Source organism: Epinephelus lanceolatus, chromosome 14 (assembly GCF_041903045.1).
Source record: "Epinephelus lanceolatus isolate andai-2023 chromosome 14, ASM4190304v1, whole genome shotgun sequence".
Taxonomy (NCBI): domain Eukaryota; kingdom Metazoa; phylum Chordata; class Actinopteri; order Perciformes; family Serranidae; genus Epinephelus; species Epinephelus lanceolatus.
In genome coordinates, this window is record NC_135747.1 from 12,140,234 (window position 1) to 12,428,591 (window position 288,358).

The 288,358-nt window shown below is 41.1% G+C and overlaps 10 protein-coding genes and 1 long non-coding RNA gene across 15 annotated transcripts; 1 reads left to right on the top strand and 10 right to left on the bottom strand.

The window, feature by feature from the left end:
• Positions 1 to 1,176: 1,176 nt before the first annotated feature.
• Positions 1,177 to 21,021, bottom strand: traf3ip1 (TNF receptor-associated factor 3 interacting protein 1). 2 transcript variants are annotated; one of them, XM_033618248.2, is made up of 16 exons: positions 20,783 to 21,021; positions 18,954 to 19,022; positions 17,437 to 17,598; positions 16,657 to 16,785; positions 15,237 to 15,662; positions 15,077 to 15,148; positions 14,600 to 14,623; positions 14,089 to 14,164; positions 13,613 to 13,633; positions 12,010 to 12,097; positions 10,739 to 10,831; positions 10,147 to 10,282; positions 10,031 to 10,067; positions 9,813 to 9,889; positions 4,216 to 4,433; positions 1,177 to 3,825 (listed from the first exon to the last, which is right to left on the bottom strand). In XM_033618248.2, exons 1-16 carry the CDS (start codon positions 20,903 to 20,905, stop codon positions 3,660 to 3,662), a joined length of 1,917 nt encoding a protein of 638 aa, XP_033474139.1. In that variant the 5' UTR covers positions 20,906 to 21,021; the 3' UTR covers positions 1,177 to 3,659. The 2 variants fall into 2 exon arrangements, with proteins under 2 accessions (XP_033474139.1, XP_033474141.1); XM_033618250.2 differs by lacking the exon at positions 14,600 to 14,623.
• An 852-nt stretch (positions 21,022 to 21,873) lies between these two features.
• On the top strand, positions 21,874 to 27,172 carry agr1 (anterior gradient 1). Its single transcript, XM_033618084.2, has 9 exons — positions 21,874 to 21,973; positions 22,257 to 22,289; positions 22,432 to 22,550; positions 22,737 to 22,800; positions 23,257 to 23,309; positions 23,982 to 24,058; positions 24,288 to 24,351; positions 25,047 to 25,130; positions 27,003 to 27,172. The coding sequence occupies exons 3-9, from the start codon at positions 22,454 to 22,456 to the stop codon at positions 27,050 to 27,052; spliced, it is 489 nt and encodes a 162-aa protein (XP_033473975.1). The 5' UTR covers positions 21,874 to 21,973; positions 22,257 to 22,289; positions 22,432 to 22,453; the 3' UTR covers positions 27,053 to 27,172.
• Positions 27,173 to 45,194: 18,022 nt separating this feature from the next.
• Positions 45,195 to 187,404, bottom strand: adarb1b (adenosine deaminase RNA specific B1b). Of its 3 annotated transcripts, XM_033613592.2 has the most exons (13): positions 187,212 to 187,404; positions 154,293 to 154,346; positions 138,452 to 138,524; positions 95,282 to 95,317; positions 70,652 to 70,726; positions 65,781 to 66,706; positions 62,781 to 62,895; positions 61,755 to 61,923; positions 61,441 to 61,586; positions 60,643 to 60,811; positions 53,375 to 53,556; positions 49,926 to 50,104; positions 45,195 to 48,508 (listed from the first exon to the last, which is right to left on the bottom strand). In XM_033613592.2, exons 5-13 carry the CDS (start codon positions 70,677 to 70,679, stop codon positions 48,332 to 48,334), a joined length of 2,091 nt encoding a protein of 696 aa, XP_033469483.1. In that variant the 5' UTR covers positions 70,680 to 70,726; positions 95,282 to 95,317; positions 138,452 to 138,524; positions 154,293 to 154,346; positions 187,212 to 187,404; the 3' UTR covers positions 45,195 to 48,331. The 3 variants fall into 3 exon arrangements, with proteins under 3 accessions (XP_033469483.1, XP_033469475.1, XP_033469466.1); XM_033613584.2 differs by lacking the exon at positions 154,293 to 154,346; XM_033613575.2 differs by lacking the exons at positions 95,282 to 95,317; positions 138,452 to 138,524; positions 154,293 to 154,346; positions 187,212 to 187,404 and adding an exon at positions 94,208 to 94,491.
• Positions 187,405 to 202,502: 15,098 nt separating this feature from the next.
• LOC117251729 (olfactory receptor 2A7-like) lies at positions 202,503 to 203,435 on the bottom strand. The gene has a single exon (XM_033618246.2). It carries the CDS (start codon positions 203,433 to 203,435, stop codon positions 202,503 to 202,505), a length of 933 nt encoding a protein of 310 aa, XP_033474137.2.
• Positions 203,436 to 216,897: 13,462 nt separating this feature from the next.
• Positions 216,898 to 217,830, bottom strand: LOC117251087 (olfactory receptor 4B13-like). The gene has a single exon (XM_033617069.2). It carries the CDS (start codon positions 217,828 to 217,830, stop codon positions 216,898 to 216,900), a length of 933 nt encoding a protein of 310 aa, XP_033472960.2.
• Positions 217,831 to 230,559: 12,729 nt separating this feature from the next.
• On the bottom strand, positions 230,560 to 231,492 carry LOC117251084 (olfactory receptor 4B13-like). Its single transcript, XM_033617067.2, has one exon. It carries the CDS (start codon positions 231,490 to 231,492, stop codon positions 230,560 to 230,562), a length of 933 nt encoding a protein of 310 aa, XP_033472958.1.
• Positions 231,493 to 242,756: 11,264 nt separating this feature from the next.
• On the bottom strand, positions 242,757 to 245,387 carry LOC117251083 (olfactory receptor 4B13-like). The gene has a single exon (XM_033617066.2). The coding sequence runs from the start codon at positions 243,853 to 243,855 to the stop codon at positions 242,881 to 242,883; it is 975 nt and encodes a 324-aa protein (XP_033472957.2). The 5' UTR covers positions 243,856 to 245,387; the 3' UTR covers positions 242,757 to 242,880.
• Positions 245,388 to 263,605: 18,218 nt separating this feature from the next.
• Positions 263,606 to 265,222, bottom strand: LOC144466798 (uncharacterized). 2 transcript variants are annotated; one of them, XR_013493231.1, is made up of 4 exons: positions 264,956 to 265,222; positions 264,794 to 264,880; positions 264,641 to 264,705; positions 263,606 to 264,569 (listed from the first exon to the last, which is right to left on the bottom strand). It is a non-coding gene; the product is annotated as an uncharacterized LOC144466798 (long non-coding RNA). The 2 variants fall into 2 exon arrangements; XR_013493230.1 differs by having other exon boundaries at positions 263,606 to 264,572.
• A 1,852-nt stretch (positions 265,223 to 267,074) lies between these two features.
• LOC117251081 (olfactory receptor 4B13-like) lies at positions 267,075 to 268,007 on the bottom strand. The gene has a single exon (XM_033617060.2). The coding sequence runs from the start codon at positions 268,005 to 268,007 to the stop codon at positions 267,075 to 267,077; it is 933 nt and encodes a 310-aa protein (XP_033472951.2).
• A 5,525-nt stretch (positions 268,008 to 273,532) lies between these two features.
• LOC144466907 (olfactory receptor 4B13-like) lies at positions 273,533 to 274,468 on the bottom strand. The gene has a single exon (XM_078174828.1). It carries the CDS (start codon positions 274,466 to 274,468, stop codon positions 273,533 to 273,535), a length of 936 nt encoding a protein of 311 aa, XP_078030954.1.
• An 8,770-nt stretch (positions 274,469 to 283,238) lies between these two features.
• Positions 283,239 to 284,171, bottom strand: LOC117251074 (olfactory receptor 4B13-like). The gene has a single exon (XM_033617051.2). The coding sequence runs from the start codon at positions 284,169 to 284,171 to the stop codon at positions 283,239 to 283,241; it is 933 nt and encodes a 310-aa protein (XP_033472942.2).
• Positions 284,172 to 288,358: the final 4,187 nt, after the last annotated feature.

Consider the following 288,358-nt stretch of genomic DNA (forward strand, 5'->3'; position numbering starts at 1 on the left):
CTGGTGGTGCTCTAAAAATACACAGACAGGTCAACAGTGCCATGTTTCCCTATGAGTGGACAGGATGCGTCAGACTTTCAGCTTTGTAAAAATCAAGGCTCTTTCACTGAGGAAGATTAAAGACAATTCTGAAATTCAATTGTATTGATGAACAGATTCCAGCTCAGCTTGCAGTGATCTACAACTACAATTCTTAGACATACACTGTTACCTAATGTAAGTATGCAGCCAGGTTTACACCCATACAATCACAAGACCTGGGAACACAGTGTGTAGCTCATCCCACTGATTACAATATTTAGACCAGTAATAGTGATTTAATCAAAGCAGAATATAAACAAAGACAGACCTGAGAGGTTATCCAAAGGCTGGCCATGTGTTTTATCCTCTCAAAGTGTAGCTGATTTTCAGAATAAAAGTTTAAAAAGGGGAATGGGACCAACATAAGTACCAGTGGGTAACTGTGGACAGTGAAAGTGAAAGGTGTGGTCACTCATTAGTAGCATGATCCATTGTGAAATTCAAATGGAAAAATCAACTGAGGCCTTTTTAGTAGTGAAGAGGCAGTCATGTCTTAAGTCACTTCTTCTGTCGAAGCACAGTTAAAGGAGAAACGCAGAAGGACAATGGAGCTGTCCTTTCCTTGGATTGTGCTGTAGTCTTATTCTAATCCACCTGTTGAGACTGGGGCCAGCGTCTTTTGTCCACGCCTTCTGCCAGGGGCCTTCGGATAAATCTCCGACTTGCATCACAAGTGCTCCGTCCAAATCTCGCCTAATAGCTGTTAAAGCGGCTTCCTAATGCGCTTTGTGTGTGTTGCAGCTGTTTCTTGGCTCGCCAGAGAAAAGTTGCTGCTAATGTTACTTGAGGGTCTTAAAAATAAAGTTAAACGTTTCACTTCTGTCATGTCGGACTGGGCTTCAAAAGAAACGGGACTCATTGAGAGTGTGACTTGGCCGTGCCAGACGCCACAAGGACTTCACATGAACTTGTCAAAATCACAGACCACGGTCATTTATCATTTCGCTCATAATGTAACTCAAGCAAACCAGACCTCTCATTAAGTTTCCATTATAAGGCCAACTTGACTTTGAGTCCGTAAATTTCTCGTAACTCCTCTCAACATCAGTCACTACTCCTCGTTGACTCTTTAAAAAGAAGAAGAGGAAACAAGTATTTATTGCAATGTCACCATTTATTCACTCCACTACAAAAGTATAGAATTATTTGAACTATGATACAATCTTCACATATACATAATATACAGTTTAAAGAGAAACTCAGGATATGATACAAATAGTTTACAGTGTACACTGTCCTTTCATATAAGACATATCAGACGTATGATCATGCAGGTTCTCCTTTTGTTTGAATGATTTCATTTAAATTTGACTTTTCAACGGGTTACATTATATTTAATGGACTTAATATAATACTGATATAAAAATAGAGTAAGTCAGACTAAATGAGAGTACATTTTAACTGCTGCTCTCAAACACATCAGTCAAATGAACAGCATTAATGCAGATATTCCCCACTGAAACACTGTGCCCCATTTGTAAAGATCTATCAGTGTAATTTGCCTTTTCTTTCCTGTGGCCGTTGATGCCCATGAACAGTCCAAACAAACCAATCAGAAGCTCTACATTCTGCCCACTGGCACTACTGGCTGTCTGTTCTACTAGCCCAACAGTTTATAGCTGTATTGAAATGTTGTGCCACCTGTCATATTGGTAACCACTGGCTCTGACAAGGCAGTGGAAGTGCAGAGAGAAGAGAGTCTAACTATAGTATGTATGGTCATCACATTCACATCCAGGAAAAATAGTTTTGTACAACTGGACATTATAAAAACACATTTTTGAAAATATGGATTACATTCATCAACCAGAATGTCATAGTTATTTTCATTTTTTAATATAACTTCCTGTAAACACCGGCAGTCTATATCTGCAGTAAAACTAACAGAGGTAGCAACTGCACATGTACAAGTAGACACGACAATGTAAACTTACATTGGTGCTATTACTTAAATATGATAACTGCATTTTCATTCAGAGTGAGATAGGCCACTGTGGAACCATGGCTGACTTGTCTGCTTGTTTTGTTTTACTGTATTTTATTCACATATGGATGGCATTATTGGAATTTTGAGGAAAACTGGGACAGTGGTTACTTTGAGTCTCACATCTCTACTATCTAGTATTGCTTCATATCTCATAGTAGCTACATCTGTAAAGCACAATTCTCTAAGTCTCAAAAGGGGCTAGGAAAAATGTTACTATACCATTTTTTTCAATTTATAAAGAATTGAAAGTTCACACAAAAAGTTTGTTTTTTGTTCTGTTCTGTCCCCCCACCCCCACCCCAAAAAAAGAAGCAATTTGGCAAACCCTACAGTACAAACAGAGTGGAGTGACCTCCATGATGGTGGCTGTCCCTTTTGCTCACTGCAGAAATAATGGATATACGCTTATGTTTCCCTGAAAGTACATTACGTGGGTGTGCCTGGGTAAAGTTTTATAAGATAACCTGTCTTCTAAGAAATAAAAGAAAGAATTTCAACACTGCTTTCTTTCTTTCCAAAAAGTTAAAAGCTTTTTCCAAGCAACTTGAAGGTACACCTCCCCTTATCACTCTATGAAAGTGCAGCAGTGCTTCAAAAGTGGAGCAGTGAACTAACATACAGATATTGCGCGTGTCTTGGTTTTTACAAGATGGGATACAGTTGTTGTAAGCACAGGAAAAGGTTGCTGAAAACAGTATAAATCTATTTTTCAGGGAGCGTAGATTGAGGGAGGAAGCTTGAAGAAAAAGGTTTAGAAGAAAACGAAAAAATCTGTATGACATGTAAAAACAGATCATCAGGACATAAGCCCTAGATTTCTGCATGCAAGCACTAGAAACTTTACTCCTGTGATCAGCCAGTTGAGTGTGACACAAGAATATTTAATTACTGTTGTGCAGCTAGTCCGACACCACTATAGCAGATGTAATTATTATAACAATCTTGCTTACTAGTCCAATACAGCTGCACGTCCCCTACGCTGCAGTGCATCAGTCCAAAGTCCTCTCAGCCAGGAAAAATAAGAAGTGAGGCAATGGCAACAAAATGTGCCACACTTTAAATAAACTTTCACTTTTTTTTTTACTAATTAAAAAAAAAGAGTACAGGTTTAAGCGTTCAGCAAATCAAACTACCATGTCTTGTTGTTCAGTTTGGAATATATAGGGCTTTAGATGAACTCACCCTGCATTAAATACAACTACCTAATCTAACTTTCAAGTCATCACCTGTGCACTGGCCCATTCCACAAAGGCACCATTACAGAAAAGGGGTAAACGAATGGGTTCTGTTAGTGTGCACAACAGGAAGATATTTTTTATTTATTAATTCATTCATCTGTCAGTCAAAGCAGATGTTAGTCAGACCTCCAAACCATCAAATAGAGCTTTTATTTACCAATATCTGACTGATGGTGTCTGATATGTTTGGGTCCATCTCCTTTGCTGACGAAATCCCTAAAAGTGCAGTGTTTGGTCCCGCCCCTCATCATCTCCAGCAAAAAATGGTCTTACCATTATTCAGAATGAGACACTGTTCATCCCTAAATCTTCAGTGCATTTTCAGTTTTCCTCTATAGATCTTGTTGCTCACTTCAGGCTCTGGAGGAGAAGTTGACTCCAGTCACCATCTTCTGGATCTTCTCTTCATTCTTCAGTATGTTGGACTTTACAGCACAGATCTTGTCCTGCTGGTCCTTGATCAGCTGCTCCAGCTCGGCTAGTTCTGACTTGAGAGGCTCCACTGCTCTGTCCGTTGCCCTGCAGTAAAACACAGAGGGGATTATTAATTGTTTACATGCAATAATATGAAAACAGGTTGAGAAATTAACCACAGTGACCAGAAAATACAGTAACAAAACACTTAGCTGTAACAAAATGTTACTCAAGCAGCCACATCAGAGATGCTTAATACTACTAATTCAAGACAGCAGAAGTATAACAACACATGTCACACAATATTTAAAATGACAGTGTGAGCACATCTACATATGACCTGTGTTTTAAAAGAAAAAAAGGTAGATGGTACAAGTGTAACAGAAATTGACAGGAATTTTCTTGTGAAACTGCAGCACTTTTAATGAGAACTTGAGTCTGTATAGCTGTGCTAGCACTACACTTTTTAGTGTGTTGTGTATGTGCCAACCCTACCTCTGCTCCTGCAGCAAGGCCTGTGCGTGCTCTTTGTTCTCCCGCCGCCAGGTGTGCAGTTCAGCCTGCATGGCGTCCATGTCCTCCTGTATGTAGTCCATGATCTTCCCCAAAGGCAGCGTGCTACGGCACACTGTCTGGATGGATGAGCGGAGCCGCTCTATCTCCCGCGTCACCATGTCCCGCTCTTTCTTCCGCGCTGCTTCAGACACCACATTCTGAAAGTGAAGTTGGTGAATACAATGGGTGAGGTTTGGAGGAATTAAATCTGTGGTGCTGCAGACTTACAAAGAATATGAACATTAAATAAAATTCGAGGAGCGTAAATGTTGGCATTCGAGGATGACTGATTAAATTTCACGAGCGAGTTCTTCTACATCAAAGTCTTAATGTTTTCATTCCATCTGCATGATTTAAACTGAACGCTGTATGAAACAGCTGTATGAACATACACAAAGCACGCTAAAAACACTTGTGTGTCCCTAGACCAAAACATAATAAACCCTCTTTAGGAATTCTACCTTTGCCAGCAAAGTCTCAAATGCCCAGAGCCAGAGCAAGGCTGCATTTAGTGGTTTAGGATTTCAAGGCTAAAAATGTTAGGCAGGAATTCTACCAACCTAGCTGTATATATAAAGATCAAACATGCGGCTGAATTGTGTTGGCCAAAGTTGGGGGACTGGTTGATGAAGGCCTCCAGTGTATGGAGTGTGGTTGGTTTGGGGGGGGGGGGGGGGGGGGGGTGTCACCATATCCAAATTACTCTCAGTCCCTTGATGGTGAAAAGGAGGGAAGGTATCAGGGAAGGACCTCCCTTGGCAGGGAGCAAATCCAAGGATGTTTGCTCAGCTGGGCTTCGCAAGGCCTCAGAGTGTGTGTGTGTGTGTGTGTGTGTGTGTGTGTGTGTGTGTGTGTGTGTGTGTGTAATGCCAAAGTACTCTGTATCGCAACCCTAAAGCCACACACACACACTCACACATATACACCAAGCATACAGTGGACACACATAGTCCCTCTGCTCTCTCTGTCTTTAAGTCTTGTTTATTTTAGTAACAGGCTGTGGCAGTGGGGTTATTTTACTACAGTATTGAGTAACAACTACTACACTTATGCCTCCTTTCAAGTTCAACTCTTGGCCCAATTTATACTGTTTGGCTCCACAGATGGGAGCACCTGCCCAAATGAGGCAGCAGACATATTTGTGATAGTGTATAAACTAAATGACAGCTTCCTCTTCAAAACACACAATCTGTCACATATGCTTGGCATAGCTGGCACACGTAACGTTTGCCTTATCAAGCTGCCTCTGAAAACAAACCAAACAGCTCAGTAATTACAATTTGAAAAGGCACTTTGACTAGACAAGACCACACTGCAGAAATGACATCAAACATAACTGTTTGGCGTCATGTCTTTTACAGGAAGCAAGTACAAATTTCTGACAACCTCACTCTTTGTTACCTATTTGTGGTGGTTTGAGAGTGTGAGGGTTGAAACGCCTTGGCTCAGTGGTCCCCTAACAAGGTGGGTGGCTTTCCACTGGGCGCTGTGAACCGTGCAGCTAGACAAACACTCTACGGCTCATTCGGCCTGCCTGGCTGCGGTTTGGTCTGCGCGGCCCAGACAGGACCTGTGGCTTCATTCTATTTGCCGTCCCCTTGCAACCTCGCCCCTCCCCCTCTACTTCTCTGTTGGAAAATAAAAAACTTGGCGTGAAAACATGACCCCTGGTTCGTGTGCACTCTGTCCAGGTGGATATAAATCACAGCTTTATGGAGGTCTCTGTTGGGGTCTACGAGACCTGTGTGCTCCTAGTTTTCCTTTTTCTCACCCAGATCACAGAACAATATTTAGACGTGGTGACCGCAGAGGAGTAGGAGGTGAGAGAGGAGGAAGGGGTGGAGACAAGGCAGGTTTTCCCATTATCTCAGACAGTGATGAAAGCCTCGGGCAATGGGGAAGACACAGCCTTCAGCTAGTGCTAGAAAGGGCAGGTGGACTAATAAGAGGAGGTGTTTTGTCTTATAGATTAAGCCTTATCTATCTTGTGGAAGCACATACAAGAATTCTTAAATTTTGTTTTCATAAGCTTTTATGTTGTTGGACAGCAACATAATTCACTTACACTACAAACTCTCAGCTTGAATCGACTTCAAAAGAGAGCCAGCAGAATAAAATGATCATGGATGTATTGTAACAATGTAACGTGAAATGCGCCCAGTCATCACATGCCTAATCAGCTTAATTAGCAAATGCGTGCAAATATGTGATTTATGGACTGCTTGTAGGGATTTTCTGAGGCAAGAAAAAGACATTCTTCAGTGACGAGAAAAACAGCGTGCACGCACAGAATCTGTCAGCAGCGGAGCAACCTCTAGGGTATCATTAGCAAGGAAAGCAATAATTTAGACGCTAGCTGACAGCGAGAGATTAGCTTCCATCATAAGGAGAGAGGCTTCATTCATTCATTAATCAGATTCCCTTTGGTCAAAACAGGAGGATGAGAGACACATGTACAAACCTGTCATTAGAGCTGCTTTGCCCACGATCAAGCTGACAAATTTTAGTGATTATAGCAGGTTGTGGCACAGCAAGTCAGTTGCCAGAGAAACTCTTTATGAACTCAAGTGAACTGCTCTTTTATCATCACACACACAAATAAAAAAAAAAAAACGATTTGTCAAAGGACACATAGATGATTGAAGTCCTGTGCAGCAACTTTAGAGCTTTTGGAAACAATTCTACTGGCTACCGGTGACCGTTTGAAGACACTGAGGTGCATCCCAATGATTTTTAACAAAGTGTTTCTGTAGAAGACCTGAGAGGTGAGCCAGGGAGCAAAGCATAGAATGAGAACTGGCTCTGGATGTTGTTTATGGGCTTCCTCACCATTTTTTCATAGAGGGCCATTCAAAAGTCTTCCTAGATTATAAAAATAGCTCGGACTCAGTGAGGTGAAGAGAAAAGCTTACGGCCGCTGAGGTTACAGGATGTTGTTGCAGGGTCACTGTAGCCCCTTGGGGAGACAACTGAGATCATCACCCTAGGCTACAGGGTGAACTGAAAGGAAACTTCCAAAGGGACCGCTGCAGTGACTGAAAATGGAAACTGTTTTAAAAAAGGTGGCTCATTATTCAAATATTCTCATAGGGAGAAAAAGCCATTTTAAATGCCTTGCAGATATGACTTCTGATCATGCCTGTGCTGTTGAGCTTGAGGTCTGGTCTGATAACTGTGGGTGCTTCAGGTAGGTACTCCTCATAAACCTGACCAAATTCCTCTAACAAGTCAATATGACCTCTACAAAAGTAATATGACTAATGGAATGCCACAGGGCCATTTCCTTATGTTTCCACAAAAAACGCTGGATGTTTATAGAGACACAGAGGACTGCAGAAAGGAGTATTTATTTTCTTGACAATTCTGCAGAGAGTATTCTGGCCCTTCTCCTCCGTGACTCTCACTCAACAGCCATCCATTTGTATGCCACAGGGTTTATTTATACATTACAAACCTTCATCAAGGCTAATTTGATGGGGGTAAAGAACAGGGGGGAAAGAGTACACAAAAAATTCTTATGAAAACGCAGCTGCTGCAAGGGGCAGATTTTGTCTAAATAAAAAGAGAACTATCTTGGAATAATATACAATACGGCCGAGGGGTCATGAGGAAGGGCATCCCCATAAATATACAGCAAATTCTTCAGTCACACACACTGTGGTGGGATATGGCAAAATACAATCATTTGACTGTTTAGGAATTCCCTTTATTTACATCTGAACAGCAATGGGGCAGCTAGGCACTGGCATTAACAATAGCAGAATTAATTCAAAAATGACTAAGAACATAAATTTCGATGGGGGCAATAACATATAGACTGGATTTTCATAAAATATACAAAATGGTCCTAAGGCTAACATTTTTGAACTGAACATGATGTCAGATCCTAAATCAGGACGGTTTGTGACTCATTCCGACGCAGTGTTTTGATAAACACTGGCATTTTAAGAAACCAAATAGCAGCGGCTGAAATTCCAAACCCGTCATACCACATAGAATGAGGAAGCTCAATATTTACATTTTTTAACCCTGCGTGTTTTGGCGTGATTACAAGAAAAAAACGACTCCATTAAGCTGACCTCTCCACCCTTTCATGTCAGGAAGGAAGTCATTACAGTTCTTTATACAGCTGACGAGGCAAGGCCAATAATCACGGAGGGGCGGACTGAACCTATGTGCAGACATACCTGGAATAAGCTGCCGGTGCAGACCATTCAAGACACTCTGAAATGAAGGTTTGGTACCCCTGAAAACTGAGGAGGCTCCATTAGGAAAATTAGTTTAAACTGTACAGGGCTATGCTCATGTTAGACAAAGAGCTCTGCTATTTTGCCTGTGTTTTTGGTTTGTTTAATTTTTTGAAGGGAAGTGTTGAGGTGGGTAAAGACATTTAAAAACTGCATTTAACACACGCGTGAAGTTGGTTAAATACAAATCCCTGTCAAGCTATTTCAGTTCACTGGTGACTAAGCTGAGACAACTTCAGGTGTGAGTTACGAGGGACAACGTCTGAAGCCGAAGTTAGGAGGGGATAGATCGGGGGCCTTTACGCATGAATGACAGTCCAAAACAGTGCATCCATCAGAGTCAGGGTGGTCAGCTAGGAGGGGATGCTGGGAGAGTATGCTTCAGTGAAGAGGACCACCCAAAGCAGACAGCGTACGCCACCTCACACCATGGACGACAGACCAAACTGTAACCTTCACACTGATTCACACTCCAAATAATGATGAAAGACGGCTCTCTCTCTCTGGCTGATAAATACGCTGACAGAGGGGAATGTATGAGCAACAGCAGTAATGCTTCACCTTGGAATAAAAGGTTTATCTTGTCTAATATAAAGTCTAAATCAAATAGAAAATAGGAGAAAGAAGGAACTTAACAAGAAAACCTGACAACTGTGTGCTGCAGGGTTTTAATGGAGGGCATTTACAACAAAATACAGGACTAAAAACCTCAAACTGGTTATGTATCCTGTGTAGTTTTTTTTTTTTTTTTGTTTTTGAACAAACACATTCAAACAAGGGGAAGGAGTGAGAACAGTCAGAACAAGATTGCTCTAAACGATATTTCCCAAGATGGCAGATACTCTCAAACTATACACAGAACAGAGAGGTCTGTAATCAGAATAAAATAAGCATACCTAAGATATTGAGCAACACCAGAAAACAAGCTCATTTTGCTCCAGACATCTTGATGTGTGTATTAATTGTGTGTGGTCTGTTAGAGGCCATACTTCTGGTTATTAGCCCCTTGGCCTCAGTGAGGGGGAACATTTCTGTGGTTTCAAGGCGGTGCAATTACACCTCTACACTCCATTTGTTTATATCATTCTTTTGATAATATCCAGTATTGCACTGGGCCTTTCACTGCGGTTGAAACGTTTGCCCTGGAGAGCAACGCTTCCAGAAAGAGTGGTTCATAGAACTGATGGTGAGATTTAATGTGTGTTCTGAGTCACTGATAAGAATGAGCTGTAGAGAATGAGCTGATGCTGCCCTCTAGTGGAGAACTACTACTACTGTAACTGTACATACCTGTTCTTTAGATTTGGGGGCAGATGGGGACAGTTCATAGTCTTTCTTGGTCTCAAGGATCTTTTTCACAAGGCCACCTACAGTGAGGAAAACAATGAGAGGAATAGTTAAGGTTCTAATTTCTCAAAGAGAATCAAGAGAAAATGTGGCAATATTGCTCTTCTAAAATAAGAAATACAGGGGAACTTAAAAGAGACAAACAAAAATACAACATGTACCATGTTTGTCTTCACTGTCGAGTTCTTGTGCAGGCATCTGTAATAGAAAAAAATAATAGATAACTATCCAAAACTTTCACTTGGCATTTGAACAACTCGCTGTTCAGGTCACTTACCACCTCCATCTCAGGAGCATCTGAAGGTGGAGGTACTGCCTCCTCCACAAGAAATTGCTCATCTTCATCCTCCTCATCCTCCGACAGCCTCTTTCCATCCATGATGACTGGTGCTGAGGGCTTGGCACTGGACAGCCTGGAAGACAGACAAAGAGCTTGATTCATTTCTAACTGAGAACTTAGATAGCTTATAAGGAGAGGCACATGCCATCTTGTGAACAACTTTATCCAATACGACTGTTGACAGGTTAGACTTGTTCCACTTGCTAGAAGTTATAATGTACTAAGGTAATGATCTATCTCTCCCGCCGACAGAGACTAAATTTGTGTTCACAGTGACAATGTCTACTTAATGGATAAGATGGATGTTATCAATCCTTCCAATAGAGAGGATAACCTACATATAAAAGGTTAAAGAACATGTATTTGAGAATATATGGAGGTCCTTCATCAATTATGTTGAAGATTTAGACTTAAGAGACGCTCAAGTGAATGGCTAATTTCTGTGGACAATGCTTGAATGCATGAATGTACAAGTCCGTATTTCATGGCGTTAAAATGACACATTGATGAATATGAGTGGTTAAGTCACCTCTCAGCTGGGGTCACATCAGAGTAACTCTCCTGCTTCTTGACTCGGGGAGGTGCTGGACGAGCACTGCTGGGCCGTGGTATTCGCCTGTTGCTGTGGGTTGAAAAGACAATAAGCTGTTAAACTAACCATTTTGGGCCTAAATATGTTTGCACTCATAAAAGTACTTCTTGTTTTGTTTCATGAGCTATGCTTCTTGACTTCTTTTACAAGCCAAATCCTCTGTTAACAGCTCTCTGTGATTTGCCAAATGTTCGCTTTGTGACAGCTACACTGAGTCATTCAGATTTCAGGATGACAACTGTTGCTTGGAACAGTAAACATTCACAATATCAATAACAGTAAAACAACTATGACACAGCTGACCACCAAATCAGTTGCTACTATTAGTCAGTCAAAGAACAGAACATTCATAATTATCCAAATTAAAGGGCACCTACTTACATGTCTAATCTAATGGAGCTGATCCTAGATCAGGCACAAGAGCAAACTCAAGTTTCATAAGCAAAACTACCCTAAATTTAAAATAAATAAAGCAATGCAATAACATTTGTACTACACCCTCAGAAATTCTCACATAATTTAATTAGCAGCTCAACATTCTCATAAATGCCATAAATGTATTTATTTCATGGATATTGTGCAATATTGCATTAGATTTTGTTCAGGTGTCAATTCATTTGTGTTGTGTTGATGTTTGACAGACGTAAGAGGCTGTACACATGTCGCGTCTTTAACCAAAAACGCAAGGTCAGGTGCTGGCCTTTATCAAGCCAGCTTTCAAGACCGCGGTGGCAGGTTGCGTCTGAGGTTGCTGAGAAACCTTAACAAGTACGGTATCGTAGCCTCTTTACCTGAAATCCTGAGAGCATAGCTGACCTTCCATATTTACCACAGACTTTACAGAAGAACAGAAAGATATCAGTCAGCTGTGACTGGTTGTTGCTCATCATGATATGCGGTGTGTACTGCTGCATTCCAAAAGTTGAACTCTGTTAATCTCAGGGTGTAACCATCGCACCCTGGAAAATAAGCACTTGGTAACGCCTGCGACAGTGTCGCTCTGGCTTTGAGCACACCTGCTACGTGGCTACATTGAAAACAATGAATTTAAGGGCGCAAAAAATGTGGCAAGTGAACGGCCCCTGAAAGCTTAAGAAGTGGAAGTGAGATTTTTGTATGTGACAAATCTGCGTTTTTTTTGTTGATTAAGAGTAACGTTTAATTAGTGTTTGCAAAATGAGTGAAGGTTCAGGATGGACTGCACAGACCTGGAGGCCATGTCGGATGGTGCTGAGGAGCCTGCAGCATCTCCATTTTCCAGGGGAACAGGTCTCTGGGCCAACAGAGCATCTCCGTCTGTTAAAGGACAGCAATAACTTGTAGTTAGCTCAGCATAGAGAGGATTAGGCCTGTCCTTTGCATGATGAACGCTGACAATTAAGTAGTACACATATTTATAACAAGAACATACCAGTGTCTTTCTCTCAGCTAAATGCTACCACTCTGACAAAGCTAGTTCATAACACCATAGCAAAGGACACGTAAATTCAGCCATGTAACTTCAGCTGTAGCCTCCTCACATTTAACTCCAACCCATGCTGATTGTTAAGTGCTTCTTCTAAAACTCCACACATTCCTTCATGTACTTTAGAATTTAAGCAGGAAATGTGGGATTAATGGGAAGACCAGCCATTTGGCCTATAAATGGATTTTATCCTGTTAGACTTAAAGGTAGGGTCTGGAGGATTTTCCAGTTGCTGTTTGTAAACACACATTCAAATTTGGCCCCTCCTATCAGGCTCAACTCTCCCGGGTGTACGGAGCCTGGAGGTACGGAAGAAGGCTTCACAGAAGAGGTTCAGGCAAGACTTGCGCTGGTGCACGCTCAGACATGCTCGGGCACGGCACCTGCGCTCTCTCATTGGCTGGGGAAATTTCCGCCCAGAAGCAGTCCGAGCTCACAAAAACATCAAAATACAGTTAAAGGGCAGGAGCTCTGCAAACAGAGTCACCACCACACATGAGTAGAAGCCCATAGGTGATGATTAAGCAGGATTTCATTTGTATATGTCTATATTTTGTTTTGTTTGAAAATCCTCCAGATCCTACCTTTAAGTCTTAATTTTTCTGGAATTTTTAACTTTTTCTTTAGTTTTGCTAATCTCTTTTTCCCAACTACAGCTCCAACAGTATTCAATGCCTTCACCTTCTTGTGAAAGGAGAGGGAATGTCTCTTTGTTTCACATCTCCTGAGATTTCTTCCTTCTTCCCTCTGTGCTAAGGTTTTTTTCTTTTGAGAAATTTCTCCTTGTCTTCTCGGTAAGTTTGGGCTGGGTCAGGAACTGTTGCTATTGAAAGCCTTTGAAGCACTAATATTGGCCTCTACAAATAAACTTGACTGACTTGCTCAGACATTATAACAAAGAATATCATTATCCATAATCACTGTGTGTGACTGAGTCACTCAGTGAGTGACTGCACCCACACTGAGTCACTGTGAAGCCTAAACCCAAAGGAGCACTCTGACATTATAGGGAAGACACTTCTTTGTCATCCCTGACTCAGATTAGAAAATCATTCATTTCATGCCTTGTGCTTTTAATACTGAGATTGCAGTGTGCTGAGGTAAAAGCCATACCAAATATGGGTTATTTGGTATTTATGTGAGTGATCATTTTCAATATTTTATTTGTCAGTTATAGAATCCTACCATGGGAATCCCTGAAATGCATTTTAGATTAAGTGCACCAACTTTCCTGTCACGTTGACACCATTTCCACAAGGAAAATTCTTAAGTGAATGTTAAAACCTCAATATTCTCCTCTTTTTTGCATGCAACTGCACAAGAGAGATAAGAAAGAGAACATTTACCTCCCTCACTGTCAGATTCATCTGTCGGAGAACAGAAAAAGACAAGTCATTGTAAGTCATTGTAATTTCTCTCTAATACATCCATAAAAAATATTAATAGCATGGTGACACACAAGTATAGAGTATGATAAACACATGAACCAGTAGGCTGTGTATCTTTGAAATATTTTTAGGGTGTTGTTTTTTGGAAAACGTTTTCTTCGAGTCAGTGCTATAAAGCGTTTATTGTTTCTGCCAACATTAATCCTGATGAGTCACTGCTACCTCCCCCTGAGGAAACTAGTAAGTGATTTTATTGGACAAGTTGAGTGCAAATAGAAAGCTGTCAACTGTAAAACTAATTTGGACATGGTAAAAATCCCTTCTGTCAATGATTAAAGTGAAGTTATTTTAGACATCTGTATTAACTGTGTGAGATATGCCTCACTGGTGTAGGTGATTAAAATAGGGTGCTGGGGGATTTGGGAGGGTGTTACCTTGACCTCCAATCTTGGGTCTCCGCCTCTGCCCTTTGGCAGATGAGGGCCTGGGTATTCTAGCTGGACTATCAGGCTGTGAGAGACACAAAGACAAAATGGAGAAAGATCCAATTTTAGGACAAGAATAATATAGAGAAGACCTGTCATACCCATTCATCATCATTTTCTTTGGTAGGCTTGGAGTACACTCAAGTATTGTACGGCACTATTAAGCACCAATAAACACGAAAAAATAACTTTTAAACCACGCACACAGACAGTCCTCTCCATGAAAAATACAAAAAATCTAAGTTAGAAAACAAGAAGAGGGAAGTGCGGTAGTAGGATCAGCCTACAGTGCTGTTCAAATCCAGTACCAGCCAAACAAAAAAATACAATATGACTTAGACTACCAATAAATATATCCTTAAGTGTCATACTAAAAATACAAAGGCACTGGCATGTTGAAAGAGCAGCAAAGCAAAGCTGGTAATGGAAATAAATTGTGAATTGCAGATTGAGTTCTTACCTGGTTCTCAACTGCTTCTGCAGTCTGCACAGGCAAAGAGCACAGCATTACACTGTGCACTTAACAGCCACATTATCAGTTATACAGATCATAAGATGATCAGCTATACACTATAGCCCAAATTAACACTAAACCAAGTAGCCAGCCACCCCCAGGACATTGCAATGGTCACTACATTCTAACACTAAAATGCAATATACTGTATAGCTCTAAAAAAAAAAAAAGTTTCTGCAGGGTTGAATACCTCATCATCTGGTTCCTTGCAAGAATAATAGGCACAATGTAAAAACATAGAAAACAAGTTGCATGAAAAGTCAAGTTTAATTGAATATGTGCAATCAGTGACCAACTCTATGTTTCCTTAACTGGCTGACTTGACATACAGGGAACTCTGCCACACCCAATTACAGATGAGAAAATCTAATGGCCCCAATGTTAGACATTATATTGTGTGAGTTTTCTATGGGCAGAACTTACTACTGGCATGGATTTGGCTGTTTTGCTGGGCTCAGGGCTGGGTTTCTGCTGTGGCTCCTCTGATACTCTGGCCTAAGCAAACAAATACACACGGAATGTAAATAGTGGCAATTGTTGGTAACATTGAAGACATGAGTGGGGTTAAAAGGACGGGGCATACCTTGCTGTCTCCACTTTTTTTCCTCTCTTCCCCCTCTTTGTGTCGCTCTCTCTCTTTCTCCCGGTCTTTGTCTCTGTCTCTTCGTTTGTCTTTGTCTCTGTGAGAATCCCTATCTCTCGTCTTCTCTCTGCCTTTGTCCCTCTCCCTGTCTTTTTCCCTTTCTCGATCCCTCTCTCTGTCTTTCTCCTTGTCCCTGTCTTTGACTCGTCCTTTGTCTTTATCCTTGTCTCGATCCCGGTCACGGCTCTTGTCCTTGTCGCGGTCTTTGGCGTGGTGGTCCTGTTCACTGCGGTGGTGCTTGTCAGAGCGCTCCCTGTCGCGTTGGTGCTCTTTCTCCCCATCTCTGCGTCGACTCTCCTGTTCTTTGGGCTGGTCTGGGTCCTTCTGGTCCCGGCTCCCGCTGCGCTCTGTAATCTTTTTCTTCTCCTGGAATATTTCATGCCAACACATAGGGTGAGGACTTTATGTCAGCTACATCTACATATTGGTGAACTCAGCATTTGATCATCTCTAGCTATATGTTAACCAGACATGGGGGAAAGTCACACATGTGCAACTCACAAGCAAGTCTCAAGTCTTTACCTTCAAGTCTCAAACAAGTCCCAAGTTAGTTGTGGTGAAAATCAAGCAAGTCAAGTCCCTGCTATAAGTCAATGGGACTGAAGATGGAAATTAGCCACCTGGCTATAATCTCATGCATTTACATGTAAATGTCCATTAATACATATTGTCCCATTTTTAAAAAAATAAATACCTCAAATCTCAAGCAAGTCAAGTCGAGTCATTGCTCAGGTCAAGCAAGTCACAAGTCAAGTCATATGTCACATACAGCAAACATCTCCTCATGATCCACTAGCTACATGGCCTTTTGAATATGCTATGAAAAAGTCCGGTCTCTGTAGGCAGCCCAGGATCCGCAAATGGCAACAAAAACATTTGGGTCCAGGCTGCACCAACCAGCCAGCGCGAGTCCAGCGAAAGCAAGCACACACACATGAACGAGGTTTCCATGTCTCACAGTCTTGCGCAAGTGCACACACGTGAACGCAGTGTACAGAGAGGCAGTTAGAGCTACAGGCTACAATGAGGCTATAAACAGAGTTCAAATGACATTTTTCCAAACAACCTTTTATGTCTGTGCTTCAGGACACTTGGATCACTACGGACGAGCAGTATGGAGATATTTTGTGGTTTCAATTATGTATTTTTGGACGTTTGAATCTGGGGCGCCATAAGCCTCCATTAGGTGGAGCGTGCTTTTAATATTGAATTAAAGCCAAATCTTTTCGAGCCTGACTCAAGTCAAGTCATGTGACTCAAGTCCCCCATCTCTGATGTTAAGACAGACAGTACATTTTCCACCAAATGTAGGATTGAGTAGCGTGTAATTCCATAACTTAAGTGTTCTAAGGACTCTCACCTCTCTATCCAGATGACGTTCACGTCCCTCCCTGTTTTCCTTGTCCTGGGACCTGGAGGTGCTGGCCTTGGTCTTTATGTCCACTTTTTCTCCAGCAAGCACTCGCTTTACTGCATCATCACTGGACATCTGTAAATCAAGTGCAGGAGAATCATTCAGTTTAATACAGCTATAGAATCAATGACTAATATTAATGGTTGTTTGAGTATTTAACAAGGAGTGTGGCATTTTTTTTTATTGGATTTATCAGCAAGCATGTAGCACATATTTGACCAGCTGACTTGTCTGATTGATTTAGCTTCACTAAATGTATCACAGTTGAAAAACCTGAAGTATTTCTATTACAATTGTAACCAGATGTCTTCAAAACGGCAACAGCAAAAATGCTGCCTGAGATCAGAGAGGAATACACACATTCTACCTGACGATGAAATCAAACTACTGTTTAAAGAACAACTATCCCCCCGGCACCAGCTCATCTGTTTACACTCCATCTCCAGGGTTCAATTAAAATATTTCAAAAGTCTCCCTGAGGCAGCTAGACAATTCTCCCATGAGTAAAATATTTTGATGTGAAAAATAACACACACTGAATCTTCTTTTTTTGTAGCGCCATCATTGTAGTGTTTCTCCAAATAACAGAAAATATGATCAATGAATGAACTGGAGACATTGGAAAATTGGAGAGTAAGGGAGCGTTTTCGATTTCCCATTCAGCTTTTCAGTGTGTGTGTGTGTGTGTGTGTGTGTGTGTGTGTGTATTATCCCAGGAACACGGACCTTGTTGATGCAGCACTTGGCAATGGCCTGCAGCAGCTCATTGGTTTTCTCGGGCTCATGGCCAGCCACAATGCGTGCTGGCTTTGCCGCCAGGGGCTCACCGCTTACCAGCATCACGACATCTATTGCCTTCTGGAGGAAGACTATTTTAGAGTCCTTATCCTAGAAAGAAATAACGATGTGATGAGGTACAGGTGAGTGGGCAGGAGAGATACAAGATGGGATGTGGTTGTGAAAGTAAAGGAACTCCCGTGAGAATTATTTTCCAGTCTAGTTTAGAATGATTAAACCCTTGAGATGTGCACAACCTTTCAGTGTTCAACACAAGTTACCCCAGACACGCTGAAATTTTGCAAAGTTGTGCGTAATTGACTGATTCAACTACTTTCTTGGGCCAATGAATAACATGCTGGCTTTTGTAAGGCAGCAAAAAAGAGGAAATGCAAAACCTGGATTTACAACAAGGACTGCTGACACAAAATAAAGAACAAATACCCCCTCCTCCTTTGATTTAATTATTGCATTTTTGTATGCATGTAAATAAAACAGACCCTATTCCACATAAATGACCCGGCTAAGCAGTCCTTCTGGTCTATCAACCTGCTGCATCTGACAAGCCTGTCAACGGTGTAACATAAGGACCTGTAGTTAATAGGAATAAGCACACAGTGTTATCCTGGATGACCCAGCTGAACAAAGATGAAAGTGAACTATTAGTTAAAGGTTCTAAGAAAGAGAACCTGGACACGGAATTCATCCCGAGCCAACAAACATGAAACTTTGGTGTCATCTTTGACTTAGAACTAAACTTTAAGGCCCAGGTAGGGTATGTCAGCTGATCTGCTCTTATTGATCTAAAAAACGCAGCCACAGTGAGATCATTTCTCTCTCCAAGCAACACAGAGAGACTAATAGATGCTTTTACCTCTAACAGACTAGACTACTGTCATGCTCTCCTCTCAAATCTACCGGAATCAGTCATACATAATCAACAGATCGTCATTTTTATAGTGATTTTACAAATCTGTTAGTAGTTCACAGAATGTTAAATGTCACCAAAGTACAACAACCGCAAACTGACACAATTTAATTCAAGTAGCATGCCTGATGTAAGGCATCTAGTTTCGAGCAGTGACATTTATCAAAGCCTAGCATCTTTCTATCCAGTATCGACTTGGGGTCAGCTCTCAAACAGCAGACTTGAGTTCTGACACCTTGGCAGGCCATCTAAGTCATGTCCTGCCAGATCCTCTCACTCAGTAAGTCACAGAGGCAGCGTGTAGTGTTACTCCCACACAGACGCCCTCAGACTGTCCCATGTAACGCACATGTGATCTCATGCAAAAATAAAGCTGCTGCTTAAAAACATATTCTGTACACAATCAAACACATTAACAGAGACAAATTAGTGTGAGGGGAACACCGTCAACCAGTGAATAGTGATATCAGTTTTGTGCATCAGGAGACCAGCGGTTACGAAAGTTTAACCACGTGGAGACAGAGTGTGATCAGCTTACCTTAACGTTATCTGACTTCATGTCATTTTCCTCATACAGGCCTTTCAAAAAACCTGTGGTCCTGATGATCTGAAAGTGGTGAGAGGTAAAGGTTGCACATTCAGTTGTCAGATAATTTGCAATTTGAACTGTTACATATTACGTAAACAACTATTAGGCAACTATATGACAGCATTAGCTTTAAGTGGCTAATCAGAGGAAGGGACTCACACATGCCGAAACGCTTCCCTTTATCAAATATACATGACCTGCAGTGAAATATTAAACTACTCAACAGGTGGAGAGTGAGAATGAGATCTCACTTCTGTTTAGAAAAGTGAAACAGATTTTACTGTGCTTGACACCTTGTGTCAAAGGATTCTGATGTGTGTAAAATGTTGGCCGTGAAAAACAGAGAAACTGCAGTTGAGAAAAAGTGTTTTCATAATATAGATCAGATTAGACTTTGATTTCACATGAAATTTTTCTACAGCAGAATGGAAATAAGTTACAAGCTCAGGGCACTAACAACAAAGTGGGCAACAGAGTTGATGCAGTCTTTCCTGTGTTATTTTATGCAACACCTATATTTCTGGTACCACATCTATTTCATCCATGTTACCTGGCCTTTAACTGCTCAGATTTTTTGAAGTTTATAACTTGGCAATTGTATGAATTCCAAGTTCAGTCTTGATAACATCAATAAATCAGACAGTGCAGCAGTCACTACTCAGCTTTCAGAAATTCAGAAATTAAATACCAACACAAGTTTTGTTTTAACCTTATTCAGGAACCACTTAGTTAATGCTTTTTGTTGAGGAAAAGGGGCATGTTATATCTAAATTCTCTATCTGCGAAAGACAACTTTCTTTATATCAGCTAACTCATCCAGTCCATAAGGGGTATACTATCTCCATGCTGTACACGGAGTATATGAAAGCAAAAGGTTGATTGGTAAGTAGTAGCTGACCCCAGTTTGTACCTGAACAGCTGCTGCGGCTAAACAGATACCAACTGCCAAGGAATCAGACATTTAACCGTGAAGTACATCACTAAGCTTCTCATCAGCCTTTCCAAAAGGGACTCAAGGTTTCAAGTATATCTGTAACGTGCTCACATGTGTGTGTCTCAACTTTGCAAGCAGCTTTGAATAACAAAAACAGAATCAAAAACGGTAACAGTGTTGTACACATACATAGCTATAAATTATGACACAAGGTAAGCCTTAATAGCCGTAGGTGTTATCAGACAGCCCAGCTGCAATAAGCTGCTAAGCATTGGTGAGCTCAGCGCGACGGATTCGAAGAACCAGACAAATTTAACCAACTTAGTACTTACAAATGTCACTGTATTTAGCTTATAGTGGATAAAATTGGTTTGTTGATCCCTGTGTGTGGTCTGGTCGTGCCTAGCAACAAGACGACGCCGTAGACACGGCTAGCTAGCTTACTTGCTAACTCACTTTTTAAACTTCTAAGGCCACCTCATATTGAATTTTCAATGAACGTTAGCAATTATTTCTTTGGTTAATGGTCGGCCATAAGGAGTGAGCTGCTTGGCCAACCTTATTCGTACGTCAGACGGATTGATAGCTTGTGAAAAGCTGCAGAGGCAGTAATGTTACTGCGAAATTAAAGTTAACGTTAGCTAACTTAAGTTATTTGGTTAGCATTGTTCATGCTAACGCTGTTATGTTAGCGAGCTAACTGGCTAGCTTGTCTGTGTTTTTAAATTACATAGGTGAAGTTGGCCTTAGCTTTTTCATAAATATGGGCAACAGTGGCTCATAGAGTTAGTTAAACGGACGCCAGGTTGCTAACGTTAGCATAGCGTTAGCATGTCAGTCTCACCTCACTGAAGATATCATGAAGGTATCGAAACGGCGGCTTGCTAAGCAGTTTCTCAGTGAGAGGCGGCTTCTTTATCACTTTGCCCAGCGTGTCCTGGGTCTTCTTTACCACTGCCCCATTCATGGCAGCGGTCGAAAGTAAAGCTAAGACGTTTACACGCAGACGAGACGGCAAAAAACTAATATGGAGTAAAAACAACTTGGTGGCTCTGTCGCCTGGTTGCCATGTCAATATACAGCAATCCCACAGTGCATCATTAACGAAGACTGCGCCTGCGCAGAGGGTTATGGTTGCTAAGCGCTGCTTGTGGCCATAGCGACAGCTAACAATCTGCAACAAAGCTGTAGATTAGATAGATAGATAGATAGATAGATACTGTACATGGGAAAGGGACAGCATGGGTAAAAACTCTTGCAGTATTAACTTACTCTCAGACTGACATGTTTTGGTAGAAAGACAAATCAGATATGATGAGTATAAGGAAATGCTTCTGTTTATGGAAAGCTGAATGGGCCTTTTTGAGCCAGATCCCCTAACAGTCCATAAATGCATGACTGCTGGGCCTATAGGCTACATCTTTGTGAACCCCTTATAGAACTGTCACAAAATGTTATGGTCAGCAATTGGAGGAGACCAGTAGTTGAAGGTAGGGGTAAAGAGACAGATTATTTATGAATCATGTGCTCTATGTGTTGTGTGTAACAGTGTATAGCTGAGCCCTCCAGTGGTGTGTTGCCAATGGCCTACTGAGCCCAACACATACCCTATACTATGGGGAATACTACACCGGTCCCCTTTCTCATAACGTCAAACTGTTTTCAAAAATGATATTTTGTGAAATATAACTTTAATTTACTGCTAAATTAATTCAATTCAACTTCCCTATTACAACTATTACCTATCATAGTTCATCATTTATCATCATTTTTTATGTCACACAATAAGACCATAAAAAGATGGTGCTCAATGGAAAACACGTTAGTAGGCTATAAATCAGTCTCTATCATTCTGTATCTCAGTTCCAGCAATTCAGACAATGTACATGATTCAACGAATAATAAGTCTTCTTCACATAGAGAGCACAACTTTGATATACCTGTTTGGTGAGTTCAGTTAAGAGAACACACATCTGACAAAAGGGAAGGGATACAGAAGGACAGGCTCAGATGCTTGTTGCTCCGTGCCGTCGAGGTAAGAAATCTACTTTAAGCAATGTCAGCAGAGAGAAATACTTGAATAATTGCCAGTGTTTTTTATCATACCTTGATATAATAGCTTCATGAAACTTGTTGCATATAATTAGTGATAGTTTTAAACCTACTTTTAGGCACTAATGTTTTTTAAAGTTATAATAATGTTTCTGTGATGTATCCATTTTTGTAGAAATAATACAAAGTCAGAAACAGTGAAGTAGAAGCTTGTATATTATGATGTTTAATTATCTCTCATCTGTTTGTTTCTACTGCACACACAGCCGAGGGAATCTCAGCCTTGTCAAGCTTGTTTGGTGAGTTGTCTTTGCAGAAGCAAAATGAACTGCCGGTAAAGCGTGTTGTTAGTAAAACCTGTGATAGCAGTGGGTCAGCAGCATAAAAGTCTCTCAGGTGAACATCTCGCTGATTTTCAGCTTAATCTAATTGCCATTGCAGGTCTCTCAAAGGACAGGAAGTGATGCTTCGTTGGGTCTTGTTGGCTTTGTTCCTTGGTGTCTGTGCTGGTGCCGGACAACAGAAAAAAATCAGCAAGAAGGCTCAGTCCCTTGCAAGAGGTTTGAGATTTTATTTTTCTGTTTTAAGAATTACTGAACTACTGAATTTATATCTGTGAGCTTGAGTTTGCTAGTTTTCACAAATAAGTCCTGAATTTGAATTGCCAGTGATTCAATTAATATAATGGAACCATAGAGAAGTGTACCACACATTGCTGTTAACTTCATCGCCGTTTTGTCTTGCAGGATGGGGGGACGGTATTAACTGGGTGGAAACTTATGAAGAGGGCCTTTCAAAGATGGTTGAAACGTAAGACTCTACACCCTCTACACCTTGATCCAAGCCTTGAATAGTTGTTGATTCTGTTTGGATATGAGTTTTGATTGTGAAAACAGAATGTAAATGTGAAAGTGCAATAAGTGTGCTTCATTTTGTTCACCTGCATTCTCAAGATTGGATTGGAGCCTTTTTGTATGCAATCTGTGAGCGTGATATAGTTTCAACCTAATGTGGCCATAAGGATGATGAAGTGACCCAATGGTTAAAGTTGGGATTAAAATAATGTATAATGCAGATTTGATCTATGACTGATGGAATACAGAAACTTAAATGACATTTTATTTGTCATTATCCCTTTAAATTCTTCCATATGAAACTTGATTTCTCAGGGATGACGTTGTGTAATACTGCATTCACACCCATCATTGTGGTTATTGTGTTGAGGAATGTGTTAAGTTGTCTTTCTCTGTGGTTTTGCTCCCACAGTCAGAAGCCTCTGATGGTCATCCATCATCAAGAGGACTGCCCGCACTGTCAAGGTACAGTAGTCACTCTAGTATATTACAGCTGGAAAACAAAAAAAAGAATGTAAAGAAACATAGGCTTGCACATCATGCACTGTCCTTCTCACCCTGATTTGGGCTTGGTTTTGTGGGGATCACAATGGGTGCATTCCTTAATACCTGCCAAGCAGCAAGCAGGCTATGAAAATAGATTAGAATCTTGTTCATTAATCACACAGCTGGTTTCCTGAGTGTAAGCTCAGTGGAAGTCTCCACGGGCGTTTCTTAACACATGAACAATAAAGACCGCCTACAGGGGAAAAGTCTGGCTTTTACTTTTGACTTAAATTAGGTATAAGGAGAGAAGCAGAATATTTTACAGCCTGCCTTTGAATGCCACAAATGCCATGAATAACATACCAGCACTCATCATTACTCAGGTCGGTCCCTGACTCCATTGTACTATTTGAGGACAATTTAACTAAGTTGGGTTTCATATATTCAAAGCGTATTACATTGTATGATCTTTGGCAAGAAGACATCACGTGCAAAACTTGTTCCTAACTAGCCATGCTTCATCTGTGTTTGTGAAAAAGTAAAAAGGTAAAGTGCATGGGCTAGAAGTTTTTGCCATCACTATAACGCATACTTTAAAACCACTTATTTTTTCAAATCTTAAATCTAAGATAAACTAATTTATTTCAACAGCTCTGAAGAAGGCGTTTGTTGCTCAAAAGACGATCCAGAGAATGGCCAGAGATGATTTCATCATGCTCAACCTGCTGGTGAGTGCAGTGGGCTTGTATGACGAAATCTTATTTCAGTTTAAAACAGTGTACTCGTGTAGACATTGCAGCAAGTAGTAATGAAAAATGTAGACTGAGTGACTGATATAAAGAGGTATTGTGTTGATATTGGATAGCTGTAGTGGATATAGAGTTCTTAGTACAAGTAGATTTTGCAACCAGACACATGTTCTTTGTTCTAGAAATGTACTAAATGTGTTTTTTACAGGTAGAGACCACGGACAAGAATATGGCCCCTGATGGCTACTATGTTCCCAGAATCCTCTTTGTCGGTAAATGCTCACACCATTTATCATAATTTAGAATTCATTAATACATTTTAGTCTAATAATCATATTTACTTCCATTTTAGTGGGTCCTTTGAGAGTCCATCAGACAGTCCATCCTCTCTTTCTTAACTCTTTGGGGTCATTTTCCATCTAATGAGCTAAACACAATTCTAACCCAAATAAGGGTTTGTTTGAAAATTCTCAGAACTGATTTTTGCATCGTTTTGAGTCGCTAAAAAAAGATCTCACAGTCGCTTTTATGTCTTTTTAGCTGAATATAGATTGGAACAGAACAGATGGCATAGACATGGCACTGATGAGAAGGAATACTGGCTAACAGAGTCAGTAGTTATGTATTCTTAATGATGGTGTGGGAAGAGTTGGGGAAACTAGGGCCAGATATTCAGTTTTTACACTCAGTCCCAAATAACCACTCATTTGGCTGAGATGTCACTACATGCCTTCTCACTGAAACGGACACCTGTCGCCTGTTAGCCTCTCTGTCTTTCACAAATCCTTGCTTTATTTTAAACTTCATATTTTCACCACTAGTTGCTCTTAATGACTGTTACAGAAACACAAGCAGTTAACAAAATGAATGGCAGTAATAGCCATACAGTTAATGATCAGATAATGCTGATGTTTAACTGTGTGTGGGTGTGTGTGTGTGGGTGTGTGTGTGACATGTCTTTCTGCAGATCCATCCAGGACTGTGCGCACAGACATTAAAGGAAAGTACGGGAACTTCGGCTACACCTACGAGCCCAGTGACATGACGTTCTGTGAGTGACCGTACACTCTTTTTGCCGCACACCTTATCTGTCAGCAGCATGAAGACAGACTGAGCCCCCGCTGTTTTTAACCCTCATCTTCCTCCCTCCATATTTTGACAGTGATGGCAAACTTTTAGTATGAAATGGGTCTGACAGAGAAAACAGGAGGCTGCATTGATGTTATAGAGGGAGGCAGGTTTTAGGTTTCAGCAGGAGGGCATTAAGGAGGTGGGAGAAGTATTATAGCTGCTGCGCTCTGACTGCTTCTAGAGATACTGTGCCATTTTCAGCACATCCTTGTTTCCAATTTGGAGAATGAAGTTTTGGTTATATAAACTTTTTTGGCCAGTTGTCTCAGAGAATGAAGAATGAAGTTTTGGTTATATATAGTTTTTTGTCCAGTTGTCTCATGTAAATGAGCCTAATTGGGTCTTGAAAAAGCAAAAAAAAAACAGGCTTAATGCATTGAGGTATTTCAACCTGGAAGGCAATCAGACTAACTACTGTGCTTTAAACCTTAAGGGTAGGCTAACTCGCTATGGACTTCATAATAGAAAGCTCCTCTGGGCTTCAGAAAACTGCAGCTCTGCTTCCAAGAAATGTTTGTAAAAATGTGTTCACCATTTAATTTGTGCCAAGGCAAAATAATAGAAACACCTATTCACACAGCATACGTTGAACACTTACTGTAGTTGAGCACCCTGAGGTGAAAGCAAACCACACCTGCATTTTGTGTTGTAAAATTAAAATCTAACCTGACTTGTTTTGAGTTTGGCCTGGATCAGAAAGTGCAGACTCTGCAAAGGCAGTTTGACTGAATTCAAGTCAGTGTCACTTGCCTTGTCTTAATTGGCAATTCTGTCTTATTTGGGGTTATATTTATCTAGATACAAGAAACACGTCTTTTACAGATCTTCCAGTGTGTTTTGACACATACTCTGTTTCAAACTTTCAAGACAAAAACATCTAATTTCAAGTTTTGGTCTTCTGTTGCACACAAGTTCATCCTAAGTTCATCTGTTCAGCCTGTCACATTCTACTGATAGTAATGGTGCTTCAGATGGCTTACATCTCATTCAGTTATGTCATTATTAAGACTATAGTCTGAGCGTAATTATTAGACTTCCCTTTCTGGTGGACAGAGCACATTGAAAGTGTGATCTGCTGATGGTGCTCGATGAAAAGGAACAGGGACAATAAAGTCATTGAGATTCAACCTCAGGGGATCACGAGTATCTTAACCAAATCTCCTCCCACTCCATCTAGATATTTTACTGCTAGATAGTGAAAACTCTGACCTTCTGGTAGCACATGTGGAAAACTCAGGGCTTCGCTAAAGTTATGTGGATTCACCCTCTGGCGACCATGAATACATGTACCAAATTACACGGCAATCCATTCAGTTGTAGATGAGATATTTCAGTTTGGACCAGAGTGGTGGACCAACAGATTGACACTGCAATGACACATGATAAGATTTTGGTTGGCGATGTGACTCAGTGTTTGACACAAATGCCTCCCCAACCAGAAGGTCATGGGTTTGAATGGAGCAGGGCCAGGTAGTATTCAGGTCTTACCTGCAAGGAGTATTATCATCAAGAAATAGATAATAGTAATCTTATTGTAAGTCACTGGATCTTCGAGAATTGAATATTAGTTGGCTTGTAAGTGAATTAACTACACAAAAGAAGAGGTCCTTGAAATGATCATTTTCATATTATTTTTAGAACTTCAGTAGCTAGACATCCTGATTTATTTTAATGAATATATCAAAGTTTGTTGTCACGTAAATGTTATGTGACATTTTTGCAGCAAACCTTTTTGTCGGCAGGGAAAAATATTTATGGTCTTTCTCCTAATTTGTCCTTTCTTTCTCAACAGTGATCAAAAACATGAAGAGAGCCAAAGTCCTGATGCACACTGACCTTTAACATGGCTCAATCTGACTTTTCTCGATCTTCCAGTCGTGCCGGGCAACCTGCTCAGTGCTCAGCACCAACATGTTTACACACTCCTCAGAGCTCAATAAAACTATGATACATGAACAGAAAGTAAGGTGTCTATTTCTTTTCCACACAACAGTAATGATGCCAATAGTAATTGGTATTGAAGCTTACATATAGGAAAATGTAATAATTTATAGTTCAACTTAAATTCAAAACTAATTTATATTTTATGGTGAGACACTTCAGGTGAAAACAGTTTTTTTTATAGTTTTTGCCTCCATAACATGTCTTCTGTCAGACAAGTGGAAAGAAAATACACACTTAGGTGTTTATTTTATTCCAGAGTCCTGTTCTGGAAATGTACACAAAAGGCACAAATTTATTCAGATAATGCCTCATTAGGATAATTAAACATAGAATTTCAGAAATGATGTAATACAAAAAATAATTGCCTTACTATGAATAATCAACTGGGATAGTTTCATGGTGGTATATCTACTTAACTAAAACTGTTACCACAGTCACCTGGGGCGACTCCCCTTAAACACATTAAAATCAAACATTAAATTTAATATCCAATCCTTCACTGACAACACATTAAAATTCTATTGTTTCTAAAAGTATTGTGCCGGGAGCGTTTAAAGTAATAGTTGGACATTTTGGAAAATGCAGTTATGAAGTGAACTGTTCCTTTAAACAGATGCTGTTTTTCTGTTGTCTGCAGTCTGTTGCCCTTTTAATTTAGATTTAATTAAAGATTGGACCTTTCGAAAACATGAGGAGAACAATGAACCTGTTTAAATGGCAGGGGACACGGTGGAAATACATTCTAAAAGTGAGCATTACTCCAGAGACTCTGGGTGCAGGCTTCCAGTAGAACTCCATGTTCTTAATGGAGGTGTTTTTCCCCATGTAATAACAAAGAGGAAGCAACATTTACACTCTTAGTGGATATGAACCAGAAAATTGACTGAGCAACATCTCACAGGTAGAGGCATGGTTAACCACTAGGTGGCAGTATAATATAGATGTCCAAGGTCCTGTGACTCTTTCCACTGGAATTACAATTGTACTAATTACTGTAAATGGTAATTAGCATATTCTTCAGTTTGATTACATGAATAATTATTAAAAAACAACAACAAATAAAATTTATACTTAAAACATAAGCACAGTTTATTCATTGTACATAAAATCCACTCTGTAATCTTGCATTGTATACAGTTTATATTTTTTGTCACCCAGGTTATACAAGTGCAATTGTGTGTAATGCCTGGGGGGGACTCCACTTAAGAAAATAATGATAGATAAATAATAAACATATATAATATAGTGTATCTACTGTGTCCATAAACCACATGTTACAAGATGAGCATGTCTTCTTTGAGCTCACCAATCATCATGTTGTTGCACATGTAGTCATTTCTTGCTCCGTAGTTTCTGGACAATTTTCCAAACGTGCTTTTGGGCTGCATCTCTGTTTCTCTTGTTAAATGGTCCTCCCTGACAACTGCAAAGATATTGTTTTCTAAACAACTCGGGCCTCGACAGAATGGGACCGTGCTGCATTGCCACAAATAGCCCAGATGCATTTTTCTGCTGTCATACCTAGGATTAATGGGCTGTTTTTAATTGTTATGGCTCCTCTGTGTTGAGCATTCCTGTGCTTTCACCTTTTGAAAGGAAAGTAAGCTGACTAGTACAGACATCTATCAGCGGCAGTGACTGTTCTACAGACTAAAACCCTCATTCTAACTAATAAGATGCATCCTGAAAACCCATTTATTTTGCATTTCTTTGAATTCAGAGGAAAACAGAAAACAGAGAAACATTTCAAATGGGTCAGTAAGTTTCATTCCTCAATATTATTCTCCCTTAACATCTACTGAAGGAACTGATCACTGAGGAATGATTAAATTATTCACACTTCCGTTGCATTTTTTCCCCTTTTTCCTTGTGCGCCTGCTTTTCTCTCATGTTTTTCAGATTTCTGTCTTTCCGTTAGACCCAAGATGATTCGTCAGAAACTCTTGAGATTTTCCAACTATTTTCCCCCCACTACTTTTCTCAAGAAATAGGTTTCATAGGCTTACACTCCCCGGTTCATAACAAATGTGTTTTCTACTCAGACTTTCCTATATCCTGGGCCTGACAATTCCCTGTCTGGCTCATTGCAGTGCTGTTTCTGTGCTCTGTGAAAGATACTCTGCTTCCAAAATCCTTTCCAACACTTCATGCCTCCAAAAAACTGTCATATTGCTTGAGGAATATGTCTACTATTTCTTGGCAAAAAAAGAAAGAAAAAAAAAGGATGTAAGTGGAGATAAAACAAAAAATATGTATATATTAATGGGTAATTACCAAGACAAGCTTGTTAAATAATTCCAAAATGCTTGGCATGCTATATGCTTTACTTTAAAGCATACATACACACACAAACAGTATATGTATGAAAACAGATGTATGGCCACACGTTCGTGTATTACATAAAGACACAAGACATTTTTGCCATACCTTAACTTATTCTAGGTTACCTACCAAACACAAGGTTGTTTTACACCTACATCAAGCCTACAGTCTCATGTCTATGAACACTTTAAATTTCAGCCCGCAATGTGCAACGTTCTCCCCAATTCCCAGTGTTATTTTTTTGTACTAAATGCTGCACCAGTATAGAGCGTAGTGACTGGTACAAGGGAACAAGGTGTGAAGTAAGGAAATGAGGGGGTAACGATATGTGAATTTAAAAAAATTAAAAATCATTTATAGTGCTTAAGTAGGTCTTATTGTAACCCGTGACAAGAGGACTGTAACCTGAAAGTTAAACAATATCTACAGTAAAAATATTTTTAAGTATTGTTATACCCTGCACTGGTACACAGTCAGTGGCCTACAAAAATGACACTGTAAAGAAATATGCTGTAGGTTGCAGGCCATAATCTAATCACATAATCTTTTTTTATCACCATGAACATGTACTATTATAAGCATTACACTATAATACATATGTTATATTTAACAAACTAAACAATTCTAATGTTTTAGAATTCTTTTCTTTTTCTGTCTCATCTAGCAGTTTAATTTGGGCTTCAGTGAGCAAAAATCCCATAATAATCTTTAAGCATATTGTAATTCCAGCAGACTGAGAGAGGTTAGACTTCAGCACCTTTTCTTAGCTCTGTTTTCAGGCTTAAGAAAATCTAACCTGTGACTGGAGACCAATCATAGGTCATTTCAGAGAGAGGGCTTTCCTATTGGCTGTTCTACAAATACCAATGTGTATGCATGTCCCTTCAGATGGTGAAAGCCTGATTCAATGATGGAGAGTCCTCCAGCATTGGCCACAACTGCCTACACTGCAACGCAACCCAAAAACAGAAGACAGACTCAAAATGAGAGTCTTAAAGAGAGTCCGACGGACAATAAACAAAATAAAACAGCTGTCAATATCAGTGAAGTGTTTCAGAAATGGTAAGAACAAGTTACTAGTAGTTAAGCCCTCTGCTAACTGGAGCTCAAGGCTAACAGCTGCAGCTTAAAGAAAGGTTTATGAAGCTAATATTAGTGAGAGCCTTGACTCACAGTGTCGCTACGCCTCACTGCCCACCGCTACACACCACCTCGCCTGGAGAATAACGGGCAGCAGCTCTGGAGACAGACCCCCAGTCAGAGGATGCAACCAGAATCCAGTAGGTGCAAACCCCAGCTCCAGGGAGCCTCACAGCTGTGGTGCCGGATCAGCTATAAAGTTAGATTCAGTGCTGCCACTGGCCACCAGCCCACTGTCACACCCGACACTGGGGGGGTTTGTGCTGGACGAATTCAAACCGCTAGAGCCCCCAACTGAAGGTTGATATTCCGAGCTGTTGCCCACTCTCCTTCCACAAATCAGCACACAGTGGCGGGGAGTAAGGCGGAGGGACTGCGGTGTGGCTATCAAGCTAAAGGAGGGGCTGAGCAAATGTGCTGCATGCAACTGTAGGCTGAGCAAACGTCCTCTTTTGCCCGGACATGTCCACTTTTCATGTCCCGTCCGGGGCGTCCGGGGGGTGTTTATAAACTGATGATAATGTCCGGTTTTCCGTGTGTTTGTGTGTGTGTGTGTTAGAGTGCGGTACGGGGAGCATATTTCTGTCCGAACCCGAACCGAGCCCGACATTATTTAATGACCAAAACACTGAGTTTGTGTCACACAGTGGTTACAGGCTATTTAACAGGCCGGGCGCGGGAGCGGGAGGCGGGAGGTCCGACGCTTCTAGCGAGAGGAGAGGGAGAAATAAAACAAAGTAAGATGAAATAGGAAAACCTGTCTCCCTCTTTTATTTTATTTTCAGCGTTTAATCAAGGCGGAGGTGGGCAGCTGGAGGTCCGAGACTTCCAGCGAGGGGAGAGGTAGAAACTAACCGCCAATGTGTGTCTGTGTGTGTTATGTTCAGGTGTTGTCACGTAAATAACAGTGCCCAAGCAATGAACAGGACAGACAATAGGATTTTATTTATTTTTACACTACATTTTCACTGAAAGCTGACTGAATCTGACCCAAGCCCGAATACAATTTATAGCTACATTTTGACCAAACCCGGCCCGACCTGTCGGGTACCGTCGGGCTCGGATCACCACACTCTAGTGTGTGTATGTGTCCCCTAATGGGGCCTATCTGAATTTCTGTCTTTGAGAGATATTATTTTGTAATATAACCAAATTTTCTATCCATACATATAAATTTTAAATATATTAAAATTATAAGGCATCTTTGAGTAAGCTGCAAGTATGGGCTATGTCGTGGCCGGCCGAGTGTCCTCTTTTTTGGAAATCAAAATATGGTCACCTTATGCAACTGTACAATAATTTCTGCATTTGTTTTGGAGAGCGAGAGGATTAATGTTACTAACGTCGGCTCAGTACAAGTAATTAGTGGAAACAAAATTCTCCTGTCGTGTGTCTGTTCTGATCTAATCCTAACACAGCAAAGCTGTTACCTGCAGCCTTCGCTTGCAAAGCTAACGTTACTAACGTTAGGTCAGTCCAAGTAATTAGTGGAAACATGCTAACATGCTAACATGCTAACGTTACGCACAAGTTAGTAGTAAAGTAAGACCTGTTCATAAATGTTCTGTTGTAGCTCTGAATTTCTTATAAACTGAGGACAACTGCCTGCTGTATATTTGTGTTCATGGTCACAGTCACAGATGATTTAGTGGCATTGTAACTTAACGTTGTTGTAACGTTACTAGACAAAAGTGGTTCACATCAGCTAACAGGTGATATGAACTAGGGACAGTTTTATTAATGGTAAAAAGTTCCGCACAGCTGCTTTAAATAAGTGATTTAAAAAAAAGTATTAATGCTGTCATTAATTGTTAACTTGCTTCTGGTATGGGCATTTACGTCCTAGCAAAAAACAAACAAACAGAGAACTAAATACCTGATATGAATGATTAAATAACTGATATTAAATATTTAATGAATAAACAGGTATATTGTGTGTGTTTACACAGTTTTTGTGTATTTAAATTAAAGTCTTTCTTTTCAGATGCTCATATTTACTTTTCTCTCACCTAGCTAGCTAGCTCTATTTAACAGATGCAGAGGTTACCTGAGGCTTTATTAGCCCTGCAAGAGGTAAAGATTTTACAGTTTTCCAATCTTGCAGCAAATAGTGCTGTAAGTCCTAATCGAAGTCTCTGCCATCAGCTCACCTAAGGTACTCGAAAAGTTCCATCCAGCATGTTGTTTGTAAAAAAAAACAGAAGTCTGAAGTTGAGGGAGCTGAGTCCCTGTAGCTTTCTTCCCGGCACCTGTTTGTGGAGGAGCTGAGGCCTGGAGTCAAGGGTGCTAACTCCTCATGGCTGTCCTCGTGATTCCACCTCTGCCTCTTTCTACAGTACTTACCTGCTCTGTGCAGCGCTCTTCCCTGGTCCTCTTTGTGCAGGAGCTGATGCCTGAAGTTGAGGGAGCAGAATCTTCTGACCCTCTGAGGATAGACTTTCCTCAGGATGTCCCAGTTGCTGCACGGGTACCTGCTGCTGAGGGACATCAATAGGGCCTGCAAAAGGAGTACCAGTGGAAACAGTAGGATCCACATGTTGCCATAGAAAAAAAAATGTCAGGTAGAAATTGCTGGATGAGAGAGGAGTGGAGTCTGACGTTATCACCATCGTCTGCAAAGTCCTCTTCATCCTCAAACATGAAGTCATACCCTGAATCCCTGACCCCACCAAACCAGCCATCATCATCAGTGTCTTCTTTTTCCTCCACCCTCTCTGAGAGCTCCATTAGTTGATGGCCATCTTCCTCAAACTCATCCTTGTATTCAGAGGAGAGTGGGGGAATGAGCTCACCTTTATCCACCACACCAATGGCAAACTCACCTTCCACCTCCTCATCAGAGGGGATGTAGACTGAGAGACTGTTACCCTTGTTACCATCCTGATTACTTAAGGGAGGTCATGTACTGCAACACAATCAATGATGTAGTTTACAAGACTGATGGGGGTAAAAGTTAAAGCCCTTGAAAGTTATGATCATTTCTCAGAACACTAAATATTTTGGATTAAATAAGAAACAAAGTTAGAAAAAGTGCACTTGACTGCAAGTTGACTTTGGCTTTGCATTCATAACCTAAGACTTGACTTGGGCTTGACTTGAGACAGATGACCTGAAAGGACTTGACTTTTCTATTATTCATCCATCCATTTTCGTAACCGCTTATCCTCTTGAGGGTCACAGGGGGGCTGGAGCCTATCCCAGCTGACATTGGGCGAGAGGCAGGGTACACCCTGGACAGGTCGTCAGACTATCGCAGGGCTGACACATAGAGACAGACAACCATTCACGCTCACATTCACACCTGCGGACAATTTAGAGTCACCAATTAATCTATCCCCAACCTGCATGTCTTTGGACTGCGGGAGGAAGCCAGAGTACCCAGAGAAAACCCACACTGACACGGGGAGAACATGCAAACTCCACACAGGAGGGCTCCCTCCTGGGATTGAACCAGGAACCCTCTTGCTGTGAGGCCACAGTGCTAACCACCACACCACTGTGCCACCCACTTTTCTATTAAATATTTGTATCTTTCTAGGTAATGAGAAATTAAGTTCTCTTTTTAAAACATGAAGGCACATACGTCTCAGTGGTGGAGGACACACCATGTCCATTCTATGAGAGCTCTGTCCCCCGCCTCTCCTCGGAAGAATGGCAGTATTTACAGTGGCATGTGTTAGCAACACATTGTCTGCTCCGTGAGCCGCACACAGTCATCACTGTAGAGATGGGATACACACACTGCTAGCTGTAATATGCTCAGGCTCTCTGCGAACTTGTACGAGGTTTTGGGAATGCCACAGGGAGTAACGACTGTCCCTGCCTGCTCTCCCAACATACTTTCACTGGGTCTCTTTCATGAAAAGTGAGTAAATCTGTGTGTAGATTTGCACATAAAAGCCTAAGCTACTAAAAACCTACTCCGGATTCAGGAACGCCGTGGGAAACTAAGATTTGATCGTAAACACGTGTGTAGAATTATGAATGCTAATCCATCGTAAAGGTAATCAGCAATTAGCATAAATCCCCGCCCATGAATAGCCAATGACCACCATATAAGGAGGTGTAGATGCATCCTGTCGACCTGTCAGTCATGGCGCAAAGAAAGAAAGAGGGGAAAAAAAAGAATGTTTCCGAAGCGGAGATTGAAATAATTTTGGGTGAAGTGGACTTAAGAAAAAACATTTTATTGTCTTCAGTTAGTAGTGGTGTGACAGGGACAGGCAAAGCAAAGGCCTGGAGGGAGGTAACAGATGCTGTTAATGTTGTCTCCGTGGTACAAAGAACCATGTCAGAGGTGAAGCGTAAATGGTTTGATATGAAACTGGAGGCAAAGAAACGCATAAGCACACACACAAAAAATACAGCAGTCACCAAACAAACAGAAGATTCATTTGTGGGGTTTTGAATGAAGTGGGAACGGGAAACCAGAGATGTTTTGTGCGTAATGGATAAACTCTAAATCAGTGATGGCTGTCAGAATGTAGAGCTATTTAACATTTGTATGCATTGTCTTCGAATTATTTGAATCCTAATAGCCTAAAACTCTGTTTTATAAAATGTAAATTAAACATTTTTTAAATCAGATTTATTCATTCAAATGATCAAAAAGCCAAAAAAAAAAAAAAAAATAATAACATGTCTCAATTCTTTCAGCTGGCGCACTGTTAAAGTCTTACGTGTTTCAAAGGCATCTGTGTATTGTGTACATAACAGAGCGCAATACAAATTAAAATTGTAATTTCCAATAGTGACAAGCAATATTTATGTGCTTTACTAAATTTACGCAAGCACTACGAGTGGTCAGGAGCAGGAGTAGATTTTGTTAGTAGCTACGAAAAGATCAGAGCTACTAAAATATTGATGAATGCGGACATGCACGTAAATTTCAGTCTGCGATCAGTTTACACACAAATTCCTTCTGCTCACGTTTCATGAATGAGACCCACTGTGTGTGTGTGTGTGTGTGTGTGTGTGTGTGCGTGTGTGTGTGTGTGTGTGTGCTTGCTGCGCACACCTGCACACCATTAGATATTTTCTTTAGTGAGTTATTTTGCCCCCCTGTTCCTGCTCTGCTCACATTTTCAAACTTTAACAGTGCGTAATTATCTTCCACTCTCTCTCACAGCAGCAGGTTTTTTACCTGCGTAGAATGTCTTTCACCCTGACCGTTTACACAGGGCTTGGAGCAGCAGAGGAAGTATTTAAATCTTTCACTCTAGTAAAAGTCACTACTACCACCCTGTAAAATACTCCGTTACAAGTCAACATCCTACATACAAAGGTTACTTAGTTAAAGTAGTAAAAGTACTGGACTGATTATTTTGTTTGTAAAAATAATGAGAAATGAAGTCATAATGGCCTAGAGCCCAAAGTGACACCTTCACAATGTTTGATTTGTCAAACCAACAGTCCAAACCTCAACATTATCAAAAAAAATTAAAATATTTAATAATAAAAAGCAAAAGCTGCAAAAATCCTGACATTTGTGAAGCTGGAAACATGAAATATTTTTGCATTTAAAAATCACTTAATGATTATCAAAATAGTGGCCAATTTATTTCCTGTCAGTTCATAAAATGACTAATAGTTACATTTATTTTTGTACATTTTCATATGCTTTGTGTGCAAAAATCTTTTTTTGTAAAGTAACTAGTGACTACAGCTGTCAGATAGATGTAGTGGAGAAGTAGTAGAGAGTAGCATGAGACGAAAAGACTCAGGTTTGTACTTACAGTACCTGAGTAAATGTATTCAGTCACACTGAACCACTCGGTGCAGCTTCTGTTTGTGAGTATGACTTGAACTGCTTGATTCTCACCACAGTAACTTGGGACTTACTTAAGACTCGAAGGTTAAGACTTGAGACTTGCTTGTGACTTGCACATGTGAGACTTACTCCCACCTCATCTTAGCTGTAGTCTTTGCGGTGTGTTCAAATGCAACTTTTTGGCCAAGACACAGGTGATGTGAGGCAATGCATCAGTCAGACTTTGTCGCCACCAGCTGTTTGATGTCGGTTTGGTGTGACTGGGCCTTCACTTGCACAAGTCATCCATTGACTCCTTAAAAAAAGAAGTCACATCAAAGTGGACATTATAAAAACAAAGCAGGGAACCTTGGATTTACAGAAATACTGTTACTGAATATGCTGTCAAACACACACACATACACACATTGAGGTAGCCTACAAGGTTCTTCAGTTTGACTTTGGTGGTGGGGCAGCCTGTGACAAGGGCACAGGGCTATTAGTCCTCGTTTGCACACTGCTTGGACAATTTAGCTATTCAAATAGAGCCCGCTTACAGGAAAACAGCTCCTTAATGAAGAGATGGGCTGGGTAATATGCCATAAATCTATTCTTTTATTCTTTCCAACACACTCATAAATACACACTGCCTGTGTGCATATATAACCATTATGTACACCTACGCATATGCACTCTTAAATACAAACTTAAGCGCATAGTTTTACACAAACACACACACACACACATGCATGCTCTCTCACCCCCCCCCACACACACACACACAAGGGCAGATTGATATTATAATGTGTTCTGGAGGAAGCTGGGAGCAATTTTCGCCACGTAAATCAAAAAGGTCAAAATGCAAATGTCAGCTTTTCCTCCTCTTTCCTTTTTAATTATTCTGTCAGGTTCAAAGAGTCTTCATCAGAAAGGAACCATTCTGACAAAGGAAGGCCTGAGCTCACAGATAAGCTCAATCTGCGTCTCCTCTTGACACTTTCTTCTCTATACTTAGCCTATCTACACTCCTCTCACACACACACACAGCGACACTTAGCATTACCTCAAAGTAAATTACAATGTATCAATACGAACGTGGTGCCAAAGAGATGGTTTAGCAATTACCAGTCGACGGTGGATGTTGAGTCAATTAATTTACACTGCGGGGTGTCGTCTTGTTAACTGAAAACTCAGTCGATACAAGATTAAAGTAGTCCGGTATTTTTGGTCCAGATCATATGGAATAGAGCCAGTTCCAACTTGCTCTCTATTATTCTGCACAGATAACAGCGAAAGGAAAGATCATCAGTGGTACTCTCCAAACAAAGACGCTGGCCTGTGAAAATTAACTTCTTTTTGCAAGGCAGACCTTTGGTGGCATTTTAAATCTGTTTCATTCTCATTAGTTTTGCAGTTATTAAGACATTTTAATTTGATGCTCCCAGATGAAGGCCACAGCACAGCTAGAGCGAGCTATTTTTCATGTTTCCCTTTGAACTAAACCTCTAGAATGTCAAAATTTCTGAGAATGTACTGAGGATTTTGTTTTTCTGTCATTCTCAGTTTTATATATTTATTGAATGTTGTCAACACAGTTAATTAAGAAATTCATGAAACAGTTTCTTAGTGCTAAAATGTAACATGATAAGGATTAGAGGCCCCATATTGTAAAAAGTCAGATTTTCATGTCTTTTTTAGTGTTAACCAAGTATAGGTGCCATATAAATGGGCTACTGTGAAAGTACCAAAGCCCTAAATGCACACAGTCCGTATTCAGAAATCAGGACATCCATGTAGTTTTGATGTCACAACTACAGTACATAGACTGTTTCAGACCTGAAACATCATCAATCTAAATGGGTCCCTTTGTATTTTCTATTGAAATGTTTTGCTGTGTATGTTGCCCAGTTCAGACCAAAGATTCGCGATGAGACGAGTTGAAACAGGCAACTACTTAACTACTATATGCCTTTCTGCAAAGTTCTACAAATCTGCTGGTTCACACCAATGCAACTATGAGACAGTGTATCATCTCTATGCAACAAGTCTCTGTGCATCTGTTCTGATTTCCAACTTTTCAGGCTGATTTTGTGGCTGAATATATATAATTTGTAGCTTCTTGAAATATGAATGAGGATAGTGATGATGAGATACTGGCTCCAGTTGCATTTGTAGTAGTGATGAAACGGCATAAAACATAAAGAAAATGAGCATCAGATGGACTGTATTCATAGTAAATACGCCATGATAATATAAATACCCTGTCACACTGTCTGCGGTCATTTTGACTTGACCATCAGACTACACTACAAGTCAAATGGCTGTTGAAACAGGTGATGTGCTTTACGTTGTAAAACTAGCCTCCGGCAATTTGACCAGCGGTGTTGCAGGTGACACCATCAGCTGGCTTGAGTCGAGCTCAGACTGGCATGTTCACATTGCTGCAACTTGTCTCTGCAACGTTCTAAACAGTTTTGTCTTGTTGTGAACCACTGGTCTGAACTGGGTTCAAATGAGATCTGGGGGGTATTCCATCAAGCAAGCTAAAGGCAAATCCAGGCTTAAATGGCCAAGTCTGGCTAATGTGAGCCAGAGTAACCATGGTAATTTATGCTGCCGGGCAATCCTGGTCTGTAGCAGGATTAAGGTGAGGATTAGCTCCATCTATGATCAAAAAATGTTCAACAGACAAGAACAGACACCTAAAAGACAGTTCTGCCAGTGCTTTTACACACTCACATCTGTCATGTAATGATAAAATAATATGTAGATCATAAAATATATAACATCATTAATCCAAAAACATTAACTATTAAAAAACAAATTAAAATGTAATAAAAATTAGATAATTAAAAAAACCCTTACAACAGTAAAGCCAAAATCAAACTAATAAAAACAAAACTATAATACAATGAAACTGAGGCATTAAAAAAAGGTTGTTCTTATCTACATATATTTGCTGAAATGCTGCATTTTCTTTGTCACTTACGCATTTAGCCTGTCGGCAATATTCCGCCACGCCACCTCCCTTGCTTTATTAATTGCTGCAGTATTGCCTTTTTCGTAGCCTAATTATGTCCTTATAGTCCTCATACACTTCCATAAGGAGCGTTTGCACCGCCGCAGAAAAAGCCTCCGCTCGCTCCTTTCCTTTGCTTTTTGACATTTTGCAACATTTTCAGCACTCAACTAGTGTGGGCTTTTTATTTTCCCTGGGCGTGTGCATGAGTTGAGGTTTAACAGGTGAGGCTTGAATTAGCGTCAGTTGGAGCCAGCTGATTTCACTTGATGGAACGGGTTGGCGCTAGATTGGGAGTTGGCGTTTAGAGGCCGTTTACACGTACACGGTGATTTTGATAAACGGAGACATCTTCCTTCGTTTGTGCCCTTCGTTTACACGCAAACGGAGATTTCTCCTCTGAAAACGAGTCTTTATAAAAACTCCGGCCAGAGTGGAGATTTTGGAAAACTCCGGTTGCGCGTTTGCATGTAAACTGAGATAAACAGAGATAAACGGAGTTATAGGCAGCCGACGTCACAGTATGCGCCAGAACTTGCGCCTGTGTCAAAAGTGCGACCTACGTTGCTATGGTGACAATGGATACATGGAAGGCTTGAGCTTCTCGTTACACTGCCACCTACAGGTTTGGCATGCTCTTGTGTATATATACACGGGTAAGTGTAAACGAAGATCTTTTTGAAAACGGAGACGGTGAAATGTCCGTTTATGAAAATAGCTGGCCACGTGTAAACAGCCTCTTAGTCAAACTTCAAGATTACAACTTAGTCTGGATATTCTTAGCTATGTTGATGGAATACCCCCCAGCTGATAGGTAGTAAACATGGACCAAAGCTGTTGCCTAGTGATGCAATTCCAGTGAATCAGTCTATGTACCGAATTACCGTGATGTTGTGCTAAGAACAACGTAGAACACTGGCAATTGATTACAATTGTGGAGATATGTGAAATTGGCAAACTTGTTGATTTCTGTTGTCATTTTCAGCCATAACTGTAACATTTTAAGATATGTTGGTAAACATGGTGGTTCGACCCATCTTATGTTTCTGCTGTGCTTACTGTATGTACTTTGTTGCTTTGTCATCATGTTTGACAAACCAAAGCTACCAGCAAGGAGGTAAACAATGCACTGCTGTGGATGGGGCTGCAGCAAAAATATTATTTTGGCCACCTAAAATATCAACACCTGTGTAAGTGTATGCTGTATTTGAATATTTGTTCTCCTTTACCTTAAACACTAACCAACTGAGGCAGTGGTAAACCAGCAACTCAGTGTTCTGCTATGTAAAATGTTTTTGTCGGAGGAGTCTGGTGGCTTGGCTTCGGTTACCTGTTGGAGAGGGCTGTCTGATGGCAGGGTAAAGCAGTGAAAATATTCAAAATATGAATTACACTTAAAGTGATTTTGATCTTTTTAGTGGGCCTTTTTTAAATGAATAACAACTAACTACTTGAGGCAACATCTGGTCAGCGCTGTTTGATTTTAAGGTACATGATGCGAAGATTTTCTACCTGTATGTTACTGTAAATAAACATTGTGATTTGTCTATAAAGATTACAGTCATTCCCCTGGCTGCAATGACAGAGCAGAGACAGATCAGAGAGACAGGCACTAAAACAGAAAGTGTCAGACAGAGGGTACATACAGGTGTATTCAGGCAGACAGTATGAAAAAGTTTTTTGATCATTAAATCATATATACATGTTCTACTAGAAACCCAAAATACAAGGATGCTCCTGAAAATGAGCACAGCATGGAACCGTTAAGATTTTTTTTACCTAACAGCATTTTTAAATACATCCATTAAGAAAAAAATCAAAAGGAGAAATCACTATAACCCTCAATTAAATAATTTATTTTGCAACCACACTGTGTACAAACATACTGTATAGATCATGAAAGCTGCTGTGACTGTCATCACTAGTTTTCCTGCTCTCCACCAATCATCATAGCATGTAAAACTTTTTTTTTCTTGTGATTATCAAATGTTTCAAAATCACAGTTTATTAAAGTTTAACCGCCTGTCAAATGAAAGCAAAAAAAAAACAAACATATTTTCTGCTGTCACAAAATACTGTTTAATGTTGATGTGATTTCTGGGACCTCAGGCTCGAGTCTGCTGCAGTCTGTCCCACTGCAACTCATTATGTCCCTCCCTAACTTTGTGCCAGACGGCATCCATCTGTGATCAAACTACATTATTTGTCATTCATTTTCCAATTTTATTCATCTTTTTTATTTTTTGTTTTCTCTACCAAAGTTCATACATGCAAACCTACAGCAGTGAGAGCAGGCCGGGCTACAACTTTCTACAAGTTGTTCACTGTACATCAAGAGAACACTGTTGTCATCTTTATACAGATGTATTTACTTCTTGTTAGGCCACTTTCATTTTCTAATGGACTGCTTATTTCATCATTGTCAGCTCATGTTATGAAACATGATAACCCTCAATGAAAACATCAGTTCTACCCAGAGACTCTTCACTTGTCTCTTTGCCTTGGACTCAGTGACAATGGGTTTGATGCTATCGATGTATAAAACACACACACACACACACACACACACACACAGACACAAGGTCACAAAGATACTCTAGCCAGTGAATAACAGGAGGCTGGAGCCGGCCGAGGGGGAGAGCGGTCTTGCCATGTGATTCGCCACATACATCAACTCTGTTGAGCAGAAAATTGAAATGGAAATGTGGGCCTTGAAAGAGTGTGGCTCCCATTTACCCCTGGACCAGAGCTAATGATTTGTCATTTCTCTCAGGGGCACAAGCTGCTGCCCTCGCTCTCATACTCATACTGCACCACAGGGCTGGGCAGCCTCACTGTCCTCTACTGTATTCTGTGCATTTACATACTGTATGCTTACGGTCCAGCTTTGTAAATGTGTTTTCTGTTCAAATCCAAACTAGAATGATGAGTGAAGATGAATCTGGTGTTGAATTATAGAAATCTGTCTCAGGCTTCTAGTAAAATGTGTGAATATTTGAAATATTCATTGAAATATGCTCATTGAAATGTTTCATTCATCAAGTGCTTCAGACCAGGGTCCAATAATAGTTTCGTTTCACAATGTTTGCTTTGGTGCATCAACAGAATAATTCTGATTAAAGGAGGATGTTTCACATATTTCATTAAATTACTTCAACATTTTCCTGTAGTTTTCACAAGTTTGCTGAACTCACTGTCAATCTCAGCAGACTATTACAAGCTAATAAAATGCCTGACACAGTATATGTGATGTGCGTAGCTGCTGGCTATACTGTAAATGAGATGCAGTGTAAAACGTAGCACTTGTATCCTGATCGATGTGATAATATGAATGTTTATGTAAACAGCAACGGGGCTGTTGAGCCTTGGCAGATGGGCGTTAAATTATTGAAGAGTGTAGAGTTTCTAACATGTTTTGGTCCAGGCTGCGTTCGCCTGTTATGACTGTTTGAATCATCTTTTTTTTCATGAGCTTTCATCATGTCAGTGGAGTTCATGAGCACAGGGGCTCACTGTTTAAAGCAAAGCTTGATGTGTGATTTATAATTGATCTGATGGCAGTTCTGCTGGGATACTGAACAGACGCACAAACACATACGCATCTCACTTTGGAAATTTTATTCTTTATTCTGTATTGACTGGATGCCCTCCATGATTCCGACCTTTTCCTGTTCAATATTCCGGACTTTTCTCAGATCTTAATTTGACTGGATTTAAGGATTGCTTGAGGGTTGGCATTTAGTACCCTACATGATGATATTAGGTTAGGTAAAATCATAGTGTGTCAACATTAATAAAATATAAAGTCATTCAAAAGCACACATTTTCTCTCAGATGTCTCACCAATGAGCAAAAATAATTAAAAATCTTAGCATTACAGTGTTGGCGATCATATCTAGTTTTTTTCCTCTTTAACCCAGCATTAAAAAGCACTGTACACACTCACTCACACCCACAGAAAACTTAATGACCTGACTTCACTCTCTGTGTGAGTTGAAGATTAAAACGAGCAGTAAAATGCATGAGACGCCTCCGTCTGACTAATCCAGCCTCACCTTGAGTCTGATTGACACCAAACACGTTTGCAATTTGTGTCTGCTAAAATGTTCCTCTCAGCGAGCAAAACGAGCCACTATACTGAACATAGAATGTGACAACTGCCAGAAACATATTCATAATATGTATTTCATACTATTGCAGGATGATCTTACATCTTTTACCAAAGATGTAAGATCCTGAAGTGATTGTAAAGATGGTGACAATATGCAGGGGTGCATTTAAATAACGTTCCAGATGCAGTTTTTGTGTTGGTTGCTGGGTTAAAAACTTGTGTGACAGGTCAAAGATGCATTACAGCCTTACCTAACATTCCTATAAAGCTAATGTTTACTTGTCTCATTTTGATACTATGCATGCATGGTTACAGCTGTATTAAAGCCATATGAGCTTTCTTACCTTTACCTACAGCCCACACTGTCGATCACTGCAGACCGGTGACGATGTGTTCCAGTTCACTCTGTTCTGTTGGCATGCATGCATAAAGATGTCCAGTGGTGGAGAGTCAAGCACTGTACTTAAGTACAACTTTGGTATTTGCACTTTATACTTAATGCTATTTTATAATTCTACCTCAACACATTTCAGAGACTTAAAGATTAAACCAGTGGCTCCCAAATTTTTTGGCTTAAGACCTTTTAAAAAAGTAGTCAAGTTGGGCCCCTTCTCACATTTCAGATGTCTTTGATGTGAGACCAAAGTGATATTTCCCCACTAAACTAAATTGAAATAACTGTTCAAAGCCCAAAGAGGTAAAACTCTCCACTATTAGAGGCTGGAGCAAAGAAATGAATGAAAAAATGAATGCAATTTTGTGTAGCAAATCCCCATTAATCATCTCACTCCTCAGATATATCTTGTGACCTTTTGGAAGTGGCCTGAACTCTACGTTAGGAACCACTTGGATTAATCTACCCATCTGTATGTAAAACAGTTCAAATTAGGTAGGCTACTGCCCGACCAACTGCATCAGAATTGACAATCTAATAATATAAGAATATAATGTGTCGCACTAAAATAGGCAGAACAAATGTCTACTTTGATACTTCTACTACATTTTGCTGATAATGCTAACTCTTTCACATGACTTAAGCATCTTTACATTGTTGTATTAGTACTTTTACGTCAAGGATTTGAATATATCCTCCACCACTGAGGACATCTGCTTACATCACTGTCCTTGTAACCACAACGGCTAGTTCAGCAAAGCAGTCTAAAGGGAGAGAGTGCATTTATTTTGTCCTGATGATTGCAGGAAATGGTTTATTTTTAAATAAAGGTCTGTGTGGTAAAGAAGTCTGGATTCATCAAGATAATACTGCAATTCATTACAGTTTTCAGTCACCAAACAAAGTCAATATATGTGGACATCTGGCAGTTTGATTTAAAGTATCTTATATAAAGCATTCAGTGCACAAAATGTTATATTTTTCTCTCCATTTCTTGTAAGAGTTGTTTAAAGGAGCTCTATATAGTATTCAGAGCTTACGCATGATTCAGATTGTCTGCACACAACTCTCAACATGGAGGTGGCTGAGCCGGCGGCTAGCAGCTAATGGTGCTAACAGCGTGAACAGAACAAAGTACAGAGAAGCTCAGAATACAACACAGGATGCCATTACTCCACTATACCTTTACATGACAAATGGTTGTTTGCAGCTTTATTAATGCTCTGAATATCGTATAGAGCTCCTATGACACACTGACACACACACACAAAGTCAGAACATGATAAATAAAGAATCCCAGCCATGTGCAAAAGTAAACTAAGAACTCTTTTATTCTCTTTTTTTGTAGTTGTTCTTTTTATGTATCTATCTTTAGCAGTTTATTTTTTTATTTTTTTTCTACTCGAGTCCTTTAAAATTTTGTCATCATGCTAGGTGCAGCTTCAGTGTTGGTAGTACATGCAAGGTTGTGGGTTTGTTTGTTGGTGGAGGTTTTCACACATTGGACAACTGGAGGGAGGGAGAACGGGGAGCGCCGGTGGCTCTGGAAACCTCAAGTGGACGAACAGCGACCACTCTGGAGTCACCGAAAAGAAAGGAAAGAAAATAAAAGAAAATCCAGGTGGGGGCGGGAGTGGGGGGCACTGACCATCATCAAGGATTCACAAAGGGTAAAGCGGAAGCAGTTCAGTTCTTGCTGTGATAGTCGCCATCCAATCCATAAATGGGGACGGTTTTTTATCATGACATCATCAGTTGACATCTTTAGTGCAGTCAAAAGAAAAACTTTAGAAGCAGGCAGTCTTTAGGAGGGGGGGAATATACAAAAAAAAATCTCAGACAGCTTTGCAGAGAGAGAATAAAACAAAGACTGGAGGGGCAGAGGGGCAGGGAAACTTCAGACTCCTGTTTGTGATGAAGTGACATTAAAGGAGACATCAGGAGTATTGCTTGTGACTTTGGTCTGGGTCTATTTGTCGGGGGGGGGGGGCTCACCATTTTCTCTGATCCAAATTTCAAAGTTTCTACCTTCAAGTCAACTCCGGTAGACTCCCTTTTCCTGCTTCTCTAATACTGACTGAAATAAAGTAAAAAAACAAAAAACAAAAAAAGTACATATATGACATCACACGTGCCAGCTTGTGGATGCCACTTTTCGCTGAGGCACCTTACAGTGCATATTTTTTCTTTTAAACATCGGTGGCTACAATGGGGATGACGCCTGTTAACCCCGGCAGTGTTAGTGCCATGCTGTATGGTGCCCAGTGAGTCACAGAGAACCACTAATACTCAGGAACATCAACATCTTCACAATCCCAGCATCAGGGAAAGAGTCCAAACAGTTTCTTTAAGGATGATTGTACAGGGAACAGAATTTGTCAGTTGTGTTGCTCCTTATATACAGAGAGAACTACTATACTGCAGCAATAATGATCGCAGGTCACAATATACACGTGGCCACTGACAGCTACAGATGCACTAGAGAAGCGTGACAATTTAAGTCCCCCCATATTGAATGGAATACAGTTTTTTGTACAAATCAAAAGTACATTGTTCAGTGGATATACAAAAACCAAACAGTAAAGGGTAGATTAAAAAAAAAAGAAGAAGAAAGAAACCTTTGTAAGTAAAATAGCGGGGCAGAGACACACATGGACATCATCTTTGGTGAAGATTCCACAGAGTATGCTTAAAGACGTCTGAACACGCACATACTGTAGATTGCACACACATACATACATTAGTCCCTACAGCTGGGAATAGGAATTAAACTGCAGTTACTCAGACACAGGTCCTCATTTACAAGTTGAAAACATGAGGACAGTTATGCACTCAGGGTGTAAAGGTCAGATCACAAAGGTCTTCTTGAAATACTGTGTCCCTGTAGATGTAGAAGACAGGACGACGAAAAATGACATCACACTGTGACACATTTGGTTGTAACCTACCGGTAGAGTTGTAGCAGATATTAGCAAACGACTTGAGTCTGTTCGTGTAACTTCACCGTTCACCTCAAAGAGAATTACGTGGAGGGATTACAACTTGTTTGCATTTCAGACTATCACTACAGACTGGCATAATGTGGCATCTTTTGAATGTAACTTCACATACGGTATGTGGCACTACAGCACATAGACCATGCCTTCTATTAATAGTTCGAATGACAGCTATCATGGATCCCTGCCACATGGTGACATAGTTACAAGATCTGAGAGGTCTGTTCATCACTATTTTCACTGCAGTATTGTCCCCAATCCTCAAATGCCCATGAAAAAAACAAACAAAAACCGTCCCTGTCCCTCCCCCCCCCCAAAACAAACAAACAAACAAACAATCACAAGAAATCTAGAAAATAGAGACAAAGATTCAAAGCTGCCTGTGGAGGAAGATGCTGGCATTCATTCAAAAATCATTCACTGATGGGCGCACAGGGCTCTCCACCGCGTGTTTTCTGCTCTGTAGGCCTCCCAGTTCAGTTCCCATGCAAAGCCATGGCTTAGATCAAGGAAAAATACAACGTGCAGCACCTCCCAAAGCTTGTCCCAAGACCCAGGCGAGGGAAGGAGTCGGAGGATGCGATGCTCTTAACATGACCCCCCCCTCCTCAAAAACACGCACACACTGTTCAAGTATGAAATGAGAGTGACATAAAATAACTTACAGAACATATGCACGAGTTAATGGAGACAAAAATCAACAAAAGTGTCCTAAACTACAGCGACGCCTGGCCTGTATATGCTTTCAAGTCAGTGAATCAAACAGGGCCACAATATTTTGGAACATTTTAATCTTTAATACAGGGGTCTAAGAACATGTATTCTCATCTAAGGAACGGACCAAATAACACACATTAAATGTTACATATCTATTTTAAGTTCTCTTTCTTTTCAGCACTAGATTTACATCCGGAAGATTTATGCATCTTTAAAATAAAGTTTGTCCCAGTAATTCTTTTTCAGCGAGTACATTTTTTTTCCAGGTCCATACACATTGGTTTTAATTAACAAAAGATTCTTTCTCTAGGCTACATTTCACCCTAAACTGGCTACACTTGTTGATCCAGAAAATAGACAAAACTGCATAATTTCAACTTCAACATCTACGTCATAAAAACACGGATTCCAGTTTTTAAAACATAAAACAGGTAGATGAAAAAACACCATCCATTAAAATCAAAATAAAAAGGACAAAAATCAATAGAATGAGAAAAAGACATGGCGAGGCCGAGGTCCTCTGAGGAATGACAATGATGAGCTATGGATGGTTTGTGAAACTACGCACGTTTATTTCCACAAGTACAAAGTGCACGTGCGTGCCGACACGTGGGACGGAGGTAAGTGTCACTGTGGGCTGGTTGTTAATAAGGGGCTCTCTTGCTTTCAGGCCTGGGTCAAGGGGGGAAGGAGTGGGGGGTTTAGGAATCCCTTGGTCCCTTGACTCCCTCAGGAGCCGAGGGTGAACTGGTCTTGCTCAATGGGCTTTTTGACCCAGGCCCCCAGGCCGGCCTTGTGGAAGGCCTTGATGAGCGCCTGCTTGGCAGAGTGGTACTCTGCGGCCGCCTGCTTGGCTTCATGGTAGGAGTTGGGCTTGAGCACCTTGATCCATAAGATGGATGAGAGCTGAAATGGAGAAAAGAGAGGATAAGCTTTGGATTATTTTTTCTTTCTAAGTACATATAAAGCTCATAACACTGACTGGTGCAGCTCTGTCTTCTCTCTCTTTCTGAATCTATGTTTAAAGTTTTCAAGTTCAACCATAATAAGAAAGTAAGAAATCTAACCTACAAGGCTGATTCTTCTCACTCTAAATTTAGGGTTGGTTTTTCCAGATGGTAACTTGCACTCATTGTTGATGTCTTGGTTCATATTTGACCAAACAGATCTCTGTATGTGGTCTGGGAACCAATCATACTGCTACTGCTGGAATTAAATGTCCTGCTTGACCTCTAAAATCTCTCAGTGATGTCGTACAGCTCCTTTTACTCAATCCAACTTTCCAAGGAAGAAAGATTTTAAATTCATGTTTGCTTCAGGCTGTGAATGTGACATCTTGCAACTGGATCACACAGTAGTAGGGATGCACCGATTTATTGGCTGAACATCAGTGTTGGTCAATATTTGCCTTGTTGACTGCTATTGGCCTATTTGCAGCTAAGATGACGTTCACTGATGGCAGGAGCCGATGTTTTTCTGTTGTGTCACAACAATTTAATGCAGGCTAAAAATAGAGAATAATGGCGTCCCACAGTCACAGGGACAACAGAAACATGTTTGGGATGAACAAAAAACTTCTTCAAGACACCTCTGGGTTAAAAGGACTTGGCAAAGTCACCTTAGACGCATCAGAGGACGCACCCTATTGTTTCCTTGATAATGTTCCATTGTAAATAAATTACTCTATGTAAAAATTGGCAGGAGGAGAGCGAGCTAATGTTAACTGTTAGCAGCCGGTGGCTGCAACTAAGAGCTCATGGAGGTTGCATTGAGTTACATGATGATGCATTCAAGCTTTATTTGTTAAAAATGAGTATTTGGCGAACGTAAATTATAACCTCATCAAGATTTGTTCAAATGAAAACTTGTAAAATTTAGTTTTTGATGAGAAATTTGAATAAATAGGAGAAACGTGTGTTTTTTTCATGTGGAAGTAGTTTCAGAAATTTGTATGATTGAATCTATGCTAATTCAAAGGTAGTATAATGAAGGACTGGATTACTTTAAAATAGGACTAATATTTTATGATAAAGATATAACAAAAATTTCTTTGTTTCCCTGACACAAAAGCAGGACTAAATAACACCAACAAAAAACATAAACAAATAAGCACCAACAACAAAAAAAACATCGGCATCGGCTATCGGCCAAATTGTCCGGTGCATCTCTACACAGTAGCACTTGCAAGTTCTTAAGTTGTTATCAAAACATTTAACTAATTCAACAAAACCTGAATGGGCGATGAACACGTGAAATGTAACTGTTCATCAGACAACTTTACAGTTTGGGCTGAAGTGCTTCAATAGAAAACAGTGCAGTGTACCTTGGAGTGCAGGCGCACCCAACGGCTGAAGAGGGCGTGCTTGCAGAGACGTGAAGGACGACCCATGTCATCTTTGCCTGTAGTTGCATTGATCACCTCCAGGGCCTGGTCCCCCACCGTCCAGTTCACACTGAAGTTTGGTGCCTTACCTGGCTGCCTGGCCTCTGCATTACTTATACCTGGAATACAAAACAACAACGGTCAAAGACTGAGTAGCACAGCCAGCCAGAAATATCATTGCTGAAGAAAAACACACACAGATCTAATGTAGAAAACTTAATGATTTTAAGTGTTTCAGAAAACCTTAAGGATTCCTTTGTGGTTTGTAAAAGTTCAGCTACTTGTCAAGCTAAATAAACCATGTAGAACTCTGGAAAGATGCTGAAAACAAGTTTTCTTATATCATGAAAAGTTCTGGAGGTTTTTATACAGGACAGAAAAGATATATTATGACAGACTGAAATACTAAATTAAATCTTTTTCTCTTAAGACTTTTCCTAACACAGTGTTAAGACTCTCAAAACATCAAACATCGTCTTCAAGCTTTCAAGCAGAAAAGGGACTAAAATAAGATAATTATTTTTCTTTTTCTGTCTTCCAAAACGTCTGTGGGAGCCCCAGAGGAACTTAACCTCATGCTACCCCACTGCATGGATGTATTCAACGATGGATGAGGTACCAAACCTGGCAACCCATTTCTTCAAGTGACAGCTTCTCCCACAGCTCTAACAGCAACTTTTTTCCTTGCTTTTCTTTTTTTTTTGTGTGCTACTGCGTTAAGACGAAATACCATCCACCCAGGGGGACTATGAGGTCAGAGCCTGCTTTCTTCCAGCACACTACTGGGCATCAGCCTCCACTGTATCTGAAGCATAAATGGGAGATATATGGATGCCATAAATCCCGGTGTCTTGCTCTTTGTGTGTGCGTGTGTGAGGGAGTGTGCGTGTGTGTGTGTGTGTATTAAGCTCCTTGGTTCCATTTGGCAGCACTTGTGGCAGAAGATGATTTAAAGGGGATGAAATCCTCAGCGCTCTAACGCCACAGCCCTTCACCGCTAAAAACTCTCTAAAGCGGAAAAGGTTAATAACCCCCCACTATTATCTCCCATTCCCGCCATTTACAGAGCAACCAGGGAGGAGGAGCAGGGGGAGCTGCATATAGCTCCAGGCCTTGTGATACGATGCCCCTTGTCATCCTCTAGGATCTTAAAAAATACTAGTGTCCTGTTTGATTTGATTTAGCCTTTGTTGTTGTCTGTCTTGTGCTGTTGCTGTCATGGATTGGGTTTTGTCTATTCTTATTTGTTAAAGGGACGACTTGCTACACACTTGCTCTGACAAAGACACATTGTACAACAAGAGCTTAACAGCAGGAAGCTGGCACTGCGGGCATGTCAAGGTGCAAACGTTACCATGGGCAGCTAATTTGCTAACTAGCTACAGTAGAACAGATTATTACTTCCATTGCCAGGGAACACATCATTAACTAACAGCATTAGTTTGTGGGGTAACAGACTGCATTAAAATAAGCCCCATTTATGACTGAAACATCTACATCTAGAACAACGCTATTTCTTTACATGTTTTCTGGCATGATGTCTTGTAAGTGGCCATCACATACACATTCAGCCCACTGAATTCTTTTTCTTTAAAAATAAGTCAGCTGTTAAAAATTTTCAACCCACTCGAGGAACTGGCATTAGCTTAATTAGCTAGCCAGCAACAGTCGTCATTTCAGTTGGAAAAATCGACGATGGCCGGCTAAAGATAAAAAAATGTTTGCAATTTTTACAAAATGCTCAGAATGTCCATGGTAATTCTGCCACCATTATCACTTAAAATGCGTATATGCTGTGTGAGAAAGAAAAGTCTGACATAGCATAGCAACAGCAGAACTTAGCAAACAGTCAATCAAATCAAAATAAATTTAGTGTAGTAGTAATTGACTACTCCCAAAAAGTAGCTGACTAGTCGATTAATCATGGGAGATGTATAAAATGTTGTAGTGCCAGACAGATGTTTGTAAATGTTGGTGTGCCTACCTGCCCTGCTTTAATACGAAATCTTATATATCTTGTATATATCATATATATGTGCAGGTTCTCTGTCTCAGAAAATGGTATCATCCAAGCCAACCCCTCACATTTTCATTGAGACTGTGGGGCCACTGGCACTCCAGCTTGTTGGTGGGTGCAGTTTATTGAATTACGTCTTTTTTATATGAAATTGCATAATGTAACGTTGGCTAATTCTTGTCTTTTTTATATATATATAAGTTGTATTTATTATATCGAATTTTGTACATAGACGATTGTCTATTTTTATGTTGTACACTATGGACCTTTCTCTGTGTCCTTAATAAAGTCATTATTATCATTATTATTAAAGATCAATTCTCATCAAATACAACCAGTAAAGTTTAACAGCAGAGTCCATGACTGGCTCTGAGTGGCTGTTTACAAATGAGGTGCAATCTCATTGTACTAAATCCCCAGCACGCTTGTCTGACCTGAAGATACTCAGTGCTCTTTAGTTATATTGGAAGTCTTTCCTTCTCACAATACCTTAAATTCTGCAAACAACAACCCCCAGCGGCCCATGCATTGCCACTGCATTACTACTGTACCATGCTAAAACCACAGATAAGCAACTAGTCTACAAAGATGGAAAGTGTCTAGCAGTTTTTATGGTTAACTAGTTGAGTATTCTGTGGAACCCCTAGTAGCAAGTGTACAGTACTTTATATAGTATTATTCTACATGAAAATTAGAGGGGGAGGGGATAAAGTTGGACAGACAGAGAAATGTAAGGTCAGAAACTGTGTTAATTTTATCTTAAAATAAGTGGAAAGAAAGAGGACAAAATGACTGGGCTAAAGCAAATGTGATTCATGCTGAAAGGTTTGGCAAATCTAACAGTTCTTACCGGGTAATGTTACATGCTAATGTTTTACAAAGTCCTCTAAACAACAAGAAGACAAAAACTGAATGCTACATCTAAAATGGGAAACTCTGAGAAAAAAAGGAAGAAAAAAAAAACTGCAGGAGCCTTGGTCCATATGGCCTTTTTAAAAGGTCAAGCCAATGCTGAAAATTTACACAAAATGATAAAGCTATTCAAATTCCACAGGAACTAGGTAAATGCCAGCTCAGACCAAACAGAGGAGAAAAGCAATAACTGTCTTCCTGCTGTGGTCTGACCAGTGAGGTGGATAAATGTGTTTACCGCTTAGGATTACCATCTTTCTCTTTGATATTTAGACAGCTGGACTTTGATTGGCAAATATCAACAAGTTGATCCTCTCAAAACATGACAACATCATCATGACATTACGTCAGCTCAAGGTCTCATTCAGTTAACGTTTCAGCATCTTTCAGCAGAAAAACATTTTTGATTTTTTTTTTTTCTTTTTTTCTCCATCTCCTCCACATCAAAGCAGGCACTCACCACTGAGCAGAGGCCTGTTGAGGGTGAACTGCTGGGGCAGGTCCTCGATATCTGCGATGCGTTGGTACATGGCCCTGGAGAGGTGGTCGGCATGGTAAAGGCTGCCGAGGATGATGCTGGAGAAGTAGATTGGCTCTGTGAAGTAGCTCATCAAAGAGCCCTGAATACCCACCACATTCCACCTGCAGAGCAGACACAAACACACACATATGCATACACATTAGATAATCTGGCACTGGATCTTATTTCCTGAAAATATGCTGTTTTAGCTACATACTTGTGGTGATTATGGAAACATGTTTAAATGCTGTTAGCTTTCTAAACATAGTTATTTAGATGCTAGACAAATAGTCACATCAGACCAAACCAAATACCCTGGTTCACCTCACGAAACCTTATGCTATGGCTGGGAGACATGCTTTAATAATACTATTGCGATATGCTTAGGTTGTATTGCGATATATGATAGTTATCTTGATATTCTGAAATCTCTTAACTACTGTGGACTACTAAAATACACACTTATTAAATGAACTACAGTTACAATAAAATTAAACAAAGTAGCTACGGTCATAATTAAGTTAAATAAAGCATTATTATAATTAATTTAAATAAAATGCTGTTATAATAAAATCAATAAAGCACTGCTATAATAAAGCAAAAAAAGTATTGTCATAATTAAATCAATCAAAGCAAAACCCTTGGTGATTTTATTTCAAGGCTCCCGGCTCTTCCTGGGCCCGAAATGTTGATGTTTTTGCTGTGATTTATTCACTGTGAGCAGGAAACACACTAACAACTCTCTGGTTCATATATTTATAGTATTTGCAAGTCGCACTGGTGCTCCATGGTCGCAAATTGTGACTAGATAGTCACAGTCTGGAGCTCTGCAGGTACATAAACACGCTTTGTCTGCTCAGACTATCATTAAAGTCATTAAGTTAAACTGTTACTGTGGCACTGTAAAACGTTATGATTTATTCACTGTAAGCTGGAAACACACTAACAGCTCAATTGAGACAATTGAGCTTTTCTACTTATGTTCTCTCCACCTAGTTATTAATAGAAACTGTCAAATCCTCATTGTCTCAACCATGAAAATATATATCACAAAAATAGGCATGACTTTCAACAGGCGACATGTAGAAATTATTGTAGTAAGCCTGAAAAGTGCCCGGGGACTCTGTGCTTTGTAGTACATGCATACATGGACACACACACACACACACACACATACAGCTGCACAAGCAAAAATATATTAGTACATAACCAGCCAATGCAATCTACCACACACAATCACCCACAATCCTACAGTTGTGTACACTCTGAAGTATCCAATTTCATTTTCTACAAACTTCTGTGTATTTCTATGCTGTGTCATTAGCCATCTATCCCCAGTCATTTTCCCATTGACATGCTCTGTGAAGCATCGCCTGCCCCACCTCAGAGAGAGAGAGGGAGAGAGAGAAGGAAGGAGAGAGAGAGGGGCAGAAACAGACAAGAAAAAAGGATGGAGACAGAGACAGTGAGTTAGAGTGTGAGGGTTGAGGAAGTAAGGGAGAAGGATGACAGAGAGGGGAAGGAGAATGACAGAGTAGATGAAGGGACTGAGCCAAAGTTTTGCACAGATGACAGACTTAAAGGCTGAAGTTGGCTACTTTCGGTGTAGCATTCAGCCCGAAGCTCATTCAGTGCTATAATATCAATCTTTACAAACAGGTCATAAATACACGCGTTATTAAAAAAAAAGGCTTATGATTTCCTAAAATAGATGGGCACTGTAGTTTTTAGCAAATGTTACTCAAGGAGGAGTAAATAGTGCATTTGTTAGGGACTATTTTCAGCCACAGATTAACTTTTATTTGGTGTATTGGTATGGCAACGGAATGGTGTATGTGGGACTGACCCTAAAAAACTACTGCCCATGTTCGTGTTAACAAAGGAACACTAGTGTAAAGGTAACAGGTCCAGCATGCAACACCAGTGGCCATTAAGTGAAATGCAGTAAGCACTGTGTTGCTAATGCTTACACTCTGTAGGTGTGATCGAGCACTTGGGACTCGGCCAAAACAGTGAGGGGGATCATATATATGAGATTAAACATGATTAACCATGAGCATGTTAGTTACAGTCATATTTAGAGTAACATTTTCTGGAGTGTTCCTATGTTTTATTTGGACCATAGAGTGCCCCAGGAATGAGTCCTAAAACCCAGAAATTAGTTAGCATTTTAGCACCCCTGGTTTCCTCATCTTCAAGTCAATGGGTTTTTTTTGAATGGGTTTTTGGTTAGATGCCTGAAATAAGGTCTGTGGTTAATACAAGCTTAAGAGACTTTCAAATTTTGTTCTACGACATAAAATACATCAGTAAATACCCCACTAGTGAGGGTAAGACTACTATGTGTCTTGAAAAAGGCGGTTGCTAACAAGTGGCTAAATGAGACTTCAAAACGTCATCACACCAAACATAGCTTTACAGCCTTGTTGTGGTGGCGACCTTGAAGTCATGTGACCGTGGTGTTGTTTGTTTATAGCCTAACATTAGCTTTTTTAACTTGCGCCATGTACATGTTCTACAGAAAAATGTCATCATCGGTAACCTGATTGCCATTCCAAATTAGTTTTTCAGCTAAAATTACAATGCAGGCAGATCCAGGCAGTACAGCTTTACAGCTAGCTTACTAACCTTAGCTTAGGTTGAGATAAGCCCTTTGACCACCCCTGCCTTACGTTGCTCTTGGCTAGTGGAATGCAATTGTTATTTATACACATTTGCTTTGCAGGCTATTGTAACATAATTTATTTTTGGCTACATGAACACTGTCATAGTGCATAAGTTAGTATCATGGACCATGTTAGCTGGTAAAGTAATTTGGCAGGCCAATTCACATAGAGATAATGTTAGTAAACAAGCAAGCTAAGGTTAGCTAGCTAGCTGTAAAGCTAAGCTGCATGTGGCGTTGATTGTTTCAATCCCCGCCGCTAGGACACTACTTTATCAGGAGGAAAGCAGACGGCAGCTCTACAAACACAGCAGCCAACACTGGCTGCATTTATGTTGCTATAGCCCTAACTGAAGGTCCATCTCCAGGCTGTCGCTGCAAAACATGTAGGCCTTCAATGGAAACAAAGCATGTGTGGACTTTGTGTTGTTGCGGGTGCTGGTCCTTTTTTGACATTAGTAAACTCCATTCCTAAGCTAATGTTAGCTAGTGTTGCACACTGTTATCGTTGTAGTGGTGCTGAAGACAGGCAAGGCACTCGAAGCACACATAACGTTGCATCCTTTGGATTTTCCTGGATTGAAAATTCCTCCAAACACAGATGTCAAAGGTTCAAAGGTTTTAAGGCAGCAGAGAATGTGAGGGAAGGTCTAACCTTTTAAGCTACATTACAATCTCTTTATCCATTGGCAATACAAAATGATAAATGTCAAAATCTTATGTACAGAATGTTTAAAGAAATAACGACAGAAGCAAACAGGACAAACAAAGAGAACAAATACAGACCACTAAAAACAAAAACAAGACACTGACAGGGTGATGTGATCTTCTCATTCCTCCTTTCACTTCAGGCAGACTGTCTGAGAGTGTGTGAAATTACCAACATGGACTCAGAACAATGAGGAATATGCAAGCATAAGACCCCAGGCTACTCAGAGATATCATCGTCTCCATATGCAATATTCTCCGTGTATATGTGTGTGAGAGAGAATGTGTGACATTGTGTGTGAAAATGAAATCTCTGAATTCATAGCTGCAAGCAGTAAAGCACACATTCAGTACAGGCAAACAGCTTCATAATATAACACACACCCATTTTTTCATCAACAGCGTTACCGAAACACACCTGAAAACACTCTAAAAGAGCACACAGTACATAAGAAGAACCACAAACAAGGACACACAGACACACACAGACACACACACACAGTTATTCCAGTTATGTTTTTGGAGGCATTCAATTTCACTCCCGTCAAATATCTCTGTATTTCTTTGTTGGTAAGTTGGTCAATATCATGCTCTGTGCACCTACACACATACACAGCACACACACGCAAGAACAGGGTCAGAACAAGTCAGAGGGACCACGTAATCAGCTGTTATAGAAATAACGACAGGAGGAAACAGGACAAACAGAGAGAAATAACCCATAAGAGCTCTGCCTGTTTGCTAATGAGCTCATTCAAATAGCACTAAGGCAGAGAACTGCTTGTTCTCGCTGAGGCCGTGGGGCTGGGCATGTAATCAAAAGGAGAATGAGAGGAGAGAAAACATTGTGTAAGGAGGGAACATTATGGGCATGGTCAAAGTGAGCCAGTCAGTTCCTGTATTAAATGGCAGCCCCACGGCTAACAATCACTCACACAGGGACAGAAGCAGGTGGGCAGCAGATTTCTCACCTGGCTAATAGCTGTGTCATAAGAGGGCAGAGTCAGGCAGAGTGAGACGCCGTGCATACAGTAGTCTTTTCCTCACACTGGAAGAGGTATACTCATATCACCAATCCTCAGTGCCAGACCTAACAGACTTGCCATCTTAGGCAAGCTTCTCCTAGTCCAAGCCTCCCCTAAAAAATATATTATTTATATTTATTGTATTTTTTACAAACTAGAATTACCACCTCCCTGTTGTTTGCCTCTGCGAACCACCCAAGTTGCACTTACAGTTTACATGTCTGTGACAATTAGGATGCTTCACACACATCTGACCAACTGACTCCCATTCTTTTCCTGAGTTGTGATGTTGAGGTATGGCCAGAAAAGTGTTTAAAATTACTTACTAAGTGTCATAAAATGCATATGAAGTCTTGAGTAATGGTCAAAAGTTTTGTGAGGTCACAGTGACCTTGACCTTTGACCATCAAAATCTTATCAGTTCATTGTTGAATCCAGGTAACATTTTGTGCCAAATTTGGGGAAATTCTCTCAAGGTGGTCTTTGGATACTGCATTCCTGAGAATAAGATGGATGCATGGTCACAGTGACCCTGACCTTTGACCACCTAAATCCATACAGTTCATTGTTGAGTCCTAGTGGTTGTTAGTGCCAAATTTTAAAAAAAAAAATCCCATGAGCTATTCTGGAGATATCGCTTTCACAACAATGAGACAGATGAAGTCACAGTGACCTTGAAGTTGACCAATGGCCACCAAAATCTGTTTTATCAGTTATTCATTGAGTTCAAGTGGATGTTTGTGCCAAATTTGTGGAAATTCCCTCTGGCGTTCTTGAGACTCACAAGAATGGGACAGACGGTCCACCCGAAAACATAATGCCTCAGACTTCGGCTATCGCTGGCATGAAGGCATAAAAATTATAAGAGCTAATAAGAAATCAACACAAATAAAAAACTAAGCTAACAAACAACAATAACAAATAATGAAAAAATACAGTATGGGGAAATTAGCATATTTTGCTTCTGTCTTCATTTTTTGTATTGCGCCTCAGAAGGCTGTTTATTTTCTCTTACTCTAATAGTCTCCAGCTACACTCCACTCCACCACATCCATTGGTGCTCTAGCATGTTCTGACTGTGATGATCACTCAGTGCTGAACACATATTACAGGAACTGCAGGACTTTTTGAATGGGGGGGGGGGAGGGGGTGTTTCTGGAGTGGTGCAGATTTTCACCTACATGAAGATCTGCCACTGCCAGTTCCTTATTTTAACTGTAAAGGGTTATTTTTTTGATGCTCTATATCAAATAGAAACTGGTGTCAACTTCAAAATATCCTTTGTTTTTCCTTGTTATCTAGTAAAGCTTGGCAAGAAAAAAAATACCCCACATGACTAAATGTACAGCTTCCAACCTATTTTGCCCTCTACTGACTTGGATCACTCCGCTTTGGACAACCACACAAAATCTGAGTCACTAGTACCAGCGCTGACACGCTGAAAAGGGCAACAAGACTTCTCACACAGTGCAAACAGCATCCGCTACTCGTTCGACATCTCCCTCATCAAATACACTCTCAGCATTCAATCACTCTGTGCGTTCAGGCAAGGTATTACGATTCCTGGATGGAGGAGGAGGAAGAAGGGGAAGAGGGAGGGAAAAAAGGAGGGGCCCGTGAGAAGAGTTATGGAGAAGTTTTATCGTTCATCACAAGGGAGGCACAGTGTTGCCTTGAACATGGACAGAGACTAAAGACGCTATGATGTGCCTGCAAAAATGCCCCCGGGGACAAAAGATCCATCAATTCAGCTGTCCCTGACACTCCCTGAGGAAAATGATAGACTTGAAATGACAAAGATAAAATGCAATTCATCGCAGTATGAGTAAATACAACACAAACAATCATGAAACCATATAGCTAAATAAGTATAAATCTTCAAAATGAACATAAAACATATATATTAGGGCAACAACTACTGATTATTTTCACTATAAATTATGATTCTGATTATTTTCTTGATTAATCGTCTGGTCTACAAAATGTCCGAAAATAGTGAAAACATCAATCTCATTTCCCCTAAGTCCAATGTGGTGTCTCTAAATATCTCTTTGGCAGTCCAAAACTGAAGATATTCAGTTCGCTGCATAGATCAGCCTCTCATTGGGCGGAACGAGCCACCCGCTGAAGTCCCGCCCTACCACCTCCGGTTGTGTAGCAGTTTTCAACTGTTTTCAACAGGTCCTTTACTAACCATTGCGGTGTTTGATCTTGCGGGGATGTAGCCATTTTTCTGCCATGGTTCGCGTCCTGTAGGCGATATTTTTGTGGGCATGTTACACCAAAACCTGTTTCCCCCTGGCAATATTTTTGCATGCGCACCGTTGCTGTGGCACCGCCCAGAACGATTGTGATTGGTTGAAAGAAGTACAAGCAGCCGGGGCGTTTTTTTCTCCAATCTTAAAGTGAGAGTCGGCCCAGCCAGACCTTTCTTTTCTTGAGAAAGGTCTGGTGAGTGAGACTAATATATACCAAACAGAGAAAAACAGGAAGTCCCCATATTTGAGAGGGTGGAGACTGCCTTTTTTGCATTTGCTTTTTATCAACAATTACTTTAACGATTTATCGAATATCAAAACAATTGGCCATTATTTTTCTACCAACTGACTATTGATTAGCTGACTAATAGTTGCAGCTCTAATATTAATTTGTCGCACATGAAGCAAAATGTGCATTACGCAAGAATGTGGATAAACATATTTCCGGACGTGGTCAAGTATTTCTTCAAGGATTTTCTGTAAAATAAGAAATCATTGTCTGCTGTCATGCTTTATAAGGGCTCTTTCTATGCTAAGTTTCAACCAATTTACCTTGCAATTTTGTCACTGCAGGACATGGTGAGTAGCCTCTCCCCCTGCAGCACCCCGTCCCAGGTCTGGATAGTGTTGCTGGACCTCACAGGGATGGTGCCTTCCCCTGACTCAATTTTGGTCCTTAACTGGCCCCGTGCTTTCCGGTTGGGATGTCTGTCTCCTTGGTCTGAGTGAGAGAGCACGAGAAGAAGCATAAAAATGTAGAACGAGAAATTTGGGTCCCTCTCAATGAGAAAATATCTACAAAAATCTCCTCAACATGACAAAACAGAGATTCTCGGGAAAAAAAAAAAAAAGAAAGATGGAAAAAAAAAAGGCTTCCACAAAAGCATGACCCATTATTTATTATTATGTTATCAATGTTTTCTGCTGTTCCGCCAGCAGGCCCCATCTATTCAGTGACTAATTGAATGTGGCTGTTTTCTATTCAGTCTGCCATGTGCAACGGAAAACACTTTGACAAGAGTAAGAGGGAGGTTAATCAGACAGACAGTGTGGGCTGGCTGGGCGGGAGAAAGACTGATAGAGACAGACAGCGAATGACAAAAAGCTCTAATTACTAGAGCCTTGTTTAAATGTGCCTGTAATGTGTATTTGGATTCAGAGTAAAATTCTAATTAAATGAAACCAAGCATAAGAGGAAAACCCTACAATTTTAATTAAATAAAATACGCTGTTGTTGAAACTGAATTCTGAACTAAGACGAGACCAAATTAAAAACATGTCGGCTGTGCTGAGGAGGAGAGATGAGGCTGGCATGAGGCAGCGAGCGGTTGCCGTGCGATCGCTCTGTACCTTCAACTCCTGCCTCATGTGGAGAGAAGATCCTGGCGTCTCCACAGGGGGAGGTGCTGATGTAGAGGTGGAACTGGACGTTGTCCTTTAACCTGTAGCCTCCCTTCTCACACGGCACGAATATCGACTTGTGGTGGTCGTCCTTGCTGTGGTTGTGACAAAGATTTAAAGGGCAACTTTAACACACGGCTAACAAACAGCATTATAGCTCATTTAACTGGATTTAAAATGGATTGGAATTGACACAGCAAAGAGCAGTCTAAATACATGTAATTAGATTGTCGACACAAGTAACCTCCCACCAGTCCACTGACCTGAGGAAGAACTCCAGCTGAGTGTAGAGGTACCTGATGAGCGAGCGTCGGGCAATTATCTCAGCGTGGCAGTCATTGAGTGCCAGGCCGCGGTCGCTCATGTACTCACCGTTGATGCATTTGGTTCCCGTGGAGACACAAATTACCTGTGCTTCCTTCACATCTGTGCCTGTTGGGGGTCGAGGGAACAAAGACATGTTTGTCAATCACTCTTAAAGGGCACCTATTATGCTCACTTTCAGGTTCAAATGTGTATTTTGGGTTTAACACCAGTCTGCCCTGATTGGTCAGGGTAACTGGTTTGTTCTCCTCAGCATCTTTGCACCATCATTGCAGCCAAGGGAATAAATGTAACAGAGTAGAGCGGTGCTTTCTACCATGAAAAATCACCACTAAAACCTCCTAAACCAAAATCTTTGGGGAGAAATTTACAACGATGGCAACCAAGATTACATGTTTCCCTGACATTAGCTGGTGGCTACATGTAGCAATGTATGTAATGTAAACACTTGGAGTAATGTGCCTGGAGAAGATGACCACATAAAGAAATCTGTCATGATCTGATGTTATCTTGCCATTAAAGTAGGTAAATCCCATTGAAAACAGAGCTGTCAAAATGGTCTAATTACTTTAACAAATGTTTATGGCATGATTTGGCCACATTTAATATAAACATTCAATATCGTAACATACACATGATAGAAAATAAGGAATAAATTGTGTTGCCCTGACACAGTGGAGTGAAGCATAAAATGGCAAAGAATAAAAATTCTCCCAACACTTGTGATTGAACTGAGAACAAAACTGTGGATGATGTTTAATTCATAAATGTTGTTGCATATGCTGCAAAATAGGCCATTCATTTCTGAGGAAACATTATCAGACTAAGAAATGTTATACTTCACTGTGAATATTATCAGCTTTTCTCTATGAGCTTTACAACCTGAATTTTCCTCTGGAATTGACTGTCAGTGTTGAGTTTGTAAGCACAAAAGCACCAACCATCTTTTACCCCCCCCAGTCTACCTGTTGTCATGACAACCCCTGCTAGGACTTTCCGTCGTGCATGAGGGGAAGTGAAGTTTTCTGTCAGCTCACTGAACTTATCCACCACCAGGCGCGAGACTGCATCAGCCAGAACCTGGAATCACATACACACATACATACACACACACGCACACACAGCCACACATACGCGAGCTTGTGTCAGATATGTCAGTTTACAAAGCGCGTCTGATGTTATCCTCCCCTAGAGCACCATGTACCTGTCACAGCGTTCGCATTCAGCTCCAAACAAGCGTCAGAGCGTTGAAAAGGCAACAAGTGAAACTGGGTTGACCCCCTGAGGTATACCTAACCCTCTTTCAAGCAACGCTCTTTGAGCCTGGCATGACAGTTATAATTTACCATCTCCCCTCTGACAGTGAAGCAAAAACCAAACAAGTAATCCCGAGCAACAGATGTGAACAAAGTGTTCGTCGACATTCCACAAGGTTTAAATCTCCACTCTAAACTCCGGGGGGAACCTCGAGTGAACTTCACACTTCTTTTGTTCTTGGACAGCCACCTCGTCTTGCTGGCTCTTTATCCATTGCTAATGTGATGGAAAATGACGACAACCAAAAGGAGAGATGACGGCTGGATGACCACAAATTAAAGAGATTAGTCCAATATTACTTCCCTGCTACTTTGGAGTCACCCACTCGTGGCCAGATCATTTGACTTTCGAATGCCAAGGTCGTCTATGGCGTAGGAATGACTTTTAATCTCTAGGGATACAAAAAAGTGAAAGTACCCATCACTCGGACAAAAAAAACACGTCCAAAGAATATTTCCTTTTGGGAATGAGTAAAAAAACCTGTTATTTTCCTTGAGCATCAAAAAAACAGTTCAAACTATAACACACTACACTAAAGTTACCATGTTTTCTGCAACAGCAGTGGACTCAAACCATTTGTCCCCATTAGTTCCTTGCCAGATGGAAACAGGCTGCAGAAATTAAATACCAAGCGACAGAGAATTAATAGAGCAATTAGTGGGGGCGCTATCATTAAAATGGGGTTCTTGTCGAATAAATCAGTTGACAAGTGGATAGAGTGAGTAAAGAGAAAAAAGAAGGCTTTGGGAAGGGGGCTGTTGACACTGTGCTGTGCTGATTAGCTCTGCTGACTGTGTTATCTCTCTCCACACACTGGCGTGGCTCTGACTGTCACCTCTACAGTGGCATCAAAAGCAACCACCTGCCCTTAGTCCCCGCACACCTGATGTGAATGAGGTTTTAATGATAATCTACTAGAACAGCAGAGTTTGACAGGTGGAGAAGATTGGAAGACCTCTTTGCAACCTAAATAACAAATCCATGGAAGGTTCACACAGAATATGTTAAACAATGCTTTCTTGTTGAATTCTGCAACATCTGTCAAATCTCTCAGTAACTGACAAAATGATACTATTAATATAGTAGAATCAGCCATTCATTTTGGAATACACACATTAGGAAGAGGGGTGTCTCACTTGAAAACTTTTATACTATACCAAGATGAACATAACCTAGAAAGAAGTAATATATGGACCAAGCACTGGCATCCTGATTATCTACATGAAGATAATTACCTGGATCTGATGTGTTAGAAAGATGATCTTTCAGAACTGCATGTACTTCTATAACTCATCCCAATCTTTGTAATTTCAACAACTGCCATTTTTCTTCTTAAATCCTAATTACTGTTTCAAGCCTCTTGATAATGACTGACAAGGTCAAGTAAATGATCCAACAACAGCTTTAATGAAGGCAGAATTTGAAATATGAAAATCATGTGTCTGATATGGCATTGCACTTATTTTAAAAGCAAGTTAAAAAATAAATAAAACAACACTAAAAAAGTAGAACTAGGTTCTGCTATTACTCCCTAAAATAGAAAAAAAAGTAGTGTAATTTTGAGGGATACTTGCTTCTTCTTTAATGAAGGCAGAAATTAAAAAACATTGACATGCCACTGCACTCGTTTTAAAAGAAAGTTGATAAAATCCACCCAAAGCAGAACTAGGATCTATCATCAACAAAAAAAAAAGAAAAAACAAACAAACAAACAAACAAAAAAAAACACCATATTTTTTAGAGCTACTATCAGTGATTAACATTGTGGTGTCTGGAATGAAAATGAATATTTGATAGCTGTATGTGAGGAGGCACAAGTGCCTTGTGTATCCTTTTGTATTTTAGTCTTATGTCCCTACTGGGATTCTTTCTTTGGGTGTGCAGCCATGGGCCTAAAATGTTGATGAGCTGTGATACAAACTGAAGTACGTTTGTGCACATTTTGCTTCTAATTAATAGGGGTGCCATAATTCTTCAAATCTATGATTCGATTAGACTTTTGTTTGTAAGTTCACAATTCGATTCAATATTCAGTGTTAAAAAATGTTTTCCCCTGCGCTATTCCACTGTTAGATTATCCAGTTTTGATCTGTAAAGATCAATAGATCATAGGCTTTAGCCCTGCCTGACAGCTGTGATTTATGTTTTCTAAATTCTACTTTAAAAAGAATCGGCAATAGGGATTGCCGATCTGAAATCTAAACCTAATTCCAATTGATTTTCAAATTAGAATTAAAATCATGAAACCCCTGCTAAATAAATGGGTAGTCTAACAAGCTAAGTCTTTTTTTAAATTATTGTGGAAAGAATTGTATCATGAAGAACTAACAGGTATGATGCATCCTATAAAACCTGATACATGCTGTAACTCAAGATCACAACCCCTGGAATAGTTTCTTTGGCTTATTAAATTCACTAAACAATATGGTCATTGAAAATATTTCATAATTTCAAGGCCTGCAAAACAGATGTTGTATCAGCCTGAAAGCTCAGTGACTTTATAACAGAACATCAAACTACTGAGCCAATGCACCGTGTCTAAAGAAAGTATATGGCTGACACCTGGTGTGGTCCCAACTGAGTTCCTGCTCTGATCTGGTAGGATTCTCTGCAAATACAATAATCTTTACAGAAAAGAGACCTCTTACCTGAGGCAGGTGAAGCTGCAATCCCTCTCTTGGTATGGGTTGCCGGGATGGTGTCTGGTCTAGCTGCATGTTGAAGAGAGCTGAGAGGGCTGCCTGCGCTGCCCGGGCTTTAGCCAGCTTCTTGTTGCGCCCTGAGCCTTCAAACGTCTGTGCATCCACCGTTACTGACATCACAAAATTCTTGGCATGACTCTCCCCGCTCTCTGAGACAAAGTCATATTTGAGGCCTGGCCTGAGCTCATTGAGGATCATGACTGGGTTTTTGCCACTGGACGGCGAGCTGAATGTTGATGGTGGGGGCAATGGGGCCTGGGCAAGGTTGCTGCCAGGTGGTGTTGGCAGTGGGTACTCCCCTAGTGAGTTTAAGGAGCTGCTACCATTGGAGCCTAGATAGAAGGATTCTTCAGGTGCGGCTGGTGTCTCAAAGCCATTGAAGAGCATGTCTGGGAAGTCAGCTTGGTCAGATGTAAAGTCTGTGTTCACTGTCAGTGTTCGACCCATAGCCAGGTGCGCCTCAGAGGCATTGGGGAACTGGACGAAGGAACGCAGTGCCTTCTCTGCCGCATTTAATTTAGCCTTCTTCTTAGTTGGGCCCATGCCCTCAAACATCTGTCCATTGACCTCCACAGTCATGACAAAAACTGGTGCATGGACTGGTCCTGTCTGGGACAGAAGTTTGTACTGTAGACCTGGTTTGATTTCATTCAACTGCATCAGAGCATTCTTGGGCAGGACCGGCCCCGGTGTTTTCTTGCGCTTCTTGGCCCGGAACTTGGAGTGTGTGTGCCCATTGTTTCCCTCTTCTAGGGGGCGCTTTCGACTGCCCAGGCCGCTTCCATTGGGGAGCTGTTCAGTCACTCCCACCCCGTCTTTGCAGGACACGTTGTCCAGGTTTCGGTTTTCCTTAACATCGGTGCTGCTTGAACCTGCGGTGCCCAGAAAGAGTAACTTACAACGCCTTCGTTGCAGGATCTTGTAAATGCAAAATTTATAGATTCCTTTATCACTCTTTGGAACTGAAACAATGATTTGTGTTCCTTTATCAAAGCAAGAGAATCTGGCTTTTAATTGGATTGAACATATTAACCTATGGTCTACTGGTATAACTACAAATAGTAGAACACCATCAGTACATGTACTGTTGTCAAAAATCAGTCTTAGAGATGGTAAAGATTTGAAACAGTGAAGGGAATTTCTTTTGACTACATTTTGGTTATATAGTATTTTATTTTGAAATGTATCTCTTAATATATCATCTTAATTAAAGTTGTAGTTATGAGGCTCTTTATTCTGATGGTCAAGTTAAAGTGGGATGAATATATTTTCAACTAAAACAACTCCTGCACACTTCTCAGGTTGCACAGTATTATGGGTCTCAAACAAAAATGCACACAAATACGAGCACACATTTCAACATAGACGCACAGACACACGCACACAGAGCTGTTCCTCATCCACTCTATCAATTTTTAATCGCTTGAGTGCCTACAGAGAAATTAGGTACACTTTAAATGTTCAGTTTGAAACTGCGGGTCCTGAAATATTCTCTACTGGGGAACACATATCACTGAATCCAGTTAGCAAAGTGGATGGAATATTGGCAAAAATTTTCATTTATAACATCCTTCAGCAAAGGCTTGATAGGTTACTCCTTGCGGTACTCAGGAGAAAGAGAGGCCGCAGTGTGCATGAGTGGGATTGTAGGTTGGGTTGAGGGAGTGCAAGGGAGAAGTGCAGGGGGAGGAGCTGAGGACCAGGCAAACAGGAGAATACATCAAAGAGGCGGAAGGAGAAGACTCCACCTACTGCAGGATCCTAAAGTCTTGACTGAAAACACGGTGGAAGGTTGAAATGCTGTTTACCCGTTTTTTTGTTTTAGTTTTTTTTTTTTTTTTTTTCTTAACATAAGACTTTTGAAAAGAATGACTGTCGTATTTAAAATGAGGAAAATCTGAATTAGAAATCTGTATCTAATGAGGTGCCGTTCATAAGGCCCTGCGCCTCTGAGATCCCCCCCATGGAGCTTGTCAGAGAACACAGTGTTTTAGGTTGCAAAATGTACCGACATGCCGTTACCATCTGCAAACTACAATTGACATGTCAAAAGGCAACAAAAAAAGACACTTATTACTAAGATCAAGAACACAGGCATGCATATCCGTCAGTTTATGAGCAATATCTGCACTGACAACATGCATTATTTTTGGTGTGTGTGTGCATTCTGCAAACTGGTATCTTGCAAATATGAGTTTTGCAAATAAACAAGGGAAAGGAGGAACAGCGTAACTGTGTTACAATAGTAGCCAAGAAGACCTATCACCTATCAAAATGGTGATAGGTGAAATCTGTGTGTTGGACAGAGGCAAAATCGCAGCCAATGACTTAAAACCACCACAGATGCTGCAGCATTAGTTGAGTAATTTAAGCTGTGGTGCATGACTTGGACTTTCATTCCAAATGAAATGTTTTAAAAAAGCTTGTTATTTTTCTCTTCAAGGGACAGAATGCATAGGACTTTCAGCTACCGCAAATTTAGGGATTTCCAGTTACATTATTGCACAATACACATGTTTAGCTATCAGTACCGCTCCTGAAACAGTTTTACATGTAGGGTATAGGGACCAATAAGCCAATCAAAATGAAGTCACACACTGAAAACTCTAGCATGCTGCACAGACAAATACAGTGGATATAATGGCACACAGACAAAAATCTGAGCTCCCTTTCTCTGGTCCAAAATATTCATTCAGCACATTTAGGCTTTCTCTATGGGGGTTAAAATTGATACTCTTCATTTTAGTATAATAACTTTGCAGGATGATGGATATTCAGTAGTACCCATGTCAGAGGACAAAAGCCATAGAGCAGCAGCCATGACACCATGCACTGAATTATGGCACACACATGCAGTTGTGGTCATGATCATGCGCATCAACGTCTGTGTAATCAGCACCCATTACTTATTCAGAGACAAAACATTCCATATGGCTGGATCTGTCAGAGCTTCAACTCCCCCTGTGAGGGTTGCATGAACAAATAATGCAGACAAAAAAGTCTCTTATCACAACTTCATTTTAACTTGTTTGTTGGGCTTTTGATTTTGGGATGATTCATGTGATTAAAGAATTTCAAGAACTGCAGAGGTTGTCACATAAAAGTTAAAAACTTCTTTCATGTTTTCCTCTGGTGTTTCCCTTGGTATTAAAGAAACGGGCTTGTGTGAGCTTGGACTGTGTTTTATCTTCAAATATATATTTTGACTGGCAGTGAAAATGCAAGAAAGAGGCTTCAGAGGCTTTGAAAGACAACAAAGACCATTTTGTAACTCCTCTTATTTGACTTAACACATAACAACATGCTTCTCCGACGAGCAGAAATGCAGAGTGTGACACTACAATAAGAACTGTTCATTTGTATTGCAGGTTAGGGCGCTGCTAGGATGACAGCTCTCTTTGAATGTGAGTTCTGAATCGCTAAGGTGTGGGGAAACACATTCAATCATGTCTTTTCGTGCCTTCTGAGGCTCAGTTACTGAGTTCAAACCAAAATGTCTAATTAAAGTTAAATAAGCTGGAGAGGATTTTCTAAAAGAGAAATGGAGGTAGAGGGAATCTGTAAGATGACCTGAAGTCTTTGAGATGTAGTGATTAGTTCTTCCCTAAAAGTTTCCCACAAATCAGCTGTGTGCACTGCCATGTGTCTTGGTTCAGGTAAGGACATGATAGCTCCCATCATGCATCATCCCAAAACAACTAGAGATGTCAGTTTCACTTAATTTTGCTTACTATAGCCCGACACCCATCAACCAGTAACTAACTTGTTACTTTTTCCAGAGAAAATAAAAATAAAAAATAAAGAAAAACCAAAGTGACATGTAATAAAAGAGGCCTTTCCTTTTAGTCTGGCGTTCCACTGACGCAGTGAGCTCTGGTGCTGCATTTCGACGAGCTATCCATTCAGAGGCGGTGAAATTTTAATGTTTTGTGATGTAAATGTCTTGCCTTCGATTGTATATTCTGATGGCTTTGCTGACAGACAGGCGGTGAGCTACATTAACAGGCGGAAAAATAGTGCCCACTTGCCCCCCCTCCAGTCTTCACTGCGCATGAGTCAGGTGACATGGTGGCCACCCTCTAGTCTCCCTCCAAGTCGCCTCTGTGAGTAAGCAACTTTATTTTGAGGGCGCAAAATTCCTTTAGCATTGTAGGCTAAGTTAGCACCACTAGCCAGCAGTGCTAGCAGAGCTAACAATGCTAAAGGGGGTTTGCAGTTCATAATTGCTTACTCATCAGAGTGATCTGGAGGGAGATTGGAGGGTGGGCCCAGTGTTTCCACAGCAACACTGCTGAGTCAGGACGGCGTTACTAGTGGTAGTCACCGAATGAGCAGTGCCGCTAGCTAGTTCCCACCAGACAGAAGCGCATAGTGCAGTAAACTAAAGGGTCGTGCAATTAACCTGAAGAAAGATATGTGTAACTGGTCAAAAATGTTCTCAGCGGTTAACCGATTAACAGTTAAGCATCGACATAGCTAAACATAACGGTATGAACAGTATTTTTTTTTACGTTCAGACAGTCTTTTTGTATTTACAGGAAAGATCTGCATTTACTTTAATTTTTTTTGTATAGTCTTGTATGTTACTCTGTTCTATAAAATGTGGGCTAGCACTATACTAATACTTGTGTATTAAAGGCAAGCAAAATGTGTTCACACTGATTACACATCACAGGAGGACATACGAGGGAAGACATGCGGGCAGACAGAAAGGAGGGAAACGAAAATACAGGCAGACATTTAAAAGTAGAGACCAGCTATTGCTCGGACAGGAAGACAGACAGACTGAAAAATACGAAAAATCAGAGTCGACTCACTCATATTCTCCTCCTCATCCACATCCATGGTCACGGGTTTGTTCTGACCTGAGAGCAATCTGGCCCCCACTGCACCTATGGATCAGAGGACATAAAGGTGGACTGCATAAGCACGGACAAAGTGACACGCATGCACATAAACATATTCAAAGACCTTGAGTGGCTACAGTGCTAATAAATTTCTTGATGCTCCAGCACACACACACAAAGGAAAATGCACATATTGCACTGTGTAAGTAGCCCGTGAGGTAGGCATATAAATATTCAGAGACTGAGAGATATCAAGGTGAGAGAGGAGGCCAGGGCTGACAGGCCTTAATAGCAGAAGCAGTCTATTGTGACTTTAATATCCCTCCGATTAGACCTCATTTCCCACTGCCTGCTGAGAGATATACAGCTAGTGACATGGCCAAGTTACTCCATTACCACACACACATACACACAGGACTTATCCCAAGGTGGAGAGTGCGATTAAAGCTCCATTAAGCAATATTTTTCACACTAACATATAATCAAATGATTTCATGCAATCTGAAATGTTCTCTCACACTGACGATGAATACCCAACTCTGAAGCTATAGAAGTTTTTTTATTGGTTTTCAGCAACTGGCTCTGTTTCGCCATTTTACGTGTACATGGCTGAACACAACGTAGCAAATGGCTTATTAAGAGAGCCAAACATCTAGCAGGTCTGAAGCTTCTGGTCGGTGTCTGACATGGTATTAGCTCGCAATGAATTGCGCATAAGAATGTCAACTTTGTTATCCCTCTCTGGATGTGAATTACCAACAGGGTTAAAAACCACGTAAGTCAAGACGTAACTTTTAACACATCGATGTTTTGGCCACCTTGGTGCAAGAGAACAATCAGTTTCCCAGTTACACGTCCTGCAGGTGTGGAGCAAAATTCATTTTTAGTCTTGTTTCTTGACAAAGTTAGGTCTGATATTGACTCTTGGCTCTGGTTTTGGTCTCCACCAACTGCCTAAGGAAATATCTGGCACTTATGCTGATAAATGCTTTGCTTTGTCTACCTGCTAGTTGCTAACTGTGTCTGTCTGCTATTTGATACTGTGCAGGGGGTGTAGAGTTGGTTAATTATTATGGCCGTGAAAGCTGAACACACTATGCCTTAGCAAATAGACACAAGCAAATAAAAAATATCTTTACAGATTTGGCAACACAAGCACAACATTTACAAAAAGCGCTGCTAGAAGCTCACAACACAATCGAGACTGTTTTCAGGTAACACTAAGTGCTGCACAGTACGTCAGGGACATGCTTGGTGTTGTCATGGTTTGTGGCTTACGAAGGTATCAGTGTTGGCTATCCATCGGTATGACTGTGTACACAAAAGGCCAGTGGTAGGTTAACAGCAGATATCTGCAATAATAACTAAAAGTAAGCAAAAAAAAAAAACCAACAACAAAAAAAAAAACCAACCTCAAACTTTAAGCCATTTTCCAACACCACAGAGAGACATTTTCAATAACTCCATAATCCACAAACGGCAACAAGCACTGCGCGTTCCAGCTGTGAGCATCACTTTTTAATGTTCCCTTGAACAGCTTTGGTTGTGATGTGAGCTTCTTTACATGTGTCGTCAAGTTGGTGAGCGTTTTTCCTTATTTGCTTGAGTTGTGTCTACGTCCATGTGTTGTTGTTTAGTTCTCAGGGCCACCGTAGTCTACTGATGAAACAGCATTAATGAAAGCAGTGAAAGTGAACTAAACAGTTGTGGCGAACAAAAAACCAAAACTTCAAGATGTCACTAAAAGACGTCACTGAACTAATCTAAAAATCTTTATCAAAAGCATTACACAGACTTTCTAAATGTCAAAACTTGCTTCAAGGAGCACTCTACCAAATTTAGTATTGCCCTTTGATAACACTGTTAGTGAAAAAATAGATCAACATTAATTCAGCAGTACCAGTGATATGATCCTTTTCAGTCTACGAATTCTTGCTCTTTGTCAAAACCAGGCAACTAAAGTACCCTCAAAGCAACTTCAAATACAGTAGAACAGTTAATGGTACTATAACAAAACTTAAATATGACATTCATTTAACCTATAATTAAGCGTCTGAATCACAATTTCATTGATGATTCGTGTCAACCATGAGCTTTACTTTTATTAATTACTTCAGCCTGCTGAATCATCAATTTAATGATCTCCAAAACGATCCTTTTAGAGAGGAGGCTTACTTGGAGAAGTTGTACCACTGGCTCATACTTTCCTGCTAATTACAGAATTAATAGTTGTGAGAAAGTTTCAACTGCATGACTTCCCCCATCAGTCTCCCCCACCAACCACTTGAAAAGTCATGGTGCGACAAAAAAAATATTGCTGAGAGCAGGGCAGATGAGTGCAGACTGATGAAACAGACTAACAGAGTAAGTTAGATGAGTGAAAGAGAGAGTTAAAGCAGCGGGGGGGGCAGAGAGGCAAATGACACAAAGAGACAGAGAGAAAGCAGGAGAAAGATGGCATTATGATATAGAACAGATTGTGCTGATCCTACTCTCTCTCCACCCGTCTTCCATCAGTGGCCCCATTCCTCAGCCAGACACTTTCTTAAGCTAAACTAAATGGGCTAATTAATCTGGGCTAATGGTGGGTGACAGCAAATATGCTAGCACAATTATCACCCTATTAAAGATTCATATTCCAACCCATAATTGAAAATGAAAAGGTGGGGTGAAGGGAGGATAGGTGGGAGTGGGTCCAACAGAGTGAAAGATGAGAGTAATTTTTATCAGGTAGCCGGAGCCAGGTGCCCCCGGCCCCCACACACTCATCCAGCAACTCAGAACCACTACCACTGCACGCAATACTAGTTGCACTACTTAAAGGTTGTTACTTCTGCTGTGCATGATGTTGTATGATTTTATGTTAAAGTATTGGGTCTAACTTGTTACCTATGAATAGTTTTAACATGTTCAAGTGGTCTTTCACTGTCAAATAAAGCCTACTGTCTATAAAGTGTGACCAGATATGGGCAATTGTCAATAAAATAATTACATTCAACATGTCTTAAAGAAGTATTTCACTGCTAGGAAGATGGTCTTTTCATAAAACTGGGCTTTCTGTGCAGTAGAAAGATGCAAATACTTTTGAAATCGGTGCTACATGACCAGAGAAAACAATTATTTTTGCTCAAGAGGTAGAAAACCTACAACTACCACAATGCACTGTGCCTACCACTAAACATTCCTGCTGATGGTTGACGTAATCTGAGCCTGGACATTATGCCACAGGAAACAATATGGCTGCCATCTGGTGACAAATGATCTTGAATTTCAGCTGACCAGTAAGCTAAATATGATTCTGAAAACATCTGAGGTGAGAAATCGGCAACGCAGAAACATAATCTTGGTTTTTATTTGATCAACATGGCTTAGTTTCACCATTTAATGTCAGCCTCTGTTTCTACAATACAGGAAACAGTATGGTGCCCAGTTTCTGTTCACAAATTCTAGAATTACAGCCACACAATGCACTAAAAATGATTCTGAAAACATTTTAGCAAAAGGCATAGGCAATACAGTAACAGAACCTTGGTTAATATTTGATCAGCGTTGCCAAGTTTGAGAGTTTGGTCTGGGTTTGAAAGAGAGACAGAGAGAGGGGTGGATCTCTTTCTCAAACTGCTTCTACACTGTTGTATTCAGGGTGGGAGTACCTATCTGTAGTTTGAGCAACAGACCTAGAGCCAGTGAAAACATTAAACAAGACTGTGCTTTTACTCGCATACTTCTTCCTCCTTCACACTTCACCCAACACACACTGCTGTGTAGTTTAATCAGCACGCAATGCAAATGTGCCTGTCAGTTTTGATTTTCAGATGAGACCGCCTTGCTCATAAATCTGTAACTATTCCTGAAATCAGGTGCAATCAGCGGGGAGAGCCCCACAAAGAATTTGTAAAATGAGCGTATGAGTGTGCATGTTTGTGTATGTGTGTGTTTTATGCAGTACATCTGGAGGTAAATGTCTACGCAGCTCTAAAGGGCACTCGCTTCAGAGAAAAAGAAAAAACTCAACCTTGTCACTGCATTCTGTTAATTAAAAAGGAAGCTCATATTTTTGTGCTGAGTGAAATTCATGTTCTCTTTTAAAATCATTCGATATATATTTGTGTTTTAGAGAAAGAGAAAATCAGAGTGTTCCTAAGTCTCATAAATAGAGACACATCATTATGAGGACAGCTCGGTGCTGTGCTTTATGTACATGTACAGTGTTGTGTGGGTGTTTGTAAATGATCAGTCTCTTTCACAGGGTCAATCCAGATCAAATTCAGCCAAATGCTGAACGAAAGTGACAAATTAGAGTCATGTAAATGTGGACTTCTAGAAAATATATCAAGTTGACTAATCGTTAATAACGGAAAAGAAATTATGCACTGCCTATAGGAATACCTACAGTATTAGGCTTAAAAGGCAGCAACATTTGCTTTAATATGGTCCATTACCTTATTTCCTCCGAGGAATTATTTTAATACGGCCATCAAAAATATTCACAGCTGCTTTGTTAAAATAGCTGGTAAATGATTCCAAAAGCAAACAAATTGTGAGCTTTATAACTTGAGGTATGCATATACTCTTTGGGAAAAAGGTATGTATTCTACTTAGACGCTACAGAGGAAGGTCTGCAATGTCTGAAGTTACGACAGTATTGGTTGGCAGAAAATGGCCCCTACGCACATTGAATATGAAGGACAGACAGCAACTGTTTATCACTGATGAGAATATGTTACGCTATCAAACAAATATGATCTAAGGCTTCTCATGGTCTATGTTTGGTGATAATGTGATATATAACACATTTAAACCAAGCTCCAACAAAATTGTTTAAGAACAGCGAGGTCTGAACATCAAAGATAGGCATTTTCTGAAGGCGAATCAGCATTTTTCTTTAAAGATCAGCCAATTCTAGACATTAAAGCCCTCAAAACTAATTTGGACATTTGCAATTTAACCGACAGGATCTTTGATAGATTTTGGTATTGACTGTTTCTGAACACACGAGACGGTGAGGCCTGACGACTATCTCCCTCCACATGCATAAATGATACTGCGTCATCAAGTTGTGAGACGGCTTGGTTCCAGGTAATTCTGAGTGGACGCCAAGGGAGGCAGGGAGAGGAGAAAGATGAGAAAGAAGATGAAAAACCTCAAATTCAATCTGGCACGGTGAGAGGGACTGAGGGGAAATAAGGTGGTTTTGATTTGTCTCTCATCCCTCGCTTGCGCTGTGACGGAGCGATAGAGTATCGCCACCGTGGAGGGAGCACCAGCAGCGGCCAACTGATGGGAGGAGGTGGGGTGCGGGTGGGTGGGGGGTATGGTGCGAGGGATGGAAAGGTAAAGGTGAGGGAAGAATGGAGGATGAGAGAGATAGAAAATGCAATCTTATTTCAAGTAAAAGAGAATCATTATCTCCTCTAAAACAGAAGGCGACGGAGAGGTGTGTCCTTGGCAGGCCACAGGGTTCATGCTGTCTGAAACAAACTGCCTATAAAGGCTAGTGTAGGAAGTCAGATTCCCCATCAAAATCATTTCAGACCAACTTCAGACCTAAAAAAAAAACACTTAAAGCCAAAAGCATAAATAATGAAATAATCCTGCTTGCATGAAGGGCTAACCTTTAATAATTCAAAAGGACTGAAAAAGTAAAAATCTATATTGGCATGCCCAAAATACCACAGTGGTAGCACCCTCTGCAACTGGATTGTTAGAAGTTTTAGGCAAAAAGTTGAAAGGTAAGCTACCATGTAAACGGAGCACAATGCAAGAAAATACATTGAGTTGAAAGGTCCATTGGTGCAAAGACTCATAATGCATTGACGCAGCATTGGGGCATCATTTTTCCTTATACTGCATAAGGTGCTGGATCTATAGTTTAGCTGAATTCACATAGAACCCATTCTCTGTGCAACACTGTGCTCTCATTTCAGTCAACTCATATCCAGCAAATGGTCCAGGAAATTAACATGAAGCTTTTAAGAAGCTTCTGTCCAGAGCTGCGGTCAAAGGGCTGCCTGTTGGGAGCATCTTCTAACTCCATGTTATATGTCACGTCAGTGTCAGCTCTACAGTCTTTAGAATAGGATCATTCCCCATTACCTCACTCACTGTCTCAGAGGCATAATGGGATTATCTGGTATGCTTGCTTTGCTTTCCTCATAAGGTAATGCCTGCTTTTTCCTAGTTACTGTAGCACCTTATCTACCTGACCTTTCACTGCAAATGGTAAGGGACATCTCTAAAAAAGCTTGGGACATGTTTCTGCCTCGACTAAGAGGGTAGCTTTTACAGAGTGCATACCTTAACTCTGAATAACACAGTGCCTCTTTTCAGTATCCTGCATTGCTTTAGATTGTAGGTTTCTCTCTATATTCAGCCTCTTTATCTGCTGGCCGGTCAGCCTGAATTTGTGAAGATGGTTTCATTCACTTTAGGTTAGTGCATCACGTCCTGCTGCTGTCACTTGTTGTTTAGTGTTCTGGCTTTCTTAACCTGTCCCTATACTTCATACACCCCTTTGTGTATTTTACTTTGTAGCCTAAGATGCGCTACAATTTTGTCAATGTGATTAGTCTCTCTCTATATATATCAGTGTCAACTAACGTATCATCCTCAGTGGCCGTGTTGATGTGGTGTCCAACTCACTCTGAACATCTCTAACTCTGGCTCCTGTTCTTTACCAACATGCTTAGTGACACTGTTTTTGCCTGACAGTAGCTTTTTCTACATTTGCTTCAGTTAAGTCTTGGCGCAGCCTTTTAGTGTTTCCCTTTATTCCACATTTTGATAGACCGTGTCTTCAAAATGACATTAAATTGGTGTGATTTTTACCTGTGTATCTTTAACTTAACAATTCTCCTTTCTGTCCACTCCCTCCATTTGTCCCTCCATTTTCCTTAGTTGCTGTCTGCAATAACACTGTCAAACCTGACTTTATCACATTTATCGTACTAATAAAACAAGTTTGAAGTGCATCACTGAGTCCTGCACCTTATTTGTATTGTACATGTATTATTTTCAGCATGAATCTTAACTGCCTTGTTTTTCTCTTTCCCTGAGCAGCACAGCTACCACTTAACATTGCTGATTTTGTTTGACTGAGTCAGGTTTAAACTTGTCCTTCAGAGAGTTGCCATTCCATACTCACCAATTTGTGTTTGATATCTATCTATGAAGAATCCAGGACATAATACATCTGCCTTTATGTGAGCACTGGCTGCTTATATGTCCATTTCCTGTATACACTTAAACAATAGCTGCAAAAATGTATCAAGACAGTGTATTTCAGTTATAGCAGGCAGTACTGTCAAGAGGGGCACAAGTCAACACAGTTGTAATTTGTATCAGTGATAACATGGCAATTGGCCCACTGATGGAATGATGGCGTCTAATTGGTCCCTTGACAGGATGATAGCCTCTAATTGATCTGACGGTAAACTCAAGTTTGTGGTGTCATCTGATGTGAAAGCTTTGCTCTTTGGTGTGATTATACACACACTGGGGAAGGTACTTGAGCTGTGAAAACACTTATCTTTGCTTTTACTTTCATCTTTCACCTTTCATTCAAACTGTGCTGTCCACTGAGACTGAAAACAAACTTGTTATAAGAGAAGGTCACACATGTGCTACATGCATAGCCTACCCAAAAACCCATTTAACTCAGCTTTAATAAAAATAAACCATTTGCATCTTTGTGGATGAAATTATTTGTGCGCAATTCATTGGGCACTACTTGCCTTCCATCATTTTTCAGCCTGCAGTGTTGACAGAGAGCTTCAGTGACACCACCTAACGCTTCGTCCCAGCGAGGGAATCTACTACTGTCACCCAGACTACATTAACAGCATATTAACAGACAACAGCCTCCTCCTTCAAACTTCCAGAAGCCTGACATGCTGCTGTGTTGACAGGACAGAGACAGACTCTAAAAACAGCTCCCGCTTAGCTCCTGTCAAAAACAGACATGGAGAAAAAAGCAGGGCATGCATCGCTGCAGGAATACGGCCACGTACATACTCATGTCTGTGATCTTAATGTTCCTCTCTGTGCTGCTAAAGGAAAACAAACAGAAACTGCCTCATTCCCAGGAATTGTACTGTAGCCTAGAGTAATTCTTGACCTTAATGATTTTCTATTTGTTTTGTGAATCAGCTACAAATCAGCTACAGTGGTGTAAATCATGCATTTACCCTTTAATTAAGTTGATTCTGCTTGTAACTATTGGTTTAATGCAAAAACAACATTAGCCGACATATAATCATAAATCTGTGTTTCAGTGACCACATTCAATTCAATGCATGTGTTTTCTTCCACTGGAACAACCTTTTTGTTTCATTTCATATTGCTGAATACTGTGTATTGTACTGCCTCAATGCACAGTAATTGATGTGTTCAATCCTAATTTCTTTGTCTGAAAATCAGCTTTAATTACAGAAGTAATGATACCTTGTACAAGACTGGTATTAAAAAAAAGATCCTTCATTACATATTTCTGATTAAATCTAATATTTCTCTTTCTTTGTGAATTTAAATTACAGCTTGACCCAAATGTATGTAATGTTAAACCTAAAAGACATGTCGTTATGACATACCCTTAGAGGCTAAGGTCTTTTTTTAAAATGACATCTTTGAAAGCTAAATGCAGGGTTGTGGGTGTGACAATATTGTAGAACCTGCCATGAAAAATTAAAAGCAGTCTGACATTGTGTTGGCATCATTTAAAATTGAGTATGGTGTCAAACCCTAACTGTTGTGGTAACTGCAATGAAAACAAAACTAGTGAACCATTCGCGGCAGGAGCTCATTCCATAGGGACCTGGGTTGGGAACCGGAGGGTCCCCTGTTCAAGTCCCCATCCGGACCAAAATATGGAGCGTGGACTGGTAGCTGGAGAGGTGCACTGCTGAGGTGCCCTTGAGCAAGGCACCGAACCCCCCAACCACTTGGAGCAGCTGTCATGGGCAGCCCCACCCTGATCTCTCTCCACTTAGTGCATGTATAGGTCCTGTTTGTGACAACAGAGTGAAAAAACTGAATTTCCCCTCAGGGATTAATAAAGTATATTTAAAAAAATAAATAAATAAAAAAATTCTTACATGTTTAAGGTTCTGGGTCGAAACAAACCCACCCACGTATTCACCCACGCAGCTTTATCAACACTCAGCAATGTCAAAAAAGCATAGAAAAGGTCTGGCGTATTCAGCATAGCTAACCATTGTTGTACAACCAAATTAAAAAACATAAATTTCGAAATAAGAGAGTCAACAGAGGTCTTGTGAATGAAAAACTAATTAAGATTCCAAGGACAGAGAGCATATTGGGTGTAATACAAAGTGAAAAAGACTTTTAAACCAATCAAACAGACAGTGAAATCTGATTTGGCATTTACCTTGACAAACCTCTGAATAGTAGCTATTATGAAAACAAATACCTAGTTAATTAAAGTTCAACTATTTCATCAATTTATTTACTGCAGTCTCTTTAACTGTAATGTCATTTTCTGAGAGTTTGCAATTCCTGAACTGCAATGAGTCCTTTAACAGAGCCAGCAATACCAATCTTTCCTGTTTCATATTTGCCTGTTGTTGTTGCTGATGCTGAATGAAAACTGGCAACATTTTGGTTGCGCAATACATGTTCTAAACCAACCAATAGTAATTTTATCATTAAGACATGATCAATGAATACTTTTACACGTATCCCGTTTACACTTGTTTTATGTGTTTTAACACTTAGCATTTCCAAGCACAATGTAAACATCTAAGAAATAATTTAAAACAAACCAATATTAAAAACAGATATAAGTGTTTTTTAATGTATTTGTCAGCAACTACAACTCCTCCTGTGGGCAGCTATATGTGGAACCATAGGAGTAATAACAAGTGTTCACAAATACAGAAAAGAAAAACTGTCCTTAGAGCTGCAGAAACATTTATTACTGTGTGTTATAGACCATTTATTGAACATTTAGATATGGTTTTTAAATGCAAAATAGAAGGACTTAGGTTATCATTCAACTTGGCACTTATGTATGTTGTAACCTTGTATGAATTCGCCTGTGGAATAATAATTTAATCACAGCTGTTGAAATGTGTATGAAAGTCTATTTAAACTTAAAATACCAAATTTAATGAACTTATCATTCATTTCTGTGTGTAGTTTTATGTTTGAAATATTACAATAAACACTAACTTAGGAAAAACTGTACTGATAACATTATAAAGGAAAACGCTTTACTTAAAGACACAAAGTGTCGGTTATCATCACACCCAGAGCGTTAAGTCCTCACTCATTTGCAGCAGGCGACTTGCTCAGGCAACAGTCTGCTAAACTGACCACTCGAGCCGACAGGCACTCTGGGGTGGTATCGTGGTTTGCAGTAGAATGCCAGGACTCGCTGGGTAATGGACCAGTACAGAGGCTCAGCTGGGGGTTAAGATGGAAAAAATGGGCATTGCCCTCACGCACACACTGTCACCAGAGCCCCTACGGCACAGCTAATTCAGAGATGCACAGCTCAGGTTTAGTCTTGGAGTGAGTGATTTATCTAACAAAAAAAGTGTCTTACGGTAAAAACACAAAACTTAATCTGTTCATATTTTTTTCCATTAAACATAGAAAAAGTAATTGAAAATCCCAGAAAATAAGTTAAACATGACGGCTGTTAACTTTACTAGGTTATTAATAGTTGCACTTTTAGTATCTCACTATGGATGCGAAGGTCAGCTGAATGCCTACGATGCAAATGTAATGGATTATTTCTCCAAAACATGAAAATTTGTCAAAATTGAGAAAGGAGAACTGCAGGGATGTAGAGGTGTGAAAAGAGAAGAGAATCAGTCTTTTATTGTGTTCCAGACTTTAATATCTGACAGTCGGTCGTTTATCATCATGGACCGCTGATGGTGAGAGAAGGGAAAAGGTGGAGAAAGCAGAGGCAGAGAGTATCAATATGAATTTTTTATTTGATGGGTTTTATGGGAGATTGCATTTCAGAAGGCTGGCAGAGTCAAGGTTCATGGAAGAGTGAGAGAAGAGAGAGAGCGAGAGGCCAAGTCTTAAAGGCCAGGCGAGGAATAATGGTGTCCCTGCACACGGGGAACACTTGGGTTTGTTACATACTATACACCATTCCCTGCTTTGTGTGCATACAAAGCTGTAAATCAAATTTTAGCATTCTGCTTGAAGCTGAAAACTCCCTCATGCATTTTCCATCTTTTGTTTCTTTAAAACCACACACACACTTTTACTATTTCTCTCTCTCTCACACACACACATAGTACAGGCTCTTTCTTACTTGTCTTTTTTTCTCACACACACACGAGCAAACTTCTAAGGCTGGCTTCAGGTGTGATCATAAATCATCAGAGTGAGTGGCTATGATTCCCCCAGCAGCAGCAGAGCCAGGGGGGCAGAGGGGGGGCTTGGAGGGTGGAGAGCAGGGCTGGTGTGGCCAGACAGGAGGCTGCAGCTAAATGGCTGCCCTCGCTTCCTGTGTCCATCAAGACCAAAATGAGCGACTGCTCAGCCTCTGGGCGCGACACTTCGCAGACTGCCGACATCGGTGACACACATAACGGTGTGAATAAACACCTTTAGATGGACTCAGACACACACATGCGAAAACAGTGGTAGCCAGACATATAGAAAAAATAAAATGCTTGCAATGACAACAGCGGAAAGTATCATTGCCATGACGACTAAGCTCATTCACAACATAAATACACCTCCTGACTTTACCTCCCACATATACTATACATCTTTTAAGACCACACTTAAACTGCTCCCCAACCCACCACCCACCCATGTACACAGTCTCTTAGTTACTCTATTCATCATCCACTTTATTTCACTCTGTTTAAAATAAGAAACGCAGTGTGACAGACATCGTTTGTGGTGGAAAATGAGGTAAGGACCAACAAGTTCCACCTCCAAGGAAACCAAAGGCAAACATCTGCCTGTGATGGCTTTATATGGTCTGTTTTGAACCTTGCCGCTGCAACTGGTGTGGAGTTTGACACATGCTAAAGTGAATGTTGAGAAGATTAGATAACTGTGTTGCTGTCAGGCGGAAGGCTATCGCAGGAAAATATTTGAGGGCTTGTTGAATAAAAGTCTTATTTCTCTTGAACCCACTCAAACTGAATGGTATTCAAATCAGAGTGCAAAAATGCTATGAATTATTTTGCAATGTTTTTTTTTTTTTTTTTTTTCCCAACTCAGGCCTGAACTCTGACATTTTCATCCCTGCTTCTGATATTGGGGTCACATTTCTGCATGGCCTCTGAGGTCGCAGACAGTATCTAACACGGCTGCTTTATTTATCAGAAGAGAACTTCCTTTGTATTCTTTGTTTGTATGAAGATATTGATTTACTGACTTGAGTTTACTCTTTGATGTATTTGTGTACTGACTGGAGAGTTCCTGTGTTACATATATTACTGTTTGTATCTTTCATCTGGCCCCAGGTGTTTGATATAAAAGGGAACAAAACAAAATAGACAAAATAAGACATTTTAAACTGAGTACTACACTCTAAAGAATGATTCACGGGGTTACCTTCATTTTATTGTATTGTATTCAACAAAATCTGGTGTAACACTGACAAAAAATGTTAAAACTGCCTTTCATAAAACAAAATGTATTCAGTTTAATTTAGCAACTGAAATCTTTCCATTGGCAGAGTAAAAACAACTCGTTTGCCAGAAGGACTGGTTGGAAAAGAAGAAAAACAGGAGAGTTGTGGTGGTTACAAAAACTGAGAGCTGGAGTAAAGAGAGGAGAAACAGATCGAACAAGACTGAGAGTCCAAAATGAGGAATCGAAGATGAGGGGAAGGAGGAGATGAAAGGGGGAAAAAAAGAGGGGGCAAAGAAAGGGAAAGGAACTGGACAGAGACAAATGGCCATGGGAAATGGCCGGTGCAGGAGAGCCCGCCTATGAGACAGCCCTCTCAGCAGCCCTAACACAGACTGATAGGCCCACCGGGCTGCGCTACTACTCCAATCCATTCAGGTCCTGTCTGATTCTTCCCTTATTCTAAAAAAAAAAAAAAAAAATCACATCACAAGGCTATCAGGCCTAGCTAACTCACTGCAATGTGCTATTAAAACAATGCAGGAATGCTGCAGCCCTATTTCAATATCTAATTTGCATTGTTTCATTACTGGAGGACAGGAATTTCAAGAATTAAAGCCTCATTTAAAATTCTTTTTTCCCACCATGTGATCTTGTCTGTTGATTTTGGTATGTTTAAGAACCATGAGGATTTTTTTGCTCTCACTGGCAAACAACCAAGCAGCAAACGGGCTTTTCGTGTTACATGTCGTTCTGTGGCTACAACAAAAAGACAAACACAGGGAACAAACATGATTGTTTCCTCCTCTATTTACTCCTTTGGCTTATCTTTACACTCTGCTGACTCCACTCACTATTTTTGATTTATTCTGATAAGTTTCTGGTCATACTTTTATCCAACCCGGAAGCTGTGTTTACTGGCAGGAACAGATTAGATCTGTATACTAAGTTCTAAACCCATTTACATTTTGACTCCTTTGCGCACCTCTTAAAAGCATGCATTTCATAATCCTGTGTGTGCCGGCATGGTCCAGACAATTTCAGACATTAATTATCTATATGATCGTCATGCACAATAACAAAAGGAGTGCAGGGATTTACCTGTGAAAGAATGAATAGATGGGTGAATGCCGCAGATGCAGCAATGAGAATTACAAGTTGAGAAAGAGGAAGTCGAATAGGAAATAAAGACAGAGAGGTATACACAGAGGGAGGAATACTGGGATCATTGTTAACTGTCCATGTATGTGGTTAGGTAAGTGAGTGCTACTGTCGCTATCCCACAATCCCATTACTTTCCCCAATAAAGCTTTGGCAGTCCAGTGATTACCCCAAGAAAGTGCGAGAGAGAAGGAATCTTAATAGAAATGGGATCAGGTTTTTTTTTTTTTTCATGAAGGCAGAACCTTCCTCATCTTGCTTTCCCTCTCTGTTGCCTCCTCAGGTGATGTCTCCAGGCGCTGACCAGGTAATGCACCGTAATGGAGTACACGTGTGGGTGCCGGTGGCCTAATGGAGAGGGGTCGTGGCAGCGACGGGAGTGCCTGTCGTGCTGCCTGATTGAAACTGATGGGCCAAGGTAAGGGGGCCATGGAGTGCCGGCCATCCAACATGGCCCTCGCTGTCTCATCAAACAGACACACACGTGAAAACACACACACACACCCTTACCACAGAGTCCATTATTCAATTTGGCCCTTCTAATGACCAGTGAATTAGGCTGCCAGAAGCGATTTGCCTTCTGAGCCCTACTGCTGGACGTACATGCTTTTCTCGACTCTGCATATTAAGAGGCAGCCATTCAGACACTGACAACCAATCAGTGACTTTAGCTAGATGAAGAAGGCATGAACACTTAATAAAAAGTCAAGTCGCAAGATTTCAAAGACACGTATACCACCTTAGGTTGAAGCTAGAACAAAAGGTCTACATGTGTCCCCCTTGTTTCTAAGACAAGAATCAAATATCATCATAAGATTGCCCTCACAATAAATGGCAAAACGAATGGCCACGCAGTTTTGAGTCACTGATGAAGCAAATCTAGACACAAAATAAAGCAATGATTTCCTCATTTTTTAAATCAAATACTGAATCAGAAATATCCCCCCAAATTGGTGTTTTTCCACTTAAATGTTGATGACTGGATATTATTTACCTCAGTTTTTGGGTCACTGTCACCCTTCTGAATTTGGTATTTTCAATAAAGCTGTTTGGGTGCATGTTCCTGTTAATAAAACACCTCATAGCTTCAGTCACAATTTTGCCTTCAGCCAGGAGGCAATAGAAGACAGTTGGAAGAAGCATTAGCTGCTAACGTTGGCATTACTCGCCTTGAGTCGACTGCTCCTCTCGGTAACATTACTGTCAGCGCACTCCTTTGTATACGAGTAGCGAGGTATGCAATACCGTTGGCATGTTTTATGACACCGCTGTGCATTTTGCAGACGGATACTGTAATGTTAAAACTTCTGGTAAATGGTAGACATTTCTCTCAGTGTGGGAATCTTGTGTGATGACTGGCAGGGGAGGGGAAACATGTATTCTGTCAGCCTCTGTCATCCAAATTTCATTCAGAGTTTGGGGTTCTGTATTTCAATGTAGCTGAATCTAAATGTCTTGTATTGTTTTTTCTATAACACTGCATCATTTAACAGAAATTCCATCATAAAATGTTAAATTAATTCGTAAAATAGCACTAATTTGCATAAAAATAGAGAACAAAATGAACTTGTTAACAGCTGTGAGGCTGGCAACACAAAGTCTGAGTTGGTGACTGAATCCAGGTTGTGTCATGTCACCCACAGCATTTCAAGACATCTGGAAGTTAGTACTGAGTCTGATCTGCAATGAATTGGCTCCCGTCAGAGCCCTGCTAATGCCAAGAGACATATAGAAAGACATCAACCTGTTCTGAACACTTGCTTTGGCTCAATATTTGTGCATACTGTGCCAAATGTTGCATCATATCGAACAACAAAGCAACACTGCATCTGTATAAAACCAACATATTGGTCTGACTCATTATGAAGGCATATCAACTTGGAAAGAGAATCATTTTAGGATGGCTGTTGAATCCTAAGAAAGGCAAAATAAAGAAGCTCAAAACGTCTAAGCTCAGCCTAAAAATGTTTCTGGCTTTCTCCTTTCCTTAGATTTCCTGCTGATTCCCAACTACTGATGCCTGCCTTACTTTTGCATTTAGCCTGAGAACAATACTGCAGCGAGATTAGATTGTCAGGTCGATGCAAATGCCATGTGCCAAGTGATAAAGAACAGCAATGGCAAAAACCTTAAAAAATCCTTTTATAGGAAACTATTGTAAACCAAAGATTGTACTGATGGGCTGGTCAGTGCTCACCCCACTAAGAAACTGAAAAACTGTCCCGTCATTCTTTATAGATTCCTTAGGTCCAGGTATCAGGTTTAATAATAATAAAACTCCTCTACTTTTGCTTTCTTCCATCTTTTCAAGGTTGTTGGGTGGCTGCCTCTCCTCTTTTCACTAGAAGCTGTAAAATCTATTTGACAGCTCTGATTTATGACACAGCATAGGCACCGAGCGCCTGTGGGGAAAAGAGAGTATGTTTGAGTGTGTTTGGAAGTGTGGGAATGTGTGTGTGTGTAAATGCAGGACCACCACTGCTGTGTTCAATGTTCAAGCACCCAACGGAGCACACAGGTAGGGAACTCCCTTTAACTTGTATGTGTATGCAAATATTCAAACATTGTCACCAGTGATCGCACGCACAGACATCAACAGTCAAAGCAGCACAGTGCATATTACACAATCTAAAGCGTCTTTCACACATACATTGCAACCCTGAACTTCTCTAGACATGTTGACAGCTGTATGTGTGAACACAAATGTCTGAATCTGTTGGACCGAATAAAACCGGACTTTATCCTGCCAGCTCTCTATATTACAAAATGTTTGATTGAGCCCATGTGTGTTTAGAGCGGGTCATTGCCTGCAGAATATAATGCAAGCAAGTGGTCATGTTGATGACATTTTATCGTGCGACTTGCTTCAAACCGGATGAATTTAAATATCCAAGGGTAGAGAGGAAGGGTCATTTACTCTAAGACACCTGTCTAAGTGGAGAGATGACAAGATTCAGGAACTTATGTCAGCAAGGACTGAAGCCGAAATTGTCAGACAAAGTCAATGAATGGCAAGAGAATCCTCACCAACCCTCACCTAAACCAAAAGGACTACTTCCACAAGGTGAGGACCATAGACTATAAACTAATGGATGTAGCTACCCTTATGTCATGCATTGGTTTTGTAGACTCCCATTTTGAAGGCTGGAGTTTGGCATTTTGGCTGTTACCATCTTGGAATTTTGGAGCTAGAGGTGACGATATTTGTGTGAGGCTGAAGCTGTGGAGGAGCGAGGGGTGGATCTGACCTATCGACTGTAGCAATGCATCACAGAGAGCCTGTAACTCAAGTGGCCCCTGTCCTTAAATATGCATAGCATTAAGCCTTAATACAATTTATATGGATGAATTATTTAGAAATTCACAGCCACTACAGTTGTCTTTAATGTTGAAATTGGCTATAGAAATCAAAAACATTTTTGTACCAGGCTGTAAACATGTTTTGTTTTTTTTTGTTAAGTTGAACATTATAGCATGGGTGTCTATGGGGACTGAGTTTACTTCTGGAGCCAGCCTCAAGTGGCCATTCAAGGAACTGCTGCAGTTTTTGACATTTCTTTGTTGGTTTCATTTTTCAGCCCTGGAGGTTGCCACTTGGTGAGAATGTGTCTGACACGTGTGGAAGAGAAGATTTTTTGAACATTGTTTGGAATTCATATAAGAAAATGGCTTACGAAGAGCTATGATAACTTGCCATTAGTGCTTAAAAACAATCATTTTTACACAAGCTTTTCCGACTGAGCTTACTCATACAGTGCCCTAAAACTGTATCTCTTACAAGTTTGTATTTTTTTCCCCCAAGGGCTAAACAGTCTCGTCTTCATCACAGTTGAGTTGGTGTGGAGTTTGACAATACCCTTAAGAGCTTTGGATCCTCTTGGGTGTGCATGCATGGCATCTTTTTCACATGCAGCTGTTTACTTTTGGAATTGAAAGCGTTTTTGTCATGTCTCTCCTTCTGCCTTCTGCCTTCCTCTGTCCATCTAACCCCCCCAACACAATCCTCTCCTCTGTCCTCCTGTTCTCCTCGCCTGGATGCCCAGGGTGCTTACAGCTAACACCGTTTGTCACATTCAAGGCCAGGTTAGACGCACCAGGATTCTGCTCCGCAAGGAGAGGGATGTGTGGGTATGCTGGAGCGTGTTTGTGTGTGTATAAATGGGGGTGGGGAAGTCTGAAAATAAATGCTGCGCAGAGACATGAATGCATCCATGTAGATTTGTGTGCGCCTGCACCTGTGACAGTGTCATCTAGGAGTTGAATTTCACACCTTGTGCCTTTGCTATTGTCAGGCACAGAGGTACTGCTGATGGACAGCGGGGGGAGGACAGGGTGGGGAACTCCTGCCAGATGAAAAAAGGTCGTGACAGCTGACAGAAGCAGCGGGAAAGTGTCCCTAAGAGGACGGATGTCAGAGGTGGGAGGAGAGAAGATGGGGGAGGACAGATGTGCAGAATGAGAGCAGAAAACAGTGAGGGCTTTACTATATCACAAAAAGCAATATGAACTGTAAGTGAACTCTTTCTGTGGCAAGATTCAAAAGTTTGAAATTAATCTTTCCTCTTTATTTCTGGCAAGACTTTCCAAATAGCATATTTGGTTGGAAAAATCAAGTATTCATCACTACAAGTCCTGTTTCATTACCTCGAAAGAAATTCCCTTCCACATATCACATGAAAGCAGCGGAATAACCAGCACAAACGGCAAAACATTTCGCATCCATTTGAATCTACAACGACTACGAATCTACACACAAAGTTTATCTCTGTGGCGATGAAGGGAGCAGACACAAATCCCTGCATACATCTCTAGGGCCATGAAGTGTCTCGGCGGTTTGTGCATTCTCGCTACAATGGTTTTCCCCCCTCCGTCAGTCTGTTACAATCATTAGCAGCATGCTAATCAAGGCTAATTACATTGAGACAGGCAGAAACAACTCATTTCTTATCATGACAGAGTGCCGCTCTGCCTGAAAATGTTGTGGCACTAAATAAGGCTCTGCTCATCATCAACAGTTTGTTTGTTGTGAGGTAAATGAATGTGAGCGTGTTTTCTCTTTGATTTCCATTGTTACTGTTGTCAAATGTTAATCAGTGTGCCTGGGCTTTTTCAGAGGCTGTAAATCAATTTTGTCTATTATACTGTCTACATGCGTTAGCTTAGATTATCCAAAAGGGATGTAAACAGCAACATCAATTAAAAAATTGTATTTAGTATTATGTTAGTGATTATTCTAAATCATGATGATGATTTCAAAATCCTTTTAAGTCAATCAATGTAGGAATATATGAACAAAGCACTTTCAGGAGTAAATGAAGCAAAGAAAAGTGGGAGAAGAACAGGAGGATTTGGAAGAAAGGCAAACAGGGAGGACGGAAAAGGATGTGAGGTTATCTAAGAGGAGAAAATGCGACAACAGGGTCTCATTGTAGGCAAAGTCTCTTCCACGGCGATGGATTGTAAGCGTCAGGCGGTGCAGATCCCCCTCTCTGCCCCCCTCTTCAAGTTACAAAAGCTCATTTTGGAGATTTTGCTGGCATGGCAGAAAAGGCCTCTGTTCCCCATTTTCCATATTTCATATACGGCCCATTGGAAAGCATCGTCTACGAGTGTCATGGCTTGGCACATTTACGAGAGATGCATTGAAGAACTTATCACTTGGAAGATATGCTTAAGTTCAGCGTTTTGAAAGTCACTGTGCACTGTATGGTAATTCACTTGTAAAGCTAAAGGTAAATTATTATCATCTAAATGGTTATGCCATCAATATATGCGAGTCAACTAAAACTTTGAAGTACAGAGTTGCAGGCTACAATAAAAATAATATATTTCATTTACATTGTTCTATTTAAATGAAATAACTATATAATTAAAAGGCAATGTAAAAAAATATTAGTACAAGGCAAAGAAAAAAAAGAGAAGATAAAAAGCATCCGTTAGTATTATTCAAGTCCAATGCTAACACAACACTGCAGTGAGATGTAAAGAGCCATCAATGGGCTTTAGAAACATCAGACATTTTGATTTGTCATAAAAGCACAGGTGTTGCTGATAATATTAATGATGGCTGAGTTCTATTCAAGTCTCCTAGTCAGTCATGGCAGTGAGCCAGCATGAATAATAATTAAAATGCTTTATGCTGTTAACACTTAAGCCTTTCCCACGAGACAAAACACTGACTGACAACCCTTAGGATATGGCTTTTGTCTTTAGTGGGAGAGGATACAATCAGCATTCATTCCTGGCACAAATGACTCTGCAGTAGTCTCAGATATATATGAACTCCAGCTCTGATTGGCAGTGATGGAAACATGGCACCTGGGTGGACATGCTAATCTTTGCCCCCTTTTTCCGGCAAAATGCTGCTTCGCCACTGTTAGTAACTTGTGTGACCCTTTGTCAGCGTAGCCAAAAATTTAATCAATTTCCATCCAGGTAGCACTCAAACTTTGTCCCAAATAGTCAGCGCTGAATTTGAAAGCGAGAATAAGTGACAGATATAGAAAGAGGTAACCACCGTAACATCTTCGCTGGCCTCTATGCTACTTTCTACTGCTTATTAACCAGTTAACCAGGCACATCTGTGTCATCAAATGTGACACACCAGAAAACAAAACAAAAACAGAGAGGCACACTTGTCTACTGGAAATGGGAAATAAGTATCTCACACTTTTTTTTGCAGGTTTTCCCACTTTAAAAAGCGCTGTTATGATTTTTAATTCAGGATTTTTACATGTACTGGTAATTTCAAACTGTAGTATTGCTTCTTTTTTCTTACTACGTTAGGCACCATCACAGAAAAAACCTGACCTTTATTGACGTCATCCTTTCAACACTAAATCAGATTCTTAAAGTTAACAGCCAACATTGTTCAACAAAGCCATAATTTTGGGGGTGTGTGCAAAACATTTGGTTGAAAACGTACACAGTGAAACTGAGATGATGGACTATTGTATAATTAATCAAGGCCCGATGATATAAAAGCAAATTTAACATGCTATTTGAAAAGATGCTCTGACTTTGTATATCCAATAATAATTTTGTAATAATTTTGCCGAACTAACTGTCTCAGTACAGTGTGGGTGTGTACGGAACGTGCTTGACTGACATCTACCTCAGTCCTCAGCTAGCTCTGTTGCACCTGATATGATGTTATAAATAACACTTTTATCATTCTCATTAGTTTGCTGAGTCTGGTGACATCACCTAATTCCCACCATAGCTCCACCCACCTCCAACCTGGTCTAATTAACCAATCTAAATAAAAACACCTGTGCTGGAGTGTAGAGCTCTTAACTGGTCCCTTAATTGGGTTAAAATGACCTACTTCTGTTTGCTAGATGGTCTATATCATCAGCTAAGTAGAGATGTAAGGTTTTGTCATATTTTACTTTAGATACTTTAGACAAAATATTTGGGTAACTGCCTGCAACATTTTGCACACACAGCTTAAGGGTACTGTCAAATGTGTCATTCAACAGTTGACACATGCGAACCTTCCAACTGAGCTGAATTAACCTCAACCTATCAAACTGAGCTCTCAGTTGGGTGCAACTTGTATATAGATCTGCATAAACAAATAGGGATTGTGTTTAGAATCAGAATCAGCTTTAAGAGCTAAATAAGTGCGTACACATGCATAGAATCTGACTCTGTTTTTTTGTGCTCTCAGGTACAAACACAGAAATAGACCTGCAGTTAAAACAAGGACAACAGAGGTGAACATAAACAGGGCCGCAGTGTGGATTATTCCTCGATGGCTCAAACTCAGAGCTGACCCTGGTCAACCCCTGCATCGACACGCTGAAGTGTCCTTGTGGAAGACACTAATCTGCACTTAATGGACTACCCAGTCCAGTGGTGCAGTGCTGACTCCGACCTCACTGACGGGGAAACTGAGCAAAGAGATTTTCTTGACTCAGTGTCACATTATTCTACCCAAGATTGTCTTAAGTAAGTCTGTGACCTTGTCCTCACAGCTAGCATTAGCTGCTAACCCAATGGGCACTAAAGCTAAAGCACTAAGCAACTTATCAGAAGGATTCCAGTGTGGGGCATTAAAGCTGACTGAGAGAGCAAGTGGAGCAACATTGGCCCAAAATCCTGCTTAGTCATCGCTTCTCTCGCTATGGTGAAAAAGTGCCACTTTCATTCCCGTGGTGATAAGGGAGAGTGAAAAGGCCGGAAACAGACCTGTGTAATGCTGATGGACGTAGTCGGTCTCTGAGTGAGCGGGGCTCGAGTGCGAGTCGGGGGGCTGAAAAAATGCAGCATCAGCAGTGGTGGATTTACTTGGATGAATGGTCTCGGCTCGGCGAGGAGGGTGGGTGGGTGGGAGGGGGTTGTAGGGTGGTGGGTGTCAAAGCAAGTGGCTGAGACATGGCTAATACTGCCAGTGAGCTGTGGCCACCTAAGTAATTACTACCTTTGCTGTTAGGCTAATCCCCAGAGCAGAGCAGCAAACTCAGGAGAGAAAAGCTTAGAGGCTCTGTGGAGCTCCCATCACCCGACGTCAGTTACACAGAGACACGGACCTGTCTCAGTCAGAGAGAGAGGACAAGGATGAGAGGGAGAGAGATCGCCTTTACTCAGTAGATAAATCATTTGTTTAAATCATTCTGATCCTTAAAAAAACACAAACATACAAAAATATGTTTAATCAAAAGCAGAAAAACAGAAGACAAACCTTTAACCTGGTCTTTCCTAAACTGACTGACAGCTTCTGTAATACCCACGCATACACTTAATTCAAGCTGTTCATTTTTCTGATGGTGTGCGCAGGTATGTCTACTGATTAAGATGTATATACATAAAACTATCAATCACAATATATGGGGTAAGATTGTGGCCACCCCCCACCTTTCTCTGTCCCCATATTACCTATCCATCTCAACCGTCTCCTGTCAACAAAGGCTAAAATGCTGAAAAAACATCAACTAAACAAAACTAACAAAAACAAATGTGTTCTTATGTTGTTCATGATTTGTTTACATCAGAAATGGTTGTAAAAAGAAGAGTACAAAAGGTCTATATTTTTGTTTATGGTTATACAGGAAAAACAAAATGCTTAATTCCTAATCTGTAGGTATGTTCCTTCAATTAAATATGTGAATATACGATGCAATCTATATGGTCGATATCTTAGTGACTGGACTGTCAACTAACACGGAACAGACAATCTAGAAATTATTTTTCTTTGGTTAATTTTTAGGGCAAATATATATATTAATACAAGAAACTTAAATATTCTGAGTCAAAAATTTCTCTGACAAATTACAAACATTAAAGAATTACTAATCATTTAAAAATCACATTTAAACTCTATATTGACTTTTTGTTTTGGACCAGCAATTACTAGGGTCAAGTTTGATGTCCTCTGTAACATTTGTCTTTTAGACATTATTGCATGATAAAAAGTTAACATTATTTTGACAATATTATGCCGCCTTTTTGTTGCAAATAAAAACTTCAAATTGCAATCTGTGGAACTTCTCTACATGTAAACCACCACAGAAAACAGAAAAACTGGCGCGTCTGGCATTCATTTTTAAGACACTCTACAGTTTTACCAAAGACAAAATAAAATAATAATAAATACTATAATGAATTAAAAGCTTTTTAAATCAAAATTATAGTCAGTTAATGCCAGTACAACTTCAAACTTCCCAGACATGTGAAACATATGTTTCATTAGAGCAAGCCCTCCTCTTCTACCAGTTAACTTAACATAAAGTCTACAAGAAGCCAGCTCAGCATCACTCTCTGTGGATGAACAGCTGCTGTGAGGGTTACCTTTGCGTTCCGAACGTTTCTTGCGCCTCCTCTTGAACCTGCGTCGGATCAGGCAGTAATAGGAGCCCAGATTCGGTGAGCCGTTGGTAAGAAGGGCCATGGCTTGGTCAGCACTTACACTGTCAGAAAATCAGCTAAGCAGCTGCCTAACAGCACCAGACTAACCTGGACCAAATATAACTTGAGCTTCTGGGATCTCACTGTGAACTCATGGTCTACCTGTCCTTCACACTTGTCCAGTTTGTGCCGTCAAGCTAATGATATTCAGTACTCCACACACCTGCAGCGTTTCTTTGTTTCTACTTTAGTCCTTCCCTCGTATCCAAACTCTCTCTCCCTCCCTCTCTTTCCTTTCCTCCTCCTCCCACTGTTTCTCTCCTCTGTTGACTCCATGTCTGCCCTATCAGTAGTCAGAGAGGGGAGGCGATGGGGTAGAGTGTGAAAAAGAAGGAGGGGACTAGCGGAGGAGAGAGACTTGCCGTGTTTTCATACGGTTGTGAATTAACAGCAGGAGCAGAATCAAAGTGTCTACCTGGCTAATCCTCTCTCAAAGTCACTGATGTCTCCAAAAAGCAAAAACAACCTCTCATACTCCCCCCCAGTGAAAGCACATGTGCACAATAAATACAACTCTGTATACTCACACACACTAATTTTTGTACACACACAACATTCAGATCTACTGATATGAAAAAGTCACTTTGTCCCTTTTACTCTAACTTAAAGATTTATATTTCTTGTGCTTGCATTCTCTCTCTACTTAGGTATCTCACCAGGGGTGTAAGGATGAGAGGTGTCTCAGAAAGAAGCACTCTGCCAACCTCTAGTGGTAATCTTTTGTAATTACACCTGTGATGAAACCACATCTTCCGAGCAGCACATTTCAAGCCACCACAGACTTACTAATGCTTAAAATGATGTTGACTGTGGCTGATTGATGGTCTTATTTGAAGTTATGTTAGTCTTGATGACAAATAGCATTCAAAAATCTATATGCAAAAGTTCAACCATGTTGTAGAAAGAGACAAAGAGACATCAACAACAGAAATGGAAAAAGTAGAGAAAAAAACTCACCTTTGGCTTTGCTTTGATGTCTGTGATCGGAAAAACCTGACAGAGAGAGAGGGAGAGAAGATGTTCAAAGTAAGTCAACAGCATAGTTACTGTCAAAGATCTGGATTACTGACAGGAACAGTGCGTAATATATGGTGAAACAAAGTTAGCAGAGGATACAGAGGGAAAGTAAAGGTACATACACTCAGTCCATCGGTGATTATTTATTGGAGTTTCCACAACAGCTGGTCTTTCCCAGCCACACACCGACTTGAATCATTCCAAACACTGTCTCCTGGGCAGCTGCAGCTTTTGTCTGAACCAATGGAATGCAGGTTTTTCCACTGACTGTGACTAGATCTATTAATTTAGTTGGATAACTGTTTTTCCTAATTAATGCACTGCAATATAACCTGAGTGCTACAGTGCTTCCCTGTAAGCAATGTATTTGGCAAATATAAGGCCCTTATTAAGAAATGCAATGTGGTGCTTTATGTGGCCAGTCGTTCCACAGAACACTGATCTCAACCAGACCAAATAAACATATTACTTCAATGTGTTCCCTGGAAAATAAATAGGCTAAAGGCTAAACAAAGTTCCAGACATCAGCATACCCCAAATAACAAAGCTGTCCCTGAACACAGGGGCAGAAAACTTTATTTTTCCTACTATCCAAAGTGACTTCACTATTTGACCATTTAACTTCAACTTTAGGCTAGATACATGTTCATATTAAGGTTAGGGGTTAGGGTTAGGGGGTTACAGTATCATGTTTTCTTCTTTTGGCTTTACCTTTGTACACTGGACTTTAAATTATCAATGACTATGAGTTAGAGTGATAGCAGAAGGGTAGTACAAGGTGTCTACATGCATACTGGCTCAACAGTGTAGAACTCTTGGAACTTTTTATACAAAGTCACTAAATTTTTGGAAGATGTATCCTAGCAGGACGGTTATTCTAAACATCCAGACGAGGCAACCAGTTTTTAATGCACCCACAACTGTTGCTGTTCCTGAATAGGTAAAATAAGGTGTTCTGGGGACTCCCTGAGAGGAACTGCCCACTGGGGAGCTCCCCTGAGAACTACATGTCCTCAAGGCTTCAAGGGCATTTTTTTCTGTCTGAATTTGCACCGCCAACAGGGTCATTGAACTGACGTACTGCCAGCCGTCCAGTGGTTGGTATAGCAACCAATTTCACTTGAACCAGTCAAAATTGCTTTCCATTTCCACCTTTGCATATAAGCTCAAAAGCCTAGACTTCACTGTCGGTCCATTTAACCACGTTATATACTGTATAGAGATGTCCCGATCCGAAGATCGGCTCCGATCACGTTATTTTTTACAAAATCGGAATCGGTAATAAAAGATCGGAGGAATCAAAAAAAAAATGGCCAGGTTTTTCATCTGTGTTGTTAACGGTTGCCTCTGCTTTCCAATGTATAAAGATATAGGCCTATTTTGTTTGTTGAAGACAAGAAGAAGATATTGAATTTGTTACATTTTGTGCTGCTGAAAAACTGATAAGCTTTTTGGATACTATTTATATAAAAAAAACAAACCTTATGGGACAACTCGGATGCATTCTTTTTTTCTTTCTTTCTTAATGCTTTGCAAAGTATCGGATCAGACTCGGTATCGGATCGGATGCAAAAAAAATGTGATCGGGACATCCCTAGTTATATATTGTGTTTTGTGTTGTTTGTTGTTCACAGACGGCTGATGTTTTATGAAAATGGTGGTTGCAGGTGCTGCATTGGTTGTGTTCAACCAATTAATGTACACTTGTGTCTGAACCAATTACCTTACTCTTATATCACTCAAGGTTGCTCTTGTATTGGGAGAGAACCTACTCTGAAATAGGACCTAAGTAAGTCTCTCAAAAACTCGTTCTAACAACCACAATTGTTCCTCTTTCGGTGCTGACAAAACAAAAAGGGGGGCCCTTAGAACTATGAAAACGTTTTTTTCATGTATACTTGATAAATATTGCAATTCAGATTCAGATTTCTGCACATGAACCTTCCAAAATGCAAGAAGTGGCTTGTGAAAAAGACTTGAAGCCCACAGAATGCTAACTAAACATAACAGTAAATCTACAGGCGGGTGTGAAGAAAAAAAAAGTCTTAAAGCTCCACAGCCTTTCTGGTAGATACAGCAGCTGGGGATAGAGATGATAGTAGAGGAATAAGAGACGAGGAGGGGGAGAAAAAATCAACACATAAAAGCTTGAGAAGAGGAAAAGAAATAAGAGGGAGGATATAGAGAAAAACCTTTGAGTGAAAAGGTAAGATAAAGAATGAGGAAATGAAGAGTGGGAGATGAAACTGGCTGAAGTGAGGAAAGGTAAAATGAGGTGAGGGAAATATTTCCACATAAAAACAAAGGATTCTCTTGAACCAAAAGTAGGATCTCTAACCTCTGGGGTTGTTTAAGGTCAACAAGGCTGTCTTCACTGCTGCCCAATTACTCCACAGCTCCCTTCCCACTGCTCAATGTTAAATATTCTTAAAAAGCAAATCAAGGTTTTGGGGTAGAAGTTTGCCAATCAAACACAAGAAGTTAAACTGAGCAGAAAGAGACGGAAAGGCAGAAAGACGAAAGCGAGACAGTGACTGCGAAACAGTCTAACAGAAAAAATTGGAGATAAAAAGGCAGATGGTCAGAGCAAGAAACAGAGAGACAGCCAAAAGTTTTGGGATAAGAGTCGTGGGGCAGAGAAGTCAGCCCCAGAGAGGGGATGAACCTAAATATTCTCCAGACGCAAATTCATTCATGGTTCTGTGTACAAGCCAAAGATAACTACGGTTGGCCAAGTCTCACCACAGCTGCCTTGGCTGGGTGACTTGTTTTTATTTTGCTTTGTTTTCGGAGAGGGAGACAAGTCAGTCCACCTTCCTTTAGTGTTTTAATTTACGTAGCAGACATGAGAGAAAAGTCTCAGTGCATGCCCCACAGAGACACATGTTGTTGCACAGACACAGAGTTTACCCACAGCTCTCTCTCTCTTGGCATTTTCAACACATACTGAATGGAGAGGAGGAAAGAGGCTGTGGTTATGCAGCCGATACTCAGTGGTTATCCAGGCTGAATTTAAAAGCGTTCCAGACTCCAAATAACAGCTCAACTCCTGGTGGCCTTTTGCAGCGGTTAGACAGAGAAACACAACCATTGACAAAAACAACCTCTTAAACTGTTTCACAGGCAAGCGATCCAGGCTACTGTGGTGAGCCCATCTGTTGGTTCATACTGTAGATGTACTCACAGTCAACTAAAAAGCACAAAGCACTAAAAATAGACTCAGTGGGAACAGCATTTTTTTTCTTCCCTAAAGCCGTTCATCTGAATTTTAAAGACAGTTCCAGGGATGCAGAATTTTACAAGCTCAGTATTACGCTTAAATCATGCTTCACTGCTAGTGGCTTATTAGATTTTGCTGCCTAACCTGTGCAAAACTACCACAAACAATACAGAGAAATACACAGACATACACTCGAAAAGTGCAGTACAGCCAAACACCAGTGAGGGGAGACACTTCAAAAGGGGTCAGATGTCAAATGCTGCAGCATCATTAAACTGACATGTTGACATTTTTACTTTAACAAGGAGCACACGAGACCCTTCAGCTACACCAAAATATGCTCATTAGTATTTATAAGCATTCCTCATTAAAACTGGGCACCACAAACCAAAAGCCCTCCGTCTAACAAGCTATTTTGAAGCAAGCAAAAGCAAACTAATAAGCTGACGAACTAACGAACATCTGGAGTAGAATAATATAAAAGCCAAACCTCAGAGTGTTCCCTTGATGTTGATGAAATTTTGTGAAAAATCCTACATTCTTTTGTCTCTTTCAAGACAGAAATTTACCAGTGTGTTTCAGCTGCATGTCAAAGCAGTTATCATGGTGGAGAACCTAAAAACCAAACATATGAGCCCGAATACCTGAACCTGAAGGCAGATGAAAAATGTCCAGGCTGGAGTGGAGCTCCATTGCCTTGTGAGGAAGTCACGTTCCTAAAGCTACACTCACTGAGCCTCATCTTGTGCGCAGAGTTTGGCAAAGACTTAGACAGAGGGAGAGATTGTGTTTGAGAGATTAGTAGAGACAGAAGAGGAGAGCCTTTTAGAGCTGCTGGGAGTTGAGGTTAAGTGTAGTATGTGTGTGGGGTTGTCATATTAGTCTAATAGTCTTTGAAGACCGGAGTTTGGGGGGGGGGGGGGGGGGTGAACGGAGAGATACAGGGTCTTTAGTTGACACAACGTGATCAGAAGCACTGGAGTAAAAAGGACATCTGAGAGTGGGCTGGACAAGAATTAAGTCAGAAAGGTTGATTATGAAAGAGAATGATTATGAAAGAGAGGCAGAAAGTCAGTCAACTGCGCGCGATAAAGAGGAGTGCGTGACTGTAAACCTCGACTCCCGGTCTTCAGCCAAAAATTAGGCCAGTGGCTCGGTAACCACTAGCCACACACACACTAACACACACACGCAGAGAGGCTCGCTGGTGTCCTGAGAGCCATTAAATGCTCCCCCTCCCTGTGACCTAGCTTTTTCCTCACACGTGTATACACAGGGACACATTTTAATTAATCCATCATTTAATTACATGTTTTATGATTGTGCTGTGATTGATTGTGTGTATATGTGTCTGTCCGTGTGTGTGTGTGTGTGTGTGTCTGTCTGTGTGCAAATTCAAAGGAGAGAGATGCTGGATCACCATGCACTCTAATTTCTCCCCTGTGAATGTCTGGCAGTGTTTTTGTTCTACCTACTCTTGTCCAGCAGAGGGCAGCACTGCTACAAGATAATTAAACATTATGCAGCATGTACACAGAAGAAGGGTGAATGTTGTTCCTTTTGCTTTAACGTTTTAATGTTCTTTTCAGGTATACTGCTGTAACTGCTCACGTTATGCTGCTGCATCCTAGATGGAGGTAAAATCAGTGAATGGTTGGGAAATGTTTGCATTTCGTAAAGCTTTTTCCTTCCTCACAGTGACAGCATTGGCCAACATGGAGATGCACTGTGAAACACATTTTTTTTGCACAGTTTGTGGGAGTGTATTTGAGTCAAATTGGAGTTAAATAGGCACACGCCTGAGCAGAAGGTGCTGACTAAGAGAATGCATCAGATCGGACCACTCTCATCACATATACACACAAAGATGGTTTTAGAACAGCTGCTAGTGCTAAAAAAAAATTCCTGTTCTGGCAATTTTCACTTATGAAGTAAGAGGCCAACAACCTACCCACATGCTCAATGTAATAAAGTATTCATGAATCTAGATATTTAAAAAACTCAACAGCAATTAGGGATGCACCGATCCGATATCTGGATCGAATATCGGCCCTGATATCGTCAAAATAGATGGATCGGGTATTGGAAAATGCAACCTATACCTGAGGCGATCCTTTCCCTTTTAATCTATTACGACGCGAGCTACGTCATACGTCATGGAGTGAAGGAGAGAATCTGCTGTGTGGAGGTATTTCACACTATTTTAACTGCTGTTGCACAATTGTTTATTTTTGTTAAAAATAAATAGTGTGTGTAGTCTGTGTAGTCATCAATGCCTGATGCCTCTCGTCTTTTCTGTTCTACATGTAAAGGTATATAGCTTTTTAGGTCAACCATGGTATCGGATCATAATCAGGTATCAGCTGATACTGAAAGCCACAGCATCGGGATTGGTATCAAAACTGAAAAAGCTGGATCGGTGCATCTCTAACAGCAATGTCACTTTCTAGAAACCATGACCTGTTTCTCTAGATAATCCACAGACCATCATGTAAGAACTTTTTTCTTTTTACTGAACTTCACCCATCAACTTTATCAGCTAGCAGAAGGAAGTGTGCATCTACTCATGGAAGAGAGGCTTGGACTTGTGACAGTATTAGATGTAAACATTAATGGCGTCCTTCTCAGCTGAGGTGTAACGTTAGCTAGCTCAGTGGTGCTGGCTTAGCTAGCAGTAGATACACACTTCCTCTGCGGGGTGATACAGTTGGCAGGTGCAATTTGGTGAAAAGACAACAGTTCCTACATGAAGTTGCTCACAACAAGATCTATTGATTATCTGGAGTAACCTGGTCATGACATTTGGAAAGACACATCGCTGTTGAGTTTTTCAAATGTATTATTTTGGCCCTTTGAGCACGACAAGCAGAGTGCCATCTAGTTCCACTATACTGGAGAGAAGGTAGACATCTCTACAGCCAATATCTCCGACACTCAGCAACTCACACCAAAACAATCTAGATGAATACACAGCACTACACGTGAGAGGAAAAGTATGTTTGTTTTTTTTAAATTCTGGGCTGGACTGTCTCTTAAACAGAAATTAACTGTCTCTTGTGGACATTTTTTATTTTTTGTTAGTCTAAACCATTTGACTAAAAACATGTTTTAACAGGTTATCAGCCTAGATCTTAGTGACCTGTAATATCAACTAGAATAGTTTGCAGACATTTATTTATATATCCAGCATGGTTTCCCAGCAGTGCTGTTTTGTAGTCATATCCACGTCTGTGTGCTGTTTAAAGGGAGGGAGTCTGTGATCCTGAATTGAAGGATCCTTGGAAGTCCATGTTAGACTGCATATTTCAGTGCGCTAAGCATTTATGTGACGGGTAGAATTCAAAATGTAAGGCATTAGAAGTGGCTCCACATTTCTCGTCCTATTTGCAATAGTAAAGGGCTCTAAAGATTTTGTGTTGCCAAAACCATTTTAGTCCCGTGATGTGTAAGGAATGGCATGGTCTCTGGAGGCTACACTGCTTTGTTAAACATAAAAAATGATACATGGGGTGTCGGTGGCTTGGTGGTAGAGCAGGCGCCCCATGTACAAAGCTGTTGCCGCAGCGGCCCGGGTTCAAATCCAGCCTGTGGCCCTTTGCTGCATGTCACTCCCTCTCTCTCCCCCTTTCACACTTGTCTGTCCTATCAATTAAAGGCTTAAAAATGCCCCCCAAAAAAATATCTTAACAAAAAAAAAAAAAAAGATACATTTCAAGGTTTAGCATCACAGAGAACTGTATTCAGCCCCTGACAGAGATGCTAATAGCTTGGCTGAGCACTCCATCAAACGCAATTGGCAGTGTGGGAAGCCAGTGAGGGAACATGCCCTTGACACCATACTGATGGCACAAATTGGTTGGTTAGAGGTCTGTGAAATGGGGTGGAATCTGCAGGGGATGGTGCGGGCCTTCATATTTGTAATGCCCTCTTGATGAAGCCTCTCAGTGGCAGGTGAAGAAGCAGCTGGTGGCTCCACATGTATCAGAGGGGGCACGCGGCCTCGACAACCTCACCAACAGTGAATGGTAGGGGTTGCTTTGTATGAGATATAGATATCCAATATGAATGCCAATAAATAAGTAAATAAATACTTAAAACTGTAAAAGTGCACCAAGCTACAATGCGTTCCATATTTGGTCTCATTGCAGGTACTGAATATTTGCTGTGCACAGCATTTATCTTCACTGTTAGTGAAGCTAAACAAGAGGGGCTGCCTTCTAAAAAAACCCACATCTAATGTGAGGGAATACACACATGCACACACACACATACACAGTACCACACAACCATCCAAGAATTATCTATAAACAAACCAGGCCGCCAAAATAATCTTGTGACTTCTACTAGCTTCCAAAAATCTGATTATCCACATTATTTCAGAAACCCCAGTGCTTATTTTGCATCATTTACCAGCTGCTATTTTTTATTAGTCTCTCTCTAAATAGGAGCCTGTTTCTGATCTAAATAAGAGGGCCTGTAAATAGGAATGACTTAATTCTTCCTATGGGAGTTCCCTTTAGTTCCCAAGCCTACCATCAGCTCACACTGCTGGGTGTGGTCCCCTCCTTAACCAGCCTCCAGCTCTCTGCCCGGGACAGATCCGCTCCACTGACTTGTGGCTTTGGGGTTTTGGCAGGAGCCTGACCAGCAGTGGTGTATGTTCGCACGTATGTGTCTTGTGTGCATGTGTGACCAATGTAAGCATGAGGGGAACAATGGGTGGCTCTGTGTTTGCCCCCTCTGGCAATAATACACACCTGAAGGGCAAAGCCAACAAGCTGTAACAAAGGAGAGGTGGGGTAAGGGCAGTGGACCTCAAGCCACACTGGCTGAGTTCGAAATTACATACCAACTAACTATTCATACATATGTGTGATGTAAAACAGAGTGTGTAGTGGGTTCCGCATAAATAGTATGTAGATTTTGTGTATGTGAGAAAAGACGTATAGTAAACTGGCAAGAATTTCTGAGAAACATGAGCTGACTCAACGCACTAAACTGACCGAAAATGCACTACAGCTCTTCAGACTGTCTGCAACAGTTAAAATAATTAATTTATACATTGGATAAAATAATTACAAATGACGGCAAGTGACGTTAAGTACAATTTTTGTTAATGTCAGCACAGAAAGTGCCATTTGAAGCCAAGAAGCGTGCCCGGGCACACGCATGCACTTGAAATCTGCTCAAGCTGAGGTCATATAAACATACATGCTCAGGTTACTCAGGTCACTCGTAGGCAAAAGTGCTTAAGTCGTAATTTTTATGTGTTTGGAAAGTACTGAGCATACGACTGAATAAATGAGACTTGGATTATACTGCAGGAGTTATGCGAGACTTTGTTAAAGGACGTTTTGATATAGTTTTGCTGCTATTAAATGCAATACCTGTAATCTTTGTTGGATTCTCCGTTCACCGTGGAGGCGTGCATGAATTCAACGTAACACACACTGAGTAATTGACATAGAAATGGTCAACTACAGGTGAAGTATTCTTTTAAGAGGAACAACGCGAGAGCCACATGTATAATGTCTTATGGAAAACATATTTAAGACAAATAATAATTAAATATTTTAGTGTTAAAAATATTTTTTACATTGAGTGGAAGAGATGATGTTGATTTACATTTGTCATAAATAATTTTCATTCAACTGTAGCTCAGACTGGTAACGTCTTGATAGATACAGTCATGTGATGCTTAGAGATGTATTGCTTGACTAAGTATGAACAGGCTGCTGGTAATGGCACATTTAATCATTAATTTAGTGGGCAGTATGCAGGGTAGTTCATATTGCTTGAGTATGCAGTATGATAGTAGTGTCGCACCCATCTCAGAAATATGTCAGTCGAATCAGATTTGGCTGTTCAACATAAACATTCGACTATTGATTCCTTTTTTTCTCCCTCTTTTTTCTTTTTCGTCCACATTGGCGGGACATTCAAGGCGACAGTGACTTTTACATAACATAGTAAACAAGTCACATGAGCCCTCCGAATCAATGCCTGGGCAAAGGCTCTCTTTCTACAGGCAGCTGCCTTTGTCTCAGTCAGACTCACCCCTGGTTTGGGTCAGTAGTTGCCTGTAACAGAGAGCAGCGTGAAAGCGAGGACCGCTCAGTCTGCAGCTAAATCTGGGGAACGAAACGTCCCCAAAGGTACACTGAGTGACATGCACAAAACCCCCCACCGACTGCTCAACTTGAAGAAATCTGTTGGCTGATGAGTCTCTGACTGCTGATTTGAAATCAGGGGGCAGCCCTATGTATTTCATATATACAAAACTCTAATGATTTTCCTACACACATGTCCAGAGTGCCCATAACAAAAGGTATCACGTCCCCTCTGCCTTTTGTGCTTCTCCAGTTTCCCTTGAGATTCTTAGAGATAACGATCTGAGGTGAATACCAATCAAGCTGAGCTGTTTTGATTTTATTCCACAGCTGTCACGTTGTTCCTGATGTCAGCGCTGGCTCGGCTGAGCTGCTGCAAACATTTTGACAACAATCTCGGGGAAATCCTGCAAGATTTGAATGTTGTCATGGCAACAGAAATCCAAGTTGGGGCTTCACGTTCCAGCTGCAGGTAGGCTGCATGGCTCTGGAACACTGATCAGTTTGGAGAACAAAAACTTTCATAGTTTTTTGCATTAGATCACAGGTTCCGTGTAAAAAAAAAAAAAATTAAAAAAACATCACTGAGACACTCCCAGTCAGAGTGTGAAGATGACACATACTTGGAGATGTCAGGAGATGTCAACACAGATTACCTGTCTAACTGAGAACAACTGACAATGAGCAGTGTTTTCTTTCAAGGATGCTTGAGGATGTTTTAATAGTAAACTGAAGTGATGATAGACACAGTGTGGCTGGCAGTATCCCTGCATACTGTGTGCCCCATCAAACGCAAAAACACACACGTTAGTTGTTCATAATCTACAACAGAATTTCTATCCTGCTTCCTGTCATGCTGAACCACGGTGCATTTCTCCTCACCTCTAATAGTCCTCCCTCTCTTTATTATATGTTACAACATAGATGTCAGCACTTTTTTCCTATGACGAATGAGCCTCTTTTCTCAGCCAATTTATCTTTCTACCCTGCTGTGTGCCCTTGTTGACGGGACAACCTTCCATTTCCTGTGCTGTGTGCAAGAAGAGGGGAACTTGAGGTCACAGGGAAAGAAATGGATCTGGTGGCAAAGTGGAAAAGGATGGAAAAGAGCGGTATTTAATTAACAAGGCAAGGACAGAGGTACTGAGGTGGAGTGAGATGGACAGAGAAATAAGATTGAAAGGGCAGTAAAATTTGTTTAAAGAAATAATAAATATACTAAAAAAATTCAAACTCCATAATCAGCTTACTTTAAAATTTCAGCACTACCATCAGATAGTGAAATAAAAGCCAGTGGAAGCCTGCCCTGAAACTATTGGATTGACTTTATAACACACACACACACACACACACACACACACACACACACTTACTCAAAAGGTTTTTACTGCACTGCAATGCGGTGTGACATTGAGGATAATGACTGCACTCACGTACACACACATACACACGGAGACCCACATGTGACTGCAGAAAAACACCTCTGAATACACACACAAAGCACATAGACGTGAGCAGGCGTGGTCAGCCACTGTTTAAAATGACATTTTAAGGCCTACACAGTTGAAAAGCTCCGTGGGGGTCATTTGTTATTGGACAACATGGAGGAAGAGTGGGGACGTCGTGACAGGTGAGTGTTGGGGACTGCAGCAGACTTTCATTGATGCTCAGCACGACTGTCAATTAGTAACAGTGCTCCTAACTAAAGGCAAAATACGTTGTAAGTTTAAAATGACCCACATTACCAGTCTTAAAATGACGTATAAAAATGTTTTCTAATCTGCCACCCTGAAGGTCAAAGAAAAGTTTGTAGGAATATGTATGTTCCATTTGTGGCTCTGGCCAACAGTTTTATTGGTTACGAAAATGTTGTGCTTTCCAAAGTAAATACTGACTTAAAAAAAAAAAAAAAAAAAGGTTCTAATGGGACAACACACACAAAAACTGAGACAATGAGAGATTTTAAACAAATCGTCGGGTTAGTAAATTTATCGAGAGGAAATATAGGCAAATGGAAAAATCATTTCCAAAACTGTTTGTTGTAAACAACATTTAGTTTACAGGCGAGCTTCTTAGTTCAACCGTCTGTGGCTGTGCAAAGAGGGATAACTGCCATCATCAGGGGAGCACCACCTTTCAGTTTTACCTCTTAATTAGTTAATCTGCCTGAACTGTCAAACTGTTTACAAAATGTGTCACTGTCTGACTGCTAGTGTTTGTTGACCCACTGTACTCTTTTTTTAGCAATGTCACCATGTTCCAAGGTCCTCAACTTGATGATCAGACTGAACTGCCATTTTTGTTTCATTCAATCAGCCTGACAGCGTGTTCACCAGTGCAGTTCCCATGGAACAGGCCGTTTGCTGGGCCTGTGGTATTGCTGCTTACAGCTTTCTCAAGAAGCCTTCATACAAACTTCTACTTCTTCTACCACTGCCAATAGTAACATTTTGCTTAGAAAATTTTCCGTTAGAAAAAGGGTGAAAAGTAAAGCACGACAGTGTTTGCCTGCGGCAAAACTAAATCATTAACTCTGCCCTTGAAAAACACACTCAAGTTGTGGCTCCTTGCGGTCAGAAACACTGGTAAGAGAAACTTAGCTGAGGTACAGCTCAGCTCGTACAGCTCATTTCCAGATTGGCATATTAGTTGTTTGCTTTAACCATAACCACGCAGTTATAAAGTCGAGCATGCATTTAAAGGGGCTCTATGCAAAATTCAGAGCGTATGAGCTGTCTGGACACGGTTCTCGACATAAAGGTGGCTGGGTCAGTGGCTAGCAGCTAACAATGCTACCTCCATAAACGGTGCTAAACAACAGCAACAATTCTGACAGAGCTAACAGTGTTAACCAAGTAGCCCGAGCATCTGTCCTAAGCTTTCGCGTTGATGATGTCCCGATATTAGCAGTAACTGCCGTATGAGTGCAGTGCAGAGCGGCAGTGGTGAGCTAACAAGTACTAACATGAACACGTGGCTGGACCAGCTACCACAACAAACCACAGAGAAGCTCGAATTAAACCACAAAGAGAGAGCATGAACTCATTCTCTACTCAGGACACCATTACTCCACTACATCATCGCATAGCAAATATTAGTTTACTGCTATGTTAATATTGTAAATGTTGAATACAAAATCTTTAATAAGAGATGGCATTTCACCACTGATAATGTTGCTACCATCATAAGTTAGTATGGCAAACTTACACAGTTTCAGTTGCAGTGGCGCTCAAGTGTTTGGTTGTAAAATGAACATATCCAGCGTAAGAACGTTACTGGTGACTAATTTCCCAATCGACCAAAAATTTTTTAAGTTTTTAAGTGGAAGCATATCTTGCGAGGTCATTGTCATGATGAGCTGCGTTATCTTCTCAGACCAGGCGGGATCATAGCATCTCTGGATAACAATGTCAAATTGGCCTAAGTGTGGCTTGCACTACTAGCAGCAGCAGCCATCGTTCCATGCAGGTTAACATCCAAATGCTTGAGCTGAATGTGGTTGCACATTGCTCCAGTCAAGTAATTATATGCCAGTTTTTTCTGACACAGTTTACATGCTTACATTTTACTTTTTTCAGATCAAAGTACTGCCTAACCGCGCTGGTTTTGCGATAGGACATCTCTTCAGTTTCCCACCGTGCTGTTTTAAAACTCCAGTCTATGCGAGCATTACCGCGAGGAGGGGAACTGCTGTCTGATGGCTCTGTAGCTTCAACTAGTGGCGGGAGGCTGCATGACAGTAAAGCGGCCTCGTACATTAATAAAACACTAATTGGTTTAACTGACTAATATTTCTGGTGCTGACTAGTGAGGGAGTGGACGATTTATCATTTAGATGACTAACTCAGTCCTCAGTCCTGAAACCCACCCCTGCTGCTGCACAAAGCGTTGTTTGCTTGTTTGTTCAAAGTAAAATAAAACTGAATGTGTGGCATGTTCAATTCGCACCAAATTCAACAATGCGCGTCCCCAGCAACACACTCGCCAAGTGGGAAGTCTACTGGATTTAAACAGTTCTTGAGATATGCAAAGAACTTACATACAGACAGAGATTCCTTGCTTTACAGTTAGCCATTTTCTTGTCTGAAGATGCGTGCGATAGGAGGAGATGGTAATTTTCATTCAATACAAAAGTAGTAGTGGTTGCTAAGAGTAGTTCACTTATGTCTTCTTCAACAATTTAAGAGTTGCTATTTTAGTAGGTTTCCATAGAACAACCTCTATATCCGAACTGATCTTATCAACACTTGTAGGTATTTGCTATTTTTCAGTGACGTAGTTACTGTAGGTAGCATGACAAGAGGGAGCCAGAAAACAGATCATCTTACTAGTGTGAACAAACTGCTGCTGTTTCTATGGATAGAACAATGTACATTAAAAACAGCCGCACAGTCACAATGGTGATGGACTACTGCTTCACAATTTATTTCACTTGACATTATTAGTTATTTTCTATGGAGAAAGTCAATGCTACGGCAACATTTGTTCCTCAGGCAGATATCTACACCGAGGCAGAGGGGATTCAGCAGGGCTGCGCAACGTCAACATTTTCACATCGTGACTTGGGTGTTTGATTGTATGAAAATGATGTGCAAGTATTTCTGCCTCACTCCATTTTATTTTCTCTTGTTCCCACTCGGTTCATGGATTTGTTGTTTACTTTCCCATGGAGAGTAAATATTTCTCATGGTGATTAACTATTACAGCTTGGGGAGGACTAAACATTATTAAGGTGATATTGCTAATAACTCTGTACTGAGCCTTTCTCAGCAGAAGGTCTATTCATTGTGGCACAACTGTAAACAGAGGAGGCAGCAATTGAATTGTTGGTCAGGTGGTCCAGACATTATCCTGTTTACTCAAGTGTTAGATGTTGTTTCTGGTACAGAGCACAATATCCCAAAGGAACCCACCAGCCCTGTTGCAGTAACAACAAGGGCTGCACAATGTGTTGTTGTTTTATTGTCATGGTGATGTCAACGACTGTTAAACACATCCCTAATGACTGCAATATTGCTCTATGAATACAGTAACAACATATCAAATTACATTCTGTCTGTAGGAGCTATATGTCTGATACATGCTTGATGTTAATTCTGTGGCCAATGAGACTGAGCCCTCACCGTTGGGCAAGGTCCAAAAAAGTTACATTGAGCCCGTAAATAAAATCAGCCAGTTGTCTGATCAGGCCAGTGCTCGAAAGAGCAAGCAAGCATTGTTACTATATGTCTCCTTAACTCTCCAAGACTTCACTCTGCTCTACCTGTATCCGTCTTTGTGCAAGCAGAGCATGTAGTATGAAGAAGGAGGCAGGCTTGCTTACTTATGAATATAATGGTAATCAATCTCTGGAGCTGGAAAATAAAAAGCGAAGTGTCAAAAACTGCAGTTCTTTGAAAGGTCACTTAAGGCTGGTTCCAGAAGCCTGTCAATCCCCATGGACTCCCATGTTAAAATGCCCAACTTAACAGCATAAATAAACATGTTTACAGCCTGGTACAAAAAACAGTTTTGGTCTCTATAGCTAATCGCCCCCTTTTCATGACAACTATAACTATGTAACTTAGCCATTTATACTATATTAAGGCTTAAAGTTAGGCATAATTGAAGGCGGGGCTGCTTTGAGTGCATGATGTCTGCTGATACTGTCTTCTTTTTCTAAGTCAGATCCACCCCTTGCTCCTCCAAAGTGCCAGCCTGTAGCCCAAATATGCTCACTTCCTGTTCTAAAACCCCAAGATGGCAACCGCCATAATGCCACACTCGGTAGCTAGCTACATTAATTATTTTTACATTCTATAGTTGAAACACAAACGAACAGTCATGAGGTCTTGGAGAAAAACAAACAGCTGGGTTGAGATTTGTGTTATAAGCATACTGCTTCAGGGAATAGCTCAGTGCGTAGCAAGGATGTGGTTGAGCAGAGAGATAGCAAGACAGAGAAAGTGACAATGGATATGCTCAGTAGGCTTGGGCATTATTATGGCATTACAGTACACCATGGTATTCAGAAATCCAGATGGTATGATTTTTTAGTTCCGTCAAAAATACAGCTGCTAATTTTTCAATTTAACTTGCGTGAAGAGGCTATATTGAGAATGTGTTATATATAGTGCACATTATGCACCACCAGTCAGTCAGTCGCTACTGGTGGAACAGGCAGCTGAGCAGGAAAATATGGAGACTGTAAGTGGTGAGGATAACGTTACGGGACTGGAAACAGCAAGCTCGCAATTGCAGAGAGGGACTGCAGGGGAGAGAAGAGCATATTTTCATATCTAACTTAGTAAATTCAGAGTTTATTTCAACCAAACCAGAGTTGATACTTCTTGGAACAGTGAACTAACAAGGAGTTTGCAGAAAGTGTGGCTTACTTTCAGTTACCAAGGCAGTTAAGCTAGTGTTCAGTGAAAGAGAGCAACTTAGATTCAGAAAGTGTATGGTTTTATTTAAATTTTTAAAGGAAGGAAAAAAAAAAGTAAAAATATTTCCTTTACTGACAATTTGTGAGCATAAACAGTTTATTTATTAGACTAAAAAGGTATAAGAGCCTGCCTAATCAGGGGGTTAGGCAGTGCTGGACACAAATACTGTCATCTTCCTCCCGGACAGAATTTCAGAAAGGCATGAAGGTATGAAAATATAGATACCATCAAACCTTGCCTTTAGAGAAGAAATTATCAGTAAAGTTGTCAAGTGATTGTAGAGTACAGTGTAGGTTTTAATTTGTCCATGATACACTTCAGCTCCTAAAGACCAAAGTAAAGTAAATATAAATAAACACCAGTACAAGCACAAGTGATGTGCAGGTCTAAGTTAAGAGCTGATTACACTTTAATATCTGTATCTAAAGGGATAGTTCAGATTTTATGACTGGGGTTGTATGAGGTACTAATCCATAGTTAGTGTGTTACATAACAGTATATGTCAGTCAGCACACCCCTAGTACGGAGAAGAAGGCTGGAGTCCGACACGGAAGCAAAGCATTGTACTGCTGTGGACAAAGGTCAGCAACAAAATGTATTTTAGCTGCCTAAAAACACTCCCACATAAGAAAATGTTTTTAAAAATCAGTATCACTTTAAGTATGTGCTATATTGAGACTACAGTATCTTCACACCTTTATCTTGCCATCAGACAGCTTGTTCCAATGGGGAAGCCTTTAACAGTTTCAGTTCCCCATTTATGCTCTCGTCAAACCCACCAGACTCCACTGACAAAAACAGTAATTTTAGCTCTCTAAACAAAGGAGCTCCTGGTTTCCCCCTGCCTTAAACCGTTATTGTGTTTATGTTATTGTGTGACTTGACTGAGTCACTGGTGAATCAGAACTCACCCTCTGAAACACCAAAGTCACACAATAACCCAAATACCAACAGTTTGAGGCAGCGGTAAACCAGCACTTTCTGTGTTCAGCACTGTTAAATCACTGTTTTTCTCAATGTAATCTAGCTTTAAAGAGATCTAAATAAGGGCTTCATTTTCCCATTTGAAATCAGTGCCTGACATTAGGGTATAGCAGTGAAAATATTCCAAATATAGCATTAACTTTAACTGATACTGATTTTTTTAGGTGGGACTTAGGTGAGCTAAAATATGTTTTGTTGCTGACCCCTCCACCGCACTAGATTGCTTAGCTTTCATGTTGGACTCCAGTCTGCTTCTCCTTAAACTGTGGGCATACTGACTGACATCTACTGCATGTAATATACAGTCTATGGATAAGTAACGCATACAATCCCACTTTAAAAAATGCAAACTATCCCTTTAAGCAAGTTGCAAACTGTTGTAAGACTTGAAAGTCGCTGAACAAACTCATAATGTCCGATTACTGCTGTGTAGTGCGCCTTTAAACAACAAAGAGCCACATTCCGATGAAACTTTGCTGCATCAGGAAAGTTTGAGGTCATCCCAAAAATAAGCCAGAAAAATTCTTACTTTCCTCCCTCACCTGCTCTGCTGGGACCGCATGAGCATCCCTGTGCGAAGGGTGCCCACGCAGGTGTACATCAGAGTGTGTGTGTATCAAAGAGAGAGTGTGAGTGTGTGTGTGCGTTCCTCTCCTCTCTGGCTGTGTCTATCTGGGTCAACCATCTGGGGAGTTGCCAAGGCCTTGGTAAAGTGGGCAGCTGGCCATCACAGCTGGCCAGCAAACACAAGCACACACACACGCACACACACACATACACACACAGAGGAAAGCATAGAGTACCAGGTAACATCTGCATTGCCACCGCCCAGTGCAAGCATCCAGCACTGCCACCTGAGCCCGGATTATGTTCTCAGAGGGTCCAGGTCTGAAAGTGAGGACTTCATGTGTGTGCTTCAGAGTGCTTGAGAAATTACTCTGACTGTAATCATGGGGGAATGTGTAAGTACATGTTTGTGTGTTTACGTATGTTCACATACATGGATATGTTCCTCTGACCCTGGGTTCATTCTCATTGACCAGGAATGCAGAGTTGCGGCTAATTAGCCACTTCCAAGATGGAGACTAAATCCAGCCTGCAGAGCCTCTCCAACCTCCTTTTCTTTCAGCCTTGCTGCCACACAATGATGTTTCAGGCTTTCCCACACTGCTTCTATTCAGTGGTCGTAGATAGGATTACAAGAGGTACTCGAAAAGTAGGCCACAACATGTTGTGTTCACATTTCTGTGTGTGCGTTGTACACTGTGAGTGTATGAGACGACAAAACATAAAATGAGGGTATCCAGTAAAGTAGGCACCTGGTAAAATGAGAACCATTTGTGGGAAGACTATATCAGTAAGGCCTGTTCCTGGAAGGCCAGAAAATGCATGAGTGTACACACTAACACGTCAGACAAGTGTTTCATTCAATTCCTAAACTCAATAAAGGGTTTTTAGACTTTTTATAGCCAGGCATCACCTTGTAACCTTGAAACTTCTTACTGTAGTTTGTCTGTAAAATCAATTAAAAGGAGAAGTGCAGCATTTCCAGGTGAGCCTGGAAGAACTGACTGGAATAGGTAGTGACTGCACTGCATAACGAGCCAGTTATTCACCAGGTGCGGGATAAAACTGGACCTGAAGCACAAACGGAAAAATATGTTCAAACACTTGCAACATAATCTTTTATTACAAGCACAGCATTCATCATTTATTCCCGATAAACTGCCTCTGACAATTGTAGCTCCAAAAAATCTGAGGCTTTAGTTCAGTCCATGGATGTATTTGTTCCACAGGTGCTGTATCTTGATGCCTAGACAAACCAAACTGATATCAAAGCACTAGCAACAAAGGCCAAATGTTGCATTGCCCCACTTTGCCTGTGTCTCGGCACAAAAGTTACACTTAAACCCACCTCACAGATTACAATTTACGGCCAACTAGCATATACATTTTGTGCTTGCGTGAGAGGAAAAACTCTCTGTAGCAGCAAGTGGTAATAGTTTGTATTCCTTATTCAAAAAGGAAACCTGGAAAACCCACAGCACAGATTTAAGATACTAGTTAGCCAGTTAGCAAATTAACAACACAGCGCGATGTTGAAAGAAAAAAGGACCCTTTCTGCATGCTAGCAAACAATAACACAAACAATTATAAACTGTTTCTGCTAAAGAGCTACCATGCATAACAAGTTTGTTTCAGGGTCACACCTTCTTGACTTTAGTTGCTTGTTTGCTTTCCTCACCTTTGTTTCTGTGCTCATGCACTGGGCTGAACTGCCAATCAGAGTGACTTCTCTCACTGAAGGGCTCCCCCAGGTTTGATGCCGAAAACAGGCGACAAAAGTCGACAAGGACCGACTGGTGGGAACAGTGCGGGAAACACCGCAAGAACTGCCGTGACAGATGCTCACAGATGGCCTGACATTGACTAACTGCTGACTGTCGACTTGATGTGTCAGAGTCCTAACTGCCAGCTGTTTTATTCTGGAAAGGGACTAGGTTACATGAATGAACCCCCATTCATACTAATAAAACAGTTTTCCATCATAAACTCTAGGAAATAACTGAAGGGAGATCCATCGCAACATGGCAAAGCTACCAGACAGTTTTAATAGTGCGGCCAATTCAGCAACAACTTTGTAACAGTCTCCTCTCCAAGGAATACAACCACAGAGATGTCACTGATTAAGGCCTATTTAACCCCCAACTGCTCCAGTAAGTCTGCCAAATACAGCTCGTTCGGGCACTGGATAGTTCCCTTGAGTTAATGTGGAGCAGAACGAGAAAACAAAACTACAAAATTAGAGTAACTCAAACTAAAGTATACTGTTTTGCATAAAAAGCAATCAACAATGACACTCCTGAAAGAATGGAAAAGCAGCAATGCCACTGTAAATAAAAAGAAGTGACAGCCTCCTGGCGTGTTGTTGTGGGTGTCAATGTGCCAGGACAGAGAACCACAGAAGGGGAAGTGAGGCATGGGCAGATGAGCCTGTGGCGCCCGAGCCTCCATTCCTCTGCCAGGCATCCCTCCCCCTACTCCCTCATTTTTCCCCTCTTTGTTTTTCCTCTCCCTCTTAAAGTCGTCTTCTGTATGCCTGACATGCGGCAACGTAAACACGGTTGTTTCCTTTTAGTGCTGTGTGTGTACAGCCTTAAACGATTGAATGTTTTACTCCCTGTGGCCAGCGGCACACGATAATGGTTGCATCACGCGGCCCTCAGGTGTGAGCGTGCGTAATTGTATCCTATGTGAAGTCCTCTATTAATGAATCCATGTTAGAAGAAAGAAAAGTCTATCTATAAAAAAGATGAAGTATACAGCCTTGTTAAAACACATAAGCTGTAAGCATTAAGTCATCATCAATATGATGAGGTGGTGGGACATCTTTCTGGGATTACCATCTGGCCATAGCTGCCTTAGGCCCGCTCTACTATGGACCAGTGAACAAAGCTGGACTGATTTGCTGACTGGCTGCTTGCTATCTGTCTACATGTCTCTTGAACTTCTTTTATTGGCCACATGTAGCCTTGGTAATTCCAAAAATTGCAATGGTGTAACTGCAAATTCCCAACACACAAGAGACTAGTTAAGGTCTAGTTAGGTTTAGGCACAAAAACCACGTGGTTAGGGTCAGGAAAAGATCATGGTGTGGGTTAAAATGAAAAAGAAAGTGGCAAACACATAAGCCGTGAGCCTGCTCCGCCTCAAGCCTTTCCCAGCTGACCCAGAGCCGGTCGCGGCGCACCATAAGCCCGCCGCGAGCCGTTCAGCACCGCGGACAGTCAGACTAATGGGATGTCGAACCAATGGGCTGTTGGACCAATGACATGGACCCGATGTACCAATGAATCACTGTTGGACCTTTCTGGGGAAAAGAAATGACAATATGACGGTCAGTACTGTGCCATCCTTTCATCTAATGGTCTGAATTATTCAAACTGAGAGCAAGTTCTTGGAATCAGACGTAATGTAACACCACTTCAACATGTCACACTTCGTCTCTCTTTGTCTCTTACTCAGAGGATAATATTTTTATAAATAAACAAGACCACTGTCAGCCAAAAGGGCCTTTTTTGTTCTTATGTTCTGTTCTCTGCTTGTTTAGTAGTTGCACTCCGAGAAAGCTTTAAAGCCATTACACTGCAGTACTGCATTTGACATCTCCTTTCACCAGGCAAAGGCCATGGTTACATAAGGGTTACTATTTTAGTTTGGTAACGAACCTGCCTCTGATGGAAGGACCAAACAGAGTTCTGTCAGTGCTGCATCCCTAATAGACACTTTAAAGCACACTTCTAAAAAACTGCTGAGAGACAATATTTAAGTTAAGTATTCTCTTAATTTATTGATTTATTCCTACTGATTTGGCCTGTGATGTGATATTCCGTTATTAACAGTATTCTCATTGATTCTTTTGCTTCCTGTTACATTTCTTCAAAGTATGCTGTACTTCTAATGTTTGAAAAGGGCTCAAGGAAACTGCCATACTCTAATTAATAACTGTTAAGACATTTTCATCTGCTTTGGTGGAAAGCTCTGCTGTGGACCAAAGAACTAATGATTCAATGTGAAACAAGCATGCTGACTCAGGAGAGGTTCAATGTCATTTGCCTATTAGGTCATTCAAGGTAAACCAGAGACCGAAATAGAGAGAATGAGGGGGCAGATCAACAGTGAAGACAATGAGGGTGGCGCAGAGCTCATGATAGAGTGAAAATGGCACTATAGAAGCAAATGCAAATGCAAAATAGAGTGCTTTGTTGTTTGCAGCAAGGTGAACAAAGTGGAAAACAATTCACTGCATTTCCTACTCTTATGACCCTTTTGCTCTATGTTTAAAGTACGGGACTTAAAAGCAGTGGTTCAATGAGTACAATAAGATCATTAGAAAATTGAGACTCATAGCATCTACGACTGTTGGGTTCAATAACCAAACAAACTGGCCATTGATAAGAGACAAAAAGACGAATTGTAGTTGTTAAAGGCCAATGTTTCCAGAGATTTCAGGAAACCTGCCACACTACTATGATGGAAAAAATACTGCAAGTCGATGGTTCCCAATCTGGGGAGCGCTGGAAAGGCTTAAAGGTGCCCTGTGGGGTTTTCACATAAACAAACTGAGTTATGTTTACATTCAGTTATTACTCACCAAAAGGCATTGTGTCTACCCTTGGGGTTTAACAAACAATGCATTTCCATTTGCGAAGCCTATTTTTGGAACATTTTAAATCATTCATTGTTAGCATCTATTTTTGCTGGATCTATCTAGGTTTGCTCACCCGCCTGCGTCTGTGTCATCCAGCACGATACAACCAAAACTGGGACCCACTCAAGCAGACCTTGCCCCGGAACAATCAAAAGCTCAACAGCGTATTTTAAAGCCTTTACAAAAATCCCCAGTTTGGGAACCTTCAGGTGGCAGTATATACATTTTTGCCACTTTTTCCAATGTAATGGTGTGGCACGTCCCCTGAAATCTGTGTTAATATCATAATGTTGTTATGTGTAATTCAGATCAATGGTCACTATCTAAACTCCAGGAACACATTTTCTTTTTTTTTTTGACTTTTTGGTGTTTTGTGCTCACTTTTGGTCAAATTATTTAAATAAATAACACCTTTGAATAAATATCAGGCATTATTTATTCCACATAAGGAGCTGCAGCAAAGGAAAAGAAGAAGCTCAGGTATCACTGCTATGAGCAAGAGGCTTAACCGCTTTGAAAAAAAATATGTAAGTGCCATACTGTTTTAATATCTATTGGTGTGCTTCTCAAACCTCTTCGACAAATCCGCACTGACACCCGACCCATCATCTCCTTTAGTGGAGCCTGTTCAAACAGCAAATAAATATTTTGAAACCTGCAAATTGCACCTTAAAAGCAACATTAGAGCTGCAATGGAGAGGCTCGCCCCATCTTAACAGTGTCTCTGGAGATTCGCCCCATTGGCTCCAAATTCTTTTGTCAGGCATGGACGCTTCACCACCGACAGGAAACAACACATTAGAGCTCCAGTGCGAAATGTAAACTGTCTCCTAAGCAGCACTAAGTACGTTTCTGGACTCACCTACACTACGCTCAATCATTTGCTCTCCTTCTCCTCTTCAGTTTACTGTGGTACAAAGTGTTCTTAGTGATACTGAAATATTTCAATTAGGTGTTTCTCAGGGTGTCTACAGGTATCCACCATTTAAATCTAATACTTTTTAAGATGATTTTAACCAAATTTAAGACTGATATTTGGACAAATCACCTTTTTTGTAGTCAAGCATTACACCTAAGTATAAAGGTAAGCAGTATATACAGTATAGGTAGGTTTTTATGTTGGAATACACTTATTAGAGTGAGTAAGGTTAATCTACAATTAGATGGTCTTAGTTTCAGTGGTAGATTCAACGATTTGTAACATCACAAATGTGGACTTTAACGCAGAAGTGCTTGACTTAATTTGCCAAAAAGAAACTTACAGATGGATACATTAAATTAGATAAAATGTCTGTGGCAATCGAGGCATCGCAAATTCAAATTTAGGCCTGTCAAATAACCTTTAATATTTCTAAAATGGTTTCTGTACAGTAATAGTAAATAATATATATCTAATATCTTGTCCGTCTTCATCTTTCAGTTTTCATACTCATTCCGCTGAAATACATATTAATTTGAGCCCAGTCTGCATGCAAGCCAGATTCACTGGATTGACAGAATAATCAGTTAGAGAAACTTCCTCCATCACCTCTGTTTAAGCACATCATCACTTCACTTATGACAGTCTAATCAATTCAAACAGGCCCTCACTTGGCTTTTGGTGCCCATGTGTACATGTGCGAGTTAAATTGTGTGTGCGTGTGTGGTGTCGGGGTATTCGTGGCACAGAGCAGCGGCAGCAGATGTGAGAGGTAATTTGGAGCCCTGAGAGACTCTCTCTGATGTGTTACAAAGCATTATGGGTAAATTTGCTGTCATTGAACTTGAGTGGACCTCAATGACACAGTGTTCTCTCTCTGACACACACACGCACATTTCTTTTTTAGCTGACCTTCTGGGACACATTTTTGTGTGATGGTCAGATTCACCTTTACTGAGGCAAAAATAATTGTTAATCTTACATTCATTGTTTTGCATTTGATGTGCACTCACTCATTAACTTCTACTTTAAAAGCCAAATTCTGAATGAAAAAATGACGTAGAGGTCGCACTGAGTGTACACACTGTACGCTGTGTGGGGCGCAGGCTGGCACTGGTGTGGTAAAACGCTCCAGGCCATGTTTATATAACTAGTTTCCTAACATGGGAATGGGTCACACTCATGCTGCAATTATGACACAACAGGAAAAAGAGACACAGAGGGAAAGAGGAATAAAAAACTAAACAAAGTGGAGTTAAAACACTACAGTGCTGACCAGCTGAACAAGGTATGATTTGTAGGATAAATGTCCTCAGGACAGAAGAGTGGGCATGATACACTGCTGATATCATCACACACAAATGGTGCTTGTAATTACAACAGGCTGAGAGAGAGGAGTGCGGAGCAGAGTTGAAATGACATAATGGGACAAACTAACATCTAAAAGGTGGGCAGTGACAGAAGCAAGCAGATGCAAACAGTTGGCAGCAGTATTTTTGACATGAATAGGCAATGAGGTCATGGGCCGCCACGGCTGTTTTTTGTTGTTGTGTTTCTCGTTAGCGCTCACCCAGGGCCTTTGGCGGCACCCATTCATAGCTTTAGCCTTATTGATAATGGCTTACTCCGGGACGTTGACACCTCCTTGTTTGCAATCTCCCTCGATTCATTCTTCTTTCACTCAAAGAGACACTTAGGTAATGATGTTCACGCCATATAACATGGAGCGATGCACAGACAAAAACACACTAGCACTGGCCTGGGGGAGATGCAAAAATGGGGGCAGGAGGGAGAGAGAAGATGCAATCATATCCACAGTGTTTGGAGGGAGCAGAGAGATGATTCCCTCCTCCACTTAAACAATGGAGGACTGCAGTTTATACAAAAGCAATCCCTGTAAAGGGCTTGTAAAGCCAGAGACAGGATATAATTTCTGCCGTTATATATGTATGTATGATCATGTTTACGTCAACAGTCAACCAGCGGTGCATAATGTCATCTGACTGCTTTGAAGTGCACTAAAACACGCCAGCAAATTTCTGTCATTTCCTGCATGCAACATTTAAGAAGAGGCCATTTGTCATTCTATCACATCAATTTTTCATATATTGACTGTGCAGTCACAAGGGGCTTGGCATTCGACTACATCACGACATGTCAGTAGTGCAGTGCAGCACAGTAAATATGTTTTAAGGTGAGCCAAGAAAGTATGGTTGCAAGTAGGGATGCACTGACTGTATAATTCTGAGGCAATACCAATGTTTAAAACAACGATTTGGCCGATAGTTGATACAGATGTTTTTGTTGTTTATTTTGTTTTTATTGTTTTTATTCCCTATTTCGTGCCAGGGAGACAAAAGACATCTCTATTAAAAAAAATAACTGAACTGTTTTAAAATCATTAAACCCTTCATTACACTATCTTTCAATGAGTAAAGATTCAGTCATACAAATTTATAAAACCTTCTTTCACACAAAAGCATCTTCTTTTTTTTCTTTTAAATTACTGCTTCAAAGGCCTTTTTACTATATCTGATAATTTCCCCTATAATATCTATTTTATATTGCTGTGAAAACATCAACAAATTTCTCCTTCAAACAGCTGGATTTATTCAAATTTATCTGCAAAAACTAAATTATACAAGATTACATTTGAACACATCTTGATAGCATCATAATTTACCTTTGTCCACTTCTAGTTTTTACTGAAGAGAGCATGAACGCATCATGGTGTAACTAAATGTAACCTCCGTTAGCTGTTAGTTCTGGCTACCAGCTGCTAACAGCTAATATCATTTTTTAGCCTGTCCAAAACTGATGGAACACAACAGGAAAAACATCAGCCACTGCTATTGGTGAATGTCATCTTATTTGTTGATGGCACTTGCTGACCTTCAGTGTATCCCTAGTGCAAAGGCAAAGTAGGCATGCTCTGCCTATGTGCTATTATTTTTTTCTTTTTAAAAAAAGACAAATGTTAGGCATGCCTTGCAGAAAAAGAAATTATAATGTCCTTCAGTGTTTCTGATGTTTCCTCTGAAGGTCAGTCTGCTCCTCACATTGAAATCTGAATATAAGTGGCAGTGTTTACATCTTGGTTTAATGGAATTGTAACAGTGACTCAGCCTGACTCACTTTGATCCCTTGTTTATTGAAAGCCATTGGGCTCCGGGTAAAACGGCTTGTCAAATCTGCCCCATAGTGCTCTGTTAAAAACCCCTGAACATTTTCCTAATGTGCAGCACTGCAAGTGTGGAGCGACATGAACAAATAAACTGCAGGAGGCACTTTCAATTAAGGATAAACACAGCCAGCAAAGTGAGCAGAGTGGCTTTGAGAAACAAAATAGTTGCTGTACTGCGTTTGGCTCTATTTCAGTGACACTCAGTGATGCAGCGTGCCTCTAAAGTGCTGCTGTTGTTTGAAATCCTGTCCAAACCTTCATGCAACAACACCTCCAGAATGACACTCCTCTCCCTATGGACACACTGCAGAAAACACAATGGGAAACCATAACCATAAAGCTGACTCTATTTTCTTGATTTAAAGCTACTCAACTGTCTTCTATCTCGTATAAATTGAAACTGACTTTACCAAAACACAAAGCAAAAAGCAGCAGCAGAAAAAAAATCATCATGTTTGTCAGGAAGGAGTCAGAACATTCTTTATCACTGGTTAGATTTTGCTTCACTGCACTCTGGCGAATGCAGCAAACTTGATGTTGAAAGCTGTGAAAAATAATCATGACCACACACCTTCTGTTCATGACAACAAACTGAAATTTCACACATATATTTTTCTTTGTTTACAGCATTTGCTTTCCTGTAAATAGAAGGTCTGAACAAGCAAAGCAGCCCACAACAAACCGCCTCCTGCCAACATATACCAAGCTGATAATGAGTGACTCATCAGTGCTAATTTGCTGTGCTAATTTTATCAGCGAACTTCACAGGCTTGAAGAAACCTCGCTATGGCAGAATGGGTGAACAGCATGAAACTTAACACCAACATGGTCACACTGTCAACGAACTGCCGCGTTGTGTGTGTGTGTGTGTCCTGAGATGTCGACGCCCAATTACATATTTTCTTGTCATCACAACCCCACTGATCATTCTGAGGAAGGACACGCTACATCTGTGGGATGCTTTAATTCAAGTTAGCTGATAGTAAAAAGCGATGCTCTATCACCACTGAGCTCACCTCCTCTCTCTGCTATCCACATTAATCCTAAAATAATGAACTTTACTATTAAACTTGACATATTGGCAACCGTCTTGTTCAGCAGCAGTATGGCTCTGACTGCGGCGCCAGCCAACCAGCTGGAGCGTTTGGAAATATGTGTGTGCATGTGTGTCGCAGTATGTCGATTTGGCATGGCTGTTCCACTTATTTCAGTTCTTATATAATGGAGACCACTTCAGAAAAATGTGACGGCAAACTCATGCCATGACGCAGTCATGTTGAAAGTGCCCAGTGCTGCAGGGAGGAAACATCACAAGTATTATTCACTGAATGGATCCAATAAAATACACACACAGGCATACATTTTGAACACTCCCGACACACAGAAGAGTTAAAGAACAAATTCATTTTTACACCAGATGGATTTTCTTACCTGTGCTTGTTTGTATCTAAGCGTTCACTTTGATTGCGCTTCAGTCACAGAGGGATTATTGTTTTAGTTTTAAAAGGTACAAACACTATTCAAGGGACACCATTTATGTACAGTAGACTGCAAGCCTAGAGGGGATTTTCACACTATTTCCCACACATGTTCAGCAATTCACCGAGGTGTGTACAATTGGACTAAAGGCCACATTCTAAGTCATTACCTCTCAGTTAGATGAAGCAAATGTATTTCCCATTCGATCCTTGTTGATTTTTTTTCCCTCTCAAAAAAATGAAATATAGACTATTTCAAAAGTGTCACATTTAGAGTTTTGGGCAATGGAGATAACTTACTAGCAAGAAATGTTTTGCTATCTCAGCTATAATGTTTCCAAAGTGGGCATTTTAAGTATTGCTGTAAGTGAATTGGAAATTCTGTTTACCAACACTAGCAGTACTGCAGTTGGTAGTGTGAGCGAAAGGGAGAAAATGACAGTGGGGGACAGTGAATCATGTGGTTTGAGACACTGTGTTTCAACATCACCTATGGAGAGCAATCTGCCACAGTGCTAGGTCGGGGCTTTTCCTGCCAATCTGAGGCAAAAATGGCTAAATTTTATGAAAATCAAATGCTAGTTTAACTTAAAGTGAAGCTATGTTGTTTTTAAAACATGACATTCTTCATTTTATAAAATAAAATTCATTCACAAAAACACACATCCTGTCTCACTTCATCTCACGTAGGGGTTTGCAGCTCCAGCATTACTTGGTCTGGTATGACTGTTAGCTAATGGTGAGTAATATTAGCTAGTGTTAGCACAGTTAAGATAGATTTTGCTGTGTAACTTTCATTGCTGAAGTCAGTTTGTGACTTCATGAGTCTTCTCCACTGATTCTACTGTTACACTACATTTTACCATTTACCATTATCCTATAGTGGTCAGAGGTAAATTCTCTGTGCTTAAGCGAGCACAAACATTGGCTGGTGCAGAATCCATGGAGCAGACTAATGCATTAATGCTAAAAGGGCGAACATGTGACATTATTAGAAACAAACTCCATCTGATAGTAATGTATTTAATAAAAGACCAAGATGTGAGTAGTTAGCAATGAGTCCTGATATGAGGCTCAAGTTTTGTTTTTTAATTTGTCAGTGTTTGTAACATTTTGCTGTTTAGTAATTAAAAGTGAAATCATTTCGATAATCACTTCAATGTCTCTAAACAGGGAGGTCAGCCAGTCTGCTAAGGCTAAACCCCTTATCCAGCAATGAGGTCAGAGCTTTACTGCCTGCTTTCGCTGCTTGCTTTCACCAGATTGTGTATGTCAGTCACTTTATTTTTTGGCAGCTCTTCCAAGCACCAAGTGTTGAAAAAAAGAGCCATAGCAACCTAACGTTGGCTGAGCTCTGAAAATGTAGTGCTACACTGAGTGACCAATAGTAGCTGATGTTGTTAACCATTATCTAAATGATCAAAATTTGAGGTGAAGGTAATGTTACTGTAGAGTTTACAGGAAGTAGACAGACGTGCAGTTCATATAATAAATATATATCACACTACACTTTGCAAGTGGAGAATTGCATACTGAAAGCAAGGCTTTTAGGGAACAAATCTAAATGTCGATGGTGGCATCATTCTACAGCCATTACATTGTGCAATCAACATTTATTTTATAATGATGAGTTATAGCAAAAGACTTTCCACTTTCAGTTAGGTTGACTCCAAACACTATGGCATAAATATAACCCTGGAAAAATCAAAGATATGCTGTTAATCCTCTGATGCTGTTATAAACACGATTAAATCACAGCTTCACACACAGATTTTTAAACAGGGGCTCTTTATATCAAAAGCAGTTTGTAAGAGAATACTTCTTAAATCACAAAAGAGAATTTTTTTCTGACAAATTTACGTATATTACAAATTCACACTATTTATATGACAAATCGCAACTGCTGTACTAATAAAGCTTTAATAAAGACTATATATTCCAGATTATGTTAGATTTGCTCTATTTTTAGATGGTATGGAGGATAGGTCCATCCCTAATACGTCAGAGCTCTTGTGAGACCATGACACAGAAGCTGAGACAAGGTAGGGTTTAGCACTACAGCCCTGCCTCTGAGGTAGCTATAGCATCCATCTACGACATCCCGTCCATTTGCCAGCTCTTCCATTCTGCGTGGCTACACTTGGTCACTGTCTAAGAAGTTTGCTATGTGGAGGTAGGGGGTTCTCAGCTTGTTGAAAACCTGCACACAAATAACTCATGCATGCGCAATGCCTGATATACACTCCATCTCTATTAATATTTGAAATCCTGCAGTCCAATCTCTTATCGCTCCCTTTTTACCCTTCCTCTGCTGCTCTGAGAACAGCTCCATACTATCCATCTTGTTTGTATCGACTGCTCCCTCAATGAGGCAGGGGGTGCTCAGTGATTCATTTAAGTGTAAAGTGGAAATCTCAGGATTTGTCATCATCCATGGCTGCAAAATTTCTCAAGCCCAATTAGGACCGAATTTATATTCCATTGGGTACGTGGGTGGTAAAATATGATCCATGCTGCTCCGCACTGCGAAGTTACATGACTAGGCCTGGGGTTTAATCCTGCAATGCGGTTTACAAGGATATTTGAATTTTCATTACCAATACGTGGCCGCTCCGCTTCAGGTTGGAGACAAATGAAAATATGCAAACAAGTTGGTCGCTCGGGAGAATGCAACCGCTGCTACTCGGTAACAAAGTAGGTTTGTCGCAAATGACAAGTGACAGCCAGCAAATCCTGATGACACTGTGTGCAAGATTTGCATGTAGACGATGGCAAGCAGCAATGAAAATTCCCATCCCATCCCATTCCCATCCAAGAATCAATCATCCACAAACTGCTACAAAGATGAGCATGTTGTCACACTCAACTGACAAGACCCAATCCATCCAACAACCAAAAATAATGCAGACATTTGGGGAGACGGTGAAATATTAAGAAGAGTTTGTGATGGGAAATCTGTACTTGTACATGCAGTGAAATTCATGTTTAACCACATGTGTAATACCCTGTCCCGTCATGTCAATCCAAGTTAGTACATGAATACCCCAAACAGTAAATGCTCTCCCCACTAACCACTTTTGTATGACCTATTTACAAAGGCAGAATATAACAGGTTTTTAGGACCCCAAGTCAAATTTCTCTGGTTTGCTTAAGTTTTACTGCAGTAAGCTACTAATATTTGGGGGCAGTTTCAATTCTGCTTTATAATCTTTGTAACGCTGTAAATTTCACTGCTTTTATAATGTGGGTGCTGTGTTGTCATATATAACATTATGAACTGAACTGAACTTCTTTGTCATTTTTATGCGCAGCACAAAAAAACGAACTGACATTTCGCATACCCCAAGCAAAAAGAAACAAAACATTTAAAAACAATTTGTGCAACATATAAGAAAGACGCATCAGAGCACACCACAGAGCTTACCAGATGATGCAGCCTCCCTGTCTGCTCTATATGTAGCGTTAGCCTCCTTAGCTCAACACCGGCGTCTTATATGTTACCATTCATCCATGTCTCAGTGAACACAAGCAGTCACGCAGCAGTCCCTTACTCCTCAGTTAGTGGATCTCTGTTGTCGGATGTAATCCATTTCGTGTCCAGCGAGCGGACGTTCACCGGAAGGCTGCTGGGAACAGCTGGTTTGACGGGGTTAGCTGTTAGCATAGAGCTAACCCCCCTGCCGCTCCCGTGTCCTGTCACAGCGCTGCGGCCGTCATCTTCCCTTCGGGACAGCTCCAGGCGAAACCATGGTCATCTCAGGTTACTAGTTTATATCCACAAGCGTCCCTGTCAAAAACTCCACATCCTGAGAGCAGAACTGGGAGCTCCTCTTCACATCACAGCACCATGAATTGTTTGTGTATACACCAGGAGCTTACCAGACGCAACAGTCCCTCACTCCTCAGTTAGTGGATCTCCGTTGTCGGATGTAATCCATTTCGTGTCCAGCTAGCGGACGTTCGCCAGAAGGCTGCTGGGAACAGCTGGTTTGACGGGGTTAGCTGTTAGCATAGAGCTAACCCCTCCGGCGCTCCCCCGGCTCCTGCGTCCTGTCACAGCGCTGGGGCCGGCATCTTCCCTTCGGGACAGCTCCAGGCGAAACCATGGTCATCTCAGGTTACTAGTTTATATCCACAAGCGTCCCTGTTACTAGTTTATATCCACAAGCCTCCCTGTTTCTAGCATATTTGTTGTCTCACAGACTCAGGGGTGGAGGGTGTGGGGGGGGATGTTACGCGAGCGGTTACGTCTGTCGGAGGCCTCCACGTGGGGAAGACAGACAGGACAGGAGAAAACTCCGACCAATCATTGCATTCGGACCGAATGCAATGATTGGTCGGAGTTTTCTTAGAACCATATGAGAATGGTATAATGATGAGTTTTCATCTCTGGTGGAATTCACTTACATTTTAGTGTGCCATTAGCGTATTAATAGCATTTTAACCTAAACAAAGAAAAGTGTAAAATTTCCAGAAAGGTAAGGGTTGCTTTAATATGCAAGACCTGACTTGTAAAGTCAAGTACACGGGCAACACAACAAACGTGTAGCCACCTGATTTGTCAACATTTTGATCTTGTCAAGGAAAAAATGGCTAGCCCGTGTGTGTGTGTGTGTGTGTGTGTGTGTGTGTGTGTTAAAGAGGCACTAAGATAAGAGTTCTTCAGTTAAACAGACATTGTGATGTATCGTAGATGATTGTTTTGCACTGTATTTAGTACTGCAGGATTGCTATATTGATTCCCACCCCTATAGCTCCATAAATCCTTTTCCTCTCTACCTTTGACCGAATCTCACCAGCACTCACCATCCCTCTACTGGTTTCTGTTTTTTTAAATTTATCGCCGTATTTCTCATTTAATTCTTCTATGTGTTATATAAAACTCTTTGACTTGACTTGACTTTGGGTATTAAATGTGCTCAATAACTAAACCATTGTCCATAGAAGTTTAATTGAGGTACAACATGTAGAGATATGCCAGACATAGCAATATCCATGTGCACAGCTGATTTTAATGGATGACGATTGATTCAGTAGGTAGGCCTGAGAGGTTAATAAGATTATCAGAGAAGTTATTGCACATTGATAAAAGCTTAGTCCAAAACATCCATGTGAGTTATTCTCCCCTGTGTATCATTTGAGTAGAGTTAATCAAAGACGATCATTTCAGTGTCTTGAAGCTGGGTTTCCCAGCTCTTTCACTCTGGTGTGCATATCACTTTACCACTCTTCTGATGTTCACACACTGATTCTCTGAGGATTTTAATGATAATGAGCATTATTATTATTTCCTAGGCCTGAGCCAATTCCACTTTAAAACCAAATCAACTACTTCTTCCCCATTAGTGTTAAACATAAGCGTTTACACACACACGAATATGAGTACGCACATGTAAGAGTTGTACACACACATTCTCAACAACTGCACAACCATTCTTTCTTTATCTTTCTTACGCACACACAAACACACACACAGTCTCCCTATATTCAGAATGCTAATTATAGCTTGCCCATTAATCAGCGACAGCTGTAATTATACTAATTCCAGTGTGTAATCTGATCAAGGTGAGGAAGATCAAATCACAGCCTTTCTCTCCTGCTAAGCTTTAAGGGGTTTCAGTAATGGTGGCGACAGCGGTGAGGTTGTAAAGAAAATTGGTTTAGACCAAAACAATCTGATTCGACTCGGTATGGTGCCTGATTAGTGGGGGCAAAGTACAAGCATGTGTTAAAATAAAGCTATCTCTGTTGTCTGCGGGCCACTGTGGCCGCTAAATTGCTTTTATTAATTCAACAACGCTTATATTGTTAGAATCGAACACAACCTACGACGAATGGTTGGCGACCTACTCTAACACAGTGACTGGAGTTTTTATTTGCTTCAACAACCAAGAGGTCCCAGTGTTTCATCAGGAAACAGACTGCATTTCGGGCATATTCAACATATTTCTGTCATATTATATTCTTATCTATGCTACTTGTGCTGTCTGAGACCCCAAAAAATTATGATTAAATATATATTTCTACTACTGCAAGGGCTAACAGAAAAGAAAAAGTGGGGGCAATCACTAAATGCAACTGAATAGCCTCATTAATTTTGTTTTTTACACACAAGTCTAAAGTAGAATGGATGCCAATCTGACAGTGATGAACCTGGTCTGTTTCATCTCTAGGAAGGTAATAAGATATTCCTCACTCTGTTATGGGGTCTGTGTTAGTTGAAAGGCTGTTTGCTAATACTCAGTGAAAATATATGAATTTCAGTGCGCTATTTTCAAATGTTTCTGTGTGTGCAGCTCTGTGAGCACACATCTCCCTGAGTTCTGTGTGTGGCTCACTGAGTCTTTTATCTAGACTTTAAATGATCTCCTGGCAATAATGCTAATGAGCATGGATAACTAATGCAGACATCCTTGATGGATTTTATTAATGTGAGGTGCTTCCATAAGCAGCACTGCACTGTTTTATCAGTGTGCCTGTGTGTAATTATTGTGTGACTTGGGTGTCAGATCAGATGGTCCGATCTGAGCTAGACTCACCTGTAATCATCTTGCCAGGGTGCTTTTAATTGGCTTCAACGCTTCCCGTTGAATGTGCGTGTTTCTTGGTGTAATATGAACCTGCTCAAGTCTACACCAGATAAAGAAACGCTGTAATAGGGATGTCCCAATCAACGTTTTTTGGCCCAGATTCAGATCTGATACATATAATTACCTAGGTGTGGATTAAATATGAATCTCACACATTGAAATAACAGCTCTAGCTTGTAAATTCGGCCCATCTAACTTTTCAAACGCCATAACAGTACCACTTTACAAAGTAACACATTACTGTAATCACATTACATTACTAACCCTGTCTGTAACGCAGTAATAAAACACCTTACTGTTCCTAAATTCAGAAATCACATTACAGTTACTAATCACACAGTTATGTCATTAATAGCGAGGGGTGTAAATCACTAATTTTTCATCATAAGATATTGTGTAGATCTTTGGGCAACGTTACAATAATTCCTAATATCACAAAGTCTGCCACGGTACGAGTTCAATTCGACTCAATTATCTAAATGGTGCCAAGCTAGCTTGCACTTCTGCCAGTGAAATTCATCGCAAAGTCATCGCAGCTGTGGAGCGTAGCAGTAGCCACTGCTTTTAAAAACACTCTGCTTTCATGGAGAACGCTCTTGCAAGTAGGTGGTTTTCAGGGTGATGTGTAATACATCACTTTATCTTTGAGTAATGAACCCAACACTGCTAGAGGCCTAAAGAAACAAACAGTTAACGCCACTCACAGTTGTATAACAATGTTACAGAGTGATGCTTTTTTTTTCTAAACTTGTAGACAACTGCTGGCTGAGTACAGACACCAGTTTGCAGAAACCATACACTGTATATAAAGACGGACGACGCATCTCCACTTCCTCCCACTGTACAAAAATTAAGCTAAAACATCCTGGATATGACGCTTCCATCTTGTGCTGGTCACCTGCCCAGGTTTCAGCTTCGCACTCAAACACCCGTCTGACCAATCACAAGCAGCAACATTAATCATGAGCACAGCAGTTGGCACACATAGCTGTTAATCATGACGTCAAACCCCATTTCTATAGCATCAAATAACTTATTAAAGCCAAACTTATCAGAAAACAAGCACTTGAACATACAGCAGTGTGATAAGAACTACCTAAATTGATAGAAACAACCTTTTGGTAAAATTTATTTGACATGTACTTTGGGGTTTTAGGTTGGCTCACGTCTCAACCACTAACGTAGAGGGGGCAGGCTTTATGACCTGTACTGCAGCCAGCCACCAGGGGGCGATAAAGATTATTGGCCTTACTTCTGGGGAGCTGTCATTTGGTCCGCGCTTTGTTGTACAGTCTATGGCAGAAACACAAACCTGACGATTGCCAAGTTGACGCCCACAATTCTTGTCATTTTAACTGGTGAAAGCGACTGCCAGCACCAGCTTAAAATGAGAACCTGCTAGCTGACTGCAGTGTAAACCGCTATTTGTTATGTTAAAACACAGCCAAATTCTGTTTCACATTTACACACTCTAATTTTCACATGCAAATGGAGAAAATTGCTCGCAATGTAGAGCTATCTACTGCATACTGTTTGGTCTTGTAAGTGCTATATTAGCATGACTGTGGTAAGCTAGTTAGCAGGGCCAATGATTTGCAGTTACTTTTGCTGTACGTTTTGTGAGTGCTATTACTGCAGTTGTGATTTTGGAAAGCTGATTAAAAAAAACACACCCACCAAAGTTATTATATAACCAGTGCTTAGCTGCTTTCAAGCCCCTACAAGGAACTTTCATTTTGAGTTGATTTTGGCGACCCCGTGGACAAAAGCGGTAGTGTTTTGCCGGAATGAAGCCTACATTTCCCATGAGCTCTAGCGCATATTGTCGTAAAGACGCTTACCTGGCTTGCACATGTATTTGTTTTGGGGATGAATGAAACAACAAGACGGGAAAACTTTGCCCCCGCTCCTATCGGGGATTCTAGCTCACCTCTGCCGCGCCCCAGCTCCGCCTCTCCGGCATAAGCGCCACTGCCGACGGGGTAAACGCAGCGGTCGGCTGGTAAGGCTGAAGGCCTGTTTGGCGAGCACTTCCACGGCTTCTTGGACTGAGTATGGAGCGGTGCCTCACCTCTTTATTTCTCGGCACTCGCTGGACCCTGTCGGCGCCTGGCTGGTACCTGTCGTTGGCCTGGATGAGGTGTTCCAGCCCCGCGGCCCCTGCTCTCCTCATCCCCACTGGGTGAATGTGCGCAACCTGCAGCCTCTGTGTGTGGCTCCCCGGACAGCTAACGCCGTGGACCCGCTGGCTCCTGCCAGGATTGGGCTGGTAAATGCTAGATCGCTAGCGAACAAAACGTTTATCCTGAAGGATTTCCTGACTTCCCGAGGATTGGATTTTCTCTGTGTGACTGAGACGTGGCTGACTGTTGGTGAGTCCAGTGCTTTCACAGAACTTTTACCCGATGATTGCTGCTATTTTAACTCCCCGTGGACGTCGGGTCAAGGAGGAGGAATAGCGACTATTTATAAATGTAAGTAGCTAGGTAAGATGCAGTGTGCCGTCTGAGTGCCGTAAATCGCTTCATCCTGGAAGCAACCTGGTGCGGACCCAGACACAGTTTCCTAAAGGTATAGATATACACTATATAGAAATATCTTATCTTCACACTGGTGGTCTCATTTGCTGTTGTAGGTCACGCACAGACATCAGCAGAAACGAGAGACTTTTGCATATCCAGTTAAAAGTTCCTTGTAGCGGCTTTAATATTGGGATTGGTACAGGCCTCAGAAATCCAATATTAGTCGGGCTCTATTGGACATTTTGCTTGTCACATACTCAAAATGCCACAAATGTATAATCATTCTCACACTATGTATTAAACATGTCAGCACTAAATAATGATAGCTAGCGTCATCACTCTCACACAAAGTACACAGAACTGATGTTACAGTAAAGACACGTAAACACAAGCCTGCAGTTGTAGTAATATGACATTGAATCACTGATCCAGATGCATTAAGTCCCATCTGTAGTTTGTACAGTGTAAAACAGATGTCACTGAGACAGTAAGCAGACTTACTCCGCTGGGTCAAATCTACATCATCACTGATAGCAGCCTCTGCTACGGCTTCGCCCAAATGACTACATTGTTTTCACATCTGGTCACCGCTTCCCCTTTCCAGGTTCCAAAACAAATGTGGGCTTTGATACCAGATCCATCCGTCTCCTGTCTGGTCACAGGCAGGGACGGATGGAAAACAGTCTCCACGTACGATGGACTTTTGTATGGCAGCTAGCAAAGAACTCAGAGAGAGAGGGAGAAACAGATCAAGTGTGGGCGCCAAGTGTGAAGGAATGCAGGTACTCTCCAGATGGAATCTTCACATACAGATACATGCTAATCAGTGTGATACAGTGTGTGAAGCACTCTGGCTACTGGATCATACACAACATATGGTGTTGGAGCATCTGAAGACAGAAGCCAAACTACAGTAACATAATTCTATTAAAACCTACCGCAGAATCTATTTTAAGATATTTTAGAATGCTGATTAACATTAGACTACATGACTGTGTCTTAAGTCGACCAGTTTTATATACTGGATGTTATATGCTAGCTAAACAATTGAGACCACACTTGGTTTCCTTGTGACTTGGGAACCTAAAATGACCATCTGTTACATCTAGCCAATGCCAGAGGCATCAGAGCCCCTAGTGTGGGACAGTGGTTTGCAAGACAGAGAGTTGGAACAGTTAGAGCAAAGACACTGAGGTGAAAGGGACAGGTGCATGCTGGTGTTCTGGAAATAACGGGAGTTCATGAGGCACTGAGTTGTAACTCGGTCAAATTTGAGCATGCAAGCATAAAACACAATCTTAGATTCAATGTGACTTACACTTTTCAAGGATACTATTATCTCTGATGTCCATCACAAATATATGCCCATAGATCTGTTTAGAAATCATGGAAAAATACGCTCCCTGTAACTTTAGCACTTGCCAAGTCATCATCTCCAACTAATACTTATCCATCCATGGATATATAGCTAAGGAAACTGCTAATAGCTACTTCGGCATAATTTTAATAGTGCCAGTTGGCCAAATGCATTCAAATATAGGCTTAATTTCATCTGATGAGGGACCCACACAAACGGCAACCTCCGTGGATGCAAAATAAAGCCAAAACCAAAGTGCCAAAAACTGCAGTTCCTCTAATGTCCTCTTGAGACTTGCTCCAGAAGCCAGTCAATCCCCGCAGACAGAAATAAACATGTTTACAGCCTGGTACACAAAATGGTTTTGGTCTCTGTGGGTAATTTCTACCTTCATGACAACTGTAAGGTGGGTGAATTTTTATGCAAGTCAACTGTTAGGGCTTAAAGTCACGCATAATTAAGGGGAGGCCGCTTGACCAACAGGCCATATGCCAATAGTGTCCTTCGGCTCTCAGTCAGATCCACCTCTCGCCCTCCAAAGCTCTAGCCTCTTGTACAAATATGGTCACTTCTGGCTCCAAAAAACAAGATGGCAATGGCTGAAATTCCAAAGTTAAAGCTTTAAAATGGGAGTCCACAAACCAATGGGTGACGTCACGGTAGCTACGTCCATTATTTTATAATCTATAGGCCCACAGTGTCCAATCCCTAATGTGGGGTATTACGTACTCAGTAATAGGCTAAAAATCAAAATATATATAAATTATGCAGAGGTAGATATGATTTGTTATTGAAAATGATTAAATAACTTTAATCATTTCAGGGGGCTGGAGCACAATACAATCCTAAGCAATGTGGGGAGCAGTTTAATGTCTTTCACGTGGGTCAGTTCAGCAGGTTTGCTATCAAAATTTCAACAGAGCTTTGATATTACTGTCCAGAGGGGTTCACCTTGGCATTAAATATATAAGATGAGTATTTTTCTGGTGCAGCATTTCAAAATGCCCCAGCTTGAAATGCTTCAAAGTGAGACTGACATTAACTTAAAATTTTAGCAATGCACCCAATTGCTAAAACCTTGGCGTCAGGTATATAATATGGGTAGCTATACACACAGTAAATACATTGTGTATGCATGTGTTTCCATGTGTCTTCAGACAGGAAAAACTGAAAGAAATCAACTCTAATTTTAATTCTGACCATATACAGTAGAAGACCATCACTCAGCTTTATACATGTCCCAGCTCTTTCCGTGACACCATGACTCCACAACACACAATCCTGAATTATAAGTCCCAGCTGTGGGACCAAAGGTCAGCCTTCCAGCAGTTCCCGTTTCATTGGTGCACTGCTTAGATGCACAAAAAAAATGTGTGCTCATGACACCGATGAAATATTGCTGGCCTAGTTCCTGCTGGTACAAAGATTAAATCATCTAAGGCAGCCACCTTTGTAGCAGCAACAAGAAAAAAAAAGATCAAATAAGGTGTGTTATTATTGCACACAGCTCTCATCTTTCATCACTCAGTGAGGACCTGACACTGTATAATTTAATGTATCACAGCCATCAATATAACCTGCAACAATGACACCATGTTCCTAGAGATGTTCTCTCTACGTTTTTCCAGCTGGTCCTGTTACTCATAATGGCAGTTTTGTGGAAATCCTCTCTAAATAACAATGTGAAAAAAAATCTGCTTTTTCTTTATATACAACTGGAGCGCCACAGGCTTGTCAAGTGCCTGTCTCACTCGACTACCCAGCAGCGACACAGCATGCTGTGGCTGGATGAGTGTCGGCTATCTTGCCAACACTGCACTAAATATTCATTACAATAATGGAAGTGAGGTGGACGCAGGAGGGCAGGATGCCACGTGTAGCGTTTATAACGACAAAGGCTGCAGGAATGGTGCTGCCATAAACACACACAAAAGTCGGGGCACAAAGAGAACAGGACATTGGCTGAAAATTAAGCATAACAGAAATCAACAGCAGGTTTAGTTTGCATGTCTACATGCAGAGAGATGTTTTGCAGTTTGATGTTGTAAGCAAACCAATATAGGCTAGGCTTACATCGCCAAATGCCAAATATGTGTAGTGTAGTGTAGTGTGTGTGCGTATTGGGGGCTGATACGGAAGCTAGTGCTGGCCATGCTGTCTGTGGTTTAAGGTTGTCTGCTCTCTACAGGATTGGAGGATGAGGGAGCTGGTGTGATACAGAGACAGGCCCAGCTGACATCATTGTTTAATGCCTTTCTCTACTTTTTTCTCCACCTTTACCCTGGGAGAAATAAAAAAGTCCTAACAAAGACCGCATGGTACCATCACCTGAGCGCCACTGGGCACAGCCCACGTGTAGCAACCTGCGGTGATCAGTATCGTCTCAAGGCGGACCTCCTTCTCTACCTGACAGTTCCTTCCCTCCAGTACCCAGCAGGAAAATGGAGACTATTTAAGAGGAGTGCAAGGAGGGCGATAAATGTCTCTTCTTGTCAATAACACCACCGGTGTCTGAGCTGTCCCTGGCTCTCCATGGACAATAACTGCTCCATGCTACTTAACACTACTCGATACCTTTATGGCACCAACCGTAATAATCTGGTACTGACACTTCTCCAGTATAACGGCAACTGTATTTGACCCATTTTGTGCTTAGATCTTGAAAAAATGACTATGTGTTAGGTTTTGCATGCAGGCAATCACTGCAAGCATTTTTTTAATTGATGCAACTTGTGATTGACCCATTACCACAGCAGCTGCACGCCATACAGTCAGCGGTGTGGTGAAGTTGAGCGTAACGTATTTGACAGTGTTGGCAGTTCAGTGTGCCAAAATGCCACCAAAACACTTTAAAGTATGGTTATATATGGACTGTGGAAACTTGTGGTATTTTACACAACTGTTTCCATTCACATGACAGGAAAGATAGAAAAAAAATATCATCAAATGAAATACTCAACAGGTATTGGCTTCACTTCAAGGGTAAAGGTATTGGTACTCGTATCATAATTAAAAAGAAAAACACCCAGAGCTTCATGTGAGAGACAATTAAAAAAAAAACAAAAACAAAGGTCAAGTTGATGCAGTAGAGGTCTATAGGCCTGTTTCCACCGCAGGAACTTCGGGGTAATTTTACGGGGCCGGGGCCGTTGGTGCGTGTCTCCACCGCAGGAACCACCCCCGAAAGACAGAGTTCCGGAACTTTTACAGGGGCTAAACAAGTCCCTGCCTCGGAGTAGGTACTCAGAACGGCCCCGAGAAACTCCTGGCTGGGGCTTGCGGATTACTTGGTGCTGATTGGATATACTCAAGGCGGGATTTGACGTTTTGTAAATAACAACATGGTTATCGTAGATTAGCTGGGCTAACCGTTAGCTGTTAGCTGTGTCTGTAATAACTCAAAAAACGGTCCGTGAAAAATTTTTTTTTTCCAGCGGATATCTTAGTTACAACATGATTGAGCTAGCAAAGCAGTTTTGTGTTGCTATGTGTGGTATTTATTCAGTTTTGGGAAATCACGATGTCTATAAAGCATCAGTGGCTGCAGCTGACAGGGACAGCTAACAGCAGCAGCAAAGCTAACATCAGGACGTCATCTGTTGTCGAATATGACATGAAACTACTCCAGTTAGCTCAGTCATGTTGTAACTAAGACATCCACTGGAAAAAATATTTTTTCACGGACCGTGACCGGAGTTATTACAGACACCGCTAACAGCTAACGGCTAACGGCGTCCCTACACCCCTCGTCGCCCCGGTCAAAATGGTCGCGCAACGATTACGTCAAATCCAGAGCCCGGTAACTTTACAGGAACCTTCCTCCTACTCCGCTCTCTCAGTGGAGACACGGCGGTTGAGAGGGCCGAGCGAGAGGACGTTCCTGTAGCAGTTCCTGCCTCCCAAATAGTACCAGGAACTTCTTCAGTGGAAACGGGCCTAATATATCCTGACTTTTAGTCCCTCACTCAAGCTCCAAAAACACTACATCCCACACTTCCCATAATGCTAGAGTCTATCATAAAACCCCCTGCATCTCATACACAGCCATATCTTTCAAATTATACAATAACAGTTTATGGAGGCTTTCAATTAAAATCTTAAAATCTCAAGCCCAAGCTGAGTTAAACCTGATGACACCACTATGACATCATCAGAGTATTTTTTTTTTCAGACGTAAGAAAGCTCCTCTAGAGCCACAGAGGACATTATAAACCCATTTTCACAGGCCGTGTAGTACTCCCAGTGATGAGTAAACTGATCATCTTGAGTGAATGAGTCACCATAAACATGAAAGGACAAAGGGACATGAATACTGTATGCACTACACTTATATATTTATTTCCATGCCCTATAATTAATCATCCTTATACAACAGAACAAGGCTTTTGAGATTCAATCAAACAGGGTAAGTGGAGGAGACAGGCAAAGAGAGACAAAAAGAGATGGAGGAAGAGTCCAGGATCCCCTGATATTTGAGCCAATCTAAAAATAGCCACACTGGAGCAGAGATATGAATTGTACTCCTCAATGTCCTCAGCCAACAAAAGGCAGAAAAGGCAGCAAAGACTACAAATATTCACTCCTGTGTAAAGGTAAACAGCAGGGGTGATGTGACTTGGCATCAGGTGTATGTGTTGTTACACCACTGTTTATGAACTCCGTCTCGTACTGAATATGAGGCTTCTTCATTACTGAGTGATTGGTAACCTTACTCCTCATTTGGCTCATCAGTCACTGGAATAACTCCAGGGTTGAAAGAGTCATGTAGTCAGCACACCGCAGCTTCGGCACAATACTGAATTTATCTTGCATATGAGATGCCGGTGGCTCTCTGTTGACATGACTGGATTCTGTTATCAAAGAGGAAAATCGGGAGCGGACTGTCCTGCTGTCAAGTGTGCACACAGTGTATCTGTAACAGTGTCACTTTAAAAACCTCCGCAGCATGCTGTCTTTTTGTGATTTTTGTTCTCTTATTGTACTTCCCTCTTGTTCGATCATACCCCCAGAAATATCCTGACTGCGATCTGTCTGCAGTGTTGGCCATCTAGGAATCCCACCTGTTCCTCACATGCTTGAATGCCTGAAATATCACAGTTCTGAACTCACCGTTTTACGGAGTCGTCAGGGGGAAAGCTGTTTTATCGGCCAATCCTTTGCAGTCAAATGCACCACACTGCGCCTGCAAAAAACAAAGAAGATCATTCATTAATGTGTGATGTGGCTCTATATTTAAAGTATTCTAGGCTAGTTCATACAGTATAAGATCACCATGTTAATATCTTAAAACATATATTAGATAATGGCTAAATAAGAAAAAAAAACATACATATATTTGAGGTTCTTCCTTTAAATGTGCCATCAAAATATTTAATTAATGAATGGGAATTTGGTTCGGTGTGATCCTGCACAAAATCCAATGTACTCAACCAAAAGGAACACCCTGAATTTAACCGTAGTAAGTCAGACTCGACCGGTGTCACGCACAGGGTGTATGATTTCTTAAAAGGAGCTGACATATGACTTTTTCGAGGAAATGCTGCACAATCGACCCGAAGCAGCAATGAAAAGAAACGAGGCCAGGAATCTCCGCAGGCAGTCGGTAGGGCGTCACGGATCACCACTACATAGGAAGAATCTGCTGGGCAACACTCTGCTGACCCTGCCCCAAGCACCTTAACTCAAAGCCAGCACCAACCACGTCAATACCACAGCGAAACAGCACTTAAGACAAAGTGGCAGTAAACAGCAAGACATCCACAGAGGTGTGGGGAAAAGGGAGCAGATGCTGCCCCATTGTCCAATCACATTAGTGACAGTGATTCCACTGTTACAGGCACAAGGACGGAAAACAAAAAATGGAGGTGACACTGGCAAGGTTTAGCATCGACTGAACTTGAGTCACAGGCTTCTAAATAAATTAAAATCAAGTCTCACACTGCCCAAGCAACCAGCCACCGCCCGTCAACAGTGACAGGCAGTGAAAAGAGCAAAAGATACAAGTAAAAGTTGAATCAGTAGCACATTTAATGACAATACCATGTAACATGTATGATCATGTACCACTATTATCACATGTATTCTAAAGCCTCACAACAAAATATAAAACGTCATGATCCTGTTGAAACAAATTAAGACTCTTATGCGTTACTACAGCAGGTCCACACTAAAGAGTTGGCTTGTCCCTTAAGAAAAGGCTTGTGGGGTGAGTGCTGCAGACCATATGGTATCTGCTTGGGCATATGGGCAACTTGGTTGTAAAAAAAGAGACGTCATCTACCGCATCCTCCAATGTCCTGTGGATATGTGTGTGTGTGTATGTGTTTCTCCATCATCTGTATTCAAGACATCCACCAAGGTGCTCTACACCTCTCTGAGCTGCCACAAGGATCTCTTACACAGGAGTCACCTTCCTAAAAGTTAGCCTCATTTACATATTCTGCCATGCAATATATGCATGTGCATGTTACTATGCATATATGGCTTTCAATGTGAACACCAAGTTCAGCAACTGTGACAGGAGCATATTCGTCTCACATATTTAGGTATACAGTGCACGCAGCTCAGGTCATCACACTAGCAGTAACCTATACATCTGTAGGTCAGTAATTATCAAGCAGCAACCTCCAGGGCTGAAAAATGAAGCCAATGCCAAAGTGCCAAATACTGCAGTTCGCTTAAAGCCACTTCAGGTTGGCTCCAGAAGCGATTCAGTCCCCATAGACCCTCATGTTAAAATGGCCAACTTTACAGCAGAAATAAAGGTGTTTACAGCCTGGTACAAAAAATGGTTTTGGTCTCAATAGCTAATTTCCCTGTTCAACTGTACAGGACGATGAATTTTTAGATAGTGGCTTCGAGTGACAGACTTTCTGCTAGGCTCACTTCTGCCTCCAAAAATCCAAGATGGCGATGGGAACATTGTCATACTTAGGACTTCAAAACAGGAATCCACAAACCAATGGGTGATGTCTCACTGGCTACGTTCACTATTCTTATACAGTCTATGGTAATAATTCAAATTTCGTGAATTCAAACACCACCTACTGAATACAAGCCTGGAATCACACTCCTTTAAAAGTGCAACTCCTCACTTCAAAGCTGTGTCTGGCCCACACGTCCCAGCTTTGATGCAATGTAGATAAAACTGACTTCTTTTTTTTTAAAATGGCCTTTGAAGGATTCTGCAAATCCAAAACACCAATACATGATGAATGTCCTTGACACGGTCCTGTTTCCTTTACTAACCCTACACAGCATGAACCAGCTTTAAAATTCATTTTATCATCATTTCCAACAGTGGATGTGATGTGAGCTTAATGCAGCAATGTTGTGCACACAAAAGAAACATACTCAGCACTCTTGTGGTGTATGTACAATAGATGTGGTAGGTTTTTGTTAATACAATGCAATATTTGTTACGTAAGTCAGCTGTGAGTTGCTATGACTCACCTTAGTGTCTTGTGACCAAGAATGCAACAGAGGAGGAGGACGGGCTACACTAACACTCGTGCAGCCTCGTCTCTAAGGGCACCACTGCTAATTTAGTAGTGAATAAATTCATCCATTTTAATTTGAGAAGATGCAGCCCTATCTACGGTCTGCTCTGGGGATTCTGTCGTGCCTCCTCCATTAACTATCAAAAGCAGAGGGGGAAAAACCAAAAACAAAAACAAGGCTAGTGGTGACAGCAGAGGTTGCTGCCTCTTTAACTATGAGGATGTATGCATTGGAACAACCCTGTAACAAGGTGAAATCTCATTATAACACTGCTTCAAGACGCACTTATGCTGAAATGGAAGGGAATGACTTGTGTCCCAGATGTGACCCTTGCTTCCCTCCAGCAGTAGCAAAGAATCTGCATTATGTGGTTCATCCTGACAGTCGTTTCCACTGTGTTCCTAAGTCTGTTACAAAACCCTTAGCAGCTGCAAATCTTACTGAATACAGCTCCTGATTCAGTGTTTTTTTTTTTGCACGGACTCTGCATTCTTACTAGCTACTGCTGCACTTCCACATGAGCAGCCAAACACGGTGGCAGATGTCAATCACAAGACATTAAAGACAACAGCCAGTAAGCAATTTAATGTTAATGAATCTGAGCAAAACGCTTGGGTTGCTGATTCTTAAATGAGCTTTTGCACGTCATGTTGCGCCTTAATTTGTGAAACCTGAAGACAAAACGGTTTTCAAGTGCCGACTGCTGTTAATGGAGCTTGCCCTGAGCTAATCCAAACTTTCAACACAGCGCAATTAACCCCGTTTCCAGAGAGTGAGAAAAAGTTGACTTGTGTTTCTGACATCACATTTCCCAGAGGCAGAAAACCCAAAACAGTGTTCAATGATCTGTGTTTCTCGCTTTCACTTGGTTAGATGCCGTTGCTGCCAATTAGAAAACAAAACTGCAATATTGGTTCATCAGTGAGTTCATTACACATCCTCAAACTATCTGAAAAAACAAACAAACCAAAAAAAAACCAAAGACAACATCTTACTGAGACCATATTAGTCACACACTTACAGAACAACTTGCAGACCAAACTGATAAAAATGCAGTCAATGTTTCATTCTTCTCTCTTGACTGTCATTTTGACAGTACGATTCAGTGAAGGAAGACTCGCAGTATCTCTGTCGTCCCTAAAGCATTATCTCATTCATATGTATCCAGTAACGTTTTTTAAAGTTGAATGTATTTTTTTTCTCCCGTTCTACAAAGTTGCTGAGAATCACAGAAATCTGAACAGCAAGAGCTGTAGTTAGGACATGCTATTATGTTAAAGAATGAAGAACAGCAAAGTGCTCCAAGGCCATGCCCAGATCTCCAAAGATGTTCCACAGCAAGAAACTTTCATCTGTCACCAACTGCAAGAAAAGCTCATCATCCATGACAATTAATGCTTTTGCAGAGTTATTTGAAGTATTTCTAATTGATTGGCTTTGTAGAACTGAATATCTTTTCTTTTTTTTAGATACCAGGGAGACAAGATGGCGTCTATTAGTTCCAATGAAGTTGCTCGCCTGGCAAAGACGGCAAAAAAAAGTTTATAGTTTCTGGGTTTACTTATGTGATATGCAGCACACCGAATACATGTATAAGTATTTCTCCCGCTGGCCCCGCCCATGATGTTCTGCTTGGCTCAAAGACTAACAGATTTTTTAAATCACTTCCCTCAGTTCAAGTTAAGTTTTACAAATATAAAACTTTAGTGGATCAATAATTCATAATAGAAAGAGTCATTATTCACCTTTTTGCTGTCCTGGCAACAGTTTTACCAATGTGTCTTTTATAAATGTGGCCTATGGTGAAAATGCCTTTTGGGCCGCTTTTTTTTACGTGTAATGCTGCAAGTGGCCACTGGGAAAAACTAGAAACATGGCTGAGCTGTGCTCCTGGGGGCCTTGCTTAAATGCACAGTATAGACTAGTGCCAATGTCCAACTGGCACGTATGTTCTGCACCTGTGTGAAAGTAGATAACTCTCCGTACCAGCAGGTGGCGGTAGTTTGTATTAGTCATTCAAAAAGGGAAACTTGAAAACTGACGGATTGAAGATGCAAGTTAGCCAGTAAGCACATTAACAACACAACCCAGCGTCAAAGGGACAAATGATATTTGCTGCACGCTAGCAAAAAAAAACACAAATCATTACGAACTGTTTCTGCTGAAGACCTAAATTGCTAAAAATAATCTTACCTGATATAACAAGTTTTTTTGATCTCACACCCTCTTGACTTTAACCGTCTGTTCACTTTTCTAACTTCTGTTTCTCTTCTTGTGCACTGAGCTGAACTACCGATAAGAGTGATGTCACTCACCAGCGGATTCAACATGCTAAATCAGCTGAGAAGTAGTTGACAAGGGCAGGCCACAACCCAAAAACTAGGGCGACAGATGCTCGCCAATGGCCCGATGGTGACCGACAGCCGACCGTCTGCTTGGTGCGTCACAGCCCTGACAGACTAGCAAGCGAATAGTGGAGCGCACAAGTAAACAAAAAGCAGCCTTCAATAAAAATTAATGATGAATGACAGTGTTAGTTGGCAGGTGTAAACATCCTTTAATTTTACATGACCTCCTTCAGTGACCTTTCAGCCACCCTGACAGTTATTATCCACTGCTCAGATGTGTTTGTTCGAGTGATCACCCTTTGAATCTGCTGTTCTCCTGTCAAATCTCGCTGAAAGATGCGACCGAACCTGACATCTTCTGCCACAATACATCACATGAACTGTATCTAAATTAGTGACGTTATCTTAAAATACCCTTTGAAAAGTATGACACATTTCAGCAGTTGAAACCAAATGATGCTGTGATGGTGACAGATGACTGCAACAAACCTCAGCACGCTTCCGCATCATTATGCAGATGGCGTGACAGCTGATGGCTCTTTGGGCCCCGTTGGGCTGCCAAAAAGCCATCACTTCTGAAACCTGAAGTCGAGGATTAGGATGAAAGTCACATACTGGGGGAGATCGTGAGGGAGAGAGAGAAGAATGACTCACTCTCACTTCCTCAAAAAGCTGCTGCAAAGGTATCTCTGGGGAATTAACATCCAGTCAATCCAATAGAGCTGCTCAGTGGCCAATATCAGAAAGCTATAAATGTGAGTGGCTGCATGAATGTGAATTGTACAGGCAGCGCTAAGAATAAGCGTGCATGGTCAGCAAGCTGTCCCCGGTTAATAAAGTTTTTAAGAGAAATGTAGCAGGGTAATACTGTCTGCACTTTGAATTTAAGACATGTGATCAAAGCTGCCCTGTTAATGTCAAAATGTGACAAAAACGCAACACTGATGCAACACTAGTTTGAAATTTGATGTGTCAAGTGAGAGCCATAATGAAATACTTTAGGAACAAAGCACCAAGTCAAGTCATTTTTATAGTAATGAACCACCCCGAGGCTGAAGTAAATGAGGGATTAGAAACTCTAATGCGTGTTTTTTAAACACTCCTTCTGTAGCCAGTGCCTATCTTATTTCTTTCTCCTTTCCGACTGTCTAACCACATCCTCTCTTTTCCCTACGCATCTGCTTTTCTTGCTTGCTCTAAAAAACTTTTGACTCTTCTGACACCTCTGTTGACAGCTTTGTGCATCCTGCCAAAGCACAAGGCAGCGAAAGACACATTTCAGCCCGACCCCCACAAGGAGCTACAGAAGCTTCGGTTTCAGCTGATGCTCAACTAAATGCCAAAAGAAGACATTAACAGTATTTAGGGCCAGTAGTCTAAAGCAGGGCTCAATGATAAGTTGTTTGAGCATTACCACTGCAAATAAGGCCATCACTGGAGAAATATGGAAACCATTAACTGAATATTAAGAGAGGGAAAACTCACACAATGGTTGATCATTGATGATTTTTATGTTTTATGAACTCAAAAGAGCCCTGCTAAATTTAGTTCACTTAAGGGTGCTTTACCCTTACATGTTCTGGTCTGACCAGTAGCTTATGGTGGCTAATGTTAGCAAACTTTTGGTGTTAGTTGCTGAGTAACTGACACAATTGGTTATTTAGTTGACTATAGAAATAGTCTTTACTTGTGCTACTGTTACACTAAGTTTTTTACCATTAATCTTTTTATATCAACACATCACAACTAGCTTTTTTTAACACTGACTCAGTGGATGTACATTCTATGTGTTAATGACTGCACTATGGGAGACAACAGCCTCCAAGCTAACAAGCTGCACGCTGAAAGGTTTTGACAAAGATTTGGATCGTGTAGTAAGGCATGCCTGCTTTGTCCTTTTGGTAAATTGTTATGAAGATCTAAAACAAATAAAACTACTTGTGAATGCACCTCAGAAAAGCCCAGGCTTCTGACCCGGCCAGTCAAAGTTGATTTGCCATGTCTTTTTTACCATGGTAGCAGCATGTGGCAGTGACATTAACTTCACCAACGTACCGATCTGTTCCACTTCAAACAAGCTTTTGTAATATTGTTGTAATAGTGATCTGCCAGAGCTACATACAGCCAGCAAACCATCTGAAGTTATAAGAGACCCAGTGAGCCTCTCCAGAGCTTAAGTATAGTCAGGATTCACCTCTAGGGCACTTGCAATCCAATTGTTTGTCTTTTTAACAGTTAAAGTTGACTCACAAAGTCAACATACGGCATACTGTTTTTTTTTTTACATTTTTCTTCAGGGAAGGGGAACATTTTAAAGATGGTATTTGCCTCCCCACTTGCAAATGTTCTACCAAAACTTCTCCCTTGATACTATTTTGCAAGAGTCCATCACTGTATTCTGGGCTCTGCACCACACAATACAATTGTGACTGGTTTAAAGAAACACAAACATATCACATATTATCATTCCCATATAGCAGAATGATCATGTGTGCTTCCACAGGACTATTAAAAGTATTGTTACAACTATAATAACGCTGCAGTTTTTCATTTAAATCAGAACTGTTGAATACAGCCAAAGGTACACCTTGATATTAAAGAGCAACTCTTGACATTGTACTACAAAAGGTTAAATGTTGTAGGGACTTCATAAATAATTGTCACCCCCATCAAGAGAAATTATGTCTGAGAGCCACTTTGCGTTTCTGAGCCTGACACGAGCTACACATACTGTACACACACAAACGCAGAGACACACCATCAGCCTGATTAACCCTCCGGCTTTAGTACACAGTATAGATTATGAGTCACAACCACTCATTAGAAGGGGACTAAACAGAGCGGCTGCATTAAATGAGGTCGCTCTTGGTTGACTGATTCCATCACATACACTGTGACCCCATGGTGTCACCGTGGGCAAAAGTGTGTGTGCATCTGTGTACGTGTCTACAACTGTTAACTGCTAATGGCAAGCTTGAATTATGCTTTCAGCCCAGACCATGAACTTTCCAAAAATATCTGGGTATCAGTAGTTGGGTACATGCTGGGGTTTTGCACCTGTGTTTATTGCAGAGTCTCCAGGCTCAAAGCATTTAATTTGTTTTAGCCGCTGTGACTGGATGCCACAATGTAGGCAACAGTGAGCTGGTAGTGAGGCATGAGAACACACAAACACACACACACACTCCAGATACAGAAGCGACTGAGATCAACACTCCATCATTGTGTAACATAGTCAAGTTAGAGATAAATACTGCACATGATTTGATGTAAAATATGTCAATGTAAAAGTGAAGCAGCCATCGTGGCTTTTGAGGTCAGGGTTGGTGAGGACTTTTAGAGTCGGAAATCTGACTTAAATGGGGGAAATTTGTCACTGGGAATGCAAAAATACTGACTTTCCAGTGCAAACTGAACGCACCAACAGGTACTGCAGTGCTTTGAGCTAAATGCTAATGCCAGCATGCTAACATGCTCAAATAACTACGCTAACATGCTAATATTTGCTAATTAGCACTAAGCACAAAGTACAGCTCATGCCGATGGAAATGTCTTATGTCTTATGTCTTGCAGGCATTTGGTCATAAACAGTATTATTATAAGTAAAATTCTGACCTAATGTTGGTGCTAAAAGAAATATTAAGGAATCACTACAGTAATTACAAATCATTCTCAGTGTACCATGAATGTATGCACAACATTTAATAGCAATCCATCCAATAGCTGTTGAGATATTTCAGTGGATAAGTTAAGACTTTTACCTGCTGACGGCTAAAAAAAAGTCAACTGAAAAAAGTCAGTAGAATTCGTCCTCTGGAGGATCACAAATCCATCCAACAGATATATTGGTCTGGATGAAAGTGATGCACCAAGCCACTGACATTCCTATCCCGAGAGCCCTGCTGCTAGCATGGCTAAAAACACTGTATAGCAGGAAAAAAACAGAACAGGGAACTTGTATGTTCGCTTTGAGATTTAAATATTGAAATTTGTTCTGACTCAAAGTGAGCAAGTTTCTGATTAGCATGGTATACACTTGGCAAATACAACAGATGGGTTCAGTTAGCAAACATCCTCTGCGGCCTGGAGGGTTTAGCACTTGCTCTTCCTGCACTGTTACCACATGTAAACACAGACAAACGAGGTCTAAATATAACATAAAACAGATCAATCAGGGTTAAATGTGGGCTCAATCTTTTTGGTGTGTCTGAGCAAACACTAACTTCACAGTGAACGAAATCAAGAATAGAAAGATAATAGCCTTAAAGCACAGTAAAATGGAAAAGTTTGAATTTATCCATCCACCCGTCTGTATGCCAAAAAGTTATATTTGTGACTTGATGATTTACTTTAACGTTGTTTCAATTCTGGCCATTCATTCGGTACAATTCAAACATGTCAAATGTTGAAGGGCTGAGTGCCCTTTGGCTTTTATTTGGACATATTTCAATCGTTGTCATCACTTTTTCAAGATGACTCACCCCTCCAGAGTGTACATTACCACGTCACTATGACAGCCCCTCAAACTGTATTTTTAATGCCGTCTGACAGCAGTGGACGGAGTACCTTGAGCTAGATATTTGCTGGGTGTACTTTGTGTTGAACAGGTGAGTTAACCTGAGAAGAAGAGAGTCAAAAAGATGTTATCCAGAGAGCGGAGACAGGGTCACTTTTCAATTTGACAGTTAGAAAAGAACAGAGCACGAGGAGAGGTGTACAGTAAGCAGTGAAGCTTCAGAGCTCTGTGCAGTAGACTGAGAAATAATGCTTGCATAACACAGTCAAACTGTAAAACTACTTCAAGGACACCATTCTTTACCTCTCTTTCTTTACCTTGTTTTCATTTTTTCTTAAACCATGTTTGCAGAATAGTTGTGACTCCAATTTTAAGCTACAGTTTAAAACTTTGAAAAAACGAAGGTTTTGTCATGTTTGATAAAACTGTAACTCTATCCCGACAGTAGTACATGAGACACATAATCTGCGAAAAAATCATGTTCCTTCTCCTCCTCTTCCTTGCAGTGCTTCTAATGGCATTTGCAGAATCTATCCAGGCTTAAGGCACAACCAATCAGAGCCAAGCAGTGTCAATGATGTAAATGACTGCTCGTGAACTTCGATCAAACTGTCAAACCAGGCAGCACTGATTAAATATATATCTAGTTTCTGTAACTGCATTGCATTTTCAGAAACATATTTAGTGTACTGTTTAGCTGTAAAAGGAGAGAGCTGATCTAGCTATGGAAGGTGGAGCTTCATTTTGGCTTGAAAGTTTTCAACAGGGTGACCAGGGCGCAAACTTTCTCATTTTACAGGAGAAGGATTTTTTTCACAGTTAACTATATCATATACTGCTCATTATATTTACATGACATTAGAGAAAAACGATTTATTGTGTTAGTCGGACTAACACCAGGCCTTTAAAATACATGTTAACATGTTAGTCCAACTGAAATCGTACTTACTCAAATTGCTCAAAGTCGGACTAACACACCCAGTAATGCGACTGGGAGTCAAATTACTCCTGCATGTATACAGTCAATCGGACCCAAACTGGCCTCGGCACTCTGTGCATGCTCCACAGTTTCTGCCCCAGGCTTTGAACCGAAAGTCGAATAGCATAAGATAAGATAAGATACATGCATGACATGCATTACAGAAGAAGCCAGCAACACCATAGCGAAAACCTCCATCCAGAGCTGTGCATTTTTGGACAGACGAGAAGACATAGTTCATGTTGTGTGTGTCAGCTGAAAGAGTTAAATATTCTAAAATACATGGATGGGAGGGAAACACAGAATGGCCGCCTGTTCAAAAAAGTGGCACAACAGCTGGACGACGCTCGACTGTTTGGTCTATGACGTAATAGGTCAACTGAAAAAGGTCCGATACTTACAAGCTGAAAGGGTACATATAGCCACCTATCACAGCGGAGTCGGTCATACTGTGGTCAATAAATCGATTCCCCTCCTGTGTTTGTATACTGGGACAAGGACAGTAGTCCAATTAAATGGCCTAGTCGAGCTTTAACCATAGCTCCACATAACTGTGTATGTAAACATACTGAATGATATGATGGTTTCATCAAACACGACAAAAACATATCTTTATAAAAGCTAACAAATACAGCTTTAATAACAAATATGTTTAAGAATCCATCCATAAGAGTACTGATTTATGTGCTCATACAGTGTGAAGGTGTGGGTACATCTACCGTTGTGAACATGACCTCAGCCACCTCCAGGAGTTGTACTCTTCCTTCTCTCCCACTCACATCCATTTAAATGAGGCAGGAGCTACTTTCAGTGTACTAAAGCACAAATGCACAGAAGTTACTTTTATTGTCAACGGCTTTTCTAAATGCCCAACTTTGGGTGGCAGCCAAACGCAGAGAGCATCAGTTGGGATTGAACTGTTTACTAAAGTTAAAGGTCAGCACAAATGTCAGAGCAGAGGGTGTAGTTTGGTGGGTTTTTTTGTTCAAACTGAGACAATCTGACAATGTCAAGTCTAAAACCGTGTTTTACGTGACTGAACAAACAATGACAGAATGCATTTTCACTTTCCATTATGCCAGCTGTTCGACAAGGCAGATACAGACACATATATGGACATTTTTAAAGTCTAACATAAAACTCACGGAAACCCATCATTTGAAAATCTACAACCACAGCATTCATCATATCAATCCTGTACCCAACTGGAACATCTCAACCAATATTAATAGGGCACGTACTCTTAAAACAGACAATTGGTATACTTCTGTTAGGAAGCTGAGGGATAGTAGCTCAGTCTGGCTGTTGGCTTTTAATACTTTAGAATGCCGTCATTTGCAAATTAGTAGGCTACAGTACAGCTCAGACTGAAGGGAATTTGTTCAGTTCTGCAGGTATTTGGTCACAGGAATTCGACAGATTTTGACCTGATGATAGTAAAGGTATCACTAAAGTTATAATTGATCCAGAGGGGGATATGAATGTGTGTACCAAATTTCATGGCAATAGATCCAATATTTGTTGAGATATACATCATTTTGGATCAAAGTGGTGGGCCAACGAAGCAGCTGACTGATCAAGATCAAGGTTGTTTCTCTAGAGCCAATGAAAAAAAAAGCTCTGCATGCTGTTAAAACCGACAGTGGCAAATTAAGTGTCTGATTATTCTGCTTATACAACATTTGTCCACATATTAAAGGCACTGAGAAGGATATTTTTGTCATCTACGTTCAAAACTGGGAGCTGTGTCACAGTGTTGAGCATACTGCCAACTGAACATATGGAAACCAGTACGGTAGAAGGAGCAGGGAGCTGTGATGTGGCCTGGCTGTGGTGACGCATGGTGTCTGGGAGACTATTTTCAAACAGCTTGCATTTACAACCCGGCCCCACCCTTGACTTCCTTGCCAACTGCACTGGCCACCAGTTAGTGACACAGACTCCTTTGACTACAGGGTCTCTCACACAGTCAACAACAGTCCCTTTGTTATTATTAACAGCTTTACTGTGATTTCACAACTGACAGCTATAGAAACGATATTCTAAAATGTGTCAGGATGTAAAATAGAAAAGGACTGAGTGTTTTGCAGGTGAAAGGGTACAATTATAACCTGTGCATGTAGGCCACCCACCAGGCATGCCAAAGGCGAGGCCATGGCTGCTAATGAATAATGCAGAAACGCATTTACAAAAATAAACGTGAACGTGTGCACTGCGGGTACGGGGGATGGAAAAGAGGGCGGTGGAACTGAAGCAAACACACAAAACACAAGGAACAACCACAAATAGTTGGAGCTGATCAGATTGATGTAGACTTAAGGAAAGATTTAAGCCTAAGATATTTTATGTGTGTGTGCTCGTGTCCAATCTCAGACCTTGCAGAATTCTCACTGAGATAATTCCCCTAAAGCAAGTGTAATGCAGCGGGTTTTCCTGAGCCGTCAGCTTTTCCTCCCCTCTCCTCTCTTCTTTCTTCCCTTCTCATTCATTTGATGTGCTTCCTCCTAATCTTCCCTGGGCTGTCGACCTCACAGAGACAGAGGACACACTCAACCATTCAGCCATAGCTACTCATTCACGGAGCAGAGAAAGCTTTCCTTGTTCAGTGTGCTTAAGTGTTTGCCTGTGTGTGTGTGTGTGTGTGTGCGCGCGCGTGTGTGCGTGTGTGCATTTTTAGCAGTATAATTTGCTGCATGATATCAGAGTCACCAGCTGCTGCGGGAAGATTTTCTACATCCAATCCATTGTGGTACTGAATTACAATTCTGTAACTGAGTGCGGTACTCTACTCAGCTATATTTTGCTACCCATGAATGGGAACTCAGTGATTCAGCAACGAGGGTTGATGATTCAATAGCTTAAAGGGCAATGTCACCCATTTTTCAAAGCCAAATGTGCTTCCTTCAACTGCTCTAGGAGCTGCCAGAAACAGATCACATGACTTCTTACCTTGGATGCTTTATGTGGCACGCTCCATTTTCAATGCAGCACTAGACTGAATGGAAATATGAAGGCACCTTAGTTATTAAGTCGTTATCCCAGGGAGCTTAACAGTCTTTAAAAGTTTTTTTTTAAAGAAAAAGTAATTATGTCCCATAAATCTGCAAATATTCTTTTTAGTGAGAATTTCCATGCTATGCTGTATGTGCAAACACTTACAGGTGTCTCCTTTCTTCAAAAAGGTAGCATTTATTTTTAGATTGTTTACCCCAGTTTTTGCATCCTTTAGTCTCTGAACTCGGAAATCTGTTAAAGAGCCCCTTCTGCCTCAGTCGTGAGCATTTAGTCATTCCCCAGCAGCCAAATTTTTTTGTTTGTTGTCATCGTAATGGTTGATGTAGCATATGTGCACTTGTTTTCATCCCCTGCCACAACGTCTGGCTGAAATCAGAGTAAAAATGGTGGCTGTTTATGAAACTAAAAGAAGCTCTTGCAAAGCAGTCAGCGGGGATTATTCAAGTGACCTGGATGGAGACAGTCAAGCTCTTGGTTTGTTTAATTTGGCCAGGTTCACCTCTGATTATGACACCTAAAAAAGGTTGAATTTAGCAACCAAGGTACATTTAGATGCTTGTTTTTTAAATTTCTGGCTCTATAAATGATGCAAACGTCAACACTTCAAAGTCTGATTAAAGACTGCAGCAAGCAATGTAAGTAAAGCAGAAAGATAACAAGTGGCTTGAGTATCAAGAACAGCAGGGAAACTCTAGATTAGAAAAGTAAGTGAAATTTTCCTTTACTAAGTGGCTCTGTGCGGTGAAAATTCATTACTGTATGACGAGAGTTTCTGGAAAAGAGCATTGACATGCTATAATAATGTTTCAAACCCTCCTCCTATTATGGCCACAGGCTTCTGTAAATCCCCGACATGCAACGATAAAATGCATCATTCCTCCAAGTGCTTTCAAAGTCCAGTCAGCCATGTCTGAGATATCACTTGTGACACTTGGACAAACAATGGAGAACACCCTTGGGCCAACTGGTATAATTGCAAAAACGCCAGGACAGAGTGGGAGAAAATAATCAGCTCCCGGTGGTTTATTTAAAACACAATCCATAAGATAACAAGTCAAAACAGAAGAACCCAATTTTGTTTCACTCTTTAAAAATCGTGACTGTTTTGTCATTAAAAAAATGCTATGACGTGAGCTGTGACGTGACAATAATATAACCTACAACTGGAAGGAAACAGAAAAGGGGCAAGGAGAAGAGAGGCAAGTGAAACCGCGAGTGACTAAGCCCTCAGAGGACAAATGCGCCACTGCAGCGCCATCGCTACTTGTCATTTATGCCCTGTAACCATAACCGAGGCGTGTTCCCCAGCTGTGAGGTTGTGACACAGGAACAAGCATTCAGTTGGAATTACTAGCCAACACTGTGTAGAGCCTTGAGTGTAAACACAAACATGATAATTAAATCAATTTATATCAATTAGTCAAATGCTCTGTGCACCCTCAGCCAGGAGCCGATCACATACAGAACTTTAATTTGTACCTCAAAGCCATGTTTCTTCTCACAGCATGAAAGGACATGTTTAACATGCCCGTTAACAGTATCAATAAGCTGTAGCTATTTGGATTAGGCTGCAGGGAATCATGAGCCAAGTCTATAGGCTATAGTCTGGGTAAATGAGCCTCTCAGAGGACAATTCAAAAGAAGCTACACTTGGCTGTCTATTGTTTCTTGCTGAGCCATTACAAGTGGCATAGTTATGAGGGTATTCCAAAACAGAATACCAAATTAAGCTCTTGGACGTATGCCAGCAACACAAATGCATGCAACATGTGAATGTGTACTAAAAGTAATCATTCGATGATAACAACGTTGTTAAATTTTACTGCACCTTTCAGCAGCAGCACTTAATTGTCCCATTTTTCAATAAAGTAAATAAAACAATATTAGTAAGGATCCTCGTTTTGGATCTCTCTGCATTTTCTGAACCCACCATCATCCCAGACTTTTGCTTTGCAATATCCCTGCCCTTACGTGCTCTGTAGTCTGGATGTGTTTAAACTGGACAGGGATGGACATTCCCAATACACACACTGACTGGTTTAAGAAGATTAACTGTATTCCTTTATTTACCTCTTCACATTAAGCACCCTGGCTAGATTACCGTCGTTACTTCCTCTGCCTGTATGATGCACTCAGAGTGTATTGTGGGCATCACTTTGCATGAGTTAAATTACACATCACTCGGCACTCCAGGCAGTGCGTGTTGCACTTGATGTAATGAAAACCAATTTTCTCAGAAGTTCAAAAACATAGAAGTTGTCTTTTTTGGGTGCATCGGGGACAGGCTGCGTTTGTCAGTGTAAACTATGGGTCTGCACAGAGGTTTTGTGCCAACAAAAATGTACCGTTGTTGTTTCCTTTGCAATAGGAGAGAATAAAAATGTATACAGGTGAACCTGATTTATGAATGCAGATTGACCATTGTGGCAAAGAGGACTGCATCAGACTCACACAGAGGGGCAAACAATCAAAAATACTTCAAAGATCAAAACAGAATACTGTAGCAAATTAGGAGATTACTCTCTGGATTATTCAATTAGTTGTTTGGTCTATAAAAAGTCAGAAAATGGTGAGAGTTGTTTAGTGCCTCACAAATCTTCAGATGACGTCTTCAAATGTCTCCACAATCCAAAGATATTCAGTTTACTGTGATAGAGAAGGGAAGAAACAAGAAAGTAGTCACATTTCAGAAGCTGGAATCTGAGAACTTTTACTTTTTTATTCTTCTAGAATCATTTAAAGAATCATTGTAGTTGACAACTCATTAATTAACTGCTGCACCTCTGCACAATCGCATATTTTCTTCACATGACTTATTAGTGTTCCTCTGCTGACTTCCACTTGTGTTTTTCCAGACATTTTGCAGCTTACAGCAGGTCTGATCATTGTTCAATGATTGAAAAATCCAAATATATTTATTGGTTTCTTCAACTAGTAGCCTACTTCGAGTTCTGTGGCAGATAACACACCTTATTCTTGGGACAAATTTAATACAGTCCTTTATTAGGTCTTAATTAGCAGCACTGCATACAAATTAACTGAGCTGCAGCTGTGCTTATTTACATCATCAGTCCTACTACTATAAATACCCCGCTGAACTGAAAACATGTGGAGGCATAAAATATTGCAGCCACGGCGCTGATTTGCGATTGCAGAATCAACCCCGCTTGTGTCTTTTTTTTCTTGCCTGACAAGCTCTTTTTCTCACAGCAGAAGGTGCATGAGTTCTTCTTGTACATCCTCTCACATTGGAAAAGAACTTATTCTGAAATACAGCAGAGTCTTAAGGCGGTTTTAAACCTGCATTGTCAGGCCCAGTTGGCTCTTACTCCTGTTTGATTTCCCTCTTGGTACAATTTGTTTGGATAGATATGAATACAGCAATAGTACTCCAGTGCGAACCTAAGCAGCTGCACTGAGACCCAGAGTCGAGTTAAGGTAGAGAGAGTGCTCCTCATAACGCATAAATCTGAACACACCAACATGATACACACATTTTTAGATTCAGTGTTGTATACACTTTCTGAGGATACCATTATCTCTGTCTACTGCCAAAAACAAAAAAAAAAACATCAATGTGCCTGCTTAAAAATCATAAAAAAGGTATTCCTCATAATTCAAAAACTTGACTAACAGTCATCACACTTTTAAGTTTTCTTCTTCTTCCTGGATCAAATGAATCTAGTGATAAATGTCTGTACATCCATGGGTTCATTGCAAACAGGAACTGCTAATGGCTAATTTGGCACATGTCTAAAGGTGCAAATTTGCTAAAATATAAATATAGGTTAAAAAAAAAAAAAAAAAGGCTCAGATGTAGCCCATGGATAACTGACTGACTCTTTTGCAACATAATACTTCCTGTTTATATCCCTCAGGTTCTCAAAACTGTAGTTTCACAACTTTAATCAGTGGTTTGCAACCTCTTTTCAGCCAGCGCCTCCATATCCATTATACATGTCCCTTACCCAGTGCAAAAGTAAGATAGCTTTTCCACTTTGACGAGCATTTAAATAAAAAGGCCTCATAGACAAAATGCTTCAGATGGTGGTAAAATCAAGTCTAGTGATAAAATTGTGGAAGTATGCATTCGAATCAAGGACTAAACTGACATTCAAAAACAAACACACACAAATGCCCCCCAACAACACCTCAACAGCCCTCCTTATAAAACTAAAAAGCATAATTCTCCCCCAAAGAGGGGTAAGAAAAACATTAAAAAGGGGAGTGACATGGTCATCTGTGGTCAGGCTCCTGTCTCCCATAGCCAAGTTCACTTTGCATACTAGATATTCATGAGTAAAATCAATACTTGCTTGCAGCTAGAAAATGAACCAAGGGGAAAACATAAACAGCTTACCAGCTCAGCCACTGATTCAGACCAGGGCAAACAAACTCAAGGTTTGAAAATTTCTGGGTTTATATAATAGAAAAAAGATAATATATGCTTACTGTATCACCTTCCCTCACCCTTTGTTTTCTCTAAGTTGCCTCGAGGACACAAAACTCACGCCAGTCTCATGACCAGGGCTTGTCGGCCAAACCTCTGTGATTCACTGATCACCATAAAAATAATCAATCACCAGGCAATAGCCAGCTCACTGATGACACAGGACATATAACTGTCACTATATAATCAATCAAAAGCTTTTGTGTTGGTGTTTACGATGGCTACGCTGAAAGGGTCATGTTTGGCTGCAGGAGAGGGGGGGGTGCATCGGTACAGAAATGCAGATACACACATACAAACACATGCACGCAAGGCCCAGCTCACTGGCTGACTAAAAACAATCCCATTTATCTGTGCCATTGAGCGATCAAACAGTGGCCTCATAAATCATAAAAGCTGTCATTGTCTGTGCTCCTGTTAGCTGTCCACAGACTACAAACGAGTGGAAGGAAAATTAATATTATAAGAGTCATTGAGCTGTGGGCACGAGTCAGAGCGCAGCCAGCGTCCCTGAGATAAATATTTCATCCTCTGTGGTCTTTTCACCAACACAGCCGAGCTTCACTCTATTCAGACATGTGTCAGAGGTCTGGAAAAACAATGTGAACGGCATGCCAAGGGTCTAAAGTGCAAAAACAGATCTCTATGTATTGACTTGTGGAGGAAAAAAAATCCGTGTTTACTGACCAGAAAATTCCAACATTTCAATATCTAATTAATATAGGAATTAGTCCATGTGCCTCATTCAATACGCATTCGTACGCACAGACGAGAGACCACAAGTGACACACTTGTTCCGCCAGACACGATGTTTCTCTGGGCCCATCGTTCCACTGCCTCCGAGAAAAACGAGTACTGTAGCAGCAGTTTATCCTTGTTAGAGCCACACAGAAGCAGGGCAGCCGACATGACCTTTTACTTTGCAACTTGCTTGTCCTGAAGGACCTCTGTGACCTGAGTGATATCATCCCCTCTAAAGTACAATTGACAATTACAATACTACTCACTCTATATGATTTGACTGCATCTATTTTTCTCCATGATACCTAATCTCAGTACTTTTCAACCTGGACCCTATTTTCCCATGTTTTGTGTTTAAATAACTAATGGGAACAACAATTTTTGAAATTGGTCTGTTGCAACCGTTAGTGGTGAATCAGACTGCAAACTTTGGTTTAAGAGTAACTTCCTTTTTATTTAACCAGAAACAGCTCTGATATCACTGTCACGAAACCCACCAGACTCCATTTAAATAAATAGTAATTTTATGATTGTAAAACGTTTTTCAATCAAAGTCGAAAGACACAAAATAAAACTCATAAAAGACATCTTGGTCCATCCTCCCAATGGTCCAACAATCACCAACTTTGGTCTGGTTAAAATAAACCTTTAATTCACCCAGTTAGGAGTGAAAATATGCTGGTTCTACACACGCCAAAATTATTGTTTATTTAAATGGAGTCTGGTGTGTTTGGCAATGGCGATTTCAGGGATTTCTCAGGTTAAACAAAAAGGATCTTCCTCTCTAGGGATCTTGTTTATAATGTTGTCAGACACTTAAAATAATAATAATCTCAGCCTGTTAGTGGCAAAAACAAACACTTTTATAAACTAACGATGCACAAATGCCGCCAATGTTTACACAGCAGCATGTGTCGCCGCTGCCAGCTGTAGCCCTCCTGCTCAATATCCTACCAGTTTCAAAACTTGTCATTTCAATTAGTCAATTAAAAACAAGAACATGGGAAAATGGGGTGTAGGTTGAAAAAGTACTGAACTTACCCTTTAAGAGGAAAAAATAAGAGGACACTGAGGTGTGGTTTGTTACTCAAGGTAGAACCAAACTCTGTTTTCATACTTATTTGCATGATCTAATACTGTTAATAAAAACATATATATGCATGATATATCTATGAGATACAAGTGATGGTCACAAATCACATCTAATCCAGGGAGATGAAGAGATGTCCATCCTCATTTAACAGAACAGGCAGTTGTCGCAGCAGCTTTTGTCCATCAGAAATGTTCAGGTCAGACACAACAACAACACAACAAACATGAGCAAAGTTCACCAATGTGGATGACATTTTCAGAGGAAATTTTGTCTAAACTTTTGGCAAAAAAACTCATAACTCCACACTCTCATAACTCATCTGAAAAAAAATCTTGTTACAAGTCTGTGGGCGCAGTATTGAAGAACAAGGTCTGTCCTTGCACAAGTCACGATGTTGAACTATTGAAGCGGTGACACATGGAAGAGATGGGATGAACATGATGAGTGAGGCGTGCCGGAGGCGCAGGTTAAGCTACAACACTACGCCCTTGAGATATATATTAGGAGTCATCCTCCTTGTGAAAAGGTCACTGTGGCTCCTCACTTGGTTCATGTTAAGCAATGAAGACAAGGTCAATTGGAGGACAAATGGCTTCAGTTCAATGGTAGCTAAAACATCAGTTGGACTGACTTCTGTCCTGTTTGAGTTTCAGCCTGCTATTGTCAAACAGACAGCAAAGCCCTCAAGGGTTAATGAACTTACTTCCACAAGACTGTACCGTGAGTCAACACAAAATTTGATGAGTATCAAAGAATTCTCCTGTACAGTCTAATTTAGTGGGTGGGGGAAACGTGTGTTTGGGCTTGCCAGGCAGCAGTGTTTCCCCCTCAAATTACAATAAATAAATACAAATATGAAAATAGAGAGATTTTCTAAGGTGCAGTATGTAACTCTGGAGAAAGACAGTTTATTGTTGAGACTCATTCCCAGGTCATCAAATACAGATGCTTTGGGCTGGTAGTAGGACCAGACCACCAACCCAAAGCATCTGTATTTAACAACCTGGGATGAGACTCAACAATCATCTACCTTTCTCCAGAGTTACGTACGGCACTTTTAAATAATGCACGCATGGAAACAAAAAGCAGAGTTAAAGGATGAACATTTGGAAGGGAATAGAGTGATAAAACAATAGCAATAGCAAAATAACTGACATTTCCCAAATGTATTTTACCAAGTGCCAAACTGCAAGACGTGTTTCGTAACAGACAAGAAATTCCCAAACTTGCTGCACATAAAACCTGTTACAGGAAGGCTGAATACAGCCTTGCATGAGCTGTATGTGATACTACAAAAGCCCCTTTGATGAGCTTGCGGATTTTCGTTTTAGCTTTACTGTTTTGCTTTCCATTTAGGACTGTTTACGTAAACGGCTTCATATCCATCAGGTCATTTTCAAATTTTTCCATTAAACCTCACAGAGCTCAATAATGCACAGAACTGAGATCCAGTGAACAAATGATGGGAATTCAATAACAGGAAAGTCCCTCCCTTTACATGCAAACACAAATAATGTGTCAACGTAGACAGGACTTTAATTTTTAGAATACAAATAGGTAGGGTAATTGGTAGTTTTCAGTAAACACTATTACTACCTACAAATAATTAATACTGGGTTGAGGGAGGAAAAACATCCTTCAATCAGCCCTAAAAGGCTGCTCTGCTCCCAACTGAACTGAGGTGTTTGAAACTCCCCAACTTTGTCAAAGCTGTCTACTTAAAGCCCCACAACCTTGCAAGCACAAGGTAAAAAAGCTTTAGTTCATAAAAGACTCCTGATTTACTCTGCCATGAATCCATCTCTCCTGTACAATACAACAGAAGCTATTCAATCTGTATGCTCCAACAGAAACCCCAGCAGTGCCTTGACAATTAACAACACTGTACCTAAAGACAAAAACTAAAGTTGGAAATTAATGAGCACTGAGGTCCAAAATAATTTTCCACTAGAACATAGCGCAATATCACATCATTAAAGAAACTACAAGCATTCCTTTTCTTTTGAGACAACTTGTCTTTGTATACTTGGGCTTATTTTTCCTGACCTAGCGGTTTTTACAGGGACAATAACTACACAGTGTGTGTAACAATGCAGGTGCTCAAAGATGCTGAAATTGTTTGACCAACTAACTCCTGTTAATTTAGTCAGATTTATGGACTCTGGAGGGTAGCTTTGACTTCTGAGTAGAGGAGCATTGATGTTTTTTTTTGCACCCTGCAGAACACAGAATATGGCTTGCTGTCAAAGCCAAAACTTATAACTTATTTTAAGCAAATTTTGCTGAAAAAGGAGACTTTAGTGCCTCTCACTCACACAATCTATTGTTTGGTTTGGGCAGTTCAGCCTTGTTCCAGACCTCCAAATAACTGTGCACATCTTTGATTTTATTCAGCAATTCAAATAGGTCTGTTTTTTTTTTGTTGCTTTTTTCTGTTTTCCCCTGCTGGAAAAAACAGCTACTAGCTACATATCAATGAAGAAGAGAGAGAGACAGAAAATTGGCCTCAAATATGGTACTGTAAAAAATCATAAATTGTCTGATCCTAGCAGCTGGTATCCCAACTTCTGCATAACTCTGAAAATGTTTTTTTCCATTTGATAATCTCTTAAACTCATTGCATCACATTAAGGTGTTACTTTGATCATTTTAAAACCTTTACCCATAGTTCATCAATAAGTACTATAAAACGGCCATCACCATCAGCCATTCCTCTGTAGCTACCATAATTACTAGCACACACAATATTGTCAGATGGCAGTGACAGAGACACTGTCCATAAGGAACTTGACTCTGTACGTGAGCAGTGGCTGAGCTGGATATCAGCTACAGATTAATTCCAAAATTCTGGAGGGATTACCCGTTGTCAGCCCAGCCAACTCCAGACAGTCAAGCACGCAGGGAACTGTAGGCGGTGAACAGGACTGTATCCTCTGCAGATCAAGTGTCTAATTCTGAGAGCTTGCACGCAGCAAGTACACACTGGTGTGACAACATTAGGAATGCAAGCCCATCAAAATGTATTGAAAAACTTCTCAATTATTTTTACTTTTTTCATGTTTTTGACACCACTACCTGTATCTTAAATGATCAATTTATGAGTACTGTTGAATGATATTGGTTTGACTTCCCTAAGCAAGGTCTCATAAGGGAAATGTATGCTTTTAAACATGAACCTTTTGCATGACTCGGGCGACAAAAGAACAATCTACGGCCTTTACTTATTGTCAGCCTTTGTAACAACTGCCACTACAAAAGGAGTCAAACTATTACAAACAATGACCCCTGCTCAACACATTGCGCTGTGGTTTGGAGACAAAACTGCAACAATGGGAGCATGGGAGGTTGGGGGGATGCCAAATGTTCCCTCTCTTCTCCGCTTTGTTAGTAATCAGGATTGGGGTTCAATGGCATTGTCTCAAATCCGAATCCTGGATGGAAGTTTAGCTTTCATCAGCAAGTAACTTTAGTTGTAAATAACTACAACTCAAAGATTCAAAGGGAGAAGGCAACAGTCAGTGTCAGCTGTACAGAAAAAGCTACTACTGTTACCTGCATGTTTTTAACACTTTTGCTCATATCAGGAGAGAAACAAAGGGATTTGTGAACATTGGACCTTCATCAAAAACAAACCCTATCAGTTACAGACAGTTATCAAAGCTGATCTCTCTGGTAAGTGGCAGTTAGTACAAACCAGTGTTTGGAAACATCTCATGTGCTTGTTTGCCTCATGTGGTCTCTAAGTACCAAAGCCAGCTCCGATTTACTTGTAGCCAGAAGCATAATTTGCGGTTTTTACAGCCCTAAGAGATGCTGCTGCTGCTGCTGCTACAGCAGCAACACTTGATACTCAATGACACAAACCAAGTCCACTGAAAATGTCAGTCCCTTTTTTTCTAGGCTTCAAAAGGCAAGTGGCCTTTAATCACTGAAAGGCTGGTGCCCACTTGCACAGTTGAATTGAACCAGTGGGTTTCGATGGGCAGGGTCAAACACCTAGAAAACACATCTGACAGGACTGTGTAAGTAATTACATATATAAAACATGCTTGATATTGCGAAACCTCGCTGCTGTTGTAACTGTGGCCTATGAAATTTCACCTGTTTGATACAGATACATGTCTGCCTGCTGCATCAGAGTTTCATCTGCTGCTATTTTTAATTCATTAACCTAAATGAAATATGGAACAAATACAGACTCACTCTGTTTAGTTCCTCCTTCTTACTTGGTTTCATAAGTTAAATCTACATCTCTGGTTTCAACTAGGAATTCAATGATTTTAAGTAAAAGAAAAAATAGAGAGAACCAAGCCATATATTATTTACGATCAAGCACGCATACCTGCAAAGCAACTGCATTTTTTATGCGTGACCCTGTGATGTCAACTCATATAGCAAAGTGCCCACTGTTGTAGCTTTAAGGTGAACATTATGTTCGAGAACGGCTTCAGAAGAAAAATGTTTATGACGGGAGGTTTGACCTCTGAAGTAGCTGACCTAGAGTGGCAATTGGTTAGATGACCCAGTAATAAAACACCTTTACATAGTGTCACCTTGACTCTTTCTGCGTTACGTGCTCAAAAAGGTCCTGGTTGCTAATTGGACTGTGCTTTGGTGGAAGCCTGCGTGCTTTGTTCTGCTTGAAAAAACATCAGTGAAGGCACCCTTGCAAGCTTGCTTTTTTATGTAGCACATGATACAGGGATCCTCTGTCTTGATCTACAATCAGAAAGAAAAAATAATAATAAAACAACAAGGCAAAACTTAAATAAAAGGATAGGTTGTCAAAGGAAAAAGAAGCACGCTAATAAATTAAGATGTTAGTGGGGGGGTTGTCTGTTTTTGCACGCTATTATTCTTTTACAACTGGAACCTGGATCAAAAGATTTTTTATAACCTTGACAGGGGATTTCCACAGGGGGTTTAATAGACAGTTTCAGTTTAACGAAAATACAACGTATATATTAACTGTGTTTCCCCACATAACATTCTCTGAGCCACCCATACAAACAGATTACTTGAACCTAAAAACATTTGGGAAATTCTGCATTTATTACACTGAAGAAAGGCTATGATCAAAACTCTACAACACAGTAGGAAAAGGTTTGTCTTTATTCAGTAGATGGCAGTCTAGTTTCCTACATCTATTTTCAGTCTGCAAATCCAAAAGCCTCCTAAAATGTAACACTTACACCAGTTTGTGTTTACTACATGAATGCTTCCATTAAGTTGGTAGTGCTGACTGTATGCATTTATCTGGAGCCCCTTCAGAATGCAATATGTCTGCCTCTTGTTTTGCAGCTCCTTCTCACACATCCACATTAAATAGAATTGCGCTCAACCATGGGTTTTTCATGTTCCACAGTCCTTAAAGGACAAAGCTTCAATAAAAGCAAATCAACACACTACATGCAGCCCTTCAGTAGAATAAGATTTTATCCATTTTAAATAGAAAAGAAAAGAAAGAAATATGTGGCGGTCAATATTGATCTCATAGTATGGAAAACGCTTTAATTTCTTTGTTGTTTCTCAAAAAAGAATATCCTACTCCGAACATTTAAAAGGAAAACATACCCAACAAACAAATATGCACACAGTCAAATATTTGGGTCCAGCCCCATGTCCTACAGGAAAAACATTTAAAGTCTATGGGGGTCAAAATGAACCAGTGGCAGTTTTTGAATTTGTGTAATTTAGCCAGTTCCGGTGTTAAATGTGGGAGCACAGCCTGCAAGAAAGAACACTCCATACTTAGAGCAATGACATCCATCCATCAGCTTTTTGTAACCCATCCCTGTGGCACACTGGCTTTACCCTTCACCCCATACCCAGTGGGAGAGATTACATAATGCACAGTTTTAAATCTTAAGACACATTGGGCATATGCATCAGCAGACCTGACAATATGACAGGGGAAGACTCCACATTCGCAAGGTCACACTAGAGGACGACGAGACAGATCGGGGAGCATCACAAACAGAGCAACACAAGGGCAACAGGAATAGAGACTGACTGCAAAAGACGGGGGAACTAGTTGGAGAGGGGGAATGAATCAACAAAAACTGTGCTGTCAGCATCCCCGGGGCCAACAGGGAGCATTAAGAGAGTTGACGTGGGACGCTGAGACTCCCCCTTTTCTCCTTCCTCCTCTCCTCTCTTCCATTTCTCCCTTTGTCTTTCTCTCTCATCCATATGGCAGATTCCACCTCTTCCCCTCCCCCTGCCCTGCTGCGCACTCTATTGAAATGGCCTCTCTCACTCCCACATACAAACCCACGCTTGCTTGCACAAGCATCCCACATCCCCTGAGCCATGTCTTATTTACGGTTCGATTACGGCCGACCGCCCTCCAGGACGAACGTCCTCCTCTGCCTCCCCTTTGCCTTGTGCCCAGATGTTGTTCAAATAATTAGGGGAAAACCTGTTTTGTCCACTGGGGTCATAACAACATCTGTGGCGAATGCAGCAAGGAAGCTGCAGCAGCATCATCATCACAGTGCTGGTATCGGAGAGGGAGAAGAGGAGAAGGATGAAGCCTGACATGCATATATGACCCGTGGCAAACACGACTATTAATCTATAACACACAGAGCATTTTTTGGGGGGTTGACACGTACATAACTGCACATCAAACAGCACAAACGCTACTGTAAATACAGACAGCAAATCCCTGTGCAATACATAAGTTAAGAGCAGAGGGCTCTGCAGCAAGTGTACACACACCTCCACAGAACAAGGTAATAAAGTGTGCGCCAATGATTGAACAGAACCCCTGGGAGGCACAACACAGCACTATCCCTGCTACAGAGGTGAGTAATAGGACTGCTACATCTTCCTTCCAAAAACCACTAGCGCTGCCTGTCTGCCTGCTGACGCATTCCACTGGAGTCTGCAACTCTCTGCTCTGCAGCCTGTAGCAAACTGTGAGGATGCAAAGCCCCTCTGTGGGATACAAACACCTCCTTCACATGGGCTGGTGAACTTAGCAGCCAGCTTTAATGTGACACGCTTTGGATGAATATTAAGAGGTCTTTTTACTGCACAGACTGTGGGCGTACCATCAGGTCAGGGATTATGGGTGTTGAATAACCTTTCTATGAAGAATATTCACTAGTTACAACATTTCAGACCAAGAGCAAGGAAACCAGCTCATATTCTGTGAATTTCTGGAATTTTTGCTTTTACAAAATGTCTTAAATGATTACTTGATTATCAAAAGTGTTGCAAATTAATTTTACATTCATCTTCTAAGGGTTGGGCAATATATCCAAAGTACTGATGATTATTTTGCAAAAAGCTGTACATATTTTGCAAAAGCACCAACAGTCAATCTGACAACATCATTGCAATATCAATATCAAGGTATTTGGGAGAAAAAAACTGTGATATCTGGTTTTCTCCACATCACCCAGCCCTATTTCTAACAGACCAAAAGTGGTTTGAAGATGTCAGGGCCAACCCTGTGTTTTCACATGCACTAAAGTACTCATGCCATTATTATGCTTTTGTTTAACAAACAAAAGCATGCCATGTGTCAACTCCAGTAGTTGTGATAATTCATAGCAGGACTGCAACTGACAATTATTTTCATAACAGATGATTCACTTTGCTTATAAATTGACAGAATAGTAAAAATAACATTAAAGTATTAATTCCTGTTGCCCAAGGACAACTATTGCTTTAGTGCTTGTTTATTCAATCAACAGACAAAACCACAAGGATACTGGGATATGACAAAGGAAAGTACACATCTGAAATGCTGTAAATAAGATGTCTGTAAGTTGGAATTTCTGCTTGAAAAATGACTTCAATGATGTATCAATCATCAGAAAAGTTGCAAATTAATTTTCTGACAATGGACTAGACTATTTTTTTGCAAATGTGAAAATCTAAGGACTGAAATATGGGTTAAGTTCAAGAACAAAATGACCCTTTGTCCGTGAGAGGTGAACAGACGGGGTCACATAGTTGTGGAAGGGAAGTGTGCAGTGGCTGGCCATCAAATCCAAACAAAAAGCTTTGTGTTTGGCAGGGGAAGGGAACAAGTTGTAACAAACACTACCCACAGCACAAAAACATTACTGGCCAAAAACCAAGCGGCACACATTCCTTTCCTTGAGACTTCTGAAGTGTAGATGTCCCTTTAGAGTGGTAGATGTATAATCATGCCATGTTGCCCGTTCAGTTTTCCTTCCTTATTCTCTTCCACTGCCTTTCTCTCTTTTAAAAAAACCATTTAGCCTTAGCAACAGAGGAATATTTGTGACAGAAATGCTCTGCTATAGCTTTGACCCCTGCTCACTTAAGTAATGGTTGTTTAATACTCTAGTCATAAGTCTCTTCAGACAAGTGGATAAGCAAACTGCCAAAAATGTAATTTAAATGGAAGTGTACAGAGAAGCAGCCATCTGCCCTGCTAATCCCAAACAAAGAGTGTTACTGAAAGTGTTGTTCCCAGACTTTTAAATGGCCCTCACTGTCACACTGCCATTTAAAGGCAACACAACACTTCTTCTGCAAGTGTGTGTGGCTCATTGTTTAGACCCCGTCTGGCTGACAGCACGCTCCACTGAGTCTATTTAGGTCATCAGGTTGGGTTACGACACAGCTCGATAGTTTCACCTAATTGAAAGACAATCATCCAGGTAAATGCATTGTGTCTGCAGAGGTCACTGTGTTTAGCCCAATGGGCACTATACAATATAATGTATGCCATACAAATAAAGCTTGACTCTTTCTTGTTTTTCTGTTACAAAGCAAGATGAATTAACTTTTTACAAGTACATCGAAATGTATGTCATAATATGTAAAACATAAATGATGAAATGCTGAACATTTTCCATTTAAACCTGGCATTCCAATAAGGGACGAATATAGCCAGGAGTAGCCAGCACGAACAAGTTAATGCTGGTTGCCATCAGTAATGCCTCACCTGGTACATTCATCATCATGTTTCACCGCACTAATTCCATTCATACAACAACAGTCAGGCCACATCACAGACTGTATAAAAATAATGGATGTAGTCAATGATGTCACACATTGGTTTGAAGGCTTGAATTGGCATTTTGGCCCTTGCCTCCTTAGATTTTTGGAGCCAGAAGTGACCATATTTGGACAAGAGGGTGGAGCTTTGGAAGAGCGAGGGGTGGATATGACTAATAGACTGTGGTGATGCCTCTCAGACGGCCTGTCACTAAAAGCGCCCACACACTTAATTATACGTAACTTTAAGCCTTAATAAAAATTCACAGCCCATACAGTTGTCATGAACGGGGAAATTAGCTAAACAGACCAAAACTGTTTTTGTGCCAGGCTGTAAACATGTTTATTTCTGCTGTAAAGTTGAGCATTTTAACATGGAGGTCTATGGGAAATGACTCGATTTGGGAGCCAACCTCGAGTGGCCTTTCTTGGAACTGCAATTTTTGGCACTTTGGTGTTGGCTTCATTTTTCAGCCTCAGAGTTTGCCACTTGAGCCTAGTCACTTTGATACTCGCAGTCTGTTTCTAATACACAGAAATTCAAAAATTTTGACCTACCTTTTCAGTATTTTCACTTCTCCACGAGCTGCCATCAATGGAACTCAACCCTTCGTGTAAGTTTTTCACATTAAAAGCCCACCAATGGGTGGAAAGTTAAAATATGTTTTAAGTGAAATTTTTGCTTTGAGTTGTATTTGCAGTAGCTCGACCTTATTTTGAGAGAACGATAAAGTTAAACGGCTGGAATTAAGGGGTCATGGAAAAAAATGCATTTCTGTGAGATGAGAGAATCAGAGACATGAATCTTTGATGGAATTAGTGCTGTGGAAATGTACATAATACTGAACATGACAAGAGGTAAACGTGGAGATAGTAATGAGGTTGCATCAACTGTGAAGCATGTGAAATTAGTTATAAATGCCTGTCTCTAACACAAATTCCATCTAAAGGCTTCCTGCCACTGAGGCAAATAGAAATATTTTAGTATGTAGAGATTTTACAGTATGTAGTATTGGTTTATTGTTTAGTCTTGACTTGTTTTCCTGAAATTAGTTTTTTAAGAGCCAACTTAAGCTACATCGCAGCTGAAATTGTTAACTACCAAAATACTTGTGGTCCATGAGGTTGAATACGAGTATTTCTTACCATTAGTCTACCCTTGTACTTCATGACATCAATAAACAGACCACCGACTCTATGCCTCTAGCCTGTGGAATAAGAGTTAATTTAATATTCACTAATACTCCCCAGGACACTCAGATTTTCACTTAAGAAAAAACAAAAGCTTTGTGTAAAATACACACTAAAAGGACACGCACACGGGCTTAATCACATACTGCAATTCAAGGTGTTGATGGAAATGTAAGCCTCTTAAAGAGAAAAAGCCGCTAATGAAAAGTTCAGCACCATGCAGTGCACATTTGAAACGTGCAAGATTTGGGAGAGGTGCTAAAAACTCACACCTGCCTCTGGTACAGCAGAACATCCTAATTTAGGCACATCTTTCATCACCACTTGGTCTGAGTGAGAGTGTATGTTGCCTGGGGAGAAAAATTCTCAACCATGGGAATAACAAGGAGCATGTGCGTCGTGAGTGTGTGTACATTCACCCATGGAGAGATGTCTCTTAGGCAAACACACAGTTGAAAAACTGACAGTTGGAAAAAGCCAGACTGACGCTACGGAGGGCTCCTTTCTGAGAAATAAAACACTGATGATTCATGTGATTCACAAATAATAATATTTATTTCTGCCTATCAGCTTGGCTGAAGATGCACCAACAGAGGAAATAAAGAGGATCGCCAGTGTGAGAGTCCCATTTGACTGCAAGTGATGAACTTTGATGTGATCCTACTACTGACACACTTGTCAGATGAGCAGTTAAAGGCTGAGAGCCAGAGCTAAACTGACAACATAGCGAGCATTCACCCAAAACTAACAGCAAGTCCACACTGGGAGTCCCATGGTGTAATTATAACTTTATGAGTTTTTTTCTTTCATCAAGAGTGGATGTGACTTTAGAAGGGTAACACACAAGTTGGATAACTGCATTGATGTCACACTTCAAACACTGAACTGTATATTGGTTGCTATGGCACCGAGTGCTGCTTTCAGGGATGTCAATGGTTAACAGTTACTATATTTTTGTCCATTAATGCTTGTCGGTCTATCCACCTTATTCCAAGCCCCCATGACACCTTGCATGAATTATGTGTGCAACTTCTGGCGTTGAACCAAAACCGGCAATTTCCACTGTTAACAGTTTGTTGACAGTGCTCTATTCTTCTTTCCAAGAGCAATTGGGAAATAAAACGCGGAACACACCACCTGTTATAGCTCAAACAGGATTATGATCATACCTCTGCCATCTCTGACAGCCATCTCAAAGCATTGTTGTTGTTTTTTCCTTTTCAACCGAGCACACTGGCAATTCTCTTGCCTTGCTTCGTTAAATGTTTTTAACTTTAACATGGCCCAAGCTAGCTTAAAGTGAAAATCTGCTACTTCTAAAGATGATTTAAGACTTCTGATGACTCATTTAGAGATACCAACACATTTGGCAAACATTTAACATAATCCAGTACTGAATGTGATGTTTCCCAGCTAATCCTCCACTCTTCTGCATCAACAACGCAGTTTACATGTCTTTTTAACTTCTGAGTTATTAAAAACTGGATGTACTGTAAATCAGTAACACATTCTCAGCCCTAATGACTAAATACATATTTCAAGGTTTGTTACTGAGTTTATTTTATAACAAGCAATTTTCTAATGTAGGTTGAGAATGAAGTCAGATGGGGAAAGACAGGGATATTGTGTACTGTCACTGAGTGAGGGACGTGTCAGTGTACGTGTCATTCTCCTCTGCAAATTCTGATTCAATACTTTTTCTTGTGGTTTTATTTCTCATATCAATGGTACCTTTGACAACAGGAACAATCCCTTTTTGCTCTGGTTACATGTTCAACACACTTTGCTGAAGACAAAACTTTAGCTTAGACTGGTTGTTAGTCGTTACAGACACGGACAGTGCAACATGTACCAGAGCTCTGCAAAGACATTTTAGAAAATGCTAAGTTAACATTAGTTAAATATTTGTTAAAAAAATAAATCAATATTTGCTAAACTGAAGGCAAATTACTTTTGAAAAAGAACCAGCGTAACTCACTGGAAGTCACGCACATAATCATTTCCACAGTAGTGCCCTCAGGAATAAGGTGGATAGGGTAATTTACATACACACAAACAAACACACACACTTTGCTAACTTTTCGCTAGCTAGCAGTCAAAGGTAAAAAATTAAGCATGCAAAACAGAGCTCGGTGTGGGAACATTTCCTCCAGAAAGGTGACAAAGTCAAACGGAAACTGTAGGATGCTACTCTTCTGTTTAGTAGTAGTCGTAGCTACACTAGTTAGCGAGCTGTTACGTGTTTGGTGATTATCGCTGGTAACACCGCCCCAACCCATGTTTCCGTTGCTGTGGAAACATGGTGCCCACACACTGGTCTCCCCCATGATCACCCTATTGAGTAAGCGTCTTAATTCTGAGCCACAATATCCTTTAGGGATGTTTACTATGTTATCACTGTTAATAGTGCTAGCAGCATTAGCTAGTGTTGACGATAAGAAATTCTACATGGGACAAGTGTTATCAAAAATATATATCCATACGGGGCGATGGTGGCTTAGTGGTAGAGCAGGCGCCCCATGTACAAGGCTGTTGCCGCAGCGGCCCAGGTTCAACTCCAGCCTGTGGCCCTTTGCTGCATGTCATTCCCTCTCTCTCTCTCCCCCCTTTACACTTATCTGTCCTATCAATTAAAGGCAAAAACACCTAAAAAAAATCTTAAATATATATATATATCTCCATACTGAACATTTTATACCGTTTCAATATTCATTTTCAGCAGCACTGACAAAAATCAATACTGCTGCTCTTTCTCATTCCCTCTTTGAGAATTAAAGTCATATGCCCTCAATCCAGTTTTCCCTGTGGCATCAAAAATGGTATCAAATATAATTATTTTAAGGTATTGCATCCAAGTGTCATGAAAACACATCATGGGACAATTTGTAAAAAGCTGCACTGAGTAAGTGTAACAAAATTAGTCAGTATTAGTGTGAGGAGATATGCTAATATATTGGGAGTACCAAGTCAAGCTTTTGAAATATGCATAAAACCAAAAATGCTGTGTGAAGGCTTTTCTAGGTTCCCGAAGCATTCTGTGAGGATTCTTAAAAACGAATCAGTAATCTGCAAAGGATCAGCTGATTAAAAAGACATTAAACCCAGTCATCAGTATCAACTCTTATCAGACTGACTGTGTAAGTACATCCATACCCACTGCTATGATCCATTAATGAGAGGGGAAAGCCTTCACAGTGACTGTCACCAAAAAGGTGGCAAGAGAACTGTGTGCATGATCAAATTTCTACATGTATTTTTAAAAGAAAACCTAATCTAACATAACAATACGGTTCTTTCAAAGATCATGGAATCAGTCCAGCATGAAATTACTGAAATGCACAACCTCAGTTTTCATTTTTTGTTTTAAATGGCTACACACAGTAATGTAATATTTTGTAGTGATGATTTGTGTTTGCAGAGTAAATGACCTGCAACTTTAGGCACGCAGAGACAGAAAACAGGGAACATTCCACTGTGGCGCACACGGATTTTCCACTACTGAAAAAACAATGCTGTCGTTATCTGTCGCAAATGCGGGCTGCATACTGAAAAAAATTCCAGCAACTGTGAGACTTGTCTCAAGTATTCTTAAAGTTTAATGAACGTGATTAATATCATGGCCAAGATGTATTTTGTGTGGCATGGTGTTATTTTTTGAGTGTTCCAACTGAGACAGATCCCACTGTTGCTTTTTATTGACGACTAGTGTGTGGTCTCATGAATATAAAGCCTAAATGAAATCTTAAAGACCTCCTAGGTGACCAAACCTATCCAATTATACAGAGAACTTTATTAAGAAATTTCTGAAAACCAGAGTACGTGTTATGACGACTGCATCACTGCAGCGGTTTCTGTACCAAGTGCTGACACAAATTGCTCAGGGGCAGAACAAATCCTGACCTGTTTTATAGAAACAAAGGGATCAAATTAAAATGTTCCCACTGAGTGAGCAGAGTACACAAATATGCCCCCATGGGCCGGCAGCACCTGCTACGCTTTGCTCCCAGCAACCCCCACCCCCCCCCATCCATTTCCCTGCGTCGTGTTTAGATCCACTGTAGCATCTATATCAGTTCTAAAAAAAACTGACCAGAGGGGAGCTAATTTCCTCATCCACTGATCAGCATGAATAGCAGATTTCAAAAAAGCGTGTTTATTTGTTCTAACTATAGACTGTAAAAATACTGGACGTAGCTACCATGACATAACTCAATGTTTGTGGACTCCCATTTTGAAGTCTCAAGTTCGGCATTTCGACCGTTGCCATCTTGGCTTTTTAGGGCCAGAAGTGACCATATTTGGGCGAGAAGCTGAGGACACAATCAGCAGACAGCCATCGCTAAACGTGACACACCTTTAATTATGCATAACTTTTAACGTTAATAAATTTTAAACAGACGAGTTATTTAAAAAAAAATTCACCCCCTATACAGTTGTCATGAACGGGAAAATTAGCTATAGAGGCGAAAAAACATTTTTTTGTACCAAGCTGTAAAGATGTTTGTTTCTGTTGTGAAGCTGGGGCGTTTTAACATGAATGTCTATGGAGCCTGACTGACTTCTGGAGCCAGCCTCAAGTGGCCATTAAGAGAACTGCAGTTTTTGGCACTTCAGTGTTGGCTCCAGTTTTTAGCCCTGGAGGTTGCCGCTTGAATCTAAACTAAGGTGTAACAAGTGGTACTTCCATGGAGCACATTACAAACTAACCATGTACGTAGGTAGGGGTTAGACCCAAATATTTGACTACTTAGATATTTGTTCATTGGGTAGGTATTCGTTTTTCAATTTTTGGATTTGGATATTCTTTATTGTGGGTGGCAATTAAGAAATTCTTAGTAAACATAAATCTAAGTGTTTCCCATTCATTGATTTATTTGTGGTGGCCCACCACAATATTTCAGTGCTGAGTGCCACATATCGATTTTCTTTCTTTTCTTTTTTTAACCATTTAAAATGGGTAAAATCTTATTTTCCTGGTCCTTAAATGCTGTGTCTAACCTTTGCAACAGAAACATGAAATGAATCATATAAATATAAATCTCAAATCTTAAATTTGTTGGAGCTAGTACGCTGTTTCTTTACTACCATTTCTTACAGGCATTGTCTCAGATTCTAAGCCTATTTTTATTAATATTTATGCAGGTCCATAATTTATCTATATTAAAGGTCCCCTGTGTAGAATTTTGGGGAATCTATTGGCAGAAGTTGTTTATAATATTCATAAATATGCTTTCATTAGTTTATAATCACCTGAAAATAAGAATAGTGTTTTCGTTACTTTAGAATGAGCTATTCATATCTACATACGGAAGATCATCTTACATGGAGTCTGCCATGTTGTTTTACAGTAGCCCAGAATGGACAAATCAAACACTGACTCTAGATAGGGCCATTAGCATTATTGCATCAGCTACTGTAGTTTTCCTACACACTTGAAACATAGGTGTCTCAGTTCTGCAGCCTCACCACTAGATGCTACTGAGTTCCACACAGTAGACCTTTAAGGAAAATGTCTGGCTGAGTCTGTCCCAAGTCACGTTCAGCACCCACAAACCAAAGCTCTGAATATTCACTGCTGTTTACTAGCGAAGCTCCAGAGCCCAAAAAATGGTATTCAGGACAGCCCTAATGACTGTTACACTAGTTTGTGGGGTTACTTTATAAAGCAACCCGTTCTCAAGCAATTCTTTGCTGTTCTTAGCATACAAGGCTGTGAGGTGAGTAGTAGAACTCAACCAAACGTACCATCCAACACAGCCTAAGTGCAATAAAACTGTCCCTTGCACCTGACTACTGTGAAGTGTATATGATTGATGACTACATTATGTAAAATCAGTGATATAGACTGGTGACCCTGCTCAGGGACGTTGTGTTTGGGCCAAAAAATCAATCTCATTGTAGCTGATAATGACACAGGTACAGGTACTTTACTCATGGTGTTCAGGGACTTCAAATGGGCCTTGAGGGAGTCCTCTACTAATCACAATAGAGACAGAAAAATACTATAAAATCCTTGACTTATCAATATCAATAATGGGCTTTATAACAAAAACAGGTGTTGCTCAATTCTAAACCTTCATAGCAATAATAACAAAGGAAGCTCAGAGCTCGACAGGCTGTTCTTTCACAAAGGGCATTTAGCCAGAAGGTACTGTGGTTAATTGAGGAAGTCTATCTCAGACTGCTGGGGCTTGACCTCTTCACCCTGAGTCACTCCAGCACAGACAAAAACAATCTACTGGCCAAATCTGAGCATCATTAACCCTTTCAAAGAGAAGCGTTGAAGCGTGCACCCCAGGACAGCGCACCAAGAGGCACTTTATTTTTCTTAATCATGCTCCTCCTTTTCCTTCTATATATAGCCATATCACCAAGGGCTTCGTGCAGAGCTCCATAGAATATGGAGGACGAGAAGGAAACAGAGAAGGTTGATGAATATGAAAAGGACAAGCAAGTGGAGGAGAGCGGGCGCTTCATTCGTTTATCAAGCTGCAGACTCACTTCAGACATTCGAAAGTTTAAAGAACAATCCCTTGTTCACGGACAGAGGATTTACTGTCTGACTGTACCTTCTGTGAGAGCACAAGGCCAACGAGCAAAGAAGAGCTTATAAAACAAGAAAAGACTGTTTTCACAGCTACTCCATGTGGCCTGCATTATTGATGGGCTTAGCCTAATCCACTGCGAATACATGTACAGCCACATCATGACACAAGCCATGTTTTCGGAGGTGATATATACACACAGTGAACAGCTATGACGTGAACCTTTGTGCGGGTGTCAGTTCTTGTGCATATGTTCACAGAGCCTGCCTGAGATAGTGTTGGAAAAGCACACAGTGGCTACACTGAATGACATGGCAGCCCACTATAGCCATACCCTAGGGCAATGTGGCTTTGAATCCAGTATGCCGGAGATCTACTGTGAGCTCATGTAAAGGCAGTGACAGGTACACTTCTGTCCTATGTATAAGTACATCTGGGAGAGATGAAGAGCGAGGGTATCCACCTACATCCTGACAGGAATGTACTGTGTGCATGCTTTCCAAAAAAATTTATTTTCAACTTAATCGTACATAGTTTGTGTGGATGCAAAATGACATATTTCTAAAGAGGGAACAAGGCTGGCCTAGTGCATGCTATGCGGTGTAAAAGACTTTAACGGCTGTTAAACACAATAACTCAAGTTGCTACTCTGTATATAAGTTCAGAATGACACAAATTTGTTTTTTAAGAATTTAACAAAATTATCTCCAGTGTTTAAAGATACACTGCCAGTGTCCAAGCAACAGTATATCATAACAATGTGTGAGTGAACCACGTTTAACTTCCCTTCATCTTGCCAGTGTCCAGATTTCTCATCACATTAGCCAGCGAAAATCCACTGGATGATTCATTTCACTGGCTTTTGGGCTGTTGAACAAACTACAGATAGTGCTTCCTCATTTTAGTACACCCGCCATCACAGCAGACACAAAGACTATAGAAGCGGATCAAAAGAAGGAGCCAGACATCCCTTTCTCTGTCTTAAACTGTTAAGAAACAAATGTTTTCAGAAGCATATTTCAGCACACTGTTGTCACCAGCTAGCTGCCATATTGTTTTTCAAACAAGCAGCTCACACTACGCCACGCAACAGCGGGAGCGTTCATTGATCAAATATGGCGCAGTGCATTCTGGTAGTTGTAGGTTTTCTACCTCTTGAGCAGACGCAAATGCCACAGTCCTTTTTCTCTGGTCATATAGCACTAATTTCAAAAGTATTTAGTAGTAGTAGTAGTGTTTCTAGACGACCTAGTTTTATGAAAAGACCATCTTTCTAGCAGTGGAATACTTCTTAAAATGCTGTATGATGCAATTATCTTTCAAGGTATGTGTAATCCTTTTGGTATTGGTCAAACATTTAGGCTGATTTCACTTATAGTGACTGATATTTCAGTTTTATTTGTTTATTTCGGCAGGTTTCAGTGACTGTCATTCTTCAGCTTTAGATTTACTATGCACAAAATGAAGGAGAGATGATGTGGAAGTGAAAATGATATTGACTTGGGAGAGCAGTGCAACAATAATCAGACATCTCTGAAGGATGATCTATGTTTTCGCAAGATTTTTACATCTCTAATGATGGGCCTGGAGAAACTTGAGTATATTAGCAGTGTGTGTTTATTAGTTCAGCTATTAAGACTAAACAAATCACTGTGGGAAGTAAGGCTGCTCTCACTCATTCATGGCCCCCCAAAAAACACGTTTTAATTGGATGTATTTGCCAAATATCAATGATTTCGCAAAAAAATCAACATTTAACATATGCTGTCATGGATAATGAGGAGCTAGACTTATTTTCATTGTTCCAGACGATCTTACAATTACCCGTCATCTCCCAGAGAGGTAAAATATATAGAAAGACATTGGGGTTGTCAGTGCTGCCTCAGGCAAAACATGTTCAAACTAACAATATAGACACTGAGTCAGTTGCTTGATAGAATATAAAAATGTCAACTGCCAGTATCGATGACTACTTAAGAGCATTTCCTTTACTATGACTAACATGCTTAGACCTCCAGAAGCACCAATTAGATTTGCATCTAACCCCCACCTACTCTAGTGGAGCAGCGATGTGGCCACAAAGTTATGGTTGGAGTGGGAAGCCTGCAGTTATGAATGAGTGCAACCATTTAAATGTGAAGTACAGCAGAGAGGGAGCATGAATATTCAGTCAGACCTAGACGTACCGCAACCAGCAAAGGTTACAGACCATAAATAAACATTCAGACCTTTCTACGAGCCACATACTCTATATTTTGCATGATATTGTTGAAAAATATGGAGCACTGATGTTTATTTAGCCATACTATTTCATTCACATCACCTAAAAGCAGCAACTCATTTCCCTTCATGGCAACATGAAGTGTGAGAGCCCAAAGAAAATGCCAGCATGGGAATGACAAATCGGTAACATACCCAAACAAGAATAGTCTCATAAGGAGCACACCCATGATTTTCTACCCAGCAGGGACACTACTGGCAAATCAGAATGACTGAAGCATTTTCCCCCTTGCAAATATTCTGCACCACGTGCCTTTTCTTGCTACATCAACAAAATGCTTTTTTGTTCTCCTATTTTAAGCACAAAATGAAAAATTTAGATTATTTTGCTAGATTATTTTTATACATTCTCAAAGAATAATAACAGCAAAAATCTGTGGCTAGTGTGTGTAGCATTTCTGCCAATGACTGGTCCACTCAACTATGACCAAGTGTAGTCCCGGTGGTTTCATGGAGGCCTCGTCCTGTCCTTTGTAGCGCTAACGTGAGAGTGTGTGTGTGTACAGCATTGACTGTAATGTCACATTCACGCTCTGATGCTAACCTTGTCTGGCATATGCATTAGCCCTTTCTTCTGTTTTCACTGAGAACTCATCGCTAGTAAAAGTGAAAAGAGGTTACAAAATGTCTTAAAAAATAAAAAGCTGCAGACAGTTATTGTACTTTTCCTGGAGTAAAGAGTCGTACATTATGTATTCACGAGTATGTCACAATCCTAATGTATACTGCATGAATAATGGCCAGAACTTGCAGCTTCCCGCTCACCACGATTTGGTGGCAGGGGTGATGGGGCGGCATTGATGTGGCCCCCCTCAGGGAAGTGCAGAATGTCTCAGCCACACAAGCCAGGGTCATGCTGCTTTATTTGCACAAACCCCTACCCCGCACCATCATCACTCTATCCTCCAAAATTACAGCCTGTTGTCCTGTGCTGAAGCATGTTTATGACAAGGCAAGACAATATGGAAAAACCCTCTATTTGGGCTTCTGATTCTGTATCTTACAGTGAAAAGATTACTTTAGCAGAAAGCCAGTCCCTGCTCGATCTAGTTTGGTAGATTAATGGAGCTCCATTGTGGAGTATGACCAGGAGACAGGGGTCTGATGTGATCCACAAACGCTGAGAGTGCACGGAGCTGTAAGGCGGAATGGGTAAAAAGTTTTTTTTTGATTTTTGTTTTTTTGTTGGTCTGAAAAGCAAAGTGCACTTAACATGGCATGCCTCGTAGGTCATGGGGAACTCCAGAGAAGAAAGGAGTTGCTTTAGTACACTTTGTACTGACAAATGGCACGACAGACAGAAAATGAGCCCTGCTACAAAATGCAAAAGCTCCCAGCAGATATTGGCTGACTTTACTCCAAAAAAACACTTCTAACTTTAACTGAAAATAGTGGTGAATTAAAAATGAAACAGCCTTCTTAGAAGCTTGTTGTCATTTCTTCTAAAAGATATTCTTACTGTATGACTTCTGGAGGGGTTTCAGGGGTGGTATGAAAATTGTATACATATGCACCTACAAACACACACTGCTCTATTGGATTTTCACCACTAACACAGTGGTGCGTGGGACTGTTTTCAATTAACAGTAAATAGTAAAGCATCCAACAAAGGATTCTGGTATTAAACTGAACAATTTCAAACAACATCCAGTTCTAAATAAAGCTAGCACTAAGGATTCTACAGTATGATGGGAGCACAAAGCCTCAGAGACAGCATTATTCAACCATCATTATATGTGTGCAATACACCATAGATAAATTTATACCCTTGACCCTTTACTTTCCAGTGGTTCAGTGGAACAGTTTGTAATTCAAATTAATAAAGGCAACCGTGACTGGCTGACAGTGTAACAACAATGTGAAAACATCATAATATGCATCTTTTATATATTCCCTACACAACTGTGGGTAAATGACTTCGATGCTAACTTACATAGACAGATATTTAATATCACCCAGTTCATGCCCCTGAAAGGCTTTGACACTGGTCTGTAGCTTGTAGTTGGTAACAGCAGCCGTGAGCCAACATTATCTGTTACAGTATGTTTTACGCAGACTGATTAATAGATTAAACTGGCCACTCCTGTAAAATTAAGTCAAAAATCAATTTCAGTATTAATTTCAACTGGCTGGGAAACAACAGCACTGTAGGACAAGTTTTGATAGCTGCAGTGAAACATCAAGCAGAGTAATTATCTCATGGCAAAGATGTAAAACTCACATGCACTGCATGGCACAGGGATTGTATCTGCATTGTGCTTTTCACGCAGAGTAGGACAGAGCGCTTTACAAAGCCTCACGATCACCCACACATTCATTCACGCACGCACACACACACACACACACACACACACACACATCTCTGTCACTTCAGGAGTCACACAAAAGAACAATAAAAAGTGTGCTAAAAGGAAAATTATTTTTTTTCTGCTCTACTTCATTGTAGAAATATCAGGGTGCACCACAACAAGTGCACAAGGCAACACAACAACAGATTTTAAATAACCCTACACGCTGACCATGTTATATAAAGCCCCTGAACACTTCGCCTTAAGTATTTTTCCAGAATATTAAAAGGTGCTGTATGCGACATTCAGAGCATATCTATGATTCAGAGTCTGGGGCGGGATTGTCTGCATATAGTTCTCACCATAAATGTGGTTGAACTGGCTAATTGTGTTTACTCAATAAACAGCAGATACAACAGCAACAGTGCCGTTGTTAAAGGCGCTGTATGTAAGAATGTGGCCAAAACAGTTACTGCACTCAAATTCAAAATACTGCCGCGAGTCGTGTCCGCCCCCCCCGTACAGATTTGAGGTTGCTGGACAGCAGCATGCTGGAGAATGATTTGTTTGCCCAGGGGCGGCAGCCGTGGCAGGGCCGCATCACCGTGTCCTTGATCTTCGGTTTTCCAGCAGACCATTTGGGCAAGTCCGGCTTCTCTGCTGCTAACGCTGCTGCCGGGATACAGCAGAGGAGGAGCCGGCTGCTAATGCTATGTACCGGGACACTGCTAATGCTGCTGCCGGGATACAGCAGAGGAGGAGCCGGCTGCTAATGCTATGTACCGGGACACTGCTAATGCTGCTGCCGGGATACAGCAGAGGAGGAGCCGGCTGCTAATGCTATGTACCGGGACACTGCTAATGCTGCTGCCGGGATACAGCTGAGGAAGAGCTGGCTGCTAATGCTATGTACCGGGACACTGCTAACGCTGCTGCCGGGATACAGCGGAGGAGGAGCCTTCTGCTAATGCTATGTACCAGGACACTGCTAATGCTGCTTGCCGTGCTGCTGTAGCTCAGTCGTAACTGTAACTGATGCTGAGACTCTACTGACTGCGTGACTGGTGGACGGCGGTGGGTGGCACAACAGGCCAAAACACAAATTCAAAACATAAACATGATTTGCGGACTGTAAAAATGTTTTTTAGATGCAAATATTCTGGCTGTACTATTGTTGTCGGTGAGATCAGTATGTTATATGAACATTATTCCTTAGTCTCTGTGACATATTAGGAGGATTGTACGACAATTTGCTTTAGATTTCTTACATATAGCTCCTTTAACTAACGCTGTTAACCTAGGTGGAACCAAAGAGTGTTTCCGAGGCAGCAATTAGCTAGCCAGTGGGACACTCTCACAGGGACTCAAATGCACTAACATGCACGTCTGGCCAGCACAGCTACCACAGCTAACAACAGATAACCTCAGATAACAACACCCACAGAGCGTGACTACATTCTCTGCTCAGTCAGAATACCATTACTCCACTATATCTTTACATGGCAAATAGTGGTTTGCTGCTATGTTAATACTCTGAATATTGCTCCTTTGAGTATTTATTACAACATTAGAAACAATCAAAGTTACAAAACATTTTTAGGTATCATTTAATAAGAATAAAACACTCAAAACTCATCGGGACTGTTGCCACATCCTGATTAGATGGATGGATGTAACGTCACATTTGTCCAACTGAGTCCTGCCCACTACAAATCAGTGAGAACTTTAGATAACTTTAAAAAAACTAAAATGTGAAATAAGCTCAACTGTTCAGAAAAAAGCCTAATGTTTTAATGCAGAGTCCCTTTGCTGACAGTAAGAAGCTGATTGAGTAATTACATTTTTAGGGCCTTTAAACCACTTGTTTTAAAGTTTAAACAAAAGCCAATTATACTTACTGCATTCACTTCCATTTTAGAATTTTAGAAAATTAGCTCAGACCCAGGATTTGGTCAAAAACTTTTTTAGCTGTCTGAGCAATCACACTGCCTGCCCCATTGGTTGGATGTAAATCGGATCGGATATAAAGCTGTGGCTACCAGTTCCAACTCGTCTATGACTCCTCTGTGTCTCCTACACAATGGAGCCAACATATCTTCTCACAAGGACAGGGACCACTGCAAAAATACTGTTGGCTGGCACGAGCATGCCTGTCATGTGGAGCTGCACACATTCTTAAGCTCTAAACTGATTACGGGTTATAAGCAACCCCTTTCTTTTTCAAATGAAGATAATGCAGCTCAAGTGTACTGTCGTCTGAAAACTTTCCTCATATTTAGAATTGAGAAAAAAAGGTGGGGAGACAGCCGAGTGTCACACTGGAACAACTGGTTGACGCAACGGCATGAAACGCTGTAGCTGCTATTTACTTAAATCAACAATTAAGTGAGAGAGAGGAAAACAGGATGCCCCGTGTGTTTCAGGAAATGTACACAGGACAAAGGATGAATAGCTGTCAGCCAACAACGGCATGCAAGTGGCCACTGATAAGGAGCACAAAGGAAGTCAAGAGAGTTTGGCTAATTTGACTTCCACTAACAAATGTATTAATTTCAAACAGTTCAAATATGCTATTAGATTAAAAAGAAAGCAGGACACTCACTTGTAAATAGAACATTTTTAAATAAGGGAAGTCTAACTAAACTTTGTCGCACCAACCTTGCTATAAAACTGGACTGACATTTGTTTTTGCAGCACTGACACTATCCTGCTGAGGGAAAGCAAATATGTTCAGGAAGGCGTCCAGGGTGGAGGCAGCTAGAGCGATTTCATTTCATGCAACCTATGCGTTCAAATATTTTGCCTGCAAACAATTACTGGCCAGTCAGGCAGGTGCTCCTCCTGCCAAATGGGACAATTTGCCCAAATTTGGTGCTTGGCAGGTGTTCATTTGGAGTGGCAAACACCACATTTCCTGACAGTGTGACAATCATTAAAACACTAAAATAGCTGCTACGGTCCCTGAGAAGAGAAAGCAAAGTTAACAAACCGTCAATCACAACATACCCTTTCTCTGAGGGTTATTTATTAATTTAAGAGGTCATGTTTTGGTCATCAGTTGTACTTAATGTCAGCCTGTATTTGCTGAAGGTGACCTAAAATACCTGCAAATAAGAGTAACAGAGTAATAGAATGTTTATCCTGCAGCTTATCATAATGACAACTGACAACGAGCCCCTGTGGTCTTCTGCAAATGTGTGCACTCATCAGCACCCATCAGCCCGCAAATCCTGAGGAAATGCATTGTCTTTTTATAGTGTGTTATCCCTATAATGAAGGGCTCAGACAACAATGTCCTCAGGTCAGAGAACATAGATCGATGACAGGAGCTACAACGTCCACATGGAGCTGTGTGAAGGTGACGGCTCCAATTTTTGTTGCCTCCAGTCATGCATTATAGGAGCATTAAGGGAGAGTCCTCTGACAGCCGGCAACAACTTATTAGCATGAGTGGTAGCAGTAGCTGCTGCTGCTGCTGCATGGGTCCACTAACAGAGCCAGTGCAGCATCTCAGCTGCATACAGCTTCCCTGAGATGGCACAATGCAGCAGAGCTAAGTGAACTTTGCTCACACACTCTCTCTCTTTCTCACACACATTCACACACACGCGCACACAGTCACTTTGGCATGGCACCCTCAATGCCTTTTTCTAAGCTGTTTTCCCCCTCTTTAAACTTGTCACCTCAGCAAGTGGAGAAGTACTGCAGCAGTTACATGAAATACACAGTCAGGTTGAGTGTAGCCCGCCCCTCAGCTTAGTTTTGATCAGTATTTGCTAAGGGTGCCCCCGACAGTGTTTTGTTTTAGCTGACTACTGCAACCGGATTTTGCGAAACCTCAATTACTCCCTTTAACTCAGCAAATCAGCCAAATTGCTTTTCCCACACAGCTGCAAACAGATTCAATCATTCCGCATAATTTCTTTAAACAAAGGCAAGAGTTTGTCAGCAAAATACTGCCCCTGCATTGCTTCTCTGCAAAAATAATCCAACCATGTTGCATTATTTTTAGGAAAATGTGAGTCTTTGTCAATTGTTTGGGCCAAATTTCACGCACCACCACTAACTTGGAAGGGGAGCTTTCCAGTTCCCTTCAAAGGGAAACACCACTCGGCTCAAGAGCAAACACTGATACCGTCACACTGCACTCATTCATTCATTATTTAAAATAGTCTTTCTTGAAGACAGTAATAACAAACACACACACACACACACACACACACACACAAATCACACACACATAACTGCGCAGTGCTAAACACAGCAGCTTTTAGCTTGGGTCTCCCCAGTACAGGCAGTATAAGCACAACTTTTTCCTGGCTTTTCTCTGGCTTATGCGACTGAAACATCACAGAAACATCACCATTTGGGGAATGCGTGAGGTCGAATTTAAGTCCAGCTGGTTAATAAGTCAAGTACTGCTTAGCTACAATAATTACATAGCGTGATGAGACGCTTTCAACCAAGCACTTGCAATCCTGCCTGAGGCTTTCAACCCGTCAAGTTGCAGGGATCCCCCTCATTAAAAAATCTAAAGTTTATGCCTGTACATCCCGCACCCCTCCTGAAGACACACAGTCACAGTGAAGTGTGGAAAATAAACTGGATCTTGCCAATAATTTGAGGAGTAAACACTGAGACTTTTGTATTATATGAAAGCCTTTTTAAAGGGACAGTTTACCCCAAATCAAAAACACACATTTTTCCTCTTACCTGTAGCGCCATTTATCACTCTAAATTGTTTTGGTGTGAGCTGCTGAGTGTTGGAGATATCGGCCAAAGAGATGTCAGCCTTCTCTCCAATTAAGTGGAACTAGATGGTACTCAGCTTGTGGTGCTCAAAGCAAAAAACAAAAACAAAAACACACTTGACAAACTCAGCAGTAATGTCACTTTCCTGAAATCATGACCCGGTTACTCAAGATAATCCACAGACCTTGTTGTGAGCAGATTTATGTAGGAACTATTTTCTTTCTACTGAACTACACCCACCAACTGAATCATAAAGATGATTTCTGGAAAGAGACATTGCTGTTAAGTTTTTCAAATGTATTTTTTAGCGCTTTGAGCACCACAAGCCGAGTGCCAGTTCCATTACATGCGACACATTCCATCTCTACGGCCGATATCTCCAACACTCTGCAACTTAGACCAAAATGATCTAGACTGACAAATGTCACTACAAGTATGAGGAAAAATATCTATTTTTGATTTGGGGTTTAATTGTACCTTTAAGCTGTGACTAACAGGCATCTGCCCATTCAAAAGGGTTGTTGAAGGCGAGGGACAAACTAGTCACCATTCTCATGGGACAAGGTTAATGGGTACAATTTATTGCCATCACTTAAAGTAATGTTCTTGACCTTGATAAGCTGAAATTGTTACTGCAGTAATAAGGTTCAAGCATTTTTTCCTTATTTAGTAAAAATATCCAAAATTTTCCCTGACGAAACCCAGACATGCTAAGAAGCATTCAACGCTGAGTACTTTCGTGGGGGAAAGTTAATGTTTTATATTTCGGGTTTTGTTTTTTCAAGCTTTTAAATGTACTGGCACTATCAAACTCCAGTATCCCAGTGTAAAACCAGAGGTAAAGACATTTGTTCCAACCAGAGCTAAACTGACAAATTGGTTGACATCACACTGTAGAGCACAGATAGTGCTCTACAGTGTGAGCAACAGAGCACAGAGGAGGGAGAGACAGATGCTCGTCATTGTGGTGCAATAAAACCTTTGCAGGTAAAAGATGATAAGAGCAACTTATCAAAATGCCTGTTCAACAAGCATGAACTTGTCTGTGTTCCCATCCACCATCTGTACCCAGCCAAAGACACTCTGTCACCATTGTGCAATTGTGTTCTTGTAGCTCCTCCTGCTCCAACGGTCTTCTAAAACATTCAGCTGATCGTGTCATAATTTAAGCAGGCGGAATCTAATGTCAAAAATTTGCACAAATCAATTCTTTTTTTTATTTAAAGATATTTCTTAGGGCATTTTGCCTTTAATGGACAGGAGAGGTAAGTTTTTGAAAGGGGGAGAGAGAGGGGGGATGACATGCAGCAAAGGGCCACAGGCTAGAGTCGAACCCCAGTCGCTGTGGCAACAGCCTTGTACATGGGGTGCCTGCTCTACCCACTAAGCTACCAACACCCCAGCACAGATCAATTCTTTGTCAAGTTAGGATTTTATAAATGTTCAGAACCTGAAAACTAAACATAAATACAGGGCTGGACAATATGGAGAAAGTTAAAATCATCATTCTGTGTGTCTGTAAGGTTGACTATCGGTGCTTTTACAAAAATATTTACACATTGAGAAATGTGGAAATAATAACTAAGTGAATTAAGGCAATTAAATGCCTTACCAAAATGGTAAGTTCAGAAAATTACATGACTTTACTGTAATACAGCCATTAAAACCAGGAAAAGACAACACTAAGAATACAACAACATTCCAAATGTAAGACAAGATTTTGTCTTATATCACAATTTCAATATAAAATTAATATATTGCCCAGCCAAACAAAAATAGGTTTACTTTGAGGTTTCAAAGGATTCTGAAATATCATGAGGATTTGTACTGATAAAACAGTAAAACCCCAACCCTTTTTCTAAAGCCTAAAAAGAATAAGTTAGCACTTTGAAAGTCGATGCTTTCCTGAAGCACAATACATTCCTCTCTTTTAGGTTCCAAGTACATTTTTTGTTTCGAAACTCTTCCGTAATCTATAATCTCCCAGTGAAGTCAGTTTGCCCCTTTTGCATCCTGTATAATTCATTTAAATGTTTAATGTTTTATATTCTGCCTGTTAATTTTCACTTGTGTGCCGAAACTTTTAAATGTAATTGCAGAGCCCTGACAGAGATTGTAAACATATGAATTAATGTTTGAGGTAGTAAGGAAACAATAACACCATTACACAGTTTGTCCACCAAAAAGGTCAGATAAAACTGTTCATACACACTGTTTTTTCTTTAAAATGTTCATGTCTCAATTTGGTTTCAATTTATTTTAACAAAGAATAACAGCCAATGTATTGTTATCGAATTTTTAATATACTCAAATACTGACACTGAGATCCGTTTCTGATTCACTGATTGTCTGCAAACTGTTGTGAGAAATTCCGCTCAATAAACTGCCTGACAAAGATGTGCACACAGGGTTACACAGACAGGTAACTCTGATTCACAGGTGAAGGTCTAATATGGTAAATTTCACTCTCTGGATCCATTACCTGCAGAAATTGTGTGCACAGTTCTTACATAATCATATCTCATCTTTGATTTTACTTTTGCTTCCCCTTAAGTGAAGCAACAGGGGGAAAAGATGAGGTGCTACTGTTTTTAATAATCCAGTTGTCACACCTTTAGGCAGGGATTGCTTCCTCAGCTTTCACACAACAGCAGCCTGAAAAGAGGCACTTCTGAAAGCCTTGCATTGCCCTGCATGTATGTAGCCTACATTGTCAAATCTCTCTTCTCTCCTCGCGTCAAACAGGGCTTTGCAAACGTGCGTGCAGAGACAGGAGCAGATTTGAACACTGCAACGCATACCTGCAGAACACTTGAATGTGTTACTGCAGCTAGCATAGTGGTAATATTGCTGTATCTCTTTGAACTGTACATGATGCGGTCTCCTGGGTAGACCTTCACAGGCACCACTGACAGGGTAAAGCTGAGGTAAGATGACAGCCATAAATCCCACTGTCGCGCTGCATACACACAGGGTAATATCACAACGCTTACAGAGGTACAACTACATATTTTGGTTAACGTTAACCACCGATGTAATTTTGACCGGCGAGTCCCTACGTCTGCGCTGTTCTGGAGGATTACCAGGCTAATATTACATAAACACAACCGGAACACAAATCATATTAGCAACCCCGTTTGTTTCATCCTCCGCAGCCCCAAAATAACACGCTAACAGCCTACTCACGGTCCGTGCTGTAACGGAAAGTTGGGGTTTCTGGATACGTTGAAATCTTCTCCGCCACTTCACTTCAAAACACAGATGACTGTTTTCCTCGGTGTCGTCGCTGGCGTTGGAGAAAAAAATGAACAGAGGCTGAAAGAGCGGTTGTACGGTCGCATGTACTGCAGTGTTCACAGTCTGCCGTCGGGACTCTTCTTCGTCTTGGTAGTGTGTCGCGGTCGGTAGAAGAAACGGCGCATTACCGCCACCCAGTGGAGTGGAGTCGCCTCACGCTCCCCCAGCGGTACCGTCAGTAAAATCAGGATTTTTAGAATAAAACAGGCAAAAATTAAATACAGATTAAACACTGAAAGCGTACACGGTGAAATAAAAATATGGGATGCAAGGACACCAATTTCAACCGGTTTAGCTGATTTCAGCATGTTTTCATTAAAAAGAAAATCCAATATTTGTCTAGTTTTGTATCTGCTTTGCATAAAGCACTCTATGCCGAGACACCAACCTTGGAAAAACAGTGTTGTGAATATTTCACGCGATAGCCCTTAATTAGACTATTGCTTTACCTTTTTATGTTAACCGTTATCTTTATTTATTTATTTATTTTTTTACAAACTTAATTATGAGCAATATAACAGTACAACTCAAGATTTATCAAATCATTACAAACATTTGTGATGTCATAGAGGAAAAAAAGGAAGTCAACATTGGAAAAAAATAGAAAATAAATAAAGAAACGGAAAAGAAAAAAAAAACTTTTTACCTTTATGATTAATTCAACGGTTCAACAATCACTGCAGCTTAGTAGGCCATCTGCAAAATCCAAATTATGTAGGCCTAAGTGCTCCTATGGTGCTAACATTTTTATTGTAGCCCATATACACCCAAAAAAGGGTAATTTGTTTAGCACCTTAAATGGAATACAGTACATATAGCAACACAAAAAGTGAATAGTTGGATTTACTAAAATGCAAATTACAGTTAAAATCACATCAAGCAAACACTTTATGATATGTGTGTAGACGATGCAGGATTTTCATTCTGCTTTGCAACTTCAAAATGTAGGCTAAATTCAGTATTTCATGACTCCACAGCATAGCAAAGACTGCAGCTCTGAGTAGATACACTTGTGTTTTCTTAATTTGTAAGAGAGAACAAATTAAGTACAAAAAAATGAAAGGAACACATAATCATCACAGCATAACACTAAGTTAGTTAAACTTCAGGGATATTAATCCGTCCTTTTAAGAAGCACAGGTGATTGTGAATCAGTTTCTGCTTTGATGCAAATCAAAGTGACAATAGGTGCAATGAAGAAGCAAGACAACCACCAAAAAGGGAATGGTTTTACATGGGATGGCCACAGACACTTGCTCTCTCCTTATCCTTCCTGACTGATTGTTCTCTAGTTTTGTGTTCTGCCAGTGTCCTTGTCACTACTGGTAGCATGAGGCAGTACCTGCAGCCCACTCAGGCTGCACAGGTAGTCCAGTTCCTCCAGGATGGCACATCCATACAACGACAGCTGGACAGGGCCATAGAAGGGCATCAACCCAGCAACAGGACTGGTATCTGCTCCTTTGTGCGAGGATGAAGAGGAGGAGCCCTTCAATCCCTAGAAAATGACTTTCAGCAGGCCACTGGTGTCCATGTTTCTGACCAAACTGTCAGAAACAGACTTAATGAGGGTGGCATGAGGGCCCGACGTCCTCTATTGGGACATGTACTCACAGCCCAGCACAGTGCAGCTTGGTTGGTATTTGCCAGAAAACACCAGAATTGGCAGGTCCGCCATTGCCACCCTGTTCTCTTCATAGATGAGAGCAGGTTCACGCTGAGTACATGTGACAGGCGTAAAAGAGTCTGTAGACGCCTTGGTGAAAGTTATACTGCCTTTAGCATCATCCAGCATGACCGGTTTGGCAATGCATCAGTGATGGTCTGGGGAAGCATATCCTTGGGGGCCGCACAGACCTCCATGTCATAGCCAACAGTACCCTGATTGCTGTTAGGTACCTGTATGAAATCCTCAGAGTGATTGTCAGACCTTACGCTGGTGCAGTGGGCCCTGGGTTCCTCCTGGTGCAGGACAATGCTTGGCCTCATGTGACCAGAGTGTGCAGGCAGCTTCTGGATGACAAAGGCATTGATGCCATTGACTGGCCCTCTCATTCCTCTGACTTAAATCCAATTCAGCATGGGACATTATGTATCAGTGCATCTGAAGCCGCCAAAGTACCACCACAGACTGTCCAGGACCTCACTGATGCCCTGATCCAGGTCTGGGAGGATGTCCCACAGGACACCATCCACAGACTCATCAGGAGCATGCCCAGACGCTGTCGAGAGTGCATACAGGCACGCAGGGGCCATACACACTACTGAGTCACATTGTGAGTTGTTGTGATAAAATTCATACAAGTTGGATCAGCTTGTGATTTCTATGGTTTGCTTTGATTTTTGGTGTGATTTTGAATGCAGCCCTCAGAGGGTTGATGATTTCAATTTCCATTGACTGTTGTTATGTCTTTGTTTTTTTTCAACAAATTGTACAGTGCAAATGAGTAAATATTTTCAACTTGAATAATTCATTCATCAAGATCTGATGTGTGATTTCAGTGTTCCCTTAATTTTTCGAGCAGTGTATTATGTAATTTAAATGAGTAAGTGCTATATCAGGCTGAGTGATTGTTGCTCGGGCATGCATTTCCAACTCTTCATGGTTAGGTTTCCCAGAGATTACAAAGTATGCATTCTTGTGGTGCTGCTGCATGTTCATAGTGTGTGTTATTTGTGTTCTACCTCCTAGCACCATGCAGAAACTGTGTCACCTAGTAATGTATACCAAGTTTTGCAGTCTGTCCTGTAAAGGACATAAGATTGTGTCTAACTCCCTGTCCCCGCACCATGAAGAAAACACAGCCCAACAGTTTTTATACACCAATCTCTGAATTTCCTTCGGGATTAATAAAGTTCTATCTCATCTCATCTCATCTCATCTCGTGGAGTCAGCCTTTGCACTCTAAACTCACAAGTCAGTCTTTAGACGCTTTGCTTAACTAAAGACTGATGTCTTTCTCCCTGATTTTGTGTTTAGATTGGCGGATACAATTTCAGAGTTTAAAAAAACTCCCTACGTTGCAGAACCAATAGTAAATCTGCAGGGTGGTCCTTCAGTGGCTCGCTGAACTCTTGTGCTCGTAAACATAGTCCGACTGCGTTAAAAGTTTTAAACAAAGTCGCTGTAAGTCCTTCATTTCCACAATCCTGTGGACTGAGCACAGGTTTGATAAAACGGAGTTAAATCTCTCGGCATCCATTTTCAAGCTCTCTGTGTGTTTGTTTCCTTGCGGACGAGAAAAGGAGGTGGGCACATTTCCGAGAAGGCGTGTCCTTTTCAAAAATGCAAGAGGCGTTGCTTTGTTGCTGGCCGTTTTCTTCCGGTGTGTTAAACACACTTTATAAAGGAGTGTCCCCAGACTATCAGAAGGCAGAGATCTCTGATTGTCTGGTGGCGAGACTATTGCACTCTGCCAGGTCTCACAAATGCAGGTTAGTTAGGAGTGACCAATTTTGCTCAGTGGCCACACCCAAAGCTTAGGGAGGCTCGGAGATGGCCAAACTTTCCTGTACAGCTGGGACAGGAGGTCCATCCTTACTGGAATCTGCTAAGGATCCCCATCCAACAGGTTGAGGACTGTGAACCATACCCCCAATGGCCAACTGGGGGCAACTAGGAGGACCCGGTGATACCTCAATCCCTATGAAATGTGAGCGCTGTCAGGGGGATAGGAGGGAATGGAATAAAGGCTCCTTGGCCAGACATTGGCAAGTGCATCCATCCTGGGGCACTGGTGTCTGCCAAGAAAAACAATGCACACCATGAGATGTGCACTCTGTAGCAAATAATGCCACCTGGGCTTCCCTATCCCTATCCCACATCATCTCCACTACCAGAGGGTGCAACCTCCATCCCCCAGGGGGAAGCCTCTGGTGTAAGCGGTAACCTGCCATCGAGTTTGCTCTGCCTGGGAGGTGCATGGAAAACCATGAAGGATAAACAAAGATAGATAAACAAGACACTTGAGAGTCACTCTGACCTTGGCCCACCTGTATGAATGAGGGTCTATTACTGCTTTTCCACAGTCATGGGCTAGCTCGACTTGGTTTGGTTTGGGCCATCAGCCCAGCAGAGCCGGGGTTTTGCCACATGTTTAAAAGCAGCGGGATGATCCACGGCTGAAGTCCCCTGTTATTTTTGCTGCATGAGTGTTTCCATAGCAGGACAGATAAAAGAAGTTAACTTGTTGGAGTAAGCTGTTTGCAGAGGTGCAGTAAGAGCCTGCTGCCTGCAGCTCTTCATCAACATCTCACTGTGGCTGTTTCTTATACTCTTCCTCCCTGCCAGATAATTACACTTGTCTTAATTGAAGAAAAGCCACTAACAAAGTTCCGCTAACTCTGTAGTAAACATATTTTAATTCCTATAGAGTCATAAAAATAAAAGCCCCCCGTTATTTTGTTACATAAAAAGTTTTTCGGTGAAGCAGCAAAATAAGGAAAAGTTGAATTTTCAAGCAGCAACTTCACACAACTTCTAATACACCTGATAGTGAACATGAAATAGTAAAATAAAACAGATATCTTCAGTAAAAACAGGACACAGGCAGTGGCAGTAGCCTAAATGGCGCCCTGGGCGACACCCCCCTAAACAAATCTCCTCTGCTCTCCTCTGCACACACACACACACACAAACAAACACACAGAAACATGCTCGCACTTACAGGTGAGCACACTAGAGCGTGGCTCGGGCTGCATTTACCTGACCGAACCAACCCGAGTCCGGCGCAGTTTGTTTGTTGTTAGTTATTGTTATGGACAGTGTGTAACACGCTGCTCGCACAGCAGCAGGCACTGTACACACATTGGGTCTCATTCATGAAAAGTGAGTAAATCTGTGTGTAGATTTGCACATAAAAGCCTAAGCTACTAAAAACCTACTCCGGATTCAGGAACGCCGTGGGAAACTAAGATTTGATCGTAAACACGTGTGTATGATCATGAATGCCAATCCATCGTAAAGTGACAGCGCGCTCCCGGTAATCAGCAATTAGCATAAATCCCGCCCATGAATATCCAATGACCACCATATAAGGAGGTGTAGGTGCATCCTGTCGACCTGTCAGTCATGGCGCAAAGAAAGAAAGAGAGAGAAAGAAAAAAGATTTTTTCCAAAGCGGAGATCAAAATAATTTTGGGTGAAGTGGACTTAAGAAAAAACATTTTATTGTCTTCAGTTAATAGTGGTGTGACAGGGACAGGCAAAGCGAAGGCCTGGAGGGAGGTAACAGATGCTGTTAATGTTGTCTCCGTGGTACAAAGAACCATGTCAGAGGTGAAGCGTAAATGGTTTGATATGAAACTGGAGGCAAAGAAACGCATAAGCACACACACAAAAAAATACAGCAGTCACCAAACAAACAGAAGATTCATTTGTGGGGTTTTGAATGAAGTGGGAACGGGAAACCAGAGATGTTTTCTGCGTAATGGATGAACTCTAAATCAGTGATGGCTGTCAGAATGTAGAGCTATTTAACATTTATTTTAACAAATGGGATAACATATAGCCTACAGCAGTTTTGTATGCATCGTCTTCAAATTAGTCTATTTGAATCTTAATAGCCTAAAGCTCTGTTTTATACAACGTAAATTAAACATTTTTCAAATCAGATTTATTCATTCAAATGATCAAAAAGCCAAAAAAAAACAAAAAAAAACGTGTTGTCTCAATTCTTTCAGCTGGCGCGTGCTCCTTCGTGGCTCCACCACCTGCTGCCCCTGCTGAACCCAGGCACCGAGGCCGAAGAGGCTGTGATCCAGCTGTCCTTAGGGATATTTTTATTATCATCATTCAACATGTAGAAAGAACGTGTAATCTATTGAGTCGATTTACATAGATAATTCACAATCATGAAGCTAATCTGGATCTTAAACCTGCTAACTGCCAACTAATTTAACTAAATGTGTTATATTTTTAATATTTTGTCATGTTTAGATTACGTGTTTCAAAGGCATCTGTGTATTGTGTACATAACAGAGCGCAATACAAATTAAAATTGTAATTTCCAATAGTGACAAGCAATATTTATGTGCTTTACTAAATTTACACAAGCACTACGAGTGGTCAGGAGCAGGAGTAGATTTTGTTAGTAGCTACGAAAAGATCAGAGCTACTAAAATATTGATGAATGCGGACATGCACGTAAATTTCCGTCTGCGATCAGTTTACACACAAATTCCTTCTGCTCACGTTTCATGAATGAGACCAGTGTATGGAGTGGAGCCTGTGTTGCGTTCGGGCATTGTCACGTAAATAACAAATTCCAGCACTTAAATAGGCTGTAGCACAACACAGCAGCATGTCAAGTGGGCCGAACCCACTCCTGCCGCCCCCCCACACGTTGTGATAAAGTGCTGCACTGGTCAAACGCCCATTCGGCCCATATCAGGATCCGCTACTGGACACAGGAGAGAAACTAAACTCCAAATCACAAAGATTCAGTTAGAGGCTACAAAAATACTGAGAGTTGAACTCACATGCCTCTCCCTCTGGTCGTGTAGTCTTGTAACATACAAGGCTTTTTTTCAGAAGCAGGGTAGTTGGGGGTTGGCTGTGGATGGTGAGATGTCATCGCTATTCACTTTAGAGCGGGCGGCCCTGGGTTTTGGACCTACTCCAGAAAAGGTGCATCTCTGGCGCAGCTTGGCGTGGCATGGCGCATCTAAACTGATAACAGAAATATTCAGTGGTTGCTGAGGCTGCTGTTAGCATCTCTAGCAGTCGAGCCACATCTGGACAGTCAAACTTGCCCCAAGAAGTAAAGACTGTAGTAGGCATTGAATTCTCTCTATTTGTGCCACAGTCATGCGCAGAGCCATTGAGACTGAATCCAGAGACAAGCTGATGAAGGTGGTCTATTATGTTTGATGAAGCAAATCCTTTTCTCTATTCACCGACATATCTAATGCCTGGATATGAGCAAGAACCCTGGATGTTCTCTATTCTGCCTTCCAAAATGAGGGGATGCAAACAAGTCAGTTGTTGAGGTAAAGGACAGTCTTTACTTCCCTCAGCCATAGTGATTTTAAGGCTGCCCTCTATCAGCTTTTGAAAATGCAAGGAGCCACACATGGCACATGGCATGCCTGACAACGTAACAGTAGCTCCTTTTACACAGCCAGATTTTCGGCGAATGTTGGGCCGTTTTGCCAGCAAGCTGCGAGCGTTTAAACACACAGAGCCGGATTGGCGAGTTGATCCAAGGTGCCCAATTTTCCGCCTCGTAGAGGTTGTGCTGTTGATGAGGCCGCACGTGCGATGGATAAACAGGAAACAGCTGATAGCAGGAATTAGCGAGCAGCTAGTAGCAAGAGGAGAATGCAAACCTGACAGACACTGTAAAGATGAGCAACTGGGGAGACAAGGAAGGAACTGACTAGCCGCAGCTTCCCTCCCACGTCTCTGTTTACGTCACACACTGAGCTACGCGTTTTGTTACTTGCTCATGCCCCCCATTGCCCTGAAAAAGGCACATTCTGTAAAAACAAAAGTAGGTATGCAGCATTTTGCTGCACTCCCCATTTTGCTTTTATACTGCCAATGCTGAACGAAGACTGATCAGGTGTTCCTGCAAATTTGCACAATTCCTGTTTGAAAAGGACTAGTGGTTGGTCTCATCAACAACAACGAGTCTGCCTATAGGGAGAAGGTCCAGCACCTGGCAGTGTGATGGTCTGACAACAACCGTTAACATCAAGAAGACCAAAGAGCTCATCATGGATTTCCAAATGTAGGACCCTGCTACATTTGTTTACATTTCATTCTTTAAATAAGTGTTTCGTTAACAAATATGCAGTATATCTTGAAATATTGTCTGTTAAATTACTGCTGGTGTGAAGTAAGTTTGCATTATTATGGAGAAATTTATATTTGGTATTTTATTTGGAAGGATACTGAAATGTCCTCTGTTCTGATAGTCTTTGAACGTCTCATGTCGTTTCCTCTAAAAGTAAAGGTATCAATCTGTTAATTAGCCAATCAGTGCCAGTCAGAGATGAGTGCCAGCCAACTACCAGATTCTGAGAGGGGGGTGGGACAAATAGAAAAAAGAGGGGGCTCAGTGATTAGTGGCCAAGCCATTGTCTGCTGAGAGCTATTGCTAGTTAGCTTTGCCCTGGCTAGCTGGGAAGAGAAGACTGAGTGTGTGTGGGAGACATACCGTATTTTGCGCCAAGTTTTTGAGTGAGTATTACATGTGGATTGTCAATGATTTGGACATTTATGATAAAAGATTGGAAATTTCTTAGTGTTGTGAATTTCTGGATAGGGTGCCTCGGTGCCTACATGCTGCATGCATGCCTGCAGGCTACTGCCACATGCTGCTGTTGCTGTAGAGGGTGCTCAACACTTCAGCTGCTGCCAGGAACCTGCTGTTGGAACATGAACCTGCCTCCAGGACGTTTCTCCACCTCATCTCACACCTTACTGCTGGACAGAGGATTTTGAGAAAACTGCTGCTAACAGTCTCTGAGTTTCTCAAGGATCAGTGAGTACTCAGTGAGAAAATACTTCTCTTGAGGATTTAAATGAGCTCCATCATGCTCGCCAACGACATGGTACCATAACTGAGTTTATTAAACCCCGAGTATTATTTTATTTTATTAGTTTTAAGAGACATAGGAAAGTTAAAGGGTGGCCACTTGTTTTGTTTTGTGTTAATGAATATTATGTTGTTGCATTATGTATTTGTGGTTTAATGTTATTCCATGGCTGATAAGTGTGTACAGAGCTTGAAATTAACGTTTTTACATGGTAGCACTGGTGTTCCTAACTTCAAAAAGTTAGGAGCACCAGCAAAATTTTGGGAGCACCCACCATTATGTAAGAAGCACCAACAGTGTAATCGATTTTTCTTTTTTATTGCAACAAAAAGTTGACATTATACTGTATACATTACATTGTATGTGTATAGTACACTTATCATTAACAACTTTTTCAGTTGAAGACATTTTTAGAAAAAACACCACTGAACCACTCAACACCACTGTGAATGAAAGAGAAACCTTAGATGATGATAATACTGATGATGACTGTCATCATCAGACCCAATTCGCAAAATGTGATTGGGTCTGGGCACGGACTGTACATTTCCTCTATTCCCGAGTGCCTTTTTACGCAATTGGAAAGATGGAAAACCAATCAGAGTAAACGAAACGTATGACGTAGGCTAGCACAACGCCACTGTAAACAGACCAGCAAGCTGCATCGAAGATGAGCTGCGATGATGTCTGGGAAAGAGTGTTGCCGTCTTTGCGGATTTCCTCCTCACTGTGGACTCCAAGTTGCATGGCTGTGATTCCCAGCTTGGTCGCTTCCCTGACCTGCTCCTCCATGAGAGCAACTAGAGGAGAAACAACAATAGCCACTGGGTTTTCACTGAGTCCCATCTTTTTCCCGATCAACGGAGCCAGTTGGTAAATTAAACTTTTACCAAACCCCGTAGGAAGGACGGCAAACACATTGTTTGTTTTTTTTTCAATAAAAGCTTTCAGTGCAGCCGTTTGCTCTTGTGTCAAAAATAGTCACGCCAGAAGAATTATTTACAGTCGCACCAGTGCTCCCAATTATATTTTGAAGTCACACAGATGAAATTTTGGTCGCGTATGCTTCCAAAACGGTCACAGTTTCGAGCCCTGGTGTATCATGTGGTTAAAGCAACACTTACATTTCTGGAAATTTTACCCTTTTCTTTGTTTAGGTTAAAATGCTAGTAATAAGCTGATGGCACACTAAAATGTAAGTGAATTCCACCAGAGATAAAAACTCTTAAATATGCCATTCTCATATGGTTCTAAGAAAACTCTGCCCTTCTTGTGTGTGCTGTAATGTTAACATGCCAGTAGAGGATGGCCATGACTACTGTGTGATATGTTTGGGAATTGAGCAAGCAGTGGCTGCTCGTGATAATCCGGCTTCATGCATGAACTGCTTCTGCATGTCTACTAGGCAAAGGGAAGCCCATTGCCATTGATTTGGCAGACGTCTACCAGCCCCTTCTCAGGGCCTGCAGCCAGCTAAGTGCCCTAAGTTGGCGGGTCCAGTGGTGGGGGACAAAGGCCCATCAGGGTGCTCCCCCGCCTCCATATAGTTTCAGTAGGGGGTGAATGGACAATAGCCCCTTTTACACTGTCAGATTTTCAGCGAATGTTGGGCCATTTTGCCGGCAAGCTGCGAGCGTTTAGATACACAGAGCCGGATTGGCGAGTTGATCCGAGGTGCCCAATTTTCCGCCTCGTAGGGTAGACATATTGGCGGAACCTTTTTGGTTTCAGCGGCCCTCCACCATGGGAGGGGCTGTTGATGACTTGTGGGAGGAGCTGTGAGTTTCGGCGGTGTCGATCCTTTTTTCAGCCTCCTCAATTCTTGTGTTAGTTTTGTTTATTTCCTCTCGAATCTCTTTCAGCTGCTGACTGCTGTCTCTCCTAAACTCCCTCAGTTCTTTCAATATAAGACCCAGGCCCGCTTCTTCCACCAGCTCCTCGTCGTTCTCCGATTGCGTGTCGTTGTCCTCCATTATGCTGCTAGCCGGGGGCTCCTGGCTAACTTTGTCTCGCTCAAGTAACACCAACTGCGTTGACTTTTTTGGCTTTAATTTAGGCATCCTCGAGACCCACAATGCTAGGACGATTCAAGTTGTAGTGGGTAACTTTTAACTCAAAATGTCGGGAGCCCATTTTCCTATGTCGCCATCGCCTCGCTCGCCCAACCGGAGGTCTCACCGTCTTATTTTTTATACTGTCTTGTATATTTTTATGTTTTATACGTAACATTTTATGTTTTATCATATTTGTTTTACATTTGTAATGTTAATGTAATGTTATATATTTTGTCTTATATGATTTTTACTTGCTTTTAAGCACATTGAGTTTACGCCTGCCATATGAAATGTGCTATATAAGTAAATTTGACTTGATTTGACTTGACTTGACTCCTTGCCCTCGCAAATGAAGAGGCCATTAACCGATGATGGATGACGGGGACGGTGAAGGACGGGCCAACTTATGAGAGAATCGCCGACAGACTGACCAGCCACAGCTTCCCGGTGTCAGCTGCCTTGAGGCAAGGTCAGGGCCTCAGGCCAAGCAACCTCAGCCTGCTTGGGGGCAGGAAAATCTGCAGGCCGGCTGGACGCAGCATGGCGCGACAAGTCTAAACGGGGCAGAGGGCGTGGCAGTGGCCAGGGGCCACCCAAGCCCATGCCGCACCCCCAGCCTTCCATTGCCCTCAGATGGCATGGGAGGCTCTGGAGGCAGATCCGTGGGTTGTTTCAGCAATAACACAGGGGTATTGTTTGCAGTTCTGAAGTGCTCCTCCTCTGACAAGGGTGGCTGCATTTTCCATTATTGCAGACCACCAGCACAGCGAGGTCCTGCGCTTGGAAATCTTAACTCTCATGGTGAAGTTAGCTATTCGGGAAGTGAAGGAAGAAGATTAGCAGGCAGGGTTTTATTCTCACTATTTTCTTGTTCGTTATTCTTTTCTTGTTCTTGTTCCGGGATGCTCAGGCCTGTCTTAGACCTCAGGGGGCTGAACAACTTACTCAGGCCCCTGAAGTGCAAAATGTTGACCATGTCCAGGGTCAAGCAGGCTGTCTGGGTAGGTGACTGACAGTCAACCTCAAGGATGGCTATTTTCAAATCCCAATCTGGGAGGGACACAGCAGGTTTCTGAGGTTTGCCTTCATGGGAAAAACCTTCTAATTCTGTGTCCTCCCCTTTGGCATCTCACTGGCACCCTGCACCTTCACCAGGTGCATGGATGAGGTCTGGGGGCCCCTGCGGCAGCAGAGTCTCAGGATACTGAACTATTTAGACAACGACTAATATGTGCACAGGCAGAGGAGCTGCGCCGCCATCATGTGTCTGTGCAGTTGGATCATATTCAGGGTCTGGGGCTGTGCATCAACAAGAAAAAGTGCAGTCTCTGAATGACAGAGCTTGGTTGGTGATGCTGTCAAAGGAAAGGCAGGTTTCAGTCAGAACCTGCCTCTCATTTTCGGCTGGGTGCCAAGGTCATGTGGCAGCTGTGTCTCCGCCTCTTGGGTCTTATGGCAGCTCTTCAGTCTGGGGCTCTGGCCACAGAGACAGCTGCAGGCAGCGGTGCTCATCACCGTGCAGCTTTGTGCAGACCTCAGGTGGTGGCAGGACCCAGCCAACATCTCGAGGGGGAATATGCTTTGTCCTGTACTGCATCGCCAGGTGCTCTCTACAGATGTGTTACTTGAGGGGTGGGGTGCACTCCACGAGGGCATAGGCCCCAGTTGGGTCTGGAGCACCCGCTGGAATGGCCAGCATATCAATGCTCTAGAAATGAGAGCCATTCACCTGGCCCTCCAGCATTGTCTCCTGAGTTTGCCAGGCTGTCACGTGCTAGTTAGAACCGATAGCACAGTGGCAGGGGCATACAGTATGTCAACAGGCCAGGAGGACTCGGCACCCCAAATTTCTGCAGAATAGCACACAGGCTGTGGACCTGGACACTGGGAACTGGGAGCTCTTTACATCATGGTACACAACTAACCAGATCGATGCACTGACATGTGCAGCCCAAGAGGTGCTCTGGTACCTGCAGGGGCTGTCTGAGGCAGGAAAATCACCTTCAACTCTTAGAGGCATGGTGGCAGCTATCAAGACTGCTCGTACAGGGGATTATAGGTTTGCAGATGGTGGCTGCAGCCTCATCTCTCAGTTCCTGATGGGTGCGCAGAGGCTTGTACTAGGCACCAGGAGGCCAGCCATTCCACCGTGGAACCTGGGTCAGGCGGTTGCCCTGCAGCAGGAACTTTTTGAGCCTTTGGAGTCAGTCAGAATTATGTGGCTGTCTCTTAAAGTGGTTTTTCTCTTGGCAGTGACATCACCCAAAAGAGTGGGGGAACTGCATGCTCTGTCAGTGGATAAGAGCTGTTGTCATTTCCTGTCGGATGACGCTGGTGTGTACACCCTGAAGGTGTATATCCGGCGCACTGCAGCGTTTAGAAAGACAGACCAACTCTTTGTCTGCTTTAAGGGTCAGCCAATGTCAAAGGCTAGGCTGTCTCTTTGGGTTGTGGAGACAATTCGGCAGGCTTACAGGGGGCTGGCATGCCAGTACCGGTGGGAGCGTGGGCACACTCAACACAAGGGGCGCTTGTGGACCTGCATCTGCTCTTTCTCCTGGGGCCTCTCGCAGTGTGTCTTAAAGGGATCCCATAACTATTGGGCGGGGAGATTATCTCGATATAATAGAGAATGTTCGGTTACATTGTAACCTTGGTTCTCTGAGTGAGGAGATTATCTCCCCAGACTCAAGGCTGCTTGGTACCCATTCCAGTCAGTGTTAATCAGTGGGTGCATGTGCAAGTTGGGGCTTTTATAGCCTGGCGCATGCCAGCAGCGTAAAGTGGTTTGTCTTAAGATTAATTTTCCATGTCAATTACCCCAGATGGGGATAATTCCCATAGTTATGATATAACTTCTGGGTGGGGAGATAATCTCGATACGATAGAGAATCAAGGGCACAATGTAAGAGAATGTTATCTTCCACCCCGCTGCAAATAATGATTTAGATTTTTATTTGAAAGAAATAAAAATGACAGAGAAAAATTAAAGTAATATTGTCGTAGGGACTGTTTAACAAAACAAAATGTCTAAACAAGCCACTGAGGGGTGCATGTTCTGGGCTAATGGTAAACAAATATCCAGTGCGCTTCATCTCTTTGGATTTGGCAATCCATTTATTCTCAATACAATATACACATTGTCACTGTAGCACAGAAAGGCGATAGCGTTGTCCATATGCAATCATTATTCCATTCAGCAAATTCAGTTTTACACGCCGATGCGTCATGCTTTTCAACATGCCTTCTGACACGGTCAAAAAATGTTTGCTTCCCGTTTCACACTTGATTTCCATGACCTGGAGATTATCTATATGCACTTCACACATTGTTACGCCACCCTGTGTTTAGTTTCATAACTGCATGTGTATATTTATATCTACTTTGTGTTTGTAAGGATAAAATAAACAAAAACTATATTATGGCTCCAACAGCTGTCTTTAACTGATGACTGCTGGGAGATGGTAGTGTCACTCTAAAGCCGAAATTATACTTTCCGTGTGCGTGTGCACACTTGTGCGCTAGAACGTGTTGACGCAAATTTCGTCATCAAGCGGTGTGCGCATAGCTCTACGTAGTTGACCGCGTACTCTATAATAATATAACTAATAATTTAATACTAGAAGATAAAATGGTATTAAATTAAAACTTTGAAAACCAGTAAAAAGAGGATGTTGGATTTAGGTAATGATGAACAACACAAAGAATATTGGGTCTCACCCTGACATCTTAAAAACTGAGGACTTCAAAAGTGTAGAAATTCTTGCCCATAATTTTGCTTTAATTAATTGTTAAAACCAACAGCAATGCCACTGCCACAACCTGTGAACATTTAGGTAAAGGTAATCTATTCTATAAAGTTCAAAGTGGCTAATGAAATAATGCCTTTGTAATGCAATAACTTAAGAGCCAATGATGCCTTAAAATATTTTTGTTTTTCCTGTGTTGCTAGTGGGAGAGAGAAAAGACAGTGCCCATCACAGCTGAAGCTTACAGGAGTTTACCTAAAAATTTAGATGCAAAGTGATACAGGTTATTTCTCTGCCTTTGACCTTCCTATCATAGAGGCTACATTTGTCATTTGTTACAGATAGCATGTTTACCTGTTTCGTATCTTACAGGCTGAATATTACATTATAATCAGTCATTCTTTCTTTTTGTGTCATGTCTGTCATTTCTTTTCAATTGTACATGTACCTTCTCAAAAGCAAAGTAACTGAAAAGTGTGCTTAAAAAAAAGGATAATGAAAATGGGTTTCTGGATTTATATTTACATTAATTTTATTCCTAACTGCAATGAGGCAAATAGGCAAGTGACTATTCAAAGTGTGTTCAAAAGCAAAGTGCAAAGATATTAAGTGCTAACAATTTGATTTACAAGGATCATCTCAGATTTGCACTAGAATAAGTTTTACAAAAATAACATTTGTCTAGACCATTAGCTAAAAGCAGAGGAAGTAAATATGCACAAACAAAGCCCTATCCAAAGTCCACACTTCAAGGTACAGGAATTCATATACAAAAACATAATATATGTGAAATGTTAGAGGCCTTGGAGTTTCCTTATCATCTCAGACAAAGATCATTTCATCTTAAAAGTAATAACGCTCAGAACTCTGTTTCGAATTTTGGTCAATTTAAAACCATAAATGAGAGGATTCATAATTGGAGGTATGATAAGAAATTCTATTGCAATGAAGTTTTGAAGAGTTTGAGGCAAGTCTTTTGAACCATATCGTATATGCATTATATCCAACAGAATAGTCCCAAGAAAAATGAGCAAGGAGGTTAAATGTGGCACACATGTTTGCATGAACTTTGCCCTGTTTTCTATTGAATTCACACATGTTTTGATGAGATACATATAGGACCAAACAATAAAAACACCATGAAACACATAAATGATTATTGTAATGTATGCAACTATGTTGTTAACAACAGTGTCAGCTGGGAAACAGGCAAGTGAAACAATAATCCAGTTCACACAGAAAAGTCTGGCAATAAATGAGCTGCATAACTTTAATCTAGATGTCAGAATAATATTTGTCCCTATGATGCAAAAAGGTGCTAACCAGGAGAAACACACTAACATTAAGAGTCTTTGCTTTGACATAATACAGTGGTAGACTAGGGGTCGACATATAGCCACATATCTGTCATATGCCATGACTGCAAGAATAGACAGGTCACTGCAGGCAAATGAATACATTACCAGAGCCTGAACAGGGCATCCAGCATAAGAGATAACATGAACAGGAGAAAGCAGATCCCAGAGGAACTTGGGGTAGAAACCTGCTGTCCCATAAAGCCCATTCATGCAAAACATACACAATAGAATATACATTGGTTCATGCAGGTTTTTATCCAAGATGATGGTCACAATAAGAGTAACATTTACCAGCAAAATGAAAAGGTAACACAGTAAAGTGAGGGAGAAGAGAACAGCTCGGTGGTTCATTGTCTCATTTAAACCTGAAAGAGCAAACAGTGTTATTAGAGAGACATTATCCATCATAGTCAGATGGATTCTTAACACAGGGAGTATTCCTCATCTCACTGTTATTAATATCTTGTCAGACTACAGCAACACATGAGCTGGGAATTCACAACAGCCAATCACCGTTTAGAAGGAGATTTTCTCTTTTCCCCAGTGTGCAGCAATCTACTGTGCGAGCAATGAATATGATGCATAAAACCTAAAGAAATATATTTTTTTGTCATTAAGATGTTCATATTTGATAAGAACAAAAGAGAGGCGAGAGTAACTAAATGTTATCTCCTTTTACCCAGTCACTGCTCCATGTCATCTCCGTTCTTCTGGTGTTGAGGCTCTCTCTTGAGCTCCTGGAGTTTCTCTCTCACTCGTGTCTCCAAGTGTTTTTGTTGCCATGGAAACGCCCTCCGTGTGCTGTCCTCTACGCTCAAGTTCGAGTCTTCTCTTATAGACATCAAGATGCCCCGCGACCTCAGCTCCCTTGCAGCCTCCTGTGTGTCCTCGTAGGTCCGGGTCCCATCACTCCAGTGGATTCGGATCCTCGTAAACGGCGTTTGGAAAGGGATACCCTTCTCTTTAAGGGCCTTTTTAATTTCCCCGTAGGCTCTGGTCAAAGAAAAACTGTTTGTTGTTTATGTGAATTTTCTTCTTCCATGCCAGCTTCAGGATTGTCTCTTTCACATCAAACTGCAGGAAATTTATTACGATGGATCTCGGATTAGCATCGGGTCCCGGCTTCCGTGTCAAGGCTCTATGAGCACGTTGAATTTGCAAAGATGTTCAATCGGGTAAGGGGAGCTCTGTAGTCAACAAGTTTTCCACAAACTTGATCATCGAGTCGCCCTCGGAGTCCTCAGGTATGCCATACACACAGATATTGTTTCTTCTAGATCTGCTCTCTTAAGTCCGTTACTTCTTCCTGCAGCTTGCGTTGTTCTTTGAGCAGACAAAGCAGAGCCTCTTTAGTTACCATCCCGCTGTCCTCCATGTCTGAGATGCGCTGCTCTGCTTCGGTGATAGCTTGGCCTTGATCATGGAGGGCTGTGCCCACCTCCGTTAGCTTCTGATTCAGCTCGAATTTAAACGTATCCAGCTCTTCCTTCAAGTCCTTTCTTAGGTTGCCCTTAAGCTCGGAGATCGCTGTATTTATTTCTTTTTTGAAGTCGTGAATGTCTTTGGAGATTTCACAGAACAGACCTAGCTCCTCTGCGTCCTCGCTAGCATCCTCTCCGCTAGCTAGCATGTCGCTGGGCTCGTCTTGTTCTTTTTTCGACGTTGACTGTTCGTGTACTCGCCCTTTCAGATTTTTCTGACCTCTCTGTGATTTCCCCCCGCTCATCTCTCGTCTTTTGACGTCCTCGAGTAGCAATATTCGGGTGGAGGGGATGTTTTTAAGACCGATTGAATCAGAGCAACTATCTATGCGACCATCACATGCATGGCGTCACCCGGATGTCCCTAGAGCCAAGTTTTTCAAATTATTTCTTTGTTAATAAGAAATGGTTTCCAGAAAACACATGTGGAGCACAGTTAAGGAACGTAATATAATAAATGAACGTAACGGTAATGAAATGTCCATTGCGGAGGATGAGATCACATGTTGCGGTAATGTGAATAATTTCATTTCATCTAATGGAAAAGGTCATCAGGACATGGCATAACTGACATTAACATTTTGACAATTGAACATGAAAAAGATAAAACTCATCGAAACTCATTGAAATGCCATTTCATGCAATTCAGATGTTTTTTGAGTACTTTGCCCAAATTTGAGGCAAGACACAAAAATGACGAGCAGAAGAAGTTGCAGGCATTGGCTCTGGGACGACTTCCTTAATGTCCTCCGGGAAGTACCACACTTTGTCCCCTGGTATCTTGACTATTGGGATGAAGAACCTGTTCGGTCCTGCCCTGTACATTGTGTCCACCTCGTACTGCTCAGCAACAATCTGTATGTTAAACACAGCATTTAACAGATTTTAATTATTTCTGTTTTATTGTTATTGGAAATGAATTTGTCAGCAGTAATGACACAATGCATGAACACTTATTAAACCAGACATGTCATTCTATTTAACTACATTTATTTATCTTCCAATTTGAATATACAGCATGCATTACCTTTATATGTGAGCTTTGTAATTTGACTTACCTGTGTAACAATGCCTGGAAAAAGGTCTCCGTCATAGTTCACCAGAACCCATGTCCCAACTTCAATTGTTCGTGCGTCTGTATTTGCTCCCTCCTTTTCCGCTCCACTGTTATGCGAACAGGACAATCTTAATTCTCTTGAAGAGAAGCAGTCACACCAGCTTTTGCAGAAGCAGGAGACATCTCTAACCCTGATGCAGCCTGCTTCCTTTGCAATGAGCTGTGAACAGAGGAAAAAAAAACATTGAAAAAAAACAAACAAATTTTGATCATCTTTCAGGTTCAGTATGGAAAACAGAGTAGGATATGAAGCATAGTGAGAACTTACCTGGTGCACGCTCATTGTGCCAGGCACAGGTTTGAGTGAGGGAGGAAACAACTCAGAGCTTTTGAGAATCTCCTCCTCTGTGACTTCAAATATTCTCACACCAGAATGCTGTCTCAGATTTGTGATGAGTGCTCTCATGTCCGGTATATCAGTCCCACGTGCCACAATCCAATCGGCAAGGTTCTTCAGAGCACCCCCAACACCATCAGGTGCTCCTTTTCCATGTGAGGCCTCAGTGAAGTTCCAAGTAATGTTACTGAAACCTTTGAGGAATGGCACAGTTGAAGCCAGGTAGAAGGCAGTTTCGTTCCTGTACTGTGAGGTAGGCCCATCAGACAGGAAGTGGACCTTGGTGACAGCAGGGTAGTGACTTCGGAGGTGCTCTAAAACTGGGTCCAGGTGTGCCCATGTTGCAGCAGCATCATGTCTGAGGCAGTCTGCCACCAAAGAAGATGATTCTAGTCTTCCTCCACTCAGATAGAGCACCCCTGTGTGGAGTGTCACCTGTCTGTGTGATCCTCCAAAGTGGACCTCCTGGATCTCCTTGTTCCATTTACAGTTGTAATTTTCACTATAGTCTACATGAACTACAGCTTCATCCTCCTGCAGGTTTGACTTCAAGATCTGGATATGCTCAAATTGATGTTTAATGTTGTATGTATGTTTACAGAAGCAAGGAAGCGATTCTTCAGTAAGACTCACAAGCTTCTCAATGGAGGCAGAGCATTTTTCAAGGCTGGTTGTCTTGACCTCTATTTGAACAGTTGATCCATTTTCCCCTTTTTTAGTGATAGGTGTGGACCTGCTCACCCACTCCTTCCACTGGACTATGTTGTGTTTTGTATTTGGATCCAGCATTGGGGAGAATGACTTGCTTTTGCAATCTTTGCATCGCCTGTATATGCAATCCATGTTCCTTCTCTCACACACCACAAAATCAACCACATCTAAACAAGATGATACACCTGCAAATCCCAGTTGGTGTAACTTCTTTATTTTACCCTAAAAATTCTCATGAATTTTACATGCACACGTTTCCCTGTCCAGTAGTGTTGGACTAGAGATCCAGAAAGGGCGGCACTTGAAAAACTGAACACGAGAAATCTTCCTGCTTGGATTCTCCATCAGAAAACGTTTGTGAAGGTTCTTTATAGTGTCACAGAGAAACCCTCTCCGGAACACCTGCTCACTTCGCCTGATCTCTCCTGCTTTCCCATTCACAATCATGGATACATCATCATGATGAAAGAAGGTTCTTATGGCACTTCCCATCAGTTGTCTCCTATTGATGGATGAACAGACTGTTGTAGGCTTATTCCTTGTTTTAGTTTCTAACTTTCTCATTTTCATTCGCTTTATTTGCTTTCTAAGCCTGTCTATTTCTCTGTCTTTCATTTCCAAGGATTTTTTTTTTGTTTTTTTGAGTTTGGCTCTAAGCATGGATGCAGCAGCCCTGTTTCTTTTTGTTGTTGATGTTCTTGGGGAGATTACTGGTGAAGGACCTTCATGAGCTCTGTGATTTTGACCATTTTCTGAGATACGATGTAAGACCCTGCGTGGTGGTCCAGGCTGTACGTCAGTGTCATCAGTGATCGAGGGTGGGGTGAGATCTAAAACATCTCTTAAGGTCTTCTTTTTTCTGTAATATTTCGCAGAATTTTGTCTCCATTTTTTTTGTTGCCTCTTTGATTCTTTTGCATCCAGGTCACTGGCAGATTTTAGTTTACCCTCAGATTTGCGCTTTCGATACCTACAAAAATGAAATATCAGTGACTCAGTGTCAGTACTTGCACTAAAAAGCATTGTACAATAGTAACAAAAAGATTCAACAGTAACTAATAAACAGCAATATTGCGTTTATTAAATATGAATAGATTAAATACAAATGTGGATGTGATACAAGAGCGGAAATATAATCAGTGTGATGACATTGGGGTTGAGCGAGTACTCTACTGAAACAAGTATCCAGTATCATCTTTAGTTTATTCATTCAAGTTTATAAAAAAAAAAATCCTCTCGTGATCAAAAACATTGCTCTGAAGCTCAATTTCTGGACGGTTCTGTAAATAGTTTTCTAATAAACAACAAATATGGCAATTTCTGATCATATCAATTTCAGACTTAATTAATAACTTCCTGTTTAAGCACCACCCACATCTGGGTTAAGTCCCACCCATTCCAGGTACAGGTACGGATACATTTTGTTTAGATTAGATTGAATCGGTTGAACAGATACAGATAATAGTGTACTTGCTCATCCCTATGACATCTTCCCTTACTATAACTAACATATACCTCTCTCTTTCCTTTCTCCTGTATTCTTCCAGACGTTCGTGCTTCCTAACCCTAGCTTTGGCTGCAGTCTTCTTGCACTGGTTGTCTGTCAGTCTTGGCAACAGTCACAAAAAACATTCAACATGATCAGTAAAAAGGGCGTGGAGCATGCTAGCTATTCAGAGTTAAGTAATTACAATTGAGTAATCGAGTAATAACATAGTTATTACATAGTAATGTAAGAAGTTCATAAAATATTAATTAAAACAACAGTTAACTGTCCATTTATGAATGTTATTTTAAGCTCAAAGGTTAGCATTATGCTAGCCTTAGCACTTAACTATGAGTGTCTCATTACCGCAACATAACTTCTCATTACCGATATGAGCCTTAAAAGTACGCAGTAATGAGAAACATGAGTAATGGTAATGAGACGCTCTTTGCTAAGTTAGCATATAGCATGAATGCTAGCATGCTACACAACCGCTACCTTTGCCACACGTTGAAGTTGTAAATTATCTTTACTATTACACAAAAACAATGCAATATATTTTTAAAAGTATAGATTATTACCCCATATCGGTAATGATAATCGACAGTGTAACAGGAGGAAGATTCTAAGACATTTATAAAAATTTCATAATGTGAGAGAACAAAAAGAAACTAACCTTGTGTCCATTTTGAACCTTCTGTCTCAAGTGATGCATCATGGGACTGCTTGTCAATTTAAAGGGACAGTACACTTTTTATAGGCAGATGAAATTGTGTTGCGGTGATGAGGAACTTTTTGTGCGGACACAGTAATTTTCAATAAAATAAATTATTGTTATACATCAAAAATATCCCTATTGCTCATAAATATAGACACTTTTACATAACACTGCATAATTTTTTTTATTTATACAAAATGGATTTTTTTAGAGAATTAAAAAACCGATACAATAATGGATCTGGACACATTTCGATAATGAGAATTCATCGGGATATTATGTTGAATAAATATGAAAATTATATTAAAACTATAAAACATTTATCCCTACAGTGTACTTCACCCTCTTTATGGGAAAATTATTAACTAATAATAATTAAGTGTTGTTTTTGTAAAATATGACCTGGACGTGTTCATTAAAGCTTCATGAGAATAACCGTAAAATTAGGGGTTCAGTGATGATGACCATCCTCGTAGACAAGGCACAGCTTGTCGGGCGTTTTCTCAGTGGACATTCAGGTTTTTATTCAGGCTCGGGCCCAAGACTGCTGCCGAGGTACAGGCTTGGGCTTGGAAAGACACTATGTGGGCTCATGTAGGGTCAGGCCTGATTTTTTGGGCCCAGAGCGCTAATTACAACTCCTCAAAGTTCAAGTTTCACGTCTGCATTTTACAAGGTTGTGATGCTATCACAGGAACAAAATCTGCCCACAGACAGATGTATAAACACCTGGCGAAATACTCAAAACCACTACAATAGGTGGCTCCAGGACCACATTTTGCCATGATGACACACAAAGACACATAGAGGAATTTTTCGCCTTCAATGGACAGTTGACAGACAAAGAGGCTGATAGGAACCGATGGCAGAGAGAGATGTATGACATGCAACAAAGATGAAATCGATCCAGGGACTTTAAGGTCTTATTGTATGTGCCTCAATCATTTGGTTATCAGGACACAAACTATGAGACAGTTAATATTACACCCAAAAACAGTATCATTCTTATCAGGAAGAAATAGCAGACCAAACAGAACCTTAATTTTGAGAATCCACCAAGATTCAGCACTCCAAAGAAATAACTCAAATTTATTTTCCTCAACATTTAAAGAAAATACAATTACTCGGGTTTAAAAAATTAGTTATACTTTAATCAACACATTTTCATTTTGCTTGACGTTTGGTGAGAGTAGGTGTTTCTGTGGTGATCTGGAGAATGCAAGGATGAGGCGGATCATGGAGTTCTTTTTTAATATACATGTTTATTATGAGCTCGGATCAACAATGGCTACATGCAGAAGCTATGTGTGTGATGAAGTGAACAGAGAGACAGTATTTATACCTTGGTGTCAGGTACACACTGTTACCTAAAAGATGCTTTGCCAAATTTAACTTGGCCTTAGGCCAACTAAAATTAACTTGTAGCTGTCCTGGCAGAACATGATCCTCAGGGGTTCTTTGACCTAGCATCCACTGGTCAGCAGTGTTGTTCTAGTTACTGAAAATAGTAACTAGTTACCGTTACTAGTTACTTCATTAAAAAATAATTCAGTTAGTAAATCAGTTACTTAAAGGGATAGTGCACCCAAAAATGAAAATTCAGCCATTATCTGCTCACCCATATGCCGATGGAGGCCCTGGTGAAGTTCTCGCATCCCTCACATCCCTTGCGGAGATCGGCAGGGGGAGCGGCTAGCACACCTAATGGCAGACAGCGCCCCAGACTAACGTCCAAGAACACAAAATCGAATCCACAAAGTATCTCCATACTGCTCATCCATAGTGATCCAAGTGTGCTGCAGCCCCGACATAAAAAGTTGTTTCGAAAAACGTCATATGAACTCTGTTTTAGCCTCACTGTAGCCTGTAGCTCTGACTGCTTCTCTGTGCTCCGCGTTCACGTGTGCGCGCTTGCGCGAGACCAGCGAAAGTATGAGCTTTGCTCACCCATGTTTACATCACGTGACACGTGCACCGCAGGGGGAGACAGCAGTAACCACAGAGCTAAAAGATAATTTGCACTACGGTCTTTTAGCAAAGGACAGCCGAACATGTCTGAAGAAAATTGAGGAGGAACAGCATTTCTTTGTTGAGCCATATTTGTTTGAGTCTATACGGACGGAACTCAGGCTACTGGACGAAGCAGCCGCAGCAGCTCATGAGCCTCAGCCAGCCGCAGAATACCAGAGTCGAGCACTGGAAACCTGGTGGTGTAGTTGTTTCAAATGCAAAGCAATGCCAACGGATGAGGAAAGTCTTTGCTGCTCAGACTGGGAATTGGCAGTGCCTGCACTTGAGAATCTGGACATCAGTACTGACGAGACTGCTGCTCTTCAGAGACCATGCATCACCGATCGCCCTGAGCGCGCACACGTGAGCGCAGAGCACAGAGAAGCAGTCAGAGCTACAGACTACAGTGAGGCTAAAAACAGAGTTCATATGACGTTTTTCGAAATAACTTTTTATGTCGCGGATGCAGCACACTTGGATCACTACGGATGAACAGTATGGAAATACTTTGTGGATTCAATTTTGTGTTCTTGGACGTTAGTCTGGGGCGCCGTCTACCATTAGGTGTGCTAACCGCTCCCCCCGCCGATCTCCGCAAGGGATGTGAGGACTCTAAAACTTCACCAGGGCCTCCATCGGCATATGGGTGAGTAGATAATGGCTGAATTTTCATTTTTGGGTGCACTATCCCTTTAAACCAAAAAGTAATGTGTTACTGAGAAAAGTAAGTTTTTAGTTTGGAGTTTAACCAAGGGACTGTTAGACTACAACTTGACAAAACAATTGAACGGTATCGGAAACATGCAGCCGTCTTCTGTGTTTTAAACGTTTTACAACTACGGTAACATTACTTGGGTACAAATATGGAAAATGAGCTAAAGAGAACATTTGAAGAGCTACATGATGATGTCGAGTCTGTTGCCCACCGCAGCCATTGTCTGTCCACAACAAAAGCTTCCTCAGAATAACAATGGATATCACATCACTGGATATAACGTTACTGGGACTAAAAATCTACAGAAGCGCTGCCACTTAATGTACAGCACTGTGGTGAGGCCAGCAGGTCGACAGTGACTTCAGAGATGGTGAGAGACGTGTTTCATTAAGAAGCTCTGGTAAGAACTGTTCATATACCTCTATCTGACTTGACTATCTTTTATTGTTTAGGGCTAAAATGTTTTAGTGAAAGGGAACTTAATTTTGTGAAGGAATACTGCATGCTGTGTGCCCTTTCAAAACCTGGCCAAAAATAACAGAATAACGCATTGTTTGTTAAAGGGCCAGTGTGTAATATTTGGCATGGTTTATTGTCAATCTGAATCTGAATCTGAATATTCTACCCATTAATATGTTTATGTAAGTGTATAATCGCTATAAAATTCGTTTGGTTTTCGTAGCCTTATAATTATGCTTTTGCTTATATATATATATATATATATATATATATATACAGTACAGGCCAAAAGTTTGGACACACCTTCTCATTCAATGCGTTTTCTTTATTTTCATGACTATTTACATTGTAGATTCCCACTGAAGGCATCAAAACTATGAATGAACACATGTGGAGTTATGTACTTAACAAAAAAAGGTGAAATAACTGAAAACATGTTTTATATTCTAGTTTCTTCAAAATAGCCACCCTTTGCTCTGATTACTGCTTTGCACACTCTTGGCATTCTCTCCATGAGCTTCAAGAGGTAGTCACCTGAAATGGTTTTCCAACAGTCTTGAAGGAGTTCCCAGAGGTGTTTAGCACTTGTTGGCCCCTTTGCCTTCACTCTGCGGTCCAGCTCACCCCAAACCATCTCGATTGGGTTCAGGTCCGGTGACTGTGGAGGCCAGGTCATCTGTCGCAGCACTCCATCACTCTCCTTCTTGGTCAAATAGCCCTTACACAGCCTGGAGGTGTGTTTGGGGTCATTGTCCTGTTGAAAAATAAATGATCGTCCAACTAAACGCAAACCGGATGGGATGGCATGTCGCTGCAGGATGCTGTGGTAGCCATGCTGGTTCAGTGTGCCTTCAATTTCGAATAAATTCCCAACAGTGTCACCAGCAAAACACCCCCACACCATCACACCTCCTCCTCCATGCTTCACAGTGGGAACCAGGCATGTGGAATCCATCCGTTCACCTTTTCTGCGTCTCACAAAGACACAGCGGTTGGAACCAAAGATCTCAAATTTGGACTCATCAGACCAAAGCACAGATTTCCACTGGTCTAATGTCCATTCCTTGTGTTTCTTGGCCCAAACAAATCTCTTCTGCTTGTTGCCTCTCCTTAGCAGTGGTTTCCTAGCAGCTATTTGACCATGAAGGCCTGATTGGCGCAGTCTCCTCTTAACAGTTGTTCTAGAGATGGGTCTGCTGCTAGAACTCTGTGTGGCATTCATCTGGTCTCTGATCTGAGCTGCTGTTAACTTGCGATTTCTGAGGCTGGTGACTCGGATGAACTTATCCTCAGAAGCAGAGGTGACTCTTGGTCTTCCTTTCCTGGGTCGGTCCTCATGTGTGCCAGTTTCGTTGTAGCGCTTGATGGTTTTTGCGACTCCACTTGGGGACACATTTAAAGTTTTTGCAATTTTCCGGACTGACTGACCACTCGTTTTTCTTTAGTTAGCTGATTGGTTCTTGCCATAATATGAATTTTAACAGTTGTCCAATAGGGCTGTCGGCTGTGTATTAACCTGACTTCTGCACAACACAACTGATGGTCCCAACCCCATTGATAAAGCAAGAAATTCCACTAATTAACCCTGATAAGGCACACCTGTGAAGTGGAAACCATTTCAGGTGACTACCTCTTGAAGCTCATGGAGAGAATGCCAAGAGTGTGCAAAGCAGTAATCAGAGCAAAGGGTGGCTATTTTGAAGAAACTAGAATATAAAACATGTTTTCAGTTATTTCACCTTTTTTTGTTAAGTACATAACTCCACATGTGTTCATTCATAGTTTTGATGCCTTCAGTGAGAATCTACAATGTAAATAGTCATGAAAATAAAGAAAACGCATTGAATGAGAAGGTGTGTCCAAACTTTTGGCCTGTACTGTATATAGCAAGGGCCTTGCTTTAGAGAGGTCGCCATCTTGTGCCGCCATGTATGTACGGCAGACCGAGCGGACAATCCAGCCAGCCAGAGAACGTGTTTTGCGTGTATAAATAAACCAACGAAGACAGTGGAAGGAAGGAAGAAGGAGGAGGAAACAGCAGAGAGTGTTAGTAGTTTGTCGATGGAGAGTAGTGAAAAGTTTTTTTAGTTATAAAGTTTGCGAATTGACCACACTTACCACGCAACAGGAGAGAATGAACCCGAACCGTCATCTGCGAGGAAAAGAAGATGCAACTTCACTCCTTGTGATGCACTCTCTGCGGCGCTTTCCTCCTGATGATATATCTCCCCAGCGATGGTAGCACTGAATCCCATTCTGTGCATTCAGCCTCTCTTCTCGCCCGCTCAGCATCCAACACATGGAGTTCCTCATCTGTATGCTCCGGCTCAAACAGGTATGGCTCTGGGTCTGTGTCCACTACAAGAAACTCTTCAAAATCGCGTTCAAAGTCGTCCATTGCAGCTGCTATTGTCCGGAGATATTGCTAGGCTAAATAAACAGCTGAGCTCTGTTTACAGGCTACGCTGTCAGTCAGTGTGCGGGCTGGAGATTGGCGGAGCAGAGAGGGGAGGGGGTCCCCACTTGGCATGGTAAACGAAAATGTGTGTATGGAGTGTGTGTGTTACGCTAGAAGAGTCAGAGTTTGGGACGGAGTCTTTTACCCCCTGGAGTGTTACTGGAGTTTTTGGAGTGCTCAAATAAACTGGCCTTTTTCCCGAACACTCCTCTGGTCTCCTGCTCGTGAGGGATTCATTACAATATCGTAACATGGTTTAGATTTCTAAATAAATATTCACCTCATCGCTAGATAGACCTACTCCCGAAAAACTCGTGCACAAGGCTTTTTGTCCCTACAAGGCCACCGTCATTTACCCAACGGGAGGGGTGAGCGAGTGAGCCCTGCAATCTAGAATTTGACCACTGATGTCACTGTTTTCAACCCATTTTACACACTGGCCCTTTAAAGGTAACTGAGATACTGAATTTAAAAACTAATGCGTTAGAGTATTAGTTACTGCCAAAACTAACGGCGTTACTGTAACGAGTTACTGACTAACTAACTAACAACGCGTTACTGCCCAACACTGCTTGTCAGTGAAGATTAGGGCTGTCAAAAAAAATTCAAAGTTCGAAATATATTCAAATATATATATTTTTTATAAGTTCGAACCTAAATTTGATAATTCGAATATCATTAATAATTAAGTAATACTATCAATAATGTTGTATATCACAGTGAATCCCATTCAGGTGGAGACGGCTCGCGCACAAGCCGGGCCAGAGAGGGATGCAGTGACGGAGGGAGAGGCACCGATGGAGAAGCCCGCTGCGCCAATACCACCCACTGCGCTGTCCGCGATGTGTGACCTGTTCCTGGAGACATACAGGGAGTGTTGCTGCTGCCTCCCTGCCTACCCTTTTTGAAGAAGAGATAAAACGTTATCAGAATGAGACACCACTATGAGCCGACCAGGATTCACTCTTGTGGTGGAAAACTACGCACTGAAGTATCCAAACATTGCTCAAATAGCGAGGCAGAAGTTGATCATACCTGGCACTTCAGTGAGGTCAGAACGGGTGTTTTCATCCAAGTGTCACGTTCATATTGCGCCAGCAATAAGCATTTTATTTTTTGTGGGTTTTTTTTGTTAAAAAAAAAAATCATAATAATAATAATAATAGTAAATTCGAATAATTATACAAACTCTACTAAATTAATTTGAAAATATTCAAACTCAATTTCATGGTGCTTTTGACAGCCCTAGTGAAGATGTAAAAGTAGATACTAACATTTGGTAAAAAAAGTTATCAGATACATAAGTTGAAAATCTAAAAAGTTGATATAGGCATATAGTTAATTCAGAGCACACTATAATAAGATGGGTTTACATCCCTGCTGTGTCTGCCATTGTATTTATAACGCCTCAAATTATTTAAATTGGATGTCAGTTCAATGTTGATCCAGTTTGCCAGAAGGGGATGCTATTTATCTGAGCACAGAGACGTGAAGATGGGAGGGAACATAGATCATTTACCCTCTGAATGCATGTTTTATTCTTCAATATAGAGTTTGCTGCCAACAATTTTCAGACTCACACTGACTAATCCAGGTCTGTTATTCTGTTAGTCATCACAGTTTCATGGTATGTTACCTTAGATCAGTCCATACAGATGTAGTACAAAACAGTGGCCAGCAGATGTCAACATGTGGACTGGAACAACTGTTTCAAACCATTTTCAGTACTATAACTTCATTGTAGTTTACTGCCACACCATCATATTTGAGTTAAAAACCCTCCTGGAACATGGGAGGCTGGGATACTGGGATACAGACACAGACACAAGGCCACAAACATCCTGAGGAAGGCCTCTTGTATCCTGCAGAAAATGTTCCAAATAAACAATCCACTAAGTGTTTCATTTGTGTATGTTTATTCAGAAGCAGGTTCATGACAAATATGTTACAAATATAGGATGATATATTTCCAGATCTTATTATATTTATTTATAGAGTGAAGTGTGTTGTCTGAGATGTGTACACACAACAGTGTAAACCACTGTACAATAAGCAAACTTGGGTAAATGTGAATTAAGTAAATGAACAAAAGAAAATGCTTATAGAAAGTATATATTTTATAATATCATCATTTTTTTATTATTATTATTATTTTAGAATGCAGCCTAAATCTTGAAGGTAAAAAACATTCTACATTCATAAATGCATTAAAATTTCCAGGCTAAATTTTCAGCTTAAAAGACATCCTTCAACACATAGCTAACATTTGGTAAATGTACAAAACCTCCATTCTTCAGTCTGATGATTTAACTCATAAGCAAAACAGCCAGCTGGTTAAGCAATGCATATTTCATTTTAATTCATTAATTAAAATCAACTTAATATTTGTTTTTAAAAGTAATAACATGCAGAAATCTGTTCTGAATCTTTGTCAATTTGAAACCATAAATGAGAGGATTTATAATGGGGGGTATGACAAGAAATTGTATTTCAATAAAGTTTTGAACAGTCTGAGGTAAATCTTTTGAACCAAACCGCATGTTCATGACATCAAAAACTATTGTTACAAGGAAGGTGAGTAAGGAGGTCAAATGTGGCACACATGTTTGCATGAACTTCCTCCTGTTTTCTATTGAATTCACACATGTTTTGATGAGATACATATAGGACCAAACTATAAAGAAACCATGGAAGACATAGATGATTATACTAATGTATGCAACAATACCGTTAACCATAGTGTCAGCTGGGAAACAAGCAAGTTTAACAATAATCCAATTCACACAAAAAAGTCTGGTGATAAATGGGCTGCATAACTTTAATCTAGATGTCAGAATAACATTTATGCCCACAATGCAAAAAGGTGCTGACCAGGAGAAACACACTAACATTAAGAGTCTTTGCTTTGACATAATACAGTGGTAGTCTAGAGGTCGACATATAGCCACATATCTGTCATATGCCATGACTGCAAGAATAGACAGATCAGTGCTGGCAAATGAATACATTACCAGAGCCTGAACATGGCATCCAGCATAAGAGATAACATGAACAGGAGAAAGCAGATCCCAGAGGAACTTGGGGTAGAAACCTGCTGTCCCATAAAGCCCATTCATGCAAAACATACACAATAGAATGTACATTGGTTCATGCAGGTTCTTATCCAAGATGATGATCACAATAAGAGCAACATTTGCCAGCAAAATGAAAAGGTAACACAGTAAAGTGAGGGAGAAGAGAACAGCTCGGTGGTTCGTTGTCTCATTTAAACCTGAAAGTACAAACAGTGTTATTAGAGAGACATTATCCATCCTGGTGAGAAAAGCTACATTTTGTTCTGTGTTGTGTACCTCCATAGTGACTTTTCCCTTATCTCACTGTTATTAATATCTTGTCTGAATACAGCAACACGAGCTGAGGACCAAATCAGCCAATCAACATTCAGAAAGAGCTTCTCTCTTCAGTGTGCAGCAATTTACTGTACAGGCAATGCAAAGCAGTGAGCAACACAAAACCCAAAAGCACTAGGACTGCAGAAGTTTCCACCAATGTTATTTTTTCAAGCTTGCTGTTGTATCCAAACTAGAGTTCTACACAGGCCTAAAAATAAGACCAAGAACTGGCCTGTACTCATACCTTTCACACCCGACCTGACTTAACCTGCCTGATACTGCAGAATCTGAGACTTGAAACTGACCCAAGACCAAGGCTATATTTTTGTTCCTTTTCAGTCAATACACTCTGTTGAACACAGCCGTATGGTGATTAGGGCTGTCAAAAAAAAATTGAAGTTCTAAATATATTCGAATATATATATTTTTTATAAGTTCGAACCTAAATTTGATAATTCGAATATCATTAATAACTAATTAATACTATTAATAATGTTGTATAACACGGCGAATCCAGTTCGGGCGGAGACGGTTTGCACACAAGCCGGGCCAGAGAGGGACGCAGCGACAGAGGGAGAGGCGCCGACGGAGAAGCCTGCTGCGCCTACACCACCCACTGCGATGTGTGACCTGTTCAGGGAGACATACAGGGAGTGTTGCACCTGCTGCCTCCCTGCCTACCCTTTTTGAAGAAGAGATGAAATGTTATCAGAATGAGCCACCAAGTATCCAAACATTGCTCATATAGCGAGGCAGAAGTTGGTCATACCTGGCACTTCAGTGAGGTCAGAACGGGTGTTTTCATCCAAGTGTCACGTTCATATTGCACCAGCAATAAGCATTTTATTTTTTGTGTTTTTTTTCTAAAAAAAATAAATAGAATAAAATAATAATAATAAATTCGAATAATTATACGTACTCTACTAAATTAATTCTAAAATATTCGAACTCAATTTCATGGTGCTTTTGAAAGCCCTAATGGTGATTGCATCCTTGTGAGACCAACCTGAAGAACCTCTTATAAATGCCTGTCAAGCCAAACGAAACTTCTTGTCCTGTGGCTTCAAAAGACCGCATAGTCTTTAGAGAGAAACGTCCACATCTGCTCTGCCATATCTGTTCCAAATCATTCCCACCACATCTGAGTGCCCCTCTGGAAGCAACGTATAAGTTGCAGAATAACCTCCAACCTCTTTTGGGAAAGAAAGCCTCTCATTAGCTGTCAGTCGAGTGTCATGCACAGGTAATCCACCCTCTGACTGGGTGTAACTTTGCTCTTGTTGAAGTTCACTGTAAGGCCCAGCTGGCTCACATTGCGACGCACCTTGTGAATATGCGAGGGGCCAGTGAAAGACCAAATGGCAACACTTTGACTTGGTAGGCCTGTCCCTGAAACGCAAACCTCAGAAAATGTCTGTGGTGTGGTGCAATAGGCACGTGAAAATAGGCGTCCTTGAGATCTACTGACAAAAACCAGGCCCCCTCTGTCACTAAGTGCCATCTGTAACATTCGGAATGGCAGAACCTTTAAAAATTTGTTTAAACCCCTCAGATCCAGGATTGGATGAAACCCGCCATCCTTCTTCGAAATTAATAAATACACTGTATAAATCCCACTGCGCCGTGTATGCCATTCTACAGGAACGATGATGTCTTTTTCTAAGAGGGATGCCAATTCCTGGCTGAGGGCCAGAGATTTTGCAGGGTCTTTTACCACATACATTCTGACCCCACAGAAAGCGGGTGGCTGGCATCAGAACTGTAATGTGTATCCCCTGGACAGTGTGGACACCACCCAAGGGTCTGTGGTCTCCCTCTCCCAGAAGCTGAGTTGCTGCTAGGAGAAGCGTCCAACACCGGTCCCTCTGACCTCAGATTTGACCCCCCCAGCTCCTAGAGCCTTTGGGGCGACAACCACTGGGGGCAAGTCCTCTTGGCACCTGGAAGGTTTGCCAAGAAGAAGCACGCTGGCACTGATCATAGTGCCCTGTATTGCAAGAGGTTCTAGTCTGTCCACCTGGGCGAGCAGGTGGATGGGAGTGGCTGTGTCTGGAAGGCAAGGGACTCCAGACCAGCAAACCTCTGCCTCGCCTGATCTGTCTGTGCACTGTGATCCAGTGCCTGCTGAGCCCTGGGCCCAAAGATCTGACCTGGAACCACTGGAAGGGTGCGACGACATGCCTCCGACAGGGGGCACTGTGCTAGCCACACCTGGCAGCGAGCCAGTGTCACTGTTGACATCAACCTTCCAAGCTCCCTAGACATTAAGGCAAAAGTCTGAAGGGACGCATCACTAAGGGTCTGGGCAGAAGAGTCTGCACCAGATTTCAGACAAGGCCAGGATGAGGTGAGAAAGGGCGTTACCAAGACGCCTAATGTATACTGCTATATCATAACTCTTAGCAAGGAGATCATCTGTCAATCGACACTGAGGACGAGGACAGCATGTATCAGGTCTAGGAGCCTCATCTGGGGAAACTATTAAAGAGGCAATGGTAGGCCCAAGTGGGTCCATACGGTCTAACCCATAACTACCCACCTCCTGCCCTAGCAGCCAAGTTCCTGCAATCACTGGTGTGATGAGAAAACCACTTAGGGTCTGCCCAACACTTATGGAGCTCCTCAATATAAGGTTTAGAAGGAGGAACAAAGAAGGCAGAGGGCTGTGGCGTCTACCTGAAAAAAGCACTTGAAGGAGCTGCTGCCACAGGAGATTCATCCAGTCCCAGGCGTGCTAAAGCCATCCTAATAGCTGGCTTCACTGTGGCACCACCAACTTCAGATCCATGCAATGACCCAGTATCGGACCCTTGTGAAAAAGCCTCCAAGGTCATGGAAGCTGTGTCTCTGTTCACATCTTGTGCTTCCTCCTTATCTGTAAGCAAACTGCAGGATGCTGCAGTAGATAGCACATCATCCTCTTGACAAGCCAATATCTTGTGGAGGAGTCACCACTGGGAGCTGGCCTCCTGTTATCAGGCTGAAGATTGAGTAGGAGCTCTTTAATCTGGGCACATTCAGATGAGAGAGTGCCAATCTAAAGAGCCAAAGTGTCCACCTTTCTTAGTTTTTTAGGAGGACCATGTGAGGGTGTGCTGCGTCTCCTTGATGCTGCTGGATTAGCCATGCTAGCAGACGGCAGTTCAGTATCATTTTCTATCTCTCAGCAAGTCTAGCCATCTGTATTGACAGTGGCATAAACCTATAGCTCATACAGGGGTTGTCAGACACGCCTGCCCTAAGGTGCTCAAGCCCCAGGCAGGTGTAGGAGGAACAGCCTTTCTGAACTCTCCCCAAACCTAAAGTAAATAGACAGGGGTGTGATGGGCCACTCCGAGGGTCAAATGTTTATTGCTTTGGCCGTTTCACCTCATTCTTAAGGAACTCTTTCACCGTCATCCTGGCATCAAGAGTGGTAAAGGTGTCAATTGGAAACCCTCCAGATCTAAGTTTCTGATTAACATCCTGAAAAAAATCCAGCGTTTGACAACACTGCCAAATTAACTGCCAGACCCAAGGTCATTAACTATGCTTTTAAGTTCAACACCTATTCTCCCCTATGTCACATCCATGTGAGCTACTCCAGCTCCATCTGACTCGCACCCGTGTGAAGATGAGATTAGGAATCCATGCGAGTCGTAAACTTAGTATGCATTCCTGAGCAGAGACCTTTTGTAACCAACTTCCATGTTCTAACATTGTAACTGTGCATAATCCTTGTTTGTTTGTTGAAGTGTGTTTTTTCCACTCTTGTAGATCATAGTATTAGTGAGTTATAATTTCATGTGTTTATTCCCTTATTTAACATGGAGTCATACTGCCATCTTGTGACGATAGTTAAGAAGGTTCCCGTAAGGAATCCCATATTATATTTCGAGTTAAAATATAGTTGGATTGATTAATCAACTTGTCTTTATTAATATGTGCTTTCTCATTTAGTATATTGACTAGGGCCGTAACGGTACATGTATTTGTGTCGAACTGTTCGGTACGCGACTTTCGGTTCGGCATGACCCTGTACCGAATTATTGGGCGCAGGATATTATTTTATTTTATTTTGTTTTATTTGAAAAGAAATAATCAACGCCATTGGAGTTGAGTAAAATTGTTTAAGCTGCACTTTAGATATAAGCATGTTTTGTTTACTGCACTTTAACAAAGTGGGAAAGCTAAGTAAGTTCCTAGTAAAACTGAATCTGAGCAGGCTTAAAGCTGACCAGCTGCACTATACCTTTTATTTTAATTGAGTAAAACTGTTAAAACAGAAATTTATATTTATATTTTTCATTCAAAAAATGTGTTAAAAAAACAGCAGGATTTTATTTTTCACTTTTATATTTCTATTTTCATTCAAACAATGTGAAAAAGCAGGATTTTATATATATTTGTTTCATTCAAAAATTGTGTAAAAAGAGTTAACTGCTGTGGTGGTATGTTTTAATAAGGTTACCAATAAGTAAAAGATATTTAATAGTTGTCTATTTTTTTCATTACTGTACCGAAAAAAACCGAACCGTGACCGAGATTTTTGTGTACCATTACACCCCTAATGTTGACGTAATGGCAAACTAGTTTGTAGTGTTTGTGCAGGAAACATTTATACTTGTGTTTCGCTAATATATGCGGTATAATAATCATATTAAATTTAATTTGATGTTAAGAGCTGATTTTGACCATAATGGGAAGAGTATGTGTCTATCACGCATAACATGTTAAAGTATATAATCTCACAAAATAAAGTTTCATTAAAGTTCATTAAGTTTCCTCTGAAATAAAGTAATGTCTAAACTAAGAGACCTGTCTTGCCTCAAACACGCCCACTCAAGCTGGTCAGATAAAACTATTGAGCTTGGCGCATCTCCACTCTTCTACTTTACTTTTTACTTTCTCTTTCTTTCTTTCCTGTTAGTTTTCTTTACTTTTTACTTTTTCTTTTCCTTTCTTTTGCCGTCCCTCCTTCTAGTTATACTCTTTATGCCTTAACCCGTTACGCTCTTAAACTTGGTTCCTGCATAACCCTTTCTTTTTGTACGATGGAAATTATTTTAAACCTTTAAGTTTCTCTCTATATGTCCAGGATTGTTTTGTCTGGCCTGAGTTTCCATTCTTTTTATCTGTGCCTTCAGTAACAAGCGACAAAGCCAGCCGATTGCAACATTTTTTCTATGCGTTGATAATAACTTTGATAATAATATCGAATGGCTGATAAGATTGTTTTCAACTTTATTATAAGCGAGTAGCCACAGCTAAATAGATGAGTTTCTGTTCAGCCTGCAACTCCATCAAAGATTCATCGGATCCAGCGCCTGCCAGCCACTTGTCCAAGTGTCTGCAGAGCAGGGGCTCTTTGCCGAACCAAGAGGCTTTCCGCTGCCTAAAATCACCGATGTGTGAGGACCACCTAAAGGACACCGCCTTCAGGCTTCACCACCCCACACTGCTGCATTCCAGTTTGTATCACCCTGCTGGAAGGCCGCGAAGTAAAGCTGGGAGTTGCCAGCGGCAGTTCAGGGTCCCCGAGAAACGTCCGTCTGAGTCATCTCTTCTCAAAGTAGGCCAAATCCCCCTCACCTGATGCAGCCGCTGTGTTGTGATAAGAGTTGATGCGCATCCCTGCGTCCCCAATTTAGCTATAGTCACATACTCTCTCTCACTATCGCCAAACTAAATAACTGACAAAAGTGTTACCTCTTACCTTAAGCTATTTATACATACTGTTGATTTTGTGTCATTTCATATCATCCTCATTTACTATTACTCAGTTGTTAAAAATTTAGCCTAAATACATCTTCATTTATTACCAAGTCATTGTCTGCGGATATTTCTTTTGAGCAGGAACTAAGATCACTGTATAGAGAATTCATAACCCAGGTATTGAGATTGATTCATTATTGATAAATGTACTGACATAGTTTGATTAGTCGCTTCCCTCCATAGGAGGGTGGTGCCCCTAAATTTATTACGAGTGCAAACATTTTCTAAAGGTGGTGCTCCTACACAGGGCATTGATCATGACCACCCTCCGCGTGGGGGGGAGCCATACATAAGTTAACAAACTTAACTTGAACTGGGGCATGTCGAAGCATGCGTCCAACACTCAACACAAAAGCTATCTCACAGTATTAGCGAGATCAAGCACTGATTAATCACTTTAACAAATAACTACCTATTACTCTTCCACCCAACGGTGTACTTACTCACTGTTGCTGTTGCATTTCTCTGAGAGCAGAGAGCTAACAATTAGGGCTGTCAACGAATATTCTAAATTCGAATTTAAATTCGAATTTGAAAAAAAATGGACCTTCGAATGTGAAAATTGATATTCAATTGTGGAGAAAAAAAAAACACCACTGCAGCTGTCCTCTTTGCGAGTGGGCGTTGGCATCAGATGCGCATTTCTCCAGCCTGGTCGACAAGCGGTTCTGCTCCCAGCTGTTGTCTCCGTCACCCGGCTTGACACATTCGCTCGCGGCTCGCGCAGAAAATAGACCAGATGCCGAAACGATCGCTGCAGGGCGCGAGCCAGTCACGGTCCAGTGCTTCGAGGCTATTCGCAGCGCTTCCGCGAGTGTTGTGGTCACGGATCAGAGAGGGGGGACGAGCGAGAGGTCCGCGGTCATTTATAACGTAATGTTATAGATAATTGTTTTGTGCGTTTTAATGTGTAGGTATGTAAATGTTTTCAAAGAATTTTTTGATAAAATAAAAATACATACAAGTAATTATGTTTCCTTGTATTAATACATATACAAGTATGTTTCCTTGTATTAGTTTGCCCTCTTGCGGTCATAATGCGGGAAAAAAAAATATTCGAATGGTTCGAACCTATGAGTTATTTTTAGAAGGAATATTCGAATGTCATTTTTGAGCAATTTTGACAGCCCTACTAACAATGCAGTGGAGTATGTATCAATGAACCAGGCGAGCCCAGCGGGGCTGCCGGTAGACTTACCTGTGTAGCTGTAGTTAATTCAGCACGAACTGTTGAAGCAAGATCACCACTGTCCGTTCAACTGTACTCCTTTCTTAAGAAAACACATTGTCGCAGCCTCTGGTGAAAAAAAAATCGAAGCACCAACGAGCTGTGTTTTTTAATTGAAACTTTATTTAACCAGGTGAAAACTCGTTGAGATTAAAAGAAAGAGTGACCTGGCCAAGAGGGCAGCACACAATAAAAACACATAGCATTCAGGTTTCATACACACAGAAATGATAAAAAATAAAGAGTTTCAGGAGTGCATTGGTAATATAGGAGTTAAAGTGCAAGAACACTTCCCACAACTTTCAAGCTCCAGGTCCTTTAGGATTTCTTTGAAAGCATCATGAGAAATCAGGTCAGGGAATTTTAAGTCCTCTTGGAGAGCGTTCCAGTCTGAAGAGGCAGCATATTTAAAAGCTTTTTTTCCCTTCGCAGTGTTGACGCTCTGAACAGTCAATCGCAGAGCGTCATGAGAGAACAGGCCATGGCTTTGGCTTCTACAAATGTAAGTGCTCAGATAGCTAGGGGCCAGGCCCAGGAGGGTTTTCTAAATAAAGTTCAGCCAGTGGGAACGCCTGCGTACACATAGAGAAGTCCAATCAGCTTTTGCATAGAGGTTACAATGGTGGGTGAGATGTTTACAACCTGTAACAAAACGCAATGCACAATGGTACACAGTATCCAAAGACCGCAAGCATTGGGCAGAGGCATTGATATACAATATATCACCATAGTCCAAAAGACGCAAAAAGGTAGCTGACACAAGATATCTCCTGGTTGCAAAGGAAAAGCAAGATTTGTTCTGAAAATAAATACCAAACTTTATCTTAAGCTTAGAGACCAGATTGGCAATATGACCTTTAAAGGATAATTGGCTATCAATGATAAAAGCTAAGTACTTGTAACTTGTTCAATTGCATTACCTTGGGAAGTTACAATGTTTGGAAGCATTACTGGTAGTCTGGCATTTGAAAACAACATGACTTTGGACTTCTCTGCATTTAAGACCAACTTCAGTTTATGTTACCAGGACTGAACAACATCAAACGCGGACTGTAAGAGATTAAGAGCACTTCCAGCAGATGGAGAACAACAATAAATTATCGTCGGCATATAAGTGGTACTTAGCATTTGGTAAGTTTTCACACAGATTGTTGACATAAATAGAAAACAATATGGGTCCTGATACAGAACCTTGAGGCACGCCTTTAGATATCATCAGAAAGGAAGATGTGGACCCTTCCAACTGAACACATTGCATTCTGGCAGACAGGTAGTTTTTGAATGAGGATACTGCTTGTTTTGACACGCCCATGTTAAGGAGCATATTGATCAAGATCTTATGATCGACTTAGGGCTGCGCGATATGACGATATACAGTAGAGGCCAAAAGTTTGGACACACCTTCTCATTCAATGCGTTTTCTTTATTTTCATGACTATTTACATTGTAGATTCTCACTGAAGGCATCAAAACTATGAATGAACACATGTGGAGTTATGTACTTAACAAAAAAAGGTGAAAGAACCAATCAGCTAACTAAAGAAAAACGAGTGGCCATCATTACTTTAAGAAATGAAGGTCAGTCAGTCCGGAAAATTGCAAAAACTTTAAATGTGTCCCCAAGTGGAGTCGCAAAAACCATCAAGCGCTACAACGAAACTGGCACACATGAGGACCGACCCAGGAAAGGAAGACCAAGAGTCACCTCTGCTTCTGAGGATAAGTTCATCCGAGTCACCAGCCTCAGAAATCGCAAGTTAACAGCAGCTCAGATCAGAGACCAGATGAATGCCACACAGAGTTCTAGCAGCAGACCCATCTCTAGAACAACTGTTAAGAGGAGACTGCGCGAATCAGGCCTTCATGGTCAAATAGCTGCTAGGAAACCACTGCTAAGGAGAGGCAACAAGCAGAAGAGATTTGTTTGGGCCAAGAAACACAAGGAATGGACATTAGACCAGTGGAAATCTGTGCTTTGGTCTGATGAGTCCAAATTTGAGATCTTTGGTTCCAACCGCCGTGTCTTTGTGAGACACAGAAAAGGTGAGCGGATGGATTCTACATGCCTGGTTCCCACTGTGAAGCATGGAGGAGGAGGTGTGATGGTGTGGGGGTGTTTTGCTGGTGACACTGTTGGGGATTTATTCAAAATTGAAGGCACACTGAACCAGCATGGCTACCACAGCATCCTGCAGCGACATGCCATCCCATCCGGTTTGCGTTTAGTTGGACGATCATTTCTTTTTCAACAGGACAATGACCCCAAACACACCTCCAGGCTGTGTAAGGGCTATTTGACCAAGAAGGAGAGTGATGGAGTGCTGCGGCAGATGACCTGGCCTCCACAGTCACCGGACCTGAACCCAATCGAGATGGTTTGGGGTGAGCTGGACCGCAGAGTGAAGGCAAAGGGGCCAACAAGTGCTAAACACCTCTGGGAACTCCTTCAAGACTGTTGGAAAACCATTTCAGGTGACTACCTCTTGAAGCTCATCGAGAGAATGCCAAGAGTGTGCAAAGCAGTGATCAGAGCAAAGAGTGGCTATTTAGAAGAAACTAGAATATAAAACATGTTTTCAGTTATTTCACCTTTTTTTGTTAAGTACATAACTCCACATGTGTTCATTCATAGTTTTGATGCCTTCAGTGAGAATCTACAATGTAAATAGTCATGAAAATAAAGAAAACGCATTGAATGAGAAGGTGTGTCCAAACTTTTGGCCTGTACTGTATATACATATACACACACACACGCACACACACACACATATATATATATATATATGTATATGTATATGTGTGTGTACATATACATATAGTTGAGTGTCATGCCCAGGTATGACTCTGACTGGGTGTAAGCTTGCTCTTGTTGAAGTTCACTGTCAGGCCCAACTGGCTCACATGGCCAAGCAGAATAGCTATGTCCCTGATTGCCTGCTCTGCTGTTGGGGAAATGATTAGCCAATCGTCCAGGTATGGTAAGACTGTCAACTCTCCTACTTGTATGGAAGAAAGGGCGGCTGCCACGCACCTTGTGAATATGTGAGGGGCCAGTGAAAGACCAAATGGCAACACCTTGAATTGGTAGGCATGTCCCTGAAACGCAAAACTAAGAAGCTGCCTGTGGTGTGGTGCAATAGGCATGTGAAAGTAGGTGTCCTTGAGATCTATTGACACAAACCAGGCCCCCTCTGTCACTAAATGCGGAACATCTGCCATCTGTCACATTCAGAACAGCAGATGTTCTAAAAATTTGTTTAAACCCCTCAGATCCAGGATTGGACCGCCAAACCCGCCATCCTTCTTTGGAATTAAAAAAATACACTGAATAAAACACACTGCGCCATATATTCTACAGGCACAATGGCGTCTTTTTCTAACAGGGATGCCAATTCCTGGCTGAGGGCCGGGGATTTCGCGGGGTCTTCTACCAGATACATTCTGACCCCACAGAAAGCGGGTGGCCAGCATCGGAACTGTAATGTGTATTCCCTGGACAGTGTGGACACCACCCAAGGGTCTGTGGTCTCCCTCTCCCAGAAGCTGAGTTGCTGCTGGGAGAAGCATGCGACACCGGCCCCTCTGACCTCAGGTTCGACCCCCCCCCCTCCTTTAGTCTTTAGGGGGGGTGACCACTGGGGCCGGTCCTCTTGGCACCTGAAAGGTTGGCCAGGAAGAAGCACGGAGGTGCTGATCATAGTGCCCTGTATTGTGAGAGGCTCAAGGCTGTCCACCTGGGCAAGCAGGTGGATAGTAGTGGCTGTGTCCGGAAGGCAAGGGACCCCTGCCTCCTGGAACAGGACCTGGGCCCTGCTGCAGACCAACAAACCTCTGCCTTGCCTGATCTGCCTGTGCACTGTGATCCAGTGCCTGCTGAGCAGCAGGCCCAAGGATCTGACCTGGAACCACTGGAAGGGTGCAGAGGGTGCGACGACATGCTTCCAACAGTGGGGACTGTGCTTGCCAGACCTGGTGGCGAGCCAGTGTCACTGTTGACATCAACCTTCCAAGCTCCCTAGACATGAAAGCAAAAGTCTGAAGGGATGCATCACTAAGGGTCTGGGCAGAAGAGTCTGCACCAGATTCCTGCAGGGTCTAAGACAAGGCCAGAATGAGGTGAGAAAGACGCCCCATGTATGCTGCTATATTGTAACTCTTAGCAAGGAGATCTACTAAGCTACCATACTAAGCTAAAAGAAGCATCTTTGGGGAGGAGGCATGCCATGTGGTCAGTGCTAGATGAACTACAGATAGATAATTGTAAGGTAGCTTCTTTTGGAGTAATTGGAAACTTGGAAACACTAAATTATCTTGATCATGTTTGGACAAAGCACTGTAAAAAAATATGTTTCATAGACAAGCACTTGAAGATGAGATAATTTTGTTCATAGGTGGTAAAAAGTTTACCCAGAGAGACTTTGTTTCACATGGGCCTAATGTATAAGAATAGACCTTGTCACATTTTCAAATGTGCAGTACATGCCTTATTTTCAAGGTATACTTTGCAGGATACTCCTTAAAAAACAATGTATAAAGTCCTTAAGTAAACCCTCTCAAAAATCACTTATGAAAAATAAAATGCATATATAGTAAGGCAAAACACCATGAGGACAAAACATATTCCAAAATCAATCTGGGGTTGGCTTTCACTTGGATGATACTGCTTATCAATAGTAACTGACATTTTTTGCATAGTATACCTTTAATCATAGTAAAAATTGTGTTTTTTCAGTAACACTGAATACCCCCAATGCAACAAGGTCCACTGAACTATCAGGTAAAATAATTGCAGATAGTTTTAGTTTTGTTTTATGAGGTTTATTGGACAATATGTAATGGTTACAGTAGAAAGCCTATGCACATTATAATAAAGTACACATCAACACTGGAAATAGAGTTTCTGAAAATCTTCACCCTGCCCTTAGTTTTACAAAAGGTTCATTTTCAGTAACCTAATCACAGTTTGCATGTGGATAAAAGGTCAAAACATGTAGAAAAATACCCCTGCACATGTGAACTCAGCCTTAATTTGACAGGTCCAATGGTCATTTGTTGTTCTAAAGTGGAGATGACAAGCCATTTTAAATACTGCTTAGTCACCAAGTTTGTCTTTTATTTCCCAGTGTTTCATTTGTGTATGTTTAATCACAAGCAGGTTAATGACAAATATGTTACAAATATGGGATGATATATTTTTCAGATATTATCATATTTATTTTATTCCTTAATACCAGAAGACACACAGTCATGTAGCCACAGAGTGAATTTTGTGAATTAATAGAGCAAAGTGTGTTGTCTGAGATGTGTACACACAACAGTGTAAACCACTGTACAAAAAACAGACTCTGGTAAATGAATTAAGTAAATAAACAAAAGAAAATGCTTATAGAAAGCACATATTTTATAGTATCATTACTGCTATTATTATTATTTTAGAGCACTTCCAAATAAAAAAGGCATATGATTCAGCAGCCTAAATCTTTACGATAAAGAGCATTCTACATTCATAAACATGTGTCAGCTTAAAAGACATCCTTCAACACATAGCTAACATTTGGTAAATGTGCAAAACCTCCATTCTTCAGTCTGATGATTTAACTCATAAGCAAAACAGCCAGCTGGTTAAGCAATGCATATGTCATTTTAATTAACTAATTAAAATCAACTTAATATTTGTTTTTAAAAGTAATAACATGCAGAAATCTGTTCCGAATCTTTGTCAATTTGAAACCATAAATGAGAGGATTTATAATGGGGGGTATGACAAGAAATTGTATTTCGATAAAGTTTTGAACAGTCTGAGGTAAATCTTTTGAACCAAATCGCATGTTCATGAGATCAAAAACTATTGTTACAAGGAAGGTGAGTAAGGAGGTTAAATGTGGCACACATGTTTGCATGAACTTCCTCCTGTTCTCTATTGAATTCACACATGTTTTGATGAGATACATATAAGACCAAACTATAAATAATCCATGGAAGACATAAATGTATATTGTAATGTATGCAACAATACCATTAACCATAGTATCAGCTGGGAAACAAGCAAGTTTAACAATCATCCAGTTCACACAAAAAAGTCTGGTGATAAATGGGCTGCATAACTTTAATCTAGATGTCAGAATAACATTTATGCCCAGCATGCAAAAAGGTGCTGACCAGGAGAAACACACTAACGTTAACAGTCTTTGCTTTGACATGATACGGTGGTAGTCTAGGGGTCGACATATAGCCGCATATCTGTCATATGCCATGACTGCAAGAATAGACAGATCACTGCAGGCAAATGAATACATTACCAGAGCCTGAACATGGCATCCAGCATAAGAGATAACATGAACAGGAGAAAGCAGATCCCAGAGGAACTTGGGGTAGAAACCTGCTGTCCCATAAAGCCCATTCATGCAGTTCACACACAATAGAATATACATTGGTTCATGCAGGTTTTTATCCAAGATGATGATCACAATAAGAGTAACATTTGCCAGCAAAATGAAAAGGTAACACAGTAAAGTGAGGGAGAAGAGAACGGCTCGGTGGTTCGTTGTCTCATTTAAACCTGAAAGTACAAACAGTGTTATTAGAGAGACATTATCCATCCTGGTGAGAAAAACTACACCTACATTTTGTTCTGTGTTGTGTACCTCCATAGTGACTTTTCCCTCATCTCACTGTTATTAATATCTTGTCTGACTACAGCAACATGAGCTGGGGACCAAATCAGCCAATCAACACTCAGAAGGTGCTTCTCTCTTTTTTCAGTGTGCAGCAATTTACTTTAGGCTACAAGCAATGCAAAGCAGTTAGCAACACAAAACCCAAAAGCACTAGGACTGCTGAAGTTTCCACCAGTGTTATTTTTTCAAGCTTGCTGTTGTATCCAAACTAGAGTTCTACACAGGCCTAAAAATAAGACCGAGAACTGGCCTGTACTCACACCTTTCACACCTGACCTGACTTAACCTGCCTGATACTGCAGAATCACCCCCCCACCCCCCCCCCACCCCAATAGTTTCCTAAAATCCTGTGGGAAACACTGGTGGATTTCTTTTGCTGCTTGTGCTGCCATTTTGCTGATGATTTCACATGATACGCTGTTTTAAGTGTGCCTCTGAAAAACCTCCATTTGGAGGGCCATATAGTCCTAACACTTCGTCCTACTCCTATATCCCAACACAAATCCACACACCCTTAGACATCAAGAAGCAGCAAGGGGTGTATTGGGATTGGGCTATGGTCTCACTGAATGTTAGAAAATTCCATGCCTGGTGGATACATCTGAAAACACAGTTCATAAGTGAAAACAAGTTGTGTTCACACTAGTGTTTTGAGGTCATTATTTAAAGTTCTCTGTCAACGAGAAACCTTAAAAAATAACAGTAAAATGGCCTCATAGCTTTTTTTTTTCTTCCTTTGCCTGACAAACAACAAAACTGTTCATTACAGCCATTTGCTGGTAAGGAGTGGAACATGCTCAGCCTAGTTTCTCTGCTGTATCTTAGCTACTTAAACCTCCATTCTGTCACAGCTGTATGTTGCCTGCATAACACTGAAGCGAGATGTATCATCTCAAATTTAATTGTTAGTGATATTAGCAGGGCAGTTTCACTGTCCACAATGCTTTTACTTTAAATGAGGCATAGTGTCCTTATAAAGAAGCTCTATACACATAAAAGTAGCAGATACACTGAAACATTACATGTAAACTCAGATGTGCTGAGACTGACAATGATTTCCATTCCTCTTCATATATATTTTTTTGCATTTCTTTCACTTCTTAACCATTTTAATAATTTCATTTGAACGATAATTCTAAAAGACTTAAGGGCTCAGACAAAGCTACCGAAGACTTTTCTTCATCACTGCCATGACCTAAATCTATACGTCAAAGATGTCTGTCTTAAAGATGAGATAATTTTGTTCATTGGTGGTAAAAAGTTTACCCAGAGAGACTTTAGGTTCGTTCGAGATGAGCCAGGCCTGCGCAGATTCGATCACCGGCGATCGGCACACAATGCATGCCGGTTAGATTTGTGTCAGACTTCATCCCAACTTGCTCTGACGTGTTAAGTGGACGGCGATAAAACCGCGAGTGCAAGGCGGCAGCAGTTTTTAGAGCCAGGCGCTGCAGTTGCTCTCAACTGACTGCACCACCTGGCTCTCACCTGATCCATCAACTGATTGGTTTAGATGTCGATTCCACAAGATGATGTTTTAGATAAACTATTCATTTTTGTTGAATTTTAGAGATTAAGATTGTATTTGTCTGATTTGAAGGTTTATTCTGTGAACAGAAAACGTGTGAGTGATGGTGAAGTTTAGTTGTCAGAGACTAAATACATTCATCATAAACTATACAGAGTCAACTGTATATTAATATTGGACGGTTTAAATTATTGAAGTATTTAGCATCACAGAGACTTGTGGTCAGTGGGATGTGAGGATTCTTAAAATAACGTGTACATATGTGAAGCCCTGACTGTATCTGACTGAGCCTTAATGAAAGCTGTTGTCTTGTATTAAATATGAACCTTATGACTTCCAGTGGCGCCATGTTGTGGATGGCTGCGAGGAAAATAGCTCTAGAGAAAACCAATTAAAACTAGCTATTAACTAAAGCGAAAACGGCAGAAAGTGAGCAAATCTTGAAAATAAGTAGACGAACAAAGTTTATGGATAATATGGTCAAGATAGGGAAGCCCGGAGAGGAGGATGGTGCAAAGGGACGTTGTGCCAAGTTGGCGGTGGGAGTTAGCCCAGAGACGGGGCGGCAAGAGGCGGTTAGCAGTGAACATGACTCGGTCATATTAATGGAGCTGCGCAAATTAAGACAGGAGCATGCCGAAGCAGCAGGTGACAACAAGAAAGCTATGGCTAGACTCGAAACAAACATGAAAGAGCTTATGGAAAGAACGGCATCCCTGGAGCAAAGAACGGGCCAAATGGAGGAAAGAACTGGAAATACGGAAGACAGGACGACGCGACTGGAGCGCTCCGCCGCTTTCTTACTCCAGCAGACGACCAAACTGTCTGTGAAATGTGATGACTTGGAGTCAAGAATGAGACGCAAAAACATACGGATACAGGGCATCCCAGAAGGCGCAGAGAAGAACGATACCATAGACTTCATAACGGGACTTATTAAGTCCAAAATCCAAATTGCAGGCGACATGGAAATACGCATCGAGAGGGCACATCGGTCACTAGTGGCGAAACCCAAAGACAGCGCTGCCCCCCTGAGAGCCATCATCATGTGCTTTCTGGATTACAAAGTTAAGGAATATGTGATATGGCAAGCCTGGAAACAGAAGACTATGTACGAGGGACAAACCATCTACTTTAATCAAGACTACACGACGGAGGTTCAAAAGAAGAGGAAACAGGTGAGGGATGTCATCAAAAAGCTGAAGGAGAAAAACGTGAAGGCACAATCCCCCTACCCAGCCCAGCTTAAAGTGTTTTTGGACTCAGGGACAAAGACATTTGCTACAGTAACGGAAGCGGCACCTATGTTAAAGGACATGGGAATCAATGTGGAGGAGGACAGGATGGAGAGGCTGCAGAGAGTGATGATGCAGAGCAGCTGGACCACGGCGACAGGACAGAAAGGGAGGCAGAGACGTCCCCACATCACTGAAGCAGACATATATGCCCTCATGGAGTAAACTCAACACTTAACACCTCTATTGATACAGTAAGGAGAAGGAAAAAAAAAAGTTGAAGTGCAATAATAAATAGTTAAGTATAAGAAATTATATTCATATTCATATCTGCCTTTAACTATAAGAGCTGGTGAACATGAAAAAAGCTAGTTAAGGCACTACTTGTTAAACTGACAGAAATATTGGTTTTATGAAGAGCAAATCTAAAACTTTGAGTTCTTAACAACCTTAGACAACAAGTTGTTAACACACATAGTGCTTTTCCCCAGAGAGAAAACACCACGACTCTCTGATGATGGGACTTTTGGAAGACACATGTTTATGTTCCTGTAATACATTAGTTCTGGTTCTGATGGAGATGTACAGTTTTTGTTTTCTTTATTATGCAGGGTTTGTGCAGTTTTTTACTTTGTTATGAGGTGTAGAGCTTGTGGGTCTCATCTGAAATTATATGAATAAGCTTAATCTTGTGTCATGCAATGTACACGGTCTGAATCATCCCATTAAGAGGAAGAAGATACTGAGCCAACTGAAAAAACTGTGTTCAATAGCTTTACTACAAGAGACACATCTGACGGACATTGAGCATAGAAAATTAAAAAGGGAATGGGTGAACCAGGTTTTTTATGCCTCATATGGCAAAAGGAGAGGGGTAGCTATTTTAATTGGTAAAGGTACACCAATCAAGGTTGAAAAAGAGATTAAGGATAATACTGGACGATATGTGGGTCAAAGACGAATAAGGATTTAAAAATTGAAAATAAATCAAATTGGTTAAAAATGCCAATTTAGGCACTTTCTAGCTTTATTAGAATGTTCTTTATACAACTCAACAAAAAGAATCAATTTTAAAAATGCAATTAACATTTTTCAGTCAATCATATGGATAATCCCATGGAAAATGTCCTCCCTGGGTAACGGGAATGGAATTGAAAAGAAATTAAAATGTCTACCATTGTTGGCATATAAAAGTTTATAGATAACTATAGTTAGAGCTCAACAAACAATTACTGCTCAGAAAACAACATTTTCATCACAATTAATGTGATATATTTGAATATTTATACTGAAATGGGTTTATTAGTTGCTGTTGATCACACAATGTTTCATGCCAAAAAGAGAAAAAAGATGGAAAATGTCTTAAAATGTTTTATAGTAAAGGTAGAAGGGTTGTTATTGTATCCTCAACTCAAGAAACATGATTGAGTAATATAACATGAAAATCTGGGTTAAATTACTTGACTGTGTCATTGTTACCCGGAATGACATGTTGTTAGCCAGGAATGACATACTGCAAGATTTCAAAGTAATTATCATTAAAGGCTGTCTCAGAACATAATTTTTTCAACAAACATACATAATACAAAGAGACTGACAGCTGTTAAAGATCTGAAAAGATGTTTTTTAATCTTTCATTTCATGCAACAATGTAACTCATTTATTAAGTAATGCCATGATGTTCCCGGGTCAAATTGACCCGGTGGATATTTAACCATCTGAAAGTAGTTCAAAACTAGAAAAGCACCCAGAGAGTGCAGACCTCCACCAAGTAAGTGATATTCCCTCCCCCTCTGCATCAGATTTTGCAGCCTGCATCACAATTAGGTTATTTGCATCACTATCATTATTAGGTTACATATGCCTTCACCATGGAGACACTGTGGTGTATTTATTTCATTTTTATTTTGTACCAACACAGAATATAATGTTTTCTTTGTATTTTTCACTTTCTTTTTTCCAACACAGAACATTAATTTCAACTTTAGAATTTAACAATATTTAGCAAGTAGAACGAGACGTGCTTTCCGGCCACCAGATGGCGCCATTTTCACCATCTTAATTGCTGCTGAGGCTGTCAGACCATAGACTTTATTTATTATTTTATCCACTTTGCTTCAACTGATCACCACCAAAATTTAATCATCTGTTCCTTGTCCCACTATCCACCTTTCCTGAAAATTTCATCAAAATCCGTTCATAACTTTTTGAGTTATTTTGCAGACAATCAAACAAACAAACAGACAAACGAACAAACAGACCAACGCCAGCGAAAACATAACCTCCATGGCGGAGGTAAATATATTTTTCTCTATAAACATTATCGTTAGCTCAATTGACATTAATGTAATCATTATTTAATGTAATCAAGTGTTTCACCCCTTACAGATCATGGTTTACTTATGAGAATTCACTCGTTTTTCATTAAAAAATAACTTTCAAACTGATTTCTTTTAGTACACTGGCAAAAATGAGGCATTCAATATTCTATTTGGTCATTTTTTGATATGAATGTTTCTCTTGGAGTTGATGGTCTGAACATCACTATCCTGATCAAGGATATGTTCCTCCTGGGCTGTCATTCTCTTTTCTTGTGTCTTGATTTGCAAGAAATGTGATATTTTTTTACCCTTCCTCCATTATCACTGCAGTGTCAGTAGTCATTTTTCATTTACATGTTCATTACACTAATCAAGTCCAGCAGAAACAGTTTCATGCTCCAAAACTTAATAAAAACATGTTTTATGTGTTCTTAAACTTTGAAATGGGTCAATTTGACCCACAACATAACAGGAGGGTTAACTAAAACATCTAAGCCTTTTGCAATGAGTGTAAACCTATTTTGATATTTTTTTTCCTTTTTACTGATCTGCCTTCACTAAATCACAATACCTTGCTCGCTTTTCCTCAAGATGCTCAGCCCTAGCTTGTGGATCAGCATTCTTTCTGACCCTGTATAGTCTCTGCCTCTCTTTATCAGACAGAGGCATCTGGAAGAACAAAACTGACCCTGAAACATCAAAAACTATACTAAAACCTTATTGAAAACATAAATATTAGATTATAGCATTATTATTGGTTCATTTTTGGACAATAACTTCACAAAAATCTATGATAATGGCCTGTGTTCATTGAATAAGATGAATTCAAGATAAATAACAGAAAATTCCATAAAAGTTAAAAAAATATGTAATGATTGTAGGATCTATAGGAGACATGATTATTTCAATACTAAATGTATATGCCCCAAATGAGGAGAAACAGACGTTCTTTAAACAGATTGCTAAAGTAATAACCAGTGAAGGAAAGGGGATGGTACTTTTTGGCGGAGATTTTAACACAATACAAAATGGCAGATTAGACAGGTTTCCTCCAGACCAGGGACCAAGTGCGAAAAAATCTACAGTATTGAACAACATGACTAAAGAGCTGGTCTCATTGATCCATGGAGGGATAATAATCCAAAGAGGAGAGATTATACATTTTATTCAAATCCACATGGTAGCTATTCAAGGATAGATTTTTTCTATGTATCATAACAACACAGACATAAAGTATTTAACTGTGGGATAGAAAATATATGTAATGTTCTCTTTAGCTGTTAGTGTGTTTGTGTTAATTTCCTATTCTATTTTGAAATCCTGTTGTTTTGGGTTGATGTCTAGTTTTACTTCCTGTCTTTGTTCTTTTCCCGCCTTTTGATCACTCACCTGTGACTGATTTGTAATCACCTTCACCTGTGTATATATACCATGTGTTTTCACCAGCCCTCTGCCAGATTACCATTGTCTCCCAGTGTGTTCATGTCTTCCAGCCCTGTGGGTCTAGTTTTGTTTGCCTGTTTTTTGGACTTTGAAGACTTTTGGTATGTTACTCTTGGAATTGCCTTCCTTTGGATTCTGCTTGAATTTTTGAGTAAAGAACTTTGACTTTCTGCATTTTTTTGTCCTGGGTTTTTTTTCCTCTGCATCTGAGTCTTTTCTTCTGAAACGTGTCAATATAATTGTAAGTGATCATGCACCTATTACACTAACAGATGATCTGGGTAATGAGCCCCCTTTCAGATACTGGAGAATGAATGTATCTGTTCTGTCGAGTGAAAGTATAGTAAAAGAAATAAAGCAGAATTTAAAGGAATATTTCCAAATAAATGATAATGGTGAGGTAACACCATCGATATTATGGGAGGGAGGGAAAGCAGTGATACGAGGGAAAATAATGGAAATATCATCTCGACTGAAGAAAGCTCGACTAAAAAAACAAAGAGAATTGGAGAATAAGATTAAAGAACTGAAGATGGAACATAAAAGAACATCAGATAAATCAATATTTCATGATTTAAAAACAACCAGAGACAAATTAGATGAACTTTTAACATTCAAAGCGGAAGGGTCCCTACATTTTACAAGCCAGAGATACTACGAAATGGGTAATAGAGCTAGTCGCTTATTAACATTACAACTTAGAAAAGCCCAAACAAATAGAATAATTTCAAAAATAAAACACCCCACATCTAAACAAACTGTGGTAAAGCCCAAAGAAATTGCAGAGGCCTTTGCAGATTACTATAAAAATTTATATGACGACTCTGAATCTGATCACACTGATAGTGACACACAAACCTTTCTTAAAAAATTAAACTTACCAACCCTGTCAAGAGAAGAGGCATCTGAAATGATCCGGCCAATTTCTACACAGGAAATATTGGATACAATAAAAACACTTAAAAATAATAAATCACCTGGGACGGATGGGTTTCCGGGAGAGTTCTGCAAAAGTTTTAGAGAGGAGCTAACACCTGTGCTATGTAAAGTATTTGATTATGCTCTAACATCTGGGGACCAACCTAAGTCATGGTCAGAAGCCATCATATCAGTTTTACATAAAGAAGGAAAAGATCCAGCTTCATGTGAAGGATATAGACCTGTGAGTTTACTCTGCAATGATTTGAAAATTCTTACAAGCATAATGGCAAAAAGAATGCAAAAATACATAACTAAATTAATTAAAACAGATCAAACTGGGTTCATTCCTGGTTGACAGGGAGCAAACAACATTAGGAAAATATTAAATATAATTTCAAGTACAAAATACAAACCTGAGGCTTCTATGATGCTTAGCCTTGATGCCCAGAAGGCTTTCGACAGGGTGAAATGGAGCTTTTTATACCAGACACTATCAGCTGTTGGGTTTCCCCAGAATTTTATAGAATGGGTAAAAATAATCTACAAAGACCCCAAATCACGGATCAGAATTAATGGCTGTTGCTCAGATTTCTTCTGCCTCAAAAGAGGAGTCAGACAAGGTGACTGTTTGAGTCCACTGTTGTTCGCTGTAAGCATTGAACCATTGGCCGAATCAATAATACAAAACAATCAGATCTTGGGAATAAGGGATGAAGGGGGGATGGAACATAAAATATCATTGTTTGCAGATGATTTATTGATACTTTTAAATGACCCATCACGATCAATACCAGTCCTGTTGGAGAATCTTAGAGAATATGGAAAAATTTCAAGATATTTGACTAATGAAGGCAAATCAATTGCTATGATGATCTCAGGTAAATGTCCAGTAGAGTTAAAAGAAAAGGTTGAGTTTAAGTGGACCGACAAAGGGTTTAGATATCTGGGTGTTTTTATTACTCCAAATATCTGACAGTTGAACGATGCAAACTACGGAAAACTGATAAAGGAAATTAAGAAAGATTTGGATAGACAGGAGATTTTACCCATGACTCTCATTGGGAGGGTCGAAACGATTAGAATGAATGTCTTGCCAAGACTATTGTTCCTGTTTCAGTCACTTCTGGTTATGATTCCTGGCTCCACCTTTAAGATGCTGGACAAAAGTATGTCAGAATTCTTATGGCAAAACAAAAAAGCAAGAATTAAATACAAGACACTTTTAGCCCCCCAAAATAAGGGAGGGCTAAATTTACCAAATCTAAGGAACTATTATTGGGCAGCTCAACTTAGAGCTCTTATATTATGGATAACGAAAGACAAAGATGCAATATGGGTGGAAATGGAGCAATGGGCATGCCCTTCTGTGTCTTTGGAATCACTACCTTTTGTAACCAGGTCGGTGCAGAAGAAGTTTAAAATTCGAAATGATTTGATTATAGAAACAATGAAAATATGGTCGACAATACAAAAGAAATTAAATATATCAAGCTCTGTAAGTAAAGCTACAAAAATAGCCAAAAACCCAGGCTTTGTACCGTGCACTATGGATGCAGGATTTGAGAAATGGACAAACAAGGGGTTAATATATATAGCACAGTTTTTTTCAGGGCAAATTTTGAAATCATTTGATCAAAAAGGAATTTAATTTACCAAATAATGATTTTTATAAATATTTACAATTGAGACATTACCTCCAAAAACATGATGAATGGGAAAGAATATACAAAAACCAGCCAAAGTTGAAGAATTGCTCATGTCATTTACAGAGAAAGAGTCAAAAAAAGGGCTGATTTCAAAAATGTATAAAGCGCTACAACAGAAGTCCAATGACAATAATATGGATGTTAAAGAAAGATGGGAATTGGAAGCAAATGTAATAATAACGCATGATGAGGAAACGTTAAGATCTGGACATAAATTAACTAATAGTCCAACATGGAGGGAGTTTGATTGGAAAGTGAAGATTAACGTTATTTTAACACACCATCTGTCACAGCAAAATATAGTAAAACATCAGAGTTATGTTGGAGAAACTGTGGGATGGTGGGGGACTTCACTCATATATTTTGGGATCATCCAAAGATCATAGATTTTTGGAAAGGTGTGAAAAAAGAAATAAAAAGAATTCTGGGTATTGACCTATATCTTGACTCAACCCTGTACATACTTGGGATATTACCTGAGGATCTGATAGACAGAATGTAGTTACTTATTGAAAGTCCTGCTCCTGATACCAAAGAAAATGATCACAATCAATTGGTTGAAGCCACATCCCCCCAACATAATGCAATGGACAGACAGAGCAAAAAAGGTTCTTATTATGGAAAAAACTACAGCAAGACTACAGCTGAAACTAGAAAAATTTCAGAGAAGATGGAAACCAATAATACAAGCGATATCAGAGCTCTAAATACCTTTTTTTTCTCTCTCTCTCTCTTTTTAAACTGTAACTATTTGATTTACATGTTGTTTTTTGTTGTTTTTTTCTGGTTGTTTATTTTATTTATGTATCATGATTAGCATTTTTTTTCCTTATATGTATATATATTTTTTCACTGGCACCTGTTTTGGTTTTGCAAGTACACTTATCTGTACTATTGGACTATTAGAAGAAGTCAGAATTCAACAAATAATGTTGATATCCGTGAAATATGTTAGATTTTGACTGATGCTTGACTTGTACACAAAGGTGGTATTATATGTATGTATAGGTGTAGGTAATATGATATGTTTTGGATTGAGTGGATTGTAAACTGAGGCCGGTGTGACCTAATGTACATCTTCATGTGTTCTATCTATGTGGAATAAATAAAAAGTTCAAAAAGAAAAAAAGAACCTTATAGTCAAACACTGTTTATTTAGCCCCTGTAGTTGAGGGGACAGGTGAAACTGATATGATGCTGATTTACAGGAGAATTCATGTCAAATGGAGGTTAAACCATGAACATAAATTACAGATCACCTGTAAAGCATTTTAATAAATTAATATATATCATAATTAAAACAACTGGAGGCTGAAAACAAACTGATATATGGGTCTGATCACTTTTGTAATGAATTGACATCATTCCGGACAGGATGTGTGTGTGCCTGTGACTTCCTGTACGGACTGAAGGCTGCTGGAAACTGTCGGGAAACTGTCCGACTTCACCGCAGGTTTTTGTGACCGCCCCCTACCTTCTAGGAGCGGTGCAGTTCATCTCGAACGAGCCTTTTGTTTCACACAATGTATAAGAATAGACCTTGTCACATTTTCAAATGTGCAGTACACGCCTTGTGTTCAAGGTATACTTTGCAGGATACTCCTTAAAAAACAATGTATAAAGTCGTAAAGTAAACCATGAGGACAAAACATATTATGAAACGAAAGTGAATCTGGGCTTGGCTTTCACTTGGATGATGCTTCTTATCAGTAGTAACTGACTTTTTCCTTCCAGAGTGGATTTTGTGAGTGTGTTGTCTGAGATATGTACACACAACAGTGTAAACCACTACAATAAACAGACTAGGGTGAAATGTGAATTAAGTAAATACACAAAAGAAAATGCTTTTAGAAAGTACATATTTTATAGTATCATCATTTTATTATTATTATTATTTTAGAGTGATACTGAATAAAAAAAAAAGAGGCATATGATTCAGCAGCCGAAATCTTGAAGGTAAAAAACATTCTACATTCATAAATGCATTTAAATTTTCAGGTTAAATTTTCAGCTTAAAAGACATCCTCCAAGACATAGCTAACATTTGGTAAATGTGCAAAACCTCCATTCTTCAGTCTGATGATTTAACTCATAAGCAAAACAGCCAGCTGGTTAAGCAATGCATATTTCATTTTAATTCATTAATTAAAATCAACTTAATATTTGTTGTTAAAAGTAATAACATGCAGAAATCTGTTCCGAATCTTTGTCAATTTGAAACCATAAATAAGAGGATTTATAACGGGGGATATGACAAGAAATTGTATTTCGATAAAGTTTTGAACAGTCTGAGGTAAATCTTTTGAACCAAATCGCATGTTCATGACATCAAAAACTATTGTTACAAGGAAAATGAGTAAGGAGGTTAAATGTGGCACACATGTTTGCATGAACTTCCTCCTGTTCTCTATTGAATTCACACATGTTTTGATGAGATACATATAAGACCAAACTATAAAGAAACCATGGAAGACATAAATGATTATTGTAATGTATGCAACAATACCATTAACCATAGTATCAGCTGGGAAACAAGCAAGTTTAACAATAATCCAATTCACACAAAAAAGTCTGGTGATAAATGGGCTGCATAACTTTAATCTAGATGTCAGAATAATATTTGTGCCTATAATGCAAAAAGGTGCTAACCAGGAGAAACACACTAACATTAAGAGTCTTTGCTTTGACATAATATAGTGGTACTCTAGGGGTCGACATATAGCCGCATATCTGTCATATGCCATGACTGCAAGAATAGACAGATCACTGCTGGCAAATGAATACATTACCAGAGCCTGAACATGGCATCCAGCATAAGAGATAACATGAACAGGAGAAAGCAGATCCCAGAGGAACTTTGGGTAGAAACCTGCTGTCCCATAAAGCCCATTCATGCAAAACATACACAATAGAATATACATTGGTTCATGCAGGTTCTTATCCAAGATGATGATCACAATAAGAGTAACATTTGCCAGCAAAATGAAAAGGTAACACAGTAAAGTGAGGGAGAAGAGAATAGCTCGGTGGTTCGTTGTCTCATTTAAGCCTGAAAGAACAAACAGTGTTATTAGAGAGACATTATCCATCCTGGTGAGAAAAACCTTTTCTCCTGTGTTGTGTACCTCCATAGTGACTTTTCCCTCATCTCACTGTTATTATATATCTTGTCTGACCACAGCAACATGAGCTGGGGACCAAATCAGCCAATCAACATTCAGAAATAGCTTCTCTCTTTTTTCAGTGTGCAGCAACTTACTGTACAGGCAATGCAAAGCAGTGAGCAACACAAAACCCAAAAGCACTAGGACTGCTGAAGTTTCCACCAATGTTATTTTTTCAAGCTTGCTGTTGTATCCAAACTAGAGTTCTACACCGGCCTAAAAATAAGACCGAGAACTGGCCTGTACTCACACCTTTCACACCCGACCTGACTTAACCTGCCTGATACTGCAGAATCTGAGACCTGAAACTGACCCAAGACCAAGGCTATATTTTTGTTCCTTTTCAGTCAGTACACTCTGTTGAACACATCCGTATGGTGATTGCATCCCTGTGAGACCAACCTGAAGAACCTCTTAAAAATGCCTGTTAAGGCAAATTAAACTTCTTATCCTGTGGCTTCAAAAGACCGCACAGTCTTTATTTGCACCTCACCTCACTTAACCTGACTACAGCAGAACCCTTGCAAGCAGGCTAACTGGCCACACTTCCTGCCATTTACTTTAGGAAATGGATATTTGTTTAGCATTGGCTCACTACTAACTTGCTTGTTTAGCAAGCTATATCACGTAGTGGAATGGTCCCAGACAAAAAGAAAGTTCTCCTAGCTGGTCTAGCAAAGCTTACCTAAAAAGCTTACATAATGCTTGCCCGCTAATTTTTTTAGCATGCTGCGTGTGAAAGCTGCAGCCTCAAGACCTGTGCACACAATCGCAAACTCCCAAAGACAGCCCTGGAGAGGCGTTTGGCATTCCTGTTGAAGATACTGTCAAGGTAAACTGCGCTCTGTGACCCACTGTTGTCCGAAGTCTTCCCAAGAGTTGGAACAAACGTGGGGACTGTGGGAGCAAAGCAGGGGTGTCATAGGGAGAACAGATGTATGTTAGACCCAGATGACTTAACTTTGTTTACGGACAACGTACTGTTAGATGTGCTGTCTGATGAGCTATCTCTTGTCCCTTCATAAGGTTTCTCTGAGAATGACACCAGAGTTGGGGATGAGGTTGATGGAGAGGAGCCTAACTGGGTCCTCTATGCCAGAGGTCTTCCAACTGAGACTGACAGTACTACCTTAGCCTAAATTAATTTGTACCATCAAGCGCATGAGGGCCTCAAAGTGCCATGGCCAACTCCACCTCTTCTTAGCTCAGCTTGCGGGCAGTTTTTCTCACCCAGCAGCTAACAATGTTAAGACACAAATAGTCTGTTATCCCTGACTTTGTACTGGAGCTCTTACAGACCTGAGCATTACCTAAGGCTCAACTCTCACTGCTACTGGGCTAATCAACACCCCTCCACTGGATGAGATACTGACTGTCCATCTGGTACAAGAACCCAAATTGGCAAGCAGCAAACCCACTCTATCACCAGCAGAGTGTGGATTTTCTGCCTCTCAGCTGGTATTCCTCATTGGAATATTTGAAAATGCGGAACTATAATGCACAAATCAGCAATAACAATGTAGCTGGTGCGCTACCAAGACATCAGCATAATAATAATATAATAATAACTAGGGATTTTTATTTTTGTAGTGCTTTTTTTTTTTTAAAAGATATTTTTTGGGCATTTTTAAGCCTTTAATTGATAGGACAGACAAGTGTGAAAGGGGGAGAGAGAGAGGGAGTGACATGCAGCAAAGGGCCCCAGGCTGGATTCGAACCCGGGCCGCTGCGGCAACAGCCGTGTACATGGGGCGCCTGCTCTACCATCAAGCCACCGACGCCCCATTTTGTAGTGCTTTTAATAAAGAAAAGGACCATAATACATCAAACGACATTAAACTAAGATAATACAATGGTAAGTGTGTTGTGCTGCCATTTTGCTGGTGATTTCACATGATACTCTGTTTTGAGTGTGCCTCTGAGAAACCACCATTTGGAGGGCCATATAGCCCTAACACTTCATCCTACTCCTATATCCCAACAAGAGTCCAGACACCCTTAGACATCAAGAAGCGGCAATGGGTGTATTGGGATTGGGCTATGGTCTCATTGAATGTTAGAAAATTCCATGCCTGGTGGATACATGTAAACACACAGTTCATAAGTGAAAACAAGTTGTGTTCACACTAGTGTTTTGAGGTCATTATTTAGGGCCTGTCCCAATACCCACACTTCCCCATTATCCTATTCAATACGGGATAGTTATGTGCATGCAAAGACACTCGTGTGAAGAACCCAGCCTTGTGTCCTGTAAATAACTAAACAGCAAATTACCCATTGCAGGGACCGTGGAGCAAACAAGTGCCCTGATAAAATTCAGGACTGAAAACGAAGACGAATTTACAAAGAAGAAATATGCCACAAAGCAATTATGGGAGTGAGTGACCGATGACATGAATTGAATTGAATAGATAATGCATTTAAACTCAGCCTGTTTGTCATTTGTTATCTCTACTATCAATGTTACAATGTTATGATTTGTACATTTATCTTGATTTCTACAGAGATTTGTTGACAGGAATAGGATCTCATTTTAAACTAGCCAATAACTTGTGCCAAAAATGGCTTCAGAAAGTACCCACATACCATATACTATAAAGTGCAATGTTGTAGGTCTTTAGATCTGCAGGTCTCTGTAACAGCTGTGGTCAAACCACAGCACAGTAAGGATCCAAGCATGTGTCTTACATTGTCTTATTTTTGTTGCCCCTACCCCACACCCACCTGAGCACTGCCTTTGCTCCACTCCAGCTCCCCCACCGCACCAGCTACCACCCCTGAGCCCGCAACCCCATCTCCTAGAAAAAGGAGGAGAAAAAATGACAACCCAGTTCTTGATTCCTCCAAGTGGAATCTGCCAAGGAGCAAAAAAGGCATGAGGAAACCGAGGCCAAAACGGAGAGGTTTTTAAACCTATTGGAAAAGTTAGTTTGTAGAATATTTAAGTCAGGGTATGTGGATGCTGGGATGTAGGCATGGGGTGAACACTCTGGGTGTGTGGTCAGGCACAATGAAACACGTTGGGATCCTGATTTAAGCTCATTTATTTACAACAGTGGTATCGTCAGCAAGATGGTGCCGTGCTAGTGGCAGCCTGTTACAGCAGCTCTTGTTTTTTGTGTCTATTGTACTGTGTAGTGCAATACTTTGCGTTGGTGGAATCATGGAAGAGAAAAGGATTAGACTGCTGCTTTGCTTCTTTCTCGTTGCTGGACTACTTGAAATAGCACTGAGTAACACACACGAACATGGACACATTGTTTACAGCTGGGAGCAACTGCTACCACTGTGTCACACAGGGATAGCCCTGGCAGAGAGACTGTCTATCCCTGTGGAACTAAAAAGGAGACGGAAAGGATGCAGAGCTGGAATAAAGCGTCGACAGAGAGACGGTACAAACCATTCCTGCCGTCTGTTATTATTGGAAATGTGACATCTCTCCTAAAAAAGATGGACAAGCTGACAGTGCTAACCTGGCTATAGTGTGTACAGAGAATGTAGCATTATGTGCTTCACTGAATCCTGGCTGAAACCTCAAACCTTGTGCATCTCCTCCAAACTTACATTAATTTGGTGAAAAAACAAACCCCCACCAGAAGGTCCGTGAAGGTTTGGTCTGAGGAAGCCAGTGACACACTGAGAGACTGTTTTGAAACCACAAACTGGGAAGCACTCTGTACTCCACATGGTGATATTATTGACAGTCTGACAGACTGCATCACTGACTATATGAACTTTTGTGTTGAGAACACTGTACCTACCAGAACAATTCGCTGCTATGCCAACAACGAACCCTGGGTGACCCCTGAGCTGAAGGCCCTCCTCAATGAAAAAAAGAGGGCTTTTAGTTCTGGGGACAGAGAAGAACTGAGGAGGATACAAAAGGAGCTGAAGAAGAAAATCAGGGAGTGCAAGGACAGCTACAGGAGAAGGATGGAGGAGCGACTACTGCAGAACAGCGTAAGGGAGGTCTGGAGAGGACTGAAGACAATGTCTGGTCACAACAAAGGCTGTGGGAAAGGCCCTGCACCAGGAGACGTGGAATGGGCAGACAAATTAAACCTATTTTTCAACAGGTTTAACTGCAGGTTTGATCCAGTCTCCCACCCCCGCCCAGCGGTCCTCCTCTCCTCTCCCTTCCTCCTACCATCCCCTACCCTCCTCACCCTTCTCTCTCCTATCTCTCTCCTCCCCTCCCTGCCCCCCCACCACTCCCCCACCTCAGTCTAACTCTTACAGCTAGCCAGGTGAGAGTACAACTGAAGAAGATCTGTGTAAAACCTAACCTAACCTAACCTAACCTAACCTAACCTAAGGGTACAAAGGCGGCTGTCTTTGTGAATAGGCTTATCTGACTGGAGCAATAGGTACTCATCTGGAAAACTCTGCTGCTGAGCATGTCGCAGGGGAAGGTTTTCAACCAGCACGTTCAGGGGGATTGAAGGGAGGAGTCTGGGTACTGTGGAGGTTATGGGCCATAGCATCCACAAGGTCATTCCAGGATTTGAAGGCTGTGATGTCATCGGGAATGAAGTTTGAGGGTGTATGGATCTGGCTGCAGAATGCTGATTTCGGTAGTTCAAATGCAACTACTTCCGGGGCACTAGGAGGTTGCATGGGACACTGATCTGATCGCAGATTCAAGAAGGGAGGTCCGGTGGCCCAGCGATTGGGAGCTGGGCATACTTCCAATTCGCAGGGTTAGTGAGATCTAAGATTTCCATTATGCGGTTAGCAACGAACATTTTGTAGCGACAAGTCTCTGAGTTGATCCAAGTAAGTACTGTAGTGACCGAAGGACTGTGCGGGTGAGGGGAAGGGTCAGTTCTGATCGGAGCAGTTGGGCCAACTGAGCTCCAGATAGAGTAGCAGCTGACGTGTAGGTGCTACTCTTGAGCGGGCCATGACAAAGGCCAGGTAGGTATGTCCCTGTTCATTCACTTCCCTCAGGTAAGCCACAGAGCCATATGCCTTTTCTGAGGCATCGTAGAATACATGCAACTCCCTTGTCATAATAACCTTGTCTGATGGGCTGTAGCAATGTGGGATTTTGATCTTATCCATATCGGGAAGTTTTTCCTTCCAGGTCTTCCAGGCTGACTTAATGTTTGCTGGTAGGTTCGGATCATCCCACTCCCGCTCCTTCAACCACAGCTGTTGCACTAGAATCTTTGCCCGGGTGATGAAAGGGGTGAGGAAGCCAAGAGGATCATACTGGCTGGCTAGGACTTTGTAAATAGTCCAAGGAGTCAGGGAAATGTACTCGACTGATCGATACCTGTAACCAAGGCTGTCTGTGCCAGACCAGTCCCAGGGTTCCTTCTTGAGGTTCTGTGCAGTTCTCGTTCAGCCAAAGCTCGGAAGAGGCAGACTGGGCATGTGGGGCCAGATGTTGGACAACCACAGGACTATTGCTGGCCCACTGTCGGATCTCAAATCCACCTACGGCCAGGAGGGAACAGATACGTTCCAGAAGTTCCTTAGCCTCATGAACAGAAGGGAGGCTATGTAGACAGTTGTCCACATAGAAGGACTGGAGGACAGACTATAGGACATTCTTGTTACCTGGCGGTAAACTCCTTGGTGCCACAGTATGGACATGTGAGTTTGTGTTTACTGCTTGCATCCTTCGGGGTGGAAGGTGTCCGTGTGCTGCTTGCTCCATGTAATATGGTAGCTATGGGGTAGTTGGATTTAACTGGCGGTCTCCTCTCCCTTGCATGTTGATTGCTTTGCTTCCACCTGCTATTGCTAACTTGTGATGTCACCATCTGACACTCCAAAATCTACAAGGTTGTGTGTAGCACCAGGTTGGGTGGAACGTGCGCAGCGAGCATAGTTGGCCACTTGTTCAGAGGGCAGTTTAGCAAAAAAGGTTCTATACATGGGAAGCACAAGCTAACTCTGCTCGTCCTGCTGCGCTACCCAAAGACTGCAGCATACCCACCAATGCTCTAAATCTGCTGGCAAAGTCACTGAAGCCCTTAGGGTCACCAGCGTGGAGGGGCGGAAGAGCTTGGATGGCACTGATTTCACTGAGTACTAACTGATGGGGTTGACCATAACGCTGTTGAAGGGCAGCTAGTGCATAGGAGTAAGGGTATGGGCTGTGGGCATAATAAACAGCGAGATGCCGAGCAGTATGGAGCTTCAGGTGGTCAAGCAATATATGATATTTAAACTGCTCAGGTTCCTCAGGGGATAGCAGGATATTAAGGGCCATTTTAAAGTCCTGTGGGTCATCATGAATGAAATGAGGGAATGATTGGGCTGAAGTGGAGGGACAGTACTCACAGCATGTGGCGGAGGGACGAAATGGGCCGCAATCAGCACTTGTAGGGGTTGAGGAGGTAGAACAGCAGCAGCAGGAGCTTAAGTATGTTGTAGAAGGGGCATAGCACCAATAACTTGGAGGTGAGGAGGAATAAGAGCACTAACAGCACCTGGCACGATCGGAGCTGGAGGATGTGGGGCCCTCAGGTAAGGAAGCTGCAGGTTTGAAGACTTAACCAAAGGAGGCCGCGCTGCCAGGTCAGCCACAGCAGGAGGTGCAGCAAATGAAGCTGAGAAGGTAGCAGGGGGGGGGAACGGTTGGCACTTAAGCTGGAAAGGAGGTAATAGCATGGCCTGTGAGCATATTTGGTTGTGGTAGGGAACTGATCCCTCTGGGGGGGGGGGGGGGGGGGGGGGCATGCAAGGAAACATTAGCCAAAGAGGCACTAGGGTGGGCAGCCTCTATTAATCCTAATGCCGGATTAGCTTGGGCTGCTGATGCTGAAGTGGGAGGCACTGTGGAGTTCATAAGGTTATGTGGGGGTGCCACACTGGAAGCAGTAGGGTGGTGGCCCCCACGCATGATAGCAACCTACACATGATTGCATAACAGATTCCATTGTCAGTGCAGATTGAGTTGTCAATAGAGCATGATAATTAAGGTAATGAAGTACAAATTGTAATCGTTTACAACTTTTCACTGGTCTTACTCAATAGCTTTCACAGTGGGGGGCTTAAGATGAGTGTCTTTCCTCGAGATCAATGGGGGATGAGGGCTAGACAAATTACTGAAGAGGATTTTGGAGATGGTTTGAAACCACTGGTCTAGATGGACCGTAGTTGTGTGCTTGTCTTTGTTAACTTTCTCCTTCAGTCACAAATATTAGCCAATAGACAATAGCATAGCCATCAAAAGCAGATATAGGCTACAATTTGTTACTGTACGATTGGAATGTAGGCTATACAAACAACAGATGGTTGGACTAGCGTAAACTCATCAGCAACTCGGTTGACCACAGCGTCAAAATATTTAAATAAATCGACTTACCCGAACAAAATCGATCAGAACTAGAAGACATTGTAGGCACCTCCTGTTTTCGGCATTTCTTCTCCGTTGATTCATCAGATGGAGAAGAATAAACATAGCACACGCCAAAGGTAACACAAGTGCTGAGGCCGGCATTTTCAAACCTGAATTACTACCGGTATCTTGCGTCGCTACTACCCGTGATGTATGCCTGCACGTCTACTACGCGTGACGTATGCCTGCACGACGGCCACGCCGATTTGCATGAAGCGGTGTCTCATTTCTTAGGGAAAGATCTCTACCCTAATATTTCTCACTTCCTTTATCAAGGGTTATGTCGCAAATGAGGGCACTCTATACCAAGTGGAAGATTTAAGGAATAGAAATGGGCCCTTAAAGATCTCTGTCCACAGGAAACCTTAAGAAATGATAGTAAAATGGCTTCATAACTTTTTTTTCTTCCTTCGGTCAACAAACAACAAAACGAGACTTACAGCTGTAACTATGGTTCTATGAATTCTGAATGACCGCCAGATGGCGGTGCTGTAGCACTGGATATCTCCATCTTGCGTATGTGCAGGTCGAGTCATTATACCAACAAAGTCACCTGTGACCATGCAATGATGTAGGGCGTTCACCCCAGTATAAACCCCCCCACGTCATTACGCAATCTGGTCCCACAGAATCTTCTCGCCTAGATTCCAAGTCTAGGATAACTGGCTGTTATCCAGAATTCATATAACCATAGTTACAGCTGTAACTCTCGTTCTATTTCTTCTTGACCGCCAGATGGCTTAAGCACTCGATGACACGAGGAATGCTTACCACGCTAAGGGGCGGAAGTTGCTAGAACTGTAGGGGCAGCCACATTGACACGGTAATAGCGAGCGAATGTACATGAAGAACCCCAGGTCACGGCAACACAGATGTCTTGCAGAGAGGCCACTTTCAATGCCCCCCGGGATGTGGACACACTCCGGTTAGAGTGACACTTCACATTACTAGGGGCTGGCAGGCCTTGCAACCTGTAAGCATGTAAAATCACATCCACAATCCAGTTAGAAGGTCTCTGTCTTGAAAGGGATGTACCCTTCTTTTTTTTAGATATTTTTTGGGGGCATTTTCAGCCTTTAATGGATAGGACAGACAAGTGTGAAGGGGGGAGAGAGAGAGGGAGTGACATGCAGCAAAGGGCCACAGGCTGGAGTCGAACCCGGGTCGCTGCGGCAACAGCCTTGTACATGGGGCGCCTGCTCTACCACTACACCACCGACACCCCGGGATGTACCCTTCTTACCAACCACATAGCAGACAAAAAGCTGGTCAGTCTTACGTAAATTGGCAGTGGCCTCCACGTATGTCTTGAGTGCCCGAAGTGGGCACAGTAACTGGCTCCTAGATGGCTCCTCTGCCCCCTGAGAAGAACCTGATGGATTAAATGCTGCCAGCTCGATGGCTTGATTTACATGTGAGGAAGGCACCCTCTTTGGCAGGAAGGATGGAATTGGTAGGAGAGTAAACCCTGAACCATCAGCTTCCAATGGCCAGACACACAGCTGAAGGTGAGCCATATGCGTCCCTCCAGCTGAGACAGTAGGTCTGGTCTCCTTGGGAGGTGCCAGGGCTCCCCACTGAGTAGTGTCAGAAGCACTGGAAACCATGGTCTCCCTGGCCAGCTGGGGGCCACGAGAAGCAGTTTGTGGCCTCCATGTTGAACTCTGTCAAACGTTGCCCAAATTAGGGGGATCGGAGGAAAGACATACAAGAGGCAGGTTGGCCAAAGTTGAGCTAAGGCATCCTGCCCCAACGGACTGGTAGTCTCCCTTAGGGAGAGGAGTACAGTGTTGATATTTCGGAGGCAAAAACGTCCACTTCTGCTCAGACATATCTGCTCCAAATCATTCCCACCACATCTGGGTGGAGTCTCCAGTCTCCCTGTTTTGGCCCTTGGCGTGACAGCACATCTGCTGCACTGTTCTACATGTCTGGTAAATGTAGGGCCCTGAGGCTCAGGAAGTGGGGAAATGCCCATGTAAGGAGCTGCTGTGCCACTCGCAGACCCTGCCTGGACCGAGCGCCCCCCTGATGATTGACATCATGTACTCCTGAGGTGCTGTCTGTCCGGATGAGACCATGCCGGCCCCTTAGTATTGGGAGAAAATGTTGCAGTGCCAGATAAATTGCCCTGAGCTCGAGCACATTTATGTGTTCTAACTTCTGCTGCACAATCCATCAGCCCTTGGTCCTGCACTGCGAGACTGCACCCCAGCCTAATAGAAAGGCATCCGTCTCAGTGGGAAGGAATTACCACCAGAATGATCCCCTTGGTCAGGTAACCCACTCTTCTCCAAGGCTTCAGAGCCTGGCAACATAAGCTGGACACCCTGACGTTCCTGCCCCTGTGCCACTTGGGATCCAAGTGGAGCCCATTGACTCAAATTTGAAGGGTACGTAAGGACAGTAGACCCAGAGGAATCACCATGGATGCTGCTGTCAGCATGCCCAGCAGCTTGAGAAGGAGGCCCAGGTAATCCACCCTCTGACTGGGTGTAAGCTTGCTCTTGTTGAAGTTCACTGTAAGGCCCAGCTGGCTCACATGGCCAAGCAGCGTAGCTGTGTCCCTGATTGCCTGCTCGGCTGTTGGGGAAATGATTAGCCAATCGTCCAGGTATGGTAAGACTGTCAACCCCCTGGCTTGTATGGGAGAAAGGGCGGCTGCCACGCACCTTGTGAATATGTGAGGGGCCAGTGAAAAACCAAATGGCAACACTTTTAATTGGTAGGCCTGTCCCTGAAATGCAAACCTCAGAAACTGCCTGTGGTGTGGTGCAATAGGCATGTAAAAATAGGCGTCCTTGAGATCTATTGACATAAACCAGGCCCCCTCTGTCAGTAAATGCAGAGCATCTGGCATCCGTCATATTTGGAATGGCAGAACCTTTACCAATTTGTTTAAACTCCTCAGATCCAGGATTGGACAGAGCCTGCCATCCTTCTTTGGAATTAAAAAATACACTGAATAAAACCCACTGCGCTGTGTATGCCATTCTACAGGCTCCATGACGTCTTTTTCTACGAGGGCTGACAATTCCTGGTTGAGGGCCAGGGATTTTGCGCGGTCTTCGACCACAGACATTCTGACCCCACAGAAAGCGGGTGGCCAGCATCGGAACTGTTATGTGTATCCCCTGGACAGTGTGGACACCACCCAAGGGTCTGTGGTCTCCCTCTCCCAGAAGCTGAGTTGCTGCTGGGAGAAGGGTCCGACACCAGCCCCTCCTCTTGGCACCTGGAAGGTTGGCCAGGAAGAAGCACGCTGGTGCTGATCATAGTGCCCTGTATTGTGAGAGGTTCTAGGCTGTCCACCTTGGCAAGCAGGTGGATGGAAGTGGACCTGGGCCCTGCTGCAGACCAGCAAACCTCTGCCTCGCCTGATCTGCCTGTGCACTGCAATCCAGTGCCTGCTGAGTGGCAGGCCCAAAGATCTGACCTGGAACCACTCGATGGGTGCGGAAGGTGCGACGACATGCCTCCAACAGGGGGGACTGTGCTAGCCAGACCTGGCGGCTAACCAGTGTCACTGTTGACATCAACCTTCCAAGCTCCCTAGACATGAAGGCAAAAGTCTGAAGGGACGCATCACTAACGCCGGATTTCCACTGGATGCGTGTCCGTTGCCGAACGGAAGCGCTGGTTGTCCGCTACGTGCTCCGCCGTCCGTCAGTACCCACCGGCTGCATTTGCTGTGCGAAGCGGTACAGCTCTGCTGGTCTTCCACATCTGATAGCTGTGGTCTGTGGCTCCTCCTTGTGTCTGTATGAGACCCCCTCTCCCTTGGGCTCCGGGACCTGTGGGGCCTGTCCGTCTCCCCAGATGTTGTGGGTGCTGATGGTGCTGCACAAACAGTCTGTGCTGGAGAGACAGACTGTGGTCCCTGCCTGTCCTGCGGCACTGGTGCACTTGATGGAGCCTGCTCATCAGAACCACATGCTGACAGTGGTGTTAATGACCTGTCCTCCTCTGAAAAAGCAGCACTCAGGTTGCTTTTAGAGCTACAAACAAAAAAACACAGAGATCAGCAAATATTAGTAACACAATAACTATCTATTACTTTATTTGAAATGTGCACATTTAATTTAAAGATGATATTGTCGTCGATAATGTTAGTCTATATAAGTTCATACAGACCTTCTTGGTTGTAGGTGGGACAGAAGAAAGGACATAATGTCCATGTATTTCCACTCTCTTTGGGAGCCTCCTGCAGAACCACTGGCAGACACTTTTTTGCGGTTTTTTACAAAGCTGTCCCTCAGTGACCGCCATTTTGCCTTGCAAAGATCAACTGAAAAAAGAAGAGAGACAGATTAAAATAATAATCACACATGTAACTAATCTTTTTTTGTTTATTCACTTCACAGGTACTTGGCTTCTGGGGACTCACTGATCAGCCTATCTTTCAGCTACCACCTTGGCCACACAACAGTGATGAACTCAGTTCATGTTTATGGTGTGTGCTGCCATCGACAAGTTAATGATGGAGAAGTTTTTACCCCGGCCGACTGCAGAGACATGGAAGGAGGTAGCACAATGCTTCTGGGAGAAATGAAACTTCCCAGATTGCCTGGGAGCACTCGATGGGAAGCATGTTGTGATCCAAGCACCACCCCTGTCTGGTAGTCAGTATTTTAACTATAGAAAGACCTTCTTCATTGTGCTTTTGGCACTTGTGGATGCAGACTACCGGTTCAGGTGCATTCAGGTGGGAGACTTCGGAAGAACATCTGATGGTGGGGACTATGCAGGCTCAGGTTTGGGGAGAGGAATTGAGAACAACACTCTACATGTTCCTCCAAAAACCTCTCTGCCTGGTGCTGCCCACCTCGGGGATGTCCCACATGTCATGGTGGGAAATGCAGCATTCCCTCTGAAGCCCTATCTGATGCAACCCTACCCAGGACAGAACCTCTCCCACAAGAAGAGGCTTTTCAACTACAGACTCTCTAGAGCAAGGATGGTAGTTGAAAATGCCTTTGGCATTTTGGCGTCACGCTGGAGGATTTTCCATCACATTAACCTGCACCCCAAAAATGTGGACACACTTGGCAGCATGCATCCTGCACAATTTTCTCCTTGCCCCAAGGGAAAATGTGCAGCTGCTGGAAGAGGCAGAGGAACTGGGGAGACACATGGCGCCAGTGAGAAACATGGGGGGAAACAGGGCATCAAGAGAAGCCTGTGCAGTTAGGGAGATCTTGGCCACTTTCTTCACCTCCCCCCAGGGCAGTGTGTCCTGGCAGGACAGAATGGTGTGAAATGACTTCACTTGAAGTCATTACACTTGACTGAAACAGTGTACATTTGTATTGAGTGTATGTATTGAGTTTTTTTTGGTGTGAAGTAGTTTGTATTGTACTTTAATAATGTTAAAGGGGCAAAAAGCGAAGTTGTTTCACCGCTAGGTTTGCTGTTGTGCACTGCCTGTAGACCAAAACAAAGTGTGTCATGAGCCACACCTCCCTCTACCTCTGCTCTCCACCCCCCACCCCACTCGCCTCATCTGTGCAGCTGAGCACCGCAGCATCTCCACGGACTATTACATCCAGACGGTCCCGGTGTTTCTTCTGCAGGCTCCACTTCACTCAGCTGCCCGATATACCCGCTGCTTCTTCCCACATTCACCTGAATAACAAACCAGGGCTTGGTGCTCTGGTTGGATCCAAACGCAGAGCCGGGGCTAACGTTAGCTGGGAAGCTAGCGGAGGCTAACTGGCTGTGCTGGCAGCTGAGTGAAGTGGAGCCTGAGGAGGAAGCACCGGTTAGCCCTGGTTTCACTACAGGCAGATTCACTCGCCACAGGGGCGAGGAAATAAAACCTAACCAGCCAACTAAGTTTGGCTTAGTTTAGCAGTTAGCAATGTCTTTCACTCACTCTCGGTCTCTGCTGTGTTTAGCTATTTCCCTGCTTTCCTGTTAGCGTTAGCACTAGTCGGCTGCCATGCTAACGTCCCTACTCATCTCCGTGAGCCGGAGCCGTGAGTCCGTCAGGTTCATGGGGAAGAGTAGGGACGTTAGCGTTAGCTACTGGAGTTAGCACTAGAGCTACTACGGCTACTTGAGTAACTTACAGCTATGGAGCGATTCTACCTGCTCTTCTAGTCACTGAGCCTTGCCTCCATCTCAGCAAATATATTACATTTATTACAGGTACCATCATCATTGAAGTAGGCAGGGGAATAGCTAAACACAGCCCACCAGGCTGCCCGCCAGGCTACATTTTACAATGCTAATTGCAAATGTTAGCTGGGCTGCCGGGCTACTCACCTAACAAGACCGTAACGCCTGACTCATTGCTGGGACAGAGCCACTAATAACTCAAGCTCCGGACATTAACCCATGCTACCTATTGTAACATTAAATTTAATTGAATCGACATAGCGACCTGTGCCTAACGTTACTGTAACACTAATTAAAACAGACATTTGACTTTATGTTGTACCTGTCCAGAAGAAGAAGAGCTAGCTCTGAGTCAAATTGTAGCCCCTTTAGCTCTTGCAGTGCTCTCCACCTTGAAAATGCAAGGCCAATGTTAATCCGAGTTCTGTCCCTTTCTTTATGTGACAACTTCTTCGCCAACAACCGTTGTTTCTTAAGAGGTAATGTCGGATCCTGGTCGTCTTCAGGTGAATGTTTCATTCCGCTCTCCGCCATTTTGCTTCGAAAATATGCGCTGCCACTGCTCACTGGCCGTAGCCTTTTATAGGGAGGGAGGGCCAAGGGCTCTGAGAGGGGGGTGGGGGGGGTGGGGATTCATATGAACGTACATGAACGTGCAGCCAGACTGGCTTGTAAACAAGGGGCTGGAGATCAACACAGAGAGAGGGTGTGTGAGGTCATGCTATACTCCAGATGAAATTACACCTCTAGTTCTTCACATAGTAATTTTTTAATTCCTTCAATCTAGAAATGATGAATTTCGCTTATTGCTCCTTTAAGTCCTGTGAATTGTGAGTGATTTATATTGAAATTAAAAATTTTGAAAAAACATTGGTTTGGCCACTTCTTGTCAGCCCCCTCATTTGCAAGTGTGAAAGTAACACCTACTGTGGCCATGGTCATGTGGTCAGGACACCAACAGCAGATCTACAGCACATCCCCCCACAATATACTTAACTTAAACAATATTTTTGTAACACAGCAAAGACTTTTCCCTATTTTTTCACTTTAACAAATGTCAAACACAATCTTACATAAATGGTTAACTTATATATACATATATAGCATAACTCATCTTTAACCTACTGCATTACATGACCTAACACCAGGGATTTTTAAAAAAAATTTATATACTTAATAAAGTATATATATGACCTATGAAGAACTTTATTAACAGGTATTTTATATATATATATATATATATATATATATATATATATATATATATATATATATATACACATACATACATACTTTATTAACAGGTATTTATATATATATATATATATATATATATATATATATATATATATATATATATATATATATATATATATATATATACACATACATACATACTTTATTAACAGGTATTTTTATATATATATATATATATATATATATATATATATATATATATATATATATATATATATATATATATAAAAATACCTGTTAATAAAGTTCTTCATGCAAATCAAACAACCCCACACTAGCTTGTTATTTCATGGGTTTGTGATGGTATTCCATGCCAAATCCTTTTTATGGTTGTCTTTATAAAAAGGATGTGACGGGTCATAGATGATTTTATGATTTGAACATCTCCTCGTCCATGGTGTCAATGGGGTGAAATGCCGTCTGAAAACCTCTGACCTATTTGACTGAAGGCCTGCCTCCGCCCATTATGACGTTTTCAAGGTGTAGTGCAGGGAAATATGATCCGCCATGAACACTATATTTTATTTTGAAAATTAACCGGATGTTTTATTTTGTTTCTGTGCACGACTTCCTGCCCCGCACGATCTGCTCTGTGCTAAATTGCAGCGTTGTGCTCCGGCGTCCGGCAAAAATAGAAGTCCTGCGTATCTGTTGCAGAGGGCTCCGGTGTGCCGGAGCTGAGACGGAGCTGGAACGCAGCACAGCCGCAGCCGGTGGAAACACACACATTGACTAGAATTTAATCCTATCGGCTCCGCTGCTGTGCCGGAGCGGAGACGCAACCAACACGCATCTGGTGGAAATAGGCCGTAAGGGTCTGGGCAGAAAAGTCTGCACCAGATTCCTGCAGGGTCTCAGACAAGGCCAGGATGAGGTGAGAAAGGTTGTTACTGAGACACCTCATGTATGCTGCTATATTATAACTCTTAGCAAGGAGATCATCTGTCAGTCAACACTGAGGATGAGGACAGCGAGTATCAGGTCTAGGAGCTTCATCTGGGGAAACTATTAAAGAGGCAATGGTAGGCTCAAGTGGGTCCATACAGTCTAACCCATAACTACCTGCCTCCTGCCCCAGCAGCCAAGTCCCTGCAATCACTGGTGTGATGAGAAAACCATTTATGGTCTGCCCAACACTTATGGAGCACCTCAGTATAAGGTTTAGAAGGAAGAACAAAGAAGGCAGAGGGCTGTGGCTTCTACCTGAAAAAAGCACTTGAAGGAGCTGCTGCCACAGGAGCTTCATCCAGCCCCAGGCGTGCTAAAGCCATCCTGATAGCTGGCTTCATTGTGACCAACTTCAGATCCATGCAATGACCCAGCATCGGACCCTTGTGAAAAAGCCCCTGAGTTCGTGGAGGCTGTGTCTCTGTTTACATCTTGAGCTTCCTTCCTCATCTGTAAGCAAACTGCAGGATGCTGTAGGAGATAGCACATCATCCTCTTGACAAGGCAAGTCTCTTGTGGTGGATTCACCACTGGGAGCTGGCCCCCTATTATCAGGCTGACGATTGAGTAGGAGCTCTTTAATCTTTAATCTGCCAACCTGAAGAGCTAAAGTATCTGCCTTTCTTAGTTTTTTAGGAGGACCATGTGAAGCATGCTGCGCCTCTTTGATGCTGCCAGATTAGTCATGCTAGCAGACGGTAGTTCAGTATCATTTTCTATCTCTGGAAGTCTAGCCATCCGTATTGACAGTGGCATAAACCTACAGTTCATACAGGGGTTGTCAGACATGCCTGCCCTAAGGTGTTCAAGCCCCAGGCAGGAAGGGCATTGATCATGACCATCCTCCGTGTGGAGGGGAGCCATACATAGTTACAGACATGCAAGCCCACCATGTCATGAAATAGGTTAAACAAATAAGGAGGAAAATATAATGGCAAATAGCCTTACACAAAATTAGCACACAGCTAATACTACGTTGTCACTAATGACAAGAGTTGTCACTGATGGAAAAAAAAAAAGACACAACTGTCCTAGCGTTATATACAATGCTAGTCGGCCACAGCAAAAACACTGTGCTGCTATCCAACAAACTTAACTTAGATTGGGCCATATGAAAGCGTGCCTCCTAACACTCAACACAAAAGCTATCTCACAGTACTAGCGAACTCAAGCACTGATTAATCACTTTAACAGATGACTACCTATTAACCTTCCACCCAACGGTGTACTTACTCACTGTTGCTGTTGCATTCCTCCGAGAGCAGAGAGCTAACAATGCAGTGGAGTATGCATCAATGAACCAGGCGAGCCCAGCGGGGCTGCCGGTAGACTTACCTGTGTAGCTGTAGTTTAGTTCAGCACCAACTGTAATGGCAAGATCACAGCTGTCCGTTAGACTGTACTCCTTTCTTAACCCTTAGATGCATGACCTACCAATACCTACACTCTTCCATAAGTGGGGTCAAAAATGACCCCAATTAGAATCAATGCGTTTTATGTGATAAACTTAAGCAATTTCTTTCATTTTGGTTAAAGATGATGATTTGTATTATATTTTGGTCAACAAAAGAATGATTTCATGTTTGACATGTTCATTTATCGCTTTTTATTAACATTTTAACAACTAATGACATCATTGAATAATCAATAATAGTATATTAGGCTACCTAACGGGTTAGATTTTATTACAAGGAAGCTATAAATATCATAGTAAGGCTGCTTATCTCTACACAACAAATGCAGTAATGTTAGCTAGCTAACATTACAGCACTAACATTACATAGTAGTTAGCTAACTATAGGGTGACCATATTTTGATTTCCAAAAAAGAGGACACTTGGCCGGCCACGACATAGCCAACTTAAATGATACTTGCAGTTTACTCAAAGATGCCTTATCATTTTAATATATTTAAAATGTATATGTATGGATAGAAAATTCAGTTATATTACAAAATAATATCTCTCAAAGACAGAAATTCAGATAGGCCCCAATAGGGGACACATACACACACTAGAGTGTGGCGATCCGAGCCCGATGGTACCTGACTGGTCAGGCCGGGTTTGGTCAAAAATGTAGCTATAAATTGTATTCGGGCTCGGGTCAGATTCGGTCAGCTTTCAGTGAAAATGTAGTGTAAAAATAAATAAAATCCTATTGTCTGTCCTGTTTATTGCTTGGGCTCTGTTATTTACTTGACAACACCTGAACATAACACACACAGACACACATTGGCTGTTTGTTTCTATCTCTCCCCTCTCTGGAAGTCTCGGACCTCCAGCTGCCCACCTCCGCCTTGATTAAACGCTGAAAATAAAATAAAAGAGGGTGACAGGTTTTTCCTATTTTATCTTACTTTGTTTTCCCTCTCCTCTCGCTAGAAGCGTCGGACCTCCCGCCTCCCACTCCCGTCTCAAACACGGAGGTCTCCCTCTCCGCTGAGCGTGCCTGGCCTGTTAGATACCCTGTAACCATAACAACTGTGTGACACAAACTCAGTGCTTTGGTCATTAAATAATGTCGGGCTCGGTTCGGGTTCGGACAGAAATATGCTGCCCGTGCCGCACTCTAACACACATACACACACACGGAAAACCGGACATTATCATCAGTTTATAAAAACCCCCCGGACGCCCTGGACGGGACGTGAAAAGTGGACATGTCCGGGCAAAAGAGGACGTTTGGTCAGCCTAGCTAACTAGTACCTACATTGTAGTTAGCTAACACAAGCTAACTTAGTTAGCTAGTGTTAGCTAACTACAAAGTAGGCTAATGTGACAATTATACTATACTTTATCACACAAAAGTCATGGATGTGGAAAATAAGTTCATATTTTATAATGTCATATGTATTCCAAGATATAAAACGAATATAATACTAACATGTATGTTGCTGTATAAAAATCCTCCTGGCTGGTGAGACTGCTGGCATTAGATGTGTAAGTGCGACAGTAAATGTATACCTGACAGTCACAGTTGATAAGAATCAAAGATTCCTAGGTCTAACCCTTGATATTCCATAGGAAATGCTTGGGGTCATTTTTGACCCCACTTATGGAAGAGTGGGGTAGTGATACAAAAACAACGATTTCTTAAAATGTATATATATTTTTTTTAAAATGCAAATGGCCTCATGTCAAAAACATTTTTTATGAGGAATACCTGGAATATGAAATGATAAAAACTTTTAATTCCATAGATATTGAAGAAAAACAACCCCTTCGGTCATTTTTGACCCAACATATGCATCTAAGGGTTTTAAGAAAACTTGTCACAGCCTCTGGTGGACAAAAAAAATCGAAGCACCAACCAGCTAGTTACGAGGCTACAAGTGATGAGCCAGATTGACCTGCTATTAGCTTCTTCAGTTGCAAGAAGATAGAAGGAGCAGATTGCGTGATGACGTGGGGGTTTTATACTGTGGTGAACGCCGTACGTCATTACATGGTCACAGGTGACTTTGCTGGTATAATGATGCGAGATTGAGATATCCAGTGCTAAAGCACTGCCATCTGGCGGTCAGGAAGAATGAAATAGAACTGTTCATTACAGTCATTAGCTGGTAAGGAGTGGAACATGCTCAGCCCAGTTTCTCTGCTGTATCTTAGACCTCCAATCTGTCTCTACTGTATGTTGACTGCATAACACTGAAAAGAGATGTATCGTCTAAATGTAGCAGTAGATACACCGAAACATAAAATGTAAACTCAGATGTGCTGAGACTGACATATTAATGATTTCAGTTCCTCTTCATATATATATATATATATATATATATATATATATATATATATATATATATATATATATATATATATATATATATATATATATATATATATATATATATGTGGCAATGCTACGAGGGTTGGATTTATTTATTTCTGTTAATAAGTGTCCGACAACGCCACCTAGGGGAATTTCACTCCCAGGAAATATATCAGAGGGGAAACGCCTCTCTAATACTGTAAACAAGGTCACACAGGTACGAGAGACACAGAGACTGACGGATTCCAAATAAAATATAAAAGAAAGTTTATTAACAATATTTCAAAATTTAAAATGCTGACCAATCTCAGTGATGATGCAAGCAAGATTACAATAATAATAACAAAAGGCAAATTATTGCACAATCCTCTGGGGCCTCTTGACAGGTTGGTTAAGTTTGCCAAAAAAAAAGTGCATGTGCTGTGTAAAGGGGCTGAGGGCTCACCAGGCGGCGACGACTGAGGGGGAGGGGAAGGGTCCTGATGAGGCACACCACACGTGAAGAAAAAAAGAAACCACACACCATCAACTGACACCCATGTGCACTACTGTACAGGAAGTGAGGGGACCGCCACCGCAGGAATCAGTCAGTCGCTCGCCACACCAGCCCAACAGCTCCTGTCCAACAAAAGAGGCAGATATTAGTCAAGGCAAGGGGCAAGAAAAAAACAGAACCAAGCCAGAAACTGCCCCAACACCACACTATGCCGGGCCCAGGAGGTCTCCACCAAGGTTGATTGTGCTTTTGTTGATATAACAAACAAATAATAAACGAAAAAAATAGGAAACCAAAACCTATGCAAAAATAACTGGATAACTAAACACAAAAAAAATCTACAGAAAACAACAACAGTCACAAAATCCACCAATGATCGAAATAATTATCTAATTACAATACAAAGAAACAATAATCAACCAATACTAATAGATTGCTGACGTGGATCAGTCCTCTTGGTGTAGCTTTAAGTCCTATGCTGCATTCATTTCCTCCACATGAGCAGCACTGCATACAGTTCAGCCAACACTTGAGTTTCATCCAGATTGACTTACTCCAGGCGTGCGAAACTCCAAACACCCGCGCACACACGCAATGATGTCAAAAAAAACAAAACAACGAAAAACAATAAACACAAATGTAAGAGAACAATAAGCTTGCTGGGGTGAACCCGAGACAGAACAGGTGGACAGAACAGCAGCAGCAGCAGCGCAGCGGCCCACGTCAGAGGAGGAGCCACCTACTGTGATACAGAATAAAATTAATACGTGACTTGCAATTAGATGGATTAAAACAATCACGCATACATACCCATGAGTGTGGGCGCAGCGTCACAGGCAACAGGAGAGATAGCCACCAACCAACCACCTTTATAGCTGCTAACAGCAAACAGAGACCAGAGTCACATAATGTGCAGCCCGACAGAGCGCATGAGACACGCCAGACACACACGAGCCAGCCTACCTGAGGGTTCCCAACGCGGTGCGCGGATTATTGCGCACGGCTCCGAGGCCACGCACTCCCAACCCCCGGCCAGAGTACAGGCCAACTCTGCCGGAGAGCAGAAAGCGCATCAGACACGGCACCAATACGAGCCAGAGACGCAATAATAGTGTCTGAGCCTACCTGGCAAAGTGAGCAGAGGAGACGCGCCGACCTGCGTCTCAAGACAGCCACGTGGATCAAATTCTGCCACGCCAAACCACACTGCCGACACACACGCTCAGGTTTCCGGATAAGGTGGGGGGACGCACATCTGAGAGGCGCAGCTCTCCCCCATATATAGCTTTGGCTGGCCTCGCCCAGTACGCTGGTGAAATTGGATAATTGCTCCCAGCCCAGTGTCACTCAATGGGCGGGGAGCAAAGGGGCGAGCCTACACAGCTGTCCACCTGACCCAGCACATACACAACATGAGTGGAGACGGGCTGTGCCATCCTGCCACATCTACATATATATATATATATATATATATATATATATATATATACATATGTACACATACATATGTATATGTATTGCATTTCTTTCACTTCTTAACCATTTTGATAATTTAATTTGAAAAATAATTCTAAAAGACTTCAGGGCTCAGACAAAGCTACCGAAGACTTTATCACTGCCATGACCTAAATCTTTATGTGAAAACTGCAGTAATGTTAAAAATATATACTCATTCTTCACTCCACACATACTCATGAACATTTTCAGTTGACCGGTCATAAATCACGCAGGTTGGCCACTGTAAAGAAGCTAGGTCCTATACTAAGCTAAAAGAAGCACATTTGGGGAGGAGGCAAGCCATGTAGTCAGCGCTGGATGAACTACAGAGAGATCAAGGTAGCTTCTTTTGGAGCAATTGGAAACTTGGAAACACTAAATTATCTTGATCATGTTTGGACATAGCACTGTAAAAAATATGTTTTATAGACAAGCACTTAAAGATGAGATAATTTTGTTCATAGGTGATAAAAGGTTTACCCAGAGAGACTTTGTTTCACATAATGTATAAGAATAGACCTTGTCACATTTTCAAATGTGCAGTACATGCCTTGTTTTCAAGGTATACTTTGCAGGATAGTCCTTTAAAACAATGTAAAGAGTTGTTTAAAAGAAATCCCTCTCAATCATGACATATAAAAAAAAAATGCAAATATAGCAAAGCAAAACTAATTACAAAACAACAGTGAATCTGGGGTTGGCTTTCACTTGGATGATGCTGCTTATCAATAGTCACTGACATTTTCTGCAAAGTATACCTTTAATCATGGTAAAAATGGTGTTAGTACAGTAACACTGCATACCCTCAATGTTACAAGGCCTATTGAACTGTCAGGTAAAATAATGGCAGATAGTTTTAGTTTTGTGTTATTAGGTTTATTGGACAGTATGTAATGGTTACAGTAGAAAGCCTATGGACATTATAGTAAAGAACACATCAACACTGGAAATAGAGTTTATGAAACTCTTCACCCTGACCTTTGTTTTACCAAAGGTCCATTTTCAGTAACCTAATAACAGTTTGCGTGTGGATAAAAGGTCAAAACATGTAGAAAAATACCCCTGCACATGTGAACTCAGCCTTAGTTTCACAGGTCCAGTGGTCATTTGTTGTTCTAAAGGGGAGATGTTCTGACAAGCCATTTTAAATACTGCTTAGTCACCAAGTTTGTCTTTTATTTCTTAGTGTTTCATTTGTGTATGTTTAATCACAAGCAGGTTTATTACAAATATAGGATGATATATTTTTCAGATCTTATCATATTTATTTTATTCCTTAATACCAGAAGACACGCAGTCATGTAGCCACGGAGTGGATTTTGTGAGTGTGTTGTCAGAGATGTGTACACACAATAGTGTAAACCACTGTACAATAAACAGACTCAGGTAAATGTGAATTAAGTAAATAAACAAAAGAAAATTCTAAGCACATATTTTATAGTATCATTATTATTATTATTATTATTATTATTATTATTATTTTAGAGCACTTCTAAATAAAAAAGAGGCATATGATTCAGCAGCCTAAATCTTGAAGATAAAGAACATTCTACATTCATGAGCACATTTAAATTTAATTTAGGGTTAGGGCTAAATTTTCAGCTTAAAAGACATCCTTTAAGGCATAGCTAACATTTGGGAAATGTGCAAAACCTCCATTCTTCAGTCTGGTGATTTAACTCATAAGCAAAACAGCCAGCTGGTTAAGCAATGCATATTTCATTTTAATTTATTAATTAAAATCAACTTAATATTTGTTTTTAAAAGTAATAACATGCAGAAATCTGTTCCGAATCTTTGTCAATTTGAAACCATAAATGAGAGGATTTATAATGGGGGGTATGACAAGAAATTGTATTTCGATAAAGTTTTGAACAGTCTGAGGTAAATCTTTTGAACCAAATCGCATGTTCATGAGATCAAAAACTATTGTTACAATGAAGATGAGTAAGGAGGTTAAATGTGGCACACATGTTTGCATGAACTTCCTCCTGTTTTCTGTTGAATTCACACATGTTTTGATGAGACACATATAAGACCAAACTATAAAGAAACCATGGAAGGCATAAATTATCATTGTAATGTATGCAGCAATACCATTAACCATAGTATCAGCTGGGAAACAAGCAAGTTTAACAATAATCCAATTCACACAAAAAAGTCTGGTGATAAATGGGCTGCATAACTTTAATCTAGATGTCAGAATAACATTTATGCCCATAATGCAAAAAGGTGCTAACCAGGAGAAACACACTAACATTAAGAGTCTTTGCTTTGACATAATACAGTGGTAGACTAGGGGTCGACATATAGCCACATATCTGTCATATGCCATGACTGCAAGAATAGACAGGTCACTGCAGGCAAATGAATACATTACCAGAGCCTGAACATGGCATCCAGCATAAGAGATAACATGAACAGGAGAAAGCAGATCCCAGAGGAACTTGGGGTAGAAACCTGCTGTCCCATAAAGCCCATTCATGCAGTTCACACACAATAGAATATACATTGGTTCATGCAGGTTCTTATCCAAGATGATGATCACAATAAGAGTAACATTTACCAGCAAAATGAAAAGGTAACACAGTAAAGTGAGGGAGAAGAGAACAGCTCGGTGGTTCATTGTCTCATTTAAACCTGAAAGAACAAACAGTGTTATTAGAGAGACATTATCCATCCTGGTGAGAAAAACTATATTTACTCCTGTGTGGTGTACCTCCATAATGACTTTTCCCTCATCTCACTGTTATTAATATCTTGTCTGACTACAGCAACATGAGCTGGGGACTAAATCAGCCAATCATCACTCAGAAATAGCTTCTCTTTTTTCAGTGTGCAGCAACTTACTGTACAGGCAATGCAAAGCAGTGAGCAACACAAAACCCAAAAGCACTAGGACTGCTGAAGTTTCCACCAATGTTATTTTTTCAAGCTTGCTGTTGTATCCAAACTAGAGTTCTACACAGGCCTAAAAATAAGACCGAGAACTGGCCTGTACTCACACCTTTCACACCTGACCTGACTTAACCTGCCTGATACTGCAGAATCTGAGACTTGAAACTGACCCAAGACCAAGGCTATATTTTTGTTCCTTTTCAGTCAGTACACTCTGTTGAACACATCCGTATGGTGATTGCATCCTTGTGAGACCAACCTGAAGAACCTCTTAAAAATGCCTGTTAAGGCAAATCAAACTTCTTGTCCTGTGGCTTCAAAAGACCACACAGTCTGTATTTGCACCTCACCTCACTTAACCTGGCTAAAGCAGAACCCTTGCAGCTAAGTAGTCACACTCTGCGCTGTTCAGTTTAGCTAATGGATATTTGTTTAGCATTGGCTTATTAATAACTTGCTTGTTTAGCAAGCTATATCATGTAGTGGAATGGTCCCAGAGAAAAAGGTAGCTCTCCTAGCTGGTCTAACAAAGCTGTAAAGATTAAGTATTGCCTATGTTGAAGTGTTTGCAGTGTTTTTTTTCTTTTACTTGTAAAGCACTTTGGTCTCAGCTCTGTTGTTTTAAATGTGCTATATAAATAAATTGGTATGGTATGGTATACATAATGCTTGCCTGCTATTTTTTTTTTTAGTATGCTGCATGTGAAAGCTGCAGCCTCAAGACCTGTGCACACAATCGCAGACTCCCAAAGACAGCCCCGGAGAGACGTTTGGTATTCCTGTCGAAGGTACTGCCAAGGTAAGCTGCTCACTGTGACCCACCATTGTCCGAAGTCTTCCCAAGAGTTGGAACAAACATGGGGACTGTGGGAGCAAAGCAGGGGTGTCATAGGGAGAACAGATGTATGTTAGACCCAGATGACTTAACTTTGTTTACGGACAACGTACTGTTAGATGTGCTGTCTGATGAGCTATCTCTTGTCCCTTCATAAGGTTTCTCTGAGAATGACACCAAAGTTGGGGATGAGGTTGATGGAGAGGAGCCTAACTGGGTCCTCTATGCCAGAGGTCTTCCAACTGAGACTGACAGTACTACCTTAGCCTAAATTAATTTGTACCATCATGTGCACAAGGGCCTCAAAGTGCCATGGCAAACTCCAGCTCCTCACCAATAGCATGCTCAGCTCATGGGCGGTTTTTCTCCCCCAGCAGCTGACAATATTAAGACACAAATAGCCTGTTATCCCTGACTTTGCACTGAAGCTCTCACAGTCCTGATGTTCTAGCAGATATGTGAATGCAATGTGCTTTTGATGATAAAAACATGAGCTTTGGCACCCTGTTAGAGCATGACCTAAGGAAGATTTTTGGCTGTAGGGCCATAGCATATTTGACCTATGGCACCAATGGTTGCCACCGGTTGTTATTATACCAGTAGCTTAGGTTACCTAAGCTACTGATCCTGGATCACTCCCTAGATCACTCCTTAGGATCTTGATTCTGGTGGTCAATCCTACATTTTCAAGGATAAGGAACGCAGTGATACTATTTGCAACATGCTAGAAACTACCTTCCTATATGCGTCTGGCATTCATTGAACTAAGCATAGACATATATACATAGACGCCGCATTGACTACCGCTGCCTATCATAGCCGACATCTTGGATGGGTCTCGCTTCGCCTCCACAGTGTATTCACTTTTATTGAGGAAGGAACTGTATGCACAAGTAATATAGAATAACTCACTGAATTTTCAACTGATTTTCACGCGGTTTGGTTTGTTACAAACGGCACACATGTAGTTATGTTACAGGATGCTTTCGTACATTAAATACACGAAAGCATATATATATATATATATATATATATATATATATATATATATATATATATACAGTACAGGCCAAAAGTTTGGACACACCTTCTCATTCAATGCGTTTTCTGTATTTTCATGACTATTTACATTGTAGATTCTCACTGAAGGCATCAAAACTATGAATGAACACGTGGAGTTATGTACTTAACAAAAAAAGGTGAAATAACTGAAAACATGTTTTATATTCTAGTTTCTTCAAAATAGCCACCCTTTGCTCTGATTACTGCTTTGCACACTCTTGGCATTCTCTCCATGAGCTTCAAGAGGTAGTCACCTGAAATGGTTTTCCAACAGTCTTGAAGGAGTTCCCAGAGGTGTTTAGCACTTGTTGGCCCCTTTGCCTTCACTCTGCGGTCCAGCTCACCCCAAACCATCTCGATTGGGTTCAGGTCCAGTGACTGTGGAGGCCAGGTCATCTGCCGCAGCACTCCATCACTCTCCTTCTTGGTCAAATAGCCCTTACACAGCCTGGAGGTGTGTTTGGGGTCATTGTCCTGTTGAAAAAGAAATGATCGTCCAACTAAACGCAAACCGGATGGGATGGCATGTCGCTGCAGGATGCTGTGGTAGCCATGCTGGTTCAGTGTGCCTTCAATTTTGAATAAATCCCCAACAGTGTCACCAGCAAAACACCCCCACACCATCACACCTCCTCCTCCATGCTTCACAGTGGGAACCAGGCATGTGGAATCCATCCGTTCACCTTTTCTGCGTCTCACAAAGACACGGCGGTTGGAACCAAAGATCTCAAATTTGGACTCATCAGACCAAAGCACAGATTTCCACTGGTCTAATGTCCATTCCTTGTGTTTCTTGGCCCAAACAAATCTCTTCTGCTTGTTGCCTCTCCTTAGCAGTGGTTTCCTAGCAGCTATTTGACCATGAAGGCCTGATTGGCGCAGTCTCCTCGTAACAGTTGTTCTAGAGATGGGTCTGCTGCTAGAACTCTGTGTGGCATTCATCTGGTCTCTGATCTGAGCTGCTGTTAACTTGAGATTTCTGAGGCTGGTGACTCGGATGAACTTATCCTCAGAAGCAGAGGTGACTCTTGGTCTTCCTTTCCTGGGTCGGTCCTCATGTGTGCCAGTTTCGTTGTAGCGCTTGATGGTTTTTGCGACTCCACTTGGGGACACATTTAAATTTTTTGCAATTTTCCGGACTGACTGACCTTCATTTCTTAAAGTAATGATGGCCACTCGTTTTTCTTTAGTTAGCTGATTGGTTCTTGCCATAATATGAATTTTAACAGTTGTCCAATAGCTGTCGGCTGTGTATTAACCTGACTTCTGCACAACACAACTGATGGTCCCAACCCCATTGATAAAGCAAGAAATTCCACTAATTAACCCTGATAAGGCACACCTGTGAAGTGGAAACCATTTCAGGTGACTACCTCTTGAAGCTCATCGAGAGAATGCCAAGAGTGTGCAAAGCAGGAATCAGAGCAAAGGGTGGCTATTTTGAAGAAACTAGAATATAAAACATGATCACCTTTTTTTGTTAAGTACATAACTCCACATGTGTTCATTCATAGTTTTGATGCCTTCAGTGAGAATCTACAATGTAAATAGTCATGAAAATACAGAAAACGCATTGAATGAGAAGGTGTGTCCAAACTTTTGGCCTGTACTGTATATATATATATATATATGTACAGTATTTATATACTGTATAAACATACTGTATATACACAATACAAAACATAGTATAGCATATTATGTATAGCACACCTTTGTGCACATATTCACTTTTTCACCAGCTGTGCTGCAAATATCCCCTGCTGCTCATCCTTCTGTATCTTTTTTCAAATTATCTTGACCACAGTCCCATTTTCATAGTTATAATACCAATACCAGAATTAATTTCAGTGTTTATGTAAATACTGAAAATGTTTTTTACTACTTTTGAGGGATCACAGCAGTCAGTGTAATAAGAATAAGAAGAACGTTATTAATCCCCAAAGAAAATTTCAAAGAAGTCTGTAAGATCATCTATTAAACAAAGAATTATTAAGTCTGATGGCTGTGGGTATAAAAGAGTGTGTGTGAGAAATAAACTCAATCAATAATCAAGCTTTTTCTTTATTAAAATATATTAATAAATTTATTAATATGCTATACTATGTTTTGTATTGTGTATATTGTGTGTATATTGTGTTTATACAGTATATACAGTATAGTCTATATATATATATATATATGTATATATGTGTGTGTGTGTGTGTGTATATGTGTGTGTATATCTATATCTATCTATATATATATATATAGATATATATATCCATCCCACTCTGGGGTTGAGGTGAATAAAAGAGCTGTGTTGTGACCTAAATAACATGCTGTTGCTATCTGCAGAAAGTATTAAAGCATGAAATCCCGCATTTTTAATGTACGAACGCATCCTGTATCATAACTACATGTGTGCCGTTTGTAACAAACCAAACCTCGTGAAAATCAGTTGAAAATTCAGTGAGTTATTCTATTTTACTTGTGCATACAGCTCCTTCCTCAATAGAAGTGAATGCACTGTGGAGGCGAAGCGAGACCCATCCAAGATGGCGGCCGGCGAGGACTCACTCACTCAGGCAGTCGATGCGGCGTTTATGTATATATGTCTATGGAACTAAGTAATAGTAAAACCATCAAATATTAGCGGAGTTACCCATAAAGCAAGCTTGCTGAGACTGACATTAATGATTTCCATTCCTCTTCATATATTTTTTTTGCATTTCTTTCACTTCTTAACCATTGTAATAATTAAATTTGAACAATAATTCTAAAAGACTTAAGGGCTCAGACAAAGCTACCGAAGACCTAAATCTTTATCTCAAAGATGTCTGTCTTAAAGATGAGATAATTTTGTTCATTGGTGGTAAAAAGTTTACCCAGAGAAACTTTGTTTCATACGATGTATAAGAATAGACTTTGTCACATTTTCAAATGTGCAGTACATGCCTTGTTTTCAAGGTATACTTTGCAGGATATTCCTTAAAAAACACGTATAAAGTCGTAAAGTAAACCATGAGGACAAAACATATTACAAAACGAAAGTGAATCTGGGCTTGGCTTTCACTTAGATGATACCCCCCCCCCCCCCCCCCCCCCCCACAATACACATTAGAAAATGCTCATAGAAAGTACATATTTTATAGTATCATCATTTTATTATTACTATTACTATTATTATTATTATTATTATTATTATTATTTTAGAGTGCTACCAAATAAAAAAAAGGGGCATATGATTCAGAAGCCGAAATCCCGAAGGTAAAAAACATTCTACATTCATAAAAGACATCCTTCAAGACATAGCTAACATTTGGGAAATGTGCAAAACCTCCATTCTTCAGTCTGATGATTTAACTCATAAGCAAAACAGCCAGCTGGTTAAGCAGTGCATATTTCATTTTAATTCATTAATTAAAATCAACTTAATATTTGTTTTTAAAAGTAATAACATGCAGAAATCTGTTCCGAATCTTTGTCAATTTGAAACCATAAATGAGAGGATTTATAATGGGGGGTATGACAAGAAATTGTATTTCGATAAAGTTTTGAACAGCCTGAGGTAAATCTTTTGAACCAAATCGCATGTTCATGACATCAAAAACTATTGTTACAAGGAAAATGAGTAAGGAGGTTAAATGTGGCACACATGTTTGCATGAACTTCCTCCTGTTTTCTATTGAATTCACGCATGTTTTGATGAGATACATATAAGACCAAACTATAAAGAAACCATGGAAGACATAAATGAGTATTGTAATGTATGCAACAATACCATTAACCATAGTATCAGCTGGGAAACAAGCAAGTTTAACAATAATCCAATTCACACAAAAAAGTCTGGCGATAAATGGGCTGCATAACTTTAATCTAGATGTCAGAATAACATTTATGCCCATAATGCAAAAAGGTGCTAACCAGGAGAAACACACTAACATTAAGAGTCTTTGCTTTGACATAATACAGTGGTAGTCTAGAGGTCGACATATAGCCACATATCTGTCATATGCCATGACTGCAAGAATAGACAGGTCACTGCAGGCAAATGAATACATTACCAGAGCCTGAACATGGCATCCAGCATAAGAGATAACATGAACAGGAGAAAGCAGATCCCAGAGGAACTTGGGGTAGAAACCTGCTGTCCCATAAAGCCCATTCATGCAAAACATACACAATAGAATATACATTGGTTCATGCAGGTTTTTATCCAAGATGATGGTCACAATAAGAGTAACATTTGCCAGCAAAATGAAAAGGTAACACAGTAAAGTGAGGGAGAAGAGAACAGCTCGGTGGTTCATTGTCTCATTTAAACCTGAAAGAACAAACAGTGTTATTAGAGAGACATTATCCATCATAGTCAGATGGATCCTTAACACAGGGAGTATTCCTCATCTCACTGTTATTAATATATTGTCTGACTACAGCAACACATGAGCTGGGAATTCACAACAGCCAATCACCGTTTAGAAGGATATGTTCTCTTTTTCATCAGTGTGCAGCAATCTATTGTGCGAGCAATGAATATGATACATAAAACCTAACGATATATATTTTTTATCATTAAGATGTTCATATTTGATAAGGTTCATATGAAGTTAAGATGGCAATGGTTCTAAGGTTTTACCATTCACTATAAATCTTTATATTAAGTAGAAGTCAGGAGATACTCACATTTTACAGAAAACCACCTAGCAATGGCTTCACACTATCCGGGATGCCAAATAGGTGTGTAAGGTGCAATGGAACACGACATAGGATGAATAAGTTTGGCGAAACGTGTGAATTGTTTGAAATTTATTCAGTGTCCTGGCCAGGGGTGTAAAGTGACCAATAGCCCCCTTCTACCCCCCTTGCTGAACACGGCTTTCATTGTGACCTCAACTAAAGCTGTGATTCTCTGACTGAACCTGATTGGGCCCAGGTACAGGACCGAGGTACAGGCTTGGGCTTGGAAAGACACTATGTGGGCTCATGTAGGATTCAGGCCTGATTTTTTGGGCCCAGAGCGCTAATTACAACTCCTCAAAGTTCAAGTTTCACGTCTGCATTTTACAAGGTTGTGATGCTATCACAGGAACAAAATCTGCCCATAGACAGATGTATAAACACCTGGCGAAATACTCAAAACCACTACAATAGGTGGCTCCAGGACCACATTTTGCCATGATGACACACAAAGACACATAGAGGAATTTTTCGCCTTCAATGGACAGTTGACAGACAAAGAGGCTGATAGGAACCGATGGCAGAGAGAGATGTATGACATGCAACAAAGATGAAATCGATCCAGGGACTTTAAGGTCTTATTGTATGTGCCTCAATCATTTGGTTATCAGGACACAGACTATGAGACAGTTAATATTACACCCAAAAACAGTATCATTCTTATCAGGATGAAATAGCAGACCAAACAGAACCTTAATTTTGAGAATCCACCAAGATTCAGCACTCCAAAGAAATAACTCAGATTTATTCCTCAACATTTAAAGAAAATACAATTACTCAGGTTTAAAAAATTAGTTATACTTTAATCAACACATTTTCATTTTGCTTGACGTTTGGTGAGAGTAGGTGTTTCTGTGGTGATCTGGAGAATGCAAGGATGAGGCGGATCATGGAGTTCTTTTTTAATATACATGTTTATTATGAGCTCGGATCAACAATGGCTACATGCAGAAGCTATGTGTGTGATGAAGTGAACAGAGAGACAGTATTTATACCTTGGTGTCAGGTACACACTGTTACCTAAAAGATGCTTTGCCAAATTTAACTTGGCCTTAGGCCAACTAAAATTAACTTGTAGCTGTCCTGGCAGAACATGATCCTCAGGGGTTCTTTGACCTAGCATCCACTGGTCAGCAGTGTTGTGCTAGTTACTGAAAAATAGTAACTAGTTACCGTTACTAGTTACTTCATTAAAAAGTAACTCATTTAGTAACTCAGTTACTTAAACCAAAAAGTAATGCGTTACTGAGAAAAGTAACTTTTTAGTTTGGAGTTTAACCAAGGGACTGTTAGACTACAACTTGACAAAACAATTGAACGGTATCGGAATCATGCAACCGTCTTCTGTGTTTTAAACGTTTTACAACTACGGTAACATTACTTGGGTACAAATATGGAAAATGAGCTAAAGAGAACATTTTAAGAGCTACATGATGATGTCGAGTCTGTTGCCCACCGCAGACACTGTCTGTCCATAACAAAAGCTTCCTCGGGATAACAGTGGATATCACGTCACTGGATTTAACGTTACTGCAGGGTTCCTACGCAAGTATGGAAAAGTATGGAAATAAATTTGATCACTTTCCAGGTATTACAAAGTATGGAAAATGAAAAATAAAGTATGGAAAAATATTTATGTTTCCAGACTATTACCACTGTTCTAAAATACTGTTTTCTAAAACAGAAAATTAGGTATTTCCAAAAATAATTTAATCATTCTTCATATGATTGGTTTTTATGGTACAACTTTAAGTGGAACAAATAGAAATGCACATGTAACCTATATGTAGGTTTTTACAATTTATTGCACATGTTTAAGTTGTAATTCTAACAAGTTTAACTTGTTGATTTTGAGCCAGTGTTGCCTTTGCAGTTGACTGTTGACCTCACCTACAAAATGCTGAGATGGGACATGTTGTTTTACTTCTCCGTGTGTGTGTGTGTGTGTGTGTGTGTGTGTGTGAGTGTGAGTGTGAAACAGTATTTACAGTTTTATATTCAGACACTAGAGGGACAAAAAAAATTGTAAGCGCTGAACTGTTAAAGAGGCAACAGATAGGATTCGGGTTTTTTTTTTTTTAGCTTGGCGCCACCTAGCATCAGTGGTGTTGCTCGCACTGTCGCAAAGACCAAATTGACCGTGGGGATCAGAGATAATCAATAAAATGTAGGCTGTAAAGCCACCAGTATACCTCTATGTATATGTAGAATGAGAAGGTGTGTGGACACTATACTAAATAAATGAGTAAAGAGACTGAGCAACAATTATTAGATTTATCTGAAGAAAAAACTAATAGTAATGCAAATAATTATACCAGAATGCACAGTACCAGCACAACTCGCAGTAAATTATACCAATATGTACAGCTGCTGTAGAATGGCAACGAGGATGTCAGCCGACCAACACTCGCTACCCGGTCCCTAGTTGCGGCGATTTGCGATGCTGGCCAGCTTGGAATTAACTAGCAGCCAGTACAGTACAGTCCTCTCTGGTCTAGCTAACATTTAGCCGTGTTACTTACTGATCCATTAGAAAGAAAGCTAGCTGGACATCGGTTTTGAAGCCTCTTTGGTCACGGAGCTCCCTCCATTTCTTGAACGCCTGACTGAGGTTTCCTCTTGTTTTTCCTCTTCTTTTATCACTCTCCTTTTTGCTCTTCTTTGCCTCCTCAGACAGAGGAGCTCATTTTCTTTTGCTACACCGTTTTTCGCTTGGTTCCAAACTTCGTCCGTCTGCCATTCTGCTCGTGACTCAACTATCTCATGCCCAGCTCCTCATAAGGACCAGCTCCAGTCCCTGATTGGCTGACCGACCAGTTTTGCAATACATGGCGTTTCCTGCCGTAAAGCAGATTTTTTCCGCGAAATTTCGGCACCGGTGGCAGAAGCTTATTACAAAGATTGTAAAGTCACTAAGTAACCTATGTAAACGCTGATAGTCTGATTTTACCGTGGCCACTACCCTGTGCTGTCTGTTGCCTCTTTAAACTGTGTTAAAATAAAATTCAATGCATTGAACTTACCTGAGTTTTTATTTGCATGCCATTATGGTACTTGGCTACAATCACCTATTAAGAATAATTAAATATGATGTGAAATATGATACACTGATATATTTACTCAAATGTAGCATATTCTCTGAAAAAAAAAACCCAGCCAAGAAGTCTGGAAGTTCGAAACTAAATTTGATAATTCGAATATCATTAATAATTAATACTATTAATAATGCTGTATATCACGGCGAATCGCGTTCGGGCGGAGACGGCTTGCGCACAAGCCAGGCCAGAGAGGGATGCAGCGACGGAGGGAGAGGCACCAATAACACCCACTGCACTGTCCACGATGTGTGACCTGTTCGGGGAGACATACAGGGAGTGTTGGACCTGCTGCCTCCCTGCCTACCCTTTTTGAAGAAGAGATGAAACGTTACCAGAATTAGACACCACTACAAGCCGACCAGGATCCACTCTCTGGAAAACTACGCACTGAAGTATCCAAACATTGCTCAAATAGCAAGGCGAAGAAGTTGGTCATACCTGGCACTTCAGTGAGGTCAGAACGGGTGTTTTCATCCAAGTGTCACGTTCATATTGCGCCAGCAATAAGCATTTTCTTTTTTTGTGTTTTTTTGGTAAAAAAAAATAAATAATAAAAATAAGTAATAATAATAAATTCAAATAATTATACAAACTCTACTAAATTAATTCGAAAATATTCAAACTCATTTTCATGGTGCTTTTGACAGCCCTAGTGAAGATGTAAAAGTAGATACTAATATTTGGTAAAAAAAAAAAAAAAAAAAGGTATCAGATACATAGGATGAAAATCTAAATAAAGTTGATATATAGTTAATTCAGAGCACACTAAGATAAGATGGGTTTACATCCCTGCTGTGTCTGCCATTGTATTTATAACACCTCAGATTATTTAAATCGGGTGTCAGTTCAATGTTGATCCAGTTTGCCAGAAGGGGATGCTATTTATCTGAGCACAGAGACGTGAAGATGGGAGGGAACATAGATCATTTACCCTCTGAATGCATGTTTTATTCTTCAATTTAGAGTTTGCTGCCAACAATTTTCAGACTCACACTGACGAATCCAGGTCTGTTATTCTGTTAGTCATCACAGTTTCATGGTATGTTACCTTAGATCAGTCCATACAGATGTAGTACAAAACATTGGCCAGCAGATGTCAACATGTGGACTGGAACAACTGTTTCAAACCATTTTCAGTACTATAACTTCATTGTGGTTTACTGTCACACCAACGTCGCCTTCTTAAAATAATTGCCTAAGTCATTTTTTCAGATTTTTCAGAAAACACAAAAAACTTTCCCAGAAATTGAGTATTTGATATTTTTTTATAATTCCACTCTAAAGGGTCATGACAAAGGATGACTATTGACATACTAATACCAATTTTTGTCAATTTTGTAACATAAGAGGAATAAATGACTTAGACACATTTTTGAACATTCCTTTGTTACTTAGGCAATTTTAAACCTTAAACTCTGTCAACAATAAAGCACTAAAGAGCTAAGTAAACATAATGCTGAGGTGGCATTTGCATCGCTTTACTTCTCCTTCCAGGAGGGGGCCCCAAATATAGATTGAACATTATGTCTGACCACCCATGTTATCCACCCATTTTTCTTTAATTGCATTAATGATTTGAAATCAATCGTGATGACACCAGTTTTGATATCTATGACAACAGTTTTTATTGAAGTATTTTAAGAAGAAAAAAACTTTATGATGTTTTAACAAGAATTCAAACCTTCCCAATACTTTTCTGAAATGTTTTAACAAGAAAAAAATGTACAACTTCCCGAAACTTTCCCACTACTCCGACCCCCCATTCTACTCTGGACCCTGACCCTACTCTGGACACTTTTCCCCCTTCTATGATGCCCCTCCCTTCCAGCTCCCTTCCAGCTCCTATTTGCTGGGTTCTTGACCGATGCCTACTCATGAGGCAAATTGTCAAAGTAGTAATGACAATAGGCATGATGTGTTTCATGGACTGTAGGTCCTGGAACTTCCTCTCCTTGATTCGCAGAGCACTCGGGAACATTCTTATCCATGCTATGGGCTCTTTTGGCACCTGAACCCTCTGTGGCTGTTCTTCCCACACAGAGTCCTCCGAAAAGGACAGTTTGAAATGGATGTTGCCTTCACTGCTGAACTGAAGAGCCCGCAAGTGATGCACAGTTGGATCTCCAGCTTTTCGGCCTGGTCTAATGCTTGTGAAGTAAGATCCATTCATTTTCAGGAACTCATCATGCTTGAGCACCTTCACATGGTAAGGCGATGGCCTGATTCTTGCTGTCTGTAGCATGATGACGTAATCTCTCCGGGTGAAGACATCCGTAACTATTTTGTGCTCAATAGTGCTATGTATGCTGTCACACTCCATTTGTGTGTGTCCCGCAACAAGGAATTTCTGTGTTATAAGTACCCCATATTTCCTTGCAAGCTCAGAGAATGCATTTGCCACACATGCATTGCGGTTCTGGTAACCACAGCCGTCGCTCCACACTATGATCTCCTTCAGTTCTGGATGGTCTCTGATCACACCTTCAAAATGGTGATATTGAAGGTGTGCAAATATGTCACTACTTAGGTCGCTCTCCGATTCATCCCAAATGTAGCAGTATCCTTCCTTTGATCTCAAGTCGAAGAGGGTAAAGTTATGGACCTGCAGTTTTGTTTTGTAGTACAGGCTGCTGGTTTGGGTTTTTGGACACAGCAGCACAGCTTGCAAGTCCATTGTCCAAACGGACTTCTCATTATTTGCAGAATCCTTGTCAGCGGATTTCTCTTGTCTCGCTTTATCTTTCTGGATGATATGTGCATCATATTCGGCCTGACTGATATTCCTATGTTTGAATGAAACACAAACATCATACTGATCTTTTCACGGAATGAATACAGAGTAGTTTTCTTCATGGAACACATCTGTGAAATAATTTATCCCAACAGCCCCCACTCCAGCAGTTGCAGCTGCCTGTTGATATCCCTGATGTAGCATGGAGATGGTTGTGCCTGGGTAAAGGAACTTCTTGTCCTTGTAGGTCTCTGTGCTTCTGCAGTAGTGTGAATCAACAGTAGGCAGGTCCTTCAACCAGTTCTTAAGGAAATCCTTGACATCAGTTTCAAGCTTTGCATGTTTGCCACTCTTGGGTCCAGATTTAGATGGAGCTGCTGCTGTTTGGTCCAAGGTGTCTTTGTTCAGCCAATCAGTAATGGTTCTCTCAGGGAGACCAAGTGTAGAGGAAAAAAGTGCCTTGCACACTTCGACACTTGTTCCATCTTCAAGCCTGAGTTGGTAGGACAATGATGAATTGCGTCTGGATCCCTCAGCAACTTTCTTATGTTTGATGTTGACCTTTGTAATCAAAGTGGAGACGTATAAGCGACGCTCTTCCCAGGTATTCATTGCCCAAACCCTCTGAAATATCCACTGCCGCTGCTCCTCTGTAATTACTTGGCAGTCCCGAGTTGAGACTCGCTGACAGAACTTTGAGTTGCAGGGAGGACCCATGGCCTTTGCGCTTATTTCTTTGCCACTTTTGCTCTTGTATGACATTCCTTTCAGACGTTTCCCCTTGGATTCATTTTGCTTCCATTCTCCCGGACTAAGGCGTTTATTTCTTTTCCTTTTGACCGTGTTGTTCGAGTCAACAAACTCACCCTCATCTTCATCTTTATCCTGCTGTTCTGGAGTTGTTGCCACCATGGACAGGCTGTCTTCATTTTAAGGAGCAGAGGACTTATCACATGATGGGATGTAGTCTGGATCGCAGATAGGATCATCATCATCAGATATGTCCTCTTCAGGGTATGGATGTACCTGCCCCGCATCTTTAACAACATCAATGGGAATGATGACCTCATCATTTTTAGTGCTTGAGACCTCATCTCTGTCAGAACTGTTTCCTAGAATAGATAAATAAACAAATAAATATAACTACGACAATTACTACTACTACTTCTACTACTACTACTACTACTACTAATAATAATAATAATAAACATTCATTGTCTCCTGGTCACTTGTATTAAGCTATACACCAGAGATTGCCAAATTTCTCTCAACTCCCTATAGCCTACTGTCCACAGTCTGGTTCTGACCTAAACAGACAAGGGCTCCCCCTCTTCACCAGTCCCAGTCTAACCCCTGATAATACTGATTCTCTTACTATTATTATGAATAATTTTATGATTATGTTCATGTGAGATTTTCTTTAAATGAAACCACTAAAGCATCAAGTACAGAAGAGAGAAGGTAAAGACAGAAAAGAGTTAACAGAAAGCCTTTTGTAGCATCCAGATTGTGGAGCGTTTCCATTCTTTGCTAACGGCTAGCTTCATGAACTTAAATTTTTGGCTAACGTAAATTCTGACTAAAAAGACTCAATAAAAGACCAAATAACTGCACACTATTTACAGCCATGCCATTATTATAGTAAAGCTCATCACTTACCAACAGGGGATGATCCTTGAATCATGGAAATTACTTCATTGGCTGAGTAGATTTTCTGTCTTCTTGATGCTGCTGCCATCTTGCGGAGCTTGTAAAGTTGCCTAAGTAACACAATCTTTTGACTTAGGCAAAATAAAATTGCCTAAGTTACACCCTTGACATAGGCAATTGTCTTACAGGGGTAGAATCACATGATCTGTTAAACTGAGAACATAGGCGATTTTACCAGAGGTGGCCAGCATCATAAGGAGAAGATTTAGGCAAAAAAATCATTTTTGTCAAAAAATGACTTAGGCAATTATTTTAAGAAGGTGATGAAATTGAGTTAAAAACCCTCCTGGAACATGGGAGGCTGGGATACTGGGACACAGACACAAGGCAACAAACATCCTGAGGATGGCCTCTTGTATCCTGCAGAAAATGTTCCAAATAAACAATCCACTAAGTGTTTCGTTTGTGTATGTTTATTCACAAGCAGGTTCATGACAAATATGTTACAAATATAGGATGATATATTTTCAGATCTTATTATATTTATTTATAGAGTGAAGTGTGTTGTCTGAGATGTGTACACACAAAAGTGTAAACCAATGTACAATAAGCAAACTTGGGTAAATGTGAATTAAGTAAATAAACAAAAGAAATTGCTTGTAGAAAGTACATATTTTATAATATCATCATTTTATTATTATCATTTTAGAGTGCAGCCTAAATCCTGAAGGTAAAAAAACATTCTACATTCAAAAATGCATTGAAATTTTCAGGCTGAATTTTCAGCTTAAAAGACATCCTTCAAGACATAGCTAAATGTGCAAAACCTCCATTCTTCAGTCTGATGATTTAACTCAGAAGCAAAACACCCACGTGGTTAAGCAGTGCATATGTCATTTTAATTAACTAATTAAAATCAACTTAATATTTGTTTTTAAAAGTAATAACATGCAGAAATCTGTTCCGAATCTTTGTCAATTTGAAACCATAAATGAGAGGATTTATGACGGGGGGTATGACAAGAAATTGTATTTCAATAAAGTTTTGAACAATCTGAGGTAAATCTTTTGAACCAAATCGCATGTTCATGAGATCAAAAACTATTGTTACAAGGAAGGTGAGTAAGGAGGTTAAATGTGGCACACATGTTTGCATGAACTTCCTCCTGTTCTCTATTGAATTCACACATGTTTTGATGAGATACATATAAGACCAAACTATAAAGAAACCATGGAAGACATAAATGATTATTGTAATGTATGCAACAATACCATTAACCATAGTATCAGCTGGGAAACAAGCAAGTTTAACAATCATCCAATTCACACAAAAAAGTCTGGCGATAAATGGGCTGCATAACTTTAATCTAGATGTCAGAATAACATTTATGCCCACAATGCAAAAAGGTGCTAACCAGGAGAAACACACTAACATTAAGAGTCTTTGCTTTGACATAACACAGTGGTAGTCTAGAGGTTGACATATAGCCACATATCTGTCATATGCCATGACTGCAAGAATAGACAGATCAGTGCTGGCAAATGAATACATTACCAGAGCCTGAACATGGCATCCAGCATAAGAGATAACATGAACAGGAGAAAGCAGATCCCAGAGGAACTTGGGGTAGAAACCTGCTGTCCCATAAAGCCCATTCATGCAGTACACACACAATAGAATGTACATTGGTTCATGCAGGTTTTTATCCAAGATGATGATCACAATAAGAGTAACATTTGCCAGCAAAATGAAAAGGTAACACAGTAAAGTGAGAAATAAGAGAACAGCTCGGTGGTTTGTTGTCTCATTTAAACCTGAAAGAACGAACAGTGTTATTAGAGAGACATTATCCATCCTGGTGAGAAAAATTACATTTTCTCCTGTGTGGTGTACCTCCATAGTGACTTTTCCCTCATCTCACTGTTATTAATATCTTGTGTGAATACAGCAACACGAGCTGGGGACCAAATCAGCCAATCAACATTCAGAAAGAGCTTCTCTCTTCAGTGTGCAGCAATTTACTGTACAGGCAATGCAAACAGTGAGCACCACAAAACCCAAAAGCACTAGGACTGCTGAAGTTTCCACCAATGTTATTTTTTCAAGCTTGCTGTTGTATCCCAACTAGAGTTCTACACAGGCCTAAAAATAAGACCAAGAACTGGCCTGTACTCACACCTTTCACACCCGACCTGACTTAACCTGCCTGATACTGCAGAATCTGAGACTTGAAACTGACCCGAGACCAAGGCTATATTTTTGTTCCTTTTCAGTCAATACACTCTGTTGAACACATCCGTATGGTGATTGCATCCTTGTGAGACCAACCTGAAGAACCTTTTAAAATGCTTGTCAAGCCAAATGAAATTACTTGTCCTGTGGCTTCAAAAGACAGCATAGTCTTTATTTGCACCTCACCTCACTTAACCTGACTATAGCAGAACCCTTGCAAGCAATTTAGGCTAACTGGCCACACTTCCTGCCATTTAGCTGGGAGCATACCTATGTTCCCCAGGTCCTATGTTCCCTGCTTTGTATGGGACCCCAAAAGGGTCCTATGTTCCCCGCTTTGTATGGGACCGGGGAACATAGAACCCTTTTTAATAAGGGTTCTATGTTCCCCGCTTTTCCCCAAAAGGACCCGGGAAACATAGGCCCTTTTTTTTAAAAAAGGGTCCTAAACCCTAACCCTAACCCTAACCTTTCTCAAAAGGGTCCTATGTTCCCCGGCAACAGCGGGGAACATAGAACCCTTTTTCTTAAAAAGGGTTCTATGCTCCCCGGTCCCATACAAAGCGGGGAACATATTTCCTTTTGGGGAAAGTGGGGAACATAGGACCCTTTGTTTTTTTAAAGGGTCCTATGTTCCCCGATCGGGGAACATATAACCCAGGGAATATAGGGATGACCCCATTTAGTTTAGCGGATGGGTATTTGTTTAGCTTTTCCTCACTAAGAACTTGCTTGTTTAAGTGTAAAGGTTAAGTATTGCCTTTGTTCAAGTTTTTGCAGTGATACATAATGCTTGGCAACTATTTCTTTTTAGCATGCTGCATGTGAAAGCTGCAGCCTCAAGACCTGTGCACACAATCGCAGACTCCCAAAGACAGCCCTGTCGAAGGTATTGCCAAGGTATTCCACTTGCTGTGACCCACTGTTGTCCAGTGTCCCAAGAATTGGAACAAAAGTGGGGACTATGAGGGCAGAGCAAGGGTGTCAAAGGGAGAACAGATGTATGTTAGACAAAGACGACTTAACTTTGTTTACGGACAACGTACTGTTAGATGTGCCGTCCGATGATGAGCTTGTCCCTTCTTAAGGTTTCTCTGAGAATGACACCAAAGTTGCCAGAGGTCTTCCAACTGAGACTGACGGTACTATCTTAGCCTAAATTAACTTGTACCATCAAGCGCACGAGGGCCTCAAAGTGCCATGGCCAACTTCAGCTCCTTATTTAAAAAATACATTTGTGTATTTCTTTTGTTGCTTGTGCTGCCATTTTGCTGGTGATTTCACATGATCCTCTGTTTTGAGTGTGCCTCTGATAAACCTCTATTTGGAGGGCCATATAGCCCTAACGCTTCGTCCTACCCCTATATCCCAACAAGAATCCAGACACCCTCAGACATCAAGAAGCGGCAAGGGGTGTATTGGGTTTGGGCTACGGTCTCATTGAATGTTGGAAAATTCCATGCCTGGTGGATACATGTAAACACACAGTTCATAAGTGAAAACAAGTTGTGTCAACACTAGTATTTTGAGGTCATTATTTAAAGATCTCTGTCCACTGGAAACCTGAAGAAATTACAGTAAAATGGCTTCATAGCTTTTTTTCTTCCTTCGGTTGACAAACAACAAACGAGAGTTACAGCTGTAACAACGATTTTATGAATTCTGGATGACCGCCAGATGGCGGTGCTTTAGCATTGGATATCTCCATCTTGCTAGTGTGCAGATCGAGTCATTAAACCAACAAAGTCACCTGTGACCATGCAATGATGTAGGGTGGTCACCCCAGTATAAAACCCCTACGTCATCACGCAGTCTGCTCCCACAGAATCTTCTCGCCCAGATAGAACCATACTTACAGCTGTAAGTCTCGTTCTGTTTCATTCTTCCTGACTGCGGGTCCTGGCGGTGCTTTAGCACTGGATGACTTATACCAGCAAGGTCACAAGGAATGCTTACCATGCTAAGGGGCGGAAGCTGTGGACAGGACAACTGCTGTCACAGCTGTTGGGGCAGCCACATTGACACGGTAATAGCAAGCGGACGTACATGAAGATCCCCAGGTCACGGTAACACAGATGTCTTGCAAAGAGACCCCTCTCAATGCTGCCCAGGATGTGGACACACTCCGAGTAGAGTGACACTTCACATTTCTAGGGGCTGGCAGGCCTTGCAACCTGTAAGCATGTAAAATCACATCCACAATCCATTTAGAAGGTCTCTGTCTTGAAAGGGGTGTACCCTTCTAAAAGTTGGTCAGTCTTACGTAAATTGGCAATGGCCTCCATGTATGTCTTGAGTGCCCGTAGCAGGCACAGTAACGCAGATGGCTCCTCTGCCCCCTGAGAAGAACCTGATGGATTAAATGCTGTCAACTCGATGGCTTGATTTACATGTGAGGAAGGCACTCTCTTTGGCAGGACGGACGGATATGGTAGGAGAGTAACCCCTGAACCATCAGGATACCAGCGCATGCACATCTGGCTCACTTTTGTACATGTCCTACTGAAATGGCAGTGGCTTACACTTTCAAGGTTGATGCATCTGCCGGCATCGAGCAATGACTGCAGAAAACGCAGAATAATGGCCACCGTACAGGTCTCTGGATCCTCACCATGTGTTTTGCAACACTGGGAAAAAAGCTTGACGCACCTTGTGAATATGCGAGGGGCCAGTGAAAGACCAGATGGCAACACTTTGACTTGGTAGGCCTGTCCCTGAAACGCAAAAATGCAGAAAATGCCTGTGGTGTGGTGCAATAGGCATGTGAAAATAGGCGTCCTTGAGATCTATTGACAGAAACCAGGCCCCCTCTGTCACTAAGTGCCATCTGTAACATTCGGAATGGCAGAACCTTTAAAAATTTGTTTAAACCCCTCAGATCCAGGATTGGATGAAACCCGCCACCCTTCTTCGGAATTAAAAAATACACTGTATAAAACCCACTGCGCCGTGTATGCCATTCTACAGGAACGATGGTGTCTTTTTCTAAGAGGGATGCCAATTCCTGGCTGAGGGTCAGGGCCAGGGATTTTGCAGGGTCTTCTACCACATACATTCTGACCCCACAGAAAGCAGATGGCCGGCATCAGAACTGTAATGTGTATCCCCTGGACAGTGTGGACACCACCCAAGGGTCTGTGGTCTCCCTCTCCCAGAAGCTGAGTTGCTGCTGGGAGAAGCGTCCAACACCGGCCCCTCTGACCTCAGGTTCGACCCCCCAGCTCCTAGAGCCTTTGGGGCGACAACCGCTAGGGGCAAGTCCTCTTGGCACCTGGAAGGTTGGCCAGGAAGAAACATGCCAGCACTGATCATAGTGCCCTATACTGCAAGAGGTTCTAGGCTGTCCACCTGGGCGAGCAGGTGGATGGAAGTGGCTGTGTCCGGAAGGCAAGGGACTCCAGACCAGCTAACCTCTGCCTCGCCTGATCTGCCTGTGCACTGTGATCCAGTGCCTGCTGAGCCCCAGGCCCAAAGATCTGACCTGAAACCACTGGAAGGGTGCGGACGGTGTGACGACATGCCTCCGACAGGGGGGGGCTGTGCTAGCCAGACCTGGTGGCGAGCCAGTGTCACTGTTGACCAATCTTCCAAGCTCCCTAGACATGAAGGCATTAGTCTGAAGGGACGCACCGTTAAGTGTCTGGGCAGAAGAGTCCTCACCAGATTCCTGCAGGGTCTCAGACAAGGCCAGGATGAGGTGAGAAAGGGCGTTACCAAGACGCCTAATGTATACTGCTATATCATAACTCTTAGCAAGGAGATCATCTGTCAATCGACACTGAGAACGAGGACAGCATGTATCAGGTCTA

What these genes read in the sequence shown, in the direction of transcription:
- LOC117251084 (XM_033617067.2), bottom strand. Translation starts at nt 231,492, where the DNA reads ATGGATAATGTCTCTCTAATAACACTGTTTGTACTTTCAGGTTTAAAT.
- LOC117251729 (XM_033618246.2), bottom strand. Translation starts at nt 203,435, where the DNA reads ATGATGGATAATGTCTCTCTAATAACACTGTTTGCTCTTTCAGGTTTA.
- LOC117251083 (XM_033617066.2), bottom strand. Translation starts at nt 243,855, where the DNA reads ATGGAGGTACACAACACAGGAGAAAAGGTTTTTCTCACCAGGATGGAT.
- LOC117251074 (XM_033617051.2), bottom strand. Translation starts at nt 284,171, where the DNA reads ATGGATAATGTCTCTCTAATAACACTGTTCGTTCTTTCAGGTTTAAAT.
- LOC117251087 (XM_033617069.2), bottom strand. Translation starts at nt 217,830, where the DNA reads ATGGATAATGTCTCTCTAATAACACTGTTTGTACTTTCAGGTTTAAAT.
- traf3ip1 (XM_033618248.2), bottom strand. Translation starts at nt 20,905, where the DNA reads ATGAATGGGGCAGTGGTAAAGAAGACCCAGGACACGCTGGGCAAAGTG. An exon ending in TTCATGATATCTTCAGTGAG is followed by an intron (nt 19,023 to 20,782) that starts GTGAGACTGACA and finishes CACCACTTTCAG; the next exon opens with ATCATCAGGACCACAGGTTT. An exon ending in TGAAGTCAGATAACGTTAAG is followed by an intron (nt 17,599 to 18,953) that starts GTAAGCTGATCA and finishes ATTTCTTTCTAG; the next exon opens with GATAAGGACTCTAAAATAGT.
- agr1 (XM_033618084.2), top strand. Translation starts at nt 22,454, where the DNA reads ATGCTTCGTTGGGTCTTGTTGGCTTTGTTCCTTGGTGTCTGTGCTGGT. An exon ending in CTTTCAAAGATGGTTGAAAC is followed by an intron (nt 22,801 to 23,256) that starts GTAAGACTCTAC and finishes TTGCTCCCACAG; the next exon opens with TCAGAAGCCTCTGATGGTCA. An exon ending in TCCCAGAATCCTCTTTGTCG is followed by an intron (nt 24,352 to 25,046) that starts GTAAATGCTCAC and finishes GTCTTTCTGCAG; the next exon opens with ATCCATCCAGGACTGTGCGC.
- LOC117251081 (XM_033617060.2), bottom strand. Translation starts at nt 268,007, where the DNA reads ATGGATAATGTCTCTCTAATAACACTGTTTGTTCTTTCAGGTTTAAAT.
- adarb1b (XM_033613575.2), bottom strand. Translation starts at nt 94,307, where the DNA reads ATGGCCCTTCTTACCAACGGCTCACCGAATCTGGGCTCCTATTACTGC. An exon ending in GAAACGTTCGGAACGCAAAG is followed by an intron (nt 70,727 to 94,207) that starts GTAACCCTCACA and finishes TCTGATCCATAG; the next exon opens with GTGCAGTGGGGGCCAGATTG. An exon ending in GGATGAGGAGGAGAATATGA is followed by an intron (nt 66,707 to 70,651) that starts GTGAGTCGACTC and finishes TGGGCACCGCAG; the next exon opens with GTTCAAGCAGCACCGATGTT.
- LOC144466907 (XM_078174828.1), bottom strand. Translation starts at nt 274,468, where the DNA reads ATGATGGATAATGTCTCTCTAATAACACTGTTTGTTCTTTCAGGTTTA.